Raw genomic sequence first — 243,793 nt, 5'->3', positions numbered from 1 at the left:
TAAATGCTAAAGTTACATTGATAAAAATTACATTGAATGAATATCATAAAATAAAACAAAAACATACAATACAGTAAATTTAATAAACAAGAATAAGGTCGTGATATATATATATAATATATATATATTTGTTTTATATTTCCTTTCTGTTAAAATGGTATATCTCTTGAGTATAATTTCAGGGGATTTTCGGGTCACGAGGAATCATTTTTAGACAATGTCTGTTTTTCCCCACAGAAAAAATCCCTTTCTTTGAATCCCTGCCTGAGGGTGACCCTTGAAAAAGTCTTCAGGCCGGATTCTTTTTTTATATTTTTTATAATTTTTTTGGTTTTTTCCTATTAACTTGATTCTAATACTTTTGTATATATATATATATATATATATATATATATATAGAGAGAGAGAGAGAGAGAGAGAGAGAGAGAATATAAATAGGATTAGATAGGATATAAATAGGAGTTGGAAGAAACACTTTTATGCTTTTACAGAATTTTATAATTCAAAATTGATATGTTAAAGAAATAGAAAAAAAAAGTGAAACATCCATGTAGCAATGAAGTTGGGAATAAAAATTATATAATAAATGCTGATATGGAAATTGATTTTCAATGAAAAGACCTGTATTTATTAAAACATAAATCACTGAGGTGCACAATGGTATAGCATGATATTATGATAACAGTCAATTTCAGTTTAAATACAATAAACTAATGACATTTCAATTCTTACATTAGAAAAGTTGTTTGACATAAATTCACTTTGAATCCATTATAAATCTGCAAATGTAATGAGAAAACTAGTAATAATGCTTTCTGGAGCTATCGATTTTGCTCTTTTGTTATTAGACATGATTACCCAGCAATAACTAAATAACATGAATTACTAAAAGATAAAGAAAACTTTAAGGTTCATAATTAAAAAGTAAAACCTCATAATGCGTTTTATTATAATGCCAAAAACTAAAACTCAAATGCAAAAATTATTTGACGTTAATTAATGGTTTTTGAAAGTTACACAACATGTGTAGCATGAATCCGCGATCTTCGACGAAGCGAGTAACAACTCAACTCCGTATTGAAAACAAAACAACTTGTAATCAAAAACTTGAAAAAATGGAACAGCGTTGTGATCAGCAGCTGAAAAGATTCTGAACTATTTACTTTCGTAAATGCAGTCATTTAAATTTAATATGTATATAGAATAACTTGTCTTGCCGTAGAAATAAATTTTATAGTTTATTTTTTCAAGGAGGAAGTTTTTTTCAATCACAGTAAAAGAACCCGTGTACCATATGCGAGTACACGACATGGCGTCCGCGACAGGATTCGAACCTGCAATCTTCTGATTCGAAAGGCAAGTGAATTATTTTGACGATAAATTATTTGTTATTAGAAATTTGTAGATGCTTTGAAGTAAGAATATTTCAGAAAAATTATGGAAGCTTTAAAGCTTAAACAGAAAACAGTTAATCTGCATTTACTAGATTATTTAATCATTTAGATGAGTCAGCGAAAACGGAAGTAAACATTGCAGAAGATTTCATTGTTTGGCAACCTTCCAGTTGCTTGGCGAGAAAAATAATGAACTTTTGCAATTAAATGAAGATATTTTGAATCTTTTGTTGATGTCTGAAGACATAAAGGAAGACGATATTGAAAAGGAATCTCGTTCAGCAGACGAGTATTCACTCAATTTTAAAAAGATGAGTTTATTAGTGGATAGAAAAACTAATCCCGCTGTTAATGATGATACATTATCTTCAGTTGGCGGTGAAAAGCGGAAATTCAAGCTACCTCGTTTGGAACTGAAGAAATTTGGCGGGGAAATTAAAGATTGGCTACCGTTTAGGGGACAATTCCAAAAAATTGATGAAGACAACGATATCGATGAAACCGACAAGTTTCAATATTTAGTCCAAGCAACTATCCCGAATTCCAGAACGAGGGGATTAGTTGAAAGTTTTCCCCCTATTTCCGGAAATTATTGAAAGGCGATTGATTGTCTGAAATCTAGATTCGGCAGAGATGATTTGTTGGTTGAATATTACGTTAGAGAATTGTTAAAATTGACCCTCGCATTTAATCTTAAAGAGAAACATGTTGAATTATCAACTGTTTATGATCGACTTGAAACCCAGCTGAGATCATTAGAAACTCTTGGCGTTTCTACAGTGAAGTATGCGGCCATTTTGTTTCCCCTGTTTGAATCTTGTTTAAGTGAAGAAGTTTTAAAAGCCTGGCGAATAAATGATAGAGGATTGGATGGAAAAGATGACGCGAAAGAATCTCAATTGGAAAGTTTGATGAAATTTTTGAAGAACGAAGTTGAAAATGAGGACAGGATAGCTCTTGCCATGGAAGGCTTCTCTTTGAAAGAAAATAACAAAAATATCAAGATTAAAAGAGACTTGCCGACAGCTGCGGGATTTTTTTCAGGAAACAAAAAATCTGTTTTGAAGTGTGTATTTTGTGACAAGAACAATCATGAATCCAAAGAATGTCATGTTGTTCGAAATTTGGATTTAAATGAGAAAATGAACCGATTGAAGAAAAGAGGTTGCTGTTTCAGATGTCTAAGTAACGGTCACGTGTCAAAGCTATGCAGGGTCCAAGTGAATTGTGGAATTTGTGGTAAAAGACATCATTCTGTGATGTGCCCTGATAGAAAGACCGTTGAGTCTTCTAACTCCCAAGAAGCAACGGAGAGTTCAATCAATTTTGGACAGTTCAATACATTGACCAATCCCACATGCTCTACAAGTGTGTTTCTACAAACCCTGGTCGTGGTCCTTCGGGGAGAAATACAGGATTTTGCTGTAAGAGCCCTCATAGACACTGGAAGTCAGAAATCTTATATTACGAATCTTATATTGATGACTGGAAAATCTTATATTGATGACTGGAAAAATCCTCGATTTAACTTGTGGATTAACTGCCATTGAGACTTTGCTTGGTTGGACACTTATGGGAAGGGCACCAAGCAGTTCACACTCTATAAGCATGACAGTGACAAACTTACTTATAAAAGATTGTAATATAAGTGACTTGTGGAAGTTAGAAGCCATTGGAATTACTGATCCTGCTGAATCGAAAAAGAAGACTGAAATGCATCAAAGTACTTTAGATTATTTTCGAAACACTCTGACGAATAATGAGGAAGGAAGGTACGAAGTCGCCTTACCTTGGGTGTTAGAATCATCCCGGCTCCCTGACAACAGACAAATGACCGAGAAACGATTTTATTCTGTTTATAAAAAACTTGTAGAATCCGAGAAGGTTGGAGTATATGCAGATGTCTTTAAAAAATGGATGGATTGCTGACGGTGTCATTGAAGAAATTGAAGATAAAAAAGAGTTCAATGCATACTATCTTCCGCACAGGCCTGTATTTAAAGAGAACAGCATTACTACGAAAGTGAAGCCAGTTTTCGATGCATCCGCACATATAAAGCGTACACCCTCACTGAATGCCTGCTTAGAAAGCGGTCCTTGTTGTAAAGCGAAGCGAAATGTAACCGCCACCAGGCGGCGATGTTGTGACGTCAGCCTGCGAGCTGCGTGATATATTCAGTACGGATTGTGATCTCGGCGTAGCCGTGTGATTTTTATAAGTGTCTCTGTGTTTGTGTCGTCCATTTGTCAATAAACGTTATGTGTCTGAAAAACCTTTGAACCTATTTTGACTTAAATACCCCGCATCTGGTAGATGCAAACCTGTTTTAATATCTGAAAGATTCTATGTTTAGTTTGGTTTCCGAACATAGTGGCGTCCGTGATAGGATCGAGTACTTTTTATTTGAATTTTTCTGATTTTCATGAAAATGACAATGGATTTGACACAGTTGAAAACACAGCGAAAATCGTATCGTACTTCGTTTACGGTATGTGCGAAAAAGCTTGAAGAAGAGCTTATGAAGGAAGTACCTGTACTGAAAACGCTTGCGCAGATGTTTTATGAAAATTATTGACAGGAAATGCAATTGAATTAAAATCTGGTTTAACCGCTGTTGAAACGAAACTGGACGAACTTGGACTGTTTTTGGAAAGGGTTCTTATAAAAAAGATAATATTTTAACGACATTATCAATGCATTCCATGACCTTTCCAGTAAATAAACTTTGGCAACTTGAAGTTTTGGGTATTTCTAGCCCCACCGAATCTGAAGGGGGGAAAGGCGATATTGATTTAAATGATTTTAATGACAAAATGAAAATTCTTCCTGATGGAAGATATGAAATTGAACTTCCTTGGAAACATGATTTTAAGAATTTACCTAGTAATAAAGAATTAGTATGGAGAAGACATGAAAAAATGATGAGCAAATTTGGAAATGGGGAATTCTTTTCGGATTACAAGAAAGTGTTTGAGGATTGGAAAAACTTGAATATTATTGAACGTGTGCCGAATTTAGAATTAAATAAAGAATGCCATTATTTATCACACCGGCCAGCGATTAAATTGGAAAGCCAAACTACAAAAATTCGCCCGGTTTTTGACGCTTCTGCTTTTGAGCGAGGGAAACCTTCTTTGAATGAATGTTTGTTTAAGGGAATCAATCTAATAGAATTAATACCAGATATTCTCGATCGATTTAGAATGTATCCAATTGGTATTAGTGCAGATATTGAGAAGGCATTCTTAATGTTATCTGTTGCACCTAAAGATAGAAATTTTCTTAGATTCTTTTATCCTTGTAATGAATTGATTTACAGACATTGTAGAATTGTATTTGGTGTTTCTTCGAGCCCATTTTTATTGAATGCTACAATTATGCATCTTCTTGAAAATTGTACTGAATTTTATGATGTGCAGAAACTCAAATGTTCTTTTTATGTTGACAATTGTTTAACTGGAGTTTGTAGTATTTCAGAGGCTGAGAATTTTATAGAAAAGGCAAAAATCATTATATCTAAAGGTTGTTTTAACTTGAGAGGTTGGGAGAGCAATGTGGAATGTAAACATATCAGTAAACATTCTGGAAATACTTCAGTTTTAGGAATAATTTGGAATTTAGATGAGGATACTTTGAAATGTAAAATTAATTTTGAAATTTTAACTTGTGACACTAGAGTTACTAAAAGATTAATTTTGTCCCTTGTACAGCAAATATTTGATCCCATTGGTATGTTAGTCCCAGCCACTTTGCTCCCCAAACTTCTGTTACAGGAAACTTCGAAGAGCAAAATTTCTTGGGACGAAATACTCCCAAGTTGTTTTATTGAAGAGTTTTGTAAATGGCTAACTGATATATCTTTATTGAACAATGTAAAAATTTCGCGATATATGGTAATTCTAGAAAGTTCTGAATTTCATGTTTTTGTAGATGCCAGTAAAAAAGCATATGCAGCCTGTATTTTTGTACGATCTGTTGATTTGGATGTAGTAAAAGTTACTCTTGTACGGGCGAAATCTAGAGTTGCTCCCTTGAAAACTTTGAGCATACCGTGCCTCGAACTGATGGCATGTTGCATTGGGGCAAGGCTGGCAAATTCTGTTCGTAATGCCCTTGACTTACCAGATATTAGAATCGCGTTCTGGACTGATTCTTCAGTTGCTCTTTGGTGGATCAAGGAGCAAGGAGATTGGTCAGTTTTTGTTACGAATAGAGTGAAAGAAATCAAACAGTTGTCTGGATCTCAGTTATGGCGCCATGTGCAAGGAAATATGAACCCGGCTGATTTATAATCAAGAGGTTGCTCTATTAAATATATGCTGAAGTCTGAATGGTGGAATGGCCCCAATTGGCTCTTAATGCCCCCGGAATGCTGGCCATTAGATAATATTTGCTATGACATTAACGAAATAGAGACAGAAAGAAAAAAAACCAAATTAAGTAATGTAAATTTGTCGGAAGAGACAACCCCCAGGTATGCCTCTAGGTTTTCTGATTATGATAAAATTATAAATGTGGTTGCATGGACTTTACGTTTCATAAATAACTGTAAGAAAAATTCTGTTTCTAAATCTTCAAAACTTTCTCTATCAGAAATCGAAAACGCAGAAACTGTATTGATGCGTTTAATTCAAAACCAGTATTTTGCTGATAAAAGTTCAATATTGTCAATTGACATTTATAAAGATGATGTTGGTATTTTAAGAGTTAAGACACGTATAATTGAACGTAAAGATGTATCAGACTTTTTGAGTCCAATTCTTTTGCCAAGTAATTGTATATTTATTAAGTGTTTGATTGAATCTGTTCACAGAAAAAATTGTCATGCTGGTATTCGGATTATGCTGTCTATTTTAAGAGAAAAATTTTGGATTGTAAAATCACGTAAAATTATTAGAAATGTACTTAATGGTTGTTTGAAATGTAAACGTTATAAAGCAAAACCATTGGCTACTGAGTCTTGTCCGCTGCCTGAAGATCGAGTTTCCGACACAGTGACCTTTGAAGTGACGGGAGTCGACTTAGCGGGACCACTTTTCTTGACAGTTCGAAGGTTTGGATTGTATTGTTCACTTGTGCTGTATATCGAGCGTGGCTTCTCTAAGTAACGATTCTTTTTTAATGGCATTCCGTCGATTTATAGCTAGAAGGGAAAGACCAAGAACCGTCTACTCAGATAATGGCACTAATTTCAGAGGTGCAAATAATGAATTATCTGAACTGGATTGGGAAAAAATCACTAGAGAAGCGAACATTCGTAGAATTTTGTGGAAATTTAATCCTCCCACGGCTTTCCTGGTGGGAAGGCTTTTGGGAACGGTTGATTCGGGTTCTCAAAGAACTGTTAAGACGCTCTCTCGGAAAATCGATCTTGTCTTTTGAGGAGCTCGAGACTGTGTTATGTGACCTCGAGTCTGTTATAAATTCGCGTCCCCTAACTTATATCTCTGAAAATTCAGATGATCTTATTCCTTTAACTCCTATGTTTTTAATGGAGAATCGAAATTTTAGTACTAATGACATAGACATGGTAGAGACCGAACGTTTAAGAAAAAGGATAAGATATAGAACTAAGTTGCTGAAAGATTTAAGACTTCGTTTCCGAAAAGAATATTTGAGTTTATTAATTCAAAAACAAAATAAGAAAAGACATTCATGAACCCAAGATTGGTGAAGTTGTATTAATAGGAGACGACAGTAAAAAACAATTCCATTGGCCTTTGGCAATAGTGGTAGATGTGTTGCCAGGTCGCGATGGAAAAATTCATACCGTTAAAGTAAAAACACAGTCTGGAGTTTCTCTGAGACCAGTGAAGCGAATTTTTCCTCTACAATTAAACATTAAGGAAATAGATTCTCTCACTAAGAGTGGTAATGAAAGTATTAAAAATGAAACTATATGTAAGGGCGATTTTCCTCGCACTTCCTCCACCCCTGAAGCTACCGAATGTAAATTTACACGATCTGACAGATGTGTGAAAGCACATAAACTCGATCTCTTGAATAATGTATGTTATGTACTTGAGACTCTTTCTGAGTCTCAAGGGGGGGGGGAGGATGTTGTAAAGCAAAGCGAAATGTAACCGCCACCAGGCGGCGATGTTATGACGTCAGCCTGCGAGCTGCGTGATATATTCAGTACGGATTAGGGATGACGAATATTTTCAGAGCGGTTATTACGTTACCAATATCAAAAATTCACAAATACAAGTGATCAATACTTTTCAAAGAGGGGTGTGATTCAAATCCTTCATACGATCTTACTGATGATATTTCGATTACGAGTTTTGGATCACGATAGAAACTAACAATCGATACGATATCACTGAAATTTGCCGGAGCGGTGACGATACGATCTGTCCAATGGAAGCTCTCAAAAGAAATCTGTGATTGGATTGAAAAGTGAACGGACCGGTTATTGGAATTATCGTATCGTATCATTGAATTGCATATCACTGAAATTTATCGCAGCGGTGATTTCACCGGAAAGTGCGAGGCTTCACTGGAAAGTGCGAAGTCACCGATATTCGTATTTGATGATGCACTATTCCATACAGATCATTTTTTATTGCTCGTGACATGATTGACTTTGATTACATATACTCTGTTTACTGCTGGCGCCATCTATTGGTAGAATATAGGACTAAAGTAAACATTTTAAAGAAATGACATATATTTTTAACTCATCTTTTCCAGAAAATGGTTCACTCTAATAAATTAAATAAATAGTTTTGAGAAAATAAAATAAAATTTAAGAAGTAAGCTGAAACAGATAAATTAATTCAATCACACGTTAATTAAATTAGTAAATTGAGTATTAATTACAATTAATAAATTTTATATTTAATATTAAGTAATAATTTTTAATTAATAATATGATCGAAATAACAGATATTTGGAACGCATATTTAAAAATAACAATAGCAATATTATTTGTTATTCAAAAAATCGTGGATTATGCATCTCTATTTGTTATTGCTGAAGCTGTTATCCTCATTCCCGAAATTCGATGCAATAAATGTAAAAAAAATATCAGATTTGAAAAGTAAATATGGAGATTTTGTTTATTTTCGAAAATTTTACTATTGATTTCCTTGCATTTGAAGGTTGCTGAAGGGTTCAAATGACTGTGGAAATAAGACCATACTAAGGATTTCAATGACATCACTCTGGTAATAGTGATTCTTTGATATTGGTTACATAATAATAGTTCGTCAAAAATTCGTCACTCTACGCATAATCATTTGCAAATGTTGAATAAATAAATAAAATAAAGTAATCACAAAATCTCAATGCTTGATACAAAGTGCAAACATCTCAACTCGGACATTGCTTGTTTTTTTTTTGTTCTCGTCTCACAAAGAAGCGCACTGACGCTTTTGGTTTCGGAGTCGTTTATTGACTGTCATTTATATCTTAGCTGTCAGAATAATTTATTTCTGAGTTTATATTGCCAATTTATTGAATTAAGTAAGTACTTTTTTGATTTTCTTATTCATAATTTTTGCTTTATTCACCAGTAACATTTTCAGATTTGTATTAATTTGTTTGAAGTATGGAACCTTGCATTTTGTTCCAAGCCAACGAACAAAATTTGTGTGTTCCTTGAATAAAGATTAAAAATTTATAATGGTACGCTCAATATATACTTCACATCCACTATATTTAATTCAGTGAGTGTGTTTCTTGTTTTTAACCATATGTTCCAGTTGCAGATGGATTTTCACTTCAAAAGATATTTAGCACCTTTCAAGTTTAGAAAATTTATCATAATCTTTGTAAATTTAGTGTATGAACATCATTTTTTAAACATTATCTAGTTCACTACGTATTTATATTTTGAACAAAAGGGAGTTGAGAGTTTTTGCCTCCTTTTAAACTTGACGCAGAGAAGCCGCCATTTCTGTTATTCATATGAGGCTCGTGATGTGCGCCATCCCCGGCCGGCCAATGTTTTAAAGCGGAATACAGCCGGTATAGTAATTGTTTTATAATTGTGTATTGTTTTCATAAGATATAAAATATTTTTATCTCAATATAAAATATTATCTATAAAATATTTATATTTCAATATATGCTTTTCATCCGCTTTATTTAATTCGGTGAGTGTGTTTCTAATTTTTATCCATATGTTTCACTTGCGGAAGGACTTTCACTTCCAAACAACATGTAGCACTTTTCATGTTAAAAAAATTTATCACACTCTCTTTATTAAGTTAGTGTTTGAAAATTTTAAAACATTATGAAGTTTATTAATTTATGTTGTGAACAAAGGAAAATTAAAACATTTTCCGCCATTTAAACGGACGCAGAGAAGCCGCCATTTCAGTTAATATGACGCTTGTGATGCATGGCGTTCTGATTTGTCCATTAATATTTTAAAGCAGAATGACGCAGAGATGGGAATAATTTTTAAATTTCTTTTGGATTTCATCAGATATCTTGTATTCTGCTGAAAATTTTGCTAAATTTGTAATAAACTATATTTACTCCACGATTTTTTTTAAAAGTATTTTAATGGTTTGTCTAATATTGTTTTATAAAAAATATTTGTGGAAAAATTGTCACATGTGCTGATTTCCGAAATTGTTCTTTGTGATAGTGTTGATTCAAAACTATTTTTTAAATCTGTATTATGTCTTAATATTATTAATAAATGGTTAAAGAAATTTGTTTCAGAAATATAAATTTGATAACATAAATTTTAGAAAGTTATGAAAATCTACTTTAGAACCAGAAATTTTAAGGATTTGGGTTTATTAGAAATAAATATAAAATAAGAAAATATCTGTTGAAAATGTGATTTTAGATATTTCACTTGTGAAATGGCTGTAAGGTTGGGTGTATGCTTTTTAGGTAAATGAACATTTAGTTGGAATGAATATTTTCCTTTACTGTAAAATTAATTTTTAATTTTTCAAAAAATTGAAAATAAGAAAGCAGATTGATCTTATGAAATATCTATAGTATCTTTTCATGCTTCAATTAAAAACCAATTATCTTGTCATGATGTTTAATGGCAAGGTGTCCTTGTTTTAAAATTAAATTGCAGTTAAAATCTAATCAGGAAAAAGTTCTACAAATTTGAATATACTGTCATTTTATGAGAGAAATCTTTTTACTTGATTGGTTATAATATCTTTTATAGTTAACGTTTAAGGTACACATTAGTAAGTTGTAAGAAGGTTTAAGAATAGATTTAACTTATATATATATATATAAATTAAATTAAGCTTAGTAGAATTAACTTCAACTTGATTTCAATTTTTTTTTGTTAATTAGAATGGAAATATGCAATTGGCTTTTCTTTGAATTTATGATGTATTTAAGATTTTATGTGGTTCTGATTAAAATTAGATTCCATGTTAGTGGCCTTATTCGATGGTAAATTGGATAAAAAAAATTGATGTTTCTTTAATATTAGTTATGAAATATATTAAGATAGAAAAATAAAATCGTAAAATCCTGTCGGCAGCAAGCAGATTGCTACACTGACCGAAAGCCACAGAGTTGAATAACACTTTTCCTCTTAAAAATGTCAGAGTTTGGAAAAAAGAATTGCTTTCCCTTTCTGCAATTAGATCAACCTGCACGGATGATGCAATTAGGGATCGCATAGTGTTAGTGGCAGATGTTGTTTATAGTGTTTGCTATATAGTGTTTAGAAAGAGTATAACAATAATATCAATTAAAAATGCAGAAAGATTAAAAAAAATTTTTTTTATAATATTTTATATAATTTTATTTCATAAATATTGCATGAAATTTACATTGCACGAATAATTATGTTTGCTTTGATAAGTCATTTTTTATAAATTAAAATTAATTTATAAAATGTGTCCATTTAGTATTTTTTCATTGAAACCTATTTGTCAAATTATTAAGTCAAACTATAAAATAATTTCCCGATTTTAGGTTTAAGCGATTTAATTCTTGAAAAAAATTCTTTCAGCACACTGCCAATGTATTTTAGTATTTTAAAATTAGTGTTTAAAACATTAATTGAATATTACGTTATAATTTTTTCTTCAATATTTAGAAAGATAATTGTGCAATTAGGGGATTTTGTTGGATAATTAACATTTCGAGATGTTGATTTTTGGTATTTATCTCCAAGATTAAAATTGTGATTTCTGTTAAATTTTCATAAATTTGCAATTAAACATCTGGTAACATAATTCACTTATGCTGAAATAACTGGACTATGCAAATGATGCACATTAGGACTACAACAAATATAGATAATTGTTAAAATATTTCTTTTATTAATCATGATACAAATATATCTGGTGACTAGAAATTACTCGACTAATACAGGTATTTACTTATTATTAAGTACATGCATCTAGAACATTTTTAATACAAATTTTTTTGTATTTGAAGGGATTCACATTTCGGATTCCGAAGAGGAAAATTCACTACTAGCATACGAGTAAAAAATATATTAAAATTTTAAGATCTTTATATTACTACAAAGAATGAATTTTTTCAGGGATTTAAATAAAATTTTATATAAGCTGTGCTATAATAATTTCAGATTTTATAATGAATAAAAGTTAAAATTTCTTGTAATTTTAATGAAAAATCTAGTTATAATTTTGAGTAATTATTCCGAAATGTACAGGGACATCCTCAAGTTTTGTAAAGCAACAGCATGTACAGTCATCTTTATTATAAGTAGAGACACTCGCTGTTGATTGCTAGCGGCCTGCGTTATTGACACTCTTATTCAAATAAATTTCATTTTGAAAAATGAAAATATAAGCCTTTTAATAAGAGTAAAGAATCTCCGAAATTTTCCCATTCCAGTGATCGAAAATACCTTATTTTAGTTTTTCACTTTTTCAGCACATTCAAATAATTTTATCATAGTTTTTGTGCATTTATTAATATTTTATGTATTTTTTTACTCCTTAATTGTTTATATTCTGACTGCTCCCAAGAGGGACAATGAACAAATATTGCTTTGGTTTCACCTTTTCTAATGGCTTTTTACAATGTTACAATTTATAGTTTTTTTTTTTTAATGCTTTGCAATAATTTATTTTGTGGTTTTAAAATCCTTTTTCAGTGGACTTTTTTGGAGATGAGGGGAATCTACTAAGGGTACTGATTAAGATATGGGTCCTTTTTCAGAAAGCTGTGAATTGCACTTTCCCTTTTCACTCTTCAGGACATGTTGGTAATAACACAAAACTGGTCCTTGAAATTTCACATGCTGTTTTTATCTCCGCCAAAATATTCTAATGTGTAATACTAAGGAGGCAATCAATCGGATGCTCCTTTGGCAGCTTATTTTCCTGTATCTTTCTTGACAAGCCACTTTTTGGATTTATTTTCACTTCTTTTAGGAAATAAATGTCCTTTTTTTTTTAAAAATCTTAAACAAAACGCTAATTGTTTGTAAAGGTTTCTAATCATGCTAACAGAGATAAAGAAACCATGAGAAAATTTTAATAACTTGCAGTTTTGTGTCTAACAGTTTTTGAATATTTATTTTAAATTTCTGAAGAGATTTTAGAAACCTTAGCCCTAATTAACAATAATTATTACTGTAAAGTTTTGGGAATATAAACAGTTATTTTAGTCTTGCCATTTGGCTCCGAATTCAATCAAAGTTGACAATTGTAACAACAGTATTAAAATCATATTGAGTGAATTCAAATTGGAACCAGTTATTATTTTTTAGTTGCATTTATTCCCAACCGATTGAAAACAAAATTTGACAGAAAATTATAACTGTAGTCGTATTGCATATCAAATTTGATATGTTTAAGTCATTGTCTTTTTGAGTTATTACTTTTACACACTTCTAAACGTACAGACCAACAGACGATTAGCATCTTATATTTGTCTCAAAATCTGATACGTTGTGGATGTTTAATCTGTATGCTAAATTTTATCCATCTAGCTCTCTTTATTTTGTAATTAATATGTTAACTTATATTCAAACTGTTCGACAGATTTCCTCTGAATAGATTTTGCAGGAAATTATATAAAAATCTATAAATTTAGTATAATGACTATATATCAAATATCATCCGTCTAACTCGAAGCATTTTTGAGTTATCTTTATCACAGACAAATAGGTGTATAGATATTTTCCAAAAATTTGGTCCGGAAAATTTGAAATGTAAAGTTTTTTCAAAATCTCGGAGTAAATTTCTTTTTTAAAGATTATTTTATTTTCTTTATATTACATGTACGAGAAAGTGAAAACATTAAAAAAAGACAGATGAGTCTTAAGATATCAGATAGAGTTGAATCAAGCAGTTAAAGAAATTTAAAAAAACAAAAACATATTGAATTATTTGCAAGTATATATTAAAATTCTTACTTTTACTTTGCTCATGAAAAGTAAAATTAAAAATGTCGGACCAACAAACATTAACAATCCAACTTAACAGAAGGATGTGAATGATACGCGAGATTAAGCAGTGAATGAAGGTTAATATTTTGACAAAAAAATAGGACTGATAAAAATATTTTTTATATTAAAATTGAAAAATTTGTTAAAAGTAAGACAAAATAAAAAAACAAAACTGCAATGTAAAATAATAACACTCATTTCACTACAATGCTTAGTTTTTTTAAAAATTAATTTTAGCATGATGTCAAAAAAAAAAAAAAAAAAATATTTGCAGAGTTTTAATCAGAAATTATGACAGAACTTATATACAATTTTCCAATTCCCTCCATCTAAGGTTTTAAGAGACTTGTGGAAACTATTTAATTCAGGGTACATAGTATCATGAAAAGTACCTAAATTTGAAAACCATTTTCAAGCACCTTAAAAATGTCTGGCCGACTGTTCGAATATAAGTTAACATAACTGCAGAACTGAGTCGGATAGTTAAAATTTGGTTCACAGATCTAGCATCTATTTTATAAATATCTGTCAAATTTTGAGCCAAATCTAACAAAAGGTTCACCTCAAGTCGGTCTATACTTTCAGAAATATGTAAACTCGATAACTCAAAAATATAGTGACGTAAATATATCAAATTTGGTAAGTATAAGTGTAGTTTTGAGTCAAATTTTTTGTTTTAATCAATTGAGAAGAATGTGTCTAAAACCCAAATTCACTTTTCGGATACTTTCAACCACATGCCAGAGATAATCCCAAAATACTTCTCTGCAGGCGCACAATAGAATCAGTAAAAATACTTAATTCACGCCTGTTGTTAATATTCTGTAATTATTGTATGCCAAAGCCTCACAAGGCATTTCCTGGCAATATGCATTTTGGGGTGACACTCTGATTGATTTATTTTCATTTTGCTTCTAACTACAGGGCTGATTTTTTTTATTTTGACTCTACTAGTTTGCTTCCGTTATTTATGAAAACTAGGACTTGTTAAAGCATTTTCATTTCTTTTTGAAATATATGTTTCTTCTCTAATTTTTTTAAGTAATAATTTTTGGTTGTAGGTTAAAAAGCAGGCATTAAATTTTATTAACGTTAAATGTTCAAAAGACTTTTACTACACTTTAGAAACAAGAGACGATAAGACAATCTCTTTTTGGACTGATTGTTTGTGAATGCTGCTATTATTTTCTATCAAATTATTTTAAAAACTTATTAAGAAGATGCCATTGTTCCATCATCAGTTTCATGGCATTTTGGCCAGTTGAATGATGATAGCCATAGGAATGCTTTAGTTTTTAGCTTTATAAGATTGCAAATAAAATTTCATAATAGAATGAGCACCACTTAGAATGATTGCATAATACTCTTTCCATCCCAGCCATGTTGGATCTTAATTGTTGTTGCTTATGTAAAAATCAAATACAAAATTTGTAGTCGTGCTGAGCTTCCACATCACTATTGGCATTTTCAGAAATGTTGTATCTGATATTTTATTTTAATTTTAAGAAATATTGAAAAAGCTTGCAGATCTTTATCATTAATCTTATAAAAGTTACTTATTTTTTTGTTAGTATTAATTTTTTTTTCTTTTTCATTTTTATGATCATTTTTAAGTTTTTGTCGAATCCAAAAGGGCACGATTTTACAATAGAAGAGTTGCGCAAATGCAGAAATAAATATTAAAATTAAAAAAAAAATAAAAAAAAAAATAAGCATTTAAAATTAATTTTTATAAATTTTTTTTTCAATAAAAACTATGCATTATTTTGAAAAAAATAAATACAATACTATGCTTAAAAATATGAGTTTACATATGCATACTTGTACAAAGATGTTTAATTTTGAGGGCTAAGGTACTTAAAAGTACTTAATTTTTGCAGCAGTTTGTCAATACACACATCCTGTTAATTGGATAGTCTCAAACCTTTTCTTCAAATTTTGTTTGAATTCAGCTTGGATTGCGGAATTAACAAACATTCAGTTTTGCATAACAAATTGTTATAAAAATATGATTTAATATAATCAATGGTAATTTTTTCTAAATAAAATGCTTCGGAAGGTTGGTTATATAGTTTTTGTAGATCTCCCTTTTTTTAAATACTCTAACTGAAACTAAGAAAATAGTTTCATTAAAAATTATAAGAAAGCTTATATTTTCAGTAAATACTGTATATGTTTTAGTGTCTGATTTTCAGGCATAAATTGTGTAAACACATTCAATTTGAATATCCTCAAATGAAAACACTCTATAAAAAAGAAAATAGTCAATTTTTATTTTATTTCTTTTATTTTTTCAGATTATCTACTTTCTTATCCTAGAAAGTTTTAAACTAAAGATCAGGTTAAATGTAATTATATATCTTTGTGCACATGCCAGGTATAGTTTTTTTATGTCCGTTATTTAAGACTCATTTTGGATATGCATTTAATCTTAAAACTTCAAAAGTACTGGCTCAGAATAATCTAAGGCTTTAAGGAATATGAGTAGAAAGACATCAATAACACTGTCCACTGATAACACACATACTCCCTTCTCATTATCTCGCAACTTCATATCTGGGGTAGGAAATAACCGGCAACTGAAAAATTACGTGTCTGCCATTATGAGAGGAGAATTGTTTGCCAGGAAATCATGGTCTTAATGCTGGGGGAGGGGGGGGGGTAAACATTTTTATTAGTTTATTCTGAAGTAGAAAAAAAATTTATTAAAAAAAAATCTTGTATTTCATAATAACAAAGGATGGAAATACTTAAAACAGAACCATTTCAGGTCATCCCAGCACATTTTATAAACCTCACTATCTCAGATTTTCATGCTATATACTATTTGCAAAGTCTCTAAATTTTGCATAGATATGCCATTCAGGTTTTGAATTACAGCTATGTAAAATTTTCAAAAATTACCTAATGGAAATTTTTGAGTGATTCCAAAATTTCTCTGAATTGAGTTAGAAAGCCAAGAGAGGTGTCAGTTTATATTTTTATGCCATTTTCCAAGACTATTACACAAAATTTTTGTCAAAATCTAAATAAAATTTAATTTTTTTCAAAAAGTGTACAGCTTTGGCTAATATTATGGAAACCTTTTAGAAAAAGTACATTTTGGAGAATTAATTGCTCACCTGCAATACTATTTGCAGTAATAACTAGAGCTATATATCATTTTAAAGATTATTTTAAACAAGAATGTAATTCATTAAATAATGTTCATTTAGTATTATTTTTTAAAAATTTATAGCAAAATAGTCAGAAAAAAGCATCTTTAGGTGATAAGGGATAATTTTCTTGATTTGAATATAGCTAATGAGTATGATTTAGATAGCCAAGAAGGTATTATTAATAGAATTCGTTTGTTGACACCATGTTTCAGGGATGACAGGAGGTCATTTATTCTTATTTTTTGTAATTGCTCTTAAGTATTCTTTCATATTGCAAAAATATCAAATGCTAAAACATGACATAGTTGACTGTCAACCAAAAGAAGATATAAAGTTTTACTATTGAATGTACATTAATTATAAAGCTAAAATTAAAAAGAAAATGATGGGGAAAAAATGATAGTGATTGATTTTGAAGGAGTATAAAGAAACTTCTAAAAAAATTAGAGAAAACTATTAGCACTAAATGATAGATTAATTTAAAGACTGTGCCTACAAGCTAGAAGATCATATGAGGGCATATCAAGTGAAACGATGCAATGCAGTGAACGTGTGGACCGTTTGATGCAGGTTGCTGCAATCTTGTTCAAATGCAAGAATTCCATAAAGAAAAAGCATTTTTAAATCTTAAAAAAAAAAAAAAAAAAAAACATTGAGAAGATTAAATCTCTTGCTACTAATCCAGCCATGCTAGTTTAAAACTAATGGGCTGGTTTCAAATGGGGAATTCAGGATTTAAAGTAAGAACATTCTTTGCAATAACTTGCTTTACATCTTGCACTTCTCGTTTGAAACAGAAAACGGCCAATTGCCATGGCAGTTCACAGCCAGGTTGGGCTGAGTTAGTAATAAAAGGATTAAAGGGGGCTGTTGCATGAATACTTAGTATTGACCAAATAAAGGTGTCCAAAATTAAGGCAATATTTGAATTTGCCATCATTCGTGCAGTCAAGTATTGGCAATCCTATTAAAAAAACTTTTGACAGCTGATAGCATAGTTAGTAAAAATGGAGCGTTATGCAATAGAATAATGAGTTTTCTTTGTTGAACAATTTTTGGAAAAGAATGAAAATCTGGCAGCCACAGTTTGACCCTAAACTATCGGATATCAAATGTTTACTGCTCAAGTGGTGACAAATTCAAATCTTGCATTAATTTTGGGACACCCTTTATGATAAATAAAACTTTACTAATTACCAAAATGCTGGGACATCAGATTTTAATCTATAAAATTGATAAGGAACTAGGCAAATTTACTTTTGTGACAAAAAAAAAATGCTCAGTTTTTAGTAAAGAATTTTAATGAAATTAAAATTTACAAGAAAAGTTTGAATCCATTTCCTTAAATTATCCTTTGCATTTTTTTTCCAGGAATCATTGAGTTGTTTAATTTAAAGGGTGTATGGGACACTCTCACTTTTTTGAGTTTGAGTTTTAAAACTCAGTATTAAAGTATGTAATTAAAGATTTAATCTCTTGGTAGTCTTGATTTCACATTCACATCTTGTTGTTCAGATGCAGGCTGATCATCTTTTAGGTTGTATTCTGCAATAACCACAAAATTAGGAGTTTCTTGGCTTTTGCCTCGTGCTTCAACAGGTTTTTTTTTTTTTTTTTTTTTTTTTTTGCAATTTTTAAAACTCATTGATGAAGGGGCTCTGCAAGAAGCTGCATTTATTTTAGGAGATTACAGACATTAGACAGAATGTAAAATTTCATTCTTGGAAATTTTCACTTAAAACGAACACCATCTTTATCGGGAAAGATTCCTGTGACTTTTCCTAAAGACCTGAACATTTTTTAAAAATGTGTTTTCTTCATCACCACTATTTATCCTACTTTAATTCCATAAGTGTCTCAACCTTCCTTAGTATTTTTTCTTAAATGACCCAGAGTATTCCAACCTTAAACATTTGTCATCTTCACAAAGTCTCATTCTGTACAGACTTTTATTTATTTATTTATTTATTTTTTGCTGATTGACAGATTCCAAACAGTCAAGATACACAAACCACATTATTTCATGCATAAACGTGAAAGGTGTTAAAGGTTCAAGCTGATTATCATCAGATGCATATTCCATAGGTCTAAAGTTGACAATATTTTCATATTCATACAGTAAAGAATTTAATTCTTCATATTTCCAACATGCCTTACTTAAAATTCTCTTTAATAAATATGTGACCTGGGCAATAATACAATCCATCGTTAAAATCCACTAAGGAGATGGAGGCATAAATGTTCAAATTATTCTTTTAGCAGCTTTGTCAGTAATTATTTTATCCGAGTCAACCTTCTGCATAAGGTGATCAGCTCCTACAGAGTTTTTAGCATTATCTGAATAGGTAAATTTTGACTTACCTCAACAAGCTATGAATTGCCTGAGGGCCAGCAAAAATTTATCAGTTGACATAGATGAGACAAGTTCCAGATGTCTTGCTCAGAAAATGGTGCAAGTAAATAAAAGGAGCCACAGTTTATTTCCTGGCATAGCTCAATTGATTCTCGTAACTTCAAATACGACAGCATCTGTGGCTCGATCCTCAGGAAGGGGAGCAAAATTCAATTCAGTATGTTTCATATTGAATCTTTTGCATAAACACACTGATGAATCACTTTTGAACAGCTCTTCTTCCTCTTAATATTCAATATATATATATATATATTTGGAGGCTTGCAATCAAATTTCGAATCCCATAATGCAGAAGTACCTTGTATCTATGCATACTCAGAGCTGTGACCACAAGATAATCTGATAGAAGAATTATTGGAAACTTCAGTGTCTTCTTGCATTGTCAATCTGGTCTTCGTTCTGAACAATTCATTTTTATCTGCAACGTATTGAAGAGTTCTTTATTAATGAAGATTTTTGTAGGGCATACATGATTTTTTGTTTCTTCTATCAATTCATTAGTTGTAAGCATGCCTGTCTAATGGCAAGTGTCCTGCCTATCCAAAAGCACTTTTTTTTTTCTTATGAGACCCGATTACTCGTGCAGCAACTCTTATCAGCTTCTCAAATGGAGAACATTTACTTAAGAATTTGAGAATATACTTTGACACATGTAAAAATGTGACAATTGACTTTTTCTTCTCTACAATAACAATGTTTTCATCTGGGGATAAATTAGATGCAGGCTATATTTTCCTTCATCTTTTAATCAGGACCTTCCCACCATGTTCGAGCAATCAAAGCTTTGACTGAACAACCTCTAGAAGGTTAATACACTTGATTTAAACTCCCAAGTACATGATTCCTCTATTAGCTCTTATTTCTTTTGCTTGATTCATCACTAATGTTGCTCATTGCTTGCTCATCCTTTTTTATCCAATACAAACAATTCATGAAATCTGACCAGTAATAAACAGGTATTTTGTCAAGGTTTTTGAAATCTTCACATATGGTTTTTGTTAGTCTAGGGTCTAATACAACAGTCTAGCAATTCCAGTCTTGAGATGGAAATATCTTTAATAGAAGCTACTCTAGAACTTGCTGCAATTAAAATACAAGCAATTCTTTTATCTTTTTCGGACCTTAGGAGAATGTGAGTGGCATAGGTTCGTTGACTAGCATTGTAAAAGACATGTAAACTAAGTTTTGAGTTGTTATGTCCCTGAAGTCATCTTAGTATTTGCCTTATTCATACAACAGCTGGTTTCATTTATTAATTTCTGAAAGTATCTTCCAGTAAATTTTTATCCAATTAGTAAATTTTTATCCCTTATTTTCCTAACATTCTTGTGACATTATTTTGAGAATCCAAGTTATGGCAGTTGTAATAATCAGCAGGTTAAATATTTTGTGACCTCTTTGTTACTTTGTCTCTTTGTTACTTTTGTGACTTCATATTCCAATTCATTTCAAATGTCAACTCTTAAAAGGATTTCTATCCTGCTTGTATTACACCTATTATTAAAACATCATATTAGTATTATGATCTTAGGATGTATGACAGCAATAGGCATGGGAAAAATTTGTGTGATTAATAATATAAATGCCCAAAGATATATAAATGAAATATTTGTTCCAAAACTGCTGTCATCGATTTATAATCATTTCTCAGATGATTAATTTATATTTCAGCAGGAATCAATTCTATATTATGTTGCATCTGTAAGGGAAAGCTGTTTTTAAAATGATTGCATTTTATTACTTGGATGCTCTGGGACTTGTCTAGATCTTATCCCATTTGAAGACTTACGGAGCAGGCTAATGAAATTTGTTACACAGAAGCAACTCAACAGTAAGACCCATTTAATTGAAGCAATAATCCAGTCAGGTTATTGCATAATAACAGCTGAGGAACTAAAAGCTTCGGTGAACTTTATGGAATTGCATTGCAAGGCACAATTGGTGCTGAAGGTTATCGAACTAAGTATTGACAGCCATAAGAGAATTTTTGTGTATATCATTCTTCTTTCCTTCCTTATAACTGCTGTTTCAAAATGAATATTATGATGAAAATGTTTTATTAAATTTTTGGTTAAATTACTTTTTAAATTATATGTAATTTATGACATTTCTCTTAGTAAAATTACTGATATAAGCTATCAAATCTTAAAAAAATGCACCTTTCCCAAAAGATCTCCATGATTTTGGCCATTACTGTAGGGAAGAGTTGAGAGGAATGGGACTGCTGCATTTATGTTTAAATAAAAGGTCAGATTCTATTTCCAGTTTCTGCATCTGATTGAGCAGCTAATAGCCTCTAGTTTGATCCTAATTGTTGCACTAGCTATAATATTGTATTTAAAACAGAAAATATAAATTTAAGACTTGGAAGTAAATATAAATTCTTTTTTTCAATCTTATTAATTGCAAAATAAAAATATTTTAAATATATAATAAATTCAAAAATAGTGTTTATAAACAGTCAAGTTAAGCTTAAATGTAGCATACTCTGTAATGTGCATTTTTAAAATAAATTCTGTAGTGGAACAAATATGACATTCTTAATTACATTTCTAAATAGCTAAATATGCTAATGATTAAAGTTTTTAATTTTTCTTAATGTTTAATAACATTAGTTGTCGTTACAATGTTATAGTAAGTTGATGATTTTAAATTTATTAAAATATATAAGTTTATATATATTATATAATATTATAATGTATACTTATATATAAAATTATATAAAGCAATAATTTATAATAAAAAAAAAGCAGAGGTTCTGTTAACCAAAACAAAAAGCGTAAAATAGTTTCACTCTTTTTAAAAAAATTGCACAAGAACACTAGTGTCTCTTAAACTTGTTTTGTTATTCTTTATTTTTATTAATAAATGTGTCATATAGAATATAATACATACTGTAGATCAATCTGCATCATTTTACATAAAAAAAAATCCTAAAATCATGTTTCTATTAATTTCAGTTAATGGAAATTCTACTGTAAATATAATCTATACTTATAATAAAGCTCAGTGTGTGTGTGTGTGTGTGTGTGTGTGTGTGTGTGTGTGTGTGTGTGTGTGTGTGTGTGTGTGTGTGTGTTGGCGCTCTACAGGCCAGACCGTTTGACATACAGCTACCAAATTTGGTACATGTATACCTTGGAGTTTGGGAATGCGCACCTGGGGTTTCTTTTTTCGAATTTTTAATTAGAATTTTAATTATTAATTAAAAACTAACTTTCCCGCCAAACAAATCTTCCATTTTCCCCACCGCCAACTTTTCCGCCAAAAAAATCTTCCATTATCCCCAGCGCCAAACGAGAAAGGCTTCAGTTTTTTTTTCTCCCAACAGTAATGAGGCTAGGGTTAAAATTTTTCGGCGGATTATTTCAATTGGTTCTGTTTATTTTCTTAATGTTTGATGCATTTAAAATTAAACATTGTTAATGAATCAATCTTTCAGATTCATTCTGAAGTACTTTTGAATTAAAATAAAACAGAATAAAGGAAATTAAAAATGTCTAATCCGCATAGCGTTACCCCAACTGGCGTAGAAAAAATCACGTATTTGCGTTACGTAACAGGCGAAGAAAATTCACGCATGCGCATTCTGTTCTGATTGTTGCCATGACAACGTTATCAATGGATGATTTAAATTATTTTTGGGTTAGTTGCATGCTTTTGTAAGTAAATTGTATTTATGTTAGTTATATATTTTTTGTATATGCTTATAGTTTTAAGTACATCGTTTTTTAAGTAGTTTTTTTAAAACCTGTTTTCAACCGTTTATTTTAAACGATTCGTTTTATTTTCTTAGTGTTTGATGCATTTAAATTTAAACATTGTTAATTAATCGATCTGCTCATAATGAATCTAAGAAAATTTTGTTTACCAACTCTTGAGATATTACATAAATTAAAAAAGATATTTTTTAGTGCCCATTAAGTTTAAACGCTGAGTGACTCTATTTTCAGTAATCAGATTATAAAAAAATGCTTTGTTTCAGTAAAAAATATTATTATATTAATTGAAGATTAATTCTTTCCACTTTAATTTAAAGCATAAATTCTACGAGGGGTAACAGAAAATTAGACAGATACATATCACGTTATGACTGAAGGCCTTTATAATATTATGAGTGAATTATATGACTATCAAAATTTGAAGTTTTAAAATATTTTGCTGAAGAATCTATTAAAGTTGGAATTGCATAAAATATTTAATTATTAAAATTTTAACGAGCATTAAGATTGGCAAACCGGCTGGTCGCCAAAGGCGGCTAGTATTATATAAAGTAATAAAGCAGTATAGTAAATATTAAGTAATGAAAAAAGTGAAGCTATTAAAGCTTTTGTTACTCTAAATTAAAAAGAATTACTAATTTAATATTTTTATATAAAAATGCCACAAATATAGAAGAACAAAGCATTCAGAAAGAGAAAAATAAATCAATGGAAATGGTTGTGAAAGAAAATAAGTTTTCAAGATATGGCAGCACCAATGAAGATTTTCAAATCAGCTCTTATTTGGCATGTCCAAAACCATAAATCATTGAATGAAAAGGATATCAAAATATAATATTCATTAATTTTAATTTTCTCAAACTTTGTTGCATATCTCCTGCTTATAAAGGAGGTGTGAGACAAAAATGTTACAATTTTTAACTATGCAAATAAAAGCTAATTGTTTGTATTTTGCTATTTATGTACTTTTAAAAAAATAAATTAAAGAACATAGTTAGATTTTTATAAACTGCACTCGTGGTATGTCTAAGATAGTAAATTGGGGGGAAAAAATGAAACCTGTCCCATTCCTTACAACTCTCCCCTGTATTTTAAAATTGATTCTATGAATATTAAGTATATTTGTAAATCAGCAAAATATAAATTTGTGATTGGATAATTATAAAGAAAACTACAAAAACTTTGTTTTTCATTAATGTTATGCGTAACTGATTTTTACATTTCCATGAAAATGATTATAAATATTAACCTGAAGAATGAGTACAATAATGAGTCTAAAGTAATCTTTTCATTTAGTAAAATATATTTATCATTTGAAAAAGTTAAATTTGTTTTTAGTGTTTTCAAGTAAAACATAACTTCTTTAATGAATTGAGGATTCACTTTTATCAGATTATCCACAATTGACACCTACAGAATATCAAAATTTCTTGAACATATGAGTAATGTTGATAGCTCAGATGGATATAGAAATTCTTTTACTTCATCAAGTTTATTTATTTGTGAAACATATCGGAGCCACCATTTTCCTTCATGTACAGTATTGACCTACCTAATATGCATTCTAATTTAAGTAGAGGTTTTGACTCTTTCTTTTCCCACTCCTGCAAATCATTTGAAAAGTATTTCGTATATCATTCTGATCTATAATATTGGAATTGACTGTAGCTATTGCTGTATTCTTTGGATAGTCAATGCTTGATCAAAACAACTTTTCAAGAACAGATCTAATTCAGCACTTGCCTTGTGTGTTGAGTAGGCAAAATTTACTTTGGTAATTTTTTATGCCTACTCAAAAAGTTTCATGGGATTTAAATTTCCTTTTCATGTGATCATTGCACGATGCCAGTCTTAGAAAAATTCATAAAATTTCTTTCAACAAGTGCCTAGAACAATTCATAAAATTACTGTAGATAGTTTTTAGGTAAATTTTTGAAGACTTTATATAGCTGTAATTAAAGATTTGTATATATTGATGGAACTTGTTTTTCCAGATTTAAATGAATAGTATACCTATGTAATGTTTCATGAAGAATTTGAGGTGGTGATACATTTTGTTTTAAAATTGTATTCCCTTGACTTGGAAGGATCTTGCAGTATAAAGAAATTAAGTTTCAATAAATGTCATGGGGAAAAAAATTCTTAAACATAAAAAATGTTAAATATTTTATGAATGTGAATAAAATTCTAATTTATACTTTCCTTAGTATTTCAATTTTTGTTTTGATTTCCTGACTTTAGGTTAGAAAAATATATTCCTAGTTTTTTTTAAAGGCATTAATAAAAATGTTTATTGCTCATTCATGTAGTTTTACTGTTATGTCATAGCAGGCTAGCTTTTTATGGTAAATAAAGCACTCTGATTCTGGTACTGAAAAAGTTATAAATTAAAACACATTTTCTGTATTTTGAGCATACAGTATTAGGAAATATGTTGAATTGTTTTTCCATTTTAACTTAGTATATTTTCTAACCTTCTTAAGGAATTTTGGGAAAAATAATTTAACTATAAAGGCTTAATTAAATTACTTATCCAGTATCACTTTAAAAAAATACAACTGCATAATCATTCAAATTTGTTACTTGTAATTTAATGATCTCTATTTGCTGCAGCCATTTATAAACCCTAACAAAATTTTTGTATTAATGAAAGGAGGAGCAGGCATTTTAAATTATAACAAGCAAAAAAAATTGCAAAGCTATTCATATCAAATTTTCATTGTTCATTTAATTCTTTGTAATATAAAATACTAAAGTATTTAAATACATACAATATTTTACAAATTAAATTTTTAGTTAAGCTTGTTGAGTTTATAATTGGTTTAATTACTTTTAATGTTGGTGAATGAGAATTATTTATCGTCTCGTTAAGTTATCCTTCTTATTCTTCCCCTTATTCTTTTACTGGCACTGATATTGTTTGTATATAGAAATGTTGTTTTAATATTGGTTATATGCTTATTTTTTGATATTTTTTTATTATATTTGATAAAGTTGTATTTTATTTGTGTTTTTCATTTAATTGTATACTTGGCGACTAACAAAATTTCAATAACTAAACTTGTTGCTCTTTTAAATATTCAAACTGAATTTTGAGAGCCTCAGTATTTCTCTGCAAAATTAGCTTTTATTATTCTTTTGATATTTAAAATGCTCTTATTTTTTGTGTTTTGGCTTAAAAATTTTTTCGTATCATTTTGTTCGTATTTTTGTTATTTCGTATCATTTTATTGTATCCTAGCGAGTTAAAAGGGGAAAATGAATGATTAGTTTTACAAATTAGGAAACTTTTCATGTTCAAACAAAGGTGTTAAGCATTATTCAGTATATCTAGGCTTTGTAAGTTTTCAATGTATACTTCACTTATATTTTAGTTTTTAAAGCAAAATCTTTCATTGAGAGACTATTCATGAATTTGAAAGAAGTTAAATAAAATGCATCCCAGGTTATTTGAATTGGTTGAATAAAATTTGTGTGTTGATAAAATATTTTTTAATCAGTTGCATAAATCTATAGTATATCGTCACCTGTAGGATTTTTTCCTTTTGAAATTATCAAATTTTGAAATGTTTGCTTTTCTGGTAAGTAACTGTTGAACTGCATCAGCTATGTAAATTCATTTTGTAAAATTAAAAAAATTGGGAAATTATTTTTTAGTATAGAAATTAAAATTTGTATTGAAAAAATGCTATTTAATGATATAAAAAAATTGTTATTAGCTTTGCTGATAGTAAAGCTGTGTGTTACTTAAAGAAAAATTAAAATTTTTTTATTGATATCTTTCTGAAGTCATCTGAATTGCTTATTTTTAATTGAAGTTATCGTAGGAACATTTGTCATTTAATTTCATGTATGTATGTATACCCAGGGCTTCCACGCCACCGGGAGAATAGGGAAAATCAGGAAAACACAGGGAATTTAAAAATTGTCTAAAGAAAGGGTAAATGTATTAAAACATGAAAATTTTGATAAATAAACAAGGAAAATACGGGGATCTTGGTTATTTTTTTCTTATAAAAAATGCCATTCTCTAAAGATTGCAAGAATAAAAGATCATGGTCATAGTTTCTAAAAATGAAACAATACCATTCACTGTGTAATGCAGAAACTTGCCCCCTTTTCTTCTGTATACATCATATTGGTTTTGATTTGCGAAACAGTTGTCCTTTTTTCTTGAGATTCCCAAATTGCAGCGAATGAGCATACACAAGGCTTCTGCCACTGCATGAAAGAATAGAATACATTTCTATAGTGGGATTAGCAGTATTCAATCTGAGGAAGCAGTGCAATGGTGTTTAGTCTATCATTTTTGGTTTATTGAATGGCTTGTTTATTATTTGTGGAAATTGTGAGCTTATTCAAAGTGCATTAAAAAGTATTTTCAAATCAATAAACTAGTCAAAATCTGTATATAATACAAATAGGATGGATAAAAAAAGTCAATCCTGATTTTGCTGAAGGGTTTGTCCGCAAAATCAATTTGTTACGTACTGTTGCTTTGCAAGAAGATAATAAGCCTAAGTAACGTGGGAAAATAGGTACTTACTAAAATGCTGAAAGAGGAAAACATACGAGACTGCTTGCCAGTTCAAAAGAGTTATCATCAATACTTGAATGAATCTAAAAGGAATGACATGTTAAATCCAAACACATTATATTTTAATCTCTGAATATAAACTGATTTCGGACTTTTTGGTTCAAGAAGAATCATTTAAAGCTGCATTTTTATAAGCATTAAAACTTGTTGAGTCGCATTGGTCCTTTAATTCATTCAATGATGTATCGGAAATATTTTCACTGAAAGTGAATGAACTGAAAAATATACATTAGGCATATAGAAATGTTGTATCATTTGTTATAGATTTGGTCCATTAGCTCCATGAAACTGATGGCTGAAAAATCTGCAGGAGTTGCAGAAATTGATGTCAAATATTTGTATTGGCAAAAATGAATAAATAAAAAAATATTCTTGCTTGTGTATTAATAGTGTACATTTTTCTTTTAAGCAATCATATGATTTGGATCTTAACAAAAATGTTTGCTTTATTTCACCCGAATCCTTAATTTTGTGTGATTTACAATTCTAGAGCATGAGAGGTATTATATATTCCCCTCTTTAATATGGAAATTTTGTCTTGCTGAATTCTAGATAATGATTATTTCTATTAATGATTCTAGATAATGATATGTAAACGTAAATCTTTTATTAAAAGCATATTATGCTATTATTTTGAATAATGTTAAATTGTTGCTTCTTTTCCTCTCTTTTTCCCACTTCTTAAAACCATATTCTATTATTACTAGCACATGAGTGCTATTCATGCATTTTCACATATCTTGAATATATGTACAAGGCATTATTTTTTTTTTTCCAGTTTGCATGGCAACCCTGGTATCTGTAGCTATTAAATTTAATTTTCAACATAACCTGTGTTTGATGGATTGACCTATTGATTTAAAGATGATGGTATAAAATTTTGCTATAAGGCTTAAAAAAAAATGCTGCTGAATGTGTTTGTTCATAGGGTTTAATGTTTTCTAAATAAATGAATACCACTTTTTTTTTTATTTAAGGAAGAATTTAATGTGATTTTGGATTTTAATTATTCATGGCTGCTTTTCCATTATTGCATCATTAATCTTCCTCTTAAAAAAAATTAATCGGTATGCTTGATATTCAGTTAAATTTTTTTTTTTTTGAACTTTCCTGCAGAGAAGAAAAACTAAAAACTCCATCTCCACATATTCATTGATTTAAGAGTTTTGATATGTAAAATTTTGTGATTGTATTATATTTATGTATCAGTAAACAGTTAAGAAAAATATAATTTTTTTTATTATACATGTGCAACTCCTATTTTTTCTATTCTAGATGCAATGAAGAGATCTTTATACAAGCGTTCGAGAATGATTTTCGATGTTAATCGCATTCCTCCTAGAAGAGTGAGAGAAGAAATATTTGCAGAAGTAAGTTTTAAATTTAATTGCAGAGTCTGTCCTATTTTTATCTTAAGTCATTTCCAACCTTCATTTTTGGATAAGTCTCTGTTTTGAAGTTAGAGGATTGCAGGTTTGAAGCCCTATTTCTTTAACGATCCACTGTCTATAGTGTACATTTAAGTCGGTATAAATTTTTTAACATACTAGTCAATGATTAAACATCCCTCCTCGTTGAATGGAAGTTTGAAGAAGATTTATTGGTTTGAATGTTGTTTATTATTATATTTAACCATGGTTCAAAATTATTAAATCTCTCTTAACAGAGTCTTCATATAATCTTTTGGCGGGGGGTGGATTTAAATAAATCAGTCCACAGCTGGTGAAATTTAGTTGTTAGCAATAGTTTTGTCAATTTTGATAAAAAATATTGCTACATTATATGTTTGGAAGAGTGAGCGAGTGCAATATATTATATAGTAACAAGGCCTTTAAAACTTTTAACTTTATTCTTTTCCTGACTTATTTGAAATTAATCTAATTTGTCAATGTTCTATTCATAAACAATTTATATACTATACTAATACTTTTCACAATTAGTCTTATAAATAAACATTGGTGTATTTTGTTTTTGTCTTGTATAGTTTCCTAAATTTCAGATGTGATGCTTAATTCTGATTGTTGATTTTTCATTTCATTGTTTATGCATTTATCAATATAAAAAGAATTTTTCAATTTATTTCTCAGTTATTTCTTTTTGTTCAACACTTAATAGATTTCTTTGAAAATGTATGAACTTGAGTATCTTTATTACTTCAAGTGCTGTTGGTTAGTTATAACATTTAAAATTGACTCGTTTGAAACGAAGGAAAGCATTCACTACTCTTGTAATTATAAATATTATTTTACTATTGTAATTGTAAATATTATTTTACTATTGTAATTGTAAATATTTTTTTGTTCAATGTATTAATGTAACGACTTTGCATATTGTAGCTTTATATGATAACTTATGGTACAATACCAAATTCTGCATCTCTTGATGAAGTGGTCCTCCCTAAACCTGGAGCTGTAAGTATTAATTATAAATTACTTTTTTAAATTAAAAAATACTTCTAATACTAGTATTTATTTTCAGCTTGAAATAATTTTTGATTTATATAATGCCTAAATTAAAATCGCTGCATTAGAGTGTAGCTTAAAAGATTATAAATCTAGCTGCTTGTTTGTTGTGATTTCATATCATAAAGAACTTCTTCATTTGAGCTTGATGTGTAAATTCAATGTGTTTTATGTTTGATTGAAGTTATGAATGCTTCTTGCAAAATAACGGTGTAGCATCATGAAGAGTGCTTAAATGTGAAAGCCATTTTTAAACACCTTAAGTTCCTTAAAAAGTGCTTAATTTTGAGAAAAGGTCCCTATAAAGTGCTTAATTTTCTCGTGAAGATTGAAGTAAGCTTTTCGTTTTGTCTTTTTTCTCCTTAAGTTGAATATGATAATTCGAAATCGAGATTGTAAAGGTTTGTTTACCAGATGTATCTAAAAAGAAAACCAACAAAAGGGAAGAATTCGGACAAGGAATTCAGGGGCTCCAGCAAATATTAAGATAATGCTTAATGATTTTTTACTTTCTTATTTGCCCCTTTTAACTTCAGCAATGTTCATTGCCTTTTATTAATTACTACAATGGTTATCTGGAAAGGGCAGTAAGAAACACCTACTGTGTCATACTTGTTGCGATTCGAAAAACGTTTAAACTTTAATTTTTAACGTTTTAGATGTTGAAAAATGTATTTAGGTTGTGCTTGGTAAGTAAGTATTTAAACTTTAATGTGTTTTTAAAGAATATGCAAATTGGTTCAATTAGCGTAAAACAAGAAAACAGGAAGATGAATTTGGTGCACCTAAGATAAATTGAACATGAGAGAAGTTGTTCTAAACACGCTTACATATCCGATCATCATTCTCATTTATATGTCGTTTTGGAACAATCGCATGTACGACTTGTTGCAGGTATTCAACTGCACTATGTTGAATTGTAATAAATTGCGGTATGTAATTACGATAGTCAATTGTGTAAATTCTATTATGATAGAATTTTAACTTGAAACCTTAAGTTTTCGATGATCTTTATCTTTCGGGGGGTGTTTTGAATGTCCCCATCCATTTGAAATTTTTTATTTGTTAGACCAATCTCGCCAAATTTTAGTTTTGACTAAGGGGAGGGGAAATACGGAATCTGGCACTTAAAAAAATTTTTTTTAAGAAGTTAAATGTTTCAAACTTTTTTTTTATTATTTTCTTGGTTTTAGATTCTATCCTTTTATAATGATTTTTTTTCTTTTTATAATTCTTAGATTTTTTTTGACACCTCTTTTAATATATGAAGGTTTGTCCTCAGCAACGGGTAACATACACCATTGAAGTTAAGAGCATGAAACCTGGGGAGTTATTTTAAGGAACTAAGAACAGATTTGTCAAACTTTTGATTCGAAGTTTAATTTAAAAAAATAAAAACAGCGTTTTAACATATTTTCATCATTACATCAAAACATATTAACGCAGAAAGATTATTTTAACGCCGTTTTAAAGGTTACAAAAATAGCTTTTCAATTTAAAATTTTTTTTGAATCAATGAATTTTTTTCTTTAGTTTAAGTTATTTTTGAGAAATTGGTTTTGGACACAGTTTATACATATATATGGTATAGAAGTATAGTAATCTACAAAAAAATGTGAACTCGAGATTTTGACGTTTTAAACCTCTGAGTTCGAAAAACACGTTTTTGAATGTCTGTCTGTGACAAAGATAACACAAAAAACGCATTGACCTACACAATGGAAATTTGATAAACAGTCTTTACACCAAATTTGCAGATTTCTATCAAATTTGGTGTAAAATCTGTTAAGAGAAAGTCTGTTTATTCAAATATTATTTAACACGGTAATTACAAAAGAAAGCTAGATAGATTAAATTCGGTACACTGATTTAGCATCTCTAGTGTGGAAGCTTGAATTGACTGTCTGCTGGTACGTATTTTCCAGGAGAAACTTAACATGCAAATGCAATAACTAAAAAAAGCATTGACTTAAATATATCATATCTGGTACGGGACTTTGTGACTAGAAATGCAGCTCTGTGTCAAATCTTTGTTTGAGAACATGTCTAAAACACAAATTCGATTTTCGGATACTATTAGCTGCATGTCGGGGACTAACCTCCAAATAACTTGCTAAGAATGGCAAGATATATTCAGTGAAAATGCTAAATTTACGCCAAAAAAATATTTAATAGATTTTGTAAGCCAGTTCCATGTAAGGCGCTCTCTGGCATGACAAGTTTATGAAAGAGTATGCGATAAAGATTTGGAGAAACCATTCTCGCTGGTTATTGTAATGAAATTCAAAGCAATACAATTGCTTCCTCGAATCGTTGAATCACTTAATTCTGCAGCTGTTAAAATTGAGATTAAATAAAGAAAAATGCTTTCTTTGCTTTTATTTAAACTTGGGAAATTTTAAATAAGTTCATTGAATGAAATTCTTCATTTCATTAGTTTGGTTAAATTTTGAAGCAATGGCTTAAAAATGAATACTTTTTTTTAATAAGTGCTTCAACTTACGTTTTTACTTTTTCATATACGAAATATAGAGAAAGATTCGAGATTTTGACGAATCCCCTCATTTCAAACCTCATTGAATTTGAAAAACATTTTCGGAAATGTGTGTCTCTGAGAAAACGCAAATACCTTTAGTTAGATGGATGAAATTTGGTATATGGTCTTTACACCAAATTTGCTGATTTCTATCACGTTTTGAGCAATATCTCTTTATCTTTGTGGCTGTTTGAATATCCGTTAGCATTATAAAACAAAACAAAGAGAGCTAGATATATAGAATTTGGTACACATATTTAACAGTATAAACATCTATCAAGTTTTGAGCCAAATCGGTAAGAAGTTCATCTGCTGTATTTTCAGAAGCGTGTAAACGCGATAGCTCAAAAATGCAGTGTCTTAAATATATTGTTTGCAATTTTGTGACTAAAAGTGTAGTTTTGAGTTAAATTTTTGTTTTAATCAGTTAAGAAGAATGTGTCTAAAACCAAATTCACTTTTCATGTACTTTCAACCGCATGTCAGGGATTTTCAAAACACCTGCCAAGGATCACACAACAGAGTAAGTAAAAATATTTTATTCGTGCCTATGGTTAATATTTTGTAACTATTGTACGCCAATGGCATGCAAGGTATTTTCTGGTATTATGTGAAAAGTTTTGGAGAGGCATTCCAGATTATATTGTTACAAACCCGTAATTTTGCTTCCCAGCACGACTAGTGTCATCGTAAGAAAGACCGTTGTACGATCTGTCTTGTGCATGCTGAGCGGGTGCCGCGTCAATGACCTCAGAGCATGGTGACCATTTGGCGAGTTTGGCGACTAAATAGATAATACTGGAAAGTTCGAGAACTTTCACGATCCATAGCGATTAAATGCGCTGCGTTATTACGATTGATTGGCGGTATTTGTAGAAAAATTTTTGTAACATTTGGTGTCAGAAGTAGGATTGGTTGGATTTTCCTGTGTATGCCTTGGACCAGAGGAATGGATGAAAAATTCGCAGAATTACTTGCCATGATGGCGGAGATGAAGAAAGGACAAGAGGAATTGAAAGCATGATATGAAGAAATAAAGAATTAATTAAAGGAAGAAATTTTAGAAGATAAAGGTAACAAAATCGAAGATGTCCAACATATCACAAAAGAAATTGAAGGAAACGGCGAGAGCCAAGTTGAAGAAGAAAAGACCGAATGGAGACCGGTGTCACTGAGGAGGAACTTAGCTATCCGGAGGATGAACCAAAGTTCAATAAGGAGATGCGCGAACAGTTCAATAAGGAGATGCGCGAACAGGGAGACTGTCAAATAATGGCAGAGCTGAGACAGGCTTCTCCGAATGAGTCCCCTGAAGTGGAATCGAAGGAGCAAACACTTGGGGATGGAGAAGATGAACTCTGTTTGGACGGGTCTGTTAGTGGCGACATGTGCTCGATGCCTATGAATGCAGGAATTAATGCAAACCTGTTTGGATTGGATTCATCCCAGAGGTTGACTCGACAACCTCTTAGCAAGCCTCTTAGTGTCTCCTTGCATTGTGATACAGAAGATGACTACGTGGTTGGAATCGCTGATCCTTGTGGTCTCGGCCTCTATTTCCCTCAAGAATCCGGCCTTGCTGCGGATTTGCAAAAGAGTGTGATGCAAGAAGAAACCGACGGATCTTCTGTATATCCGGACAAATTACGTCGTCGCAGAAGAACCCTTCCAGCAAAGGCATATGCGCTCTTCAAAGAATCCTGTACTGAGAGCTATGGACAGTTCTGGAGTGACGAGAATGAACTGGAAATGGGCGGGAATATTCCCGTGGAAGATCTGACAACGAAGGCGAATCCCTTGGCTTTCAAGTGGACACCGGAAGGCACTATTGGACCATCCTGATATTCGGTTGGTTAGATGGAAGAAATTCAAAGAGACCAACCGAACAGCCTGTCTAGATTTCGTTCCGGAGAACTCTGCTGCGATACAATGTTTGGCTCCATGGAACATCCTGCATTTTAAGGAGCGGAATCAAGTGTGGATGTACAATCCGAAACGAAGAGGTCCGAGTCAAAAGCATTGAGAAGGTCTTTAGTCGCCGCCAAATTAGTGAATGATGTCATCTTCGAAAGTGCGGAAGTCGCCTAATTATCATCACATCGTTCGGAAGCCTACGCCAGCTGTTGGATTGAAGTTGGACTGCCGGGACGTCAGTCTTTGAAGAGGAGAGTAATGTTATAAACCCGTAATTCTGCTTCCCAGCACGACTAGTGTCATCGTAAGAGAGACCGTTGTACGATCTGTAATGTGCATGCTGAGCGGGTGCCGCGTCAATGACCTCAGAGCTTGGCGACCATTTGGCGAGTTTGGCGACTAAAGGATAATACTGGAAAGTTCGAGAACTTTCACGATCCGTCTGCTAAGACCCGAGATACACTCAGATACGTCCTGATTGGTCTGGAAGATTCTAGCCCCGCCTCCCGATAGATACATCAAATATGGGGGAAGCTGTTCTAAAAACATGCATGAACTACATGTATGATATTTAGCTGCTATTATTACTGTGAAGCCTCTTTAGCACATGATCCTTTGAACAACCTAAAAAAGCAGTTTTATTTTACTGTATGACATTGAATTAAAATTTATTGTGGTACATAATTATGTTAGTTGATTGCATGTATCAGTAAAGCCATAAGTTTTCAATAATAGTAATTTTTTCCACAATTTTTTTTAAATGTTCCCATTTTTTTGAAAAGTATAATTTGGCTAATCTTGCCAAATGTTAGCAGGATTTTTACAAAATAAAAACTAAGTATGATATTTAAGAGAATCAACAAAAAGTTGTAAGAGATCTTTTATTCTTGAGATTTTATTTTTTAGAAGTTTTTGCTGTTTCTCTTCCTGCAATTCTTGTACAATATGTTTGATTTTCCAGTAAAATTTCTTTCTGTATAATGGTTTGCCTGATACATTAACACACAATGTAAACCACTGAAGTTATGAATATGAAATGTGGCAGGAAGTCACTAATGGATTATTAGCACAGTTAGGACAGATTTTGCTAAATTTTAATTAGAAGTGTAACGTTTTTTTTTATTTCGCATATCTCCACCTTAACCAGAAATATTGCACAAAAAATTTTATGTTAACCACTTTTCGATAATACCAGTTTTGTTTGAATGAATGTTTTTTTTAAGTTTTAATAACTTTTTAAAAATTAGTGTTTGACACAACTTGTAACAGTTTTTTATTATAATGAAAATTCAGAATATCTTTGCTTCATCAATCTTTGAGTCATGATTTTACATTGTTAATGTTGTGATAAAAATTATATATATTTATTTGATAAGAATTTATATTTAATATTAATGTGTTAAAAATTTAATGTATAATATAAATTTGTTTTGATCACCAACCCTTTCACCTTTATTTAAAAAGAAATGCTTATTATCGAATATCAACTCATTTATACCATGTGGTACAAAAGCAAAAGTATGAATTTTGAGTATTAAACTAATTGTAAAATATTGACCCATTATTAGAATTCTGAAAGTATTTATTATAATTAAATAAAGGTTTCACAATAATTAATATTTCCACTTCTCGGAGATTTTTTTTTTGTTGAATTCTGAAATATCAGGCATAAATGCCAATGTTTTTAAAACATTTTTAAAAAATTATTTTTAAACATTATGAATGCAGATCTTGCTTAATTCTTCATATGGACACATGTTATAGACAACATGGAATGGATGTTGTATTTTTTTTATTTTATATTTTGTTTAAAATTTCCCATAGATTCAATAAAATGCTGCATGATTTAAAAATATGAACACAAGAAATTAATTTGTCTGACATATTATAGGTACACATTTTTCTTTTAATTTTCTTTAAGAGATTTCAAAAAGAAAAAAAGTGAACATTCGACAGTTTACAAAATTCATTCATGCTATCTTTTTTGGAATTTATACCTCTAAAACACTTTTCTTTTTGTGCTGGGAAGAAAAAAAATATATATATGGTGATATGGACTAATTTTTTTTTCTGCATATTGTAGGTAAAGCATTCAACCAGAATGTAGATTTTTTTTATTATATTTGGGCTAAAATTTAATGCAATTTTAATATCATTGAATACATATATTTTTTTGATGCAGTGATTACAATTTGTATTTTTAAATGAGTGTATGTTGGTGAACAGTAGGGATAGGCAAGAACTCACTGGAAGGAATCGTATTCTTAAGTTCTCTGCGAATGTGCATGTGTATTTGTACTGCATCTTTTGTGAGTAAATCTGGTAAACAGTTCTGAGATATGACTAGTTGGCTACAAATCTAGAGAGGCATGCATCTTCTAATGTTGGTTAATGGATTTGCAAAGGGGAAGAAAATAGAGTGGAGGGGAGTGTTTTACAAAATTGAAGCTTGTCTGGAAATTCAGTAAGAAAAATGATTTTGTTTTTATTTTTTGAGTATTAAATGTTATTTTACATTGATTTTAGTTAAAAAGCTAATAGGGGAAAAAAAAAAGTTTCACATAGTTAAGAAAATATTGTGCTGTAAATAAGATAAAGAAAATAAAGCAACATTATTTTGGGAATATTATTTATATGTATCTAAAAAAAGCCAAGGAATTAAACATGAAAAAGTCAGGGAAATTTAAACAGCAGAAATGATGGCCATCCTGTTAAATCAAAAGTGCTAAAGATTAAAACCAGTTTATTCTGCAGTAAAATAATATAGTTATGTGAAGGAAAATATTTATATAAATTAAATATATTAAGGCATAAAATAAGAGAAAGTCATGTGAAATATATAAGTGATCAAGTTATATTGTTTATTATAACAATCGGCCGCAATTAACTTCATTACAGGTACTAACATCTCTCCCCGAAAAATACACAACTAAGATAATTACTTTTTTCCATGTATTATCAGATTTAGTAATATAGATATCTTCTTGTCATAAAACCACTGCTGTTGAAATATATACATAAATGTTTTTCTAACATCTTTTGCTAACTAAGCAAGTAACCTTATTTAAAATACAGTTGCAAGAATTGCAAACCAAAACCAGAAATGAAAATGAGCCCTCAAAAATACAGACACACATGCAAAAGCAGTGGAGGATTACTTAAGAAACAAAACAAAAAAATTATCAATCCGAGCCTTTCATTTTGCGACATTCATCCCTTGGCTTTTTCTTTTGGGGTTATGTTAAGGATGCAACTCCTTTTCCGGAAATGGATGATGTTGGATGGAGGTATTCAGTGTCTGCTGAAAAATGACTGAGTCATCTGCCATAAAATTTTTATTTCAACTTTAAATAAGCTAGTAAAATAAAATAACATTATTCATTGCTTCATCTACTACTACTGTTGTTGCTAAAAGTTCACATTCTACTTATATACAATGTGATCAAACCTGATTTTCTATGACATTGTGGCGATGTTCATGTAGAATGTTGTATAAAGCACTTCATCGCTATTAGAAAATTAAACTCTTTATTTCACTAACAACTATCGGAACATCACTGCTTAGCGCACGTATACATAGAACGGGGATTCCCCGGGGGAAGTATTAACATCGATTGTATTAGGGAAAGTAGATAGGTAGCGCTTTAGAATAACATGAATGAAAGATGGCGCTACGATCACTACATGAGTATCCCCCTAGTGAACAAGGAGAACGACAAAATGTGATAATACAAGATAAATATACATTGGTGATAAACATACAAGATAGATAGATATACACGCATAAAATTAAAACATCACATAATACAATAAGTATAATATAGGATAATGGTTTCAAGTGGTAAATAGAAATTGATGTAAATAGATGCAATAATATATGAAATATATAAAATTAGTTACAATTATATATATATAATATACACAATTTATATCTCAGTAATTAATCTCGTTGGAAAATGGACATGACGTCCACTACGAGTGGTAGTTGGTTTTGTTGGCAATTGTTCATTTTTAGTAGAAAGTTCAGCTTGAGTTTTATGAATAGATCCAGGTATAGAAGTTAACGAGTCACTAGATCCTGTCAACATATATGCAGGTTTAACACGGTCTATGGAAACTGTGACATTTTTATTATTAATTTTTAATACAAAAGTTTTATCTTTCCTGCTGATTACAGGGTGTGGACTAATGTAAGGAGGTGAAAGAGGAGGTTTAACACTGTCCACTCTCAAAAATACATGAGAGCAAGTACTTAAAATGGATGAATATAAATAGGCTTAACCGCGTGTCTAGATGTAGAGATAGGATTTATAGATTACATTAGTGCTTTGAATTTTGATACATAAGTATCTGTTGGTATTGATAGATCTACTTTTGAGGTTAAAATGTCAGAAGGCAATCTGAGGGTTGTACCAAGGACTAATTCAGCACATGTGGCATTTATGTCCGGTTTAATTGCAGATCGAATTCCGAGTAAAACTATTGGAACAGTTTCATTCCAGTTTGGTTGACAATGGGCTATAATAGAACTCTTAAGATCCCTGTGGAAACGTTCTACAAGTCCATTGGATTGGGGATGGTAGGACATTGTGCGGATTCGATTTGTACCCAAAGTATTATTCAAATGTCTAAATGTGAATCAAAATTTTTACCTTGATTTGTAGTTATAGTTACTAGACAACTGAAACGAGATATCCAATTATGAATTACGGCTTTACATGTTGTTTCAGCAGTTATATCTGAAGTAGGAATAGCTTCCGGCCATCTGATAAATCGGTCAACTATTGTCATACAATATTTATAACCATCAGATGGTGGAAGTGGTCCTATGAAATCGATATTTATATGGGCAAATCGAGCATCTGGCAAAGCGAAAGTGCCTTTAGGAGATTTTGTATGTTTTTGAATTTCAGAACGTTGGCAATTATGACAAGATTGAACAGAATTTTTAATAAATGAATTCGTGTTTGGCCAAAAATAACGTTTAGTAATCAGCTTTCTTGTTGCTCGAATGCCAGGATGAGAAAGATTGTGAATATTTTGAAAAACTATTGAGCGAAAAGAATTTGGGATGTACGGACGAGGTGAATTAGTAGATAAGTCACAATACAAGGTTACATCCTCTAAGGGAAAATATTGCTTTTCTATTTTACAATTTGAAGACTTCAGATATTCTTTAAGTTCAGAATCATTTAACTGTGCAAGCGAGATGTCATGAAAATTTAAATTTTTCTTTAAAATTGAATTGATTTCAATGCGAGACAATGCATCTGCAACAATGTTCTCTGTACCCTTGAAATAACGAATATCGGTAGAAAATTGGGATATGAAGTCTAAATGTCTCAATTGACGATTTGAGCATTTATCCGGCTTTTGCTTAAAGGCTTCAGTAAGGGGTCTTTGATCAGTATAGATTGAAAATTCCCTACCTTCAAGCATGTGTCGAAATTTTTTTTATGAAAGACTAAATAGTAAGTTCTCTGTCGTATGTTGACCAATTAGTTTGACTTTTAGAAAGTGAGGAGGATTGATTAATCCCTAATGTTATTTATCGTGATCTGACTCCATGTAAGGGTTTGGAAGCAATCACTCTTCGGTTATATCAAAAATATATCTTTATTAGACACACAACAACATCGCACGCTCTGTCCCTCGGAGCTACTCTGGTTATGTTTCTCTGCGCTCACCGAGAGGCGGGAAACTGGGTCATTCTGCGCATTCAAGGCCATTTTATGATTAATGGAGATGAAACGCACATCAAACTTTGGCGCGCATTCTCCGAGAGAATTAGAACGATCGCTACAAAAGTTTTATTGAGAAAAATGCAATGGGTTCCCAAATTCCATTTGAAAGTTGATTTAAAGAGCTTCCAATAGCAAATAAGGATGCATCAATCCACAGACTTAAAGGAGCTCCAGGAATCGGATGTTTGAGTAGGGTAGCTTCGGCAAGAGCTTTCTTAGCATTAGAAAATGCCTTGTCAGCTTCCTCAGACCATTGCAGAGTAGTTTCAGATTTTTTTGCTGGCCGTGGTGATTTCTTTTTCTTAGTATGGCCTTCAAGAAATTTAATCAAAGGTGATAATATGTGAGTTGCCTTGGGAAGAAATCTGCGGTAAAAATTAAACATACCCAAAAATCTACGAAGTTGAGTAATGGTGGTGGGTCGTGGGAATTCTTGAATTGCACTAACTCGATCAGGAATGGGAGAAATAACTTCTTTGGAAACTTTAAATCCTAAAAAAATCTAGGGTAGGAACACCAAATGTACACTTAAAAGATTTAATTGTAAGTCCATAATGGTCTAATTTTGAAAAGAGAGCTCTGAGATGTTGTCTATGCTCTTCGATTGATTTTCAAGCAATTAATAAATCGTCAATAAAAACATACACACCATCTAAATCTCTAGTAACTTCATCAATAAATCTCTGAAAGGTACTTGATGCATTGCACAAACCGAACTGCATCCGAGTGCTCTCAGAGTCCGAACGGAGTACAAATAACTGTTTTATGAACGTCCTCGGGAGCAATCGGAATTTGATGAAAAGCTTTTACTAAATCAATATGAGAAAAAAATTGTGGTTCCATGAAGTTCGCTAGTAAAATCCAAAACACTAGGAATAGGATATTTGTCCTTTTTGGTCTGAGCATTAAGAGCTCTAAAATCACCAACAGGACGCCAATCGTCACTTCCTTTTTTCGGAACCATATGTAGAGGAGAGGCATAATTGCTGTTGGATGGCCGTATATGGCCTAAATCCAACATATGCTGAAATTCCATTTTAGCGATTTTTAAGCGATCAGGTGCTAGCCGACGAGGTTTTGCATAAACAAGAGAACCAAAAGTTTCAATATGATGCATAACAGAATGTTTTACAGTTTAGTTTGCATATGGAGCTTTAACAATATTAGGAAAATCATTCAATAACTTTGAAAATCCTCATTACAAAATACAGATTTTACAGAATGAACATGAGTATTATTAAGAATAGCATAAGCATTTATATGTGTACACATAACATTTAAACGACGATTTCTTAAATCAGGTTGCAAATTAAAATAATGTAGAAAATCTGCACCAATAATTGCAGTTTTAATATCGCAAACATAAAAAGGATAAACAAATTGTATTCTTAAACCTAAAGATAATAACTTTTGTTTATAAACATTTATGATAGAACCATTTGCTGCAAAGAATTTTTGAATCGAAATACACAGTTTATCGTTTCTAGTTGCAGGAATCAAACTACAATCACTGCCAGTGTCAACGAGAAAATTTACATTTGATTTTCTATCGCGAACAAAAAGGCGACGAGAACTACTGGGCGAGGCGTATGTCGCCGCTACTCCTTGCCATTGTGGTTTGGCTGATAATTGCAAGGTGGAATGCATTTATGCGCTTTGGAGTCGACTTCCGATGATACCAACAAACACCATTCGACTGAGAGGAGCTACGCTGTCGAAAGCGAAAGTCAGTTCGTTTACGAGAATTATTTCTCGGTCCGCGACTGGCACTTCTTGGTCGGCATAAAGAAGCAACCTCTTCGCGAAGTGCTTTAATTTCTTCAAGAAGTTCTGACTGAGAGGCATTATTTACATTTGCACAGGAATTAGAGCTTGAAATGTTGCTTACCTCGGGTGGCGTAACTTGCATGATTCTATCCGCAATTTCCGCAGCTTTAGTGGCATTTAGAGGACTAATTGCTAGAAGTATAGACTGGACGGTTTTGGGCAGTTGTTGTAAAAATAACTCCAGAAGAAGAGTATCCGAAATTTGATGGTTTTCGGCACGCCTTTGCATAACTCGTAGTAAATCAGTCGACTTTCGGTCACCTAACTGTTCGCCGGCAAGAGGACATCTAATTTCTTGAGATTTCGATTCACCGCATCTTTTTACAAGTTCCTCTTTCAATTGCTTGTAAGAATAGTCTTTGTCAGGACAAGTGATGACATCGCGAACTATAGCTGCTGCTTCAGAAGAAAGGTTAGCTACACAATAGTTGTATTCGGTTGCACTGGCAGTTATCGGTTTCGAAACTGGAAGCTGAAATGTTGCCTCTGCCATTATAAACCAAAGTTGAGGGTCTCCAAAATTAAATGGAGGCATCTTCACGGCAGAATTATCTTCCATGTTGGAGAACTTGAAACGGAAGCAGCTCAGTACAGCAATGGCAGGCGTTGAAAGTTTTGAAGTTTATTTATACGTGATCTCTTTTCAAGGTCACCATTGTGGTGATGTTCATGTAGAATGTTGTATAAAGCACTTCATCGCTATTAGAAAAATAAACTCTTTATTTCGCTAAAAACTATCGGAACATCACTGCTTAGCGCACGTATACATAGAACGGGGATTCCCCAAGGAAGTATTAACATAGATTGTATGTATTAGGGAAAGTAGATAGGTAGCGCTTTAGAATAACATGAATGAAAGATGGCGCTACGATCACAACAACATCACAGCCATGAAATTTACTTAGAAAATATTAACAAGAAGCACATCTAATTAGATGGCAAAAATAAATAAATAAATAAAATAAAATGATTTTAAGTCATGAAAAAGTTTATACCAGATAAAAGTCCCTCATTTTTCATGACTTAACATACAATGTTACTCATTTATTTTATAAAATAACCAATTGCAATAAAATTTGTATTTATCACGCAACAATGCTTTTATCATGATATCTGCAACATTTTTCTTAGCTACAACATACAAGTCAAATTCTTTAGCATCTAATTTTTCTTTTTAAAAAAAGCGAATATTAGTATGTGTAGTACGTTGATTTTCCATTAAATTTTTAGAATAACATATAGCACTTTGATTATCACAAAATATTTTTTAATTTCAGACAGTTCTAAAAATCAGCAGCTTTTTAATCTATGCTTCCTATATTCTGTGTTAAGCTATATGTTTAACTTCCATACTTGATATTTGTACATTTTTGTTTTGAAGTAGACCAGGTAACAGAAACATCTCCTAAAAATATAATATAACCACTAACAGATCTGCGATCTATTTTATCAGCTGCTCAGCTGAAATCAGTATACTTTCTCTGTTAAAGTAAAATTTATAGATTTACTTAAGTCAATTGCTTAGTTAGAAGTATTCAGAACATATTAAAATACTTGACACAGTAGATTCCAGTGAACATTTGATGGATTATTATTAAATTGAGACAAAATGCTCACAGCAAATATAATATCTGGTCTTGTAATAGACGCTTTAAAAAAAATACTATTTAGTTTCTATATGGTACAATTAACACGTCATGTTCTTTATTATCATAGATTGCAATACCTGGATTTAAGGGAATCAAAGTTTCACAATTTGGAATATTACCAAAAACTTCTCTCATTTTATTTATATAATTTTTCTGATGCATTAAAAATTTTCCATCTTTCGTTTCAAATTCTACACCCAGAAATCTGAAAAAGAATTATTCATCATAAATTTAGTGTTTTTCATTTGGATACTAGGATCTGTTCCTAAATTAGATTCGTTAAACTATAGCTGTTTAGTTTCAATCACTCTTCTGTCAGGAAAGAAAATTCTATATCCTGAAGTATTTAGTGTATAGCCTATTATTATAGGTTATTTCTATGACGTTTTGGTACAGAAGCCTAGGCTGTACATCCTATTTTTTAAGATGTCAACAGAAAATTTCTTCTCTCCAAGCATCTAATGGAGCCTCTCCATTTAAAGCTTTATGAGGAAAACTATTTCTAAGATAATTTACATGTTCCATCCAATAATTTTCTTGGAAGTTTACTTTTGTGCAAAAGAGCTCTAAGCCTTTCAGTTATTGTTCGATTAAATTGCTCTCTGACACCATTCATCTCTGGTGAATAAGTATTAGTATGTTCGATCTTAATACCTTCCTTTATGAAATATTTTTCAAAGTAATCTGCACATAATTCTAAACCATTATCCAATTTAATCCTTTTAATTTTTCTATTAGTTAATTGCCCCATTGCTTGTTTATATATTTTAAAATACTTAAATGCTTCATTTTTATGTTTTAAAAAATATACCGCTGTATAATTAGAATACTCATCAATAATACTAAAGAAATATTCCGCACCACCTAAAGATTTAACTGGGGATGAATATGTTCTAATACGTTTGAATTTCTAATTTTATCAGCATTAGGAAATGATGCCCTATTACTTTTAGTTAAAGAAGAAATGTCACACTTATCAATTTTGCCTTTTTAATTTTCAAGTCCATAAACTTTATTACTTTTTGAAAAATCTTTTAAACTTTGCATATTTAAATGACCTTAATTTATACCATACTAGATTTGGTCATGTTTATCTGAAATATAAGCAGCATTATTTTGCATCTTTAATACATTGGCATTTATCACAAAGAATTTATCAATGAATGAAAAAGTTTTTTTTAAAAAAAGTCTTATTTTTAGGACTTTTTATAATTTTAGAATTCTTTACAAAAATGCTATAACGTGCCAAATCAATTTTTCTTAATGAAATTAAATTTCACATCATTTGTGGCACATTCAATACATCTTTAAGTAAGAGAGAAACTTTACCAGATTTATTAATAATTTCTAACTTTACTTCACCTATACCAAGGTCCCCTCTGCAATTCTTGAACTGGCTTCCATTTTCTGGAAATTTGAAAATAAATTAAGATCATTAGCAAAATGTTCTGTAGCGGTTGAATCAATATTAAATTTGATGTTTGAGGATTGAGTCCAATATGCAGATGCATAAAGTGCTGCCGATTGGTATGTCCACTTTGTTTGTAAGGTGGTTTTCGTTGCTGATGGGTAGGTTTCTTAAAGTTCTTGAATTTTCAACAGTCCTTAGACCATGTATCGGATATCTCACGAACTAGAACTCTATCATATTTTGTTAGTAGTGACTGTCGAACATTTGTTGACGTGAAGTTTTGATCTTCTAGTTGATGTAACTGCATAACGATGTTGTCATAGTTTCTTGGTAAATTGGTGCGCATTTGGTAGGCTACTTCATCATCTGGTATAATTTTTTCAGCATTTTAAATTTCTTTGATGGCTTGAGAAACTTTTCATAGGTAACTGCTCATTAAGTTCGATGGGAGAAAACTAATGTTTAAAAACTTAGTCCCGAGAGCTCCAATTCTTGCTCTGCTCCTAGGTTCAAACGCATTTTCTATTTCTTGCAAAGCTACAGTAGGCGAGTCTATATTATAAACTATATTTTTTATGTTTTCCTGTAAGATCAAGCAAATAGTGGAGAGAGATTTTGTTCTTAGCTCAAATTTCTGTTCTGTTTTTGTAGCATTAGTATCCAAAACAGGATCTTTTTTATCCACGAATTCTATTAGTCCCAAGTTGAGCAAGTACATTCTTATGTTGAAACGCCATTCTTTGTAGTTGTCAACATTTTTCAAAATTCCAGCTCTAGGTTGAAGTCATAATTTTTCAGCAAAAAGAAGTTTTAAAAAAATGGCAGAATTCTTTTACAGCAATAACTATGCTCTGCTACCACTTACTTGTTGGAAGGTAGGATTCCGTGTTTGTTCAAAAATGACTAAGTCATCTGCCATAAAATAATTTTTATTTTTACTTGAAATAAGTAAAAAATAACAAAATAATTAAAAAATAATAATAACAAAGAAATTAAAAAAATAACATTATTCATTGCTTCACCCACTATTGCTGTTGCTAAAGGTTACTTCTACTTATATATAATGCGGTGAAATGGTCCTGATTGGCCATGACATCGCAGCCATGAAATTTGCATAGAAAATGTAAACAGTGCATCTGATTAAAAGGAGAAAAAAAAATTAAATCTAGCCATCTAAAAAAAGATTTTAAGTCATAAAAAAAAAGTTTATAACAGATGATCTAACATGATGAATTTCTTAAGAAATACCTGCTAAAGTGCTGCAAAATACTTGTGCTAAAATTGAATATCAGCTGAATATTTGGTGTGGCACTTGTGCTCACCTGGAAGTTATTAAATATTTAAAATTTAAAACGATGGGCATGTGTGTACCTCATTTCCCTCTGCCACTTCTATTTCAGGACTTGCTTTTGGAAAAAGATGTGTGTAAATGGTACATGTAAAGAAAAGGTTCTGTCATTTAGAAAATAAATATTGTTTGAAACATACGACAGAGCACTTGGTTAAAATTCGGCTTCTTTTTACACTTAGTGTATCATTTGCAGAATTTACCATTTCTACTTTAGAACTTAAGAAGTAGAAAAAGTATTTACTTGTTGCTTTTAAGTTTTCTTAATTTTGTGTTTTATAGTATAATTTTGGATACACATTTCCAAAGTTCAATGTTTTAAGCCCATTTTCATAAAGTTAATGGTAAGGTTGAATCAAATGTTATGGTAGCATTAGTTCTGCAACTTGTGTGTTTTAAATATTTCCGAGATTTTATCTGGCATATCATATAAGTTTTTAAATATGAAAATTAACTGTCATTTATAATTCTTTCATTCATCATTGCTTATGATTCTTCTTAAAAACTGCAAACAATTAGAAGCGGGTAATTATATTATGTAGATTTTTCATCTTTGCATTATATGTGCGAGCCTGAATAAAACAATTGCAAATGACCTTTTTTAATAGTTTTTTTTGTTTATATATTCTGGCAATGGTTTGAAAAATTATAATTCTGAAGAATTAAAATTTTTTATTCTTCTGTAACAGAGTGTGTAGTGTCAGGAAATTTAAAAACCATTTTTAAGCACTTTAATGTTTTTGAGAAGTGCTTGGAAATCTTCATCTTTGAAACAATGAATATAATAAATCGAAAGCATGGTTGTAAGAGTTTATTTACTGCATGACCAAGAAAAGAAACGAACAAAAGGGATGAATTCAGAGAAGGAACCCATGATAAACTGATCCTGGGGATCAATGTATATTAAAATAACTCTTAATGATGTTTCCCCCATTCCTTCTTTCTTCAACAATGTTCAGTGCCATTTATTGAAACATTGAAATGGTTATCCCAAAGGAGCAGTATGAAATATGTGCTGTTATACTTTTTGCAGTTTGACAAATATTTAAATTTAAATTTTTAATGTTTTGGATGGTGAGGAATTTATTTTAGTTATGCCTAATAAATGTACATTTAACCTTTTATGTATTCTTTTCCCTAAACCTACTGTAATTTCACCAATATATTGGAACAACCATTGAAAAGTGGTCATTTGACTACTAACAGTAGGTTTAGTGTTTAAGAGAAATACACAGATTAGTCTTGTCAATGGAAAATAAGAATAAAGCAAGTTGAAATTTGATACACCAGACAGGTATATCGAATGTGGGAGGATACTCACAATGAAGCCTATCAATTACGTTACACATGTGATCATTGTATTCATTAATATGTTGTTTTCCCACTAATCTATTGAATGCCCTATTAAAAGGATTTTAATGTATTATATTGAATTGTAATTGATTATGGTGTGCAGTTACATTAGTCAATTGTGTAACGTCCAGTATGAAGGAATTTCAACGTGAAGCCACAAATTTTCAATAATTGTGATGTCTCGCGGTTTTTTGAATGTACACAGCCATCTGATAATCATTTGTTAGGTCAATCTTGTGTAATTTTATCTTTTATTAAAAAATTCTGCTGGATCTATTATATAAAAATCTTGAATAAAAAAAAAAGTTTCTTCGGACTTATTCTGCAGGGTTTTGATTCTATAATTTTTTTAACAATTTTTGCATTTCCTTTTTTTATGGTCATATCGAATTTGAAATGAAATCTTTTTATACAAGTTTAGGTAAAGGTTTGTCCTGACTGACAGGAATTTGCAGCATAAACCATTTGAGTTAGGAACATGAACTTTGGCAAGAAGTTTCTTGTGTTTTAAGGACTCACTAAGAATGCGTTTTCAAAATTGCAATTAAATTTTAATTAAAAAATAAACAGTTTGTTTCTGCCATGTTGGTATATTATGGTACAAAATTTATTATTACGCTGTCTTAAAAAAGTTGCAGAGAGTAGCTTTTTAGTGATATCTTGGTTTGAATGAATGCGTTTTTTCTTTAGTTTTAATAATTTTTGAAAAATTAGCTACAGTTTGTAACAATGAAATTTGTTGTAATGAATTTCAGAGTAATATCATTGCTTCGTTGAATTGTGTTGGGTAGTGGGATTAAGTGTTGGCTCATTATTGCTACAAAAATGATTATTTCACGTGCCATTAAAAACACGTAAATAAACAAAACATTAGGGGGAAAAAATTACTCTTTGCAGTTATTCTTTTTTTGTACATAAAAGTTAATGCACTTGCATACAGTTGTTAAAGACATGTCGCTAAACCTAATTATTCATGATGTCAATAGATAATTCTGATTGGCTATGATTATGAAACCTGGATAACGAAAATCACAGTTCCTTTTCGTTTTCTAAATTAAAAAAAGAAAAACAATATCCCACCGGGAAATACATTCAACCTGATTTATTTCATCTTGGGATTGAACTAAAAGTTGCTATCAGTAAAATAAGACAACAAAAAACATTTCTTAAATAATGTTGCCATTTTAAAAATCAATAAAAATATTAATACGTTTTAAACATCCTCCCACCTTTTGCTTATAAATAATAATCAAAACATAAAACTACTAGTTAAACACAATTAAGAGATTCAATTGATTGCAACATTGTACAAATTTTCAGTTAAACTTATATGTAAAAATAAGAATGATAATGAATGTAAAAAAAAATATTCAATTAACCCATGCAAACAGGTTAGCCACTCATATCTGGAAAAAAAAAAAAAAAGTTTTATCCTTGTACATATATATAACATAAGAGGAAATTCACAAACAGCACTCATGTATCAGTTATAATGGAATAACAATTACAATTTAAATATAAAAATGAAAATAAATGCAGAAATGTCCAATTAAGCCAAGTAAATAGCAAGTTTAATTTCTCTGGCAATTTAATTCTTCCGTATCTACAAATTTCATCTCATTGCCAGAAGTACTATCCCAAGTTTTCGAGATGTCATTTGACTTTTTCAAATCATCGGAGCAGACAAGTTATCAGAGGATGTTAACTCTAATGGATATATTGTTTCAATTGGATGCCGGAAATTCTGCTGTGAAGTTTGCACTCTTAACAAGACGTACATGTCCGTCTTTACCTGGTATGATTTCAGTGATACGACCTACAAGCCAGACAATTCTCCACTTATTTGCTCCTACTGTAACAATTTCAAAAACAGTAACAGTACATTTTCTTGATTTTTTTTTTTCTGTTGAATGACCGCACCTAGATACTCCGAACTGAAACGATTTCTTAAGTTTTTCTTGTTTGTATTTCAGTCTCTTGCTCACAGAATTTTTCTCGACAGTATCTATATCAATAAGATTGCATTCATGAACATTGATGGAGAAATTGATTTTATAGTTACTTCTTTGCAAATGTAAGTGGGAAGTCTTGAGTTGATTACCCAATTGCAATCTGCCAAAACCGTTATCATTTCCTCATAATTAAGATGTGCCTGTCCCGACACTTTTTTCAAAAGATACTTTAAAATTTTAATTAATCCTTCCCACCATCTGCTCTACCAAGCAGCAGTTGGAGGATTAAATTTCCATTCAATCAAGTTGGCAGCTCTATGTTTTTGTATATGACTCCAGTCTAGTTGTTTTAAATAACTAGTTGCTCCAACATAATCGGAACCATTATCGCAGCACACAATAGTACATCTTCCTCTGTAAGCTACAAATTTACTAAATGCCATTACGAAAACATCTTTTGATGCAACAGTAACATACTCTAAATGAAATGCAGTATACCGAGCAGAAATAAAAATTAAAACCTAGGAACCTTTAAGAAATAGAGGTCCAGCCATATCAAAACCAGTTACCTGGAACACCGCGCTTCTTTTACTCTATTTTCTAGAAGGGGAGGATTTATAAATTCTGAATTCTTTGAACTTCATCTTTTACATGCGATGCAGTTGGCTACCGTGTTTTATTATTTTTCTTCCGATTAGAATCGAATACTTTTCTCTAAGAACATTCAACAGTATCTGGACACCTGCATAGCAATTATTAACATAAGCATTATAGATTAACATTTTAACACTTCATGCTTCAGTGGAAGAAAAATAGTTCTAAAAAAATCTTCACTGTCTTTGCAATAAATAATTTTAGTTTTTAAACAGATGACACCAAGCTCGTCTTTAAAACTTGACAAGGTTTTCAATCTCCTTTCTTCTTGGAGAAAAGATCCTGAAATTCTATGGTTATTAATTCACCATGCTTCTTTTCAGTTATATTTTTGGACTTTTACTTGAAAAGGAAGATACGAGCAACAAAACAAACAATTCTATCATAGTTCGAAAAAAATCTATACTACCAGTTTGCAACACTGCTAGCTTCATTATTTGATAATACATAAATCGTCTTAGGCTTTTCCTTTTCAATCTCTTCGTTATTTCAATCATGGTTTGAGGAAATCGTAATGTTTTGAAATTCAAAAGCATTTTTCATCCATTGTGGACCCTTCCACCATCTTAAGGAGACTAGATGTTTCACCTTGCAGCCTCTGGAAGGCAAGTCTGTTAGATTCTTATCACCAGGTATGTCTGCAGGATGTAGGATTTCTCAACTTCTTAATCTCCTGAACTCTATTCCTAACAAAGACGGACCAATTTTCTTCCCTCAATATTCAAACAAGCACCGTTGTAGAATCACTCCAGTAATACATCATAAGGTTTCTCCAACCTAGAACCAACGGAATTCGCTAGCATCGCTGCAATCACGGCCGCAAGAAGTTCCATTCTGGAATAGTTGTGCCTCTTAAAGGAGCCACTCGTGACTTTGCTGTAAGGAAAAATGCTCAATTCAATCATACTTTTCTAGTCTAAGGAATGTAATGGCAGCATATGCATCTTTACTACCAACAACTATATATAAATAGTGCAACAACATAAATCTTTTGAAGATGCTTGAACAGACCTAGAATTCTGTATGCCAGACAAATACTCCAGTTTTTGAAACCATAATTTTGTATGCCAGACAAATACTCCAGTTTTTGAAACCATAACAGAAACTCTTTACGAAGTTCACCAGTTATTTCTTTATCTCAATTTGTGCCTAATTCCATGCCTTTTGTAGCATTATTTTTGGACAAAGCATCAATGGTGCGGTGAATCCAAAAGGATCAATACTTTATGTACTGTAGATAACATACTTCTTTTAATTACTTTATTCATGTCATCCAATAATTTCATGTTAATTTTCAATTTGTCTAATTCCTTATTCCAAATAAGACCTAATATCTGAGTTTCCTTCTTTGAATTAGTTTCACAGTCGCCAGACCATTCCCATTCTCTGAGATCAAAACCACCTTTTACCATCAAGGTTTTAGAACTGGCAATGAAGTGATCTATTTGGCCTTTATTGTCGTCAGTGTCAATGTAGAAACTCTGCAAAAGATTTTTCAAATTTTTGAATATGGTACTCAATTACTGAAGCTAAAAGGAAAGGACTGCATTTTACGCCAAAAACAACTTGTGTGACAAAAAACTCTCAATTTCTTTCCTTCCGTATTTTCTCACCACAAGAACTGTAGGAAATCTCTATCCTCTTTATGAATATATATTTGTAGAAAAGCTTTCTTAATTTCAGCTATAACGCCAGACTTGCTCTCTCTGAATTGAAGAATATATCTTATAAGCTCAATAAGATTAGAACCACATTTCAAGCGCTGTTTCAAAGATGGATAATTTGCTAATTTAGTTGAAGCATCAAACATCGGATGAATTGGAGTAGTGTTGTTACTTAGTTTTATCACTGCACGATGAGGTAAATAATTACCATAAGAGCTCATTTCTTTCTTTCGAACTTCTTCTATTATGTCTTCATCTAACCAGTTTTGAGGAACATTTTCATTTTTTTTCTATATATATTCACAGCTACAAGTTTTGAAGTAGTCTTTTCCTCGTCAAATCCAAGTTGGACGAAAATGATTTACCATCAGACCATGGCAAACAGACCTCATATCGACCTTCTTTATTAATTGTCACTGTTTGTAAAAAATGCTGCTTGGTCTGTAGATCAATCTCGTACTTAGATTCAATAGAATCATTGATTCCGATCAAATCTAATTTCCCTAAATTTGATATTTCAGCTTCATTCAATAATGAAACACTGTTATCACCAGATTTTCTTCTGAAGATTTATCTTGTGGTACCTTACCCATTAAAGTCAATCCTAAGAAAGTTTCTACAGCTACATGACCTGAAGATAAGATTTTCTTTTGCCAGTAAACATTTTCCCCATAAAATCGGCTCCAATCAGAATATCAGTGACTTAACAAGTATCGCTAATGTCAGTTAGATTAATCTGATTTTCTTCCAATTCTTTTATCCAGGGATCTTTAAAAACTGGTCGAATATTGTCACAAGTAGTAGATTGATCCTGAACTTCAAAATTACAGCTAAAATTGTCATACAAATTTCTCAGTTTTATGTTATAACAATTATGTTTGAATTTGTTAGTGATAAGCCCACCAAAGAGGGAATGCACCATTTTTTCACAGTGAAGAGATGTATAATTTATTTCTTCAGCTACACTTTTCAAAATATAAGATTTGTATGATGCAAAATCAAAAAGTAACCTCACAATTTTCTGTTTACTATCAGATATCAGTTTAGCTTCCAGAGATTAAAGAAATATCTTTGGATTGTGTTTATAAAAATTGGTCATATTAACATCTTGGAAGGGTTTATCTCCCTTTCTCTCTACAGACATTTTTTGCGAATAAAGCACATCATATAATAAAGGAAAACGTTTTTTAGAACATATCGTGCACTTTAAAACTGTTCGTCATTTCTTAACTATGTAAAATGGTGATAAACATGCAAAACGGCATCGTTTGTTCGTTTTTCCGGTTGTCATTTTTTGAGCTGTAAAGCAACCTGAACTTGAATGTTGACACAAAAAAAAAAAAAAAAAAAAAAAAAATTGTTCACATCTCTTTTTGAAGTAGTCGTTAACAAGCCTATAGCTGTAGGTACTTTATTTCTCAAATTTTTGGAACTGTATTGTTTCTTTTTCAAGGTCTTTATCCTTTTTCTAAACCAAAACCGGCGACAGCCGAACATATTCTTTCTTCTCCTTCAAATTCTTTTTTCAGAAATTGTATCAAATTATTCATCCTTTCTTTCATGTCATGGTTGATATTGAAAATATTACTATGCTTCCAAGCTTTTAAATACTCCGCTGGGAAACAAGATTCAACCATAGGATACAAATTGGATGCACATTTATCTGCGATTATACTTAATGTTTCTAGTGCAAGTAAATAAGAATCAAGCTTATCATATAAAGAAGTTAATGTAAATGTTTCTTTAGTTTGCACAGAAATAATTAATTTTAATAACTCTCTAACATATATTTCCGCTATAATATCTTCTCTTCCTAAGCACGAATGTAAACTCTCAATAGCCTTTTGATAGTTGATGCCATTTGGCGGAAAACTTTTACTACTTCTGTTGCTTGAACTAAGTATTGAAATTTTTCTTCTGGTGTGATATCCTCATCTTTATTATTTGTTGAAATTAACGACAAAATAGGATCCTACCTTTAATATTGTCACCAAATTGTCTAAATTCCAATCTAGGCAATATAAACTTTCTCTTAGAAATATTTAAAGCAGCAATAGAATTGGAAGAAAATGACTCTTCATAAAATATATAATTAAATTTTTTCTTAATTTTTTAAAGTTAAAGTAATAAAATCTTATTTTTGCACAGAGGTTAAAAAGCAGGTTTTTATTAAATTTCCAAAATGTAGAGCATGCAAAGAAATTAATATGCGACAAGATAATTTTTTATAGTCTGACCTTTTCTTGTGCTATTCATTTCTGTTAAAATTTGATCTTAAATTCAATTTGTGCATAGTGTTGTTCTGTTGTCAATTTCTTGGAAATTTTGCCAATCTTAACTATTCTAAGACAATCTTTTACTCTTTGCTTTATAAGATTGCAATCAAAATGCTCTAAATTGCTAAATATGGTAAGTTAAATTTACACTTACCATCTCAACGAAGTTAAATCTTATTTCTAGGTACATGCATAAAAATTTTATACAAAATTTTTGGTCATGTTATGCTACTACCTCAACTTTGACATTTTCAGAAATGATGTATCCATCCAAATTAAATGGTAATTTATTAAATTTTAAGAAATGTTGGGAAGGGAAAGCTCACAGAATTTTATTGTTAATCTTATTTAAAGTTGACTTAAGTTTGTGTGATGATAGTTTTTTCATTTTTTACGATTTTTATCATAGGCAAAAACGCATAAGTTTGTTTTAAAATACAAGGTATAAAAATACTTAAATATTAAAATATAATAAGTACACATTTAAAATAAATGCTATTTTTATTGAAAAATTAAAAAAAAATTATAAAACTAACTTATACTGAAAAAATACACAGGATTATGTATGCATGCATATTCAAAGGTACTTAATTTTTGCAGCAATTTCTCATTATACACCTTTTAATTAAACTAATAATTTAACCTTGGATGCTAAAAATTATATAATATTTTGGAGATAAATAAGATGTCAATCTCTGAGTATGTAACATCATTAAAAGTCCTTAAAAACTGCTTATTTTTTTTAATGGTAAAAGTGCTTAATTTATATCTGAGTGCTTATTTTTTTCCTTTCTGATGAGGGGAAAAAATTATTTCACATGTTATGTCTCACCAATTTTTAAACTATATTTTCTTTACATTGTTGGCTCTTTCAATGTTTAATGGATCTCAATAAATTCGGAGATTAGCGGAAGACGTTTTTTTTTTAATCTTGGAGAAAAATTGATAGTATAAGAAAAATATATCCTTTTCATTTTCCTGACTTTTTTTTTTCTTTTTTTTTTTAGATGCCAGAGATTATATTATTTCACTTGATAATTTTCATTTTTTGACTTCTTTTACTTCTTTTTGATTGTTTAAATGGGGAGGGGCTTTAGACATAATTCATGAAAATACATGCAATAATTTCAACTTATCTTTACTTTTTTTTTTACGTTATTTTAACATCATTTAGTTATTTCTCATTAGTGAACTATTTAAATATTTTTACTTCAAATAATTGTTGTGCAAAAGTTTAGCACTTTTCAACAATATTCCAGAATATATATTTCATTAATTGTGGACTTTCAAAACTGAATTCACTGAATGATTCAAGGCTCTCAAAAATAAACTGAAGTAAAATGTTTATTATACTGTTTACTTGCATGTGATTTGCTGCTTGTACCATAGCATACCAAATAAAAATTAATGCCAATAATTTTTTTTACTTTCTTGCATATGAAGTTTTTAGAGAAACTATTATAATTAAGAAAGAACAAAATTGAGTTCGAGCTTTTACGCAATCTTCAGAATTTATCTTTAGAAAACACAATTTTGGAATTATGTCTGTCTGTGACACAATAACTCAAAAACGCTCCGAGCAAGAATTTTTTAACACTAAATTTGCAAATTTCTCAATTTTGTGCGAAATCCATATCCATTAAGTTTTTTTTTTTTTTTGTCTTGTTTGTTTGTCTTAGTATAAGCGAACATAGTAATCTCAAAATGCCAGAGGCTACAAAGGTGAAACCTGAAACAGTTTTAAATAAAGTATAGTTGGAAATCAAAATTATGAACCATCTCCATCAACAAATTAACTGACCATCTGCTGATCTGCAAATTTGTTATAATGTTTACATACATAGAAAAAAAAAACCTTAGAAGATAACAAATTTTATTTATTTTTCTAAAATTTTACCTCTGTCGCAAATTTTGGGTTCATTGGTTGATCAAAAAAATTTCTGAGCATGCTCATCCCCCTCTTCTTTGTAACTGTACTACGAAGCACAAAATGCTTGTGTGTGGGACTCTGAAATTAAAAATTGAGAACTCTTAATTTCAAAATCTTACCCAGAACCCTTATTATTTATGCTGGAAGAAGAGTTGATTGTACCTTTACTAGGGAATATGCAATAAAATATTAGAGACATTTTAGCTAGTTTTTCAGAGCATATTTAGCCATATCTTCAAATGTGTCAGTGATGACCTACTTTTGCCTTTTTTTTATGCATCTGATATACATTAGTAAAACGATTGTTTTTTTAAGTTTTGGAATAAAATTTCAGAATTGAGTTTATTTCATCAGTAAATTACTAATACTTCATTCTAATAATTAATTTTTTTAATAATGCTCAGTTAATAAAGTGAGGGTAGGTATAAAAGGAAACAAATTATTGCAAATCTTGCATTCAGCAAAAGAAATGGCGCAGTTTATCCAATAGAAGAATCTTGCGACAGAATAATGCCCACATCATTCATTCATTCCACAAAAGAAATATCCAGTAAAGTTTTGTTTTTTAAGCATGATTGTTGGTAACTTGTTTTAAAAATACCCGAATGCATAATGAATAGACTTCCAGTAATTAATGCATTAGTAGGAAATGTTTTAGCAAAGAACAGGTAACTGAGTAAAAAGAAACATCTTCTGAGTTTCCTTTTCATAAAGATGTTATTTTGATGGAGTTTATAGATTTCTTAGTGTAATCATGTTTGATTTCAATAATTTTAATATCACGAAAAATTAGATTCTATGGGCTTTTTTTTATACTTAATTTGAGAACAATGAATTAAAAAAAAAACTTTTGAGAGTTTTGAAAATTATTGTAATTTGTGAACAAGCATCTGCTGTGATAGGATTCAGCGTTAATAAAAATATTGAAGTGGGAAATTTGAATGAAAAGGTATCTGTCACAACATATGACCATACAAAGCAATCTTGCTGAATCCACTCAATAAATATTACTAAAGAGTTAAGAATGCTAGTAACATCAGTCCATTTTGGATATTACATATTTTCTAGGGAACAGTTAGTGAAAGAAATAACTGCAAATGGCATAGACTGATTTCTTGACCTTTTTACAGAAAAATAAAAAAATTCTATTAGAAAAGTAAATTGCTAAAATTCAATATAAAGATAATAACCCTTATTTGAGCCAGAAATTTTTCACTAAAAACAAAATCAAAAAATTATCTGCAAGAAAAATGGAAGTGTATGAAAAAAAATCTCTAAAAAGAAATGCATTTATATTTATATATTTAAAATTAGCATGTTTTTTATATTCTAGTTTTGTTGTTAACCTTTTTGTTGGTAGTATTGGAATGTTAATGATGTATCAGTATAACCTTTTCATATATTTCTAGCTGTTGTGTAATTAAATAATTTAAGATATCTGATAAGTCTTTTAATAAGATTTTTCAAGTGAAATTTACATAAAAAATATATTTAAAATAACATTGGATATTTTTCACTAACATTAAGACAAATTCCTGGTAATGCTTTATGTTTAATTGTGTAATACTGGATACTTACTTAGTGAATACCAAACTTAATTTATTTCATTGAACTTATAGTTTAAAAATAAAAATTCTTCATTAAGGTTGGTTCTTATTTTTTCCTACTTAGAGAGTAAAGGTACCTATAAAGTACTTTTTAAAGGTAAAATTAGTCTACATTCTCTGAATCATACAGCAGGATTTTAATGTGTTGGTATTTCTTGCAGGCAATGAAACCTACTAAAAGGTCCTTAGAACCTTGTGCAACAAGTACTGGAGTTTCAGAACCAGTACAGAAGGCATTATGTGATCCAATTATTGAAACTTCTGCAGAAACTTGCAAAACAGTTGATAAGTCAAAGGCCATTCCAGAGTCAACCACAGCAAAGAAAGGAAAGGCTAGGGAGAATAGCCGAAATTGGTATCCATTCAAAGAGAATTACACTTCATCGGTGAGTGTTCCCCCCTACTTTCTTTCTCCCCCCCCAATTTATGCAGTAACTGGTAAAACTCAATTTTTTAAAAAAAATTATTTTCCAGAGTAATTGTACTAGTCAACTGCATATTGTACTAAAAATTGCAAACATTTGAGTGCTAGAAGAAATTTCTGTCCTTGCTACATTTTAAAGCTGAGTCATTGCATCATATATCAAAAATATATTTCAGCTTTGTCCTCCATGTGACTTAACTGACACCTCCATTTTGCATATTAACTCAAAAGCTGATTATTTTTATTCGAGCACTTTTTAAATCTTAAAGTATTGATTCATCTCAAAGTACAGTATTGTGACTTTTAAAGATTAATTTTAAAACCGGTTTCTGTTCTAGTGGAATTGGAACTTAATTATTATTGATGTTCAGTTTTAGTAATTCATGCATTTTGTTCCTAAAGATTTCTCATAATAAGTTGATATTAAGAAATAGTAGATGAATAATTCATAAGAATTGATTCCTGTTTGGCTGTAATAAAAACTGGATAGATTAGTTGTATAAGATAGTGCTAAATCTTCTTCCACTTAACAATATGATGCAGTTTGATTCCAGATGGATTCCTGATATTCCTGGAATTAAGTTCCAAGATAAATCCTCTGAATTTCTAACTAAGAAGTTTAGTTCGGCATATTTATATTTGGACATGATGCATAGCGCTATTAAAAGTCCTTAAAAACGGCTTTTTTTTTATAGTCCTTATATAAGGGCCTTAAAAGTGCTAATTTATTTTCGTTATTCATATGCATGTGTGCCACTTGGTATTCTTGGCAAATTTTACATCTAACATTTTAAGTTATGTGCTCATAATCTTATCTAAAAATTTCTTATATAAAGATATTAACATTTATTTGACCGGAAGAATTTCACTACAAACAAAATCAAAAAATTATCTGCAAGAAGAATGGAAGTGTATGGAAAAATCTCTAAAAAGAAATGCATTTATATTTATATATTTATTAAAATTAGCATTATTTTTATATTCTAGTTTTAGTTATGTTAACCTTTTTGTGGGTAGTATAGGAATATTAATGATGTATCAGTATAATCTTTTCTTATTTCTAGCTGTTGTGCAATTAAATAATTTAAGATATCTAATAAGTCTTTTAATAAGATTTTTCAAGTGAAATTTACATAAAAAATATATTTAAAATAACATTGGATATTTTTCACTAACATTAAAACAAATTCCTGGTAATGCTTTATGTTTAATTGTGTAATACTGGATACTTACTTAGTGAATACCAAACTTAATTTATTTCATTGAACTCATAGTTTAAAAATAAAAATTCTTCATTAAGGTTGGTTCTTATTTTTTCCTACTTAGAGAGTAAAGGTACCTATAAAGTACTTTTTAAAGGTAAAATTAGTCTACATTCTCTGAATCATACAGCAGGCGTTTAATGTGTTGGTATTTCTTGCAGGCAATGAAACCTACTAAAAGATCCTTAGAATCTTGTGCAACAAGTACTGAAGTTCCAGAAACAGTACAAAAGGGGTTACGTGTTTATTATATTGAAACTTCTGCAGAAACTTGCAGTACAGTTGATAAGTCAAAAGCCATTCCAGAGTCAACCACAGCAAAGAAAGGGATGGCTAGAGAGAATAGCCGACATTGCTATCCATTTAAAGCGAATTATACTTCATTGGTGAGTATTTCTTATTTTTTCCTAATTATAAAGTAAAGGTACCTATAAAGTACTTTCTTTTTAAGATAAAATTATTCTATGTGACTCATACAGCAGGCTTTTAATGTGTTGGTATTTCTTGCAGGGAATGAAACCTACTAAAAGGTCCTTAGAATCTTGTGCAACAAGTACTGAAGTTTCAGAACCAGTACAAAAGGCATTATGTGTTTCACATATTGAAACTTCTGCAGAAACTTGCGGTACAGTTGATAAGTCAAAAGCCATTCCAGAGTCAACCACAGCAAAGAAAGGGATGGCTAGAGAGAATAGCCGACATTGCTATCCATCTAAAGCGAATTATACTTCATTGGTGAGTATTTCTTATTTTTTCCTACTTATAAAGTAAAGGTACCTATAAAATACTTCCTTTTTAAGATAAAATTATTCTATGTGACTCATACAGCAGGCTTTTAATGTGTTGGTATTTCTTGCAGGCAATGAAACCTACTAAAAGGTCCTCAGAATCTTGTGCAACAAGTACTGAAGTTCCAGAAACAGTACAAAAGGGGTTACGTGTTTATTATATTGAAACTTCTGCAGAAACTTGCGGTACAGTTGATAAGTCAAAAGCCATTCCAGAGTCAACCACAGCAAAGAAAGGGATGGCTAGAGAGAATAGCCGACATTGCTATCCATCTAAAGCGAATTATACTTCATTGGTGAGTATTTCTTATTTTTTCCTACTTATAAAGTAAAGGTACCTATAAAGCACTTCCTTTTTAAGATAAAATTAGTCTACACTCTGTGACTCATACAGCAGGCTTTTAATGTGTTGGTATTTCTTGCAGGCAATGAAACCTACTAAAAGGTTCTCAGAATCTTGTGCAACAAGTACTGAAGTTTCAGAACCAGTACAAAAGGCAGTATGTGTTCCACTTATTGAAACTTCTGTAGAAACTTGCGGTACAGTTGATAAGCCAAAAGCTGTTCCAAAGTCAACCACAGCAAAGAAAGGGAATGCTAGCCGACAGTGGTATCCATCCACAGCGAATTACACTTCTTCGGTGAGTGTTTTACCCCCTTTTTTATCATTTATGCAATAACTAGTAAAATTCAATTTTTTAAAAATTCTTTTCCAGAATAATTGTACTAGTCAACTGCATATTGTACTAAAAATTGAAAGCATTTCAGTCCTAGAAGGAAGAAATGTCTGTCCTTGCTACATTTTAAAGTTGAGTCATTGCATCATATATCAAAAATATATTTCAACTTTGTCCTCCATGTGACTTAACTGACACCTCCATTTTGCATATTTAACTCAAAAGCTGATTATTTTTATTCGACCACTTTTTAAATCTTAAAGTATTGATTCATCTCCAAGTACAGTATTGTGACTTTTAAAGATTAATTTTAAAACCGGTTTCTGTTTTAGTGGAATTGGAATTTAATTATTATTGATGTTCAGTTTTAGTAATTCATGCATTTTGTTCCTAAAGATTTCTCATAATAAGTTGATATTAAGAAATAGTAGATGAATAATTCATAAGAATTGATTCCTGTTTGGCTGTAATAAAAACTGGATAGATTAGTTGTATAAGATAGTGCTAAATCATCTTCCACTTAACAATATGATGCAGTTTGATTCCTGACGGATTAGACTGACTTTGTGTTTATGGCTAATAACACACAGTCACATAGGTTTTTTTTCCTGATCAGGATGTTTTGGAAAGTGAAGATATCTGTCGAATGGATTGGTCAATTTTTCCCCTGATTTTAATTTCATTGATCATGTTTGGCATGTTTAGAGGAGACATCTAATGGCCCAATTGTATTCAAGGATCATCAGGCTATGTTCATTTAAGTATGGGCACTTTTGCCTCTAGAATTGCCATATAATATGTTTTGAATATGAACAATTAATGCCATACAACCACTTCCATTAGGGCAAATCAAGTCCCTTGTTTTAAGGGATATCTATTTCTTGTCCACTGTTTTTAACTGTTACCATTCTGTCAATAAAGCCTTTTCTGCTTCATTTCCTAATGTATGCATTCTTTTCATCCCCCCCCCCCCATTCAACTAAATTGTTTGTCCCCTCTGTACAACGTGGCCAGAAAACCGGAAAAACCGAGAATCATCAGAGAATTCAGAGAGGTCAAGAGAAATCAGGGAAGCTTATTATAAAACTGGAATTTTTTTTTATAAATTGGCAATTTTTATCGAACATCAAAAGTATAATGAAATATCTTTTGCAACTAATGAAAATCAAAATTTTACTGATAGACCATGGAAGGGAAAGATAAACCACCATATCTAATTTATTACAATTATACATAAATATAGAATGTTTTCGCCGAAAGTTTTTGTTTGCTTTTCTTCAGAATGTCATCGACATAATTATCGAAAATGGTTTTGCATAATATAGGAAAAGGCAGACTAACTAAAGCCCAGCTCCTGTTACTTTATTAATTTAAGTTTTAATGGTTTCTTTTATTTAAAAAGATATATGTAGAGCTATCCACCCCCCTCCTTTAAATGTTAAATCAATCATATCGCATATTACAGGAATGAAAGTATGAATTTTGGGTAATAATATTCAAAACTAGATGTAAGATATTGACCCGTTATTATAATTCGGAAAAACTTTATTTTAATTAAATATATATTTTATTTGACCATAATTATTTTCCCCCTCTTCTTGGAGATATTTTAGTTGAATTATGAAGTATCTCACTTTATTGCTATTATTTCTATAAAGCATTTTTCGCTTATTTTTAAATATTATGAATACTGATTTACTAACTTCTTTATATGTATGAATATTATGAACGTTATTGCTAATATTTTCTTTTAACATTTTTTTTTTAATTTTGTGTTTGTTTAAAATTCCCCATACGTTCAGCAAAATACTCTAATTTTAAAATAATATTAAATGAAAGAACTTTTATTATTATTAGTGTTAATGATCTAAAAATCAATGCAATTTTCATATCATTGATGAGTTTTCTTATTTTGATGCAGAGATTTCATTTTGTGTTTGTAAATGAATTTTTCTTTCTGTTGGTAAAATTGAGCGTTTCTGAGTGTCGTCTTGGCAAACCGTATAAATAGGGAGACCTCATTTGAAGGAAATAAAACATTTCATTTTTAAGCGCTCCACCATTTTGCATATATTTTTATAGTGCATTTTTCGTGAGTATGTATGACATTTTGGCTAAAACGTCGGTCTAAATGGGCATGTGTCCTCTAGTGTTGGTTAAAATATTTGGGGGGGGGGAAAGGAGGTATTTATATAATTGTAGTTTATCTAAAATTCAATAAATGAAAATGTTTTTTTTTTTTTTTTTTTTCCCTTCTGAGAATTAAATTTTATTTTAAATTGATTTTAGTTAAAAGAGATGAATAGTTTTTCAATTACAGTTAAGAACATTGTGCAATAATTAAAGAGAATAAAATAAAGTGACATCATTCTGAAGATATTAGAAACATCCTCAAAAATGTTAGGGAGATTTCTTTTAAAACCTGGAAATGTTAGGGAAATTCAAACAGCAGTGTAGCATGAATTTCATCTATTCTAATTTAGTTTTTGCAGATTTACAGCAAATTCAGAAAAGTTGCTTAAGGTTTGCACACTACTGTATGTATTATGGAGCAGAAAAACATCCTATGCTTAGAAAAAATGTGATTGAATTACTGATTTTTTCACTATGTTCTCAATCTAAACATTTATAATAAAGCCTTCGTTAATACTTAGAAATTCTTGTACAGTCTTGTCACTTTATTACATTCATGTAATAAATTTAAAGTGAAAAGGCTCTACCTGGTGTCATAGTTATGAACCATCAAATTTCAAAAAATGTTTGCCCCCCCCCCCCCGCAAAAATCCTCTTCAACTTTGGTCTGTCCCATAATTTATCTCCATTTCTTACCAGTTATACAAAATAATCAAAATAAAAGACTTCTGTTCAGTTGTTTGATTTTTTTATTTAATTAAAACTTTTAAACTAAATGTGAAATTGGTCGTTTTTAGTGCAGAATTATGAGTTTCCATTTTATGTATGTCAGTTCCAACATGTAGATATATATTTTATATTTTAGGAAATGGCAGACTTCCTCTTTGCCCAATATCTTGTGAAATCAGATCTTCACTTGAGAAGTAGCTGTAAAGAAGTATGTTTTATTTTGAATCTTATTAAACATTCTAACTTTTCATTTATATAATTATTGGCTACAAATTTTTGCATTAAAAACTACCTTAATTTAACAGCAGTTTTAACTATTATGTTGATTATTGTAATTATCAAGTGAATAATTATTCTAAACTTGTGTTAAAATTTTGCAATATAACATGCTCAGTGCATCATTTTTATTTCTTGAGCCTTGAAAAAAAGTCATTTGCATTAGTAGTATTTTTGCACTTTGTAAGAATGTTTTCAGTAAATATTGATAAAATATTGATATTAACATTTGAAATTAATTTAGCTTCTTTGTATTCTATAATTGTCTTAGTTATTCTTTGCTCCTTGAGAATAGTTGAACTTTTCAGCATTTCATTCAGCATGCTATATATTAAAATTGAGAAAACTGTGCCAATTTACATAATGAAAAAAGAATGTTGTGCAGTTAGTATGTTATTAGCTTGCCTATAGAAAATATCTTAAATTCTATAGAAAACTATCATAAAGAGTATTATCAAATTAATTGCTGGTATTAGCTGGTAGCAAAAATGCATTGCAATTTTGCATAGTTCATTTATTAATTTGAATGACCTTTTTTTCCCCTCTCTTTTAGAATTCTCGATACTCTGATAAGACATGCGATAAGACATGTAAAAATTCAACTATCAAGAGCAAAGATACATGTGCAGGTAATATACCTATTTAATGATTCTTGAAACAACTGCTTGCAGTAAATGAAAATGCCCTGTTTTAACATATTTAACTTTATTAATTTTTATCAATAGATGTTATTACTTGAAGAGCCATGTATTTGCATATCTTTTCCCTTTCCTTACTAGTCTGTGTTTAGTATTTTTCTAAATTTTCGACCAAGTTTTTTTTTCTCCGAGATCTTATTTATGTCATTTTAAAGGATATCTCAAAAGATCGAGATATTGTGCAGTGTGCTTCTTCACTTTTAGGTAGTTAATGAAGTTGTATCTAGGCAGTTTAGGTTGGATTGCCGACTGGAAAATTGGTAATGCCAAGAGATCAGGGAAATTTATTCTAAAACAGGAAATTTTTTATAAATTGATTATTTTTTATCAAAAATGATAATTTGCTAGTGTTTGTGGTAATGAAGATCGATCGAAAATGACAATTTGTTGGTTGGTAATGAAGATCGATTATTTACATCTACATTTCTGTGCATGTACCTGATTGGGAAGATTTTATATTTTAATTTCTGTGGGATCGAAATTTCAAGTATGTAGCATTCATTGTCTTTTGAGAAGTTCCTACAATTTTGAAGAACAAATCTCAAGCATCTAGATTATAATGGATTCTGATTCAAGTTGTGCCGACTGTTTTCTGTCTATTATCCAGCTTATTAATTGCCTTACTTTTATATTCTGTACATCCAAAAGAAATTACTCTTTTATCCCATTTTCTTGCTTTATTTATAGTATTTCTATAATAATTTGGTAATTCCTCGGTTTTATTGGCATTAGTCAAAACAATTTAGATTCTATAAAGTTAAATTAACACTTGGAGTGACAATGGGAAAGAAAGATTGACAATTATATCTAATTTATTGCATATTTACATAAATATATATTCCCCCACCTATTATTATGATTTTAAACTTTAATATGCGTAATTTATTTAAAAGGAATTTTATAAATGTATACAACTTTTTTTTCTTTCCTTTTCTTTCTTCAAAAGTCAAGTCTGTCTCACTAAGTTTTACAAAAGCATGAATTTTGGTTATTAATATTCAGAATTATTTTAAGCTAGATGCAAAATATTGAACTATTATTAAAATTTTGAAACAATTTATTCTAATTAAATAGATACTTTACAATTAATATTTTTCCAATTCTCGGGAGTTTGTTGTTGAATTATGAAGTACCGAACGTTATTGCTAATATTTTCTTAAAGCATTTTTTTATATATTTGTAAACTTAATAAATACTGGTCTTTTTATTATTCCTCATATGGACAACATGGAATGGATGTTCTTGCTTATATTTTCTTTTAATATTTTTTTATTTTGCATTTGTGCAAAATTGGAGAGGAAATTGTGGCTAAAGTTCTGTTGCTTAAGTCATTTTAATAATGGCCTAGTATATCTATTCTAAATTAGGATGACAACCGACCGGGAATGGTTAGGGAAATCCAAGAGATCAGAAAAATTTATTCTGAAACTAGATTTTTTAAAGTTGTGATAATTATTATTGTAGTTGACAATTAGCAGTTTTTTTATAAGTAGAATGGAACATCGTAAGCAATGAGTGACATTCAGTCATTTACTGATATCAGAAACGGAGACTATTATCCTTTCTGCACACATGCCTGGTGGTAAGATATTTAAACTTTTGAGGGACCAGAATTTTCTTTTCTATATGATCGTCAGCACCATAAATGCCTTCAGTTCTGAAGTACATGCATTTAATTTGTGATGGTGTCTGCTGACTAATTTGAAGCCACTGTTCATTACTTGTCTTATTGCATTTTATGTTATACACTTTACCTTTTTCAAAAAATTAACTCTCTCATAATGATTTTTTATATAATTTAATAGTATCATGATACCATAATATTGTAATTTGTTGATAAATTGTTTTTAGATCAAATCGCAAATAAGGCTTGGTTTATTATTCATGCTCTTAGTCAAAATACTTTAGGGACTGCAAAGTTGATTTATTAATATTCGGATTTGCCCTGAATAAGAAAGGGAAAAAATTAATCACCATAATTAATTTATTGTTTAGATAATTATTTCCCCCAGTTTTATTTTCCAGAACATCAATTTATAAAATATATAATGATAGTGTGATTTTAAAGAAAATAATTTTGCTTGTGCATTCTGTGTAAAATACAACGTAATTAAAACCCAATTCTCATTAATGCTATGATTTTCAATTTTAATGGGCCTATTTTAGTTTTAAAAATTCTTTTTTATGTGTGAAATATACAAAAAAAAAAAAAAAAAAAAAAAAATGTAATCATCAAGTTCATCATTTCGAGATTTACAAGAATCTTCATCCCCAAGCCGAAAAATACCTTCTTGACCTTCCTTGAAAAACAAATTTTTGGAATTGTGTTGGTCTGCCCATAAACATATTGTCTCAAACATGCTTTAAGCTAGATGGATGAAATTTTGCATGTGATCTTTACACAAAATTTGTAGAATTCATCAAGTTTTGTGCAAAATTCATTCCCAGAAAGTCTGAGAATAGGTGAACATGATAACAAAATGTAAGGAACTAGATGGATAATATCTGGTATGCTGATTTAGTGTTGAAAGTGTAGATAATTATCAAATCTGTAGAGAAATTCTTTTTCTTTAATCTGTAGAGAATTTTTTTTAAAATTCTGGTTATGTCTTATTTTGGTTTTATTTTTTCGAAAATGTGTGCCAAAAACGCATACTCGTTTCCTTCTTTATACTTCAAAGCACAGAACGCTTATGTATGAGACTTTGAACTTCCGTGGCATTCACGTGTGTTTGTGGGGGAGGTGTATTACATTTTTTTTAAGGAGTTTGCAAGTAAATTTCGGGAGACCAGTCCAGCTACTTTCTTCTTCGAATGTCAAGTTGATTGTACTACAAGTTGCAAAAGTATGAATTTTGTATTGATAATATCCAAAATTATTTTAGAGATCTAAAATATTGCCCAGCATTATTGTCTAAGATTAATTTATTGTAGATGTTTGATACAAGAATTAATTTTTCATTTTCTCTGCAAACTTTTTGAATTTTGAAGTATCAAACATATTGCTTATATTTTCTTTAAGCAATTTTTTGTTTGATTGCACATGCTTTTGCTTCTCTGAATATTGGAAAGCAATACAAATCATTTGTTAAATTATGGAATCTTCAAAATATTGTACAATTGCTATTTCTAATGTTTTCTTCCATTTTTAAATTATTTTTTTTATCCTGCTTATCTTTTAAAAGCTTCCTATATTAAGTAAAACTTCTGAAATTGAAATAGCTCTAAATACATTAAATTTGTTATTTGATATATTATACAAATATATATTTCTAATATTTCTCATTTTTTAAAAATATATAAGAGAAAGAAATATTAACATTTTTCTTATAAATTTTGATTTATTAGTCATTTTAAGAATATCGCTTTTTGATGAAAGAATAGTAGCACATTTTCAGATTTTTTTTTGTTTTGTTTATTAGGCCTTTCTTTTGTTTTATAAAATGCATTTTCTGAATTTTTTTTTTCTTACCTTTACATTTGATCTGCACTATTTTAGTTCGACACTTTTGTATTTATTCTTAATTTGGCTAGTTCATTTTTGCTGTTTATCGGGGTTGCTACTCTTTCTAATTCCAATGATAATTGAAATTTGCTACAATCTTTAAAAGAATGTAAATATCTTCTCCCATTTTTTTTCTCATCCCTGTTTAGGTAAAATCAATGCCTTCTGGTACATGGGCATTAGCACGGAGATTTACCGTATCTGAGAATAGGGAGTATATGAAACTGAAAAACATGATAAACATTTACAGAATTCATTCTTTTCATCTTTTTTAACATTTTGATGAAAATTTCTTTACAATAAAGTAAAATCTAGTGATAATAACCATATTTCCACTTTTCTTTGTATAATATAAAATGGTTATTCATTTTACTCGTGTGCAATTGATTTTTTTACTATGTTTGGAGAGCTAAAAGTTAATACAATTTTGCTGTCACTTAATTTATTTTATTTTGATTCAATGCCACTTCCCTTTAGTTTAAAAGTGCATAATACTATTACTGCCAATATTTTCTTGTAGCTGTTTTTTATTTTGAGTTCATAAATGATAACTTTTCTGTTAGTGGTATTATTCAGTTTTAATTTGGGTGTCAGTAAATAGTATAAATAGAGAAGATTATATTAAAAGGAAATAGATTTCATTAAATATTTTGCCAGTATGCATATGATTTTGTTCTACATCTTCATGAATACATTTTTATAATCAATTTTTAGAAATGCTTGTATGGATGAGCATGCATCATTTAGCATATTGTATTGTATATTTTCAAAAATTTGGAAAATGTTTACAAATATTATCTAAAAGTTAATGATTCACAATGATTTTTTCCCCTCTAAATGTTACATTTTTATTCTACATTGATTTTAGTAAGAAAGAGTTGAACACTATTTTTAAACTAAGAAGTTAACACTAATTTTTAAACACTAAAGAAAACTTAGAAATAAAATGAAAATCAATTTAAAATGCTGGCCACCCTGTAAGCTTCTCCCAACTGAGATACGAGCTTTGATTACGAGGTGGGAAAAATTAAATTAGGTGTATTTTTCACTTTTATCTAAATTACTCGGAAAATAATGTATTTAATCATGTAAATGCCGAACAAGAAAAGTTGAAGTGAACACCATTATTATATGTTAGGCTACAGAATTATGAGTGAAAAAAAAAAATCTTTTACTTAAAATTGTCGATTTTTTCCCCCAAATTTCTTCAGAAATGCGATGCATGCAATCAAATAAGTTGTTTAAATAAACACTACAAAAATATTTTAATTTTATGTTTATATATAAACTAGCTGTACCGCATATCGTTGCCCGTGGCATAGCATCCAAGGGGGAAAAAAAATAGCTTTAAACTTAAGTCTAGCCTCCACACGGTATGACATAGGCATGTTATGCAACATCAAACAGAAAAATATATTTAGAAATTATCAAAAATAGCTACAAAACAATTTTTTTATTACACACATTCAGAGATATTTAGACTGTTAAAAAGGTAATAATATGATATGTCCGTAGACAAAACAATCAACTAAAAATATACAATAGAAAAGCTGTTTTAAAATTTAAATATATGCAAATAAGTCATTGTACCCACTGTTCCACACTTGTTTATCAACTCTGTATCACTTGATATAATGATAATTTGCATTCCTCATGAGATTTTAACTTCTCTCAAGAGAAGTGCTCCTTCCCTAAGTTCATTATTTCTCTGATATTCGCTAACCGAACATTTCTTTCCTCTTCATTTTCCTTATCGCGCAACAAACGAAGATTTTTGGCATGTAATTCGTTCCAGCCAGGGCTGGATTTCCTTCTTATGGGCATAATGAGATTTGAATCGCTGTTTAAAATAAGACGTCAGCAAAGAAATGTATCGCATGTGCATACCATAGCTCTTGCTATTTGCACATACAGTTTGTGGTTTTCGCGCATGCGCGGAATAATTAAAATCGCAATTATAAAACTCCTTTTTTTTAAAATTTTGACATGACTTTAATGTAAGAAAACTTTTCCCTATAAATGCTCTACAAAATGATATAAATATCTCCAATATCCATTAACTATTTCTCGAGTTTTTGTGGTTCAAACATACAGACGTTTTCAGGAAATTTCATTTTATACTATATATAGATATGTAAAATGGGGTGGCGACAGAACTGGGAAATCAGGGAAAGTGAAATTAGAAATTCGTAAAAATATCTACAAATCATAGGAAATTGCTGACGTGAGCATTACATGCTGAACGCACCTTATCCTTTCTCTACATCTGAAGTCGAATACCGCCAAAATGACCTTAGCAATTCCAATTTGGGATAGCTTTCTTTCAAGAATGACTTTTTGGAATTTCATTTCGATAAGTAGAGCAATAAGCTGATGGATGGGACTTTAAGGCTGCCCTAATGAAAGTTTCGGAAAGATACGAATTTTTCAAAGAACTGAGTGAATAAATTTTGTTTTAACCTGCTCTTAACTCACCCAAAACCTAGGTAGTGAGGCTACGTTAGGTTGGCCAGCAGCCGACCTGGAAGTAGGGGATATAGATAATTATAGTGGAATCTTGAGAGATCAAGAAAAGTCAAGGAAATTATTCTAAAGCTGAGATTTAAAAAAAAATTTGATTATTGTAGTCAACAATTTATTTGCTTTTTTCTTTTAACCCCTTTATAAGTAGAATGAAACACCATTTGTAACCAGTATAAAATCAATCATTTAATGAAATCAGAAATGGAGGCACCCACATTTCTGCACACTTACATCACAATGGAATGTTTATATTTGAATTAAAAGGCATAGAAATTTTCATTATTGAGGATCATTAATACCATGAATGCCTTCGATTTTGAAGTATGCATATCTAGTTTATGATGGATTCTGCTTCTGCTGACTCATTTGAAACAACAAACTTCTCAATTGCATATTTCATATCCTATTTTATACACATTTATCAATATTTTTAAATAATTTCTTTGCATAATTTGATATTACTTGATTACCTAGTGGTATTATAATTTGGTATTTCATTGTTTTTAGATTGAATTGCGATTGAAACTTAGTTTAGCATTTGTGCTCTTAGCCTAAGCAATTAAAGAAAAGTAAAATTGGTTCTGAAATTGCGGTGGTGAAGAGAGAAAATTAATGACCTAAATTAATTTATTATATATTTTTCTTCCTAAAATTAAAAAAATTAGTAATGCTTCTGCTATGGAAAATTGCAGAGTAACTCAAGCCCAACTCACATTATTATAATTTTCATCTTTATTAGGCTTCTTTTAATCAAAAGGAGAAAAATTTGTTATACTTTTTATTCGTATACAATATATACAAAGAAAAAGGATTGTAATTGTAAATAAATAGAGGTTTTGATGAATCTCTACATTTTAGATCTCTGAATCCAAAAAACACATTTTTGGAGCTATAGATGGATGACTATGAACATGTTAACTCAAAAATGTTTTGAACTAGATGGGTGAAATTTGTAGATGACTTATCAGATTTTGAGCGAATTCCATTCTCAGGAAATGTGTTTGGCTGTATGTGGGCAAATGAACATGATTACAAAACTTAGAGCTAAATGTATGCAATCTGGTAAGCTGATTAACTTTAAAAGGGTAGATAAATATCAAATTTTGGACCAAATCCATCTAGGGGTTGGTCATTGTCAATTTACACATTCTCATACGTGTAAACACAACAATTATGATGAATGAAATTTGTTATGTGATCTTGTTGCAAAAATTGTAGTTATATGTCAAATGTTGCTTTCATTTGGTTGAAAGAAATCTCCCAATTTCATACCTGGTTTTCGTCACTTTCTTGAAGATATAGAATGCTTTGTGCGGGACTCGGATATTAAAAATCAGAGCATTCGTAGCATTCATGGGATCGGGGAAGGATGATCTATATCTTTTCTGAAGGAGTATGCAAGAAAGTTTGCATTCCAAACATCAAGTCAATCGTGTTGTGAAAGTATGAATTTTATGCTACTTATATTCAGATTTATTTTAAAGTAGATGTAAAATATTGCCCATTATTAGATCACTAATTTATTTCAAATAAATGTTTGATACAAGACTTGATTTATTTTCTTACTTCTTGGAGTTCTTTTTAAAGTAAGCAAGTATTGGACTTTATTCTTTATATTTTTTTAAGTATTATTATTATTATTATTTTGTTTATGCATGTTTTTTTTGTTTTTTTGTTTTTTTTTAGTATTAGAAAACATTGCAGGATTTTTACTAAATTATGGTATCTTCGAGGTATTATACAAATGTCATTGCAAATATTTCCATTTTTTTTTCTTCGCCTTTTTATCTTTCAAATACTTTCTACTTGTGAAATTAATATAGTGCTAAACACATTCAGTTAATTTAAATTTGTCATTTGATGCATTATGCAAGTCATATATATATATATATAATTTTTTAACATAATCGTGGCTGCAGAGAGAGAAGACACTTTCGAATTTTAAACTTCGCTTTTATTCCATGCCGGATTCACAATTTATATACAAGAAGCGCGAACAAAACACGTCCGTTCACAAGCGATACAAGAGAAAAAGAAGGGTAAAAAAAAAAAAAAAAAAAGGAAAAAGCTAAAAGGGCAGAAAATATTTTCCCCAGTCCTTATATACTGTGAGATTTTGATAGGGATTTCTTTGCACGTGTCGATTTAGGTAAGGGAATTACAGGGATCTTTTGAAAGAATGTATTAGATCGACAAATTTTTATCCCTTCACGCGAGTGTGTGAACTTGTCGATCTCAGCAATTTTACAGAGCTTCTGTTGCATTAATTAAATAAAAAAGGTGGAATTGGAGCAGAAAATAAGAGAATATTTTAGAATGAAGTTAATATGGGCTGAATTAAGATAAAACTTTGGAAGTGAATTAGGATTAAATTTAATTATAAAATATCATTATAATATGATTTGATGTTCTGATCTTCTCAGAAACCCAATATTATCACTGTCGGCGCTGCCGAGCTTTTTTAATTCTTATTTCTCATCAGAAAAATTAATAAGGCAAAGACTGCCCTTTTTGTAAATAAATGTAAACGAAAATAATTGGCATGACACCATATTTAAATTTTTTTGACAACATTTAATTGACGTAGGACGAAACATAACATATAAGAACACTATTACAAAATTTAGTACGTTAACATCATAGAACTTTCGAACATCCAACCACCTTCTCTCGGCCCCGTCTCTCCCGCCGTCCTTTTTCTCCACACTCTTCCCTTCAGTTCGTTTTCTGGTTCTAATCATCCGCCCCTAAGAGAAAAACTGGTCTTCAAACGGCAAAAGTTTTTCTCTGATTCCTTTGGACAAAGTTAATAACATATAAGGAAAAATAACTAAACGAAATAAGAACATCTCATCCACATATTGAAATAACAATGAAAGCTCCGAATATATATATATATGAAAAATAATTAAACGAAATATGAACATAGCATACATATATTAAATAAAAATGAATACATATATTGAAAACAATTAAACACAATAAGAATATAGCGTACATATGTTGAAATAAAAACTGAACAAAACATACATTAACACAATGGATATTGAGAACTAATTTTAACAAGAAAAAGAACTAATGTTTAGTTTGTAGACGAGATAAAGCATCAGCGTCTTTGTTTAAGATTCCAGGACGATGAGTAATTTTGTAACTCCATCGTTGCAAAGCCAATGCCCACCTAGTTAATTTAGGGCTTTTTGGAGTTTTTTCAATTAAATATTTTAATGGATTATGATCAGTTACGATTTCTACCGTAGTTCCATGCAACCATTTATCAAATTTTTTAAATCCAAACAAAATAGCATAAGCTTCCTTTTCAATAGTTGACCAATTTTTTTGAGTTTTGTTACATTTTTGGCTTACAAATGCGATGGGTTTACAATTTCCCTTTCCATCTTTTTGGGTTAGACAACAACCAACTGCATAGTCAGAAGCGTCTGAGTGAATTTCGAAAGGTTTACCAAAATCAGGGGCATTTAACGCTGTCGCCTCACATAAAGCTTTCTTCAATCTAAAAAACGATTCTTCTTCGCGTTTTCCCCAATTTACATCTCCTGATTTTTTTCCTTTGGTTAGTTCAGTTAGAGGAGTTGCAATTTCCGCATAATTAGGAATATATGATCGATAAAAACCCATTAGTCCTAACACAGATCTTACTTCCTTTTTCGTCTTTGGCCTTTCTAGTCGTTTTATTGCCGCAATTTTTTCCTCGTCTGGTGCATGCTTACCTCCTCCTATCTTATGGCCTAAAAATTGTAGTTCTCGGGCCGCGAAAGTGCATTTTTTAAATTTTACAGAAAACCCTGTCTTTTCTAATTCCTGCAATACCTTTCTCAGATGAATTAAATGTTCGCTCCATGTTTTGGAGTACACTATTATATCGTCAATGTAAGCTTGAGCATAACTAGAATGGTTTCGAAGAACACTATTCATTATTTTTTGGAATGTACCCGATGCTCCCGATAGACCAAAAGGCATAACCTTCCACTGATATACTCCGTTATGAGTAGAAAAAGCTGTTAAAATTTTGTTCTCATCATTCATTTTAATTTGGTAATATCCCTTTAGCAAATCTAGACAAGATAACCATTGAGCCATCCCCGCAGTAAAAACTAATTCTTGTGTATCTTTCATGGGGTAATTAGGAACTTTTGTTACAGCATTAAGGGCTCTATAGTCAATACACATTCGAATGGATGCGTCCTTCTTTGCCACACATACTATAGGATATGTAATGTCTGCATTCGAAGGTTCAATCAAGTGTAAGTCCAACAGTTCTTTCACTTGTCTGTCCACCTCTGCTCTATAAGACATTGGAACACTGTAGGAATGCGGTTTCCGTCTAGTAATATTGGGCAAAAGTTCAATCACGTGCTCCCCGATTGCAACTGGTTGCACTGGTCTTTTGAATAAGGGTTCAAATTCTTTTAATAATTTCTTCAATTCTGTCTGCTGCGTAGTTGATAAGTCAGGTGAGGCTACGGATTTTACTTCCTGCCAAAAGGAGTCTTCTTTCAATGGAGTATTTTCGATGTCACCAAATTCTTCTTCCCCTTCAAATATGACGTTCACACTTCCGGAGCTAGCAATAAATTCTCTCATTTTATTTTGATGCACATACCTCAGACTACCATCAGGCATCTTCACTAAAAATGAATGTTCATTCTTTCGTGATTCGATGGTACATGGACCTTGCCATCTAGCTAAAAGCTTGTTTCTAGAATCAGGTAATAGAACAATTACCTTGTCTCCTGGATTAAAGACTTTCTTCGTAGATCTCAAATTGTAATAACAAGCCATTCTTTCTTGCTGTACTGTTGAAATCAATTTTGCTTTCTCAGCTGCGTCTTCTAGCTGCTTCTTAAGCTTTTCCATGTAAAGAGGTACTGGAGTAGTATCCAACTGCAAACCCTCTTCATCTGCCACCCAAGTGTTCCTCAGAATAGATAAGGGTCCTTCTGGTTTTCGTCCATATAACAACTGAAAAGGTGCTACGCCAGTCGTGCTGTTGGGGACTTCTCGATAGGCCCACAAAATGAATGGTATTTTTGTATGCCATGTACGTGGCTCTTCCAAAATGACATGATGTAGCATGTGCTTTAACGTCTGATTAAATCTTTCTACCAGCCCATTCGACTCTGGATGCAATGGTGTCGAAAATCTTGGGCTGGATCCCATTCTTTTTTCAAACTCTTGTGTCAAACTAGCATTGAAATTAGTCCCATTGTCTGATGCTATTATATTAGGCACACCTGTCCGCATGAAGATGGTTAACAGTGCTTCACATGTAGCTTTGGCAGTTAAACTGGTCAGTGGTACTGCCTCAGCCCATCTCGTGTGTTGATCAACTAGACATAATATATATCTGTGACCTTTTGCACTCGGCGGATCTATAGGTCCAATGATGTCGATGTTTACCACTTGGAACGGCAATTCTGGTCTTGCTACAGGAGTAATTGGTACTCTGTCCTTTTGATTTATTCGCCTTGTCAACTGACACTCTTTGCACTGTTGACAAAAAGCTCTGACATCTTTGGATATTCCATGCCAGTAAAAAGAATACCTTATTCTTTCAGCAGTTTTTCTTGCGCCCATGTGACCTCCAAATACCGAACAGTGAGCTAACTTTAGAACTTCAAGTCTACGCTTCTTAGGCAAAACTAGATGAGCAACGGACTCTCCTAAAACTTTTTCTTTGTGAAACAAAAATTTATTATGGAAATAATATCCTCCGGACCTTTCATTTGCACATTTTCTAGCATATTCCAAATTTGGACAATCCACTTGATCTTTAAGAAATTCGCCCGACCTTGATAGTTCTTTAGCATTCTTTTCTGAATTTTCCACAGAAAATGCCCTTATTTCTTCACTTCCCAAGACTGGGTTATCATCACTTGTTTCATCGACGATTTCTCTATCTTTAATTGTCTTCGGTTCTGTGTCCTTTTCGGAAATATCAACGAAATAATTTTCTTGAACACCCTGCAACTTGTCCCTTATTTCTGGGGGCAACAGTACATCATCCACCAGAGTAGGAGCAACTGCACACAGCACTTCTTGGTGAATCATGTTCCCGTCTTTGCCAACGATGACACCCATTGGAATATTGACAAGAGAACATTTCTCTGCTGGACCAAAAATGCCTTTTATATAAATTGAAGCCCTATCTTCAACAGGAAAATCAGTCAATATATCTCTTCTGACTACGGTTATTTCAGTACCAGAATCAATTAAAGCTGTTGCAGGCTTTCCATTCACACTTATACGTATCTTTTCTAGATTACAAAGACCTTTATCAAGAGAAGGTCGTCTGTGAGACATCACTTTAGCCACTACTGCCGTTTCCTTAGTTACCGGTTCTGGGTCCACGACAGTTCTGTGAACATTTGCCTTTCTTCTACTATCTTGATCTGAGTTCGTCTTTAAAAGTTTGGGACAGAACTTCTTTACGTGACCATCCACTCCACAGAAATAGCAGATAAACTTTGGACGGTTTTTCGGTTCGTATCTATTCCGTGTGAAACCTTTATCTTGCTTCATCTGTTTAGGGCTATTATTATAGTCTCTGTTATCACGGCTAAAGGCGTTATTTCTAACATTTACTTGTTGATGTGCCTTGGGATTTGGATTCGACGGTCTCCGATAAGTTTTTCGAATACACTCGTACTCGTCTAGCTTGTCTGCTAAATCTTGGGGTTTGACTAATGTCCCCCATACGTCAACAAAATGGTCACGAACCTCTTGTGGAACTCTCTTCTTTACTTGATCCGTAATGATCAAATCTTTCAGTCCCTCCAAATCTGTGACATTCAAAGCACTTGTCCAGCCTTGAAAGTAATTTGTAACTTCATAAATGATATCTTTCCAACTCTTCTCTGGATTTCTTTGGTGCTGAACAAATTTCTGCCGAAAACCTTCAGCATTCAATTTAAACTTCTTCATCAAGATTTCCTTCACATGTTCAAAATTAAAAAATTCTTCTTCTGGAATTCTTGCGATCAGTTCCACTATCTCTGCAGGCATGAGAGGTATTAAACATGACACCCAGTTTTCCTCATCAATTTTCAACCTCTTGACTTGTCTCTCAAATAATGACATATATAAGACAATGTCACATTCTTTTTCGTCGAATTTTGGCATGGACTTGGAAATTTCAATCTGCGGATTGATATGAAATTGTCCACCACTAGCTGAACTAGCATTAGATGCAGCCATTCCTGCTTCTATTTTTTTCTTTTCCAATTCAAATTCCATCTCTCGCTTCCTTGCTTCCATCTCCATCTGCAATTTCAACTCGTTATCTTTCTTTGTTGCTTCCATCTGCAATTTCAACTCTTGTTCCTTTCTTGTAGAGATTATTGTTTCTAGTAAAGTTTTGACAAATTCTTCTTCATAGACCTGACTGCCAGTAATTAATGTTTTTAGCCCATATACTGTCATATCAGATTTCGGTTCCTCCCCCATTTCAGTTGCCAACACTATAAGATCACACTTGATACCCTTTGCTAAAAACGCCATTATTAAATAATAATTCTGACCCGAAAATAGAAATTTACCCTGTTTCTTTTAAATTATACAAATACTTTTTTGTTGTTTTAAAAACGCGCACCAAGAATTCTGTTACTGCGGAGATACTCTTTACAATATTGAAAAAAAAAAAAAAACTAAAATGAAAATAAAGTAAAATAATAATAATTGCTAACAATATTATCTTGATAATTTTTAAATTCATAAAACTTATTTTAACAATCTAAAATGCAAGTACATGTTCCAAATAATTTCTGTTTTATTTGAAAACATTTCTTAAAATATTAAACATAAAATGGTTTATGCACTTGCGACAAACTTTTTTAATGTAACACAAATGGACTTTTAACAACTTTTGTTGTCGTTCTATTTCACAGCAATAAAATATAATCTCTAATACAGCACTCCCTTTATACTTATATCAATAAAAAAAAGAAAATGCAAAAGTAATAAATCTTCCATAAATAAAGATCATTCATATTAAATATTAAACCAGAATTATTTATTTGAGCTATAGTCAAATGTTACGAAACAATAACTGAAAGAATTTAGTACATAAACAATCATAAAATGAAGAGAGTATTAGAATGCTTTCCTGAATAACAGCAAATAGTATTAATTCTAAGAAATATCCTTTTAATAAAAAAAAAACACAAATGGCATAAATTAGAAAATAAAAAAAAACCATAAATCTACTCTTTCCTTTTATTTATTTCTTGTTTTCTTTTTTTTTTAACTGCCGTCAACAGGATTCATAAAACAAGAATGATTTATCCGGAACACCGGAAATGCGTATATCAATCAGAAAAGTATTATTTTTAAAACATCTTTCGTTCGGAATCGAAACGAAAGTGTTACTGGTAATTATTTTTCAACTAAAATACAGAATTATCAAGCACAAAATTCAATTAAACATATCACTTATTTACTAGAATACAGAATAATCAAGCATAAAACTCAATTAAACATATCACTTATTTAAGACAACAATCAAAATAAATTCTTTAATGTCCAGAATATCTGAAAAAAGAACATAAATATCAAAACAAGTGAAACAAAAACTCGTAGAGCTTATTATTGTATTTTCCAAGAATTAATTCCTTGCAATGTTTATGGAACAATTACTTTATTATATATTGAAAAAAAATATATCAAAAGAACACCAGTTTTATTTTTATAAAAATAAAAAAAATTATAATAAAATGCTATACAATTATTTATGACAGCATTCACCCTTTCAAAACGAAACGATAGTGTCAACAGTTGTTCAGCTCATTTCTTGATAGAAATAAATTTTTAACACAGCATGTTTTAGTTTTATTTCTCTAAAAGGTACAATAATCAACTTTCTTTTTTTTTCTCTTTATTTTACTGACGTAAACTATATTTAATCATCGTAACCACTGACGCGGTATTATCACTGACGTAACAAATAAAATGGCGAGTTCCTGGCGGAACAAAGTATAAACTATAATAAATTAATACTTATTTGTGCTGTAAGGATATATTACCAACATGTTAGAAGGTGACACAACATGCAGAATTTAGAAATCTGGATATCACTGGCGTGATACAACAACTTATATTCCTGACGGAACAAAATCACTGACGTGATACAACAAATTATATTCCTGACGGAACAAAATCACTGGCGTGATACAACAAATTATATTCCTGACGGAACAAAACTATATCTTTACATGCGCACCAAATCAGTAAACATTTAGCTTACCTGAGTTCCTTTAGCTACTGCCGTAATTTCCTTCATTACATACCTGGATTCGGTGGGTTAACTCGATTTCCTTCTGGATCAGACGGAAATATAATAGACACCTTCATTAATACAGATCCCGTTCGCTGCCACCAAGATGTCGGCGCTGCCGAGCTTTTTTAATTCTTATTTCTCATCAGAAAAATTAATAAGGCAAAGACTGCCCTTTTTGTAAATAAATGTAAACGAAAATAATTGGCATGACACCATATTTAAATTTTTTTGACAACATTTAATTGACGTAGGACGAAACATAACATATAAGAACACTATTACAAAATTTAGTACGTTAACATCATAGAACTTTCGAACATCCAACCACCTTCTCTCGGCCCCGTCTCTCCCGCCGTCCTTCTTCTCCACACTCTTCCCTTCAGTTCGTTTTCTGGTTCTAATCATCCGCAGCGCCCTCACAATCACTTTTTTCATTTTAACCTGCAGAGGTGATGCTCAATAAATAATATATCTGCTTTTTAATAATATTTTCCATCAGATGTGTTTTCTATACTTTTTTTTTTCTTGTCATTTTGATCTACAGTTTCAGGGTGGCCAGCCGACCAGGAATTGCCATGGAAATTTATTATAAAACTGGTTATATTTTTTTATAAATTGCTAATTTATATCAAACATAATTCGCTGGTATTTTTTCATCCAAACTTTTATTCATAATTTAAAATAGAGTATGGAAAAGAAAAATTAACCACCATATCTAATTTATTACATACTAGCTATTATCCGCGACTTCGTTCAAGTAGAAATTTTGATGTGTATGTATCAGAATTGACGGTCTGATCAAAATGTAAAATATTATCAAACCGTATCATTATGGTGCTGTTGAAAACAGTCTGATATGATATAATCAAGAAACTTGTAATTCATTGAAAGATCTATGGGAAAATTTCAAAATTTATTTTTATTCTAATACCATTATGTATGCAATTTTAAATTACTTATTATTTTCCGTCGGCACATGCAAAATTTAGGCACTTGAATCACGTGCAAAATAATCAGCATATAATTAACCATGTGAGAAACATGGTAACATGACCGTGTGAGCCCAAATTAATACGTACAATTTTTAAGGTTTGCCCCTGGGATTTTTTGATCATCATTGTAAAAGCCAATTTTACGGGTAATTGCAACCTCTTGAAACAAAATGGCAAGTTGTTTGGAATAATAGGCATGCGGGGAATTAAAACGCGGTTTTCTTTAGCAGTTCCTGTAATAATGGTAGCTTTTATAATATTGCTGCCAAGCTCTGTGATACGAAGCCTGGTACCATTGCACAGTCTGGGTGCATCAAGATTTGGCATCAGCAGAGCTGGAATGCTAACTTTAAGCTCCAGCTTATGCGAGGGTACGCCTGTTAACTCTGGATACTTGAGAAATTCAACGGGGTTGGCAGTACTATCGTCATTAGCCATTACAGTGTCTATGGATGTGTATAGTTTTAAATTTCCGACGATCATGTCTAATTTTTTTTTAAAAAAAATTTCATTTAGTGACTCAATTGTTCTTTGGTGACAGCACTGCCCTCTCACACAACCATTCTTCATTATTTATATCAACCTCCAAATTGGGAAAAACTTGCATGGTAAGTTCATCTTCTGTAGCCACTCGATAGGAAAATTCTTCTGAAAATAGAAATATTCCATCTGCATCCGTTTCTAGACGACCCTCGCCAATTTGCAGAATCTTATTTGCAAAGGCGCCTGATTCATGATCGTTGTACATTTGGATGCGCATGCTGTACGTAAGATGGAGATTTTCAATCCTAGACCACAGAGGCTACGCCTTGAGACATACGTTTATTTCATCCGTCGGTGTGGCCTTCTCATTAACTGGTAGTGTCTGTCTAAAATCGCCCGCGAGAAAAACGACAACGTCGCCCATCACTGCCTGGTTGCCGCGGATGTCCTGTGGGTTGCGGTTTAACGCCTCTAATGCATGCTTGTGCGACATTGTGCACTCGCCCCATACTATTAATTTGCTCTACTGCAAAAGGACTCCCCGGCCGCTGTTTTTGGTGATGTTGCATGTTAGCGTATCTTCGCTTGCAAGATTAAGCGGCAGTTTGAAAACGGAATGTGCAGTCCGGCCACCGTTAAGCAAAGTTGCAGCAATGCCCGAGGAAGCAACAGCCAGAGCTATATTGCGGTCCTTGCGAAGTTGGGGCCAGCAAAGTCGCGTACCCCCTGATGCGTCAAGAAAGAATAATTCTTCCTCTCCACTAGGTGCAGAATCGTTTCGTAGACTTAACGCTGCTTGGGAAGTAATCGTAGTATCATTTCATTGACCTGCGCTTCTAAAACCACGCTATCGTAGTTTAGATCCTTCACAATTTTGCTTGCTAATTCCTCTCTTCGCTGTGGTGTGGGTTGGCCGAAATCAGCGAGACATTTTCCAGATATGGAAATCATTTTATCCTCAATCAATACCAAAGCTCCGTTAATGATTAGGTCATTGTGAATGCCATCCAGCCTATGCACGATATCTTCTAATAAAGCGTCCTTGTATTTATCTTGCAGCTAGAGGGGGTTTAAAAGTCCGCAATTGCTCACTAAAATTGCAAATAGATCTTCTAGCTACTTTCATAGCCTGATTTATTTCTCCTCTTCGAAAGATTAGATTTGCGTTTTCTAGGCATTTCGAAAAACTATCAAATAATAAAAAATAAATTAAAACTAACCTGAAAACTATGTACTTAAAACTATAAGCATATACGAAAAATATATAACTAACATAAATACAATTTAATTACAAAAGCACACAAGTAACAAAAAAAAAAAAAAAAAAACACAATTTATTTGCATTGTGTACCAGAAATAAAACAAAAATGCAAATGAAGTCCGTATTTCTTTAAAATCAGGTCAATTCTATTTTATTTATCGATCGAGCTTGAAATAGCTACAACAGTATAATACGCATATTTTTTCAACTTTTAATTAAAATGAAAATACAGTTGTCAACAATCAGAACACACTGCGCATGCGTGAATATTCAACGCCAGTTGGGGTAACGAAATGCAAATTAGAAATTTCTTTTATTCTGTTTCATTTTAATTTAAAAATACTTCAGAATGAACCTGAAAGATCGATTAATTAACAATGATTAATTTTAAATACATCAGACACTCGGAAAATAAACAGAATCGTTTGAAATAATCGGTCGAAAACATGTTAAGCCTAACCTCGTTAGCGTGTGGGAAAAAACTGAAGCCTTACTCCTTTGGCGATGGGGAAATGAAAATTTTTGGCGCGAAACTTAGTTTTTAATTAATTAAAAATTAACCAGAATAAATAATAGCCTATGTCCTATTCCAGACTATAATCTTTCTCTGTGCTAAATTTCATCGAATTCCGTTCTGGCGTGTGCGACTAACAAACATCCATCCATCCAGCTCCTGTTACTTTATTATTTTAAGCTTTAATGGGTCTCTTTTATTAAAGATATATAGAAAGCTATCCCCCCCCCCCTCTTCCTTCGTACGTCAGATATTTTTGTTAAATTGTGAAGTATCAAATGTTATTGATACCATTTCCGTAAAACATTTTTCAATTATTTTTGAATATTATGGACGTTATTGCTAATATTTTCTTTTAACATTTTTTTCATCTTGTGTTTGTTTAAAATTCCATATACATTCATTAAAATGCTCTATGATTTTAAAATATTAAACATGAGAAATTAATTTGATTGGTACATTATATAAGTGCACATGCCTCTTGTAATCTTTTCAAAATTTTTAAATAGAGAAGGGCAGTATTTTACTTATGGATTGATGCATTTGAAACTGCTACAAATTTTTACAAAATTCATTCATATTGTATTTTTTTGAAATTTATACTTCTAAAATGTTTTTTATGCAGCAAAGAAAAAATAATAAGGGCCAATTTTTCATTTTTAAAAATCTATTTTACGGATTAAGTATAGGGGCCAGCGTGCAAGCTATTTCTTTTTAATTGGTGAACTAAAAGTCAATACAATTTTGATATCATTGAAGAATTTTTCTTATTTTTGATGCAGAGATTTCATTTTGTATTTGTAAATGAATTTTTCTTTCTGTTAGTAAAATTATTGTTCATTTCTGATTGGCATCTTGACAAACCGTATGATTAAGGGAGACTGCACTGGAAGGAAACAAAACATTTCATTCTTATACCCTCCGTCATTGTGTATGTATTTTTGTACTGCATTTTTGTGAGAAAATATGACAAACAGATTTGAGATATGACTGGTTGGCTAAAAGTTCGGTCTATATGGTCATGTATCTTCTAGTGTTTGTTAATATATTTACAAAGTAGTAGGGGGGGGGAGGTCCTCATTGATTTAATAATCAGAATTTATTGTATTGTTAAATAAAATGTAAGTATTCCACAATTTTTATCTTGTCCCACTTGTTTGGTAAAATTGGTACTTCTTGGTCAAGGGTTTCTGTATCTGAGTGAGAGAGAGAGAGGGAGGAACTGTTAAAAGTTTAAAAAAAGATGGAATTAATTTATGTTTCAAAAAAATTAAGCAATAAAAGGAGTAAAAAGAACTAAATTTTCTTCCCCCCCCCTATACATTACAAATGGATTGAATGTTCTGCCAATGTGCAGGAAGATTTTTTTCCCCCTAGTCCAGTGTTTCCCAAAGTGTATATACTCAGTGTACAATAAGAGTTTGATGGGGGTACAACTGAGGCTAAAGTCAACCCCAGGAAAATCACGTAACTCTGTCCAAAATGAAAGAAAGCCCAATCATCTGTGGTCCACTGTCCCTCCCCACGTAACCGAAATCGGAGAAACCTTTGATTTTTTACCGCGGACGGGGTTAAGTACCCCCCCCCCTCGCTTTGGCTTACTTGTTTACAGCAGTGCCTGTTTAGTCTTGTAATGTCTGCGGTTGCACCTTAGTTTGGTGGGGATATGCACTGCATAGTGCTTTTTACAAAAGTGTTACAAGGCAAAGAAATTTCATTGTTTCACGTTCAAGATAAAGTGAACGCTGCCATCGTAAAATTAAATTTATGGCAAAAGAGACTCGGTAGTGGAAAAGTAGACTCGTTTTCCTCTCCTCATGAGTTTATAACAAGTTCGACATCTAAAATTGGTGCTTATACTCTGAAATGCATAACACAGCATTTGGAGAGTTTGCAAATGGGCTTGAAAAACTATTTCCCTGATTTAAACAAAAATATTGAATGGATAAGAGATCCGTTTAACATTGATACAACATCCATGCCAGAAGATTTGATGCATGCAGAAGAAGAGCAATTGTTGGAATTGGCTTCAGACGGAATTTTGAAAAGTAAGCATAGGGAGAGTACCTTAACATCACTCTGGTTACAAATGCAACATGTGTATCCGGTCTTAACAGAAAAAGTTCTGAAATACATCTTGCATTTTCCAACTTCATATTCATGTGAAGTTGCTTTTTCAGCATTTGTAGAGATTAAGTCGATAAAAAGGAACAAACTATTCTGAGATTAAAATTAACAAACAAGGAACCAAATTATGATGATCTCTCATCTCAGCACAAACAGTTTCATCCTTCTCATTGATTCAAATAATTGATACTTACAATATAGCTTTTATTTATATTTTATTATGTATAATTTTTTTTCTCTTTTCTTATTATTTTGTGTATCTCCGAAAAAAGAAATATATTTTTGATTGTTATTAACATGCATCCATTTTTTTTTTTTTTTTTTTTTTTTTTTTGACGAGGGGTACTCAGCGTTACGAAAATTATAGAAGGGATACACATATGTCAAAAGTTTGGGAAACACTGCCCTAGTCGGTGGACTGAAAGTTAATTCAAATTTGTTGTCACAAAATTTATTTCGGTATAATACCATGTCCTTTTAGCATATTATTGTGGATATTTTCTTTGACTGTTTTTCATTTTGTGTTTGTAAACTTTTTCCTGTTAATGGTATTCAGTTTTAATTATGTTGTCAGTAAACAGTATAAATTGGAAAGATAATGCTAAATGAAAATAGATTATTTCATCTTAACACATTATAAGGACCACAAAATCTGTCGAGCATATGCCTGGGACCGTATATTTTTGGGCAAACTTGTACGTTCTGAAATCATCATAACTTCGTTATTTATGAAGCAATAACAGACGGGACACGCAACACGAGGAAACGTGTAGGCAGTCCGTAATAGATGGGACGAGAAACACGAGCAGTCATTAAAAGTTTTTTTTTTTTTTTTTACAAAGGTGTTTATTTTTCTTTCTGAAGATAAAATAAAATTTTCGGGAAGTTGCTTTAGTATAGGAATAAATTTTCTTTGTTTTGTCTCATCCTTTAATGTAAAGTGCTGACCATAAAGAAGGAAGTGATGCTAGTTGCTGATTCATGTGCATTGATGAATTCAAAGGTTGAAAAAAGTTTCTCCTATGATAATATATAGGAGTATGTAAACATGCATGGAGGAAAAAAAAATTTCTCCTTCATTAATTTAACTTCTTTTAAATCTTCTATTGCTTATTGGCGAGCAAAAAAAATAAATAAAAAAATAAAAAAAATCGGAGATAATTTTATGTTTTGGTCAGAAATACATATGTAAAGTTGGTTTGGCCGTGACTTAACCTCATTGTTGCACTTTTGTTTCGTGGTTACTTCTTTACAGAATATTTTCTTTCTGTATGTAGTTTTAATGCAAAAGTTGTTTCTTTACAATATGCCGGAAAAATGTGTACTCAATTCACTGCGGACATTGCACTGAATGCTTGAAGGCTTCCAAAAATAAATATAAAATGGAATGTTCATAATGTTCCTCTGGATTTGACATTTCTAATGTGGGAGAAGCAGCTGTAAAAGCACATTTGAAAGGTAAGATTTTATTTTAATAATCTATTTTCTATGTCATAATTTAAATCGGAAAACTATTGACTTATTCTTAAGGATGCTGTTCAGAAAATTAAATTCTTCTGTATAATCATAATCTATCATTTCTATATATTTGTCGCTACTTTGCTCTTAAAAATATGTATATAAACTGTGCGTTGGGCCTCTGATGTCCAAGGGCTTTGAAAATAAATATAATGCAAATCGGGTTTCCAGTGGAAGAATTCCAATTTCACGGAAGCTGCATCCAAGGTGACTTGGAAAACTGATTAGATATTCCAAAAAATTCTCTCATTTTAATAAAAGATGTCTGTGCCTCTGAAGTACAATGCAGACATTTGCTTTTCATTACTGTACGGCTTAGAAGGACGTCGCAAATAAGATTTATTTCATATTTCAATTTTTATAAATTTGCATTTCTGAAATAAATGTCACCATCTAAATTTATGACAAGACCTCTAAATTTGGAAAAAATCAGATTCATGCGAATTTTGTGCATAGAGGCATGAAACATGGAAAATATTTTACTTATTGGCCTTTTTCCTCAATGAAATTTTATTATTTATTTTTTAAGCCTATTTAATGCTTGTTACTTATTATCAATATTTACAAAAGCCAAAGCATTTTTTATATTTTCCTATCTTATTTAAAGAAATTTAGCAACTGAAAGTGTCCCTACTGCAATATTTAAGGAAATAAATGATGAAATAAGATGCATTACTTTTTGGGACACCCTGTGTGAATATTAAGATTTTGGCGAGTAAATCTAAAGTTGGTGAAGTTATAAAGTTGTAACAATATTTTCCCTATTGCTTGATGCATTATGAATATTATTAGAATTAAACTCAAGTAAACATTATAAGATTTAAGCTAACAATTTGAATAATCCCATCATGTCTATCCTTGAAAATCGTTCTGTTATTTTTTATATGAATAAGTTTTTTTTTTATAGACATCTCAAAAAAAAAAAATCAAGCTGTTTTGTGTGTGTAATATAAAATTTAATATAAGCTTGCCAGATTTGTGGAAGGAAGAAACTTTTTGAATGAACTATTTATTTTATCACAGGAGACATACGCTAGGGCAAAGGCAGGCTATATTCATTCTCACACGAATACAAGAGTGAAAATAACTGAATTTTCTACTTCAGTGGTTTTATTATGAGATTCTAATAGGGATTTCTTTAACGTGTTGACTTAGAAAAAGGAGTCTTAGGTATTTATAAAACAACTGTGTAGGCACCAGGAATATTTATCCCTTTGCTTGCGGCTCTGAAACGAATTAAAGGCAATTTTTAGATTAGGTCTTGCCAATAATTAAATGAAAAAAAAATAGGTCTTGGATCAGGGAGGGGATAAGAGAAAATTTTAGAAGAAAGTAGCATGGACTAATTTAGGAGTTAAAATTAATTAAAATTAAATTAAGCGGTATCATTACACATATAAAATATTAGTCGTTTATTCTACTCTTCTCCCAACAGATTTAAAAATAAAAGTTATTTGAAAAGGATTTAAAGCAAGATTGTTCTGCTAATTTATAAATGTATTTTTTATGAAAGGAATTTTTGGTGAATTTTATTGATAAAGAATTGAGAATATTGGCATCAGCAGCCCATTCCAATAATTACCTATTTTTGGAGAAACAAATAGCTAAAGAAATTGCTGCCGATGGCATAAAGAAAAGACAGGATCTAATTCGTCATTCTCCATACAGAAAAATAAATCTCTCTTGGAAAAGCAAATTGCTGAAATTGAATGTAATGCTATTGAACTTGTGCAACAAGCTGATTAAGCCAGAGACTTCTCACTGCTAAAGAAATCTAATAAGTTGTGAAAAATAATTAACAAGAAAATTGAACAGTTGAAAAAGTTAAATAGTAAAATTTCTAAAAAGACACGGGAAAACTTTTTTTACGAAGTTAATAAAATGTTACTTAAAAAAAAAAAAATTCTAAATCTGTGTTACTTATGTTCTTAACCTTTTTTTTTTTTTCAATTAAAAAATTGAAATATTAATGAAGTGGTAAAGCAATATTTTTCTTCTTATTAATACAAACTTTAATGTAAATCAAGTATTTCAGATGTGGATTGAAAGTGCTTGAATTAGATTTTCATTAGAAACTTGCAGAAAAACATTTTAAGTAACTTAGCTTTAATGTTCATGAAAAATATGCAGTAATTACTGGTGGTATTTCTCTGTTTCTATTTTTGGTCATCTTAGTAAATTTCATCGTAGCTTAATTCCATAATCAAAACTACTATGTTAATGTTGGTCCTTAATTTTTTTCCTTAAAGGTCCTTAAAAAGTGCTTATAAACTGCTTATTTAAGATAAAATTTGACTACTCACCTTCTATATTGCATATGTTGATTTGTATGTTAACAAAAATTGTGGAAATGTTTATAAAAATTGTTTTTTCTGAAGTCTAATGATTGAAAATAATTTGTTTCCTGAGCATTGCTTTTTTTTTTTTTTTTTTCCTAAATTAATTTTTGTTAGAAAGAACACTGTTTTTTGTTTTTTTTATACGTAAGTATAATTAAATACATAATTGAAGGAAAAATTTTCTGAAGATTTTATATATTTACACAAAAGGTCCAAGAAATTTGTTAGAGCGCGGAAATAACAGGGACAAGACAAGGAAAATCAAACATCAGAAATGCTGGCCACCCTGTATATCACTGTTAAAGTAGTTTTAAAAATATTCATTTTAAGTATGAATAATTCACGATCCAAGTTTGAAAAGGAATGGAAGGAAAGGAATTAAGTGAAAATTAGAAATGGGAAATAGTTCAAGCTTTATAGAGAAAAAATGTTTTTTGTGGCAGCTTAGAAAGTTTTAAGAGTTGAGGAAGAAATCGCGTACTTCTTTTATAAAGCAAAAAGAAAAAAGGCTTAAACATTCTTTTAATGCATGATGGTTGTTTTATGCCAAGTATTTTTAATTAGTATTTCAATGATTTATACTTCAATTTTATAAATAATAGATTATTTGTAATTTTTTTTTTTTTTTTTTTTCATTTTAAGTATATAATAGGGAACCAACAGTTTTGATGCTTTATTTACTATCTTTAAATTATTGCTTTTTGTCTAATATTATTTGCAGTTTAAAAAAAAAACATTCATTTATAAAAGTGTAAGTTTTTCATTAGAACAGTTAATTTCTTATGATTTGCTAAAGAAAAAAGATTTCAAGCAAAATTTTACCAATTTCTTTTGTTTAAATCTTTCTAAAATATTTATTAAATATAATTATACTATTTTCATATTTATGCTGCAACATGTTAGATTGGAATTTATGTAAAGTGTATTAATTACTTATTGAACGGTTTTAAAGTTTTGAACATATCTTAAAACTTAACTTTTATTGACTATTGATGCAGAAAACATGAGTTGTAGACTAAAAATAGTTACAAAATTCTTCTAGAAGTTTTCAAAATGAGAAAAAAATGATACAAAATCAGAATTGCGGTAAAATTTTGCAAGGGAAAGAAATTAGATGGAAATGGAGAAATGAAATCTCATTGTATTTATGTACAATCGTGAAAGAAAAGGAGCCATTGTACGGTCATAAAAAGGTATCATTCATAAGGGAAATCGGGGCAGGTTGACACCAATTTTGATTGACAATTTTTTTTTTTGGTAATGATTAAATAGCTGATATGTATTCCAACACATTCTTGCATCCTTTATCTAGTATAAAATGAAATTAAGAACAGTTTGATTAAAAAAATAATAGAGCAATATCGAATTGAATGAACTAACTCCATCGGTGTCAACGTGCCCCGGGGCGTATTCCCATTTCCTATTTTCTGCAAACATAACAATATGTATGCAGAAAAATCTGGCAATATCTTTGGTTCGCACCGACGCTCACTCTGTGACGGGAGTGTGACGTTATGTTTGCTCTCGTTCAGATTTTCGGTGCAACTTGCATTTGATGACTTATAAACAGATTGCATAAACTGAATGAATTCGATTTTAATTCTTTGCCATATTGTTATATATCTTAGTTACGCATACATTGGTGTTTGCTATCTATATTTTTCATTATAATTTTCCATTTAATAATATTTAAAATTGTTACCTGTTATTTAAGTAAGGAAGCATTTTACTCTGTCGCAAATTTACAAAATATTAAATTAATTAAAATCAAAATCGTGTCTATGTATCTGTATCCCACATCTTCTAAATGCCTTGGTAGATTTTAACCAATTTTACATACTGATTCTTTATGACAAGAAAAAAATGCAGTTAATTTTTCAAAATACAAATCTTATTTAATTAATTAGCAATTAACCGAAAATTTGTCTTTTCAGAAATAATCGGGAGAGAATTATCTTACAAGAAATATTTTAATATCATTCTAAAATTCAGAATTTTAAATTTTCAATATTAAATTCATTTCTGTACAATGTTTTCTTCAAGCGTAAGTTTTTTAAAAATTTAACGCGGACGATTTCAAAGTCGAAACAGTAAGACGGTTATTCATTCAGCTACTATTTTTTTTTTCTATTTCTTTTGGATTTTTTAAAATTAAATTTAAGTATTTCGTTTAATATTATCTGAAAAGTTGCAAGAAAGAATAAAAATGTTATATCCTTCCTCTTCTAGCAAATATAAATGACCAAGGACAGTCAATAATATGGAAGAAGTAATAAAATGTTTGCGTGCATTATAATTTTTCAGAAATTAGATGTAACATAATTATAATGCATAAATGTATTTTAATTCCAAGCAACAGCAGATTTTCAGCTAATAATTTATAAGTAATTCATAAAAGATAAATTGCTCATATCGAAGTAAGTTGTTTATAGCCTTTCCATTGGGATAAATAATATATTTATCTTGTTTCCTTCTGTTTAGAAATTTCTGTTTTGGTGTATTTAAGAGATATCTTATATTAAATTTTCCTGATATATAGCAATTTTTTTTATATCAAAAATAACAAAATCTTAAATTCTTATACTTCTATGTATGATTCATTTTAATTCTGTGTTTATTGCTCTACTGACGTATCTATTTCGACTGCATTTTTCGATAGCCAAAGATCATGGATTATTGCAATGATTCCACTTTAATCCTGAACAGCATATTTTCTTTTATTGTTTGTTTTGAATGTCGCAAAGTTTTATAAATATATCGAAATATAAATAGTGCTAGGAGCAGTTTAAAAATCAATTTAGAAACACTTATCGAATTTCTTTACCACTAAGCATTCACTTTTCAGTAAAAAAAAAAAAAAAAAAAAAAATCAAAACTATAATTAATAATATATACAAATATGAATTGCTACACAGTGTAAAGTTGAAAATAAACTTATTCCCCTTCCCCTCTACTTTTTAATAGTGTGAATCTATAAATATTCATTGCATTTAAACTATTCAAAATCATTTAAACTAGTTAAAATATCAGACACTTTGTAAATATTTAATACTTTTATTACTTTATTTATTATTAAAGTAATTAAATAGGCCATAAAGTATCAATATTTAAAAGTAATAAATAGAAAAAACAAACATAAAAAAAATGGTGCAAAGAGATTCAAAGATTAGAATTTTAAAATATGCGATAAACTTTTATTGCCTATAATGGGTGTCAAAATCCCAGGATTTATTTAATTATAAATAACTGTATTTTAAATGGCTATTAATATAAAATTATACAATTCAAGCTTGGAACACACACACACACACACACACACACAAAAAGCTGAGCTTCATGAATTAATGCATCGTTCTTAACACCTAGAAATAAAATAAGTATGATTTATTGGACAATAAAATGATTAAATTTATACAAAAAGTGCTTAGAATTATTAAACAAAAAAAATTCATGATCCAGAAAATGTATCGGATCTGTAAAAATCATTAATTTCCCAATTATATAAATCTACCCTTTGATTTGAATTTGTATTAATACTTCATTTTTACTTCAATGTTTATGACCAACCTTTTTTTTCTTTTTTTTTTTTTTTTCCCAATTGAAAAATGTTTAGTTTATTCATAAAGAACAAATATAAATTTAACACTAGAGAAACCTTACTGACATTTTCATATACAAAAATCAATCTTACAAAATTAAACAAATGATGTAACGCAATAGTGGTAAATTGAAGTTGAATGAAGCAAAAATATAGCAGTTATATATACAATTGCAATTAGAGAAAGCTATAAGAAGGAAGAAAATATTTGCATCAAGCACGTAGATTTTCAAAAATAACATTATACCAAAGAAAACAATGTTTGTTTAAATTTTTATAACACAAATTTGGAAGAAGCTATAGAGCAACTATTTTAAAACACATTTTATTTTGAGTAATTTTATAACTTTTAGTTAATTCTAATATTTTTGAAAGATAAAAAAGTATTTATTATACTTTTGAAGCATCAATATAAATAATGGTATCACATTAAAAAAAAATTCTATGAAGACAAACATACAACTTTATAGCAAATAACCAGAAGCAACATTTCAAACATATGTATACAATATTAAGTTTATCGGCAAAATATATAATGTGAAGATAGAAATAAAAAATCTTTTCAATCCTTTAATAAATTCTAGAAATATTTTCAGTAACTTAGATACTAAATCAATATACATTTATTTCATTGCTGACATTATTTTTATATACAGAAAAAAAGAAACATTTTTCTCGTAAGAAATTTTACATTCCAAGTAGAAGGTCTATATAAATAAATATTATGATAAATTTAAACTTTTTAATTGTGCAACATATATAATAAATCATTCAAGGGATTTTTAAGAAAACATTCTAATGTTTTTTAGCATTAGGTTGATTCAATTTAACATTTTCTGTGAGCTTATGCTTTCTTTTCTTGGGAATTTGAAGCCCTGTAGATGAACGACCACATGCTACTCGCTTGCTGCCTCTCATGATTCCCACAGCTCTTCGGGTAATGGATGTAGGTTGTACTCGTATAGCTACTGCAGCCTTTCTCTTTAAAGGAACATTGCTACCAAGAGTTGCCAGCATTGTTTCCCTCTGTCCTTAAGATATTATTTTTTCTAGACGGCTGACAACCTTTTCCAAAACTGTTGGTGGGGGAAAAAAGGCGCAGTAACTATAAAAAATTGAAAAGAAAAAATAAAGATTTTGTTTAAAAAAATATATCTGATTATTAACACCTAAAAATGGAATTTCTTTTATCTGGAATAACATATTTTTGAAAAATTTCAAAGATTTTACCTTTTAATTTTTATATTATGAATTTTTTAGTGCATTTGGTAAGATTTTTCAAGTTGGTCAAGTGGCATTGTCTCGCACATGCAAAGTACAAAACTAAATATTCTAATTTGTTAACAGTTTATGTTACATAAAAACTTCCAAATTTTAAAAGCTGTTGTCGCTTAAACAAATAACTGTTTAGAAATAAAACATGTACCAAAAGTTTCTTACCTTGTTCAGAAGAATTAAATTTTTTCAAACCATCTGTAAATAATTTCGTCAATTTTCCACGCAGTTCTTCCTTCCGTGAATTTTTATCATTGTATGAATGAATGTTATAATCTGAAGAATGGCTTACTGTAGCATGCAGTGACTTAGAAGTGGAAAGAGGAGTCCCTTCAAGAGATTTACTGTTCCTATTAATCGTTGGAATTTCACATGCATCCAATCGAAATGGTTGATATAATTCAATTGATGGAGCTTCTTCTCCAAGTGCCAAATAAGCTATTTGATGTTTTTCTCTTGCTTCAACTAGGGAAAAGTTTTTACCACAACATTGTGATAATAAGAAACAGCAAACTGGTGTTCACAAAACTTCCCTAACCTTCCAAAAGAGCAAGAACAGCAGGCGCTTAAAACATCAACAGAATACACTTCATTACCACATAGAACAGAAAATAGACATTCATTAGATTGCTCTTTTTTAATGTGTTCTGGTTTGATAGGATTTGTTGAATCTAATGCTCTTCTCTTTATTTTTTCAAGAAAAAGCCTTGATGACTCATTTCTTGAATTACCAAATTCTTGCAATCTTCTGCTATAATAACTTTCCAGTGTTGAACAGCAGTCTATCAAAGTAATGACATTATATGTCTTTACCCGTTATAGAATTTCATCTTTGAATATTCTTATGGCCCCTTCTGAAAAGTTATTGGTGTTGTGACCTCTGATGGTTTCACCTCGTAAAACAAGACACCACAATTCCTTTCTATTCCAACTTCTCAGCAAGTAATAATTCCATAATGGAAAAGTTGGAATATAAAGGCTAATGTAGTCAGTCAATTGCATTAAAATGTGCTTGTTCTGCACAAGCTGGTGTCTCAGCATACATTATTTTTTGAAACTGAGACATGAGTTGTCTCCTATAATTAATTGGGATTCCATTTTTAGAATCCCAAAGCCATCTCCAAACAGCCTGCCCTACATGAAAGATACAAAGGTAATGCTGACTTTCAGGCCAAATTTTCTTTAAAGCAGAAATTTCAGCAACTGAATCATCAGTAATGAAAGTTGTAGGACCTCCTTAAGGATGGAAAACCAATTCTTTTAAAATATTTAGAACTAATGTAAAGCCTTGTTTGTATGAATCTTCTGTCTGACCTTTCGTAATGAAGATTCCTACAAGTACTGCTCCTGTAGCACAGGGCGAAAGCATGAACGTAACAGAATGGCTTTCCGGATCGCGGGAACTTCTCTTGAGATGTTGGTAAGCTGTGAGATCTTTTCATAATGGGGGTCACAACTGCAATAGCAAAAGGATTTTCCTCATAGGCAACTTCTGTATTGCTATTTGCATAAGTTGCTATTTTTTCCTTCAATTTCTGAAATCAAAAGCATGATTAATTCAATGGTTTAGAAATATGAATTTTTTCCCTTCATAACATATAAGCAGATATAATCAGCAATTATCTAATGTAATTGCAGGAGCTCCTATAAAAGGTTAAATCTGATAAGCAGTTTAGGAAATAATGACTTAATAATAAGAAATTCAAAAAGCGTTAGTGATCTTCCACAGACGTAACCTACAAATTGGAGAATAAAAAAATAACTTATTTACTCACAACAACATTTATCCAATATAAGAGTTGGTGAACCATATTATGCATGCATCACCTTTCTAAAAATATCTTTTCTCTATTTTTTTCAGCTATCTAAATAAAATTGTTCAATATAGCTCGTAAAATGATTAATCAACTTATTCTATCCTAATTTTTAAATTTCACTGAAAACACTAAGCACTTTATGGTCTTATTTATCCTTGCAATTTCAAACTAACATAAATACTAATGGATATGTATAAATCACAAATGTCTTAATACACAATTAAACACAGATATGAAATATAAAAATTAAACACCCACTGATCTAATGAAATAATAAAATAATGTAAATCATTAAAATAATCCGTCCCAAAATAGCCCTAGTGTTGCTTCAAACGGTACGTTAATATAACCAAACCAAACCATTAAAATAATAGCCCACCTTGGTCTTAAATTTAGAATTTGCAACTTACTTCTATCATGCCATGGCCATTTCGAGATCCCAGATGAAGAATTCTTCATTTTTCATACCAGTATTTAATTGTTCTACTATTAATCCTACTATTTGCAAGATCACTTGGCTGGAAATCTGATTTCATATCCAGAATTTCTTTGTGGTATATGGCTGCTTCTGCAGGTCCCATACCATCACCAAAATAATCTTCAAACTGTTCTCTGCAGTCTTCAGCAGGAAGAAATATTAAAAGTCTCGGCAGTCATAAGACTGTGTTTATGAAATGGAATAATAGTGACTGTTCCAGCTAATCCCCTCTGAAAAGATTTAAAATTGAATTTTAAAACTGATACACTTCTATCAAATGAAAGAAGACGATTCGATGCAGATAGTGGATTTGTAGATTAAAATCTTAAAATTATTTATTTGTAAAAAATAATTGTTCTAATAATTCAATATAAAATCAGAGCAAATTCGATATAAGATCTGAATAAATATTAACTCTGGTTTATTTTCATTGTGAAAGTCTGACCTAAATAATTAGTTTTAATCAAAATACTGAACTCATCAAGAATTTTATTTTGTTCATTTTTTGAATGACAAATTTTTAAACACACGTAATTTTTTTTGGGGGGGGGGATAAATATATGAATTAACATTTCCCACACCAATAGCGATAATTTGATAATACTGTCAAATTCTGGAAACAAATATTTTATTATAAAATATAAATAAAAGACAATGTCTCTGATTATTTTTATAATATAGATTAAAATAGCTTAAAATAATTCAGTAGAAATAATTTAACCAACTGAATTAATTGCAAATATGAATTTAATGAACTTAATTTTCTGAAAACTATAAATTTTTAATCATAAATTAATTTCAGCTTACTCTGAGAAAATCATTTTCCTTTCTCATGCGTGTGGTATTCAGTTTTATTTTCACCATAATAGAGGCAAGGCATTCAACATTTTTTGAAATGCCTTTCTTATTATTGTTAGATGGCACTTTATTGAAGGAGCTATACCGACAAACAAATTTTTTCCTGCAATAAAGCCAATAAAAAGAATTTTATAAGGTTCACCATGAGGTGTAAAATATATCTTTGTTAAAATTTAAAGCAAAAATTAATTTCGAAACTCAACTTACCAGCAAACAAATCTTTTTCCTGAAGGACAGGATTTTCTACAATTCCGTTTAGTATTCGTAGAATTTCCAAATTCTTTCACCCATTCGTTGATATCATCCATTCATTTCAAATTGCACCTAATGGAAACGGTTTCATTGTTTTCGAAATTCTAATTCAAATTCTCGGTTGTGATATTCATACGAATTTGCTCAGGAAATTCCATTTTAGTCGCAAAATAATATGTTATATATATATATATATATATATATATATATATATATATAACACGTAACAAAGCACAATGACAAATTTGTTCAGAAATTGCGATATACAATCAGTACTAGCAATACCAACCGAAACTCTTTCGAAGTTCCTTTATAATGCCGTCACAGCAGTGCGAACCAATGATGTTGCTCGATTTTTCTTCATACGTGATATAGGGTTGGGAATGGGTATATTCGCCCCGGGGCTGGGGTACGTTGGCACCATACACGGGGAAGGTTGGCATTATTTATTTGTACTTTTCTAATTTATACTGTAGGCATGTATCTAAAAAGAAATTTTTTTAAAAAATGTTTTAACTAGGAGCTTTTATTGATCTAACGTTTAAATGATTGAATTTAACCAAAAATTGCGCTTTCTTTTTCGAATTCAGGAACATTTAATCAAGATACAACGAACTGAGATCGACTTCAAATTGCAAAAGTGTTTTTACAGCTTTGTTGCCTCAGACAGTGGCAGAAACATTTTTAAAGTAGCCTTTGAGACAACTGCTATTTCAGCGTTTCTGGCGAAAATAAAGGCATTTGTCATTTTAGAACTTTTCTTGAGGAAACTCATCTTCCATTTTTGGGGGTCTTTTAGTTGAAAATTTTAGGCACGAAAATTTTGAAAATTTTATCTTTAATTAATAATTTCACTAATATAAAATCATTAATCTCTTAACTTTTTCTAAATTCAAATAATCCGAGCCGTTAATTGAATCACAGTTGATATCAAAATCGTCTTCATCGGGAGACACACACATTCTTTTTCTTCACCATTCAGAATGAAAGATTTGTCTCCTGAATTTCATTATCTTTCTCTGCATTTCATCTTTTACCACTTTCCAATTTTTAACTTGCATTCTTCATTTTTTTTATTGTGTCCTCCTTTTTTTTATTGTGTCCAAACGTCCTCCCTCTGGTGTGGTGTGAAAGTTTGGAGAGGAGGGTATCGTCCTCATCATCTGACCGTGGTTCAAAATTACTAAGCCCGTCCCAAAATAGATCTAGTGTTGCTTTAAAACGGGACGTTAATATAATTAAACTGACTAAACTTCCATGAATCGCACACTTTCCGTTTTAATAAGAGCAAACTAGTAAGTAAATTTGCGAACTTCTTTCGGACTGAGACCAAAATAAACATCTGAGGCTCGATGTACATATTCTGCTAGATATACTTCCTCCTGATAGCTGAAAAAGTTTCGTGTTGGCAGGTAACTGACAGGCAATCCCGGCTTTTGAAACTTTTTGGCAGTAACGTTTTCGGGAAAGCAAAGGTATCCTACTTTTAGCAGCCTTTAAATACAATTCTTTATGAGATCTCTTTTACTGATTCAGAAATGGCCTCCCGAGAGTCGGAGCTCGATATGTCATACTCTTTCTGTTTCTAACCATGTCTCTGGAAAAAAAAAAAAAAATTAGTCGTCGAATATCATTCAAATTACAAGGTAAACTTGCCCCGCTGGTGCCAACGTGCCCGCCCGGCCTGGTGCCAACATGCCTCGTAATGCCATTTTTATTTTTATTCCATTTTTTAAAAAAGAAATATTAAATTAATTAAAAGACATATTTTCATGAATACGATCATGAACGTCAAAATACTAAACGTATCACGCACTAAACTTCATGGCTAATATTATTTACTATAGAAGAAAATCAAGTAAGTGGTAAATAATAACTTTTCAAGCAAAAAATAACAATTTGATTGTAGCATCTACAAATTCATATGAAACTGACTAAAAACTTCTGAGCGTATGAAGTCATACTTCCTGTTCACTTTGTTTTAAAATTAAAAAATTTCTTAAGGGGGACATTAGTATCAAATGTATTGTACTAAAGTTGGATTAATTAGACTTAAAATGAGCTGTCTTATGTTTTCAAAGAAAAAATCTTTCTACTTTTCTTCTGTAGATATAAAAGATCAGATAGTTCAGGAGCTATAATGAATGAGAAAAAAGTTACCATGAAGGATGCTGTGAGGGTATTCTTTTATCATATTTTTTAAATGAGTGAGCTATGATCAGAGACGGAATGATGATTTTGGCCCCAATATCTTTAATTTTTTAATTTATTTATTTACCGAATGTATTTTATATAATATATAGAAACATAAAAAATCTTTTTCGTGTGAAGCTATTCTTCCTCGCCATCCTTCTTCCACTTGTCATTGCTTACCGATTAATTTTCTGACAGATTTCCATAAGTGACGCCAAAATTTAATGCTGCTTTACAGATGCTATGTACCCACCCCCTTTTCACTTTCCTTTATAGTTGCTGTTCCTATTTCATTCATATGAGAAATAATTTCCTTTTGATATTACTTACTGTTGGAGGAAATGCTTTTCCCTGCAAAATCCCATGTGAATACACAAAATTAACCTTGGTTTCACTTTCATCTCGTATGTTTCATTTTTGCCGACTATTTTTAACTTGCTGATTAAAAAATCAATATGGAGGATTTCAAGGGTATTAAATATTAATGGTATAAAATATTAAGGATCTAATTATGTTACCATTCATTCAGACTTAATTTGTACTACATTTTGCAGAATAACTGATATTGTGGCAAATGAATCAGATGTTTCATTGTACCCACTGTTTTTGGTTGGTTAGTTAATAAATCAACACAGTTGATAAAGATTTGTATGGATTGTTACTTTCATTAGCTGATGTTTACATTCAGCTATTTTGATCTCTTGGTGGTGTAACTGCTTAGCAAAATTATATTATACAAGATTCGGATGATAGGATAAAACAGCGAATACATGGGCGCCTTTGGATTTATTTTCCTTGACTAAATATTTACTGAAGTATAAAAAAAAAATAATGCTGAATTTTTTAAAAATGTGCTTCGAACTTATGGGAAAACCTTTTTAAACAATTGGAATGTTTAAGAGATTTGCATGATTTCTACAGTATATAGATATTTCCTCATGGTGTTCATTATATATTTTTTACTTTGAAAGAACTTAGTTTGAGGAATCTAAAACCAGAAACAGTTATATATATATATAAACTGCAAAATAAGACTTTCTCAATCTTCGGCCTTTTCTCCAACTTGACAGTTTTGCTCCTTTGAAGTATAGTTAAGCAGTTAGAATGCTTTATAATTGTGTAGTTTTTATTTACAGGACCTATACATTCATACCTTTGTTGTGCAAAGCTGTAATTCATCAGAATTGTGTGACATGACTAAATTGACTTTATTAATTGTAGCCGCCTTCAACAATTTCTTTAAAGGTATTAATGTTGTTATATCAACCAATTTTGATGAAATGCATATTGTCAAAACAAAAGAGAATGCTATTTTAATTTAGAATTGCATAGTAATAATGGAGCTTTTTGATTCTTAATTATGCTTTCAAAGTGACGAAATTAATTGGCTACAAAAATAAGCGAAATCTGTCCACTCTCTTGAGGTTGGGTCCTCTATTGCAATATCACTCCACAATGGGGCTGAAGAAGGCAGATATTAAAAAAAAAAAATGTAAAATCGATACATATTTTATTTAATGGTTGTGACTGGATAATTTTGTCAAGGGTTTTCCTTACGAAGAAATGCACTGTGAAGTAGTTTCTCATATTTTTCTTAAAAATGAGAGGTGGTTGATAGCAGGCTACCAGTGATGATTTATCTAAGTGTCATAAAAAATCTCTGGTTATACCTGGGGCACTGTTTAATTTTGCTAATTATTTAAATACATAAATCAAAGGCAATCAGTTGATCATTGGAGAAAGCTAGTTTTTGTTTTCTATCGTTAATCGTTGTTTGATCATATGATTCTTATTACCCCCATCATCGTACAAATAGTTAATTATTAAAAATGATTGGTTATTATAATTAAATTAGCTATTAATTACTTTTTATATATATATATGATTATTTTGACGACAAATGTTGTATTCCCCCCCCCCCTCCCCATGGAAAATTTCTGCTGCCGCCTCTTATAGTGAAAAACTATAGATGTGGTACAAAAAACGCTGAAAATACTCTCATCGCAAATCCTCATTTCCCCATCCCCCCACTTCATGTCTGCTATGAGAAAACAATATTTCTTTCAATTTCCTCTACCGGAATGATGTATGCGATGGCATTTCGAAAATGACGTGATGGGAAGATGCCTTGGCTTGTAGGAAATTTCTCATTTCTCCGTGCGATTAAATGGAATATTTCTTGTGCGAAATGAGAAAATTTTGTGTTTATTTACAGAGAAGCTTTTACCGTAATCAGTAAATTCGTATCTTATAAATCATGTAGCTGTGAGTTGTGTTAAGTCAAATTAGTCTTGGGCTCAATTTCTAACAATGATTTTTATTGAAATAAAATTAGAAATGTCATTTCTTCATCAAATTGTTGAGTCACGTTTAACATGTTAACAGTTTGATTTTTAAAAAAGCATATTTTGCTTTAATTTAAAATTTAAAACTGAAAAGCATTTCATTGAATAAGATTATTCATTTGATTAGTGTTGTTAAATTTTAAGCAATACGATGTATTTCTATTTTTAAAAATTACTATTTAAAAAATGTATTAACTATAATTTTTTTTATTCTTATTTTACTTGTAATTACAGAGTTGGTGTCTTTTTATCTTCATGAATTTGTCTTTGTTATTTGTTCGAACAATATAAGGTTGCAAATGTTCGAAATCTCTAAATATGTTGAGTTAGAGCTTTCCATCCCAGCCATGTCGTATTTCATTTGTTGTTTAAAATCAGTTGTTCATATAAAAATTGAATACTAAATTCTTGGCCAAGCTGTGTGCATATATCAATGTCAATATATTCTCAGAAATGGTATATCCACCCAAATTAACTTGTAATTTGTTAATTTTAAGAAATGTTGATAAAGAATTTTTATTGTTAATCTTATAAAAGGTGACAATTTTTCGGTAATATATATTTTTTTAATTTCTATGATCATTTTTATGCTTCTGTGAAAATCAAATATATTTTACAAAGATGCAATGGGACGCTTCTACAGTGTTGCAGAAATAAATGTTAAAATTGTTATGTTATTGCAGAATTAACTATTAAAATTTCCAAAATATGCTTCTAAAATTATTTTAAAAAATTTCTATAAAAACAGTTTATTATTATAAAACAGAAAACATCATATGCTTAGAAAATACGCAGGCTCAAGTATGTACAAATGTAAAAAGTTGCTTGATGTTTTTAGCTTAGATGCTAAAATGTGCTTAATTTTTGCAGAAATTCACTATGCACCTTGAGAATGCATTGTATTTGCAAATAACATTTTGTAATATACAGTGTCAGCAAATAACTCTATTCATTAATCCTTTCAGTACTGACTGGTCCAAGCTGGTTTCTGTTGCAAATGAGGACTGCATGGATGTAAAATGAGTTTTTACCAATGATGACCTCACTTTACATCTAGCACCCCTTGTTTGAAATAGAAACCAACTCATCAGGATAGAATTTGCGCAGCCGGTTGGTTTGGATCAGTAGTGAAAGGGTTAGTAATTATTTGCTCATGTCATTTCTTGAACTTCTTTACTCCCGAAATTATTATTTTTATAGAATTTCTAAACTGATTTTCTATTTGCTGACATATTTTAAACTTGTATTATATAAAAATTAGACTCGCTATCTTGCCTAATTTTATCAAGATTCTAATAAAATAAACAGTTTTTATGCTTGTAATTTTCAGTTTAGGAGAAAATAGTTTGCTTCATTTTTTCTCCCACTAAAACATATCTCAAAGAATTCAGTTTTCTAATATTTTAGACATTGCAACTATACTTTTTTTTACTTAACATATCACATTTCTTAACTGTTTCTTGCCGGAAGAGAGAAAATTATCTTGAGTTTTAGATAATTTCAGTTGATTTGTTTGTACAGAAATGAAACTGGAGTTAACATTGTGATCTGATCAACGAGTTCAAAATTTTTTTTAATTAGACTATGCTTTATTTGAACATTAATAAAATTTTAAAATATCACTTGAAAATTTATGCAGCCATTTAAAGTTTTTTTTTAATCAAATTTGCAAGTTTGATACTTGAGCAAGTAATAAGTTTGAAATAATATTTGATTTGCTACTAATAATTTTATTTTTTTACGGCGCAGCGTGGCCAAATATGCCTCTTAGCCAGAAAACACAACCGAACCAACCATATTCTTTAAAATGAGTAAACTCTGATCAGAGACAAGAAATGACAATTTTTGTTTCAATATTTTTATTTTTCATATTTAGCAAACGGAACGCAACACCATATGTAAACTTGAAGATCATTTTTTCCCCACGCGTCTGGACTATCCTTCTCCCGCTCATTCTTGCTTGCCCACTGATTTTCTCACCATGCTCTCGGAAAATCGCCAAAACTTAACGGCGCCTTGTAGATGATTAATTTTTAAAGAAAGCGCGAAACGATCCATGCCAAAAATCAAATGCACCCCCTCCCTATTTTCTAAAAGAGGGCTGGGGGATGCTAAGAGTATTTATTGTATTTAATGTATTGAAAATTTTAAAATATTGTACTTTATTCTTTAAATAATTATATACAGTACTGTGCAAATTAATTGGGACAAACAGATTTTTTAAGAAAATTGTTCCTTTCTCGGGGATTTTCTGCCTGAAACCGTTTTCAACTGCATTTTCTTAGAACGTATGACTGCCCTTGACTATTCTAAACCGGTTTGACCACGTGATCATGACATGTCGAAAAATTTTCCCTTCAGTTTCTGTAAAAAGTGGTCACTTGTGTGAATTGTGTCCTTCTGACGTGTATTAAAAAAATGGATATCACTAACAGGAAAAGGACTAGAATTGTTACCCTTAGTCAGCATACTTCCATGGCTGTGAGGGATATTGCTGCAGTAATTGGAGTTGGAAAATTCAGTGTTTCTAAGATTATTAATCAGCAAAAGAATTTTGGGGCAGTGTCTCCAGAATGAAAGAGTAAATATGGTCGCAAACGCAAGACCACACTTCGAACAGACAAATTTCTTGTACGAAATAGTATAATGCATCCTTAGAAAACAAGTAGAGATCTTCAGAGAGAATTATTAGCTACTGGTGTGAGCGTGAATTCATCAACAGTTTGACGATGGCTTAGTGAAGCTGGGAGATTTGCAAGAAAACCAATAGAAAAACAGTTATTGACACCTGCAATGAAGAAAAAAACATTTGGATTGGGATAGAAAATATCAATCCTGGACTGCATAAGATTGGAAAAGGTTGTATTCAGCGACAAAACGCATTTTCTTGTGCAAGGGTTTCGACCAAGATTTGTCAGACGAAGTGGTGGAGAACCCATCACGGAACAACATCCTATTCAAACAGTTAAGCACCCTCAGGAACAGATGTTTTACGTTTATTTTACTTCTGAAAGACCTGGCAGCTTAGTACTAGTTGAAGGGATGATGAACTCTAAACAATACATTTCTATAATAGAAAGTAAAATTGTGCCAATGATGCAATTCGCTGGTAGTGTTGGTATCTTTCAAAAAGATCTTGCTCCGTGCCATCCTTTTAAGCTAACAACGAAATTTTTTCAAAAACAGAAAATAACGATTTTGGATTGGTCTGGTAATTCTCGTGATGTAAATCCCATCGAAAATTTGTGGAGCATTGTAATGAGACATCTGAGTAAAATGGACTACTCAACAAAGAAAACAATGATTGAGAATGCTATAAAAGTTTGTTTTCGAGATGTCGGGATCAAAAATGTATGTTCTAATTTAGTGGAATCCATGCCAAACCGTGTACAGGATCTCATTCAAGCTAGAGGAGGACATATTTTATATTAAATTGCTATACTGTACGTGTAAGGTAACCTATAATAATTAAACAACATTTGTGAAAATTTCTGTGTTTGTCCCAATTAATTTGCACAGTATTGTATATATATATATATATATAATTATTTAAAGAATAAAGTACAATATTATATATATATAATATAAGCACAATATTCTTGGAGTATTGTCTAACAATATCACTATCAATAGATTTCCTCTAATTTTCATTTCTACATTTGTCGTTTTTATGAAGTACTTCACAAAAGTAGGTGATTTACTAAATGTGGCTTCTGTTTCCTTTTCATGTTTGTATGTTTGAGAAAGAAAAAAAAAACATTTTTGTTTTATTTTCTCTTGTGTTTCTTGATGTAATAAAGACTTCTTTGAATGCTAGCTTTTGTATTTTTAGTGCATTTCTTGCATTCCTCTGCACTGATGGCACCATAATTATGAGCCAATGATTATTCAATCTCAGCAGTCCAAGATATGTGGAAAGCCTGAATTACTTTTAAGACCGAAAAAATAATTTTTAAACTAAAAGTTTTAATTTTTTGTTAAAAGTTTAATTTTTTTAGGAAACTATTTCTATGTAGTCTTTCAGAAATTATCAGGGTCCTCGAATTGTCACGAATGGAAATTTTATGTGAAAATGTTTCTGCAAAACACCGTAGTTTGTTCAGTTCGTTTAAGAAATGGAATATACGCCCGATCAATGCGCGAACCCTAGGGATGTGAAGGATTTTAAGCGACAGAGAAAATCCGAATAAAATGTCTAACACTAAATGCCTTGGGATGCAGGTAGAAATATTGAGCAGGATATTATTCCTTTAGGCTAAGATTTACCACCTCCTCTTTTTTCTTTGTTTGTCTTTGGGTTCCTTTTCAGCTCTTTAACTTAGGAGTTTTCTTGTTTATTTTTTTTTTTTGCAGTTTTCATTTGTTTCCTTTTCTCACAGTTCTTCAGGGCTTAAGTTTTTCTTATTTTCATTTTTTTTTTTAATTCTCCATAATGTCCTTTTTGCAATGGAATTGCCACCACATATATATTCACTGTTCCATATCCACTGTTCGGATCTTTCAAGAAACATACTTGGGGGGGGGGGCGAAGCAACCACTTCATTATCCAAGCAAAACATTTTTCCGAACCTGTTGACATAATTGACCAGGTGGTGACTTTCTTATTGATATACTGGCAAATATGTCTGGTAGAGTTGTTTTTAGAAAAAAAAGTGGCCAGACTTTGAAATCCTTGCAATAGAAATCTAAATCCGAAACCAAATTTTCATAATTGTAATTGCTTCCCATGGTTTCAATATTAACTTGATCAAAACATTCGTAAACAGCATAAACTCACTAACCTTCACTTTTGTATATTTTAACCTCTCTCACTCTTTATGGCGGGATGGGGAACCATCAGCCGACTCATAATGAGGATTTTATTGAATAGCTCAATTGTTCTAATTTTTTACTCTTCAACAGCTCGTATCATAAACTCTTGTACATATTCAATTCTTGGTCTCAGTTTATGCTCTGCTCACCTTTTTGAAGAAATTGATTGTTCTAATTTTGACTACATTTTCGAAAGTGATCTTAGGTCTATAGTCGTTTCATGATGTCAGTATTAATGCTGCATCTGAATACTTCAAAACTGTACATTAGAATCCAATTATTAAGGAAACAAATGCTATCCTCAATGCAGTTAAACAACCGATGATCAAAATGAATACTAGTAAAATTTCACAAATCATAATTAAACGTACATCTAATGAATTCTTACCTAATGAAGATTATCCACCGTGGTGGAATACAGCTTGGAATAATTTTAGTTTGAAAAAACGCGTGGGAAAGAACGATTGAAAACATATCTATCTCTGATAGGATTAAATATAAAAAGTACAGAAGCAAACTAAAATTTCTTATCTAAAAAGTTAAAGATAGGTACTGGAAAAATGCGAGTAAAATGTCTAGAAACTTGAAGACATTTCTAAAAATAATAAATTATCAAATCATACTAATTCCGATATCAAGACCAGTGGAATCATCTTTCATAATAATAGATTCGTAAGCGGGTCAAAAACTCAAAGTAAATTATTTTTTAATGCACAATTATCAGTTTGAACCTATTCCGGTGGTCTATAGTAATGATAATGAATTTTTAAATAACAGTATAAAAATTCAGGAAGAAAAGAACAATACAAAAGATACGATTTCACTCCAGGCATAGATAACATCCCAGAAATTTGGTTCAAAAAACGTGACAGTGCAGTTTCCTACCAAAAATTTTGATATCTTTCATCAACAATTAAATTTTTCTTTGCTTCCTAAGTGCTGTCATTGTTCCAGTTCCTGCACCAAACTAAGATAAACCTAAAGTAATTTTTTACAGACCAATAGCCCTTCAGTTTTTTGCAAGATATTTGAAGATATCTTAGCTCTAATCCCTCATTGAATTATTTGAAGACTAATTTACATAATACAATGGAAAACATTTATAAATAAGGCTGTTTTTTAGAAGATTCCCATTAGTTCAGAAAAAAGTGCAATCATTGATTTATTATTTAAGAAATGCTTAACCTTACTTTTGTAATATAACCTATGCTGTAATTCCATTTACATGGAATGAATCGATCAAATATATAGGAATTCCATTTGCTAAAACTAACGAAAATGGCAGAATTTTTTTAAAAAAATTTAGAAATAAGGCACTTAAAAAAATACAAGGTCTTCAAATTTTAGGTTCCAAAAAAATAGTCTAATAGCAAACAAAAAAATATCATAATAATAATAAATATCATAAATAGTAGCGTTTTTAGTTTGTTTTATTACAGTTGTCCCATCATTTACAAATTCTCTGAAACACATTTGAAATCTTGTATAAATTTCAAACTGAAACCTTGAGAATAGTGCTTGGAGTACCTGTGTAGATTCCCAATATCATCTTACTAAAATTTTCAAGATAAAAAATACTATCAGAAAAAATTGCCTTGCAGTTAAATTTTTTATCGCGCAATTTGGTAATCTTTCCATTTTACTTTCAATCAATAGTTCTGATGAAATCAATTTCAGTTCACTGAAAAAGGTTACGGAATTCTTAAAGCTACGTTTCAAAATCTTAATTGCATTTAACAAAAGCACCGATTTTCCTCCATTCTAGTCTCGATCTCTGTGAAATTTTCCTGAACAATTTTAGTTTCCAAAATACAGAATTTCCAGCATCTAACGTACCAAGCATCACAGATTGCATCCAAAGCATATTTTCAAATAATTTCTTTATAGCCACTGATGGCTCGAAATTGCATTAAGATTTTGTGTCAGTTGTTGGTATTTTTTGTATCCAGAAATTTACTTATCACATCCACTCAATAAATTCTCATTTTTATTGCTGAATTTAGACGATGTGTCAAACTGTGAGTGAGCTAATTGTCCCAGATATATATCTTGATCCTTTTGAAATTGGCCTTAATTGAAATTGGTTATTCAGCCTTATTGCGCTCGAAAATGTCACTTTACATTCACCTAAAATTATTCGTCTCATCTCAAAAATTCACTTAATGCAAAATCAACGCAAAAAATCTTTTTTGTGGGTACCTGGCCTTTCAGGTATCTTGTAGAACGAAGAAGCAGTCACTCTTTCAAAAGTCATGGAATCCTCATCATTCATAGGTTGGGTTTCTCGTAAGGATAAGATTTCCAGCCTGAGAAGAAGCTGCATCCAAATTGTCTCAGACTGTTATCACAGGAGCAGATATCGAGCTTTGTTTGGGAATTTGCCAGACATCATTACCATTCCTATATGGACAGAAATAGAATTCAAGATAGACTTATTGCTCATGTAATTCGTAAAATGGTCATAACTCAGGTCTTACACAAATTCAATCTGACAATCTCTTGTATCAAGTGCAATGGAAATAACAACTTTTTCCATATCATATTAAAACGCTTGAAATGTACGACCTACAGATTTCAATTTTGGAAAAATCTTAGCGCAACCCGCTGAATATAGCTTTTTGGTATCCAGGGGATAACAGCCTTTGTCTCTGTTTATCTCACTTTGTTTATGCTTAAGTTCAATTATTACAAATTTAAAATAGACAGTTATATAGAGGCAACAATATATATATATATATATATATATATATATTGGTCTTTTCAAAGTAATTTTATGCAGTGCTTTCATTTGAAATTAAAGGGTTTCACACTCGAGTTTTCAAATTCAAATCAACTATCGTTTAAATTTCAGGATGCTATTTGAACAATATTCCTAATTTATCTTCTTTTTTTAAGTTTTATATTGTGTTGTCATTTTTTTACAATTTTCTATAAAGTTATTTTGAAATTTTCATTTTGAATAATTTTAGTGCAAAATATTGATACCAACTCTCCAGAACGAGGTTCGCAATTAAAAATTTCATGTTTTTTGCAATTAAAAATTTCAAAAATTTATGTCAAAATTTGCTACGTAGAACTACTTTAATAGGGATTAAATCAAAATTAATAAAAAATATTTAGCTTTGAAAATTGGATGCCGCTTTTTCCCTTCCCTAAATCGTTTTTATCAGTTTTCATTCATGCAGTATTCTAAAGAGGTTAATTTTCATTTCTTTGATGAATGATTGAATTATATTTTGGGAATTGTGAACTTTATTTTTAAAATTTTTCCCCTTAAGTACTGCTATGCAGTTTAGCAATTGTTTTTGTATATTTTTATATACTTTTGATATGGTGTATATTTTGGTGGAATAATCTAGTTTTTGCACATTTAGAATCATTTTTATTTGTATCTTAAGTTAGTAAAATTTTTAAGAATTTAAGCAATTGGAATTTTCACATAAAAATCTTTGTTAAATGGTTTCTTTCAAATCTCAAAAGTAAAAAGTATGTAAAAAAGAAAGTAATTGAAACTTAGTAAATTGTTAACTATATGAATTAGCATAAATTAATATTGCAAATTTTATTACATGCAATTTAGTTACAATTTTTTTATACATATAAACTAAAGAATTATAATATATTTATAGTTTGGTATCCATGGTAAACCTGGATTCAAAAGGTGGATGATGAATTTCTGGTTTTGGTGTCGAAAATAATTGGTTCGTTTTTGAGGAGAAATGTTTTTGCGAGGGTTTTCTGACTTGAGTTAAAATGCTTTTCATCCATTTTGGTGGTCAAAAACTTGTTTTCAATGGCTAAAACTATAGCCTGCCCTTTATGACATTTACTAATTTCCGTAGTGTGCTAGCCACTTAAGTGATGTTTTGGGAGTTTAATTCAGTGGACTTAATGGGAAAATATATATATATACTTCAGACTAAATATAGGGTCATTGTGAACAATTCATTCATTTTCAAAATGCTATATATTCAAAAAGTATTATGCATACAAATATGACAGATATATGGGGAAAAAAAAAAAAAAAAGAACAAGCTCTCCGAGTTTTCTGTACATTCTAGAAATGTTCTATTTGTTGCCCTTTGTCGCAAATTTTATAGAATCATTTTGTCACCTGCTGTCCAATCATCTAAAGTGGCCTTTGCCACAGCATAAATCCACTTTCTGAACTCTCCAAATGTTTTTGGAATGGGGGTAAATAAACAAGTTCCTTAATGTCAGCCTCTAATTACAACATTCAAGTCAGTTCATTGATATCTGAAAAATGAACTTCTGCACCTTTGAATTGAGCATTTTGTGAGGATGACCTTTTCACGTGATTTAACACCTTGTTACTTCTGAATCTTTGGATTAAGCATTGTGTCAGGATGACCTTGTTCTCTCCCCTCAGCTCCCTTATAACATGATTTAACGCTTTATTTCTTCTTTTGAGAATGCATTAAAGTTCTTGTTAATGTAACTCCTCTACTAAAAACTTTAAGAGTTCAGGGATCTGATCTAGAAGTGCAGCATGGCTACATTGATGTTCGTGTGTTGTGTTACTCTGGGAATGCACATAAAACATTTGTAAAGTGTACAGAAACCTTTGCGATTTGCAGTTATCTTCATGTATCACTCATATTTATACATGTAATACTTTTAAAATATATAGCATTTTGAAAATGAATGAATCTTTTAAAGTATTCCTGTGTATCAAAAAGTTGTTTAAAACGTTTAGTATATATTTATTTGTTAAAGCATATACTCTTTTATATCCATATCTTAGACAATTTTATGCTGAAACAGATGAATAAATACATTACGTGTTTGTTCTGATATTCTTAGGATCTTTACTGATTTTAGCTACTCATAATAGTCCAGATAATTTTTGTTGCTTTATTTTTTAAGCTAAATGTTCATTATTATACTTTATTTGTAAGAATTTTGAAATACTTGAATTTAGTTAGCTACTAACTTGTTAAAAGTTACTTCCTGTAATTTGACTTTATTCAGAAGGTCATGGAATCCTTCTGCAGATTGTAGAACAATTTTTGGTAATATATAGGACATAGCTGAAATTTATTTAGGATGAAGATTGGCAATCTAGAAATGCTTTAAAAAAAGTAATTCATTGGAGGCGAAATTTATAGCTTTTGGTATAGCTGTTAGTGAAATCCGCATTTGTCCAACATAATAAATGGGTATAAAGATTATAATTTTTAGTTAATTCCTGTAATTTTTTGTGACAATTAGGCTACCATAACTTTCTCAAAAAATCTTATGGCAAATGATTAAACAAAACATGTTCATGTCCATTGTTTTTATATGAGCGATTTAACTAAGAGAAATTTGTCACAAAGAATGCGTACATTTAAAATTGTATATTGTAGATCTGCTTAGAAAGTCATTTTGAAATCAAATTTAATGAAATTTGCGAATTATATTTTTGTGAATTTTGCAAATTGGGGCACATGTAAAATATATTCAGAAATGTGAATTACTGACAAATATGGTAAGTATATCATTTTCACGTGTCTTTTATATTTGAATATATCTTTGTAGTCACCCCCTCCCCCTTCTATTATGTTTCCTGTTAGAATAAGACATTTTTAATTATAATCTTAACCTTCTCTTGTATTCCCTTGCACTGATAGCTTCACAGCTTTATATGAAGTATTTACCTCCTCTTTCTTTTGATTTATAGCACTGAGACAAAAATTTGTTTTGCACACACAATAAATGTTTTTTATCCATTATTTTACAGCTACATTGAAGAAAAAAAAGTAAATATTAGCTTCTATATTAAAAACAATTTATGTACATTATCTCAAAATTATGATAATAACTGAAAGTATACAAAAAAGTTCGTTAATTACAGTTGACAAAAACAGTATTGGTGCCCTGCCAAGTTAAATCTGGTTCTAAAAATCTGCCTCTCATGCTGTAAAATCAAACTTTCACTGCCACAGAGTGATGCTAGTGCTCTTGCACTTTCCTGGCTGTAAACAATGGGTCTCTCTACTCTCGAGATGTTAATATGTGAATAAAATTTTAATGTAAATGTAACCATTTTTTTCCTACTAAGGAAAGCTTTGTTTTTGAGAAATTAGAACTGTTCATATATATATATTTCTCAAAGAAATAAGTAAGGTTAGCTTTGTTTCAATTTTTTCTTCAAAATTGTATCAAATATGCACATGTGGCACTATTTGTCATGGATTGGAATGCAGATAAATGTTACTACACTACAAAATCATATGTCATGAGGAATGATGTGGCTTTTAGGATTTACAGAAGTATTAATTTTACTTTGAAGATTCATACAGTATTAGCAGTAGGTTATTGGCAATTTCGACAAAGCGTTGTATTTCAGCAGTTTTCAGAGGTAGTTTTGTTGAATTCTGTACTTTCAGTAACCACCCTAAATTGCGCATGAGCATGTAAAATGTGAACGAAAACTTTACCTTAAATTTTGTTTCTGTTTCAGGGAGTACGGATCAAAATTCCACCCCATCGGCTGAAATACCTAGTGAAGTTGGCGAAAAGAAGGTTTGTATCTTTTGAAAATGTTAATTTTTTTAACTCAGTTTTTTTTTTTAATTGAAAAAAAAAAAAAAAAAGATTTCATTTTCCACCTTTCAACTTTGCAATGTTTCAATAAATGTTGTATCATTTTTTCGAAATTTCTTTTATTAGGGGGGGAAAAAAACAACAACTTTAGGCAATTTTTAAACGTTCCTTGATACAATCTCTTAATCAGGGTGCGTAGCGTCATGAAAAGTGCTTCAGTTTGAAAACCATTTTTAAGCACCTTAAAAGTGCTTAATTTTGAAAATAGGTCCTTAAAAAGTGCTAATTTTCTTGAGAAGTGTAAAGACAGCTTTTTGCTTCTTCATACGTTGGATATGATAATTCGAAAGAATAATCGTAAAAGCTTGTTTATCAGCTGTATTAAGAAAGAAAAGGGAAGAATTCTGACAAAGGATCCATGGGTTCCAACACATATTAAGATAATGCTTTACCCGTTTCAACAATGTGCATTGGCCTTTATTGAAATACTGGAATAGTTTTTCAGAAGAGACGGCACGAAAAACGTACTTGTTGAAATTCTAAAAACGTTCAAAAAAATTTTTTAAAGAAATGTTTAGTGTTTGAGATGTTCAAGAATTTATTTAAATTATATCTGATGAGTGTATCTTTAACCTTTTATGTGTTGTTAAAGAAGAATATGCATATTGGTCCGATCAACGGAAAATAGGAATAAGGATAGATTTGGTGCTCCAAAGAGATACTTCAAACATTGAACATTTTAGAAACTGCTGCAAAAATACTTGCAGTTAAACCTCTTGAATATGTTACATTTCCACTATCATTCTCGTTAATATGTCTTTTTCGGGCAATCGCTTGAACGAGTCATTAGAGGCATTTTAATGTACTATGAAGGATTGTAATTAATTGCGGTGTATAATTAATTACGTTAGTCCGTCGCATAAAATATAATAATGTTAGTCAGTTGCATAAAATCTAATATGATGAAATTTTAACTTGAAGCCGTAAGTTTTCAATTATCAGGATTTCTTACACTGTGTACTTTTTAAATGTCCCCATAATTTGAAAATTTTTCGAAATTAATTTTTCAAAATTATAATTTTTTTAAATTTAATGTTTGAACAAGTTTCTTCAGTTAGTATTTTGTTTCTAAATCTTTTTTTTTTTTTTAAGTTGCATTAATTTTTATTCTTGCACTTACATATGTTTTATTGCTATTTTGCATGTTTAGATGCTATTTTCTCAAATTTTATCTGTAATAAAATTTTCTTACGAAAAACCTTATAAATTAAAATCTAATGTATATATATGTATATTTCAAATTTGATATAATAATTTCTCAGTATATTCTGCAGTTCCTGGATTAGAGAATAAGTAATCTATTCATTAATTTATTGTTGTTTTAATGCTTCAAAATGCAAAAAAAAAAAAATCATGTTATTTATTGATTGTATTCCAATATTTAAAGAATGGATAAAAATACAGCTTATTTTTTAATTCAGGAGCTAGATAATATATTTCTTAAGCTATCTCTAAAATTTTAAGCAAATCCTTTGATAAACTTCTAAATTAGAAGAGTTTTGCTTTTTACCTCTTTTCAGGCAGAAAAAAGCATTTGAATGTTTTTCAAAAAATTCATCCCGAACGTAATCATATACTGTTTACCAGAGGCGGCTGTAGAGATTTGCCGATCGGGAGGCAAAACAAATCCGACAGGGGGGCAACACACAATATTTCTAATTTGGCTTAAAAATAACTCATAATAATTAATTTTACATTTAATTAAAGAAAATCAAGTATTATTTAATTCTTTTTTATTCAAATGCTGATCTTTTTTTTTCCATTGTTAAAACTTTATAAAAGTATTTGTAAAAAAACAGGTTCTCAGTTTCTTTAGATCTCAGTTTCTTCTCAGACTCTTGAGATTTAATTTCTCTGCGATCTAATTTTAGAAAAAATATAGTCGTATTACATTCTAGATTGTAGTATATAAATAGAAACACGGATTGTGCTAGAATGACGTGTCATGCTAAATGGACAAATGCATACTCTTACTATTTTATATCAGAAGCTACATAAAATGAATGTTGAAACAAAAAGTTTTATCAAAGTAACTGTTTTAGAAATCCAGAATAATAAATAAAAAATATTCGATGTTTTCTCCAAAAACCGATTTTTCTTCTTAGTCCTCTACCTAAAATATTCGTTAAGTAATGATTGTAACAACCAGCACGAATTAAGATGTGTTTCGAATCCGATGAAAATAAGTGCGCATACTCAACAAAAATTTACTATAGTTCGGGCACGAACAATATAGAATGCAGAAAAGATACAATATGTTGTTTTTTAAGAAGGACGGAGAAAATATTTTGTAAATATATGTACAAACTTACTATTTTATGTAAGATATGAAAAATATTCTTATGAAAAATGGACTGCTTAAACGTTAGATCCCCTTGTATTTATTTTTCTATATATATTTAGGCTTAAAAAAACCAATGCATTTTATTTAAAAAAAAATTGGATCTTGAACATGAATTCACCTATCTTCATTTTTATTTATGCACTTTCTGACTCTTCCATGTACTATTAAGTATTTTCTTAATTCGAAGTTATTACAAGCTAATATTCCTACCAAAAGGTGAGTTTTATCCCCTCAGTTGCATGCATAGGCTTTTTTTAACTCCTTCATATACAATGACGAGTCTAACTCGCGTATGGAATTGTTTAATTTTTAATTTTAAATCTGCAATTAAGTGAAAGTATTAAGTAATTTAAAACGCTAAAATCACTTGAAAACGCATCATTACCTCAAATGCCCTTATATTTTTCTGGGGATTAAGATAACGACTATTGTCCCAAATAAGATCTGCCATCTAATTTTAAAATTAAGTAAATTCGTATATTAAGGGGTTAATGTGTTATTTATGAATATTCTATTTTAATCATCTTTTTATCAAGACATCTTTATTCAAATTCTATTAAAAATTTAGGAGCATCTGAAATTATATACTTTTTGGTGATAATAGTAATTGAAAGAAAAGTATATATAAATGATACATTCTCCGATTACATAGTCATAATATTGAATGCAGAGTCTTAAGCATTTAGGTAGTAATTTATTTTTTTAAAAATTAGTGCATACTTTTTAGTGCAGCTACAAAGCTGCCATACCAAAAATGTTTTTTTGTTGTCAACTGCAGTTGGTAATTTTTCTTTTGTGTAATAATTATAGCATGATAAATTAGATTGCTATAGAAAACAGATATGTTATTGTTAAATGGATTTAATTTACAATAATACAATTTACTTACTCCAGTGATTTATAATGAATTCATATAATTTGTTTACAGCAAAATAACTCTTCTTAGCATGCATACTCACAAGAGTGTCAAAAGAAAACTGTTTTTGTTTTTAAATTTAGTTTAACAATTAACTAGATTTCAGTCAGGCAATTCTCATAGTGAAATAAATAAAATAAATTTATCAATTCGTTACCGAGGAAGTAACAATTATATGAATAAAATGATGATTAATTTTAGAACTTGGATTTGAATTATGAATTATGGAAAACAACTCTATCGTCCTATTCATGAGTAATATAAAAGCTTCGATTTCTCTAATAATTCCATTGGCAGATAATCGAAGTGCCAGATGAAAACAATTTTTTTTTTTTTTTTTTTTTTTTTTTTTTTTTTTTTAATAATCTATGACAAAATCTTAGCCGAAGGATAAAGATTAGTCGGAAAAAATGTGACATCGTATTCATTTGCCAGATTATTGACTATTCAGCTAAACATAGTATAAATTATATGCTGAATGAACATTCTGACATTTAAATAAAATAACTGTGAATATGGACTCGTCGACATCCCTTCGCATTGAATTCTTAGTCAACCGATCAAAATTTTTTGACAAAATGCGACATGTCTTATGTTTTATACACATGTCATCTTGTCGGTCATATTGCCAAAAGTAGTGCAACTTAAAAGCTTGATGAACGACATTTGAATCAAATGTCTGAAAATCTGTGAATCTGTGAAATGTCTGAAATCTGTCTTCGACATTCATCATATTTAGTTCATAGTGGACCGCCTAAAAGTTATCGGCAGAATGAGGTATCTTATTCACTTGTTGGATATATTTCCAAGTCTAATGAAAATTATAAGCTAAGTGAACGACATTTCAATCAAATGTCTGAAAATCTGCAGATTTAACATCTTCGTCGCTCACCACATTGAGTTTAGTCGACAGACCAAAAATTGCTGGCAAAATGAGAATATCACCTTGTCAATATCATATTCATTTGTTACCTTGTCGGTTATATTGCCAAAAGTAGTACAAATTATAAGTTTAATGACAGACATTTGAATCAGATGACTGAAAATCTGCGAACTTAACGTCTTCGACATCCGTTGCATTAGGTTCTTAGTCGGTCTATCAAATATTGTTTGCAAAATACAGCATCTTATTCACCGACCGGTCTATCGATTTTTGACCTATCCCCACTTGATTTTGCCAAATATAGCAAAATACTTTAACCATTACTTGGATATTTCGATTGTTTACAATGTATTAACTTTAAGGTAGATTTTAAATAATCATATTCGATAATGCCATCTCTACAACCATTATGAAATGGTGAGCACTTTTGCCGACGAAACTATGAATTTCTCGCCGACGGGGGGGGGGGCAATAGGCTGCCGACAGGGGGGCAATTGCCCCCCTGCTACCGCCGCCTCTGCTGTTTACGCAATCACTACGCACAAAGACTCACGCAGCACACGAGCAAGTAGACTGTAATACTGAATTTTATTAACGAAGCATACGCAATATAGATGAACAGGCGCGCCATCTGTAGATGACATCACCAAAAGGAAGGCGCATCGTTAACATATACCTTAAATGTTAAAAAAAAAAAAGGGGGCCTTTAATAAACTTCAGAAATTAGAAGCGATATAAGACATTTTGTTATAGCTTGACCATTTCTGAACGTTGCTTTCTTTTCTATTAAGAAAAGGCTTTAAAAACTTATTTACAATATGGAATTGCTCTATCGTCAATTCCGTGGTAATTTTGCAAGTCTTGTGATAGTAACCATTCTGGAATGCTTAGTTCTTGGCTTTATAAGACTGGAGCTAAAATTTCTAAATGTAGCGAGTTAGTGCAAGAGGAAATTTACGCTTTTTATTCTATCTATGTTGGATCTTCTTTGTTGTTGCATATATGATAATCAAATACAAACTGATTGCTCATGCTGGCTTTTACATTAATAAAATCATTTTTATGAATGATTTATCCATCTAAATAAACTGGTAGTTGTTATTGAAAGATATCACAAATCTTGATTGTTAATCTTATAAAGATTGACGTAAATTTTTGTTATTGATATTTTTTATGATCTTTTTTTGTTTTTGTCAAAACCAAAAAGACATAATTTATTTTACAATAGAAAACGTTGCACAAATATTATGTAAATACAGAAATAAATATTTAAATTCAAAAAATAAACATTAAAACTAATTTTTAATTTTTTTTTTTTTTTTTTTTTAATTAAGCATTATTATAAAACAGAAATACCTAGGCTTAGAATATTTACAGGTTTACATATGCGTACATGTACAAAGGTGCTTAATTTTTTTGGTTGAGTTGCTTAAAAGTAATTTTTGAAGCAGTTACTTGCTACGCACTCTGTTAATTTTTCAAGAATGGAATTTAAAAATTGTCTGCTGCAACTGATATTATCAATTCGGCAGAATTACAGTTGCAGAAACGGTAAAAGAATTTTGTCTATTATAGCCGATATATAAGTAATTTTGCAGTAAATATATTGGTTTTTAAGGAATGTATTTATAAATGTGTGCATTGACTTTCTTGCTAGTGTCAATATTACATATAGTTCTACTTATACACATATGAATTTTTTACTGTAATCCGCAAGCGTGTATGCTTGAATTTTTGCCACGTTTATGTTTAAATCATATCACTTCATTTTGTGGCTTCTATTCTATTTTCATGTGATCCACCTTTATTAACAATGAATCTCATTAATGTTCTCTCTTTTAGCATGAGTTCATTCATTGCTACAAAAAATTTCAATTTGTACTCATCGCATGATAAGTATTCCTGTGATATGTTTAAAATAAATTTAACATTTCCATATTGCTTTTACTTTTTTTGATTCACTGTGTCAGATCACATTGCTTATAGTTTGAATAAAGTTGTTTTTCTTCTTTTGTTAGCATGTGCTAATGGGTTTAGTTTAACAGTTTAGAGACATATTGTTCACAGCAACTTTGACTAATTCATCCAATAATTTTATGTCCCCTATTATGTGACTTCCTATTATGCAGATCATATTCTTAATTGTATGGAAGTACTTTGTATTTAATAATAGCCCATGACAGAATGCTACTGCACATGCAAATAAATGGGCTTTAATGTGAAAACTTGCTGAAAAATGAAGTGTAATTTATCACTGATAATTTTAAATAAAGCATCCTCATTAGAAGTTTGTAGAAAGCCCCATTATGGTGACTCTTGTGTGACACTTCAGAGGATGTCCTCTTGGGCTGTTTGGAATAGAATGGGAAGGGTTTTTTTTTTTTTTTTTTTTTGAACAAGCAGTGCAGATTTCTTTTCTTTCATGAGGAAATATACATTTCATCCCTATGCATACTTCACCAGCGGCAAATTAAATAATTAGAAATTAAATTTCTGTTCTGAAATAAGTGTTGCTACATGTTGGAAAGCTAAGTTATTCCCACGTGCTTTATAGGTGATGCGTTTTTATGCTAACTGAATGCATTTATAAAATTAAAATCTTAAATATCATTTGGTCTGCTCTAAATGTGCCGGTAACGACAAAATATATCTTTGATGTTTATCAAAGTGTACTTCTAATACATGTAACAATTTAATGATATTCCTGTTATATATATTTGTATTCATTGGTGTATGTTATTGCCGCAATTGAATGGTCTTTGAGATTTGGAGAAAAGAATTCCTTGGGTTGAACTTAGTTTCAAATTGCATTATACGATCAGACTATCAATTCCTAATAAACTGAGTTCTTAACTTTCCTCCTGTCAGAATCATGGCAACTCCATATTTCATAAAAATAAGTATATCATTTGCAGCAAGATGATTTTTAAATATCTCCGAAAGCCATTTTCTTCCATAAGCTATTTACAAATTTTAAAGAATGATATAAAATTTAATTGAGAGAAGCATGTAAATGAATAAAATTAATTTCAAATATTTATATTTTCATTTAATAGGAATAACAATACTTATGATGATAAATATTCTTTCCATGTATGGAAATAATGTTTAATTAATTTTAAAAATACCTATTTAACTGCCAGTAAACCTTCTTTATGCTTTCTACAACAGCCTTGACAGAAATGGAATATCTTTTACACCACAAACGATTGCAAGTGTAACCATTTTCTTCAAATCTGCATATCAAGTCTCGTAGTTTTTACATTATACAGCCCTTGGTTTCCACAGTAGACATACAATGCATCTGCAGCATATTGTTCACAGTGTAAGAAAGTAAAATTTATGCCATGCCTTTCATAGTTTCTATTCTTTCACCAAATATAATGATATCTCTCATGATGGTGTCTTATACCAAATCAGGAAATCTGTGTATCTTGTCTCTTGTTACAAGGGAGATTCTGTATGCTGTGATCTGAGTTGAAGACACGGTGTGAAATGTGACATCGGAAAACAATGTCATGCGTGCTCTGATGAGTGCCACAGTTCTTTCTTTGCCTGTCACTCTGTGTAATGACGGCGATTTTCATGAGGCAGATACCGTTCCAATGCTCTTTGTGGTTTTTCGCTAGGGTGATCACATTTCAATTTTAAAAAATTTGAAATTTTGTAACTAACTGTTTTTTATATGATTCTAGAGCATATATTTCAAAATACATTTTATCCAAAATTTCATTAAATTTCTGTGAGCAATCTGATAGTTATGGATATTACAGTATTTTATAACTACTCTGTACTTTTGTGGATAACACTCTGCTGCAACTTATAAAATTAGCCATATCACAACTATGCTTGTGTGCCTCAATGTATGCATTGGAAACTTTGAAATATCCTATGTAAGCATATGCAAATATCGATGTTCATGTTTCCATTTTTTTTTTTTTTTTTTTTTTTTTTTTTTTTTTTTTACCCCTACGTTAGGTATGCACCATACTTTTCTCACATTTTTAATGGGCCATGGAAGTACAATTCCTTGAGCATTTTTTATGTATGGCAAATGAGGAATTTGTGCACAGCTTGGGTGGGCAGGAATGGACATCCTTTATAATGAACAAGTTGTTGTTTTGCTTCAATTTATATAAATGAACTGTACAAGAAAAATCAAGAAATATCATTTTTATATATATATTTTAATTTCACAGAAAAATTCGTACATTAAAAAAATATTTTGTACTTGTCTTCCTTTTAAAAAATTAATTCATTTATTTGGTTTGATCATGCCTGTTTGATCATGCCATTCTTGAAAGAATGGCGTAATGGGGAAAAAAAGATATGAAAAGATTTCTAAAGATATGAGCTTTAACCTTGATATTATAACTTGATGTAAACTTTTCATGCTTTCCATTTCTGTTTGGAAATACCTTAAGTATAATTTTTCAGCTGTTGTCGTTCTATTGAATTAGTCTACTGAAACTTTCTAGGAAGTTACCTACAGATTTAATAATATATATTGAACAATACAAAGGATTTCGAAAAGTAAACAAGTTAATCTGAATTAATATTAATCATTGTTCTGCTTTTTTAACAAGATTTCTACTTTCCATATTTATATTTTGAGTTAGCTATATGATTAAATTGAATTTGTTTTTCCTCTCCCCTTCCCACAGGATGAGAAAAAAATAAAAAAACCTAAGCAAATGCCTGCAAACATTAAGAAAGAGAAGGAAGAAGAGGAAGATCCATTCTCAGGTAATGTATATTTAGTTACTTTAACTAATGAATGATATCAAAATTTTTATCCCATAATTATTTGCATTTCTTTTCTCTAGGAAGTTGTGCTGACAAAATTTACATTTTGTCCCCTGAATTGACCGGTGTAATCGGTCAGAAAGAGGTTTGTAATAATTTTACATTTTTTATTTTCTCAAAACTATTCTTATGCCTACTAAACATATATTTGTATGGTAAGTAAATTTTATTATTTTAAAATATATATGCTTTTACCTAGAAAAAGTATTTTCTTAAAGCTAGGTAAATTACTTAATGTAAATGTTAAGCAAGAAAAATATTTATAATTTAATTTTTAAACTTGAATAAAAAGTTATTACAATCTATGCATTGTTCATAAAACGTGATTTTTATCTATTGCTGTCTATTACTGGTTAAAAAAATTACAATGATTAATGAGTTTTAAATACAGCTCTTGGTTATTATTACTGATGAATAAAATTATTTTTAAATCCATTCGATTGAATTTTATATAAATGTAGAATTCTTAATCCCTCTCCTTCCTCACCTCCATTAAACATAAGTGTTTCTGTTGAAAATGTAACAAAACCAATATCTTCTGTTCAATAATCTTCTGTTGGTTTACTTGAATGTTTCTTAGGTTGGAATAAAAGCGATGATTTTTTATTTCAATTTTGATTATTTATTTTCTTCTGGCTATCAAGTAAAAACAAATGATTTATAATAAATCAGATAGGTTTTTATGTAATTTACTTTCTTGTTTATCCAAATGTTTTGAATCTTCCCGAGTCCAAGTTTGTGTGTGTGTGTAAATTAGGTAAGTCAATAATCTTACATTTCTATCAAATTCTGAAAGTCCATGAGCAGTTGGTCTGTGTATATACATCAATGTGTGTGGAATGAAATAATTCAGAAGTGCAACGGTTAAATGGATAGAATTTAATCTATGGTTTTTATCGTTAGATTTGTAGTTAGGTATCAAATTTAGTATTAAATGCATAAAGAAATGACTGTGATCTATTATATAATTGTTACTCAAAAATGCAACTTGATCTAGATAAACTTTTTAACCAGACAAGCTAATCGGAAGTAGCCCAAAATGCACAATTACTTTTTTGGAGCAGTGTTTTCAACTTCTGGGATTTACTGGTTCAGTATGCAATTTTACCTGAAATCTCTCTCTCTCTCTGTCTGTCTGGATCAGCCCCGTTTCGATTTGAGAGGCAGTTATTCGTTTTCCATGAGATTAACGAATTTCAGCTAATAAGCATGCGCGAGTTTCTGTAACTGTGAAAAAGAATAGAATACATTTCTTTAGCAGGAATGGCAACATTCAATTTGCGGAAGCATTGTGGTGGTGTTAGGTTTACCATATTTGAGCTAAGAATTTTTTTTTATTTGAGAAACTGTGAGCTTAATCAGATTAGATTAGCGATTTTTTTTAAAACAATTGAGTTTCTCAAAATCCGTATTTAGTACTTTGGGCGGATTAAAAAAAAAAAAAAAAATCCATCCTGATTTTGCTGAATGGCTTTGTAAGAAGATAGTAAGCCTAAGTAATATGGGGAAACAGGACTTACTAGTCTTGCCAAAAAAGGAAAATATACATGACTACCTGCTGTTTCAAAAGAATGATCATTGATGTTGGACTTTGTATCTAAAAAGAATATAGGAAAAGATGACGTCAAATCCGAAAACATCCAATTTAATGTTCCAAAAATAAACAGATTTGGAACTTTTTAGTTCAGAATATTCATTTAAAACTAGCACATCAGTGATATTCTCGCATTTCTTTGTATCTTGAATGAATGTACTTTTTTTTTTTTTTTTTTTGTCTGTTCAAATTTAGAAGCATATCCCAATCTGTATATAATCATAAGTGTTGATGGCACCACTTATATCATTATAGGAGCAGAAATTATGTTATTATTAAGTGGGTAAATAGTGTTCAAATTTTAAATTCAATTGCATCTCTTTTCTTTGTTTTTATCACAACAAGTATTTATAAATTGTAACTAAACAATGAAAACATTTTACCTATTAGTATTAACTCTTTATTGTGAAAGAAAATATTCGAAATATTAAATATGGAATGTTCAAAAGTAGCATACCACAGAGTCTTAAAAAATGTTGACAATTTCGTTGGAGAAAAGAATAACATAAAATCTGGCTTCTTAATTTCATCAAACTTGACTTTTACTCTCGATTATTCGCTCAGGGCTTCAAATGGTTTTCCACTGGTCATTTCTTTATTCACTACTGTTGAAACAACAGGTTGCAACATAGTATCATCATAATTTTGGTACCTGTCGCTTCTTAACGTAGTCTTAGTGTGTCTTGACATCTGAAATAAACATAGACATATGATTTGAAAAAAGTGTACATGAAAATAAGAAAGACAAAATTCTAGATAAGCAAAATTATCCCATTTTAACCCAGATATCTGCTGAAACTTTATCAAGTTCTGTTATTAACCCAAAATGTAACATAAAATTTAAATCTAAAAGTGATTCTAAAATGGAGTTTTATGCTGATTTAAGCAAAACGGTAGTTTTTACTCACTTCTGAATGAATAGACTGTTCAAATGACTGAAGTTGACTACTCAAAACAACTTTCAAAAGTCTTAATGTCTTCTCTGTGCGATGAAATCATTTGCACCTTTATTGTTTGGTTCAGGAACTTGTAGAAAACCAAATATCATTAAAAAAATGGCTAAATTGTTTCATAAGGCTGGTCCAAAATAGTGATATGTTACATCTTTATTTGGAATCTGTTAGAGGTTTCATTGGATATACGACCATTATTTTCATAAAATATGTTTTAAAAGCCTTAATTTTATCATTCTTTAATATTTGTTCCAGTCATTATAGTTTTGAAATTTACAAAATCATATTTGGTTAATTGAATGTCTAGTCTTTCCTCCACCCACCCTTACTTTTGTAAGTATTCATATTAACTTAGATATTTCATTGAATATTCAAGTACTTTCTAAGAAGAATTTAACAAGTTTAAAAAGACTCTTTTTGCTTTTAAATTAACATTTAAAATAGATATTTTTTTACCGAGAAATAATTTTAATTGAAGACATTGAAGGATTATGCTTCTGTGTAAAGGAAAGGTAGTATGGCAGGGTGAGTAAAACATTTGGTATTATGAATGAATGGATATTTGAACAAAAAAGTATCTATTCTTCAGTGAAATTAGGTATAAGAGGGTGGGAAAAAGATTATTGATTAGATCATCCTGCAAAGGACAGTTGCTTGCTAAACTCAATGCCATATTATTTGTATGGGAGTTTTGTTACTCATGCTTCCTGTTATGTTCATTTGATTGCATTTCATCTTAAAGATAACTAATTTGAAGTTTCGATAAAAATTCTCTTGCTCTCTTCTGTCCTTTTCTTTACTTCTTTACAATGTGCTAATTTATACAAAGTCCTATGATAACTAAGAGACATTTTGCTTACTTTCTGACTTTTATTTCCATTTTTAACTAAGTCTTTAAAATATGCTTGCTCATTCATATTACAATAATATCTAATCTCTTTTTGGAGATGTAAAAATCTGATATATTTTATCATTTATGCATATTCAGATTATTGTATAAAGAAATAAGTTAGGTTTACTTTGTAATTCAAATTTATTAGGAAGTGAAATGGGAGATTTTATGGTGAAAAAAATATAGCGATTGCAACATTGTGAGTGTAGTTACAGAAATTATACATGTTTTTCCCTCCCCCCCCCCTAAATTTCTATCAAAATTCTTCTTGTAAGGAAAATGAAAAGCTTTGCATGTTGTTATTATTGTATGCAAATCAACACTGACAGAATGTGTTAAATGTTAGTCATCTTTGTTTCTTCTGATGCTATTTTTTAACAAATCTACTTACTACATTGTGATCAGATAAACTGGATACTTTTTAATTGGCATGTTTGTTCTTGGAAATAGGAACTGCTATACAAGTAGAAATATTATCATTAGGTTTCGTTGTTCATAACATGGACATTTCAGTTGCTAATATGCAATATATTTTTTCTTAAGGATGTTTTGTGAGGAATGGTGAGTTTTATTACCACATTTCAGCATGTTTTGTTGGAAATTCAAAATCCAATGAGTTGCTTCTGTTCCCTTCCCCAACATATGCTTGGTGGATTTTCAAGAGGTTGATAAATTAAAACAAAACCAAAGGCTAATCCAAGTAGATTTAGTACTTCCAGAAAGTGTGGTAAGAGTTAGAGTAGCAATGTTACAAAGTCCATTTCACTATATTTGGGGACATTCTCAGAAACTTCATTGCTTAAGCAAAAATATTCATCATTAGCAATATTTAATTTCTGTTAATGAATAACATTAAATGTTATTTAATTGTTAACGTTTATCATTTTTTATTGCCAGAATTTAGATTTTTCGATTATTTCAAAAGTATCCTATTAATCTGCCCCATCATGTACCTCTAAGATTTGCAAACTGTTGAAGGTGAAATCGATTCCTCTGTAAACGAACTACTGCTGTTAAAAAATATCTATTTGTATAAAGTGCTTTCAAGGAAGTTGGTTTTTTAAAGTACATGAGTGTAATTTATGCTAAGTAATAACAAATAATATTTGCTTTCATACCTTTCTGTTATGCAGTTTGGCGTTTTTATCGGGTAAGTTTTGCATTTTAACTGATTTTTTTGGCCTTTGATTTTTTTATGCAGTTTGAAAGTAAGTTAATCAATCCATACATTTATATTAAAAAGTCTTTATACACTGTGCCTTTAAATTGCTACATGGTACATTAGTCTTTATTTCATGCTCTAAAATTTGTATGTTTTTTGTGTCTTGAGCATAGTTTTTGGCATTAGTTTGAACATCTTGGATGTTTTTATTAATTAATTTCCTTTGTTAAAATAGGAAACAAAGAAATCTGTTCTGGTCATTATTTTTAGACTATTAAGAATCTTTATAGATGCACTGATCGCTTTATATTTCTCTTTTGAAAGGTTTCCAATAGTACAAAAAGCACATTAATTTCTTGAGTAGATTTGAATATATTTTTGTCTTATCATAAGAAATGTATAAAGTGGATTTATTGTCAAAATTTCTAAGTTATATTTTGAAACTTTCTTTTCATACATCTTTCATATCATGATGCATGTTAGCAATATGATTCTATCTTAATTCATATTGACTGTTGTTACAGAGAACATGAGTTATAGGCTAAAACTAGACAGCATAATCCCTGTAGAAGTTTTCAAAATGAGAAGAAAATGACATTCATATCAGAATTGCTGTACAATCAATCTTACACAGGAATGAAATTTGTTAGACAGTTGGATGGGGAAATGAAGCATCATTGTATTTATGTACCAGTTGCAATTGCTTGAAATCTTGCTCGTTCTATGATTTTTTTTTTTTTTTTTTCTTTCTTTTCAGTATGAAATCAATTTCCACTGTTTGAGAGTATATCATCAAGTCACTTATTATTTTGAAAATAATAAAAAAAATTTCAGTGACATATATATTTTTTTATTTTTATATAAATACCTTATTAATGCATGGAAAATGCAACTGATGCTTAAGTTGATGATGCATTTTATATAAGATTTCTTCCTTATGAGAAAATTTTTAAATAATCTTGCAATAAGTTTTTTATTTAAAAAAAAAAACCCTTTGAAGAGCTTAGCTTACCTAATTACACAAGTGAAATGTTGCGTAGGCATTACTTTCTACTGAAAATAAAGTAGCTGCATAGGAGGTGTCAACATTCAGCTTCTGAAAATTTTCAGCAGGGAAATTGTTTTGTTTTTCTCGGAAATTTTCTGAATCAATTATCATTTCAGAAAATAGATTTTCATGTGGGAACTCAGTTTATTCTCAGCTATTCTTGGTAACTTAGATTTCTAAATATTTCTCTCAAATTATGGAACATAGCACACCGTTTATGCCGTATAAAACTTCATAAAATACATGGTTTTTATTAATTTAATTAAAGTCAGGATTGACTCATAAAATTGAAAACGTTCTCATAAAACTCAAATTCTCATTTCACTTCAGCTTGGTGGGTTAATGTTTGATTGTAATTAATGTGTTTTATCTTTTACTGCTTTTTTAATCTGTCACTTTATTGTGTTATTTTGCAAAATATTGTGTAGAATTTTACTGTCCAAAATTTGATATGGGCAGCGTTGAAAATTTTTACTATAAAGTTGAAGATTTCTATTAATGAAATATTTTTGTGCATAGATAAATGTATGTAGTGTCAGTAAATACTTAACCTACCATAATTGGTCAAACATCACTTCCTTACCATTTTGAAAGTATTTTCCTCAGTGTAATAATGGACAACAATTAATTTTATTTTTTTCCCCTTTTCAGGAAATTTTTTTCTTTAATTATTTTTTCGGTTTTCTTGTATATATTATCTGTCTTTTACCGTTGGCAAGTTGTGACGGATAAAATGAGTATAAAATGCCGCATAAAATCCTAATTTAAAATGTTTTTGACTGGCCCGTATGCAAAAATAAGCGCGAAAATCTTATTGGGTGATACTATTTTCATGAGGATATCTGGATATAAAGCCGGGCAATAATCTTGAAGGAGTGCAAAATCGAATTGCCGTTAAAATCTATGATTTGGAATATTGCAAATACCATTCTAGCTACAATCTGTTAAATTTACCAAAAACTTATCCATTTCATCGGCTTTTGAATTAACGTACAGTAAACCATATTTGTGCTCTAGTTCAGATGAAATTTGATCTTTCGTTTGCAATACATTACGAAATCGCCGTTCATCGAAAAATTTGCAGATGAAAGGAGGTAGATGTGATCTCACTGCTCTTACTTTTCACTCGCAGGTACGACAGATGAATCAGTCCACTCAGTTTACAAGTCCGTCAGCTTCATTAATGTTTGCTACTGTTATTGCGTAATAATTTTGTGGATTTGTTTCGGTTCTGTCGATTCTTTTCACGCTGCTCATTTCTACTTTCCTCTAACCGAATATGTCTCCTTTTACAAATAATGAGTCCACGGATATGGATTTTGTAATGGTAATTCTCAGAGAGCCGAGGAAGAATACCGTCTCTGTTACCCACATCGTCGTATGCTGCAGTTCATCGAAGATTTAGGGTTACTGGTCCGTTTCGTAAAATGTGATGAGGATCCGCCATCGTTGAGGATTGTATATTCGGCTGAGTAGAAGATCCAAGTGCGAGTTCACATATACTTGCAAGAGAAAGCGAAATTTCTCAAAGCAAAGTGATGAAAACTTCTCATGAAAACCAGCGTTATCCTTATCTATCCGTAACTGTACAAAAATTACTATCAGTAACCGACAGCATTTTGCCACTGACTGTTTGAGCGAGATATTGAAGAACATCAATTCCGGACAACGATACCGTGAATAAATGGGTCACTTTTCGTTCGGGTGGCATTTTAAATTTACACGGCGTAATTATGCGCAACAAAATCCGCATTTATTGAAAAACTCTTCGTTCCAGGCACAATTCAGCTTAAAAGCTTGGTTTGGAGTGGATGACGGTTGCTTAATACGTAATTGAAACCCCTGGGACATCACCTACAAAAATTACTTAATGTCATTCCTTCCCTCATCCGAACGAAAATCATGTTCCGACGAGATATGGCGTTTGCGCATTCTTCTGCGGTAGTTCAGGATTTCCTGATTGAGTTGTATTGGCGATTGTTGGAGCTGTTGAAAATATATTTTTAATTTTAGAATGGCAACGTTATTTAATAAATATTTATAGTTTTCTTGTCAAAATAAAATTTCAAAATAGAGGTGAATCATTTTCTTCTAATTCTATTGGTGGTTTAAATAATTCTAAGAGAAGGTAGAATTATTTAAGATTTGAATTTAGTCAGCTTGGTGATGCTATTATAGATTGTATCCCATTTTAGAGTCAATTTGAACAGGTACATAACTATGGGGGTATCGCGCCAAATGAAAAATTTCAATACTCAGTTTCAAGCAACAGTTTCTGATTCTCGTGCGAGGGAAGTAGTTGACAGTTTTCCGCCAACTATCAAAAAGTTATTAAGAGTTTACAATCGCTCTTTGGTAGAAAAGATATTTTAATGGAAATTAGAGAATTGCTAAAATTAATTAATTCTGTGCAAACTTTTTTCCCCCATTAATTTCGTTGGATGAAAAGCTTGAGTCTTATTTGCACGCACTGGAAACATTAGGTGTAATCAGAGATAAATGGTCAATCATTTTGTGTCCTTTGGCTGAATATTTTGTTTTCCAGCTGATTTTTTAAAGGCCTGGATCATAGTAATATTTCCAATAAGAATGCTGACACGAAAGAAAGGGTGAATAATTTGATGCAATTTCTGAAGTTGAAGGAGAAGAAAGGATATGTTTGGGTGTACCCAGATTTGATTTAGGAAAAGGTTTAGAGTATAAAACTTTGAAAAAGAAACTGTAGTTCGGAAAATTTGAGAAATAAAATATCCGAGGATATAGACTTATTAACGACTACTTCGGGGAAAAAAAAAGAAAAAAAATTTGACAGCAAACCTTCAAGATCCGATTGCTCAGAAAATGAGTCTATTGGGAAGACAAAAAATTGTCAAAGAAAAACGATGTTGCTTTGCATGTTTATTTCCGTTTTAAATAGTTAAGAAAGGACGAGCAGTTCTTAAAGTGTGTGATATGTTCTTAAGAAAGGACGAGCAGTTCTTAAAGTGTGTGCTGACTAAAGTGTGAAAAAAACATTTTCCTTTAATGTGAATTGTGCTTGATCGACAGAAAATATCTGTAAAGAAATATCCTCAGAACATGTTAATATGACCAATTTTAATAAACACAGTCCAAAGATATTTCTTCAGACTCTGGAAGCTAAACTAATTTCAGAAAGTAAACTGAAAATTGTGAGGTTACTTTCCGATTCTACCTCGCACAAGTCTTATACCAGGAAAATTGTAGTTGTAGAAATAAATTGTACATCTCTTCGCTGTGAAAAAATGGCGCATTCCCCTTTTGGCGGGGTTATCACTAACGAGTTCGAACATAATTGCTATAAAGTGAAATTTATATGGCAATTTTAGCTGTAATTTTGAAATTTTGCATCATTTATGACAATATCAGACTAGTTTCTACAGATCCCTGGATAAAAGATAAGATTAATGTTACTGGCATTAGCGATAGTTGTGAAGTCATCGATATTCTCATTGGAGCTAACGTCATGGGGTAAATGTTGAGTGGCAAAAGAAAAGCCTTATAGTCAGGTTTTGTGACTATAGAAACTTAGTTAGAATGTACGTGAATGGCTAAAGTTTCACAGAAATCTTCGGAAGAAAATTTGGGGATGACAATGTTATCGCTATTTGTAAATGAAGCTGAAATCTCAAATTTAGGGAAATTTGATTTGATCGGAATCATTGATCTTCAGACCAAGGAGTATTTTTTATAAACAGTGACAATTAATAAAGAGGATCGATTTGAGGTTTGTTTACTGTGGTTCTGACAATAAGTCAACTTTTCCCGATAACTTGAATTTGGCGAGGAAAAGGCTTGACTACATTACTTCAAAACTTGTAGCTATGAATGAAAAATATGTTCTTCTATACTGTTTAGAAGAAGGCATAGTAAAGGAAGTTCCAAAAAACGAAGTAAGCTCGTATGGTAATTATTTACCTCACAGTGCATTGATAAAACTAAGTAGCAGTACTACTCCCATTTTGTCCAGTGTTTGATACTTCAGCTAGATTAGCAAATTATCCATCTTTAAATCAGTGCTTGGAATGTGGCCCTAATCTTATTGAGCTCTTCTTCTTCAATTCAGAGAGTGAGAATTTGGTATTATAGCTGACATTAGGAAAACTGTTATGCAAATAAATATTCGTAATGAGGACAGAGATTTCCTATGGTTTTTGTGGTGGTAAAATATGGAAGAAAGAAAATTGAGAGTTTTTCGCCCAACATAAAAGTTGTTTTAGATATGAAATGCAGTCCTTTTCATTTGGCTTCAATAATTGAGTACGATATTTAAAAATGTGAAGGATTTTAAAAAGTATTTTAAGAAAAGTCTTTTGCAGAATTTCTATATTGACAATGTTGATCAATAGGCCAAATAAATCAATTCATCGCCAAATCTAAAAGTTAGATTTGGAATACGGAGTTGGACACATTGAAAATTAATATGAGAAGGTTAGATGACATTAATATGGAAAAAGTAACTAAAAGAAGTATGTTATCTACTGTACATAAAGTATTTGATCCTTTTGGATTCACCTCATCATTGACGCTTTGTCTAAAAATAATGCTACAAAAGTCATGGAATTAGGTACAAATTGGGATGAAGAAATAATGGTGAACTTCGTAAAGAGTTTCTGTTGTAGTTTCAAAAACTGGGGTATTTGTGTGACATACAGAATCCTAGGTCTGTTCAAGCATCTTCAAAAGATTTATGTTGCTACACTATTCATATATTGTTGGTAGTAAAGATGCATATGCTGCCATTACATTCCTTTGACTAGAAAAGTATGATTGAATTGAGGTTTTTACCTTGCAACAAAGTCTCGAGTGGCTCCTTTAAGAGGCACAACTATTCCAGGAATGGAACTTCTACGCCCGTGATTGGAGCGATGCTAGCGAATTCGGTTGTTGAGGTTCTAGGTTGGAGAAATGTTATGATGTATTACTGGAGTGATTCTACTACGGTGCTTGCATGGATATTGAGGGAAGAAAATTGGTTTTAGTTCCGTTTTTTCAACTATCTCTCAAGAAGTCTTTAAACGACAAAAGATTTGTAATATGCTTCGACGAAGTTTTGAACCGCATTTCACAAAAATATCAAATGGATCTTACTCTAAGATATTGGTGTAAATGAACCAATAGTCTCCACAAGATAGTGGAATTCAATATTTCTAAAGAATATCATTGCTAAAGATTTGTTCAAGAATTTTGAAGAAGTTATATCAAGTTTTAGAGGTACAACTACTTTTTCAGTTTAGTATGGGTAGACCAAATGTAAATTAAAAAAATTTTAAAACATGACAAAGAAGAACCTCCGTGCAAAAATGACTAAACTTTAGATCTAGGTACTTATGAACTACACATAATTCATTGAGTGTTTGAACATAAATCAACTGAGTGGAAAGGATACGTTATTTTTAGAGTAATTTATAGAATATTTAAAGATAGTCAAGCAAGTCATGCCGATTTCTTCGAAGTTGCGCTGTTCTTCTGAATTTTTATTGAGATTTTGTTCTTTCCACTGGGTAGAAAATATCAATGTTTGCGAAAAAAAAACTCAATGTGTGACATATAAGGAAATACATAGATTTCAATAAAAATAAATAAATAAAAACTTTTTCTGAATCTGCCTTGAGTGATATTATAAATTCTTTTTAGGATAAATTGATTCTTGACTAAAATTACCTTCTCTTATATTGTTGATATTCTTCAGCCATTTCTTTAAAATATGAGACATCTGAACCAATGATGCTTTTCATTTTTGTTATGATGATGATGCTTTTTGCAAAAATGATGCTTTTCACGTTTGTTAATGAAAAACATTTGTCAAATGAAGCAGAAACATTTGACATTTACTTTTGTTCGTTTGATGATCTAAAAGTCTGAGGCTGAGAAAAAATACTGATATTGGAATAGTGACTACAAGCTACTTGATTACTTATGGGGCTACTGAAAATGGGGGGGGGAGCTTTTTACCAGAGTATTTTATATTTGTGAAGAATATTTAAAAAAAAATATTTGAACACATGCCCAAAAATTTACTGCACCTTTTTTAAATCCATATTTATTGAAGAAACTTGCCTTTCCCACTCATTAAAACTATGGAGTATTGTTATTCCATCATAACTGGCAGATGAGTGCTGTTCGCGAATTTCCTCTTATGTTGTATATACCTACAGGGATAAAACATTTTTTTTTTTTTTTTTTGAGATATGAGTTGCTAGCCTGTTGTAGTTAATATGGGTTAATTTAACTTTTTTTTTACATTTTTATTCTTATTTTTACATTTAAGTTTAACTAAAAATTTATACAACGTTGCCATCGTTTGAATCCATCAATTGTGTTTAAATAATATTTTATGTTTTGATTATTATTTATAATCAAAAAATGGAAAGGTGTGGAAAATGTATTATCAGGACCTTTTTAGGGTGGCAGCATTATTTAAAAAAAAAAAATTCAGTTGACTCATTTTGCCGATGGCAACTTGTAGTTGAATTCTAAAATGAAATAAATTTGGTAGGATGTATTCCAATTGGGGAAATGTTTTTAATTTAGAAAGCAAAAGGAATGGTAATTTTCCTTAGGCATCTTCAATAAGAGCCAATTCCTTGATCCTAGTTCGCATGATAGATTTTCTGGAAGTAAGAGATTTGTGCATCAGATAAATTTTCTGAAGCAAAATGTGTGTACGCCAGATAAATTTTCTAAAGCAATAGATTTGCGCACAGAAATTGCCAATTTTTGATACATGAGTAACCGGCTTGGTGGGGCAATAGTAAAACTTCAGGGTAAGCTTTCCGTCACAACTACAGTGGCTTCAGTGCAAGGACATGTTTCATATACATATGGCAATCGATTTCAGCAACAAGTTAAGTTCAACTCATCCCGCTGAATGCATGCAAGTTTTACCAAGGCATAAGATACCTCACTGTGTGTGCGGGCATGATTTCTTTCTTCCTCCCACTGATACATGTATATTCAGCATTTAATCAAATTTCTAAGATATGAATTCCATTTCCCAAAAAATTCTTGTGCAGTTTCTAGATGTCGAATCTAATTAAAGCATTTATTATAGGATACTCCCAAATACTGACTTGCAAGATACAACCATATTTTAAAATCATTGTTTTAAAAGCATAAATGGTTGACTATACATATAAAAAAGCATATATATTTGCTTGTATTCACCTGTTTGACAGTTTTAAACACATTCACAGTTTTAAAGATATTTATAATCATTCACTCATTCTTCATAAATTTAAAATGTCAGTATTATTATTTTTAAGTTCCTAGTTTTAATGTTCCATTGTCCTGATTATTCCAATTGTGATTTGTGCTATGCAGTTTTTAAATGAAAGAGTTTCACTGAAAATCTTTTGAATTTGAGAGTGTGCATGTTTAGCGTACTTTTTTTCAGAGAAAATCAAATCAAGTATTTTCTTAAGTTACATGGTCTTTCATTTTTATATTTATACTACATTTATTTTTGAGAAGGCTTTATATATTTGTTTTTGAGAAATGTAATTTACTTATAATTGAATTTCTAATTATATTAAATTCTTTGTTTTTAATTGTATGTCTGACATATTAATAATTTGTTTATCATATAAATGTAATGTATTACTTAAAATTGAATTTTAAAAGTATGAATATATATATAATATTGATTTTGAGTTTGCTTTTATTCACAATAAAAATATATCCCATCCAAAGATAAAGCTTATTGTCTCCCTTAAAACAAAATTATAGTTGCAGATTTAGATTCCACCTACCACCAGAGGTGGCGGTAGAAATTTGCCGACGGGGGGGGGCAAGACAAATCCGACAGGGGGGCAAGCACAAATCCCTAATTTGGCTTCAAAATAACTCATAATAATTAATTTTACATTTAATTAAAGAAAATCAAGTATTGAATTCTTTTTTATTCAGATGCTGATCCTTTTTTTCATTGTTAAAACTTTATAAAGGTATTTGTAAAAAAAAACAGGTTCTCAGTTTCTTTTACTAACCATCAAAAAATTGTCAATATTTGAGTCTATTTTTTTATGAGACTTGAGATTTAATTTCTCTGCGATATAATTTTGGAAAAAAATATAGTCATATTCCATTCTAGATTGTAGTATATAGATAGAAACACAGATTGTACCAGAATGACGTGTCATGCTAAATGGACAAATGCATACTCTTACTATTTTATATCAGAAGCTATATAAAATGAATGTTGAAAGTTTTATAAAAGTAACTGTTTTAGAGATCCAGAAAAATAAATAAAAAATATTCGATGTTTTCTCCAAAAACCGATTTTTCTGCTTAGTCCCCTACCTAAAATATTTGTTAAGTAAGGATTGCAACAACGAGCAAGAATTAAGATGCGTTTCGAATCCGAGGAAAATAAGTGCGCGTACTCAACAAAAATTTACAATAGTTCGAACGCGAACAATATAGAAAGCAGAAAAGATACAATATGGTGTTTTTTTAAGAAGGCCAGATAAAATATTTTGTAAATATATGTACAAACTTACAATTCTATATAAGATATGAACTTAAGATATGCTTAAACGTTAGATCTCTCTTGTATTTATTTTTCTATATATATTTAGGCTTAAAAAAACTAATGCATTTTATTTGGAAAAAAAAATTAGATCTTGAACATGAATTCACTTATTTTCATTTTTATTTATGCACTTTCTGACTATTCTATGTACTATTAAGTACTTTTTTAATTCGAAGTTATTACAAGCTAATATTCCTACCAACAGGTGAGTTTTATCCGCTCAGTTGCATGCATAGGCTTTATTTAACCCCTTCATATATAATGGCGAGTCTAACTCGCATATGTAATTTTTAATTTTAAATCTGCATTTAAGTGAAAGTATTAAGTAATTTAAAACGCTACAATCACTTGAAAACGCATCATTACCTCAAATGCACTTATATTATTCTAGGGATTAAAATAACAATAATTATCCCAAATAAGATCTGCTATCTAATTAGGAAGTTAAGTAAATTCGTATATCAAGGGGTTAATGTGTTATTTATGAATATTCTAAGAATAACTATTTTAATCATCTTTTTATCAAGACATCTTTATTCAAAGTCTATTAAAAATTTAGGAGCATCTGAAATTATATACTTTTTGGTGATAATAGTAATTGAAAGAAAAGTATATATAAATGATACGCTGTCCGATTACATAGTCATACTATTGAATGCAGAGTCTTAAGCATTGAGGTAATAATTTATTTTAAAAAAATTAGTTCATACTTGAATAAACTCTTTTAGTGTAACTAAAATGCTACCATACCAATTTTTTTTTTTTTTTTTTTTTGTCATCAACTGGAGTTGCTAATATTTCTCTAGTGTAATAATTGTAGCCTGATAAATTAGATTGCAAAAGAAAACAGATATTTTATTGTTAAATGGATTTAATTTACAATTTACTTACTCCAGTGATTTATAATGAATTCACATAATTTCGTTACAGCAAAATAACTCTTCTTAGCATGCATACTCACAAGAGTGTCAAAAGAAAACTGTTTTTGTTTTTAAATTTAGTTTAATTATTAACTATATTTTAGTCAGGCAATTCTCATAATGAAATTAATAAAATAAATTTATCAATTCGTTACCGAGGAAGTAACAATTATATGAATAAGCTGATGATTAATTTTAGAACTTGGATTTGAATGATGAATTATAGAAAACAACTCTATGGTTCTATTCACGAATAATATAAAAGCTTGAATTTCTTTAATTAATAATTTCACTGGCAGGTAATCGAAGTGCCCTATGAAAACATTTTTTTTTTTTTTCGTAATATATGATAAAATTTTAGCCGAAGTATAAAGATTAGTCGGGAAAAATGTGACATCGTATTCATTTGCCAGATTATTGACTATGCTGCTAAACATAGTATAAATTATATGCTGAATGAACATTATGACATTTAAATAAAAAGACTGAGAATTTGGACTCGTCGACATCCCTTCGCATTGAATTTTTAGTCAACCGATCAAAATCTTTTGACAAAATGAGACATGTCTTATATTTTATACACATGTCGTCTTGGTGGTTATATTGCAAGTAGTGCAAATTAAAAGCTTGATGAACGACATTTGAATCAAATGTCTGAAAATCTGTGGATATATTCTTCGACATTCATCATATTTAATTCACAGTCGGCCGCCCAAAAGTTATCGGCAGAATAACTTATATACTTATTATCGGCAGATATCTTATTCACTTGTCGGATATGTTGCCAAATCTAATGCAAATTATAAGCTAAGTGAACGACATTTCAATCAAAAGTCTGAAAATCTGCAGATTTAACACCTTCGGCACTCACCGCATTGAGTTTAGTCGACCGACCAAAAATTGCTAGCAAAATGAGAATACCACCTTGTCATTATCTTATTCACGTGTTACCTTGTCAGTTATATTGCCAAAAGTAGTACAAATTATAGCTTAATGAAAGACATTTAAATCAAATGTCTGAAAATCTGCGAACTTAACGTTTTCGACATCCATTGCATTCAGTTCTTAGTTTAGTCTATCAAAAATTGTTCGCAAAATACGGCATATTATTGACCTGATCTACTGCCCTATCGATTATTGACCTACCCCCAATCGATTTTACCAAATATAGCCAAAATACTTGAACCATTGCTAGGATATTTCGATTGTTTACACTATATTAACTTTAAGGTGGATTTTAAATAATCATATTTGATAATGCTCAACTCTCTACAACCATTATGAAATGGTGAACACTTTTGACGACGAAACTCTGAATTTCTCGCCGACGGGGGGACAAGAGGCTGCCTACAGGGGGGCAATTGCCCCCCTGCTACCGCCGCCTCTGCCTACCACTTAGAATGTTATAGTTATTTTTGACTAGTACAATAAATATAGTCAGTATATATGATAGTTGTGAGGGGGAAAGATAATCATCTTCTGCTCTCTCTAACTTTAATATTAGATTTTTCTCATAATGTTTAAGAAATTATGAAGTGTAAAAATGAATTTTTGTTCCACCCTCCCCATGTTTTAAATCACATGTTCCATGAATTGTATTGAGAATGAATATGCAAAGGGCATCTTGAAGATAAAATGTCTAGGATCTTTTTGAAAACCTTATTAATTATCTGAGTAAAATCATTTTTTTTGTCATGTTACATTTGATTTATTTGCTATATATAATATTATGGTTATTTGACTAAGAAATTTTCTTTTTATAAAATTGTATATGGTGAATATGCAGATGCATAAAGTTCAGCAAAGGTGCAGTCTTTTATCTGACTTGACTATCATTACTTTGCTCAATGTGATTTAAAGTATAAAGGTTAAAGTGAAGACATTTTCTAAATTTATAAAGTTACAGTTTATTTTGGTGAAATATGACTTGAAAGTGAATAAATAACTTTTTTAAAGTGAAGTCGCAAGAAAGCTAATGTGAAAATAGTGCTAACAATTAGTTTAGATTAATAATTACTAAATTTTATACTAAATACGTTTAAATTGCATACTAAAAACGCAAACTGTTGCATCATTAACATTTTACTACCAGTCATATTAAAAGCATTTTTCCTAGGGTGCCATGTTTCCTAGATTTAAACATGAAAACTGCCAGCTATAAAATATCTCATAACTAGCAGTTTATGTACAGATATTTGCTACAAAATATCTCATGGCTAGTTGTGAATAAGTTAATACTTAGCTGCACTATTTTCTATAAACAATTTAAATGCTTTGATGTGTTAACTGAATATCAACATAAAATTTTGTTTATTAGTCTACTATTTGTATTTGTTGCCATTACAATAAAAATACTTTTGTAAGTGTACAATTTTTTTTTGCTTAGAGCAGGTCAAAATGTCGAAAAAATGTTTTTTTGAAGTAATGTAGTTCAGAAAGTTTTAGAGAAGAATACTGTGTTTTCTTTTGCCTTAGATGATATTTTTAGAGTACAATTTTTAGTCTTAATTATACATGTAGTACAAAGTCACTGGAAGTTAATTATTATTAGTAATTTTAATTATGAATCTGTTATTTTTCTGTCCCCAAAACGATTAAGATCTGAACTATTTTGCTATGATCAACAAGTAATATATTGCTTTTATTATTTAGTGACTCAGCATTTTCTTTTTGTTATCGCGATCAGATGTTTCTTTTGAGATTTTGTTGAGTTATTTAATAATTGATTGAGTTATTTAATAATTAAGTAAATTCGGTATATGAACATTGGACAATAATAACATGTAAAAAAATATTTTTTCCTATTTATAGGCGTCTCCTGATACAGTTCTTAAAGCAATGGATTTTCTTATGCTGGAAGGAAGTCTCCAGGCTGTAAGTAAAAAAGATGTTGTTAAAAAATTTCTCTATTTGTTTTATTAGTTTCAATCAAAAAATTGACTCCCCCCCCCCTTCTCTCTCCCTTTTTTCCTTAGGAACCTGGAAAAGAATATATGAAATGTGATGATGAACTGTCAGAAAAACTATTTGGTGAGTTTGAATAACTTTTTTTTTGTGGCTTAATAACATTTGTTTTTAATTAATTAAATATGCTAAATTGTAAATAGCCTTCCGCTGTTGAAGATAGAAAATTACTTTGAGAAAAATATGCCATTTTTAATGCTTATTTTTAACTCATTTCTTTTTAAATTTTAAAATTTTTAAGTAATCTTTCTAAAATTTGTATAATAATCATTATTGAAGGTTTTCGAATAATGTATGTTTCTGTATTAGTATAAATTTAAAATTGTGGTTAGTATTTTTATAGTAGTATAGTATTTTTTTTTTAATCTTAAATTTGTTGGGTAACTTTTTTTCCAACAAAACTGTAACAAATGAGAAATTTTTTTAACTCTGCATCAGAATTTATATCATGGATACACATTTAAACATTTAAAGTAATAAAGTTTAGTGTAATCACTAACAGTTTTAGTAATTTCATCCACCTAGCTCTGCTATTGTAGAGGTAGGATAATGGGTATGCCAACTGGGGTATGATCATTTGTCATGGTTCAGAATTACGAGATGTATTCCCAAACGATCTTCATATAATTTGAAAAAATGTTAATATTACTATCTTTGACTTAACTACGATTGTATTATCTTTGGCTAAACTACTATTTGGGAATATTATAACTTTATTGTTTCATTTTATAAGTGTAAAATTTGGAACTAATTTAGAAAAAGCTATCATATGCAAGATGTTTGCTTGAAATAATCATGTGTGTTTCAAATCTGCCTGTGATATTGTTTTTGGTTATTTATTAATCCTCATTATTACAATTAAATGAATAATGCAAACTGATTGCAAGGTATACTGATCTTTTTATAGGAGGTAAACGTCGCTTTCGAGTCGATGATATGAAGAAGTATTTGCGCAAGCATTTTATCAAGATGATTTGAGCAGATCGGATGGATGGATCTGAAAATGAGATTTCAGATGATTTTTTTTTTCATGTGATGATATTTAGTTTCTGTCTTTCATGTTATTAAACCAAATAATTGTGGCATTACTTCATTGTAATCAAGTTGTTTTTGCTGCTTTAAAACGTGTATCCATTTGCATACTATTTGTTATTTGAAGAAATAACTTGTTACCAAATTTAAAAACCTGTAGTTGTGTCCCGATCTTGTCTTTTACATATTATGAACTCAGGTTCATAAGAATATGTACCCTTCTTGGTAGAATATTGATTCGGATGTTTCTGATAACAGTTTTCATCTCAATTATACTGTAATGTTGTATTGTGCCATATACGTGATTTTATTGCTTGTGAAATATTAATTTTCTTGAAAAGCAAGGGGTCACTAATTTTATCATTTCAGACTCTCTGTTTCTGTTTTACATTTTATTTCTTAGCGAAATAAAATTGTTTGATCTGTTTTTGTAGCAACAAAGCATTTTAAATTAAACCTGTTCGCTTTTGATTTTAAGCTTCCATAACCCTGAAATTGTGTAATTGTTAACCTTAGTTAAAATAAAATGTTCATTTTCTTGATTTGAGGAGATCAGATGGATGGATCTGAAAATGAGATTTCAGATGATTTTTTTTTTTTTTCATGTGATGATATTTAGTTTCTGTCTTTCTTGTTATTAAACCAAATAATTGTGGCATTACTTCATTGTAATCAAGTTGTTTTTGCTGCTTTAAAACGTGTATCCATTTGCATACTATTTGTTATTTGAAGAAATAACTTGTTACCATATTTAAAAACCTGTAGTTGTGTCCCGATCTTGTCTTTTACATATTATGAACTCAGGTTCATAAGAATATGTACCCTTCTTGGTAGAATATTGATTCGGATGTTTCTGATAACAGTTTTCATCTCAATTATACTGTAATGTTGTATTGTGCCATATTCGTGATTTTATTGCTTGTGAAATATTAATTTTCTTGAAATGCAAGGGGTCACTGATTTTATCATTTCAGACTCTTCTGTTTCTGTTTTACATTTTATTTCTTAGCGAAATAAAATTGTTTGATCTGTTTTTGTAGCAACAAAGCATTTTAAATTAAACCTGTTCGCTTTTGATTTTAAGCTTCCATAACCCTGAAATTGTGTAATTGTTAACCTTAGTTAAAATAAAATGTTCATTTTCTTGATTTGAGAAGATCGGATGAATGGATCTGGAAATGAGATTTCAGATGATTTTTTTTTTTTTTCATGTGATGATATTTAGTTTCTGTCTTTCATGTTATTAAACCAAATAATTGTGGCATTACTTCATTGTAATCAAGTTGTTTTTACTGCTTTAAAACGTGTATCCATTTGCATACTATTTGTTATTTGAAGAAATAACTTGTTACCATATTTAAAAACCTGTAGTTGTGTCCCGATCTTGTCTTTTACATATTATGAACTCAGGTTCATAAGAATATGTACCCTTCTTGGTAGAATATTGATTCGGATGTTTCTGATAACAGTTTTCATCTCAATTATACTGTAATGTTGTATTGTGCCATATACGTGATTTTATTGCTTGTGAAATATTAATTTTCTTGAAATGCAAGGGGTCACTGATTTTATCATTTCAGACTCTTCTGTTTCTGTTTTTATTTCTTAGCGAAATAAAATTGTTTGATCTGTTTTTGTAGCAACAAAGCATTTTAAATTAAACCTGTTCGCTTTTGATTTTAAGCTTCCATAACCCTGAAATTGTGTAATTGTTAACCTTAGTTAAAATAAAATGTTCATTTTCTTGTTTCTTCTATATTCATTTTCTTATAAAAATTTTGATTTAATATATCCAGATATTTCATTTATTTTATGGAACTTTTTGTTTGTCATGAATGCCTATGAGTAAATTTTTAAATACATTTGAAATATACTGGCGTCTTTTTTTGTAAATATTTTTAATTAACTTTTGATACATATATTTATGAATAGATTTTGAATTTTATTAATTTTTCTAATTAATCTTGCATTTGGTAAATGTCCATTCTTTATTTTGAAGCAAAAAGAAACATTTCACTTCAAGCCTATGAGTAAATTTTAAATACATTTGAAATATATTTCAAGAAACTGAAGTTATATAAGAATTCTATGATATATATATGTGTGTGTGTATGTGTAAAATGTGCTCATTGTGTAAAATATTTCATTAATTCAGATTTTATTTTGGCTACTTATGTTTTTGTTAATGTTATTGATTCTTAAATTTGAAATTGTTTACTTGTTTGTTCTGATATTCTTGCATTTATGTTCAAATTTTGCATTAAAAACTCAAATAATTTGCAACTTTTAGGAAATCAGTTTGAGCTAATAGATTGTGTGCTTTTAATTTTAAATAAGATTGGATTTTTATGGCTTTTTAGCTTCCTATCTTCTCATAAAGGTTTCATTTCATAAAAGCATCTTATAATGTGTCTAAGTTTATAGTTTTATTCTTTCATTGTTCCTATTTGTGCATTGTGTTGTAAAACTTCGCTGGTTATTAAAGTCTTTGTATGTGAAATTATGTTCTTATTTTTATTTGGTTCTGACAACATACAACTTAAAAGTCTTCATTTTAGTAGTAATATGATCCATTACTATATCACTTGAGAAATTACACAGAGCATTAATTTTTCTTTAATGATATTAATAACCACTTTATCTTAATCACCTCCTTAATTACTTTTAATTTCTTATATCGCCTAACTTTTTCCTTTATTTCTGATAAGCAATGTAATAAATTTGTACTTTCTACTACAACAAAACATAGATTTAATTTATAAGTACAAAATGATTATTAAAATCTTTGCGATACGACTCCTTGGTGAGTTATTGTACAAGGAGCTGAATTATATGGTATGGAATGCACTATTATTTAGTTTTCGCTTAAGAATGAAACGAATGCAAGTCAATTTCTCACATGGAAAAAACTTTCAAATTGCGTCGTCTACTCCCCTCCCCCTCCAAAGTGCACTTACCGATATATTATCAATGCAGTAAAAAACTGAAAATGCTGTTGGAATGATATTTGTAGCTCAAAAAACGGTTAAGCAGAGGCGAAAATAACCAATAAGAAAACAATAGTAAAACAACTTGACTTGACTGCGCTCTCACATACAGTTAATACTTTGTATGCAGCAAATGGTGTATGGAACTGCATGTGAAGAAAAATCTGGAATCTCACTATGTAATGATATCTTTCAACTGAAGTTCGTTTTGTGGATTTGGTGCGTGCACTTTGAATTTCACATCCGGATTTCTTGGGATCTTGAATCATTGGCTTACCATAATTTAGGCCCAAGGAACTAAATTATGCTGAGGCCTCTCCTAGGTGTGTGTGTGTTTATATATATCTATACATAGTATATAAAATGAAGTCTCCTGAAAGCGTCTGTATATTTGAACTCGAGAAATATTTAACTGATATTGGAGATATTTATACCATTTTGTACTACATTTATTGGAGAAGGTTTTAATATATTGAAATCATATCAAAATTTAAAAAAAGGAGTTTTATAATTGCGATTTTAATTATTTTCCCACTATGATGCGTAAAACACTTCACCGTGCATATGCGAGAACTTCAAATTGCGCATGCGCAAATAGCAAGAGCTGTGGTATTCATAGGCTATACATTTCTTTGTTTACCACTGTTTGTTAGTCAATCACGGCTGAACAGAATTGGATCAAATTTAGCACAGAGATAGATTATAGCCGGGAATAGGACTTAGGCTACTATTTATTCCGGTTAATTGAGTGGCTGATTTTATATTAATTAAAAACTAACTTTCCCATCAAAAATCTTCATTTCCACGCCGCCAAATGAGTAAGGCTTCAGTCTCCCCCCCCCCCACGCTAACAAGGTTAGGCTTAACATTTTTTCGACCGATTATTTCTAACGATTCTGTTTATTTCCTTAGTGTTTGATGCATTTAAAATTAAATATTGTTAATTAATCGATCTTTCGAATTCATTCTGAAGTACTTTTAAATTAACATAAAATAGAATAAAGGAAATAAAAAATTTCTAATCTGCATTGCGTTACCCCATTTGGCGTTGAAAATTCACGCATGCGCAGTTAGTTCTTATTATTAACAACTGTATTTTCATTTTAATTAAAAGTTTAAAAATTATGTGTATTATATTATTGTAGCTATCTCAATCTTGATCGATAAATAAAATAGACTTGATTTTAAAAAACTACGGATTTGGTTTGAATCGTCTGCTAGCCCAACTCCGCAAGGACCGCAATATAACTCTGGCTGTAGCTTCCTCGGGCATTGCTGCAACTTTGCTTAACGGTGGCCGGATGGCTGTTTTCAAATTGCTAGTTAATTTTGCAAGCAAAGATACCCCAATATGCAGCATCACCAAAAACAGCTGCCTGGGAGTACTTTTGCAGCAGTGCAAGTTAATATTATGGGGCGAGTGCACAATGTCGCACAAGCATGCATTAGAAGCGTTAAACCGCAGCCTGCAGGGCAACCAGGCGGTGATGGGAGGCGTCGTTTTGCTCACAATGGCCTGTTTGCAATTTTAGTGAGTACTTGCGGACTATCAAACCCCCTCCAGCTGTGGGTAAATACAAGGACGCTTTATCAGAAGATATCGTGCATAGGGCTGGATGGCACAATGACCTAATCATTAACGGAGCTTAGGTATTGATTGAGGAGCAAGATGCCTAGGTCAGTTCTCATACATATACATCAAAATTTCCACGCGAACGAAGTCGCGTGTGATAGTTAGTGTTATATAAGTAACGTTACTACCCCGTTATCTTAATTTTTTACTGGGCAGTGATTTCTTTCTGTCTTTCCAAATTTTCTAAATGAGATGGACGTTGCGGTGTTCAAGCATTCAAATTTTGATTTAAACAAGAATAAAAATTATTTGCATAAATTGTATTTTTCTTTATTTCAGTTTATGCAAAAGCGGCTTATTCAATTTAAAAAATTTGCTCGAGTTCTTAATTCTCCAGCTTTTTTTTAATGAATGATAAAGAGTTTTTTCATAAGTCGAGAATTGTTTAAGGAAAACATTCCTATTTATTCCAAGCTTTAAACTGGTTGAAACAATGTCCACTTCTTTGTCCCAAGAACTAAATGATATTTTCGATTCAATTTTGTATTTATATGTTATTTTTTTTATTAAAAATAATTAAATTTATCTTATCTAAATTAATTCATTCTTATTTTAGATTTAAATTTTTGAATTTATAATTATTGAAAATACTAATTTAAAATTATTTAATGAACTAAATTAATTACTTAGAAATTGTTGGCTTAAAAATTCTTTGATTGAAAAATACTTAAGTGAAAAAAGCTGTTGGAATAAATCGAAATAGCAAATATTTTATTTTAAACAAAATAATAAAAAGATACCAACACTTTTTAGCACGATTTAAATACTTTTTAATTATAGGATTATATATTTTTAAAATTAAAAACAATACTATTTTATAAAACATATTTTTATATCTATATTACTGTATTATGTATAATTTCATATTGTTACTTTCTTCAATTTATATTACTCGTATTCTGTTAAAATATCTTGGAAATATTTTTTTTTTTCCAATTCATTGTGTTTATAATAGCCGGAGATCCCGGACGATCTAAAATAGTTTTTCAGTTTCGTAAAACATTGCTTCCATTTACATTTATGATCATTTGACATCTGTAAAATTTCAGGATGTCATTCAGAAAAATTGATTTCATCGTATTATCATATATTAATTTATTTTAAAAAATGCATATACTCTTTTTTATTTTTTCGAGAAGTTGTTACATGAAATATTTAAAATGTTCTTTCTTCAAATTCAATACCCTATATATAAAACTCTTTAAATTTTTGAGCAGCTTTCTCTGTGCAAACGTTAGTTCTGTTCGGAAAATAATCCAAATATCGAATTCATTGTACGATATGCTTCTAAAACTATGAAAGTTCTGAAAATAGCATAATAAACACAGACAAATATGTTTCGACAATCAGTTTTTTCTTTCCTCCTAGTACAACGTCTTTGTCTTTTCTTTGTATATAGGCTTTTTCGTTTTGAGCATTGTTTCGTTTTCCTTCATCATGTGACTGTTAAGCATTTCTAATAGTTGAACTAAACCGCCACTATCTTTTTCACTTTTCAATACATTGCGGATCTTCCCACCAGTAAAGAAATGCATTCTTTACCTTTATATCGAGCTTTTCAGCTCACTTTTTCAAAACTAATAATTAAAAAGGAGAAGTATAGTAGAGCGTTGGAGCATTTGAAAATTGAAAGAAATGAAAAACATTGTTTTGAACCATTGGTAATAGTTTGAAATATTTGTCCAATGGGAGCTGAGAAATTTCCATGACATGAAAACTACCGCATTTCTTTGGGACATAAATTTATGATAGTCAGCCTACTTTTCTCACATAATCAAATTGCAGATCCTTTGAAATATCCAACTGGTAAATTTGCCCAGTGTACAAAGAAGAAATCGCTTTAGTTGCCTCAGTATCTTACTACCAGTACTTGAACATGTTATCAAGATTTTAATCCCGGAATGTGCACATTTTACATAGAAAGATATATTTTTTTTCTAGCATCAAGCATACCAAAGTAAGCGTTAAATTTTCTTAAAGGTGTGATTTTTATAAAATATTCTGTGTTTAAAAATATCTAATACTATCAAAAATAAAAAAAATGTATATTTTCAAAAAAAAAAGATAAAAAGTTCTCAAACTTTTTTTTTTTTTCTTTCTTTTCTTCAAAGAATAAAGAGTTCGTGTTAAATCGTAAGATTATGACATTTCTTAAAATTGTTTTCACTTTTCCAAACGTGAAAATTTTTTTAATTAATGTTTCTATCTAGATCAAAGCAACATTCGTCTCTCCGAACAACATTTTTCACAAAAGAAAGTTTTGATTTTGCATAAGAAATGGCTTATTTGTTTGATTTTAGATGCCGATTTTGTATTCTGTATGAATGCCACTTATTAAAGTTGAAATATTCTCTACGTAGTCAATTTTGGAATGTTGAGCTCTGGACTGCCTGTCCCTAATCTAGCAAAAGAGTAACCTAAAAAATAGAGAAAAATGTTGGGTTTTTTCATCACATATATGTTACTTCATTCTCTCCGGTTGAAGTAAGGATCCTACAATTTTTAATCACTAAATCACAAAGCCTATTAAAATGTTGGGAACTGAAAACGACATTGTATTCTTCTAGAACAAGGGAAGCATTACGATTGCATACAAAATAAATCATCATCATAACCAAAAGTTTCTTGTTGTCTTGTATATTATATATATACAGGGTGTCTCAAAAACCTTGACCGTGGCTTTTATTCCTTAAATATTGATCATAGACATATACTATATTTTTATACGGACCCCTTACAAAAAAATTCCAGGTGAATAAAAACGTGCCCCATCCTCTAATAAGGTCATGTACAAAATTTCAGCAATTTATCACAAAAAGTCTCAAAGATATGAAACTACATAAATGCTGACTTAAACCATTTTTCGATGTCTGGATATGAATTCGCAAAGAGGAAAAACCATGTCGGATGTTCGTGTTTTAGGGTCGTACACAAATTAACAAAGAAAGTAATGATTGAATAAATAAAAAATAATTTTACTATTTTAATAGATTTCATAACATTTTGCACCTTGTTTTACGCAACTTTGTAATTTATAGTATAATTCTGTGATCAATATTTAAGGAATAAAAGCCACTGTCAAGGTTTTTGAGACACCCTCTATATATTTCTTTTAGAAACTGCACAAGTTCGATTTTTTTAAAAAATTTCTTTTCTTGCTGAGTATTCCAGTAAATCTCTGAGATGGTTTAAATGTTCAGTTCCTCAAGTTTCTCTTTCCTTCTTATAAAGACGATGGTGCAGCAGTAGAACGATGAAAGTGAACAACATTATGCCTGATTATCAAATTTTTTGAAGCGATAATGATTGGATGATGCACTAGTTGCATTCCAAAATAAACGCTTTCTTCCATATTTGTGGCCAGTCCTTCGAAATTTAAAACTAAGCATATCTCTGCAAATTTTCTAGAGAGAAATATGAAGTCTTTTACGTATAAATGAAAATTAGAGAAAAATTATTCTAATTTACATTTGAAATTATGATAGATATATAAAAATTTAATTTTTGCAATTTTCGCTAAATTGCCTACTTTAGCGTTTCTCAACCTTTCAGTATTCGTGGCCCAGTTTTCAATCATAATTTTCATCCCCCCCCGCTTACAATAAAATGTATACAACAATAATATATAGTGAGTATTTTGGATTATGTTTTTAAATTATTTTTAATTAACTGTCAAAACAAGAGTAAAAGCGAGCCAGCGTTGGCGAGAAACCACATTTGGAATTTTGCCAAGCGGGCGGTTAACAGATGGAGCGAATGAAAGCGGGGGAAATTTAAATATTATATTTGAAATGGAAGCCAAACAGGGAGAAAACGTTAAAAGAATATGAAAGTAGAAAAAATGCGTTAATGAAAGTTAACCCAGACGGGGTGAGCTAAATTTAGAAACTGGGAATACATTTTTTCGAATAATAAAGGATATAAAACAGAAGCATGACTAAACAAAAGAGAAAATGTTTGTGGAAGGGAATCCACACGACCGATGCCGCCTCGAGCATGCGCAGAGCAAATGTTTTCTCATAGGAATAAGAAAAATATTCGATAACGCAAGTTTCAATTCCAGCCAGTCTCATTCAAGTCGATCCTTCTATCGGTATCGAATCTATCGTGAATGTGTATGTTATATATGTTTCCGTGTTAATTGCAATTCACCATATTAAATATTCACGGCAGCAGATTTATGCAGACTCATGGATAAATTTTTAAGCAGAAATAAGCTAGCATTAGACGACAGTCAAGCATCAACAAGTTCACAGACGAGCGTGGTTCCGAAATTAAATCAAGAAAATATTCTCAAGAATACTTAAATTTTGGATTTACCAGCACTGAAGTAAGTGAAAAAGAAAGGCCCCTGCGTATCATTTGCACAAAAATGTTGGCCGCAGACAGCTTGAAACCTAATAAACTTAAACGACATTTGGAAACGCTTCATCGTGTCTTCACTTTGTGAATAAAAATGCTTTAATTGCATCTTACAAAGTTTCATATAAAATAGCCAGATGTAAAAAACCTCACACCATTGGTGAAGAGCTTATTTTGCCAGCAGCAATTGAGATTGTAGAAATTATGTTAGGAGATAATTTTTCAGAACAATTGCAGTCCATACCTCTTTCAAATGATACTGTTGCTCGTCGAATTGGTAATATAGCTGAAGATGTACAGTGTCAGCTTTTCTCGAAGTTGCGTGACAAATTATTTTCATTACAGCTTGATGAAGCAATAGATAGTAATAAAAATGCTCATTTAATTGTATATGTTCAATTTTGTGATAATATGTCAGTAGTAGAACTACTACTTTTCTGCAAACCAATAGAACTCAAAACAACAGCGCTCGCATTATTTGCCATTTTAAATGATTTCATGAACGAGGCAAACATAGAATGGAAAAATTGCTTCGGAATATGAACCGATGGTGCTTGTTCAATGTCCGGAAGATTCCAAGGTATACAAGCACTTGTAAAACAAAAATCGCCTCAGTGCGTCTGGACACATTGCATGATCCACAGAGAGGTTTTGGCTTCGAAAGAAATAAGTCCTGGTCTGAATATTGCGTTACGGTTGTAACCGTAGTAAATTATATAAAAATGAGACAGCTGAATCTAAAACCTTTGCTCTTCAAGACAGGCCCAAGGAAGTCAGTAACTTGTTTTTAATTTAGTATGTTTTGATTAAGTAAGTTTTGATTTATTAAGTTGTTTTACTTTAATAAGTTATTAAATATGTCAAAATGCATTTTGTTTTCTATGTGTATGTGTAATTTTCTTTCAGTGAGTTAATCATTTTTTTAAATATTTTCTCTTGGATATTCTCGCGCCTCCCCTCTAGGGTGCTCGCGCCCCCCTAGGGGGGCGCGCCCCACAGGTTGAGAAGCGCTGGCCTACTTTATTTAATGAAATTTTGTAATTGATAATATGTCTAGATACAATATTTGAAAAAACAAAAAGTTCCTAAGTGCAACCACTTACTGCTTTTTAGAAGGAAAAAAAAAGTGACTTCAGAAACCATGCTTACATAGCTGTGAAATTAGTCTTATCGAACGGTCTAATATTTACTACTGTAATTTCAATTTTGATTACGATAAAGTTCCAATCTATATGAATCTAAACTTTTGGCAAAAAACTCAGGGGCCAAAAAAGAATAAAATATAAAGTAATATATCTTATTTATAGCTTTCTTTCGTGCATAGATTTAAGGCAAATTGAAAATTAGTAATAAATCATTGGCAGCGCTTTTAAGAAAATAGGCAGAAATTTGCTACTACATTACCTGCGAATAAAACTTTAGCTCATGATACTGTGTCTAAGAAACTGCTGGTACATTGGATTACGTATAGTTATATCTGACTGTAAATAAGCTAGAAAATGAGGTAATATATTTTAGATTTGAAGGAATTTCAATAATTATCAACATTTTCTTATTGAAAATATGTTGGTTTTTTTTTCCTGAGAATTAACTAGCAGTTATTTTTTAAATTAGTAATATGATTCTTATCTTACTTATTTTAGACAAAACGCTTAGTATTTTGAAAAAAAAAAAAAAGCAACTTATTTGTAAAACTTTAACGTAAAAAATACATTAGCTCATTTCAAATATCAGCTCGTGGTATATATGTACATACAAGTCTGCATGCATATTGAAAGGACTAAAAGTTATTGATATCCATTTAAATTTGAGTTAAAGAGCTTTCTATGTTTTTTTTTTTCATTTTATTAAATAAAGTTAAACAGTAAGAGATATAAAAATTAAATCCTCATTAGACTAAAAATTGTACTTCACTTTATTAGATTAAATTTGTATTATGCACATCAAAATTATAATTTTTATAAATGTTCTTCTGTGTGGGAAAATTATAAACGTGTTCCTTTATAATAAATTTTTAAAGCAAATTTCTCACATCTCTCACATTCACTCGTCTGAAATGCGATAAGGGTCATCAGCATTTTTCTCACAGAAGCTTCAATTTGTTATCAGAAACATGGAGTATCATTCTTATTCTGACATTGATTGATTACCTTATGGCGTACATTGTAAAATCGCCAAATCTTATATGCAGAGATAAAAGTTACAATGTGGTAACCTTTTTAAGGCTTGAGCGCAAAGGACACTTTTTAATGAATTAGCGCAAATGCAACTGAGCGCAGGAGTTCCACACAACCGTGAAATCTGACTTGTTGTTTGCGAATGAAGTTTAACGACCATCAATTCTGCAATGCTCATTAATGAATACTTGCTCGCTGCTTTTATTTCCCTCGAACACATGAACAATTTACAATTCAGTTCTCGCATTCATTGTGCCGTTCTCTTCACCAAGCTCCTTGTCTTTTCGACTTTTGTTTTTGCGATTTTCACTGAATAAACGTTACCTGCGACCCCATGTTTTCTGGTAATTTTTCATCTTCGTAATACCTATTATCTTCGCTCTGAATTTATCTTTCGAATTTGACAACACCCTATGCAAACATCGGTATATTCCTTGTTTATTTTTTTACAAGGAAATTATAAAAGTTAAAAATATTAAATGAATACGAAAAATAAGTCGAATCGTGTATAGGACAAACATTAAACTTATCATTATTCTTGTGTTACAGATTTTGTTCAATTTTTAACAAAAAATTCTGAACATGCACAAAAAAAATGTATTATCAATGAAATCTCTTTAGATTCCGCAGAGAAGAAAATTAATAAAAATTAGTGATAGCTAATAAAAATTGCATTTTTAATTTTGAATACCACATTCATGAGACTCTGTACATCAAAGACGCTCAGAAAGTACTTGTTATTATCAAAAATTCAATAAAAAAATTGCCAATATCTTGTGAAATTCAAGAGTTGTAATGGTTTAAAATATGTGGATTGACAGGAAAGGAAATATGCAGAAATATCAACAAATCCATGTCTTTCCTCGGCATAAAGTCAAGTGAATCAATGTCTAATGGATAACACGTCCTCTTCGTGAAGGGCAGTGATATTGGCATTTCTTGTGAAAGAAGTGATTTTTTCTTTCTTCATCTTTTGATAGCAGGGAACTGTAGGCATATGAATCAGCCAATTAAAACAAATTGGACTACTCTGATCTGCAAGGAAATTAAAAGATAAATCATAATTTTTAAATAAGAAAAATATTCTGAAATATAAATGAAAGTTAATTTTAATTAGAATACATTCAAGTATAATATTCTTGTAAATCGAAGTAAATAAACAAATAAGAATTTCCTTGTAACATACACACATGAAAAAAAAAAATCTAAGTCCCCAAGGTATTTGCCTACATGGTCTATTTAATATTTAGACTCTGCTTTTCTAGAAGAATGCATTTGAATAATCGTTACAGAGCAGGAGGATTTGTGCTATATCTCTCTCGGTAATGTTATATTACTAATCATATAATTGATAATCATACAATATTACTAATCATATTGCAAATTGTTTAGAACATATAGTTTTGATTATATCACTGGTTTCGAAATTATTTATTGATCTTTTTTCTTTTTCTTTTGTATTTTCGTTTAGGCTTGTTTCCCTCTACTTTTCATTTTCATTCAGCATCTTTTTTTTCTTTTTTTTCTTCCTTCCTTTTTTTTAATGTTAAATAATTGAAAGAAAATTTGTGAACAAATCTGCAATGCAAAAATGTTTCAGTCGATTTCAGTTAGCATTACGATACAGAATTGGAGGTTCCCTGAGATTTCGAGTTACGAGTCGACCGCCTCCAACACCGAAAGTGCGGAAAACCGTCGCTGCTTGAAATGATGGGAGATAATTCTTTCGCCTAAGTGTTACCTTAACAATTTTTTGTCTGCAGACTTTATGTGCTGTGCCATACCGAGGAAGTAACAAGATTGGACCTGTCAATGGCGCAAATAGAGGGAAGAGATGCAAGAATGGCAATTTAAAAACGCAGAATTTAGAACTTAATTTGATGTGTATAAATAAAGAATTTATTATACGAATAAGCATGTCTTTTGTGGCGAACGAAAGCTTACGGAAAAATACTTCCAAATTTTTTTGCTTGCTGCTGCTTTTTTTTCGGGGGGGGGACGATAAAAGGAATAAAAATACAGCTTTTGATCTAGGGGATTTTTCCCCGACTTTTAAAAGCATTTTCAAATATATATGAAACATCGAAAAACTTTTTCGACTTTCAAATTTTTTTAGAAAAAAATTCTATCCAAATAGGGATTTATGCTTTAATAGCTTCTTTCTCATGGACATATAAATTTTTTTAATTATTGTTATAAAAGCTATATAACATGCCCTTTTGCCCATGTTCTTTTCTCCGCTCTTTTCGCTGAGGATTACACACTAAATCTTCCCCATTATCCTCTGATTGTGACAGTTATTAGTATGGTTTGCTCTACGTTGTAAAATCCTCTCCCCACCGCGTGTTAATTATTTTTATTATTATTTAATTAGTGTTTCACTTGTGATCAATTCACATTTGTTTCTGCGAATGCTGCCGCATGATGAGGAACAAGCCTTGTTGCATGCTAATTTATCCATTTATATATACTTGTATATAAATAATCTTTCTTGTTCATTCTTTTCGTTCAGAAGAAAAATTTTCGGCTTATTATTTTAAAATAATGATTGAAATTTTTTAAATATGTGATTGAAAAAAATAATTAATATATTCGTACTATATAATGAAAAGTTTTATCACTGTTATTCCGTATTGTAAATTAAAAAAAGGGGGGAGGGGAGAAAAATTATCTTGCTGTTGATTCAAGCATTATAAATGAATTATTCCTGCATTATAAATTTATTATCAATGAGGATATAAACTACTGACAATATTTAGCTGTGCATACTTGTGTAATTTTAACTTAATCCCAGCATATCACAAGAAGAAAATAATTTATTAAATATATATTTAAGGGTGGGGCTGGTTGTAACAGAGCAAAGTAGTAGCATAAGCGGTACGCGGTAGTTTTTAAAAATTTTAATTCGAATTTTCGCTAAAACTGATTTTTACAATTGGTCTTATTGCGTCAGGACGGTCACCGATAGACATCGGTGGTTGTGTCAGTGCTTAGCCGAGATGGATAATGATTACTTATGAACATGTGCTTCTTTTAGCTAGATAATGGAAGAAAAAATATTTCCTCCATTATTTAAGATAAGTTAGTTGACCTTTTTAAAAAAAGTTTTTCTTTATTTATTTTGTCTATTTATTAAATTTTAAAAAACCGCTTTAATCTTTTTGCTTGTCGCATTATATATATATATATATATATATATATATATATATATATATATATATATATATATATATATATATATATATATATATATATATAATTTAAACTTAATTAATTTCCTAATTTTTAATTTAATTTAGCCCATATTAACTTCATTCTAAAATGTTCTCTTATTTCCTGATCCCATTCCATTTTTTCTATTTAATTAATTCAACTGAAGCTTTGAAAAAATGCTTAGGCTGGTGATTCCTGCACTCCGAGTAAAGGGATAAAAAATTGCTAATCTAAATATATTCTTCTAAAAGATAACTAGATTCTCCTACCGAAATCGACACTTTTAAAGAAATCCCTATCAGAATCTCACAGTATATAAACACTGGGAAAAACAATTTCTCGCTTTTTTTTTAAGCTTTTTCTCTTTTTGTTCTTGTGTTCTGTGTTGATGTGCTCATCGCTTCTACTTGTACATAAATCATGCCTCCCGGGATGGAATAAAACGAAGTTTAAAATTCGGAAGTGTCTTCACTGTCTTCGGACACGATTCTGCTTAAAAAATTATGTTTACACACACACACACACACACACACACACACACATATATATATATATATATATTACAAATCAACAAAAATCTCCGAAATTATGCGATGTAGTTTGAGAGAATGATCCGATTTCTCCCGAAGGTTTCATTTTGGAAAGAAGCTCGTTTAAAATTAAATCTCTATACTTGGATGACTCAGAAAAAAGAAGTTGAAAAAATTATGGCTGCATAATTAATAAGGAATGAAAGCAAGAAGAGAAAGGGAGAAAAATATAGAAGGGAAAAAGGATGAAGCAGAAGATTTTGAACTCGCATAAAATATCTGAAAGGAAGTATGATTTTGCTTAGTTTGCTGGGGGCATATAGCAAATCTGACGATAGATTATTTTGTAGTATATTCTATCCACCCGGTTTGAAGCAAAATTAGAATTATTTTAGGATAGGGCATCTAATTTTGAACAGTAATAAGATGACGAGGGCAGCGCCTGAGTTGTCATCCCCTCTTCATTCTTTCGTGCCACATCAGCGGAAGACACTTGGCTCTGTAGTGTTTAAAATTCACCAGACCCGTTTACACGGTGGTTCTTCAGTGAAGCCAAGGACACTACAGTCCCAAAGTCAAGTGGCAGGGCCATCGAGGGCTGTAATTCTAATTAAGGAGAATGGGTTCAATGCTTGATTTTCAAATTGTGTGCGATAGAAATCAGTGTATCATGTGTTTGTTTTATTGCAATTCTAATACAGAATAACTCTTATGTTCATTGGTTCAATACAGTAGACGCCATTTGTAGTGATCACTTTGGATCAAAGACAAAGTAATCACTACGAATCAATTATCAATAAAACCGAAATACATTAAAAATACTTCAGTTTTGTAGGAAACAAGGAAGCCGGGGGAAAAAAAAAAAGACCACGTGACATCAATCGCACTGAAATATAGGAATATCGTTTTAATTAGAAAAATCGATGCAATGTACGGAATTGAAAAAAAAAAATCATATATATTTAAATTTTTAAGCTTTTTTTAAAAAATTATCGAAACTAATATGTTTTTTTTTTTTTTAAGTTATCAATCATTCATTGGATTAATCACTCATATGAAAAATTTTCATCAAAAAATTCAGCACACATTTGGAATTATCTTAACGTTTTCATTTTATTGACGAAGCAATGTTTCACTCACATGCACATCTTTTTCTCTTACTTTGAGAAGTCACTCTAAAACGATTCCATCTCCCCATCCTTCTCACATCGCTTTTAAATTTTCATTCTTCTAGACTACAGATTCAATATCCCTCCTATATTTCAGCAGTGAATTAAGAAAAAGTTGGAAAATTTTCGATATACTTGCGGCCTCTTGCTGATTTAATCTGGGAAGTTGAGCATACTTTTTCAGAAAATCACAGTTTTCTATCATGCCCAACACACGGCGTTTCTTACCGTGAAACTTATAACCGGTTACTCACCGGATGGATAAAGAAAGATAGAGCACTGTAAAGAGTTGGTTCAGTGAAAGCAATGATCTAAAAATGATAGTGTGGGTTTTTTTCTTTTATCTTACTATCGGCTTTAGATTTTTCCGACTGACCGTTGAAACGTGACCTCCGAGAGATAAGGCCGCTATTGTAATGAGTCATCACGGCTAGGCGGACGCTCCGAGAAGGACGGAGATTAACATAACGCGTAACTTGCGATGTATAGCTTTATGCTTCCTCGACAATTTTCGTTAATTCTTTAAATTATGAAATAATTGTATAGGTACTAATTAAAAAATATTACTTTGTATTTAAAAAATTGACATTTAAATAATTACAATCTGGTTTAAGAATTTTCAATATTGAATATCCCAATTTCTTGACAACTTTCGTTATTAAAAACATATTCACCGAATTATTAAACAGGTGCATAATAATTACTAATTTAAGAATTATTTATTATCTGTTTGTGTAAAATAGATGTTTACATTCAATTTTCTTTGAAATGGAAACTTTTTAGTTCTCAGGAATTGTATTTTTTAAAGAAGGAAGCTAATTAACAGTAAAAGATTTACATGTAGAAAATAAAAATTGCTGTAAACAAAAAATTTGATTAGTGACATAATGAGTTTATTCATTCATTTTTTATGCTTTATATAAATATTGGATTTAAAATTTTTTACTAGAAATGTTTGTTAAAAAAATATAGCAAATCTATGAGCTGTACTTGTATAAAGAAATAACATATTTAAGTATATGAATGAATTAATATGAATGAATTAAGAAATTATAAAATATGAATCACATGAAGACACATATTAGTAAACATTTATTTATTTCAACATAACAGCAAGGAAAAAAATACAATTATTCAGAACTCATACATATACAAAATAGAAATACTATTAAAATGTGATTAATAAACAATTATTTTTATGTACTATATAAAAAAAGTTTCATTACTATATAAAAAAGGTTCATTAAAGGTACTATATGAAAAAGGCGTTCAGGTTTACATTTCAGCAGATTTAATTGCTCCAGAAAAAATTCAAAGAAAAATTTACATTTGTCAATAAATACATCTTTCGAATTTTTGATGATAGATTCAATAATATTAATTTTGACATTCAATGAACTTGATAATCTATCACAGGGATCCTTTTCATAATAATCAAGAATATCAAATATTTGATTTATATTATTAACTTTAATTGGTAATGGGAATTGCTCGTGTTTCAAAATCCTTTCTCCCATCAATGATGCATTTAAAAATAGATCATTGTTAATACTTACAGCATATGTTATGGTAGGATTGCCATCATTAACAGATAGGTGGATGAATAACATATTTTCATTCTTTTCAATAATAGTCCAAAAGGAAGAAAAGATGTGGTCTTTAATACATTTTTTTAATTCATTAAAACTAGTAAATGCAGTTTTGCTGTCATAGTTCTGTTTGGAATTTAAACTTCCAATTATGGAACGTTCAATTTGGACTTGTTCTAATCGTTGCCTCTTTTTTGAAGGATTCTCTCGAATTGAGGATGTTGATGATGACAAATATGTTGGGCAGCCAGAAAAAATACTTGGCACAGCATTTTCTTTCAGCCTGGGCTTCTTCAGAGGAGCAGATAATGTTTCCCCAGTACTTTCATTGTAGAAAGTAGTTCTGTAAAGCACTTCACCATCTATAAAATGTCTTTCGCATACCTGAAAGAAAAAGAGAGAAAAAAAATTCGCTATCATATAGAATAACTTTTTATATTTATAAACGTACAAATGAAAAGGAAATTTTTTTAAGTTCTAAAAATGTTTTCAACGACTGCTTAAAAATCAGTTATTTTCATGCTTTATTAAAAAAAAAAAAAATCTGAGTGGCCTATATTTTACATTAACAAAATTGTGAAGCTAGGATTGAATTAAAATTAATGCATCTTAAATAAATTTTAATTAATCAGAATGACATTAAATTTTTTTACAAAAATTAAGACTGTAACTAACACAAATTATAATATTTACACCTAAAAATAATTGAAACTATTTCAAAATATTAAAACGTATTAATTATCAATGCTAATTTTAGCTAACCTTATAATTCTTTTTAATGGTAAAATTTTTTCTTGGAATTACATGCAGCTATTTCTTATTTTAAAGTCTCATCAATGGGATATCCAAAAACAGCGACTTTATTTTCTTCATCATAATTTCCACGGCACACTAGAACTGAACATTTATATGGCATCCTTTTTTTTTTAAAAAAAAAGAAAAGGTAAAGTTTATTTACCAAAAAATAAATGATTTAATTAAAATAAAAGTTTAAATAAAATAATATAAATTAATTTGTTTATAGATATTCATAGTGATATTAATCTACTTTGTAACTTTAAAAATAAAACTCACTGTCATGATTAAAGATACTTAAGAGATAATGGGTGCAACTTTATAAATTGTATGTCTAAATAGTAAATAAAAGATACGCTTGGGATTAATTGATGAAAAAATTTAATAAAGAGCTTATTTAAACAGAAGGTTTATACCAAAATTATGAATAAGAATCGAATAAGTCAGAACCCTGACAGGAATATCATAGATAAACAAATGATAGTCTAAAAATCGATTCGATTTTTGACATAAAGAAATAGAGAATTTGTATAAATGGATTACAGCTATTTATTCTTATTTCATTAGGTTCATTCTGAATCAACGCTACATCATTGAGAGAACAAATAATATTGAAAAACTAAATCGTAATTATAATTTGTTGTTAAAACAGAACGTGATGAACCAATAGACTTAACAGTAACAGATTCAATAACACTTTAAGTTTATATTGAGGATTATAAAAGAAATACACTTACGTTCAATAATTTGTATCCTAAAATCTCATCCATTTCAATATAACATCATCTTGGATCAAGAAATAAATAGAAAAATAGAAAAAAATGAAGGCTTATAAGCGCCAACCGTCGTTCACTTCGCGCAGAAAACGTGCAGAGTGATGATTGTTAATCGGCTTCTCAATCGCCTAGCAGTGATGACTCATGCAGGAGCGAGGGGTAGAGCCAGCAGGTCTTGTCTCTCGGAGGTTACGGTTGAAATCGACCACTTCAAGCGAAATTTTAATCACTAGAACCAGGGGATTTTGTATGTATTTAGAAACGGCATGTCTTTTCCACGCTATTTTGATAAATACAATCGACAAATATTGCAGCCAGCACCTGATAACCCTTGTTTAATTTAATATAAGTCACAAAAGTTTGAAGATACCGTTGAAACAGGAGTCTCATCAAAAGTGTCAACTCCTAAAACTTTTCCTCGGCTGTCCATTGTTGAAGCTGCAGAGTTAGAGCAACCACTGGGAAAAAAAAACAGTTTGTTGTTGAGAGAGAATGTTAGAAGTGACTAACAGTTTCAGATTTTTTTTTTTTCTATCAGCAGCGAAAATATAGTTGAAGTAAATTGTGTTCTGCTGCTATTAAATGAGGCCAAGATAAAAAAGAAACGCGTTGTTAGAAGAATGTTTTAGTTTGAAATTTCAGCGTTGCGATTCATTTGTAAACCCGAATATTAGATATTTAGCCGGGTGGGCTAACTGATGAGGATGGAATTGTTGAAGTAAAATGCCCAGCATTCTGTAAAAATATAACTCTGGATGAAATTATCCAAACGAAAAAAGTTCTTTTTTGGGAATTGGGTAAACGTGGAAAAGCAGCTGTGAATAAAATTCACAAGTATTATTTTCAAGTGCAGGGCTGCTACATATAGCCTTTTTTTTATTATTTATTTATTTTCAACATGGGCCGAAAAGAAGGGTAAAAAACTGGGAAAAAAAATTCGTGATCCAATGTTCTGGCAGCCAAAAAAAAAAAGGGGGGGGGGATTTTCAGAACTTTCTAAATGTTTAGTGCCGAAACTTATTGATCCCAAACATCAGAAATCGACGAAAATACGAAATCATGAAAGCGTAATGTGTCTATAGATTTTTTTCACCATGAATATTTCGTAAAATTTTTCATTACATTGCTTTTTTTTGTTTTGTTTTTTCATTTACTGATTGAAACTAATCTGCGTTCTTTTATGAATACATTGCTTGCATTATATTTTGTTTATATGATCTTGTAGCATTGCATTATTCTATCTTCTCTTTTGGATAATAGATGGCGATGCCTGATTAGGTACGCATCCCACAGTGCATTGCGATTGTAAATAAGATGTTCTGAGATGTGCGCGTGAATATCTTGTCTTGGCTTCATGTTTTGTGTGAAATGAGATCATTAAAGAAATGTTCCCGAAAACATGGATCCTTTTGCTTCTACTGCACGGATCATAATGATCTTCATTCCATCACAATCTTGTAAATATGTTTATCTAATTATCTTCTTCCTACATCTTATTCTTTACCAAATATAGGTGACGACTATATTATACATATTGTAAAATATAGAAAGAAGAATTTTTTAGAAACTGATTTTTAAAAAAAATTAAATCTAACAAATCGCTTTTATTATTTAAATATGATTTATTTATATTTAAGCAAAAATCATCACAAGATGAATAATTTCACTCTGGATCATTTCAGAAATAAGATGCGGCAGTCCTGGCTAAGGAGATGAAGGATAACATTGGAAAAATCTAATAAATGAATAAAACAAAATTAAAAACAATTTAATTTATCAATAAATTTACAGTTTAAAAATTTCAAAAATTTGGAAAAGGTTAAAAGAATTCGTGTATTTACAATTATATTTACTATTTTTTTCTTCCGACAGATTTATACACAGTGATCATATTTAGGTGGCTAAACAAGTTTAAAAAACTGGGTGTAGGGATTCATCAATTTATTTCAGAATAACAATATTTAATTTATGTTTTCTTTTTAATATGAAGTATTTATAGATGCGTAAGAAAAGTATAAAGGGATGTTCGATTCAAAAGTATATTCAAATCCAAAGTATTTTCTTGTGTGAGAAAAATGAATCGAAAATCAGGAGCATCCCAACTAAGCTGAGACATCAAATCATCTTATACATAGCAAATTCGTAGCAAAAGTTAAAAAATTAAATTATTTTTTTATATTTCCCCCCAAATAAATGTTTTATTAAATGCTATAGGTGAAATTTTAGAAAATCAGAAGCATTTAATTAAAATTCGCTGATAGTGGCGAAGTATCAGTGCGGAAACATTCAGCTCATTTTTAGAGTACGACTCGAAGTCTTAAAGTTATATAGGCACATAGACTTTGCTTTTAGAAATACGACCTTATTACATATTTATAAAATAAAGTTGTGTCAAACGAAATGTAATAAATAGTGTAGTTTTTACTTACTCCTTCTAAATTATAAGGCCCTTTAAAATCAATTAACAGTATTATAAAGAACAAATAAATATTTCAACAAATGAAGTACTGCAATAATTAATAATATTGGTGAGTTTTATGTTCTAAGGGTCCTTTTAATTATCTTCCGGGGGACTCAATACTTCCGGGGGACAACTTTTTTCCTCTACAAACAGTAAAAATCCAGCATATTTCACCCAAAGAGTACCTTTTCTCAAAATGTTTGGTTGGTATATTGTTTACGACAAATCCTCTCTTCCAGGATTTTTATCTTCGCTCAAATCAATATATATATATATAACTTTCCCATATATATATATATATATAACTATATTAGATATATAATTAAACTTCCCCAGTAAACAGCATCCTACAACGCAAACGAATGAACGGATTGCAGCGAAATTTGGTATATAGGCTATACACGAGATGCGCTCACGGAATTGCGAAAAAAAAATATTTTAGTACTAAAATATCCACCAGATGGCGTTGTAAATGTCGGAAAAGCATTAAATTTAACACAATAAAGGCCCAAAACAGAATACAGAAACAATATTAACAATCCAGAACAAGAATTATGAGTGATAAAATGTAAAACCGGGAAAAGCTATCAATTCTAGGGAAAAAAATGTCGAGATTTGCATGCGTACGAAGAAGAGGAAGCGTTATGCAAAACAGTTTAGGATAAGAAACGTTGGCAGTCGTTGTCATGTTTTATGTCGATGTTTCCGGCTGTAATGATGACGGTATCTTGTTGCGATAATGAATGACTTAAAGAACTCCATAACGCTTCATGTGCGAAGCATCACAACTGATCAGTTATAATCTGCTGTTGAACACATTGTCCATCGACTTGAAATTTTGCAGGTGAATGAGGGTGGGCACATGGAGCATCTTTCCCTACATCATCCTGGACACGATTAACAACTGCTCCTCTTGTGCAATTTCGTCCTAATTTGTTCTTGTTTCTGCAAACTGAACTGTTTTTCTCAAACAGCGTACTGTTATTTTTCCTTACCTTTATTCAATATGGTTCGATGACAAGGTGATCAGAAACTAGACAATAGATGTTAATATTGTTTCTGTATTCCATTTTAATCGTTTAATATGTTAAAATTAATGCTTTTCCGGAAACGGCGCCCTCTGGTGGACAGTTTTGAACTAATTTTTTTTCCGATATTTTGTGAGCGCATCTCGTGTATAGTCTATATACCAAATTTCGTTGCAATCCGTTCACCCGTTTGCTTTGTATGATGTTGTTTATAGGAGAAGTTTAATTATAACCCCCCTGTATATATATATATATATATATATTGTTACAAACCTATAAAGTTGCTTCCCAGCATGGTTAGTTTAATCACTGGAAAGACCGTTTAACGATCAGTCCTGTAGGTGTTGATCGGGTGCCACGTCAGTAATCTTAGAGCTTGGTGACCAATTGTGGATTTAACGACGAATTTGGCAACAAAATAGATATTACTGGAAACTTCGAGAATTTTAAAAATCTAGCCAATAAGAACAGAGATACGCCTGATTGCCCAGAACCTTCTCGGTCCGTCTCCCGGGAACTATAAAAGGCCGGCAGTCTCAAGCTTCAATGAATCATGACCGAAGTCGGAGTAGTAGACAAGTATCGAGTCGTCGAGAGGATAACGAAGCAACTGCGGAATAATCCGGCGACGTTCCAGCGTTGTATGGAACCCAAGCTATTGCTGAACTGAGCTATGTGCCGAATCCTGGTGTTTATTCTGGAAGTAGCATCGAGTCATGTGAGGTGTAGCTAGTCGTGCAGTAGTGTGTCGGCAGCTGGATACAGTTAAGCGAGGAGACAGCGTAGAATTGCAGCCGTTTGGAGAGACCGTAGATTTAAACTACGAAGATTCCCTCTCCTGCTGAATCCTGTCTGGCCTCTTTGTGTGCTGTGGCTGTTATTACTACCGATTCGACTTGTGGGCTACTGTTTGTTGTAATATGCTGCTGTGTGCTGTCCTCTGTACGTCTCGTCTCGTCTCTCTCTCTCTCTCTCTCTCTCTCTCTCTCTCTCTATATATATATATATATATATATATATATATATATATATATATATATATATATATATATATTCAGAATGGCATTAAACCTCTTCAAGAGTGGGGTGAGGTAAGTTCTGCTTATAGATAGACTGACGGTCTTTCGATGGTGAGGGATGTCCTTCCATAGGCCACGATCCCTCACGACTCTCGGTCTAAGTATTAGGAATTACTTTGTTGTTGGGTATTATTCGGCTTATCAGGTAAACGTTTTAAGCCACTTCTTCCGGTGATTTGGGCTATTCCTTTGACTTCCATGAATAGGGTTGCTTTCATCGACATCAATCTTTTTTTTTATGTGCATGAGACTTTAAAATGGACCGTCAAGCTTACCGGTCATAGATAGTCCTTCTTACACATGAGACAATATACCCCCTTACTAGGATGTAGTTAAAAACACAATTTCGTCTGTTACACAATAAACTCAGCGATTTTCAGTGTTGTCAGAATCCTCCCAACCCCCAGCCAGGTGTATGTCATCCTTCTTTGCACCAGAGATAGCCAAATGTCACGCTATTTTTTCAACTGCCTCCTACTGTAGTAAAACTGATCGAGAGGGAAATCTTCTGTCATTTAAAGCAAAAGAAAAAAAAGTCTTCGGACCGCTGAAGCTGTGGGGTAGGGGACTAAAAATCATGGAATTTGACGATCAAAAGCAAAAGAGATATTCTCGCTTCTTTTTAGATGTATGTTTCATAGGGCTTATTTGATTATGTTTTTCTTATGTTTATGTTTTCTTATGTTTTTCTTAACTTAACTTTCTTAAAAAGAAAATCGAATCTGAACAAAAATTGATTATTTCTCATTCTTCTTTCTATTTAAAAAAACATCGAATCATCATGTTCGTGGAAGAGCAAATAGGCTATCTGGTTTTGATTTATTCAATAATTCGAGAAGAAATTCGTCGTAAAGAAAGTAAGAAATACGCTTTTTGCGATAAACCGCTGTGACGTTTCTTGAGAACAATAATGGTCAACAACCTTTTAGTGCAATATTTTTTAATTGGTAATTAATTGCACACATCACATACACATATACTATAAAGATATAAAGTGGTTTCAGCATTTAAATTTGTTAACAGGAGGTGATATTCCTCGAAGCACATCACAGACACCTATTTATCACACAACACCATTTTCACACCGCTCTGTCATGGCGTTTCTCGTTTTGGTCTTTTTCTAGAGTTCGTGCCTAGAGGGCGCTAATTAGTACAGACTCCTCCCCCCTTAAAGTCTTTTCTGCAAAAAAAGTTCTATGCAGTCAATACAAATTCTTCAGTCAATTTAAAAAGTTCTATACAGTCAATTTTAAAGTTCAAATTTCGCTGTACTGTAAGGAAAATGTCCTAAATTGTTAAGTGGCGTGAGTACCAATTACAAACAATAACTGAGGCAAAAACAATATAAAAAAATACATAAAATCATATACAAAAACACTTACACGCACATAATTTTTTTATAGTTTACCTACACAGTTGTTAAACGGCTTAAGCAATCTGAATTTTTACTGTCTTTGCGTACTCTATGAGTTATCTCAAAATTAAGTGATTGGAGGGCTAATGCCCATCGCATTAGTCGTTGGAACTACAGTTCTTTTGTAACCAGACTAAAGGGTTATGATCTGTTTGAATTTAAAAAAATTTCCCATCTAAATAATAATGCAATTTTTTAACAGCGAAAATGATACTAGCACATTCTTTCTCACTGGTTCCGTATCGTTTTTCACCATCAGTGAATTTTTTGCTAAGGTAAAGAACTGAATGTTCTTCTCCCTTATCATCTATTTGCGTCAATACTGCTCCAACTCCGGTATGTGAAGATCAGTTTGGAGGATAAATTCACCGTTAAGATCTGGTGAGTAAAGTACCGGTTTGTTTATGAGTTTCTCTTTTAAAGATTGAAATGATTTTTCACATTCTTGGTTCCATATAATTTTTCCTTTTTTTCACTTTACCTTTCAGGGCGTCAGTCATTGGTGCTGCAATAACTGAATAATTTGGTATATACCTACTATAGTACCCTGATAATCCCAAAAAAGCTCTTATATCAGTTTTCGTTTTGGGTGTTACGAAGTCTACGACAGCCTGTACTTTGATCTCTGGAGGTCGTCTGCTCCCTTGACCTACTGTGTGTCCGAGATAAAGAACGTGATCTTGGGCAAATTTACATTTGGAAGGCTTTAAAGTCAAGTTAGCGGCTTCGATTCTTTTCAAGACAGTTTCTAAATGTTTTAAATGAGAATCCCAAGAATGGGAGTTAATCGCAATGTCATCCAAGTAGGACACTGCATATTCCTCGCATCCTTTTAACACCTCAGCCATCAGCTTGCTAAAAAAGTATGGAGCATTCTTAAGTCCGAAAGGAAGTCTTAGAGGGCGGTATGATCCGAAACTTGTTACAAAAGCTGCTATGCGTTGGGCCCTTGGCCTACTGTGAATCCAATACCCTTTTGAAAGATTCAGCACCGTTATATACGTTGCAGCTGCTACAGTCTCTACTCTGTCTTCCAAATTAGGAAGAGGATAGTACATAGTGTGAGTGATTTTGTTTAACCGTCGATAGTCAATACAGGGTCTGGGATCTCTTCCAGGAGCCTCCACGAAAATCATAGGACTCGTGTAGTCAGATTCACCGACTTCAATAATTTTCAAGTCCAACATTCGTTGGATTTCTGTTACTAGAATGTTGGAAGTTAAAATTATCCTGGGATACCAATTTGCCATCTTGAATGGCCGAGAAATTTACAAAATGTAAAGAGCAACTCAAATTTTTAAATGATATTTCTATTCCTAGATGTCTACACAAAATGAAAGAGACAGCAATATAACATTGCACGTCTTTTGTGATGCTTCCGAGAAGGCGTATGCTGCGTGTTTATTCTTGAGAAGTGAAGGTGTCAATTCGACCGATTGCCAATTTATACAGGGTACAGCAATGGTCGGTCCTCTCAAATCTCTATCAAAGTCTAGACTACAGCTTTTAGCATGTAATATAGGTGCAAGACTGTGTCAATCCGTGAAAGAGAGTTTAGGAATGGGAAAAGTTGTTACACGATATTGGTCTGATTCCAGTAATACTTTTTATTGGATTGAAAAAAGAACGAAAGCTGGTCAACTTTCATTTTCAATCGCGTAAAAGAATTTCATCTTTTGAGAGTGATCCAGATGATTGGTATCATATACTCGGACAGTTGAATCCAGCATATCTACCTTCTCGAGGTTGTACTTTCGAAAATCTAGCCAAGTCTTATTGGTGGTTAGGACCTCCTTGGTTAAAAAATCCTCTTGAGTATTGGCCAAAATCCAATATTTCCCCCGACGAAAATTATAAACGTAGGAAAAAGGAAAACAGTCCCTCGTGTCACCAATACAGAAAAAGAAGATAAAATTTATGATATTTACTCTTCTTACCTAAACTTATTGTTGTAACTTGGATTTACCGATTTGTAGATAACTGTAGAGTGAAAAGGGACTTTAGAAAATTTGGAAACATAACTGTGGAAGAAAGAAATAGATCCGAAATCTTCTTAATAAAAATTGCTCAGTGAGAATCTTTCACAGGGCCACAAGATAAGCGGCTTCAGAAATTACAAATATTTAAAGATGATAAAGGATTTTTCGGAATTAATACAAGATTGTCATTGAAGGACGATTTAAAGAACTTTAAATTTCTTATCGTGTTACCAAGTGAGCCTTCAATAGTCGAAACACTTGCAAGCTTCACACGCTGCTCTCTAAGTAATGCAAATGTCCAAATAGTGATGACCACCCTCAGAGAAGAATTCTGGATACTGAAATAATGTAAAACTGTCCGAAAAATTGTTAAGATGACGCACGAGCAATAGAAACTCCAACAGCTCCTTTGCCAGTCGAGCGGCTTCTGTGTTTGAAATAATAGAAATCGATTTTGCTGGAACTTTCTATCTAAAGGGAGATCAGAAGTCCTGGATTGTCATTTATACTTGTGCAGTATTTATAACTGTACATCTAGAGCTGATAACTTCACTATCATAAGAAAGTTTCCTGCACTCATTCCGCAGAACTTGACTCGTCGAGGCAGACCAGCTGTCGTGTATTCGGACAATGGTACTAACTTAGTTGGAGCGAATAACCTTCTCAAAAAGATTAACTGGGAGACGGTAACCAAATACAGAACTGTGAACAAAATTGACTGGAAGTTCATTCCCCCGTCTGCATCTTAGTGGGGCGGAACATTTAATCGATATTGTCAAGCGAATCCTTCGTAAAGTTCTAGGACAAACATCTCTAAATTTTGAGGAATTAAGCACTGTCTTTTGCGATTGTGAAAGTGTCATCATTGAACGATCTCTAACTTATGTAAGTGATGATTCAAGTGACCTAGAAGCTCTTACTCTCAATATGTTCTTGTAAGAAGTCAGAGAGGTTGGAATACCTGATCTAGATCTTCTGTATAGTAGATCTCTAAATGAAAGGTTTAGTTATAGCCACATATTACAACAAGATCTAAGAAAACACTTTCGCTCTGAATATTTGGGACAACTCAGACAATTTGAAAGAAAGATAAAAAGCTCGCCATCTATCAAGATCGGAGACATTGTTCTGATATCCATTGACAATATGAAAAGAATGGACTGTCCTTTGGGAAAAGTCATCGAAGTCTTTGCATCGCCAGATGGAAACATCAAACTTGTGAAACTAAAGACCGGAAGTGGAGAAATTCTACGTCCAATGTTGAGACTGTATCCTTTGGAACTTTGTGAGCAAGACAAGGAACTTTTCCAAAAGTGTGAACTACCGGTAAAATCCACCTTTGATGATTCCAGTACAGCTGAAAGTGATTCTCTGGACAAACCTGAGCCTGATGAGCCAAGCTCTAGGTATGGAAGGAGGTTAAAAAAGGTAGAGACTCTTATTATGACAACTGAACTTTTCTTTATTACAAGAACTCTTATCCTTTGAACTTCTTACTATCTATTTCATATCTTAAGAACTTTAATAGAGAATTGAACACTAAGCTATAGCTTTGTAGCTATGCTATATTTTGATAGATGAATGATAATTTGATTTATTTTTATATATGAAATACTTTTTGTAACTTTGATAAATTTTGATAGATGAATGATAATTTGATTTATTTTTATATATGAAATACTTTTTGTAACTTTGATAAATTTTGATAATTGAAATGTTTTCCCGATTTATATTTGATAGTGTAAGCATTTTGTTAATTTAATTATTTTGATATTTGTCAGTTTGTATTTGATAATTTTGAAATTTTTTAAATATTAATTTGATAATTGTGTTTGAGTTTCCTGTAATTAAAACTCAAAAGTGGAAGGATGTTGGAATTCCTGGCTTAACCATAATATGATGCAACCCCTTTTGCGCAAGCGCAAATGGTGACGTCAGGAAAAATTCCCATGATCCCACAGTAACAGATGTAAGTTTCAATTTCAGTTTTGAAAGTGTGTAAGAACGGAACCAAAAATGGTTGTATGCTATATAAAGAATTCGTGCACGTAAAATTAAATGTGTAAATAATTATCTGTGCCTATATTCTCATCTAGCAAAAAAAAAAAAAAAAAAAAGAGAGAGAGAGAGAGAGAGAGAGAGAGAATGTCTGGATTAAATCCGAATTAACACTTTTCCTACGCTTACTGATATAACCTTTCTCAAGATGTCCAACTGCTTGATCGTGATAGTACCCTACTCAAATGTCATTTTACGCGCACTCTAAAGTGAAATATTTGTTATAAAATATGAAGATTTATAGCATTACCATCAGAAAGGGCCAATGTGATTTTCTTCTCAAACTTTAGCCCCAGAAATTAAGTGTTTGCAAATGTCTTAAATGGACCGAATTTTATATAAATATTTTGCCTTACTGTGCTCTGCGGCAGTGGTTCCCAGTTATTTTGTTGTGCGAACCACCTGTTGCGTAAAAAATATTTTGGGGCCTACTAACTAATTATACAAGTAAAAAAAAGAAAATACAAACATATACATATAAAGTGTGTGTACAACATGATTTAAAGAAACAGTCGTGGATTGCTTTAACGTTTTTTGTTCTTTATAATTTCAAGAAAAAGTCCCGCTTTTATGCATTATCAAGATTTTTTATCCAAGATATGGCGACGGCGGCGCAACACATCGAATATGATGGCAGAAAGCAGGAAAAAGCGAAGGTGAGAAAGCATTGTAAGTTTATATATTTTTTGAAAAGGATTTGCCGACACAGCATATGGGTTCCGTAGAAAAAATAAAAGGGCAAGCAATTCAAAATTTACAGTGAAGCCAGAGTTTGAGCGATTAGGAAATTATTTTTAGGACCCAGATTTATTAGAATATCATTCCCAGTCTGCAAGTCTCATATGACAGCTGAGCCCTGGCTCATAAGATTCTGGAAAATGGAGCAGTTTAGTAAATATGTTGAAACCATTTTAAAAATTAATTTGTTACTGGTCATGGCTTAAGAAAATTATTCATAAGAAAAGTGCAAAAAACAAAAAATAATTTCAAATGATCAAAAATTTTAAGGCAATAGAATAAGTAACACGAAGAAATAACAGTAAAAACAGATTTCAATAAGTTTTGCATGATATGGTGTTGTAATAATTTAACAAAATTATTTTACCGTAGAAAAAGATAATGTTTACAAATATAATTGCCGAATTAGGTAAGTTTGCCAAGAATTTATTAGTTTTTTGTAAGCATTTTGCAAACATTATGCAATTTTATTTAATAATTTCTTTAATCCCCACTTATTCTCTGTGACAGTCTGAGGTGTGAAAGTGTTACGGTTTTTTAAAATTTCTACATCTGAGAAATGAGAAAAATCAACATTTTTCTTTTCAGAATCATGTAAAAAATATTTTGATTTATATTTGTCATTTTTTACCATTTGCTTTAAAAAATTGTAATTCATTTTGATAGTGTTAGACAAGGGTGCTGGCCATAGCACGAAAATGTAAAAAATAAAATAAAATAAAATTTAAAAAATGTTAAATTGATGACATTAGTATTTGTGAAACATTTTTTCTTTATGAAGAAATCTATAACTTAATACTTAGCACTAGATTAAATTTTTAAAACTTTATGTAAATTTTCAAAAAAGTAATATTTTTAAAATAATATTTTAAAATAGTAATAACAAATTAATATTTTTAAAAACACAAGTAATATTTTTAAAATAATATTTTTAAATAGTAATAACAAAGTAATATTTTTAAAAACACAAGTAATATTTTTAAAATAATATTTTTAAATAGTAATAACAAAGTAATATTTTTAAAAACACAAGTAATATTTTTAAAATAATATTTTTAAATAGTAATAACAAAGTAATATTTAAAAAAAATTTAGTCTACTCGGCATTTTACACAAACAGCACTTCTCAATAATAACACCAAACACTTATTTATCGAGATTTTCAAAACAACTATTATTCAAAATATATAATGTTGGCAAACTAAATTCAAATTGATAAGAGGAATTCTTTTACATAGAGCAACACATCAAAGAAACTCTAAAATTTAAAATGTATGTGATTTCAAAATATAAAAATGCTATGCAATGAAAACTATACAAATCAAATATATTGCAAATAAATAATTTCTCATTTTTCAACATAAAATATCTTAAAATTCAAAATTTTTAACCCAATGTTCAAAATAAACTACTATTTCAAATTTTCAAAATGTTTAAATCAATACATCACAAATCAATGTATCAATTAAAACGAGTTCAGAAACACTATAAAATTATTTTTATTACTAAATAGTTGCACTTTTTTACTGCTATTATTAAACAAAACATAATTTTAAAAATGCTGCAACATTTTTTTTAGCTTCCTGTTAACTTTAACTTAATAATTTACCCGCAGCTTTTTTTCTTCTTTATTTGTAGAGTATGTCACTTTTAAAAAAAAACTTGTAGGCCTTGAAACCAACGATTTTTAAAGACACGATTTCCACTTTTTAAGCAGAATAAATCCCTTTTACTGACCCACACGTTTCTAATACATTTTTATGAGCTACATGAGGAAAAGCAGAAATGTGATGAAGCGTGGTCATAGTAACTTTAAGCATGGAAGATTTAACTGCTTGCTAAAAACAGTATCATTCTTTTTGAAATTGTAGAAGGATTGATACACATAGAAAAAGACTAGCGGGAATGGTCAGTTTATGAAATTGAAATTCAAAAGCTTTTTTCATCAAACAAATGATAATCCTGGCGGCTTTTTGCAAAATATGATTGGAAGAAATAGTAGTGGTGTTTTTTAATGATTTTTGTTATTTATAATTTCAATGATTTAAGCAAATTTTTAAATATTATCAAGATTCTTTGACTAAACCATGCGCAGGGTGGCTCAGCCCACCGACAGAAAATAGGAGAAATGGGACTAGGAATAGGAAAATTTGCCGAGAGCCTGGGTGGTACGCCTATAATCCCCATTTCGCAGCGGAGCTGAAAGAAATGGCATAACATAATAATCCAACTTAATGGTATTGTACAGGAAAAGTGGCGAAATTAAATAAAATTAATTAGGGGGAAAAAGAAAAGGGAGTTTTTGAATATCGTCAGGATTATAAGGAAATTAGAAATTTCATAAAGAAGTGGTTTAAGTTCGTAAGGAGTTTTTTAGAAGGGTGACGACAATTCTTATCGCGTTTATCGGGCATAGAAAACTCTGGAAGCAAACAGAATGGGGATGTGTCATTATGAAAATGTTCAAAAGTTGGGAAGCTTTTAAGATGCAATCTTGACAATCAGTTTCAGAACATGATTTCGTTCTTTCTGAAGGGTGGGTTGGCTTGTTTATTTTCAGAGTTCTCCTTGATTTTTAGAGTGGAAGTTCCAGTGAAGCGTGAGAGTTGGGAGACCTGTTCATAAGTGTTATCAAAGGCTTCTCCAAGGAAAAATAATTTATTTCAAGAGTTGTTTCTATTGACTAGCTTGTTAAGTAAATCTTTGATGTTGTGATGGCTTTTATAATAATTCGTAGATGGTTAACAAGGCGAAAAGTGTCCGGAAATTCTTGATTTGATTGTACGAATTTTCTTGTGTGCTCTTAATACTTGATGTACGAATGGTGTAATCATTTCCTTTTTGCTGGATTGATTGATTACTAGCCGCTTTAAATAAGGAGGCAAATGATATCCCTTTTTTATACTTCCTTAGTGTTTTGACGCTTTGGGAATTTTAGACGACTTTTGTATGGTGCAGTGGGTAATACTCTGCAATAAACGCTGGTTTCTTTTTGTTTTGTTTGGCAAGTTCTTGAGTCTTGGTATTCCACACAAATTACATAATTTACTTGCATCTTTCAGTTAGCACTTGTATGAGCGAAAGACTGACATGAGAAACATTGTCTTAGATTTTCTTATGAATGAATTGAATTTCTTATGAATTGCACAATCATTTAGAGAATGGTGGTTTCTGCTTAGATATTTTTGAGTTTGTCAGGCTTGGGCAAATGGACTAGTAAAATGGTTATAGAGCTATGGTTTTGAATTGTTTAAACTGATTCCCTTTATCAACGCAATATCCATTACTAGCAAGATCTTCCTTAATTTTTTCACTAATGGTATCAGTTGAAAGTCCTTTAATTACGATTTTGATACGTTTTTCGGCTTGGGTGGATTTCAGATTTTCATTGTTAAAGAATTTAGTTAGGTTCCGATTATAGTCTGAGGTTTCATAACAGAACAGAACGCCGTCTCATACCCCCGTATCCGTGACCATTCTGGTCACTGAACGGTTTGGTAGGCATGTTACGGGAATTTTATTTAATTAACAAAATATTTACAGTAGGAAAACGAAACAAAAATAACTATTTACAAAATTTACAATTATATAAGAAATTATATTATGATGAGACCGTTTACATAATTTTTCAACTTAGAAATATAATTTGTAGTAATTAGCTTAGAAATATAATGCAGATTGAGAGATAAAATTTGTAAAAATATACATATAATCTGTGTTCACATTTTTTATATTATAGTAGATCAGGATGCAGTTAAAAAAAAAATCAGATGGAAAATGATTTGAGAAATGGAAATGAAGACAATCTCTGTTTGATTGAAATGTGTGACAGGAGACTGCAGTGCTTGTTTTTTCCCTTAGTCTTTTTTGGTATGAGACTTGATGTTGAGTGCTATGGAGGCGAGAATAGGTCTCTATTTCCACTTATAAATTTAATTATACTGTGGATTTTTTGTCTGGAAAGGAAGTTGCCGGCGACTCTTTTCAGCCATTCCTGTTCATGGCTTGGTGATGGTTTTTTCATGTGCCAGGAGATTGTAAGGATGCATTCCGTAGCATAATGAAGTGCGGTGCCTATCCCACCACAACTGCACTGGTCACTCTCAGACAGGTTGAACCTTTTGAGGTAGGCAGGAAAAGGGCCGTGTTCTGAGAAGAAAATAATTTCCTCTCTGTTCCAGTTAGTGGGATTAAGGTTAACTGAAGGTAAGATATTAAAAATTTTTCTGCCTGTGACACCATTGCTCCAATATCCTTGCCATTCCTCAAGCATGTCTTTCCGGAGGAGGGCTTTTATATGTGGTTTTGGTATCTTTGTTTGCATGTAGAATTGCCCATTTTGCGTTGCGTCCTTTGCCAGTTGATCTGCTTTTTCGTTGCCTATATTGCCCGCGTGTGCTTTAACCCATGAAATTTTTATTGTTTGTTTTGAAAGCAGGACACCAAAAATGTCTCTTGCTTTTTGGTTTGTGCTCTTTGGATTTGAAGATGCCATGATACTAGCTCTATTGTCAACATGTATTTTAAAAGTATTGTTGTTTGAAAACTGAGATGTATATTTTACTGCTACATGAAGTGCAGTGAGTTCAGCTTGGAAAACGGTATTATTGTCATTCAATTTGGCAGACCAGTGGTAGGACCAGGAATCATTGAACAGAACACAAAACGCAGCTCCAACTCCATGTTCTGTTTTTGAGCCATCTGTGAAGATATTGATATTATTTATTTCAGATAAATTTATTCCTTCATCTTCCAATGAAATTTGGTTGGGATTGAGATGCTGTGAAGGGTGAGTAGACCAACCAGTTGCTTTCTTCTCTAGATCTTCTGGTTGTATCTCTGTTATATTATGAGGAAGAGGGATTCTTAGGCGATATATTGCCGTTAGTCTGGCTTCAAACTGTAATTGCAGGTGCAGGGGTGGAATGCCGAGAATGGTTTGTAGCGCTGCTGTTGGAGTTGTGCGGTAAGCACCTGAAATGTAGAGAAGAAATGGTCTCTGAATGGTGGAGAGCTTCCTCTTCATTCTATATAACAAGAAGTGCAAATAGTCTTCAAATCGAATTAGCTTTATATTTAATACAATGGATTTCCATTAATCTTTGCAGTATTATTTTATAGTTTTTAACTTTCTTGAATCCAGTTAGAGGGAGTTTCGTTCATTGGTTGGGTTTTTTAATTTTCCGAGCACTTCAAATTTATTTTTAAATTCAATTTGGGGATTATTTTCCATTACTTGTCTTTTCATTAATGACTGATCGCCTGGCATGTTACGCTTCTTTTTTTTTTTACTCTAATTTTTTAGAATTCAAAACCTTCCATGTGTTCTCCGTCCGTTGTTTACTATTCTCCTGGCTAAATTATAGTGTTATTCTTAAAATTTAATTTCAGAGATTTTACTAAGCGATTGTTGGTTATTACATGTTCCCACAGGAACATGTAATTCCACATTCGGGTCACATTTTCAGAGAATTATTGAATGTCAAAATTATTTGGATCAGTAGCTAAAACTTCACTAAGGCACTGAGAATTAGCATAGTGAGAAAAAGCGTCACAAGTTATATTAAACACACACAAACTATTCTCGTCTTTAGGAATAATTTTAGCAATTTTCCTAATTTTCTTACTGCGTTTAATAAGATTTAACTTAGTTTAAGATTAGGATCATCATTACTAAATGTCCTTGACAATAAAATGAGCCGTATACAATCTATAATTCCCACTTAAAGAGAATCCTCTCAACATCATCACGACCTTTTGCCAGATCCATTTAGAGTTTTAAAATAATCACAACAGTTGGATAAAGTCCCTAGAGGAATAAAGAAACAGCTAAGCCTATCAGCACTGATTCCATTTGACCCGTTGTCAAACAGAGAATACCAAAATACGTTTATATCAATGCGGAACAGGAGTTACAGACACATCTAGTCTAGTCAAATCCAAGCAGGGGAAAGTATTCTGAATAGGGATTGCACTATTACCGGTATACCGAATACCGGTATTTTGAGCCATTTGTACAATTTTGTAATACCAGTATTCACAAGTTTAAATACTGCTTTTTCAGTATTAACAAGAAATTTTTAAAATTGTCTCCACTATATGTTCAGGGATCACCAACATAGAAAAATAGTACACTTTTTTGTTTTTATGTCTCCCTAACGGGCGAAATTAATTAGCTAATTAATGGCTTAACTAATTACTTAAATCTAAATTAGCGAAACATGGATTATCCCTGAACGAAGATATTGTATCCATAACGACTGAGAGAGCAACAGTTATGAAAAAAGTTGGAAAGTTGATTGGTGCAAATCAGCAATTGTGCTATGCTCATGGAATTCAATTAGGAGTAATTGATGTATTATACCAAAAAAAATAAAGAACAGAAGAATCCAAATACTGTGGATATAGAAACTTCGGATTCCAACTTTGAAGAGAGTCAGAGTGAGAGTGATATTGACAATGAAGGTAATGATAATGTAATTGTTGAAGAAGATATTGCTAATGAGGATGAAATATTAACCCACCAAGAATTGCTTCCTGTAATTTATAAAGTTCGAAAAATTGTTAAGATATTTAAACGTTTCCCTATAAGGAATGACATATTACAAAAATATACAGGGTGTTTCATAAATGATGGGAGTAACTTTAAGGGGTGATAGTACACATCAAGACGAATAATAGTAAATAGGAAACCAAGTGTCCCAAACGTCTTCCGAAGGAGATAGGCGCCATCAAAGTTTAGGGCCCTAAATTTCAAATGATGATAAAAAACGGAAAAATGGATCGATTCATTTGCGGTTTTCGCTAAAATCATTCTTTAAATTAGTATTTTCTTTAAAAAAATTTTTAAAGACAAAGCTTAAAAAATGCCGATAAAGGGCGCTCTAGACTTTGGAGTAGCGAAAAACTACTTTTTACCAGTATTTTTTTTTTTATTTTGTTAAATGTTTACTAAAGCTTATACTTTAACTTAAATTTTGAGCGCAAAATTGAAACCATCGGGAGCGGATAAGTGGCGCAAATTTAACCGCGTTCAGGGGGTTAAATTTTAAACGCTTGTATCTAATGAGCAAAATAATAAATGATGAAGCAAACTTTAATAGGTGATAGTAAAACACCAAAACAAACAACATTCATCAAAGAAATCATAGTCGTAATTTTAACCCGAAGGTGATAGAGGGCGCTGAAAGAGATTTCGTTTTAAGAGACAAAAAAGAAAACAAAGAACATTTACGTTATAAAAAAAGTTTAATTATAAATGATTACAATAGCTGTTCGAAACACTGATCATTAGAGGCGATGCATGCGGTACAACGGCGAAGAAGGGATTCACGAACCCTTTGAAACACGCCAGGAGAATCGCGCACCTCCCCTGCAGCGGCCGAAAGTCTGGCGACGAGTTCTTCTGCAGATTCGATAGGAGTCTTATACATAAGATTCTTCAGGTGCCCCCACAAAAAGAAATCCAGGCATGAAAGATCGGGCGATCGCGCTGGCCAAGGGACAGGACCACCTCGCCCAATCCATTGATTTGGAAAGATTGCGTTTAGATAATTTCGCACCTCTGGCGCATAATAAGCTGGTGCTCCATCCTGCTGGAACCACATTACTCGCCGGATACGAGGGGGAACATCCGTCATCATTTCTGGCAGCAACTATTGCAGAAAGGTAAGATATTTTTTTCCATCCAGGCGTTCTGGCAGAAGATAAGGTCCAAGTAGATGGTCACCAATTATTCGTGCCCAAACATTTATGGAAAATCGTCGCTGATATGCATGTGGATTTACATCTGCCCATTGGTGGGAATTGTGGGTGTTAAATGTACCCTCACGTGTAAATGTACATTCATCTGTAAAAAGCACAGTTGCACCAAAATCGGGATTTAGGGTGTTCTTCTGCAGATACCAGCGAGCAAAAATCCATTCGACGAGGAAAATCCTTTTGAGTCAGTTCCTGGACTCGTTGGACATGAAAATGATGCATACTTTCATCCTTTAGTACTCGCCATGTCGTGGAGGGTGATACTTCAATTTGACTAGCCACTGCTCGCGTGCTTGTATTTGGATGATCAGCCACCATATTCAGAATTTTTTCTTCCACAGCAACCGTTCTGTTAGACTTCGCACAGCCTGCATTTGAACGTGCACCAAAAAAGGATCCTGTCTCACACAATTGTCTGTGCAAGCGCACAAATGTTTTATCATTGGGCAACCGCCTGTTGGGAAACTTTTCTCCGTACAATCGTCGCGCCTCTGCACTATTCTAACCGCTCCCGATGGTTTCAATTTTGCGCTCAAAATTTAAGTTAAAGTATAAGCTTTAGTAAACATTTAACAAAATAAAAAATACTGGTAAAAAGTAGTTGTTCGGAACTCCAAAATCTAGAGGGCCCTCTATCGGCATTTTTTAAACTTTGTCTTTAAAATTTTTTTTAAAGAAAATACTAATTTAAAGAATGATTTTAGCGAAAACCGCAAATGAATCGATCCATTTTCCCGTTTTTTATCATCATTTGAAATTTAGGGCCCTAAACTTTGATGGCGTCTATTTCCTTCGGAAGACGTTTGGGACACTTGGTTTCCTATTTACTATTACTCGTCTTGATGTGTAGTATCACCCTTAAAGTTACTCCCATTATTTATAAAACACCCTGTATACTAACTGAAAATAAAACAGAATATATATTAATATTAGATTCTAAAATACGTTGGAACAGTTTACTAATAATGATGGAATGACTTTTGAAACTGAGAAATCCAATCCAACCAATAACCGACTTAAATCTGTAAATTAATTTTTCAGATAGTGAATTCGACTTAATATCCAGAACTGCATCAGCTCTACTTCCAGTAAAATTGACTATTGAGGCATTATGTCGGAGAGATTCTAATTTATTAACAGCTAATGCAACAATAAATTACATGTTGCAGTCACTGAAAGAACAGCATACATCACTATCTGAAGAATTATATATTACATCAAAAAATTGTACAGAAGAAAGGCATACCGAAATAGAAAATGTCTTATGGTATTTAGATAATTATAATGATTTTAAAAATGAAAATGAAAAAAAGAAAATAACCAATTCAAATCTGATTAAGTTTATAGTAAATTTTCTTACCTACAAACCTATCCACATTCAGAAGAATTCGGTTCAGTTATCGAAGATTATGATGACACTAATGTCGATAATGAAAAGGAATTGTCTCTTGAACAAAAATTAGAATTAGCGATAAATAAAAAAATTTCAACGGACCAAAATACAATACAGAAATCAGCTTTATCCAAAACCATCCAACGAGAAATCAATTTATTTGACGATGAGGTATTTAGAGGTAAATACTTGGAAAAAATATATCGCGCATTGCTAACAGTACCACCATTGAGCGTAGATGCCGAAAAAGCGTTTTCGACAGATGGTAATTTTTTCACAAAATTACTTTTCAGGCTTAATTACAGTACAATTAATGCATTATGTTTTTTCAGATCACATTTCAAAAATTTGTAATAGTGCCACAGACTGAATAGTGATATTTACACTTTTTTGTGATTTAAATACATAAGATGTTCCTTTACTTTTTTGTGATTCTTTATATACTGTTATAATTAATAAGTTACAATTTTTTTTGTGATATTTACACTCTCTAATAAAACTGGCAAATAAAACAAAGAAACACCTGTAAACCGGTATTAAGATCTAAAAAATACCGAATACCGGTATTGAAATTTTGTTCCGATATTGCAATTTCTAATTCTGAACTTACAATGAAGTGCCAGAAAAACTGGTGCACCAATCTAATATCGTGTAGAGTCCCCACGAGCATGCAGAAGTGCAGCAACACGGCGCGGCATAGATTCAACTAATTTGTGAAGATATTTTGCAGACAGTGCTTCCTGCAGGGCAGTCCATAAGGCCATGGGAGTGCGAGGTGCTGGAGATCTCCTAATGACAGCACGTTGCGAAACATCCCAGATATGCCCGATAATGTTCATGTTAGGGGAATTAGGTGACCAAGAGAAGAAACGACATTCAGAAGTGTGCTCCTCAAACCACTTGGTAACTACTGTAGACCTGAGTGATGGCGTATTATCCTGTTGGAATTGTCCACATTTGTCAGACACAGGACATGAATGGATGCAAGTGGTCAGAAAGGACGTTAACGAACCGCTGACCTATCAACGGTCCCATTTCATGCCAACTGCAGACGCCCCATACCATCACGGTGCTTCCACCAGCTTGAACAGTTCCTCGTAGGCATGAGGGATCCATGGGGTTTTCTCTACAACCGTATACGGCTATCCGCATGGAATAATTGGAAACGTGACTCGTCAGACAAGACAACGTTTTTCCAATCATTAAGAGTCCAATGACGGTGTTGGCAAGCCCAAGCAAGACGTAGAGCTTTGTGCCTATGAATCAACAATGGTGCACCAGATGGTCTGGGACTGCGAAAGCCCATATCAATTAGGGTATGTTGCACAGTGCGTGCACTGACACTTGTTGATGAGCCTGCATTCAAATCCGCAGCAATTTGAGGAAGTTTTGAACGACCATCTTCTTTTCAGCCTTCGATGATTCCATTCTGTGAAGGTCTTTTCCCAGCCGCACGGCTGTCGGAGATTTGAAGTTTTACTGGAAACCTGATATTTGCGGTACACCCTTGAAATGGCCATGCGCGAAAATCCAAATTTCATTTCTAGTTCGGAAATGCTGTGCCCTATCTCTTGTGCGCCGACGATTCATCCCCGTTGAAAATCACTTAAATCTTGAAAACCTGCCATTGTAAAAGCAAGAATCGATGCAACAGCCTCCTCTGACACCGGTTGTCTTATTTACGCGTTGTCGACCTCCTCGCGTTACGCTGAATGGTCGAACACCTCCATTCCGTGATCCTGAGGTTGGGAACCGCTGCTATATAAACCAATTTTACAGTTATAAAACGGCGGACGAAAGCAATTTTTTCCTTAGTAATTATCAAATGATGCATCTCAATTACACAGTAAATTTTACAGGAATATGTTTCATCAAAGGTAAATTAAAAAACATATCGGCTGCACCATATTCCCTTTGACATAATCTTTTAAATTTCTACTACAGGAAAAAATGTTTGTCAATGAAACGTACCAACAAAATACAAACACAGCCAACATATAAAGGGTAATAAATTATTTCAAAAACATATTGTATATAAATTGTTAAATCATCAAGTAAGGGGGAAAAAAAACCCTACATAATTCGTTTTTGCTGTTTCAAAATGTCACCACAGTAACAGAAAAAAATTGTTAATGTTAATATATAAGCAGAATTTATTTTATACTGACAATACATTGAATTACGCGATTTTTTTTCTGTTACAGATGTATTACAAAACAGCAAAAAGACATTGCCTTATATTTCCTTTGACTTGGTCATTTTTCGTCGAATTACAATAATTGCAAGCAACAAAATCAGCTAGTGGTTCTTAAGTTTACTCAAAACTTGCTGTTCTCAGTTAGCAAGCAATCAAATATTTTTTTTAACCGAATAAATAACAATATCTTTTTTGTTTTGAAATTTAAAAAAAACGTTGAAGAAACATAAGAAAATTAAATCTCAAATTTGAAAGGTTTATATATTTACGGCATGTTTTGAAGGGTTATTTTATGACGGATCTCACAAGACGATACCATAACAGGCACCCACCTCTAATAAACACATCTTCTAGAACACATTTGATCCCGATGGATTTAAAGTGATGACTTTTCTTTAGAAAAATCAAGGTTTGAACTGCTCCCGAAATAGTAAATATGCCATCAGGCATTTGACGCCCGAAGGATTTACAGAATAAGTTATTAATATGAATAAATTAACATCTTCTGGATTAAGAGTTCGAAACAAACAATTAATTTGATGGTGAATACCTTGAGACAAACAAAAATGAACTTATTTAATGAGAAAAATGAAGACAGCAAACTTTTTCTTCGATTCAGCATATTTGAATACATATCAAACAATCTGAAATAAAAGTACCACATTAAATGAAATAAACTTTATTTAGGAAAATGGAACAGAAACAATAATATTAGGTACATGAAACGTATGTACAGAAAAATTCTGAAAGACATTAACATAAAGAACCACACTTTTCATTTGACTTGTACACATTCTGAAATGCATTTGAGAGACCTAAACAGATCATGGAAACTAGTTTGCATAGTTTGCTAAACCATAATTGCATAGTTGATTAAAAATATTATAATTATATTTATATCACGGCAAGGCTTACTTGTACTCAAAGACATTCATTTTTACTAGAAATGAAATATCATCAAAACAAATATATAATGAGTTTCTTAGTTTCTATCTAACAAAAATATAGGGAAAAAGAAGGCGGTTCTGTATCTTCCCAATGCAATATGATATGATTATTTTATCGTATTGCATTATTTTTCAATTAAAAATAAAGAAATACTAAATTGTAGAAATTCTTAAAATTATTTAGAAACTAAGACACTTATTACAAACATGACTTCTATTATTAGAAAGAGAATAAGGATTTTGAGTAGCTATACCTCACAAAGTAATAAATAATTGATAAGGTTTCCTATTTGATAAGTTAGTAGGGTTTACCTTATTTCACTTGCAAGTTCTAAGAGACCAAAACCAAAAATCAATCATCCTAACAAAACTGCAGATTAATAGTAAAATTGTATAGATTTCAGACACAAATGCATTACAAAAAATTTAGCATTCACAGATAAGCATGCAGACAAAAATGTACCATTAAAAAAATAAAATACAAGGTCTTCTTTAGTTGCCAGAAGGAAACTGCTATTGTTTATAATAATATTTATACATCATTTATTTACAATCGAAATAAAAATTATAATGCCCATTCAACAATCATGACAACTGCAGATTAAAAAGTCATGATATAACAATTGGACGAAAAAAGTACAATACTTCTTTCAAAACATGAAATACATTTTTTTTTTTTCAAAATGTATTGCAACCTAATACAAGATACTTCAAATGATAATCAGAAGAAAAAAGACACTTTAATAACTACAAAGATATTTGGATTTTTTAATTTAAAATTTCTCCAATTTTTTTTAAACATAAGAAAAACAATTCCAAATAAAATATTTTGAACATGTTTTAGAGCATAATACAGATATGAGAAGTTTGGCACACACACTTAGATAATATGATGATCATGATAAATATATTCACCAGAAGCTTATAAATTTAAGCCTTATCATAATTTAGATATCTTAAAGAAGTAATTGAATGATATTATCTTAAATATTTATATTTTAAAAAATTTCACAAATAAATACTGATTTCATCATTTCATCTCAAACATCTATTAAGATTTTATATTATACTTTTTTGCTCTACATTGAATGTTCTAAGTGTGGCTCCTATCAAAATTTAAATACAAAATAATAAGCACTAATAAGGAATGCATTTGCAAAATCATACATATATTAATTCTTAGAAGTATAGGTGAAAAGAAAATTTCCACGATATGAAAATTCACAATGACAATCTAGAAATGAAATTTTCACCAAACAATATTCAATATTAAAAAAAAAGTATATATGTATAAATATATACAGTTTTTCTTTTCAATTATTTACACAGCATACGCACAAATTTAAACATAACAACTTAAATCTTCGAGTTTTTCTTTTGAATGACTGATCAGGAGTTTAAATTTACATGAAATCTAATAAATTTTAAAAAAATGTATAAGAGGGAGAATTCATTAAAAAATAAAAAGAGACAGGAACAAAGTTATGAAACCATAACCAGACAAGGAAATGAAAAGCTTGTTTAAAAATAAAAATGAATATAATCAGAAACCGTTAATTTAAAAACAAAGTAAAAGGAAACTGCAGGTAGACTCAAACAAGTCCTCACCTTTACAGACACAATGTGATATTATAATCATCGGGTAACATTTATCAATATTTATAGGACATATACTTTTTATCATGATTTTGCAATTTAGATGCAAGATTTTCAAACACTGATAAAAAATAAGAATAAAAATACCTTATTCACAGTTTTACTCCATTAAGCACATATGATTTAAAATTCATTTAATCTTTCCTAAACTCAACACATGTTTAAAAGAAAATTCTGGCAGTGCACATTACCTGGAAGCTATGCAATTATCTTCCAACAACACAAGTAGATAAATGCAATGATGCATTTCCTAAGGTTATTAAGCTGGTATTTCATTTATAAAGTTTAAAATTATTGCTTTGCTTTATACTCATAGAAAACCTTTGAACACATATGTGCATCTTTAAGCAAATAATGTTTCATTCAAGTACATTCACAAATTCTTGTTTTCTACAAGTTAAAATATAAATTTTTAAAAATGTCAAGAAATTAATAATGATTTGATTAGAAGCTTTTGTAACAATACCATTTTACAAACTTCAACTGATTCTTATTTGCATTTTTCGGAAGGAGAGGGTACTAAAATAACCTATTTTAAGTAACGTATATTAAATAAATTTCTTATAAATTGGATAGTTAAACATTTATATAATTTGATGGGGAAAATAAAAAGGTGAAGGGATTTTTATATTGAAGGCAAGGCACTATTTGAATCTTTGTTGGGTACTTCCATTATTTAAAATGGAAATTTGAACATTAACCTCAGCTTAAGTTTATCAGAAATCTGGCTAGAAACAATAAATGAAATATAGTTCAGGCAATGTTTATAAACAACTGCCTGACATTATTTCTTAGATATATAACACATCAGTATTATAGATTTAAGTGTGGTGTACCATTGACATTTAACATTATAGATGAATTAGGGTAGTATATTTTTATTACACAGTCAATTCATATGACTGATGCAGCACATTTCACATGTATTGCTTGAGCAAAAACTGAATATTACAAAAATATTACATCGATTTTTTTAAAAAGTTGTAAGTATGAAGAATATAATCTAGTTATTTGAGGTTATTACTGAATTCTGGCTGATAATCATTTTGATCAAACCAAAAAAAAGGGAATAAATAGATTAAAAAAAAAAAATGTAATTACAATTTTTTTAATTCATAAATTTGGAGGAAAATTAAGGGAGTGGATATGTCCAAGGCCCTTTATTGTAATTTCTTTTAGTATATTTATTTACATATGAGCATTTTGCCTCCTACTGGTATGCCAAATAAAACAAGTCTAAATTTTGGGAGAATACGTTACTTTTGAAGAACAGTTTATCTTTTAGTAGGAGAATAAAGCATTATTGTTGTTCTACTAAATATGAAAATAAGAGGGGGAAAAAAAAGGATCAACAGAATCTTACTTCTGTAACGGTCCAATTAATAACAGTTAACTTGTGAATAATGTTTCAAGTCTTGATAGTACAGGAAATTTAATAACTGATACACATTAAATTATGCCATAGTTCCTAAAATTCAAAGTTTCAGGAGTAGAATGCCGGTTCAAAAATAATTCTTACAATCTGATATAGTTTTTGCATTACAAAATCTTTTCTCAATACAACAGATTTAGAATGATATACAAAATTAAGATTAGATTCTTAGGTTCCCCCACTCTCCGAGTATGACAAGAGAACTAACATCACTGCTAAGTCTGCATTAGACAGGGGGGAAACAGTTAAAAAAGGTATTGTTATGCAAAGCTTCATACTTATGCTATATATTTAAAATTACTATAAAAAATCATCTTAATGAGGAGTATTCATCCCATAAATTTTAAATCTAATACATTATTGATATTATATGTAGAAGTAAAATTTCATTGTGTGCAGTATGATATCACAGTTACTTTTAATGATTTTCAGAATTACTTGGCAGGAAAATTTACTACAGAATAAAAAACATGAAATGTGAGAAAATTTTGGGAACAATATTTCTTGAGCAATTTGCTAGAGCTTCACAAGTTGATTTGACAACATAGAAAAACTCATAAATCATTTCATTATGAATAAAGGTTTTCTTGACATTTTAAGATGGATCACAATCATTTTTAAAACCATTTATACAAGCACACACTCATTCTTACAAACCAAAGTTATTGATCACCATATATCTCGAAGACATTAAAAAAAATCTATATAATACAATTCATACAATATATAAATAAAGTGAAATTAATTTATTTCTAATAAATATTTTTAATCAGAAATGGCATATTGCATCAGTAGAAATTGTACAAAATAAGCACTTTTTAGAATTTTACTATACAAATTAGCACATTTTAAAACATATAATTTAAGCAATTCACGGGACATGCACTTTTAAGACTTGTAAGTTAATAAATTTATACATACATATAAAGCAATAAATTAACACAGAACACAGACAAGACAAACAAAAAATGACCAGTAAACACATTACAAATTTTAACTGGCATAGAACAACACAAAACATATAAAAACCAAAAAGATGTTTCAACTCCTGGAAAATGTCATGCATGTAAATAAACATATGCATTTAACTTCAAGCAATCTAAACTCATATTTAATGCTATATAACAGCAAACTAATCGATTTTGAAATGTGACAGTGCAAAGGAATTTTGAATATCTAATTGTATGGGCACAAAAAGATGATTTGCATTAAAATTTCAATTATTGAAGATTTTAGACCTGAATATTATCCTATTTTAAATAAATGAGGACAAAAATCAAGAAGTAATCTTTATAAAGTACTTTTACATAGCAAATGAATAAAAAATTTTAAGACTTAAAGAAATACATTGGTGAAGTTTATCCAGAAAATTATATAGGGCAACAGTGAAGTATTTGTTAGATTTAAAAAGCTTAATTTGATCAATATCAGGTTCAAAATTATTCACTTCACTTTTAATGAAGAACATTGCATTTTAAGCCCTTTAAAAATAGAATTTCTAACAAATGAATTAAATTGTAAAGGAAACATCAACTGACTGTTCTTTTGTTGCAAATAATACCCAATACTTTACAATATACTTTAATAATTCAGGGGAGGGGGAGAGGAAAAAATATGGAACAAAGTATTAATTTTAAGTAAAACTACTTTTTCTTCCAAACATTTAACATCTGAGATTTAAGAAATCATCTTTTGAAGATAAATATTTCATATTTGCTTTTTGAAATTAATAGCTACAGTAAAAGTTGAAGTACTTAAATACACCACTACAATCAATGCACCGGAGGAATGAATTTTAAAATTATTTATTGTAAAGGCACTAACGTGGGTTACACTGCTTTCAGAGCACTGTCTTTCTTCAATTTGACTCAAAGTTTGTACGGTGATAGAAATTATCTCTGGAATCCAATAAATGAGAGTGTTGTTATCAACCTAATCCCATGTGTCACAATTTCCTTAATAATAATAATAATTAGCAATTTCTCATCATTTTTAGCCTCAGGAGAAACAATTAGTCTGAGAACAGATAATTATAATGGGATTTAAGAGCAGTAACATTACTATTGGCTAAGCAATTTTAAATGTAAGATACCAAATGTGCAGGGGCTTTATCAAACAGCAAAAACCACTCATTTCTCACTTATTTTTTAGATATCTGCACCAGGCAGCCTTGTAAGCAAACAATTTTACAGCAATACATTTTAGTCACACTTTAGGCCTATAGGATAAATTCATAAGAAATGATAACTTGAAATAAAATATCACTTTCCATTTACTTATGCATTTCAAATCTTAGAGTATGTTTCAGTTTTTATTTAATTATTTTTTGGACCAATGTTTATTTTTTCAGTATCTCATTTTCAAAAGTGAAAATAAATCACAAAATTCAATACTATCAGATTCCTATATGTTTGACAGCTGACATTTTAAAATCCAATGATCAATAAAACTTCAATTCGAGCTAAATATTCAGAAGCTGCCAATCTGTATAGACCCGTGTTTGCTTTCATGCCAAATCAGGATTCTTCCTTCACCCTCTATATCGATTCCAGAAACATTTTGATTTCAGCATAGGCAGTTAATTATTTTTAAACTATATGCATAGCACAGTCTTTATTTCTAATTATTTCGTAAATGCTGTTTTGAATTCTTTTTTCAAAAAGATAAATTAGTTGAATACTTCAAATTAAGAGTATTTCAAAACCCATACATCTGCAACAGTACTTCCAATTAATCTCTTAACCTATGGTATTTTCTTTTAATCTCCATCCATGATATGACATGAATTAATTGACTGTGCATATTCTTTTTTAATATTAGATATTAATTCTAACAATAGAAAATGCGGGTAAGCATGATCACATGACTAATATAAAAGAATTATTTTCAAATAAAATTGTTGGATGGATTCAGTACATCTTACACATATTAATCCAGTTTATGTAAAAAAAGAGTATATCCCATATATATATATATTCTTTCCAGTGAATTTCTATTCTATTTACAAATTTGTTACTGAAATATTCATTATTGCTCTAATAATTGCATATCAAATAACAGAATCAATGAAATTCACATGAGTTATGAATTCCTTATGGGACATCAAAGTTCAATCTAAAACATTGCCTTCTCATCCTCATCCCACCTATTTGTAACACTATACATGAACAGAGATGACCATAATTCACCCAAAAATGATACATATTAAACATTTATGGGCAAGTTTCACAGATAAATACTTTGGGTAATATTTTAGAACCATAACATTAGTTCCGAAATAATGATTTCTGACAGTAATTGAAGACATACAATAGATCACTCTTTAGATTGCACATCACATACAATCAATCTTATCACTACCACACCATTGTTACATGTATTGCTTATCATTTAAAAATTCTTTTGAGGGTGTTGTCTTATTGCAAGAAATATGATTCTCTCTAAGATATAATTTTGCAGCTCTCTTCACAGCAAAATAAAATATATTAAACCAATTAAAAAATTTGCAAGTAACATAATACAAATAAATCTCAGTTCAGGAAATAAAAATATATTATTATTTTTTAAAGAGCACAGCTCTTATTCAACCAAATAAATAAAAAAGCAAGAATTGTGCATACTTTAAATAATATATATAAATTGATACAATTTCGAAATAATCAGAAAAAATAAATAAAATTCTGTTATCTGAGCACAGCTCTAAATTTGAAAAACTCATTAAAATGAAGATAGATAAAACATTTAAGTTAAAACACAATTGTAACTTTATAATGTAAAAATGTTTCAATAAATCAATTATACATATCATTTTAATATCTTAATTTTAAAAATGAATAATATGTGAATATATGCAGATAGATATTGTCAGCTTGAGCTTGAGAAATAATTCATACTTAAATTTCAATAAAAATGATATATACTTTCACATATTGAAGAAAATTACAAGTATCGAACTCACAGTAACACACACACAACCAATGGATAAACAACATCGACGAAGCACTCCCTTCCCCTTAAAATGCTGAAGATTTAAAATTTTGATGACTAGTTTCTTCAGATTGAAATTTCATGAAGCTACCCTTGTTACATAACTAGATTAACATTTATTAAGCTAAATAAATAAATGCTAAGCTGCTTGAAATAAAGGAAAAAATGAAATATAGTTTTAAATACTTTAAAATAAATTAATAAAATTAAGAGAATAAAACTTATACACAGAGAAATATAATACACCACTTAACACAATTTAAAAACTATTCTGGAAAATTTACAAACATATAAAACTAAATTTTTTACACACATAATTATAAACAATGAAATTTACAGAACTTTCTCAGATACAACAACAAGAAGCATAATTTAAGTAGATAAAAATAAAGTATTGAAAAACCACTCGGTTTGTAGACTCGGTTACATTTCAACAAAGAGTATTTGATAATAAAATTTGACTAAATGTAGCAAGTATTATTAATGTTGTATATGAAATTATACACTCCAACAAAGTAAAATAAAACTTCAGAAGGTACTCATGATCGAAAAATCATTAAATAAATTTGGACAATTTAATTTTTCATAACTTTATCATTAAACAAAAAGCCTAAAAAATATTTTTTATACAACAAATAAAAAGAAAAAAAAAACAACAAAAAAACCAAGAAATATTTTTTCCTTCTATATTAGACTACAATATATGTCACATTAAAAAGACTTACCATTGAAAAATTTGAGATACCTTACAGTCTAATGTTACTATAGTTCTGAGGATTAAAAATCTGTACTTTACATGATTACTCTTCTAACAATTTTAGATGAGTTATATTTATTAAAACTGTTCGTTTTGAATAATTGCCAAGAAAGTTGCATCGACTGAGCCATTCATAAGAAATATTAATTGCATTCTTTTTCCAAAAATCAGAAGTTTAATAAATAGGTCTATCCAATAAAATATTCAAAAAACCCATAGTTTAGTGGAGTCAATTCACAAGAAACCGCAGTTAAGTGACACATACAACAGCAAGCAGAACTTGCATACTATTGAAACATCCCCCCCCCTTCTTTTTCTCCCCTAGAAGGAAAATATACAACGGATTTCACAATTAAATTGGTTTGCCACATTTGATAAATATCACGTCAGGATGAATCTACTCTATTTTGCATCAAAATATATATATACGAATTTGAGGACGATTCAAACAAATACAGAGTATTCTAGATGAGTCATAGGAAATTTTTCCTACTTTTAATAATTTTTTAAATTATGAATTTTTCCATAAAAAAAGGAAACATCCTCAAGGATCACCTGCCAAGATTTATCAAATAGACAAACTGAAAATTTTTTGAAGGGTAAGAGAAGATAATTCATAAGGAAAAGGTCTGAAGATTTTAATATGTGTTTTTGTTTTATTGCAGATATAACAAGACTTCATAAGTTAGATATATTCAGCGAGAGCAAAGAAAATTAATGAAATAATTAATTCAAGAAAAAATGACTGCTAAAGTAATAATATGGTATGGCCAAATATGAATGGATTTTCATCATCAATGCATCACAATATTTAAGAACGAAAATTAATAATTAAGCCCTATGTTTATTTAAAAAAATATTTTTATTTGTTCCCATTCTTCAATGAAAAATATTTTTTTTAAGCATTTTTATTCTTTTCTGAGGTCTAATAAAATAATCAATTATGCACTAAATAGGATTGCATAGTTCAATATTAAAATTTCAGCCTTCTAAAATGAATTATCTTTAAAAATTCAATGTTATTTCTTGTAATTACTAAGAATTAACAGCAATAATATTGCAATATCAAAAAAAATGGCAGTCAGTAAAAATTACAAACTCAAATTTCATTTGTTATTAAATCAACAAATTCGCTGATGAAACAGCTCAGCAGATTTGAGAGAAATATATTTCACTTTGGCTCATTAATTTCCTGGACAGAGAGAAATGTAATTCATTTTAGAAAATATAAAATAACAGTTCTTAAAAAATATTCAGATATTCTTAACTTTCTTCAAGACTTTGGTTCAGTACATGCAATAATGCATAGAATTAAGTCAAGCAGCTCCATAACATTAGTTTAGATTTTTTTTAAAAAGACCTTTTATTAAGTTATCTATAGGTAATCTAAGGTTGACTAAATTACACTCAGAACATATAAAAACAATTTAAAAATGAGTAAAGTTTATCGTAATTCCCTTAATAATAGTATATTACCCTCAAAGTTAGAAATCCAAAAAAACAATGGCAAACTCATGGGAAATAGTAAAATGAGATATATATGTATAATTGATAAAGAATGGGAAAAAAAATTAGAACTGATAACACAGAAGTTAATTCATCAGTGGGCACAGATGCCAGCCAATTTGGTGTTTTCTTCAGTATATGCTTTTTCTATAGAGTTTATTTTTTATTTCAAAAATGTTTTGGCTGAAATTTAGTTTCTAATAATTGAGTAATGAGAAAAGTTTTTTTTCTCCCCCCCCCCATTGATATACAGAGGGAAAATACTGAGTTCGATTGTTTATTTTCCGTTTGAATAGTAACCAACCAGGAAAACAACCAAAACTAAAATATATGAAGTGTTTCTGCCTTTAAGCATCATAACAATAAAAATGAATATAATTTTTTAAAAATGCATGATTAAAATAACACTTTTAATTAAGAATAGTATAAAAATTCAATTGACTGACTGAATAATAAATAACTTTGAGGGAAATATATTTGCTGATAAACATAACTTTCATCTTCATACACCGGTAGACTCAAAATAAATTAGCAACAAAATATCATTAAATATAAAGCATAATATATATATATATATATATATATATATATATATCAATTTATAATTTTCTGAGGATATGTAACCTTTGAAAGTTGAGTATTCAAAACCAGAAATACCTTTGTAAATCGTTAAGATTGAAATTGTGCAATACCTAAAACTTTGAAATACTTTAAGTAAAAGTTTATAAAAGTCTTTGAGAATTTTAATACTGAAAGCTACTTATACCAGCCATCAGGAGTTGAAATATATGAGATTTTTTTTTCCCAAAAAAGTACAGAATAATAACAAGAACCTATAAATTAATTTAAAACTACCAATTTTTTTTCAGGGAATGAAATTTTGAAAGTTCATTTACAAATGGAAGCAAGTCAACATTTTAATAAATATAGTTTAAATCATACTTTAATAATTTAGATTGATGAAAATCATTCATTAAATATGTTGTATTTCTACTTACTGATTAAAAAATTGATCATCAATGAAATATAACTAAGGAATGTATAAAATTGAATACTGAACACTAATTTAAAAGTCAATTTGCAATAATTGCACCAGCAGGATATGAAAGTCCTACTAAATTTAATGCTTTGGTAGAAAGTGCATTTTAAGACCAGATGGCAAAAATATTTTTTTTCTCTTTGCATATTAAACAGGACATAAAATATGATGCTGTTTTAAATGATTTATTTCAAAAGATATTAATATCTTAAATGGAAACATAAAAATTGATAAACATTTAAAACTATTAACACAACTTATACATTTAGGTGGGTAATGACTACATATTAAAGGCAGTTTACAAAATTTTGTAACAGTATAATGAATGAAGAGATGCACATTCACATTAGATGAGGTTTCACATAAAAGCATGTATTTTATGCCCTGTTTAAGCAATATCTGAAACACCAATAGCAATTATATTGCAAAATAGTCATCACCATACAATACACTTTAGATATCTCATTTTCAGCAATAAATATGCTATTTCACTTAAGCCTTAGATCAATAACAAATATTTTTCAACAGACTTTCACCTTCTTAACTATAGGTCTCAATGAGATATATATGGTAGAGGTCATAAACCTTTCTTTATAATAAAACTATCTGGACTCAGTCTATTGTGCTAATCAGCGGAGGAGGACGACACACCTGGCAGTGTTAGATGGTTGTTTGCTCATCCACAGGACGTCGTTTAGTGCTAATGACGACACCACCATCACTGGTCAGGCTCTGGATACTGCTATGGTCATCTGTATCACTTTGGTTACTGTTATAACCAATTATGTCCACTTCATCTAAGGACAACCATGGAAAAAGAAATTTTGCTTTAAACAAGCAAAAAACAATAAAATGTTTGGAACTTTGTTATGCAACTCTAGAAGTTTAAGAAAATTAGATATTTAAGAAGCAGGTTTATTTGCTTATTTCCAATGAAATGTTATTAATTAAAAATAAATGTTTTTTTATATAATAACTACAGCTGACAGCATTCAAAGTAAAGCAAAAATAAAATTTAGCTATAGAATTTTTAAATAAAGAAAGACGATGCATAGTTCCTTCAAATAAAATACTGCAGTTGACACAAAATCTGCAAGTGCAATGAAAATTGGCCAGAATTAAATTGCATCAATCCATCATTACTTTATTATTCAATAACAATTAACAGTTCTATTTTCCGGAATCAAATAATAGAACATTTTGATATCCTTTCTCATATACTAAATAATTTTTTTTTCTTTAAAAATTTACAAACTCATTTTTAAAACAATATTGTTGTAAATTTATAACTTAGAATGTATATATATATATATTCAGTTTCATCAGAAAGTGAAAATTTTCCATTAATTTGAAGAATTAATAGGGTATGTTCAATTTTCAGCATATATTTTTCTCTTTTACTTGACTAGTCATACTTTTCGATGTTAAGAGAATTAAAGAATAAAAATATATCAACAATGAAAGAAATACACTAATAACTTCATCGAAAGCCACAAAAAAGATAATTTATTATATTTTATGCACAGTCTCTAGCAACTGGCTCATTTTCCCACCATATTAATTGTATTAAGGACATTAATACAAGAGTTGGTATTTAATCAACTGCAGATTATTTCAAAAAACTTCTAACTCAATGTTTTATACTTTACTTTCATATGATGGGGACACTGGTACAGCAATGAAAATGAATACTGTTTTTTCAGCAGTAAAAGAAGGTAATATTCCCACTTATATTTAAAGATTTTCTAAAATTACAAGATTTAATAATAATAAAATTAGAATTGTTAAAAACAATAATCTTTTTTTTAACAGTAAGTAAACACTGGAAAAATTTTCCTTCACTACTTTTAAAAGAAAAACATACTATTTAAAGGTTTTAATGAAATATTTGGATTGATAAAATTAAAGAGAAAAATTGCAACTTAAAATATAAAACATAAAATTTGATAACTTATTTTTTCAAATTTTATGAAAGCATGAAAATTAATTTTATGTGTTTATATTTTTGGAAATTATCTTTGAATTTAATTTTTTAATCAATTAAAATAAATATATTTGCTACTAGATGAATATTTCCTCCACCAAAGTATATATGTGCTTAATATGTTCACTCTAGGTCAAGCAGATTGTAATGTAGAGTATAAATGGATGAATGCACATATATTAGTTTTAATGTTTGGTAGAAATCAAAACAACTATGCTTCACCTGAATTGACCTAAATTTGTCTTTCGCTAAGTAACTAAATAAATATCAGCTACAGAGTTACTAAGGCATTGTGATAAGCTATGTTTTTAAAATGAATGTTATGGAATACAGCATTCAAAACTTTCATGTAATTCAAATGGCATCAATGTTTAATTACGAGACAGGACATTAAAAATTGTCTTAATAATAGGATGATAATATAATTTTCTTTTTATATAACAAACTCTTTCACGATTCTAAATATTTATTATATTCAGGTCTATGAAAAGCATTAATTTGTAATTCTTTATCTTACTAAATAAAGATTTCATTACTTTTACACTATAAGGGAGGGATGAAAAACCTGTAATAACTTTTAGGGAATCATTTACAAAAATAATGCAACATACCAGTTTCTGAAGCAGATGAGTTGGTACACATAGAAGTTCCAGAACTACATTCGCTGATCTTTCTTGTTTTGTGCGTTGTTATGACATTAAAACGACCCAGTTCATTTAATCGACGTCTCAGCCTTCTTTGTTGTTCCATGAGGAGTTCTTTTTGTTCCTTGTTTTTTCGATCTTTTTCTTCAAGAGTCTGAGAGAAGATAGTATTATCAACATATTTTATCCAATTTACTTCGAAGTCCAAAATTTTAATTTCATACACAATAAAACAATATTTATTAGTCTATTAAATGAAAGCATTATTTTAATAAACGGAAGGATTCCCACTAGTGTATATTTGTTTTCAGAAAAACTCAATGTGATAAATAAGATATGCAAGTTTAATATCAAAAACAAATATTATTCTTTACAAGGACAGGGTTTACTCAAACTAGAAAGTAGGTAGAAGAATAAAATTTTCAAAAATGATAAAAATAAAAAAAAATAAAAAAAGAGAGAGAGAGAGAGAGAGATAGATAGAGAGTGAAAATTATCTTCAAACTCTGTTCTATGATCACCAATAAATTTAAAAAATAAAAAAAAATGCAGCAAATTTTTTTAAAAATTATAAACTAGTGTCTGTTACTGATGAGATACAAACATACAAGAAGACTTTCATATATTTGTATTCTTTATCAACTTTGAAAATCTGAAGAATGATAAAGGAAAAAATTATGCATATTTCTCTAAAATTTAAACAATACATATTTAATTTTAAAGAAAAACACACCTTCATAATGTAGTCAGTCCTTTGGTATTGTCTTTTTAAAATTTTGTACTGTGGGTTTACAAATATAGTTTAGAAATAAATTTATCCAGAGATGAAAAGAATAAAGTTGATTCTAAGCATTTAAAAATAATAATAACAATAATAATTACCTTGAAATTTCATAGATTAGTCAGAAATAAAAAATTTCTGACACTTCTGATGCAAAATGATTTTTTTTTCTTTCATACAAAGCCAAAATTAAAGGCAATAATTTTTCTTTTATTTATTATTTCATAATCACAGGTTTCTTTGGAATAACAAATGGCTCGCTGAATTCATTACACACATAATACATAATGTGTGAATAAAGAGCCTATTCTTCAAAAATTCTTATTTTATTCATTTTTCAATTTCATATATGTGCATTTATCATTTCTCTAGTGTTCACTTTCTCATGTCAATGAAGAATACTTGGTTTGACTAAAAAAAAGAGAAACCTACAAATCAGTTGCAAAAAAAATGGCAGATTATTTCTAAGATTAAAAAAATAGCTGTTTTTCTTCATAACACATATGGAGCCAATTCATGTTCATAGAGTACATGTTAAATAGCTACAAATATTAAATTTTGGAATTCACTGCACATCTTGCAGGAGCAAAAGCATAAGACAACTTGTGGTTTAATAGAAAATGACAAACACAGTTACCTGTCGTGTGAATTGACTCCATTACGTCATAAAATAGGTATTCTAATGCAAAAATTTAAAAATTAAAATCTCACAAGTCAGCCAAAAATGAATTCATCAATATAAACTGTTCTTTAACAAGGAATTTGATTATAAACTAATGGGGAAGAAGTCCAAAATTTTTTTATAGCTAGCAGTCAAATACTGAAAAAAGTTTACATCACAAATAATTAGTAAAAATTTGAGCATGTACAAAAGTAATTCTAAATTTCATATGAATACAGAAATGATTCTCTTTTTAAAGACAAGAAAACATCGTGATGATTCATATTTATATATCTGAATACTTTAATTTATTATAATAAATGTAAAACACATTACAATCTATAAATTTGGATAGGATTGTCTCAACGAAGAAAAAATGCACTTGTTTTAAAAACTGATTTATTATAATGATAGTTTATATTCCTAAGTTCATGAGAATTCAATTTTTTAAATTTTTTTTTATCTACTTTACATATTTAATTTAATCACAAATTTCCAAGTTCATGTGAAATTTGAATGAATGTTCTCAAAACATAAAATTTTAAAATTATATTATTAAAATTATATAATTCATATGTTGAAACTTCATCTACAATATGAACATTTTCATATAAAATTAAAAATAATAAATATTCTCTAAGTATTCTGCTTTTTTTTAAAGAAATTTTTCAAACAAAATTTTAGATAAATTTTAAAAACATTAATTCAAAACTTTCATAAAGAAGGATATAGAATTATGTAACTCAAAATATTAAGACATTATTCAATGAAGTTTAATTTTCCCTTTTGCAAAAACTTAAGTAAATTTACTGCCTATTCTGATATTAAGTACTTTCACACACAACTTTAATATGACAGGAGCACAGCTTGGCCCTTGCGCCATAAAAAAACAATCAATCAATCAATATGACAGGGTTACAAATCTCCAGACCATTTCCCTCTCATTTTTATTTTAGACAAGTAGTTTTTATTTCCCTAACTGCTCACATTATTTTATTAGTTTTTTTTAAAAGATAAAAAAAATTATTTAGAGGCTAAAAAAAAGAATCAAACGTGAATTAAAAAACAATTACGAAGACAGACTTAAAATTAATACAAAATAAAAATGATAATTTCCTATTTAAATGTATATATCAATAAAATTTTAATACATGAGCAGAATAATAATAATAAAATTCATAAAAGTTAAACTTACCATTAAAAATTTGAAGCATTCTGATTACATCACATAATAATGATTCAAATTAAAAAATTCATTAAAATATTAAAAAGCTTTTGCTAAATGTATCCTTGAGCATTTTCATTGAAAAAAATATTATCAATTCTTTGACATTTTATTTTATAAGAAAAATTATAAAAATTTTCACTGACTATAATTATATTTTCACATCACTTTTGAGAAAAATGTTTTATTTACTTAATATTATCAACATAAGTAAGTTTCATCTAAATTAATCGTACAGATTTTAATATTATTTTTAGTATTATGATAATATATACTCACATAGCAAATTCCAGAAACCTTTCTAAGAAAAGTTTTCATTAAATATCATTCAATTAATTATGCTTCCAGAATAATTGAAGTAATACCTTTATAAATGCTTTGGCTTTGGTCAAAAGACCTAAGGTGGTATGTCGACTGGATTCTGGGCCTAAAGGAACAAGTTCCTTCAATTTTTCAAGACAATTCCTTAAATGTGCTCGCCTGAAAGCAAATAATATTTAATTTATTAATTACTTTAATTAAAAGCAATTCTAAAATGCAAATAATAATAATAATAATTTTTTCTTACCTATTTTTTTCTAATTCATTATGAGTTGATCTGTAACAAGAATATAAAAATTTACATGTAGTTACTTAATTAACAAATAGAAATAATACTTTGTATAAAATAGCTATTTTAAAAAAAATTAGTGACAAACAATCAAAAATGTTAATACAAAACCAAAAAAAATTTCTTCGAAAAAATGACAATAAAAAGTATCACATGCTGCAGCAGATACGACATACACTGCGAATCTATTTACCGTTGGAAAAGTGGGAGGACAAGTTTTCTCACCCTGTACTGTTTGTAAACAAAACGGAAATTTGACAGACAGATGTCAAATATATTTTACAACAGATGTCAGTTAAAATTTATTTCCCACTCAATATTTATTCGCATATTTTTGTGCGATATTCGGACATGCAAAATTATAGCGATTTTAATTACATGCGAAAGACTGATAAAAAAATGTTTTTTTTTTATCTGTCAAAAGCCAGCTATCTTTACGATCGATTTCCCCCCCCAAGGAAACGCATTTATTTTCATGCTCTATGCAGTATAATTGCAATGAAAATATCTTGGAAGCTTTAAGATCACAAAGAAAAACATTAAATGAAAGCAATATCAAATATGACGGTTAGAGTCCACCACAAATGGTTCAGACAGATGAATTTCATGCATCAACAAAAGAGTCATTCCTAATAAAATTAAACAAATACGACTAATCATGCTGAAACTTCAAACACAAATTGATTTTCATTTCAGTTCGTGCAATTTCATACAGGAAATATGAATTTTGATCAGTGTGACACACGTACCTGTTTCCCTGAGATTTTTTGGATTTTGGTTTTCGTCGAGTAATCTCGATTTGTACAGGCATTGCGGAAGCGTAGCCATGTTCAGCTTCTGAAAATGTAGAAAAAGATTTCAATATTCAGGCCATTCGACTGATATAATTTTTTTGACAAATAATAGCAACAATCAAGCATGGGTATGTCAAAATCAGCTGATTCGACACACACTCAAATTTGGAATAAAATCGACCAAAGCTATAGATCAGAGATGAGTAATCAAGTGATTGAATGCATCCTTACCTCTTTCTCGCCTATCTAGAAATTCAGCTGCTTGTAAAAGAGCAGCAATACTCATGATGTTTAAAACTAAATAAAACAACACTTCACGCGTTTACAAAAATGGCGATGCAGATTCCTCGCTTCAACTGTCCTTATAGACGAGCGTTTGTTTTCTTCGGTTCCCCTCACGTTGTCATCCGAAAGAGATCCGAACAGTATGAACACAAACAGTTCGGAAACATTCGGCTCAAAACTAGAGTTTTGATTGGTTGACATAGGACTCGATTTGGTCCGAATTTAAACGATGCAACGAATAACAGTTTATGTTATTCAAGCTGCCAAACTATACTTCCCACGTGGTTTCCGCGCCCATGTTTCAAAAGCGAGGCAGATGTCTACCAGTTTTGTTTGTTTCGTGCTTGTCATCAAGCTGGTTTAAAAAAGGAAGGGGGTGTGGGAGTGTGAACCGTAGCGTTGTCAATAGGAATTGGATTAGTTTACTATTTCATGATATTTTATTTTTAAATGTATTTTTGCATTAAAATTTCTAGCTACTTCCGTAGCTACATGTGATAATTATACTGATATAATGTTGCAACATAGTAGGATATTGATTATGAAGAAATAGTATTCTAGATTATAACTATTGTTTGTTTTAGTGAACATTTTACTTTGATAGTCATTGACATTAAAATTACTCGATTTTCTTTTATTATTTAAATGGTAATTTATGCGAGCCTACAGATTTGGTTTTTAATTACGTTATTTATATGTGAATTTCAGCATCTCAGGTTTGTAGTCATTGCATAAGTGAATTTCCTGATAAATTTTATAAACATTTATTTTTGTATGAATCTCTTTTAAATAAAATTACTACATATACTTTTTTATAATTGAGGTTAAAGAACATTTGTTAATGAATGTATTAAATCAATGTTTAGAATGTTAAATGGTATTCTACAATTCTTGATTTTCGACGGAAATTGCAAGCATTTAACGTAGAAATTTTATTCCAGTTCGACTTAAATGTCTCGCCGTTTATATATATTTTTAATGGTACTGTATGTTTGGATAGTGAGCTGCTGAAATAAGAGATGATTTTTATGAATTATTTGCACAAATGGAAATTTCAGTATGAATGTGCATGCATTTAATCTATAGTATATTCTATAAACAAAGAACTGAGTTTCTCATTGTTTGTAGATTTTAATGTATTTTCAAAAGTATTGTTGTTGAGTATTGATATTTGAAGTGCGCATAGATTAAGTTTACTTGAAAATGACCTTGATAGTAAATGCAGAATTTTTTTAAAATTTATTATTGGATGATTTCAGTCATTTGTGAATTTCTTTGAATTGATATGTTTTTAAAATGTAATGAATTATATTTTTCTTCCAATATGTAAGAGAATTATGCTATCTTTCAGTAAAAATTTAGCATGGAATTCAAATGATTCAATAATAAAGAAAATTAAAGATGAGGAAAAGTTGAATTAACATTACAGTATACATTAATTTGATGAACTACATTTTCAGATGTGTAATATTTTCTACCATTTCACTTAATTTTGTTTAATTCAAATGTTTTGATACTTTACTTTTAATCTTTTTGCTGTATCTGGTTCGTGCTGTTTTTTTTTTTTTTATTGTGCTTGTATGTTTAATTTTTATTATGAAATTATATAAACATATATAGAGGGAGAGTTTTTGCAAATATATAGTTGTATTTTTATCTTAGTCCTATTTATTTGTATTAACAGACATTTCAATTATTATAATCTTGTTCACTGTAGTATCAGATCTGAATGAATTTTTCTTTTCTTAGTCTTATATCTAAAAATCATGGGAAATTGAAGATTTTAGGAAAGCTTCTGAATTTTAAAGGAAAAGAAATTCTTAGGTTAATGCAGTGTTTTCATTTATTTAGTATTCCTTTGTAGTACTGCTTCATAGTTTTCATTTTTTCATAGATTTGAGTAAGATATTGGGAATAATTTCATATTTTTGGGGAGATTCAAGTAAGATAAACTCAAAAATTTCCAGAACTATGTAAATTCTGATCTATTTTCTTATTAAAGATTTTATGATGTAGTTGGTAACTTTTTTATGGCATATAAGTAATTGTTTCACCTTAGTTATAACATCTGACATAAAGGTCTGTTTGATACTTCTTTATAAAAAAAAAATGTTGATAGTAAATCAAATTTTTCTGTCGTAATCCATTTAGTAGTTTTTGCGAGAAATTATTTTCTGATATACTATTCCATCTTAAATTATACCTGTTTCAAGTTTTCTTTTTATTATGACTATCTCCAATCATTTACCTTTTTTTTATCTTGTATCGTAAGCATTTTTAGAATGATAAATTAGTAAATTATTATCTGTACTGCATTCTATTAAATGTGATTTTTCCTTTTTAACCTATGAGATTATAAATGTACTTAGGCATAATCTATAAGAATAATTCTAGCAATTACTGGCAACCAGTCTTTAAGAGGTTTTTGTGTGTGTGTGTGTGTGTGTGATTTCATTTATCAGAGTATACAAATAATTTGACATTTTCTGTATAATAATAGTAACATAGTTGATCTTGTAGTTCTTAGCTTAAAATTTTAAGATATGAACTCGTTAAAAGTAAATCATATTCTGACTATTCCTAAATCCTTGATATATAGTAATGGCATAGATTGTAATCTTAAATATACAGATGCATTAATTGATTTCTTTACTAACAATCTATAAATATATTGAAGCAGAAAAATTAATTGATATTTTATGGACAATTTGGACTCCTTCCCTTGATATGGAACCACTCTATATCGCATATATCCTTTTCATCTATGCCCTTTAAATTATAAATCCTGTAACTTTCACCTGATCAACTTTTCTTGATACGTTTCATGAGCTTAAAAATGTGAAAGTCATAATTTCTTATTAATTTCATTCTTAGTTTTGAGTATTTCATATTTTGAAGACCAGGCATGAATTTGAAATTCACTAGTGAATATGTAACTTTACATATATCTTTTGTAGGATGGTCATGGATTTAAATAACTTAAATTGTTTAAATCTATTTCTCTGATGAAACGTAAATCTTCTAAACTAGTTCAGTACAGTAATATTGTGTTTTAAAAGTAATGCTAAAATTACAATAAAAAATTTTAATAGAATAATAAAACTTTTTCAGGATGCCAACACAACTTTAATATTACATGCATGTATAGCAATTCAGTGAAAAAGGTGGGTGTAATGAAAGCTGAATTGGATCAAAGGGGGTGACAGATGGTGCCAGTGCTCAAGACACCATATTTCTGAAAATCCACATTTTTGATTGATTTTTCAAAAGAAAAATGCCTTCTTAAAAAAAAATTTAATTTGTATGCATTTTGAATAATATTCAATTTATGGACATTTCACATCTACAAATCTAGGCATGTTTGAGTATTTAGTGTATTGGTATGCTTGCAAATACAGTGGCTCGAATAATTGAGAATATTCCTCAATTTTATTTGATAAATCTAATTTTCAGTATAAATAGCACATTGCTAAGAAGTACAAATATGTTTTATTTTTTCACATAACAAAAATAAAGAACAATCGGCGGAAAATTTCTAAAATGATACGTTTTGGAAGAATTTTAAATAAGCATGTATATTTTTACCTAAAAACACTAAGAATAAACCAATGAAATTTTTGAAAGTGTCGGTATTTAGTTGTGTGTACTTTGGTTTTTATTGTGTCCTCCAAATTTTGCAGTCCAATTCAATCTTTTTTTTTATGGTATCTAGCAATATTCTACTCTACTTTTTTAGCAATACTTCTTTTAAACAGGCTTTATTCCTAATTTTGTGCTATTGGTTGTTGTAATTTTATGTCATTATTTTGGATCACAGATTTTCTATGCCATTGAGGTTAGGTATCTGCAGTGATTGGTGTTTTCTATGAATAAGAACATATTTTGTTGTTACATGCTGTATTGTACTGGAATATGAAATTTCCATCTAAACTCAAAATTTGTACACTTTATTTTAGATTGTTGTGAAGAATATCTTAGTAGTCCAAAGGATTCATAATGCTGTCTATAAAAACTAGATTTCCTACTCTGGTTGAAACCACACATACCTACTATTAAGCTGTAAGGCATAATTTTTTTGGATCCAATGCTGTATGGGGCTTCCTCCATATGTTGCGATGGCTGTCAGTATTGAAAATGTTGAATTGATTTTCATCATTACATATAACGTCCTTCTAAAAATTATGGGTTTTTTTTTCAAATTCTGTACACTTTTTCTCATATTTTGTAAGCTGATGAATGGTTTTTAACATTTACATTTCTGAGAATGATTAGAGATGTTTCTGTATTTACTTTATGATTAATGCACTGCTTTTAGCATAAAGTATTTAGAGACTGCATTTACTTTATGATTAATCTTGATTTTTTAAAATTTTTTATTTCTGTGTGACATCATGTAGAATATCTTTCTTTTCTCTCCTATTTTTATTTTCAATCAATCCATCGCTTAAATTTTCCAGTGGTTTTCTGGTCACATACACAACTTCTACCAACTGTTTAGTTATTTTTTAAAAAAAATCTTGATTCAAATTTCCTTATATCAATGCTAGTTTCTCTCTGAGGAGCGATTTTCCATTTAAAAGTTTGGGTTTTAAGTTCATCTAAAATACTTTATCACACAAAATGATTCCTGAAAATGTTTAAGATAAAATTATGCAAAATTAGATTGAAATAAAACCCAAATACAAAATATTTAGTGATAGCTAAGCATTTTTCATCAGTATATTTTTAATTTTTTTTTTTTACCACAAAATTTGCCTGGTAAAATTTTAAAGCTGTACAAATAATGATTTTTAATGAATTATTTTTTTGCCTTTGTACCATAGTTTATTTGCTTTGTAAAAAGTTTTATTATATTATATTTTTAGTACATTATTCATCATGCAAAGTGTTAATTATGTAAATATGGAAGTGTATACTTAATTGTTTAGCCACTCTAGCCAATACTGAGCATGATTCTAGTTTTAATCAAAAGTGCCAATTTCAAATCAAGAAAAGACACAAAATTTTAATATGACATATAGGTTATGTATATGTAATGATATTTTAAAATATAAATTAAACCCTAATTCCCAAAGTTTTGTCTTTATTTAGCCCATATTATCGCATTCTAAATTGTTCTCTTATTTCCTGATCCAATTCCACTTTTTTCCACCTCTGTCAAATTGCTGAGATTGACAAGTTCCCACACTCTGAGTGAAGGGATAAAAATGTGTCGATCTGACATGTTCTTTTAAAAGATCCCTCTAATTCCCTTACCTAAATTGACACATGTAAAGAAATCCTTATGAAAATTTCATAGTATAAATAAATCGGGAAAAATATTTTCTCCCCTCTTGTATTGCTGGTGAATAGACTCTAGTCCGTCATTGCTTTCTTGTACATAAATTATACCTCCTGCAAGTTTAAAAATTAATAGTGTGCTCTCTCTCTTCCACCATGAAACTGCTTCAAAATTTTATGTTTATATATATATATAAATTATATAATATACAATTAGGATAATATTAGTAAATTAAATATGATTTTCTCAAATGTTACATAGACTTAAATTTGTTTTAGTAAGACAGTTTTAATTGTATTTATTTCTTTAATGAAATCAACATTTGTCATCAAATTTTGCTTTGTGAAATTATAATATGAATTTAAAATTTATTTAAATTGTATATAAAATTTTATTAATGTTATAAAAATTATGTTTGCCTTACTATTTACTGGCTTATGTGCCAAAATATTTTTTCAAAACTGAAATGAATAAATTACTTAATCAGATAAGAAGTATTAGATAAGTATCAGATAAGAATGTTTATTTCCTTACACATTTTATCTCTTGAATCCAAATTATATATATAATTGACGAATTTGCTATAAAACTTCCAAGATAAAGAAACAGACATAGTATATTATAACCTTATTCTATTAATTTGCATAATAAGTTGTATTTTTGTAAATTTATGAGGAATCATTTTATTTGATTTATTAAATACTAATTTTTGAAGTTAAACTGTTAACTTTATAAAAATAATTATTTTTCCCTCTTGTGTATTTATTAAGTCTTTATTACACCAATTTGAGCACTGTAATAAATAGCAAAATGCACTGTTTTATTTTGTTGTGTGAAATTTTTTGAAGACTCCTCACATCAACTTTGCATTAGATTCAACGTTTGTTCGGATCGGTCTAAAATGAAGGTATTTGCAAAAGATCCATTCTTAAGTATAATAAAATCTTTTCTTTTTAGGATATAGGTTATATCTTCTTTCCTGTGGCTTTTATGGTTAAATGTGAAATAGTTGAAGACTAAGTAAGTAAAAGTTGAATGATATAAGAATCAACTATTATAAATTAGGTTTCCCTTATTTAACTAGTTTACATTAAGAAAATGTTACATGAGATTCTTTTGTAATTTTTTTAAAGAATCACATTATTATATAGAAGTCAAAATTTCAACAGTGAGCGTTTTTGATAAATTTTTTTATTCCTGCAAACATTATAAAATTGATTTTTGCAGGAGTTATACTCTGATTTTCAATTTTAATGTTATTATACATATATATTACAATGCCTTTATTACATTTCCAAATTTTGTTTTCTAAAAAGAACATGCATTTATATACTTTTATATCTTTTCTATGTTTCCAATTTAAGAAAAATATTTAAAATATTGGAATGAAAGACAATTTTATAGGAGTAATTGTTTATGTCTGTTGAATATAGCAATTTATAAATTCTCTTAACTAAAACCTTAATACAAACACACAAAAAAACCCGGATAAAGTGGTTGAATTAGTTTTGATCATTCATACAATAATTTTATACAATATGGACATAGATTTTATAACCATTTAAATAAAATAATTCTGGACTTGAGCTACTTTGTATTTTCTGTAATTTTAATTCTAAAATTATGGAAATTTCATTAATCCTCTGTGTGATTAATTATTCAGAGTGTTCTATTTAAATTTTACTTCTGTCTTACAAAGTTTAATTCAAGAAAAAACAACCTCTACTTGCAAGTGAGTTACGAAACAATTGTTTTGTCCTTCATTCCCATGTTTGGGAAGTCCAATTTCTGCAGTGAGACCCTGTTCTTATCAATGACTGACTGCTCTCCCAACTCTTCCTTCACAAAATAAATTGTAGTACCCAACTAAACCTTCTAATCCTAGTTTGGTATATTGAAAACCTATTACATCTTGGTAAGGAAAGTAGGATTTTTTTATAAGCAGTTTTAATTTTAGAAATCAACTTTAATTCCTTGATTAAATGATTAGTAAACATCTTCCTTTATTTTAATATCTTTATGAGAGATAAACCTCACTGTTAAAATTTTTCTCTTCATTGGTATTTTATGATATGATAAAAAAAAGTTTTCAGACATAAATGTGTTAAAAATTTTACTATAAATTCATAATTTTCTGACAAAGTTAGAAATAATCATTAGTGCAAATAAATTATTTTTAAGACATTAAATTTCATTACCTGTGCCTCATACATATTATTAATCTTTTCCCCATCTGAAGATCTAATTTGAGATATTTTTCGGTGGAAGTTGAAAATTCTATGACTTAAGGATAAAAATTACCAAAAATCCCCCTCTCCCATATGATTTGAAAGTTGGATATATCTGGAACAATTCTTTGACGGGGGGGAAAAAAACAAAACAAAAAAAAAAAACGTGAATTTAGAATCAAACGATTTTTGTGTATAGATTTCTTAGGTTGTGTGTGTATATATATATATATATATATATATATATATATAGGTCTGGATATGTATGTATATATATATAGGTCTGGATATGTATGTATTTAGGAGATTTGATTCTCTACAATTGAGGATCATGGAATTTTTCAATTTTGTGTTCTTAATTATCAAGGAATTTTTAACTAAATGTTTTGAAAATTTCAGATGTTTAGAATACATATTTAGTGAGAAATGAAATAACATTTACTTTATTCTGGGCTATGATTCTTTTTCCTGTTTACTCTATATTTGAGTACCTAAGCCATCTAATTTTTGTCTTGAAATAAAGTAAAACATATTTAGGGAAACTGTGTTTCCCTAGAATTTTGATAGTTTCATTGAATTTTCTGATTTATCTATTTTGGATCATTTTTGATTAGGAAAAAAATACAAAACATCTTTTCAATGCAATCTATCATTACATTAATTTTGATAGAATTGTAAATATCAGTGTTAACTGAAGTGTGTATATATATAATATATAATTACTTTGAATGTCAAGAAAGGTAAAATGTATCGTTTGTCCCGCATGAAATGGCTTGATTTGTAATTCTTCTTCTTCTTTTTTTTTTTTTTTTTTTTAAAGGGGCTAAGTTGAATATAAATCAATATTTATGCTATTGGGGAATAATGAGAAAATAAATATTTACATCAACTAAGCAACTTCCAAAATTGTTTTTAATAATTTTAATTTTGGTTTTGATTTCCTACTCCTATTTTTAATCATTTCCTAATTGGAAGAATCCTGTCTAAAATGAGCAATGTATCCATTTCAACATAATTTGTTTGCATCTGTAAAAGATTTATTTTATTTGTATTTTATTTTACTGTCTAAAACTCATTTCTGTATGTTATGAATTGCAGGTTGTCTACAATCCAAAATAAGATCTTAAATATTTTAACCACAAATTTTTTTTAAAAAAATCAATTTCCAGTTAAAAAACATTTTATAGTATCATTGAATATAATGAGGGCTATCACTTATTCTTATTATGCTAATATTGAATAAATTGATACCTTTTGACTTGTATATTTTAGGTTATCATTGTTAAAAGACTAGCTAGATACTAGCAGTTTTTATGAATGTTTTTGATATATTAATACAATTTCCACAGTGTATTTTTTCTAAGATCATATCTGCTATAAAATGCTAAAATTGAATCACATTTTATTTAAATTACTTATTTTTCTGTTTTTGCATTCAAAGGCTTAACCTTTTCACGAGTTTTTTAAGTGTAACTTTGAAGCCAAAACATAAGTATATTTTACTTTTTCGAGAATGGAATGATATATGTCTGCTATACAAGTACTAAAATTAACAATTTAGAAATTTATTTATGTTCCAGTGTTTAAAACTGTTATCCAGATTGGATAGTATATATGTGCTATATCATTACTGTGTTTCCCTGTTTCTGTGTGCTATTCAACAAAGACATCAATAAAAACTTTTCATATCAAAGAAAATGTTTTATTAGATTGTGAACCTTCATTAACAGTGTTTTGTGCATCTATATAGCAGTCCTTCTCCCATATAGTTATTCAACTTTCCACTATAAATTGAGTAGAAGTACGCATTTAAGAATATCCTGATCATAATAAGTAATATGAAGAAATTAAATATAAAATTATTTCGTTTTAATAAAATTTGTTTGCAATTTTTTAAAATAACAAGACAGTTAAAATAAATAATGTTAATTCTGTTACACTCTAACAGAATTAACATTTATGAAATTAGACAATTTCATGTTCTATAAGGGCAATAGTTTCTCGTAAAAAAATAAATAAATAAATAAATAAAATAAAAAAAAATACGCAGTCCACCTCCAGTTAACCTAATTGGAATGAGAAATGTTCTTTTCAATATATTTCATATTTATGTATCTCAGATGTAACATTTTTCAAGTAGATTTGTAATGTTTTTTTAAAATGTTCTATAAGTTTTAGTAGAATAAGGTATTGATTAATAATTTCACAATTTTTTTTAAATAAACAAATTTAAAATATCTAATTTTTCAAAAAATTAAAGACATTTTTAAGAAAATATTTTTTTTTTTTTCAAACCAATTCAGATACTCAAAATTGGAGCTGAAATTTTACTTGAAATCTTCTGAGGATGATTTAGAAAAGTTGAGAGCGAAAATATTAAAAACTGAACTAGACGGAGCATTTAATAAGTCTTTTTTTCAAATTTGTAGACATTTCATTTCTTAATGTGATAAATGTTTTAGAAATTTGTATTTTTATCCACTTTACATTTAACTGCTTCAAAACACAGTATTTTGGCTTAAAATATAGATTATTTTTTCACTATTAATAATAAAAACTAAAATATGTATATCTCAATGACATAACATTATGCTAGATGAGATGGTGGGTAAGGTGATCCACTTTAAAAACAAAACGAAAGCTTTTATTTTATATCGACATAAGGAAATTGGTGCTGAAAATTATAGTTGATATTTCCTTTTATATATGTGCATACATATTGCAGTTACAGCTAAGATATATGGTTACATTAATATATGATTAGGAAAAAGTTAGTTGGAATGCTGGTGGATTATAAGTATGTAATCATTAAGGTTCAAATCCGTAGATCCTCGTAACATCTATTCACGATTGTACATTCCAGAAAATAATTTAAAAGAAAATTCTCAAAAACAAATATTTGATCACTAGAAAGCTGTCTTTTGGATTTCAAAGCGATGCAAAAGTGGTCAAAATAGTCATTCAAAATTTCGATAATTTTTAATTAAATAATTTTGTTAAAGTTGTGAATATAAGTTTTTATTAGGAAGCGCACAGTTACTTCATGGGAAGTAACCGTGCGCTTAATCTGGTAAGCTCCAAGTGCGACTGCTCTGTAGAGCAATTTCAACGATTTTTGTAACACGAAATTTACAGAAAATATGCAACTTTAAACATAAAAATGTTTACATCAAGATATCTTAAACAAATTTTTTATCAACTCCTTATTACTTGTTTTAGTATGTGAAAGAGTTTATTTAGAGAAGCTTGGGAGCAACACATGCCTTGTTTTAATATGCTATGTAATGCTTAAAAAAACATTTTTACTTTATTTTATACAAATTATTCAACGAATTATGAATAATCTAATAGCCCTCAAGATAACTAGTTTTATGCTAATTATATCCTAATTTCAACTAAGGACAGTTTCAGTCTATCGGGTTTTTTTAATGAATTTGTATTGTTTTAAACAAATAACTGTATTTACAGGTTTCCCATTTGTATTAAAAAGGCCTTAATATCAGAATTCTTTTAAGAGCTCATGAAAAGGCCCTAGTTTTTGTTTGAAGGCCCAAAAAGAAACCATTTTTCTATCCTGAAGCTTTCATTTGAGCTCCTAGCACGAAAATTTATGAAAGTGAAAACTGATTTATCTACGGTGTAGAATCGAATATTCTAAGACAAAATTTGACCTTTATGAAGTTCGAAACGATTGCTGAAAATGCAGAAAATAGTGAATCAGTCTAGTAATAAAGTTAGAAAGGAGGCGGGGGATGTTTCCTGAGAGTGAAATTGCAAAACATTTTACTTGCTTAGCAAAGTTTGCATATTTTATTATGCAAACTTTATGCCAGTTGTTTTGGAATTGTTCATTATTTTACTTCACTGTTGTATAATTCGTTACACATTGTTGAAAATCATACTTTTTTAATTGATAAATCTTTAAAAAAAGTTTCTACCAAGCAAACAGATGGACAAAATAGTGAGATTCTGGAATTCAAATGATCAAAAAGTTGAAACAAGATATTTAACTTCAGTTTTTATGTGGCATTCAACAACAGAAGACATTTGAAAAACATTTAATAATGCCACAAAAAAATTTGTTCTGAGGAATGTGATATAAATTTCAGTGGATGGACTATATATTCCATAGTATTATAGACTGTTAAAAATAATTTGACATGTACTAAAATACTTTTTTTTTTTCTTTGGTCTAAATGATGCCATTTTTAATTGTTTAAAAGTTTAGTAAACCTCTTGTGCCGTTTTTTGCTGAAGATCTTTAAAAAATTGTCTTAAACATGGCTGGTACATTTAATGTTGTGGGAAAAAAGTCTTTGGAAGTCATAAATAGTGTTTATAAATTACTAAAATTTAATTGTGAAGAAAAAGGAAAGGAAGAAAAAGTTAGTTTTGATTTAAAATCACATTGCCAAATATTTATTTTAAAGTTTCTAAAAACATTTAAGAAAATCCTCCATTTAATTTCAGAAAAGTTAGGTCCTTATTTTATACTGTTCCAAGAATATTGGCTTCAAATTGTTATGAGAAACTGAAAAATGTTTCATTTACTGAAGATACAGCGTATAAAAAATTAATGCAATTATATATTAATTGATTTAATTCTTTTCTAAGTAAATTAGTAATTCCAAATTCTACAGAATTTCTGAGATATGATCCGATAAAAGAAGCAATAAAAAATTATCAGCGAACCTTTCGTTTTGGGGTTGTCAGAATGAATATTGTTTGACAACGGATTCTAAAACCTTTTGTCAAAATAGGGGCCAGAGGAAAGGTGAGGATGTTTGCATTTAACAATAAAATAAATGCGGATTACTCGCAGACTGAATTAAAATAATATGGGCACAAACCACACGATATTCACATACTCGTGAAAAAAATTGAACAAAAATGTATCTAATAGGACGAAAATCAAGGTCGAAGAATTCTGGAAATGCGCTCATCTTTCCGCGTCTCTCCCCTTAATGAGATAGAACCGTCGAAAAGTGGTCTTTTCAGAAGACTGAAACGAACAGTACTTGTATCCTTAACTTTTGCATCACTCCGTCATATACGAAAAGTTGTTCGCCTTTCGTAATTTCCCCAAGTGTGCTGCAGCGGGCTCTGTTGCCTTTTAAACGACTTTCATTTACTTTTTTTTCTCTTGTACATTTTCGTGGGTTTTTCATTTTTATTTCCGGCTTTGGTTTGCACTTTTTTCTATCGCATTTTAAATCAATTTCCCTGCTCAATTAGGAAAAGATGTCAAAGAATTCTGTACTTATATCAGTAATATTTGTGCTGTTGTAAGAAAATATATGCCTATATCACTAAATATGATAATACATGTTAAATTGTATAATCAGTACTTGATTGAGAATAAGTTTTCATTTTTTGTTTTTGTTAGTATCTATAATAAAGTTAATTGTTACTACTGTTATAACAAACAATACATTTCATTCACTTATATCTTTTATATTATTTCTTCTTACTTTGTCTTAATAATATGTTTCATATTATTTCAAAATTTTTCTTTATGCAGCTATATGATTATACTGTGGAAGAAACTGATTTTCGCCTTTAATATTTTTGATTTAATGTTTACCTTTGCAGTTTGAAAAATATATAAAAATATTGGAATACTTTTTACGGCAATAATGTTTCTTCTTGTTGGTTAAATAACCTATATTTTTTTGTAATTAAAATGTTTTTATTTGTATTTCAATAATTTTAAAAATTTATACAGCTAGAATTTTTACTCAAGCCTCTCTCTATTTGTTCACTCTTTCAGACATAAGAGTTAATGCAAAATTAATTACCTTGTTGCATACAAATATGCTATATTCGATGAACACATTATTTTTACACTGAAAAGCAATCTTTAACATAACGTGTAAAATTTAGATAAAAACTTTGTTATATTTTTTAAGGGGTCATACATATTTAGTATTACAATGTTTTCTAATTTTTAAATACTTAATATAAAATGTTTTTAATCATATCAAATTCATCAAAATTTCGCTGTTTAATATCAAATTAAACTTCTGAAGCAACTCTAACAGTTAGGATTTAAATAAACAACAGAAAACAATCAGATGACTGAGTTATGTAGATAATTTTGATTTTTTTTTAATTAAGTATTTTTGAAATGTATCAAAATATTCTCAATTTTTCTTTAATACAAAATATTTTAAAGGCCCTTTTTTTGGTGCTTTTTTTAAAAACTAAGTATGAATGTACTTCGCAGATTGGACATATCAACTCAGTATGTTTGCATTTGTGTGTGTGTTTCAATTAACACATATTCTTCTAATCGATCTTTCTGCCTGATCTGTCACAAAGTGTATTTTCAGTAAATATCTGAAATATACAAAATACTTTTATAATGTATTTCATAGAATAAAATGACTTTTAAAATTGTCATTTCTTCATGAAATGGCTCAAAAACGAAGCTATCATGCATTAAATATTTAATAATAAAAAATTTCAGGAAATAAATCGCCATGTTCGAAAGAATTAATTCTTTCAAATCTCAAACTGAAAATATGTAAAAAAAGAAATGACTACCGAAATTTAGTATGTTAATAGCTGTCAGAAATTAACATAAATGAATGTTAAATGAAGTGAATGAAATTTAAATAATATTTAGTTAGTACGATTAAGTTTTGATATATTTTAGACTCTTTCTTCGATTTCCATACTTTTCGTGTGGTTTTCATTGTAGATCTGAATTCCCAAAAAGGTGATATTGATTATCTGCTCCAGCGATGATGTCGATTCGTTCAAAGCTGATTGGTTCATTTTTGAAGAGCAAATATTTTGATAGACATTTTCTGACTTGCCTGAAAATGACCGCTATCCATTTCGGCGGTCAGAAACAGGTTTTCGACGGGCAAATTTCGAGATTGCCTTTGCTCGCTTTTATAATATTCCTAGTGTGCTAAGGGAACCCACTTGTCACACTGACTGTTTTTCTTATAAACTGTAAATCATAATGTTAAATTCACCATAAAAAGGCTTATTTGTGAGTTTAAAAAAAATTGCTCCAATCTAATTTTTAAATCTTGTTTTTTTCCATTGGTTGTTTTTTGCGCCCCTTTCCCTATCTGCGCATGAAGTGGCGGTAGAGGTCTACCGAATGGTGGAAGACAAGCATAATTTTTCTAATTTAGCTTCAAAATAACTTATATTAATTAGTTTTATATTTAATTAAAGCCAGTTAAGTATTAGCTCAATAAAATATTTCACTTAGCTTTCTTTTTTTATTCAGATATTAACCCCTTGTTTTTGTCTCTTTGTTAAAAATATGCTAGGATATTTGTAAAGAAAAACATTCTCAATTTTTTTGTTTTATTTATTTTGCCGTCGACTACTTTATTCATTGAAAATTTTTACAGCTGTACTGAATCAAACGTTTCTTTTGCAAATTAGTGGAGCTGCAGAATATTATTAGAGGTGTTCGGAAGATAGTTCGCCATGTCTCCAGCCGATAGAAGATTAGTTGGGAGGACCCGGGCGCGGAGCGCCTATAACCTCCATTCCTGAAAGATGTGCTAGGCAAATGCATTACAACATATTCTAACATAATACTATTGTGCATTGTTAGTAAAGGGGAAAAAAAAAAAAAGTGGAAGTTAAGTAATTACTTGTTTAAGAGTTAATTAGATTAGTTAATTAGTTGAGGGGTATCTTAATTCATTAGTTGGTACTTAGTAATTGACTTGGTTTGTTAGAGTGCGAGTTTTAGGGAAGTTCTAATGTTAGTTTTCTGTTACGTAATTTAAGAGAGGGAGCAGATCAGTGAGGGGGAAACCAGGACATTCAGTTAGAGGAAAGTAGATAAAAACAAACCAAGAAATAGGTTTCAAACAAAAAGTTTAATCAAGCGTAAAAGTTGGCTTAACCATTGTCAGATAAGTAATCGTACTAAGACTTAAGATTAATGTACGGTTTCTCTCCAATCGCATTAAAATTGTGCCAATCGTCCAAAAACTCTCTAAAAGTCTGTAATCCTGGGGGTATACTAGAAATGTTAACAAACGATTTTAAAGTTGCAATCAAAACTTGTCACGATTATATTTGGCGAGAGATCTCTCAATTTTTTTTTTTTTAAATTTTGGCGCCCGTATATTAATTTTAAGTCTAGCAGTAATCGCTATGATTTCCCTTCGGAAAATGATACTCATATCTTCCAAAACAATTTATAAAAAGTGCTTTTTAATTACATAATGACATAATTACCTTTTTAATGACATAAATTTCATTTTCTTACAATTTTTTATTTAACTTTAACAATATTTTAATTCAATTTGGTACACTCTCAGAAACAATGTTTTTACAGGATTCAAATTCTTTTTCAAAACATGCAAGCACGTGCTTTTGCCAATCACACCATCCTTGGTAGGATTTTCATTTCCGCTTTTATTTATTAGAGTAAACTGTTTTAATTTAATTTATGTATTTTAGTTGTATTAAATAACTAGGTGAAATGTTTTTTTTAAAGAAATGCATCCCATATTAATAAATTTAATAGCCTAATGAGTTAATAATCTGGGCGAACAAACTGGCCGCCAAAGGCGGCTAGTATAGACTGAAACACAAGTTGTAGCAAAAAATCGTCAGTGATGTTCTGATCCCTTTTTCCTGCCTTCCAAAAGGTGGCGCTGCGATCTCTGGTTGGAGGGGGGGGGGAAATGAGCAGAGAGGGACTGAGGTGAACTCCGTGAATAATGAAATAGCTGGGGACCGATTACATGGTGACAATCGGAAGAAATTATCAAGATATTTTAAATTGTGAAAGGAATGCTGGCTTGCGGAGTCTTCAAAATTATATAATCCATTTTAGTTGTTACTCGCCGAGGGCTGCAACTTGTAACATCTCTTCTGTTAACCGTAGTTCCATTGTGTGTGCTTCTATACCATCCCTTCTGAGTCTCCAATAAATGTCTTTAGTAAAAACCAGAATATTTACTAGAATCGCATTTACGCAAACACAAGACCACGAATACTACATCACCTTAATTTGTTGCATGATCATGGAAATACTTAATAAGATTTTGATGAAGAATATGTTTCTAACTATTTTCAATTTGATTCGAATTTTAAAAAAAATCTGGGTTTCTTTAATATTTATAAAATATTTCAAAAATGAATTAATCGAACAGTGCTACAGTAATTTATTAAAAAATAATCGTTATCCTAATATTGGAATAATGCAAAATAATGCTTAATAGAATGAAATAACTGAATCTAAAATTCAAAGAAAATTTTCTTAATTAGTTAATTTTCTCGAAAATGAACAATGCTTCTACAAATATAATTGTATGAAAAGAATGAATATGTAAGACAATGTCGGCACAAGAAAAAACACGAAAAAAAAAACACCCTTATGTTCATTTTTATAAACCCCTACTAATTCAGCAAGAAAGGAAAAACATTTTTTTTTTTTTTTTTTGATAGTAGTACCCTGGAGAATATGAAGAGTTCCTACAGACTCCAAAAGAAGATCTTTAGATGAAATCATTTCCCGTAGATTCTTCCTTTTCTTCACACCCATTTCCAAGACCGGATGTACCTGATGCATGTTGCTTCAAACTCGTATCTCTTTTAGCGTTGTGTCAAACCATTCTCGACAAAAAAAATGCAATAAACTTTGCATCGATTGCGACATGATGACATGCCATGCTAATTGAATGAATGCGTGCTTTTATAACGGATACTATATAAAATGAATGTGGAAATTCAATTCAAGTGGCTTTATAAAAGAATCTTTTCTAGAAGTGCCGAATAATTAATAAAAAGGCACTCGATATTTTCGCAAAAATTTCTTTTTTCTTTTTTTTTTTTTTTTTTTTTTTTTTTTTTGCGTAGTAAAAAAACTATCCAAAAGAATTTTTAAATATGGATTGCAACAATGAGGAAGGATGCTGATGTGTTTCTAGTCTGAGACGAATAAGCTGCCATGCAAGAACAGAAGCTCTCGTGACGAACAAAAACATATTTGGACTCGAAAAATATAGAATGCAGAAAAGATACGATAATGTTGTATTTTAAAGAAGACTGAAGAAACTTTTTTGTAAATATATGTACAAATTTATTCTTTTAAGTAATATGAAAAATGCAATTGAGGGTTCTCCTCAACTGCATTAGTTTTTCTGATTCTTCAGTGTATTCATCTTTTGTCGTTAACTGCAGTCGATAATATTTCAATAGTCATATAATTGCAGCCTAATAAAATAGATTGTAAATAAACCTGCATAGATATTTGATTGTTAAATAACATAATTTAGAATTACAGAATTTATTTACTCCATGAATTCTAGCGAATTCGCATAATTTAGCAACAACCAAGTAACTTTTCTCAACATGCACGAGAATGTGGACAATAGTTGCCTGTGTTTTATTAAATTTACTTTATTCATTAATCATATTTATTCAGAGAATTATCTTAATAAAATAAGCATAATAATTCAGAACAACTTGCTAATTCATTTTCGAGAAAATAAAAAGTAGATAAATAGAATGGGGATTCTTTTCCTAACTATTCACTGAATTTTGAATGAGGGAAAACAACCCTATCGTCCTGTTTACGCATAATATAAATATTTCAGTTTTCTTAGTAATTTCATTAACAGGTGATTGAAAAAGTAGATGAAAATAAAAACAATTTTTCATAAATCAAGATGATATTTTAGCCGAAAGTCAAAAAATATTCTTCAAAAATGCGGTATTCATCTGTTACCTTGTCAGTTATACTACCAAAGTCAATGCAAATTATAAACTGAATGAATGATCTTTGAATTAGATGTCGAAAAATTTGCTTATTCAACGTCCTCGCTATTCATCGTTTTAATTCCTAAATTGACTGGCCAAAAGTTATCGGCAAAATGTGACATCTTATTGACTTGTCACCCTGAAACGAAACGTAGTTATTCTTGATATTTAAGCCGTTGCTTGGATGTTTCGATTTTTTAAAATATATTAACTTTGAGATGGTTTTTAAATTATCATATGCGTTAATACCCAGCTCTCTACAAAAGTGGTAAAGACTTTTGCCGACGAAATTCTCATTCTCTCACCTACGGGGGAACAATTGACCCTCTGCTACTAACACCGCCTTTGATCTGCACCTTGGCTGGGAAGTCACTTCAGTATGACCTTGCTTGTAATTTATTTTATAAACAATATACAAATGTTGTATGGTTTGACTTTTTGGAAAATTTTTATGAACTGCCCACTCAATAGTAGGAATTTTTCCTTTTCAGTTCTTTGAGGTCTTAGGAATATTTGAAAGAGATATTTTACTAACCTTTTCTCCTGTTTACGATTTTTCAATCTAATTACAATGGAGTAATATCATTTTTGAATGAAACTGTTAAATTCCTCAAATGACTCATATTCTTATCTAAGTTGAATGATTTAATTCCGTCTTTTCTTTTTACGATATGCTAAGGAGACATTTTCGTAAGATTTCTTTCATTTTGCATGTTTAGAGAATTATTTTGGGATATTTCCAGAGTATGCATTAATTTTGTGCTCTCATTTGATTTGCAAAGGCTAATGACAAGGACATATTGAAATTAAAGTCAAGTATCGTTTAAATTTCAGAAAACTGTTCTTACGATTTTTTTCCTCCATGTATTCAAATTCTGTTGCAAATCAGCGTTTTTTTTTTTCTTCTTTTTTTTTCAGTTGATTTACTGACCCATAGGTCAAAGCCTTTGGAGATATCGTTTTATAGTAATTGAATTGCATTAAAGGGCTTTGCATTTTTCTTATAATTTTGTTTAAATCAGTTTTAAATTAAAATATTTTTATATGGGAAATGATGAAACCTACTCATTTTAAGGTAACCTGCAATTGGATGTTTAATTATTTCAGACTATATATATATATATATAATATTTGGATTTAGAGACGGAAAGGGGGCCGGAAATTCGCAATATTTAATAGTCCCTAAAGCATTTAATCTGGCTTTTTGCATAGAGATCTTTAACTTATTGGCTTAATTAAACATATATACAGGGGTGTTTGTGCTCCGGGGATTTTGAACTTCGATACCCGGAAATTCCGGGGATCGTCGTTCAAAAGGAAGTAGGAATAATAATGAATTATTTATTTTGATCTGGGTAATTTTGTTTGCTTTGAAAGCAGAAAACGCAAGGTCAGTGTGTGTGGTGAAAACTTTTCCTTTCTTTCTCCAAAGGCAGTGATAATGCGTGAAAAGCGGGAAAAAACTTCTTTTTTGTTCTTTCCTTATTGCGAGTTATGACTCATTCCCCCGGTTCTCGGACATTCTCTTCTGGATTCTTTTCGGCAAGTAGGCGCGGCAGAAAAAAAAAGGGAGAGACTTCGTTCAACCAGATGTGCGATAACGTGACTCTGGGTTCAAAGGTCTTATCTCTCCTGGCGTGGCGCCAATAAGTAGAGAAGGGGGATTTTTCGCCGTATTAGCTATTTGTCATTGATCGCTTCGCAACTTTTTTTTCTCCGCTGTGTAAAATTTTCGTTTCATTTATTGATGCACGTGTAAATTTTTCGTTTCGCTTATTGAAATATTTTTTTTATTTATGTACGCAAGAGAATTTCACTTTGAAATTTCAGCATATGAAACAGAAATTACCCCTTAAAAATTCATATCTAATTAGTTTTACAGCATTAGATCCAGAGCTAAGAGGTAAAACCAGTACAATATTAGCTTTTGAAAAATTATCATCTTTTATGTCCCATATTTTTAGTGATAATGAAAAGTCAAAAGTAGAAGCTGAAATAAGGTTATACCAGAGTGATATTGATATCACCAAAGAAATGCTCTACACATCTGATGAAAGTGGAAATTAAGTCAAGTGTACAATTGATAAATATTGGTCTAAAGTTTTTAATTTAAAAGATGATTTCACAAATGATTATAAGTATCCTACATTGGCTAAATTGGTCAAAGCCTGCCTTAGCTGCTTCCATGGCCCATTAGTGGAAAGTGCATTCAACTTAATGGATACACTTGTCACTGACTATAGAACCTCTCTTAAGATTGATTCCCTAGATGCAGTGCAGACTATTAAATATGATTTAATGGCTTCTAAAGAAACCTCATGTGAAAAATATGGCTCAAAAAATCCAATGACTGATCCAATTCACAAAGATCTCTTACTGAATATGAACAGAAGTTGGAAAACATATCAAGAGGACTTAAAAACATGTATTTCAGATGAGTCACCTATAAAAGTCTCTGAAAAACCTTCTACATTAGCAGAAAAGCAAACTGCTTCTACCTCTGCATGTGCAGTTCTCGAGGAAATTTCTTCAACTGTAAATGAGGAAAATAAAAGTCAACCTTCCTGCAATTATGAAGTTCACCACAAAAGAAAGACAAGCCCACAAACATCAGAAAATAAAAAAAAAGCAGCAGAAATTAGATAATTTTTTTAAAGAATTAATTCAGGTAATTTAAAATATTTACATAAAATGTAATAGTTTATATGTTTGAAAATTTATGGTTATTAATTTTGCAAAAAAAGTAATTCATTGAACTTTTATAATTAGGTCATTCAATACTTCATAATTGTAATTTTTCATTTCTCCCCCCCCTTCTCGAAACTCCAAAATGCCGGTAGTAAGTCCGTAAAAGTTTCAGGGGATTTTTTGGGGTCCCACAAACACCCCTGTATATATAGGTTAAGAACTTACGAGGTGCCTTTTCATTGAATAATCAGAATAAATAGAGTACAAGAGGAAGGTGGGGTAGGGTAGAGACCGATTTACAGCAGGTTTCGATTGATTAAAAGTTCTTTGCTATGGATTTTTCTATACAAAGTTGAGATAATTAAATGTAAAGTATTGATAATAGATGGCGCCATGTGAAAAAATCAATACGGATCTGTTTTACAATTTCATATTTAACGAATAACACTGTAAACTACTGTTCAATTCCTGGCAAGATTTAGGACCGAATTAGCACGAGATATTGTATGATATTTCCTCAATGATATTCGATATTTTGAATGTCGCATATTATCAGAACAGTACTTTTGGACATAGTGCTAATAGGGAAAATATGACATAGAAAAGAAGAATTACGATTTAAAAACAATCCCTAGCGTGAGAAATTAATTTGAGGATTTTCCAACGATTGTAATCAATTTTTTATCAGTTTAATTAATGATCTCCTTTTCACCCTATTTTTCATCCTACTCGTACCAGAAATTTGGTAATTAAATGATGGATTAATATTAGCGAACCCTTCAAATACTTTGAAAGAGAATTCTAGCACAGGTGCTGAAATCCGGCTCTGCAGCAAATGATCCTTTTCCTCCTGTGATATTGCCAATTATAAAATAATTTTTATGCATCGTTGCCCTGATTTTATACTATAGCTTGATGTTTTCCCACATACTTTAAATACATTAAAGGAATGTAAAATATATTATTTAATATATGTAAAAATTATAAAAAAAGTTAGACTAATTTTATCTACTTTCTCATCTGTTTTAGATGAGGAAGTTTCTATTTTCCAGGAAATTTCCTGGACTTTTAGATGAAAAATTCATGTTCAAGGAATAATATCTGAAAATTTCATTAATTTAATTTCAAAGAATGAATGGATAAAATCCTTAACTCTTAATTGTTTTTAATCTTCACATTTTAAAAATTTAATCAAACTAGGGCTTTAAATTTTCAATTTCAAACTTTTAGAATCCTTAAAGAATGTCTTTTGTAACTCTACAACATGTAATATTTTGAAGAATATGCAATGATTATTTACAAACAGTAATAAATTATAAAGCAAAATGCATTTCATATTTAAAGGCTCAAAGAAAATTTCTGTATGTGAATTTAGCACTATTAGCATTAGAGCAAAGTTAAGGGAAGTTTGTAACCACCATACAATGTACAGAATATCATTTACAATTATATAATAAGTTTAAATGTTTAAATTTTTGTTAAAATTTAAAATTTAATTTAAGTTTTAAATCAACGCTTCAAATCCGTATTTAAGTCAGCAAAATAACTGTTTATTCGTATATATTCAGAACAATCTCCTTAATCGAGTTTTCTCACTTTAGACTAACAATTCAGGAAGTGATCGTTTCTTTCAGTCCGCAGACCACTTTTTTCTATAATTTACCCACAAAGTGCAGTTATATATCCAGTGGCGGATTTTAACAATATGAGGCCACAGACGCCGAAATAGTTTGAGGTCCCTCCTGCAAAAAATAAAAATTAGAAGGCAATTCCTACATGTTATTTAACGCATCTATATCATTTATTCTCCTCATTTGTACAGTGAATATATTTTTTATCAACACAATATATATATATAATGTAACGTGATATATAAAACGTGATTGTATGGACAGCAGTTCATTTGAACCAAGAGTCGTGGAGTTTCTTCTAATTTTTATACACTATGAAGATACACACTCTTGTGAGTACGCTGTCACATAAGAATAGGTAAGCAGAAAACAGAAAGGCTTTGAAGATATTTTGATCTGTGTAGTTTAAGGAAAGAGTTTGGAGAATCAACGCATTTTGTGAGAAAAATATAATACCATGTAACTCGGAATTAAAGATACAGGAAATCTTTTTTTAGAATAGAAGATTAATTACATACTGTAAAACAAACTCGCACGCACGCACACACACACACACACACACACACACACACACACACACACACACACACACACACACACACACACACACACACACACACACACACACACACACACACACACACACACACACACACACAACTATCTTATAAACTTCCTGAATAACACGGCTTTCGAAATTATTTGGTAATCTAGTTTTTTTATTCCGTATTCCCGTTAGTGTTTATTCCTTCCAACATTCTTTTTTTCCTTTTTATACGTTCATTTTTTAAAAAGAAAAAGTAAAAGGAGAAAATTCTGTGAACCAGACCAAAGGGAAGACCAAAGGAACAACAACAAAAAACCCCACTTTGTTGAGTGACACATTGCCCGTTCAGAAGACGTATTGATCTGGAACCCCATAGCCGATGAATGCCGGTCTGCTATAATTGTGGTATGTGGAACTTTAACGGGCCAGCATTATGTTGACGACCTTCTTCGATCTCACGTGGGACCTTTCCTAAATTGTCTTCCAGGGGACATTTTCCATCAAGATAAAGCTCTTCCGCATACAGCTCGACTAGCTCAAGACTTCCTACATCAGACTCTTCCATGGCCTGCCGGCTTACCGGACTTGTTTCCTATAGGGATGCGTGGGACCATTTGAAACATGAAATGTCACTCTTTACATGATTTGGAGGTGGCTGTTCAAAATTTGGGAGTTCATCTGCCTTAGGATAATATCAGACGTCTGATAAACACAATGCGGACCGTATTGCGACAGGTATTGTAGCAGAAGGTGGTCCGACGCAGTAATGAAGTACCACTGTATTTGTTTAATTGCCTTAATTTTAGGATTAAGTGAATCTCTCATCTGTATCATAATGTGTTTTATTCATTTCAATTCAATGCTGCCATTTTGGTACGCTATTTTCAATGTATCGATGCTTATCATTTTGAAATAAAAATTTGTAGTACAATAAATGCATTTTTCTTCTTAGGCTATCAAAAGAATTTTCAAGGAAACGTTGCCTTATAAGGTAATTGTGTAGAACGCGCTAATTATTCTGTTTATTAGGAATGTTTTTGAGTTTATTTTTGGTTAGTTTTTACATTATATCACAACATACGATTTAGAATCAATACATATGTGAGTTCATAGCGAAAGGCTTCATTTCCTTATATAAAGTATAATCTCTAACCGTTATATATGAAAATGTCCTCCATTGGTGTTTATTTTCTTTGTAATTTTTTTTCATAAAATATACAAAATATTCTAGAAAAATTAGGATAACCATCGGTATAATTTTCGTTTGAAAGATAATAACTATATTTCCATTTGTCTCTCACCGATCACTCATATGACTTACCTTTAGAGGTATAAAATACATCATACTGTTGACCTCCTTTTTTAAAACAACCTAAGACATGCCAGAAGTAGTTGATTCTTCAAGTCCTTTGCGAATGAAATTAAATCTTCTTTTTTGTTTTTAGCTAGAAACGAACACTTCTGAAAGATTCTAATATTCTATAATAAAAAACAATACTATAATACTATAATAAAAAACAAATTCTAACCAGAAATACAGATAAAACCTTTAGAGAAGCAACTGAGATATGGATATTATTGAAAATGTAGCATTTAAACAATCCGGTTCATATGAATATTACGTCAAAGAAGCTCATTTTAACTTTAAAATTAACGTACACAATTTTCCCCTATAAAAATTGTTAAAAGAAATATCAGCAAATTTCAATCCCTAAATAATCACATTTTCAATGATGATATGTGAAGAATTACAAATACAAAAAAAAAAAAAAAAAAAAAAACCGAAATTTAAAAATAAGCATATCTTATTGATTATACTTCAAACTTATAAAAGAATACGAACCAAAAGTGTTTTAATTATATAAAAAGAAAGATAAAAATAAATCAGTGTATATTATGCTAATCTACTTCAGTTTCCTTCACGAAACAAGATTGATTAATAGTTTTTATACATTCTCCTCACAACTGAAAAATATAGCATAAAAGCTTGGCATGAATTATCAAGTCGTTCAGTTATTCATTCTCCATGGAATAATAAAAATTTTCTTTTCCACCGATCGAAACCAAAACAGGAGTCTCTTGCTTTGCTCTATGACTTTCGGTTGTGATATCACGCTATATGGGCGTCTATAACCCTTCTTCGTATTTTGTAAAAATACAGAATTCTGCACTGAACATGTGAAATCGATGACGAGGAAGAAAAAGTATGCATTGAGACTAATGGATAATGCTGCCCTAAGCGAATTTTTGCTGACCACCGGTTACTACGAACACCTCCTTTGGGAGTTATCTGTAGAAAAATGTAATTTCGATGACCACAAATCATCCATTCAAATATCCTCAGAAATTTTCTCTTCAATAAGACTGTAGTATCTTGATGCAGAGCGATCAAATAAGAGAGTAGCGTAACAAAACAATTCTTTTATTTACAGCCTTATATACCTACAGAAAAGCAACTTGCTCTCATCTAGGTTAATATTATTTACAAAAATCACATAACAGTTGAAAGCTTAATGATGAAATAGTTCATCGATGAAATCGAAGAATAAATAAATAAAAATACTAAAAGGCTGTTAGCATAAAACGGCTACTCCAGGGGCCGCTCCAGAATTCCACCGATCTTTATCGGATGGAACCTAATACAAAAACCCGAATCACACGGAGCTTCTCGAAAAATCAGGAGCAACTTCTTCGGACACCGACGTCTCTCCGAATTCCAATTCGACGCATCTCATTGTTCTCCTCTATCTCCCCAAACAAAACAAAAATACCTCATTTTATTTCCGTGAGGTCTCCGCTTCCGATTTTCTCTTTGGTAAACTTGAGTTCCCTATCACCCAATAGCTGCTCAGCAATGGTCTCCAGTCGACCATGGGAATGTCTGTTAAGGATCCATTTTTGTAGCTGACCCCTCCCGAATACATGTTAATTATAATCAATTCACAGCTAAAACCGCTGAAGTCCACCTGAGTTCAACACTTAATGGCAATGGTTACTTTTGATTGATCGTTTCTTGAAGATCTGAGGATTCTCTTCATAAAAAAAAAGTTTAACATGTGGATGTTTTTGACATTCTTCTCCCTTGAAGATATGATGGATCGATTTGAAACGGCGAGACACACATCTGGGGACCTTCACCTGGATACAACAAATGACCAGACACAGTGACTCTACTAGTGAAAAGGATCCATATCTGGTGGTCCGTAGGTACTTAATTATGTGTGGGAAAACATGTGTCTTTACATCTGACCGGAATGCCATTTACCATATGAGGAAAAAGGGGAAACGTTACAAGACTTTCTTTGTCTCCGATCTCATTTAAGCTGCCCCCAATTTTAAGAGAATTCTTTTACTTATCACATTTTAGTCAATGTGTAAATTGTGATCCGAGAAAAGTAAAGAAGATTTTAATTCTAAAATTATTTATTTCACATATTTATTGAATGGGATGTAACATGGTGCAACACATGAATAAACTGCATGTTTACGTGTGTCGAAATTCTGTTTCTTTTTTTTAAAGCTAAATGTGACTCATCTTTAACGCACAAAATGTAATTGACAATGTGTAAATTTCATTCTTTAACTGACTGAAAACTGTATGGAATAATTTTATCACAAAAGGAATGATATGACAATAGATGTACTCATTTGTCTTTAATTAAAAGCTTTAATTCCCTTACTTTTGTTTTTAGTTCTAATATTTTTGAAGCATTTCAAAGGATAATGAAACGATCTTAAGAATGATACAGTTGCAAATAACAAGCAAGGTGCATTAACTTCTAAGATGCATGATGGGTTCCGATTACTAAATCTCGGAGCAATGTAATAGCCACAAAGTCCTCCAAGCTCTAGACAATACCACTGGGGTTACTGGATCAGATGTGATCGTTCTCTGATTCGGGTCTAAATTACGATCTGCAGATGAATGAATGAAATTTATGAATAAAGTCCGCCTCGTGAAAAGGGCTGTGAAGCATGAGTAGCTAAGACATAGTCTTGGCCCTAGATGGCGCCACGGAAACAAGAGACGCTAACACTCGGCTTAAAATCGCCGACTTCGTCAGTGGACTTCTCTATTACAAGTACCTTTAGCAACAAAAAAAAAAAAAAAAAAAAAAAAAAAAAAAAACCATGACCTTCCGTGGAAAAATAAATTGAAGTTAATTCTAAAATATCTTTTTGTTGTCTTGACATCTGGAAAAATATGTTACATTGAATTAGTCAACAGGGTAACACTTGTCTTAAAAACTTTTAAAATAAATGATGAAATAAAAACGCAAATCCATGGAAGAGACAAACAATGATGGACCATCACATCAGCAACCGCTCCAAAGATTTTCTATTCCATGGCCTGCGGGGAGTCTTTCCATCAAACCCGCAGGCAGTGGAAAAATAGACGTACTAGTTCCGGTGATCAATTTCCCATTTGTCGCATAAGTGTAATGCAAGCTGAGTTTGTTTCACGCAAGGTGTTCTAAAGTATTTACTTGCTTCTTATGTGTTTTGGAGAAGAAACATCCACTCTCAATGTGATAATTCTTTATCCATATTTTGATGTCATTCATTTGCTCCACTCTCATTGCAATAATTAGAGTTATCTCCGCCGACGTATTCGAGTTCGCATGTGCATCAGAAAATGCCGCTGTTCTAAGGATGTTGTGCTCCATTTTTGCTATTTTCCAATAATGTGATAGTACTTTTTTTTAACGTCCTCTAAATGCTCAAGAATTTCAAGAATTAAAAAAAAAAAAAAATTTACAATGCACTTCCATGGCTGAATAAGTGACTGCAATATCTAACAATTGAAATTTTTATTCAGTGATTCAGTTTACTCACCGTTTTTAATTTTTGATATTTCAATATAAAGTAGTAATTTTACTTCTATTTCGAAAAAGTATTATTAAATTCATAGAAAATAACTAATAAAATTTAATGAATTTCATATTGTTAATAAAACAAAAGATGTAATAATAATAATAATAATATCATTAACTTCTTACATCGATTTAAAATTTATCTAATGTTTTATTGGTGATATTTTGAACTGCATATTTAAATTTTTATGTATTAGTAAATAAGGTTTTAAAATTATTATCTTAAAAATATTGTAAGTTGTAAAATCTTTTTAACAAATCCATAATTAAAGTCTTTTTATATGTAGAATTTTAAAATCTTCTCCAACTGAAATTTACATTAATAATCCTAAGATCAGGAAAAATGATCGACTCCTCTAAAATAGGTTTACTAATTCTTAGAGTTTAATTTCAGAGGAAATTAAACTGATGACTATAAAGATAAAAGTGAAAGTTACCGTGCAACTGAAAAAAAAAAATAAATCGAGGTCAAATATTGATTTGCTAATAACCAATGCAAATGTAATTGAACCTCCTTTCTCTCCTTTTGATCTCGAGAATGGGAAGAAGAAGGAATTATGATTGGAATATTTAATAAAAGTTGTAAAGGCGCTAACAAAAAGGACTGTAGGAAAGTACAAACTACTGCCAGATATCTAAAAAGGTCAGCATTAACTCATTACATAAATAGTTTTTGAACATTACTCATTTCGATGATCTTTGTTCTGTACTAACTAAAGAATTTATTGGATCTCATGCAGTAAATTTTGTTGACTTTTCCCAACATAAATTTAATCCAAATGATAATTGGGTTTATTATTTTCATAAAAAATTAAATTGTGGCAGATAGTTAGACCTTAATTCTTAACTCATTCTTAAGGCCACATTGATGGGCTGCCAATTCAATTAAAGCAATTAGTAACCATAAACACCCCTTCTGTACCTGCAGAATGGCTTACAATAACCAACTAAATTTTTAAAGATGGAAGAACCTTCTGAACCAAACCTGTTCAGAAGTTACGAAACCTTAATCAGAGAAAGAGAACGAATATTCTTTTTAATTAGACAAAATGTTAATAATAGATCACAAACTCCCCAAAATTATTTCAGTCACAGCTATCAAAATTTATCGAGGCCGAATCCAAACAATTTTGTTAACCCAAAATTTGGCAGAAATCATAACCTGCATTTCTATCAGGGATTATCCCCTTCTCATTGTAGAATTTATACACAACAAGGTATTTTAAATACCTATAATCGAGCATAAGTGTGCTGTTTTAGACAGCCAGAATTTTTGACTAAACTTTCATAATAGCTAATTCGATTTCCTCATGCACTGGCGTCTCTCAAAATTTCGAAACAAACAAAATTCTTCTTCTGAGGACCTTGGCCTAGTACAGTGATAATTATTAGTGTCCGGATACATCTTAACTTTACCAAGTCTAGTTACCTTGGACAATGATATAACCAGCATACTTTACTTCATAATGTAAATATTGTGATTGATACAAGATCCACCCTCTTTGTCATATGTGTAGGTAGTATTAAAAAACTTAATTTGCCGTGAGAAAATGTAAACCCAATTAGATTCAAACAAGCTCATGGAATGTCCCGATTAACTTAAATTTGTGATATTTATTTGAAAATTGGATAAATAAATAAAAAAGTATATATCATTGAAAATCCTTTATCCTGCATAATCTTAGGGATGCTAGATTGTAGTTTATATAAATTAGTTATAAAAATAAAATAATGAAAAAAATATTGCAAATTTGCACGCAAATAATAATCTAGTGTCTTTACGCATTATAGAAAATATTAATAAAACTAGTGATAATAAGGATGAGGTAGTGAATACATCAGATAAAAACTTTCCTTCTCTAATTGTAAACAAAATACCTTACTTTATGTCATCTCTTACACTCTCATATTTTTTGCAAAAAACAAATGTGACGTTGGAAGGATCCGAATGGAACCCTCCCAGAATAATTTTAACATCTAATTTATCAGTTTCACAAAGGACTTAGAGAGCTTCCGCTACAGATGAAATTAAGATGGATAAGTGGATAAAAGATTTATTGACCGCAGGATTAATAAATGAATTTACTAGTAATTATTCCTTTTCTATAACTTTAGCATTTAAAAGCGGTAAAAATAGAAAAAGTCGTCTCTGTACTGGTTATCGTAACATTAATTGTCTTTGTAAATCTAATATAAAGTCTCTGCCTAGAATAGATACTTTATTAGACAAATTAGCGAATGCTGAAGTTTTCTCTACTTTGGAGTTGGCATCTGACACTTGGCACATATTCTAACATGAACAATATAAATTCAGACTAGATTTTGTAACTATTGAAGGTTTATTCGATTTTCAAATACTACCTTTTGACTTTAAAAATGTATCTGTAGTATTCAATACAACTTTTCGTAGAATTTTAAGTAAACAAATTTTCAAAACTTGTATATCACTATATATGACATAGTGGTTTTCTGGAACTTATTAGAGGAACACTATGAGAATTTAAAATAGATCTTCCAAATGTGAGAAAAATATTAAAATTTTACAGATGTGCATTTGCTCATGACAAAATAAATTTCTTGGGAGTATGCAATCAAAGAAGGATGCGTTTCTCTTGCTATCCAAAATATTAAAAGTATCAAAAAATTACAACTTCCAAAAAATGTGAAACAATTTGAAAATTTCCTTGGTTTTATAAATGTTTATAATAAGTTTATTGATTCGTATGCTAAAATTAAGAAGCCTTTAAATAATCTTTTTAAGAAAAATATACCATGGTAATAGACTGAAGAATGTCAGAAAGCTTTTTAATTATTGAAAAGTTTATAAATAAGCCAGTGTTTAATAGTTTATCTTTTCATGTTTTCTGTGATGCATGTCAAGTAATCATTGGAATTGTTCTAATATAGCCTGACTGTTCTGGTAAATTATTTCCTGTATCTTATGATTCGAAAATTCTACGCCTTTACGAAAAAAATTATTGTATAACTGAATTGGAGAAAAAATCATAATTGATTTTGCTCTTGTTTGGAATCTAAAGGAAAGGTCATTTCGTTTATCTTTGAAATCAAGCATGCTTGATTATGAAGTTAAATATTTTAAGAGATCAACTAATATTGAGGCTGATATGTTATCAAGTCATTCTCCTGATCAACTGTTCCCAGTATTCTGTACATTTATTAGAGTTAGATGAGATAAAACATTATCAAAATTTAGACCATTCGGATAACACTAAATATAAAAATATTAATGATGTACCTATACTTAAAAGGAAAAATATGTTAAAATACCTTTACAAATATATGAAAAATATGTTAAAATATAATAAAATACTTTTTTCTCTCAGGATGAAAGTTTTGCAAAATGCTCATGAGCCATTTGGTCATGCAGACTCTCAAAAAATGACAAATCTAATTCTCCTCAATATTATTGGCCTCATATTACTCAAGAACTGAAATTTTTGTCAAACGTTGTGACATTAGTTAATTAAATGAAAAGAAAAGGCAAAAAATATGTGGCCTTTTACGGGCTATGACTCCCCCCCCCTCTCCCACAGATCCTTTTGAATGTCTTTCTGTAGGCACTGTTGCAAGATTTAATTATCGTAACTCAACAACAACAACAAAAAACTTTCTTCATATAGTTCGAATAGCAATTGTTCATGCAACTAGACATGTTTGGGACTTTTTTTCCAAAAATGAAAATTCTGAAACTTATATTAATATATTAAAACAAGTTTTCCCAAATTATAACTGACAGAAATGGTACTTTTACCTCATCTAAATTCAAACATATTCTCAGAAATGACAGTGTCAAGCATCTGTTAACCACTTCACATCACCAGCAAACTAATGGGAGATGCGAGAGTAAATTAGTTAATAGTAACTACATTAAATTGCAATGCCAATTCTTTTATTAAATTTCCTTGGACTTGCTTTTAGAACATGTAAATAGTGAATGTGATTTAACACCCCGTTCTCTTACGGAATTTCCTTCTGCATATCTGTTATTTGGTACTTTATTTTCCTCTCTTAATTCAGAATCAATTCTATCCTCCTGTGAAAGAAGCAAGAAAATTAACAAAAGTACAATACCGTAAAATATAATGATAAAAATAAAATATAATGCTAGATTCATAGATTCTTCATTCAAACTTGGTTATATTTTAACGTATGTGGAATTTAGCTATCCAAATCGTAGGAAATTATCTGAAGTTTTTTAGGTTCATAGAAAATAGTAACTAAACTTTCAAGTGTAAATTATGAAATAACTAAACCAATGCAATAACAAATAAAGCTTCTGATATTGCTCCTGTTTTAAAATTAAGAACATATTATCTCCCGGAAAAACTGAATTTGAGTCGTGAATAAGAAACTGTTTCCTCTTTTATTTCTCTTTCATTTTTTATATAAAGCCCCACTTTAAATGGGCCCGTTGTCTTAACTCGTAATAGTTAGTTTTTTCTTCTTTTTTTCTGCATGATGATGTTGTTGTGATAAATGCCATCACAGCAAGTATTACAACATAAAGCAGTTTTAATGAGACGCGAGTGTAAGGTCAACATACCGATTAATTTCTATCTCTTTCTATTTTTATCCCGAATATTCCATTCTTCTGTCTGAAAAGGAGCATTCCTGAATGGGAATAGAAAGAGAATAAGAATTACATTTTCCTACTTGATGTCCTAATTTTTAGGCCATTGATTATCATCTACTACTAGAAATTGGGGGACAAGGTCTAATTAGTCACCACTAATTAGTTGACTAGTGGGACAAATGTTTTTCTTTCAAACTTAAACATTTTTTATGCCATATGACATATTAATGTTTAAAATAGGAGTATTCTGAATCTCATGTTTATTATTTTCATATTCAAATCGGAACTATATTATATTATTGTATGATTTCAATTTACTATTAAATCATTTTATACCCAAACTGACAATTTTGGTATGCCTTTTGCTATTAAAGACACTGTGTGCAAGCATTCTCTAGAGACATTCCTCACCAAATAGAGACAATCAGCTTAGTTTCTGTACAAAATCAGTTTTCATATCACACATTATTATTATTATTATTTTGTTGATATTATTGATTTTTTTTATTCGGAGTAGAAAGAGAACAAGAATTCCATTTCCCTTTTTGATGTCCTAATTTTAACCCATTGAATACCACACACTAAAACTGCTAGTTAGCTATCTAATGAGACAAATGTTTTTCCGTATAAACACAATCAACTTCCATTATTATGCCATTTATTTTAATGTTTTTTGTAAGAATATTTTGAATCTCATGTTTCTTATTTTCGTATCCGAGTGTTTTGTATAAATTCATTCATGTATTGATATTTTATTATTGCATAAGTTCAGTTTAATAGTCTACCCTTTTATTCCTGAATTAATAATTTTGGTGACTCAAATTTACTATTATTTAAGGCTCCTGTATGCAAGTACATCATAGAGACTATCCTCACCAAGTAAAGACTATCATCGGAGCTTCTATAGAAAACATATTCTGGCCATCTTTACATTACACATTTTATTTTATTAATATTTTCGTTATTGTTGTGGATAATTTAAGTTTACATCATATTTTTACAAATAAAACTCTTCATTATCTTTTTGTATCTTTTTTTCTCCTTGTTGAAAATGATTTTTATCTGAATGTAAAGGTAAGGAAAACTTAGGTATCACTTTTAATATTCATTCAAATTTTAACCTCTTATTTGGTGAACACTGTATGGTAGGGCTATGTATCAAAGGACTGCTACGTACTTTCACGTCTTACGGCGATCAGGAAAATTGTAATGCTTCTTAATCTAATTTAAATCTTCATTGATTTTTTATTTCCGTGATCTTAAATTAGCCCCGACTTTTCGCTTCATTCCTTATCCAAATCCCACATTTTTATTTAATTAATTCTGACATGTGCTTTTAAAAAATGATGACTGTACAGTTTTCATGATACCAGCGCAAGGATAAAAATCTCTAATGCCTACGGCATTCCTTACAAAAATACCTAAAGCCACGTTCCAACGGCCTGTGGCCTTTACGCATATGGCCGTAAATCTGCCAAATGACCAACCTCGTCTATGGACGTCGGTCCGGAGTTTCCCGCAAATTGTCGGTAAATTGAACAGGCATAAAAAAAAAAACCCCGGAAAACCATAAAAGAAGGGAAAGAGGGGAAAGTGTGCCTGTCTCCAGACGCGCACAGGTCGTTGGAACGGGGCTTCAAGGCGCGAACAGGTAGTCGGAACGCTGTTTTAAGATTCCCTTTCCTGAATCGTCAAGTGTCAAAGAAATCTTTGTAGGAATCTCTCTGGGAAAAATTTCTCACATCGTTTCTCTTTTGTCCCGGTGTGAGCGGATGCGTCTTCATTTGTATAAACTATGTCCACCCGTGGAAAAATAAATTGAAGTTAATTCTAAAAGGTCTTTTTTAGGGCTTGACATTTGGAAAAATTTCACACTCACATATACATGCGTACGCGATGATTGTGCAGAAAATATTTGAAAAATAAGAAATGTTACATAGTAATTCGCTATGAAAGGTAACAGCATGGCTTGAATGAATAAAGACTAACAAAAGAATGTATTTATTGGCAATCAAGTGTAGTCACTTAATTAGTGTTGTTTGAAATACAGATATGTTGTTTATTTAATATCACAAGCACATAAGTCAAACAATTTTTTAAATGGTATTAAGTAAAAATGCTTAAATAATACATGAAGCAAGAAAGATATACTTCCTGAAAGAAAAAGTTATTTTAAAAATCAATTATTATTATAAGATTGAAAAATATAACATAGATAACTTCTATTGTATTTGTAATCTTATGTATTGTTTGCACTTTAAGCATGTATAAATTCTCGCAATAAACTAATTTAAAATTAGAAGTGTAGACCTTTAATTTATAAAAAAATTTCAAATATACATTTGTCTCAATAAAAAGATAATATGCTATATGATTACACCAAGAAAGAAACTTGTGGATTAATTTTAGTTTCGCTTTTGGAGGTAACGCGAATAATCCTGTAAGTATGATTTTCCTATATTTTAAGATAGGTGTTCAGTTGGCATGATCTTAAAGTTAGGAGATAATTATCAGTAAACTGGAAGAATTTCAAGCATAGATTCTTGAAATATTTAAAAGTTTTGAAAAAAATAAGCAAACATGAAAAGTAACCTATTGTTTCTCCTACTGTCAACCACAATGGGTGAAGGATGTCAAGATATATATAATAGTTTTGTTTTAAATGCTGAGTACTCAAAAAGTTTGATATACTGATAAAAAGTTTCAATGATTATTTTCCCCTAAGAAAATACTGTTATTTCTAAATATGACAATTATTTTTTAAAGCCTTCGATGGAGCTTAAAAAAGACAAGAGTAGAGAAATGAATTTATTGCCAAAAGTTATATACAATCAGGTTACTTTTCGACTTAATCGCCGATAAAATTCAGACATTTGTCATATCAGAGGATCCAATTTCTTCTACCCTTTTCGAAAAATCTTGCCTCTAATGATGTGAGATGGGCTTTAGCGCTTCTTTGACGCTCCTTATTATCTTGAAAGCTATTCGAAATTTCTTTTAAGGAAATAATATGGAGCAGGTACATTTAAATTTCATCCTAAGTCGTTTCGTTCTAAGTCGCGATTTCGATATGCTGATTGGGAGCTTGTTGCCTGAGATTACATCATCCTTTATTTTTTTTTTGAAAGATTTAATTAAATCGTTGAACAAGATCTATTGCAACAGTCTTGCGTCCTTACTCCTTGTAATGATTCGAACCACTGAAATAAAAGAGTAGCGTAACAAAACTATTCTTTTATTTACAACCTTATATATGTACAATAAAACAAATTGTTCTAATCTAGGTAAATATTATTTACAAAAATACCATAACAGTTAGAAGTTTAATCATAAAATAATTCCTCGATCACAAAGAAAAAAAAACCCTAACAAGCTGTTATCACAAAACGGTTACTCCAGGGGCTGCTCCAGAATTCTATCGATCTTTAGCAGGTGGATCCTAACACAGAAATCCGAATCACGCGGAGCTTCTAGAAAAATCAGGAACAACTTCTTCGGACACCGACGTCTCTCCGAATTTCAATTCGACAGCTCTCATTGCTTTCCTTTCTCTCTCCAAGCAAAGCAAAAATACCTCATTTTATTTCCGTCAGATCTCCGCCTCCGATTTTCTTATTGGAGAACTTGAGCTCCCTATCACCCAATAGTTGCTCAGCAATGTTTCTTCAGTGGTTCCAGTCGATAGTGGGAATGTCTGCTTAAGATCCATCTTTGTAGCTGATCCCTCTCGAAAACATGTTAATTATTATCACAGCTAACATCGTCTGAAGTCCACATGAGTTCGGCATTTAATGGCAACGGTTGCTAGTAATTGATAATTTCTTGAAGATACGAGGAGTCTCTTGATAAAGGAAAAAAAAGTTTAAAATTTGGATGTTTTGGCGTTCTTCTCCCTTGAAGGTATGATGAATCTCTTTGAAACGTCGAGACACACATATCACCTGGATACAACAAATGATCAGACACAATGACTCTAATAATAAAAAGGATGCACATCTGACGGTTCATAGACACTTAACTATGTGTGGGAAAACCAGTGACGTTACATCTGGCCGGAATGCCTATGCCCACGTGAGGAAAAAAGGAAAACGTTACACCTTCTTCATGGAGGTTGTGGCTTAGAATCTAGGATAGCAGAATAATAATTCCAGACCAATGAGGAGCTTAAAGGAACGTTAAGTCCCATTTCACATCACTGGCGTCAACTTTTTTTCGCAGTGGGTATCAGAAGCTTGACCGACATGACAAATGACTAATTCTTCCAGGTGATGAAGCCGAAAAGCAACAGGATAGCACATAACTTTTGGTTATAAATTCATTTTGTTCCCAACACATGTCTTTTTTTTTTGTTGTTGTTTTTGTGATCCATCGGAGCTAGGAAACAAACAAATGAACGAACAAAACCCTGCCCCTGTTTAAATTCTCAAATTGCATTCAGAGGAAAAACAAAATTCTTTCGTCACTAATTAAATGTCTTAACATAATATTATGATTTTGAAACTGAAGAAGAGAAGTTTAAAAAAATCCTTTTGATTATTAATGTAAAAGATACTGGTATTAAAGAAAAATGTTTGAATCCTATCTGGGTTCCCACAGAGCAAAAGAAGCTAGCGGTGAGTTAACTGAAATTGCGAGTCATCGCGACACATCTCCCATTCATTCCACGAAGGGAAATACTGGGTCGAACAGTTCGCTTAGCGTAAACAAGCAAATAAAGGAAACATATCACTAATCGAGCGGAGGAAAAAAAATTATAAGAACTTTAATCACGTAGAAAAAAATGGATAAATAAGTATAATTCGATTCATGTATTCAGAAAATGTTTTGTTTTTTGTAAATAATGCTACATTTTTAAATGAAATCATTTTGGAAATGCTTGTTTAAATAAAAAGATAAATCAAATGGATAACGACTTTAATGCTGATGATAACTAAACTGAAAGTAAGGAAATGGAATTAGATTCTATTCTTAATGAAATCAATTCCCAATAGAAAAAAAATATGAATTAATAAAACGGAAATGTCAAGTAAATAAATATGGCGACAAAAGTGAATATTCTTTCACTTTCAAAATTCAATATCGTTAAAAAAAAAGAAAAAAAAAGAAGAATTTATAAAGAAAATGAATAAAAGTTTGAGGTCGTATACAGGACATTGAATGCATTAGGAACTTGTGATCCTTTTGTACATATGGCGCTAAAGCAGAGTCACTTAGGCAGGGTGTCTGCGTATCTGTGCATTCACATTGAAAAAAAAAAATGATTTTCCACCCAGATAATGGAAGGCCGAGAAAGCCTCGTAATTAAACTGATATTTACAATCTTTTTAGAAACTTCTTATAATAGGAATACCATTACTGCTTTCGGAGGTTTCAGCTTGTGACTGGTGTTATATTGTTAGAATAATAATGAAAATCCTTTTATAGAAAGATAGTTGTATCAGTGTATTAAATAGTTATTAAATTTTTTTTTATCAGTGTATTAAATTTTTTAATCAGAAATCTAGAGGCCAAAACAAAAATCATAAAAGCGTGTAGTACAGATAGAAAAGTTTTAAATAAATTCGAATTATAATACACTTATAATGCCCGATATTTATATAATGGTTTTATATAACGGAATTTTTTGTTTCTTTTGATATTCATTGTGGCTTTGTAGCCCTCTCCTATTGTTTTCTGCACCTCACGCTTTTATGATTTGTGATTTGATCTCCAGAGTCTTTATAAAGATTTATATTTATTGTTCGCAAAGCAAACAAAAAATATAAATTTACACTGAGTATATATAGTGTGTATAAGTGTTAATATAGAGTTTACATTGAGGTGACAAAAGTCATGAGATAGCAATATGCAAATATACAGATAGCATTAGTATTGCGCACAAGATGTATAAAAGTGGGCAGTGCATTCTCAGGAATTTTATTTCTATTCAAGTGATTCATGTGAAAAGGTTTCTGACGTGATTATGACCGTACGACGGGAAAACAGACCTTGAACGTGGAATGGTAGTTTGAGCTAGATGCATTGAACATTCCATTTCGAAGATCGTTAAGGAATTCAACATTCCGAGATCTACAGTGTCAAGAGGGTGCCGAGAATGCGCCTAATTTCAGGCGTAATCTGGCACCATGAACAACGCAGTGGTCGACTGCCTGCACTTAATGCCCATGATCAGTGACGTGTGTAGAATTGTTAGTGTTAACAGACAAGCAATATAGCGTGAAACAGTTGCTGGAACCTCATGAATCCGGAATCCACGTGTCTATTGGAATAGTCCAGCGAAATTTATTTCTAATAGGTTATGGCAACAGAAAACCGACACGAGTGCCTTTACCAATAGCAACGCCCCTGTTGGGCTCATGGCTACATTGGTTGACCCTTAGAGGATTGGGAAACCTTGCTTTCTTCAGATTAGTCACGATTTCAACTGGTAAGAGCTAATGGTAGGGCTCGAATATGGCGCTGTTTTTACGTCGAATGAATTGGGTCCTCTGGTCCGAAAAAACGATTATTGACTGGAAATGGTTATGTTCAGATACTCGGTGACCATTTACAACCATTTAGGGATTTCATGTACTCAAACAACGATGGAATTTTTGTGGCTGATAATGCGTCATGTCATTTGGCCACAATTATTCACGACTGGTCTGAGGAACATTCTGGACAATTCCAGGGAATGATTTGACCACATAGATTGCCCAACACGAATCCAATTGAACATTTATGGGACATAATCTAGAGGATAGTTCGTGCAAAAAATCCTGCACTGGTAACATCTTCGCAATTGTGGACAGCTATAGAGGCAGCATGGCTCAATATTACTGCAAGGACTTCTAACGACTCGTTGAGTCCATGTCCCATGCTGTAGTTGCTGCACTTTGTCGGGCAAAAGGAGATCCGACCCGTTATTAGGAAGTAGCTCATGATTTTTTTTTGTCACTTCAATGTATTTCTAATGCTATTCTTCGTGGCTTAAAAAAAAGGAAAACACTTAAGCCTTATCTGAAAATCGAACACTGTCACATTGATGCACCAACGCCGTTTGCAAACCTTATACTAAATAGGCTTACTTTTTTTTAAAGCTTACATTCATATTCTAAGCAGTGATATAAATTTCATTGTAGAGAAATTTACCTTCTATTAATATTTTAGATTTCTAAGAATAAAGACAGTGGACACCATTTAATGTGATCGCAGTTAATGTTATCATTCGCCTTATATTGTCAAAATCCTCTAGACCCGAACCGAAATATTCAGAAGTACAGAAAAATATTCGTTTAGTGTAATCATTACTTAATTTATTGCTATGAAATTTCAGGTAGAGAATCGAAGTATCTTTCATTTTCAATCAGCATTAACTCTTGGCTTTCATAGAATTTCTTCCTCCACATGTAAGGAAACATCTGGGGGTCAGTTTTCTCATTGGATGGGATTCGCATTCTTACGTCTGGACGAGAGCAACCTGAATTGTTTTAAATCAACAGTTGAGTTGCCAGGCCTGGCTTAAAATATGTTTAAACCAACCAACGTTGACTGTGACTGAATTATGAAAGCAAAATCTATTAAATAATTGATTTGAGTATTAAATACAAAATTGAAATTCTTAACAATATATGTAATTTTATCTAAAATGAGTGAGCACAATGGTGCAGCTGAAAATTTCATAGCCTTTTTATAAAATTCTGAAAAATCGCGAGCTTCTTATCATCAAGATCAAGCAATAAATGTTGATGATCTCGACGGGAATGAATGAATTGAAGAAAACTTCCAATGAACGACTGACGAAGTGGTATTTTTAAACCGAGTGTGCAGGATCGTTCAACAATTAATAAAAACAGTATGTAAGTAAACTGTTAAGGAACAGCAAAAATCGATAAATTTTGTTGATAGAAAAATTAATCAATTTTTGAAATAAAGTATAGATTATCCTGAGATAGTGTTTTTTCCCCCCATAATGTGATGAAAATATGGTCGATTTTAATCAATTTTACTATCGTTATCAATCGGTTAATCTTTTCAAAATTCTCAAGTTCAAAAATGATCACATTAAGCGGCAACTACTGTATTCTAATTTGTAAATAATCTATATACTTAATATACTACTAGAATATTTCATAATTCTAGTTCTCATTTGTAATAATCTTTTTCTAAAAGTAAAATTTTGAATTTTTATATCTTTATAATCTTAATCTTCTTTAATTATTTTTTATGCCGAAAGAAAACCGTAAAAGCGCCATCTCTGTGGAATTAATTGTTGACTTAAATTAATACATTAATCGATATTTTAGAATTTTAAATTTATAAATAATTTTTTTGTTATTGGGAATCAATAACTGTACAAATCTTCAGATCTCTAAGATAAGAGCAAGTTTTCGAAAAATCGATTACAAAATTCCATCCTTACAAGCATGCAACATGCGAAGGTAAGTAAAAGTCTATAATAAAGATATGTTTTGTATGTCTGATATACCTGTAAAATTTGTAAACGACCTTTCGTGACAGCCTTTATAAGTTAATATTATTTTTTATATCTGGTGTGTTTTAAAAACATTATTGTTCTATTTGTATTTAAATTTAAATTGCCATTCAAGATTTTAAAACAGAATTCTTGTAAATATGTCTATATTTCCCCCTTACACACACACACACAGGGAGAAATTTTTCTATCTCGAAACACATACAAAAATGTATGTGTGTGTGTAAGAATTTAGCTAGTAAGGAAGTTGCCAAGGCTTAGTAAAAAAAAAAAAAAAAAAAAAAAAAAAACACTTTATTTTTTATCGATATATGCTTATTTAAAAGCTCCATTTTATTTATTTTACAATAACATAGCAACCAGAGCAAAGATCTCCTCAAGATAATTGCTGAAAATCCTCTTTCTTGATGAGATATTTTCGAGCTTTTGTTAAATTCGAATCTATTATTATTGCTTAATTCTTGTCAACGGATTTTGTTTTATGCTCCGGAATTAATGTAAGCATTCTAAGATTTCACTGTTTCGAAGTAGTATAAATCAATAAAAAGAATCGAACTCTTCTTCTAGTTGCTTTACTTACATATGTACTGGCCACCTTCGGCGACCAGGCGGTTCGCCAGTACTAATGCTGGCTAAAATTTTCAATTAAACATTTTATGTAATTTGTCTCTTAGTAGCTTCTGCAGTAAAATATTTTAAAGGTACAAATTTTGATACTCCTATAATTCACACATACTATCATGGAGACCTTAAACTGTTTCTCATTGTACTATGTATACTGTTGATTGTACTATGTATATACTGTTCTTTGTATTATGTATCTTTCTTATTTTCTGTGAGCTTACGTAAAGAGTCGTAAAATTTTAACTTTAAAGTGCCAATGATCAAACTACAATTTATATAAAAATACTTTTTTCTTAAATTAAGCATTTTTTTAAGAAAAAATATGAATACTGAAAACAGTCTGATCAAATTTATGTAATGATTATGTCTTCATAATTTATGTAATATCTGAAGGAATTATTCTACAAAAATTTCTCAGATTTCTCATAAAATTAAACTCTATCTAACTCTAATTTTATTATAACTTAATTATCTAACTTAATTATCAAAAGTAATTTATTGACGTCAATAATACTATTTTATTTTGTTTTAGTCTATAAATATACCTCAAAAATTATGAAGTCTAAATTTTATACAGTAGTTTTTGTCCTGAGGATTCATAATCAAAGAAATATTCTGGAAACTCCAAC

General features: G+C 30.4%; 4 protein-coding genes across 4 annotated transcripts; 3 read left to right on the top strand and 1 right to left on the bottom strand.

The window, feature by feature from the left end:
- The first annotated feature begins 1,627 nt into the window (after positions 1-1,627).
- Positions 1,628-2,944, top strand: LOC129960390 (uncharacterized). The gene is made up of 2 exons (XM_056073810.1): positions 1,628-1,961; positions 2,094-2,944. Exons 1-2 carry the CDS (start codon positions 1,628-1,630, stop codon positions 2,942-2,944), a joined length of 1,185 nt encoding a protein of 394 aa, XP_055929785.1.
- A 1,144-nt stretch (positions 2,945-4,088) lies between these two features.
- LOC129960389 (uncharacterized) lies at positions 4,089-5,687 on the top strand. Its single transcript, XM_056073809.1, has one exon. The coding sequence runs from the start codon at positions 4,089-4,091 to the stop codon at positions 5,685-5,687; it is 1,599 nt and encodes a 532-aa protein (XP_055929784.1).
- A 3,060-nt stretch (positions 5,688-8,747) lies between these two features.
- On the top strand, positions 8,748-144,325 carry LOC129960001 (uncharacterized). Its single transcript, XM_056072980.1, has 16 exons — positions 8,748-8,865; positions 28,931-29,025; positions 29,992-30,066; positions 58,144-58,368; positions 59,830-60,054; positions 60,179-60,403; positions 60,528-60,752; positions 60,882-61,097; positions 64,132-64,203; positions 64,825-64,900; positions 113,618-113,679; positions 122,568-122,649; positions 122,730-122,794; positions 140,641-140,703; positions 140,805-140,859; positions 141,701-144,325. The coding sequence occupies exons 2-16, from the start codon at positions 28,936-28,938 to the stop codon at positions 141,769-141,771; spliced, it is 1,827 nt and encodes a 608-aa protein (XP_055928955.1). The 5' UTR covers positions 8,748-8,865; positions 28,931-28,935; the 3' UTR covers positions 141,772-144,325.
- Positions 144,326-194,509: 50,184 nt separating this feature from the next.
- Positions 194,510-201,863, bottom strand: LOC129960456 (max dimerization protein 1-like). Its single transcript, XM_056073903.1, has 6 exons — positions 201,419-201,863; positions 201,143-201,230; positions 200,352-200,381; positions 200,149-200,263; positions 197,084-197,270; positions 194,510-195,285 (listed from the first exon to the last, which is right to left on the bottom strand). Exons 1-6 carry the CDS (start codon positions 201,471-201,473, stop codon positions 195,149-195,151), a joined length of 612 nt encoding a protein of 203 aa, XP_055929878.1. The 5' UTR covers positions 201,474-201,863; the 3' UTR covers positions 194,510-195,148.
- Positions 201,864-243,793: the final 41,930 nt, after the last annotated feature.

The sequence above is a fragment of the Argiope bruennichi genome, chromosome X2, assembly GCF_947563725.1.
Source record: "Argiope bruennichi chromosome X2, qqArgBrue1.1, whole genome shotgun sequence".
In the NCBI taxonomy this organism is placed as follows: Eukaryota; Metazoa; Arthropoda; class Arachnida; order Araneae; family Araneidae; genus Argiope; species Argiope bruennichi.
This window is presented reverse-complemented; position numbering and strand designations above follow the sequence as displayed.

What these genes read in the sequence shown, in the direction of transcription:
- LOC129960389 (XM_056073809.1), top strand. Translation starts at nt 4,089, where the DNA reads ATGCATTCCATGACCTTTCCAGTAAATAAACTTTGGCAACTTGAAGTT.
- LOC129960456 (XM_056073903.1), bottom strand. Translation starts at nt 201,473, where the DNA reads ATGAGTATTGCTGCTCTTTTACAAGCAGCTGAATTTCTAGATAGGCGA. An exon ending in AATGAATTAGAAAAAAATAG is followed by an intron (nt 200,264 to 200,351) that starts GTAAGAAAAAAT and finishes ATTTGCTTTCAG; the next exon opens with GCGAGCACATTTAAGGAATT. An exon ending in CTCATCTGCTTCAGAAACTG is followed by an intron (nt 195,286 to 197,083) that starts GTATGTTGCATT and finishes GGTTGTCCTTAG; the next exon opens with ATGAAGTGGACATAATTGGT.
- LOC129960390 (XM_056073810.1), top strand. Translation starts at nt 1,628, where the DNA reads ATGTCTGAAGACATAAAGGAAGACGATATTGAAAAGGAATCTCGTTCA. An exon ending in AACGAGGGGATTAGTTGAAA is followed by an intron (nt 1,962 to 2,093) that starts GTTTTCCCCCTA and finishes TTAATCTTAAAG; the next exon opens with AGAAACATGTTGAATTATCA.
- LOC129960001 (XM_056072980.1), top strand. Translation starts at nt 28,936, where the DNA reads ATGAAGAGATCTTTATACAAGCGTTCGAGAATGATTTTCGATGTTAAT. An exon ending in AAGAGAATTACACTTCATCG is followed by an intron (nt 58,369 to 59,829) that starts GTGAGTGTTCCC and finishes TATTTCTTGCAG; the next exon opens with GCAATGAAACCTACTAAAAG. An exon ending in TGGAAGGAAGTCTCCAGGCT is followed by an intron (nt 140,704 to 140,804) that starts GTAAGTAAAAAA and finishes TTTTTTCCTTAG; the next exon opens with GAACCTGGAAAAGAATATAT.